The sequence below is a fragment of the Sorex fumeus genome, unplaced genomic scaffold (assembly GCF_029834395.1).
Source record: "Sorex fumeus unplaced genomic scaffold, SorFum_2.1 ptg000039l, whole genome shotgun sequence".
Classification (NCBI taxonomy): Eukaryota; Metazoa; Chordata; class Mammalia; order Eulipotyphla; family Soricidae; genus Sorex; species Sorex fumeus.
This window is the reverse complement of record NW_026606096.1, coordinates 712,236-921,325: the sequence shown is the minus strand read 5'-3', so window position 1 is coordinate 921,325 and position 209,090 is coordinate 712,236. Positions and strand designations below refer to the sequence as shown.

The 209,090-nt window shown below is 55.2% G+C and overlaps 3 protein-coding genes and 1 non-coding gene across 4 annotated transcripts; 3 read left to right on the top strand and 1 right to left on the bottom strand.

Moving 5' to 3' along the window:
• The first annotated feature begins 28,264 nt into the window (after positions 1–28,264).
• On the top strand, positions 28,265–170,334 carry PLEKHA6 (pleckstrin homology domain containing A6). Its single transcript, XM_056119068.1, is given in 30 exon segments — positions 28,265–28,324; positions 32,870–32,946; positions 38,543–38,600; positions 125,612–125,692; positions 126,541–126,655; positions 129,223–129,327; positions 130,174–130,246; positions 132,271–132,371; positions 135,257–135,399; positions 137,008–137,493; positions 138,670–139,183; positions 139,528–139,614; positions 140,578–140,631; positions 144,566–144,646; positions 145,443–145,511; positions 146,662–146,742; positions 146,907–147,056; positions 147,782–147,877; positions 150,163–150,274; positions 157,661–157,800; positions 158,503–158,520; positions 158,522–158,653; positions 159,897–159,996; positions 160,120–160,226; positions 161,681–161,854; positions 163,883–164,050; positions 164,164–164,297; positions 164,592–164,737; positions 169,164–169,285; positions 170,120–170,334. Coding segments are annotated over 27 exon segments (3,621 nt in total). The 5' UTR covers positions 28,265–28,324; positions 32,870–32,946; positions 38,543–38,562; the 3' UTR covers positions 169,280–169,285; positions 170,120–170,334.
• Positions 90,891–90,998, bottom strand: LOC130028481 (U6 spliceosomal RNA). The gene has a single exon (XR_008793206.1). It is a non-coding gene; the product is annotated as a U6 spliceosomal RNA (small nuclear RNA).
• A 9,684-nt stretch (positions 170,335–180,018) lies between the features above and the next one.
• On the top strand, positions 180,019–197,653 carry GOLT1A (golgi transport 1A). The gene is made up of 5 exons (XM_056119178.1): positions 180,019–180,118; positions 192,791–192,882; positions 194,488–194,666; positions 196,338–196,401; positions 197,346–197,653. The coding sequence occupies exons 1-5, from the start codon at positions 180,094–180,096 to the stop codon at positions 197,385–197,387; spliced, it is 402 nt and encodes a 133-aa protein (XP_055975153.1). The 5' UTR covers positions 180,019–180,093; the 3' UTR covers positions 197,388–197,653.
• Positions 197,654–203,363: 5,710 nt separating this feature from the next.
• On the top strand, positions 203,364–206,526 carry KISS1 (KiSS-1 metastasis suppressor). The gene is made up of 3 exons (XM_056118813.1): positions 203,364–203,441; positions 205,030–205,150; positions 206,255–206,526. The coding sequence occupies exons 1-3, from the start codon at positions 203,364–203,366 to the stop codon at positions 206,524–206,526; spliced, it is 471 nt and encodes a 156-aa protein (XP_055974788.1).
• Positions 206,527–209,090: the final 2,564 nt, after the last annotated feature.

The window sequence follows — 209,090 nt, the reverse complement described above, 5'->3', positions numbered from 1 at the left end:
AGGTGGTGCCAGGGATTGAACCAGGGTGGGCTGAATGCAACGCAAATGCCTTGACCCCTGTACCATCTTTCTGGCCCCAGCTCTCTGTTTTTAAATGAATTGACGCTTGGGGCCAGAGAGATAGTACAGCGGGTAGGGCGGTTTCCTTGCAAAGGGCTGATCTAAGTTCCAGCCCTGTCATCCCATATGGTCTCTGAGCATTGCCAGGAGTGATCCCTGAGTGCAGAGCCAGGAGTAAATCCTGAGCAACACCCAATGTGACCCCCAAACAAACAAACAAAAAATTAATTGATGCTCTGTCTTAATGATTGGTTTTGGGAGTGAGGGGCTGAGCAGTGAGGCAGATCTTAGGGCTTCCTCCTGGCTCTGGGCTCAGTGATCAGCTGGTGGGCTCGGGGTGCCAGGATCAAACCTGGGACAGCCACGTACAAGGTAAATACTGTAATCGCTCCAGTCCCATAAATGATCATTTTTGGTTTTGGTGGTGGGGTCTGGGACTGGCCACAGGTGAGGCAAGGGGTGCCCCATGGAGCCATATCATGGTCTCATCATTCCCGAACTCAGGAGAGCCTGAGCTCCAGTGTAGCTTGGTCAGGGCTGCAGCAGGCACGCCTCCGTGATAGCCACCATTCCTTGGCAGGCATTTTATCTGCTTAGCAAGGCATTCACAGAAGTGAACTCCAAGGGTATGCAGTGAATTTTGACAGACGCGCCAGTCAGAGAAACATGACCACAATCCAAGACGGATCATTTCCATTCCACTCTCACCCCTCACCTTCTTTCGTATTCAGCACCTTTCCCACTCTCCAGCTTTGGGCAATCATTGATCTGATTTTTGGTCTTGATTTTACCTTTTCTAGGATTTCAGAAAAATGGTCTCGTGCGTAGTGTGCACCTCTTCTTGTCGAGATGGCTTTTTCTTTCTATCTATCTTTCTTTCTTTCTTTCTTTCTTTCTTTCTTTTTTTCTTTTGCTTTTTGGGTCACGCCTGGCAATGCACAGGGGTTACACCCAGCTTTGCACTCGGGATTACTCCTAGCGGTGCTTAGGGGACCATATGGGATGCTGGGAATCAAACCCGGGTTGGCCGTGTGCAAGGCAAACACTCTCCCTGCTGTACTATGGCTCCAGCCCCGAGATGGCTTCTTTAGTGAAGTGCGGTTGAGATTCATCTGAGATGCAAAGTATGTGCTCTACTGCCTACCCGCATTCCCAGCTTATATTCCTTTTTTAGGGGGCAGTGAGTGGGTTGGGCCACCCCCAGCAGGGCTCAGGGGACCATGTTGTGCCAGAAATTGTGGGGCTTCTGTGTGCAAAGCACATTGTCATTTGAACTATCTCCTTGGTCCCTGCTTGCACATTTATTTTTCTTCTCTTTTCTTCTCCTCTCCTCTGCTTTCTCCTCTCCCCCCTCCTCCCTTCCCCTTTCCCCTCCTCCCTTCCCTTCCCCTCTTCCCTTTCTCTTCCCTTCCCTCCCTTCCTCCCCTCCCTTCCTCCCTTTCTCTTCCTTGCCCTCCCTTCCTTCCTTCCCTCCCTTTCCCTCCCTTCCTCCCTTCCCTTCCCCTCCCCTCCTCTCCTCTCCTTTGCTCCCCTCCCCTCACCTCTTCTCTCCTCTCTCCTCTCTTCTCACTGCTCTTGCTCTTCTTTTGGTGTTTGGGACCAAAACACCTGGCAGTGCTCAGGCCTTGCTCCTGGCTCTGCGCTCAGGAATCACTCCTGGTAGGGTTGGGGGACTATATGAGGTGCTGGGGATTGCACCCGGGTCAACCGCATGCAAGGCAAGTGCCCTCCCCATTGTACTATTGCTCTAGCCACCTCCCCAGCCCCACTGCACATTTTCATTCATGAGGCTGCTGAGGGTTGCGGGTTATGGTGCTCGCACACTCGGTCTCAGTGCTCACTAAACACTGCATATCTCTAGTTGTGATGCTCGCACAGGTGTTCGCTGGGGCTCACATTCTTCATTGAGGCTCATGGGAGGGCTGCCATGGAGGTCATACTTCCTGGTGGTGCTCACTGTGGGCTGACCCCCCCTTTGTGTGAAGCTTGTACAAACACCCGGCCGCAGTGCACTGTGGCTAGCGGTCCCAGAGATCTCAAACAGCAGCGCTGCTGGGACTGTGGCCCGCACATGTGGACAGCAAGATGCTGACCTCAGGACCACAGGCTGGCAAGGCACACACTTTATTTTTTTTATTTTATTTTATCTTATTTTGGGCTGGAACGATAGCACAGTGGTAGGGTGGTTGCCTTGTGTGCAGCCAGCCCTGCTGAGCTGGGTTCGATTCCTCCACCCCCTTAGAGAGCCCGGAAAGCTACTGAGAGTATCTTGCTGCACGGCAAAGCCTGGCAAGCTACCTGTGAGGTATTCAATATGCCAAACACAGTAACAACAAGTCTCAAAATGAAGACGTTACTGGGCCCACTTGAGCACATTGATGAACAACGGGACAGTGCTATACAGTGCTGTATCTTATTTTATTTTTAAATTAAGTCGCAGTGAGATACAGTTACAAAGCTTTTGTGATCAGATTTCAGTCATATAATGTTCCAACATGCATGCCTCCACCAGTGTACATTTCCCACCACCAATGTCTCCCCTATCTCCCTCCTGCTAACACCCCCCACACCCAGCCTGTTTCTATGACAGGCACTTTTCTTCTTTCTCTCTCTCTCCTTTTGGGCATTATAGTTTGCAAAAAAAAAAATACAGAGAGTCCATCATGTTTGGTCATTTACCCACCTTCAGCACACATAGCACAGTGGTAGGGCGTTTGCCTTGCGCGCAGCCAGCCCGGCTGAGCCGGGTTCAATTCCTCCGCCCCTCTCAGAGCACCCGGCAAGCTACTGAGAGTATCTTGCCCGCACGGCAAAGCCTGGCAAGCTACCCGGGATGTATTCAATATGCCAAACACAGTAACAACAAGTCTCACAATAGAGACGTTACTGGACCTGCTCGAGCAAATCGATGAAAAACGGGAGGACAGAGACAGACAGACAGACAGAGCACACATCTCCTATCCAGAGCGATCCCTTTCAACTATCATTATCATAAGGGTCCCTTCTCTATCCCAACTACTCTCCTCCGTTATAAGGCAGACACTTTAAGCCCTACACTGTCCCCTCAGCTGTCCATATTGACTCTTAGTTTTCAACATTTGATCTCTCCATCTATTGGGGTGCTTTATTTCTTGTTTTTTTTTTGAGGCCATACCCAGTTGTATTCAGGGGTTACCCCTGGCTCTACACTCAGGAATGATTCCCCTTCAGGGGACCATATGAGGTGCCAGGGATCAAGCCCAGGTGTTGTAGTAAGTGTAAGTATCTTTGTAAATTTATTTATTCTTTTTAAAAATCAGTTTGATGGGGCTGGAGAGATAGCACAGTGGGTCAGGTGTTTGTCTTGCGTGTGGCCGACCTGGGTTCGATTCCCAGCATCCCATATGGTCCCTTGAGCACCGCCAGAAGTAACTCCTGAGTGTAGAGCCAGGAGTAACCCCATGCTCAGGTGTGACCCGAAAAGCAAAATAAATAAATAAATAAATAAAAATCACGATCATCCTGTTGTTTGTCAATTGCCTCGAGCAGGCCCCAGTAATGTCTCCTTCATCCTAGCCCTGAGATTTTAAAAAGTTCCATATTCAAGGCTCCTTCAGGGTTAGGAGAATGAGACCCATCATTGTTACTGGTATTTGGCATATTGGGTACACCACGGGGAGTTTGCCAGACTCTGCTGTGTGGGCAGGTTACATTCGGTAGCCTGCCAGGTTGTCCAAAGCAAGAATGAGATAATAAGATGTCGCGCAGTCAGGAATGCGGCCACACACTTCCAGGAGCTGGGTTTTATAGTCTCTGGGTCTTGGCTGTTGATGGGATTACATGACGCCAGGGGGCCAGTTGGTGGGTGTAAAAAATAAAAAAATAATAAAATAAAAATCAGTTTGACTAATGGTTTATCAATTTTATTGATCTCATCAAAGATCCAAGTTTCATTGATTTGGTTTTTGTGGTTCTTCATTTGTTTTACTCTGTGTTCTGTTCTAGTTCATGGATCAGTTATCTCTTTCTACAAACTTCAAGTTTACTTCCTTTCCCCTTCTTTTTTTCAGGGGCACACCCAGTAGTGATCAGAAGTCTGGGGACCAATCCCAGAGCCACCACGGCTGCACCAGGCAGTACTTGGAGGCCGTGCAATGCCAGGGCATGAGGAGGCCTTGCCAGGTATGTGTTCCCAGGGCTGCACTGGCAGTACTCAAGGGCCATGCGGTGCCAGGTATGTGTTTCAGCCTTTGAGCCAATTCCCAGTCCTTTCCCATTCCTTAAGATGGAACTTTGAGCCAATTCCCAGTCCTTTCCCATTCCTTAAGATGGAGTCAAACCTTCCCTTTCTTCTAATACGGAAACTAATGCTATCAGGTTCCACTATGTCCTGCTTTTCTCAGAGATGTATGTTGTATTTTCATTTTAAGTCAAGATATTTTCTAATTTCCCCTGTGCTTGCTTTCTTTGACTTTGAGTTACTTAGAAATGGGCCGCTTAATTTATTGGGGAATACTCCGAATTTCTTGTTGGTTTCTAATTTAATTGTGTTGTGGGTAGAGAACAGATGATGTTTGATTTTATTTATTAAAATTTTTTTCTTCTTATATTTATTTATTGAATCACTGTGGGAAAAGTTACAAAGCTTTCAGGTTTAAGTCTCGGTCATACAATGATCAAACACCTTTCCCTTCACCAGTACTCATTTTTCACCACCAAGAACCCCAATATACCCCCCCACCCTCCCAATGCCTGTGAGGCAGATGATTTCTACTTAACTTTTCTCTACATTGATTACATTCATTATTTTGACAAAAGATGCACCATTATTGTTTAGAATCCCCCCCTCCCCCCGCAACAATCAGAATTGCTGAAAAGGCATTGTGAAGTACTTTGTTTTCTATAGCTGGTTATGAAAATCATATGATTTTGGGTACCGGCTCGTCCTTCATGCCCTACCAAGGTCACGAGTTGCCCCCCATGAGTGGCTCTCCGGTACAGCAGTCACACAGAAACCAATCTCATAATTATTAAAAAATTTTTGACCACTCCCAGCAGTGCTTGGGGATTCTGTGGCCTGGGGCAGACTCAGGCCTCCTGTAGGAGCCTGAGTTGTCTCCTTGAGCATCTTTCCAGTCATGTGTTTGACTTATTTTTATTTGTTTTGAGGGCCACACCTAGAGTTGCTTAGGGATTACTCCTGGCTGTACTCAAGAACTACTCTGGTTGGTGCTGAGGGACCATATGGGATGCGGGGAATCGAACTCGGTTTGGCCGCTTATAAGGCTTATAAGGCCCTACCCACTGTGCTATCACTCCCGGGCCCCAGATGGCTGGAATATGAACTGGGGTTAGCTGCATGCAAACCAAGCGCCTTACCTCCTGTTCTGTCTCTCAGGCCTCTAGGTGTTTGACTTAATCCTTTTAAATCTATTCATGAGCCAAGGCTTGAAAGGCAGACACTTTAAGCCCCACACTGAATCTTGCTTTGTGCTCTAGCATATGTCTATTTCATAGAATGTTTAGTATGTGTTTGATTAAAAATAGTGTACTTGGGGGCCGGAACGATAGCACAGTGGGTAGGGCATTTACCTTGCACGTGGCCGACCCACGTTTGACTCCCAGCGTCCCATATGGTCCCCCGAGCACTGCCAGGAGTTATTTCTGAGTGCATGAGCCAGGAGTAACCCCTGTGTATCATTGGGTGTGACCCAAAAAGAAAAAAAATTGTGTACTTGGGGGATAGTACAGCAGGTAGGGCATTTGCTTTGAACAGGACATACCTGGGTTTGGTGCCTGGCATCCCATATGGTCCTCCGGGTACTACCAGGAATTATCCCCGAGCTCCCTAAGTATGCTGGGTGTGGGCCCCCACAAACAAACAAACAAAGCAAAACAAAAATGTCTTCTGAACCAGGGATGTGGCATCAGTGATTGCACGCGGGCCCAGCATGTGTGAGACCCTGGGTTCGATCCTCAGTACCCAAAGGATGTGATGGAACCCTGGTAGCCCTCGAGCCCTGCTAGACCCGGGCACTTCCAGGTGTGACACCCCGTCCACACCCCTGATCGTACTCTGTTGGAAGTCGCTCCCGTTCTCTCTGCACTTGCTGGTTTCCCGTCTGCTTGTCATTTCTGACCCAAACCACTGACTCCAACTGTCGACTCAGGTGAGCACTGTCCCATGACTTGGGGTGCTTTACCAGAGACACGCAACTTGGGGTTGTTTCTTCCTGGGGGACACTGAGAATGTTGAAGTCATGTTTCAGCCGGGAGGTCACTGGTCTCGGTGAGGAGATGCCAGTGATGCTGAGACCGCCCTTGCTCCTCCTTGACGAAGATCCCGTCAGCCCCAAATGCCATGTCTGACTCTGTGAAACCCAGTCTCTTTCATTTCATCCCAAAAACTATTGCCTTTTTTTTTTTTGAGAATAAACAGTTTTCATTTTGGGGTTTGTCTTTGAGTCATTTCTTTTTTGGCCTTTGTCCAGTTTCATATTTGCTTTTGGAGAAGAGGATTCGCCAAGTCCTTCACACCACCGCGGCGGCTGGGTCTAATTTATGCTTTTGAAACCTTTATGCTTAAAGTAGGTTTCTCGTGGACAGCTTATAATTAGAATGTTTCTGTCCCTCCCCTCACCCCCTTCTCCTCGTGGCTTACACACACACACACACAAACACACACACACACACACACACACACACCCTGACTGTGGTGCTCACACACCTTTTATCAGATGAGCTCATAGGGTGTGGTTACAGCCAGGATGTGGTGCTCACACACACTGCTGCAGTGCTGGTTCAGTACTCAAACAGTGCTCCCAACGTGTGGTGCTCCAACAGGTGCTCGATGTGGGGGTGGGGGCACTCAACTGTGGAAACTAGTCATGGTCGGGGTGCTCACTGGGAATCGCGGTAGGGCTCACACACATGCCTGCTGGGGTTGTACCCCATTGGGTGTGTACACAGACCCACCTACAGGGCAGCCGGAAATGGCCTTAGCACTGGGCACCACAGACAGCAGCACCAGACTCGGCCTCCACACAGGTGTGAAGTCAGGGTTTGACGCCCCTGCGGGGCTGCTGTTCTGAGCCCCTATGCTGTTCCTCCAGTCCCAACAGCTGGAGCCAGGATGCAGGGGGCTGAGCAGGTTCAGTACCCATATGGTTCCCCGAGCACTGCCAGGAGTGATTCTTGAGTGCAGAGCCAGGTGTAAGCTCTGAGCATTTCTGGGTGTGGCCCAAAACTTTAAAAAGAAATAAATGAATAAAACCCATTTTAGGGGCTGGAGCGACAGCACAGTGGATAGGGCGTTTGCCTTGCATGTGGCCGACCTGGGTTCAATTCCCAGCATCCCATATGGTCCCCTGAGCACCGCAACGAGTAATTCCTGAGTGCAGACCCAGGAAAAACCCCTGTGCATTGCTGGGTGTGACCCAAATCACTTAATCACTTAATCCCCGTTATTCATCGATTTACTCGAGCGGGTGCCAGTAACGTCTCCATTCATCCCGGTTGCGTGCTAGCGTAGCCCAATGGTATCTGTTCATTCTAGGAACATGCAGAGCCTCAAACCGATCATTCAGGGTCTTGACGAAGAAGTCTGACCATCTTGTAGGTGGGCGTCCACGTGATCTTTTGATGTCCCGTGGAATCCAATCAGTAAAGGCTCTAGTCCAGCGGTTGTCCATAAATCTCATTACGTGTCCAGCCCATCTGATTTTTGATGTCTTGGCAATGAGACAGCGTCCCTGATTCTTGAGCGTTGACGGAGATCAGAACTCCGGATTCTATCTCTCATTTGAGTGAATCGTGATATTCCAAGCATAGCTCTTTCGATTCCTTTTTGAGAGACCCGAATAGCGTTCTCATCCTTTTTTCGTAGGGTCCAGGTCTCTGAGGCATATGTTAATGCAGGAAGAACAGTGGAATCAAAGAGATGTGCTTTTAGCTGGAGGTTCTTTGTCCTTTTAGTTATTTCTTCAACGTTCTTGAAGGCATTCCAAGCCGCTCTCTTCCTCCTGCGCAACTCAGGTGTCAGGTCATTCATCATGTTTATTTCTCGACCTAGGTATATATAACTGTTGCATTCGGAGATGGTGGTTTCGTTGAGAGCGAATGCAGCATCAGGAACAAGGCTGTTTCTCATAAACATTGTTTTCGTAAGATTCAGCTGTAGTCCAACCTTTCCACATTCACGGTTAAAGTCGTTCAGCATTTGTGCCGCTTGGCTGATGTTTGGTGTTATTAGAACGACGTCATCAGCAAAGCGGAGGTGGTGTAGTTGCCGACCATCTATCTTCACTCCCATGCTTTCCCATTCTAGTCGTCGCATGATGTTCTCGAGGGTGGCACTGAAAAGTTTTGGTGAAATGGTATCACCTTGCCGAACCCCTCTCTTGATATGGATGATTACTTCTTTGTAGAATGGTGAGATCTTGGTAGTGAATCCGCAATAGAGCTCACGAAGGATCTTGATGTATTGAGTTTGTACGCCCTGATTGGCTAGGGCTTCCATGACCGCTTCCGTCTCAACAGAATCAAAGGCCTTCTTTAAATCAATGAACGTTAGACAGAGCGGCATCTTGAACTCCCGAGAAACCTCAATGAGCTTAGTAATTGTGTAGATATGGTCGAAGGTACTGAATCCTTTTCGGAATCCGGCTTGTTCATATGGTTGTCCTTCATCTAGTGTTCTGCTAATCCTATTTAGGATGACTCGAGTGAATAGTTTGTAGACGACAGACAATAGGCAGATTGGGCGATAGTTGCCAATGTCGTGGATGTCTCCTTTCTTGTATAGTAGTATAGTCCTGCTGGTTTTCCACTGGGATGGAACCTTGCATTCAGACAGGTAGCGTGTGAAGAGCCGAGCCAATGTATTGATGAGTACTATGGTAAGTTCTTCAGGTGTTCAGGTCTGATCTTGTCTGGGCCAGGTGCTCTTTGTTTCTTTACCGACGAGATGGCATGTTGGATTTCAGAAGGGAGAACATTGGGAACGACATATCCATCATGTGGTATGTGGTATGTGGGCAAGTGGACGTGGTTATTAAAGAGATCTGAGTAGAAGTCATGAATAATCTTCTCCATTGCCCTTCTGGAAGATGTGATAGATCTATCATGATGTTGGAGGGCAGTCATCTTGGTTTTGTAGTTGGTGAAGGTCAGGCGGGCTTTACGAATGCTTTTCCCAGCTTCTGCCGCATCTACTAGTACTGCTGCTCTCCTGTTTTTGAGGTCATCCTTGATGGCTTCTCTGCACTGTTTTGCCAGTTCGGATGTTCGCTTGTGGTTGCCTGAGGCATGTGCCAAGCCACGTTGGCAAATAAGTTCAAGAGTGTTCGAAGAAAGGCGGTTTTTTGTGATTATCTCTCTCTTGGCATTCCTCGCACAATGACCCCCAAAAAAAGTGAAAAAAAAATAAAGCCCATTTTAATGAAGACAACATGATTTAGAAAGAACATGACTGAGTTTCAGCATATGTTGTTCCAACATCCATCCTGGCCCCAGTGTTCACTTCCCCCACCCCTGTCCCCAGTTCCCTCCTGCCCCACAGCCTGCCTCTGTGACAAGCACTCTTTTGTTAGGCACTGTTTTACAGTCCTGTTAGTGACCGGGTTTCAGGCATGGCACTGTCTAGCACCACACCTTCCACTAGAGTGACCACTTTCCTCTACCACTGTCCAGTGTCCCCCTGTGCTCTTGCCCCCTACTAAGGACCAGTCTTGCAACTTTGCTGCTGCTGATTTCCCTCCAAAGTGGTCCAAAACGTTATTCTCTTCCTTCATTTTGAAAGATATTTTCACTTGCTGTAGAACTCTAGGTGATTCAGTTTTAATTTGGGTCATTTAACAAGGTCACTCCAGAGACTGGAGAGATGGGACAGAGGTGAAGGCGTTTATTTGTCTTGCTTGCCGCCATGACTGTGTTTGGACTTCCTGATACCACATTGATCCCTGGTCATTATCTGGGGGTCGTCCCTGAGCACAGGGCCAGGAGGAGCCCCCTGAGCTCTGCCAGGTGCGGCCAGGCCCTCCTCACAAAATATATGTCACGTCCTCATCTTATTCAACCTTTAAGCCCTTTGCAACCAGGACAGGAGCAATAGTACAGTGGGTTCCACGGGAGGCTGGCATGCGGCCAACTAGGTTCAATCCCTGGCATCCCATATATCCCACCAGGGATAATTCGTGATTGCAGAGCCAGGAGTAGCCCCTGAGCATTGCTGGGTTGAATCCTACTGTTGGATAACATTGGGTTGTCCTTGCTCCTCCCGCAGGGACCTTAGGTTTATTGAGCTATTCCCACAACAGTGCTCCTGAGTCATACCCAATTCCATCAAGCACTAATAATCCTATATTGCTTTTTGTCTTTCCTTTATGTCCTCTGCATGGCTTAGCAATGGCCTTTTTGTATAGACACAGGAAGACAGTTGATGCTATGCCTTTGTAACATGGGAGTTAATTGACTCCAAATAATATTTACTCCTGGGTATCTGTCATATTTGCCTGACTAAAGCCTCAGTTGTCTTTACTTCCCAATACCCCCAAAACGAGGACCCCAGCAAGGGACAAGGATGAACCCAGGGCAAGCTGTAGGCTACCCTCGCATTGAAAAGGGATAAACTAAGTGCCATAAGAAGTTTAATAAGAGCACAATCATGGAACAAACTCTGTCATGACTCAAAAAGAAGTAACTGAATAAGGACCCTGCTGGGGTTAGGAGAGACTAACCTGGCCTGAGGACTACAGTCTGGGATATATAGCAAGATGTCCCGAGGAAGCGCCAACCTTTAAGCTAAATATATCTCTTACTGTGTTCATACAAAATGACTAGAAATATTAGGGAGAAGTAACTTTCCTAGTATTGTTTAAATGGATTACTAGCTGAGGAAAGGAAAAAGTCGTACACCCTAGACGGAACCCTGTCCTTAAGCAAATCTCCTAGTAATCTAGAGTGCTGAACCCCCAGATGAGATTTTTCCCTTGAGTTAATCTCCTAGAACTTCCCCTGAAGGAGTGGCTTTACATCTGTTCGTTGTTATGACAATGTTCAACCCCACCTATGTGTACCCCCCTTCATGATTGCTATATAACTAAGCTGTAAGGGGAGAGAGGGAATGAAGATGGGGAAAAGAAGAGAAATTATTATGCTTCAAGGGAAGAGGTCAAACTATGCTGGGGAGAAAGGAGGAGAAATTAGGGAGATAATTAGGGAGAAATTTGCTATGCTGGAGAGGAGAGATCCAACTATATTGGGGAGGAGAGAGAAATAAACTATCTACCAACCAGCCTGGGGCCCTGTTTCTCTGTTCTCTTGGTCCTTGGTCTGTCTGTTGCCCTGGGCCTGCTAGGGGAATGGTACTTGGCCACTAAACACTCTCATCTCACGCCTCCACGTTTCCTTCAAACTCATACCCTACCACCCCCCCCCACACACACACACACACATACTGTTTTGCATCCTTAATATTGTGTTATGCTCCTTGTAGTAAAACTGTTAGCTGCAGGCAGGGTTCAATCTCCAGCACTCGAGGAGTGATCACTGAGTGCAGGGCCAGGAATCAGCCCTGAGCACAGCTGGCTGTGGTCCAAAAACAAAAACAAAAACAAAAAAAAACAAAAGAAAAAAAAAAGAAAAAGAAAGGAAAAAACAATTGTTAGCAGGAATCTGGGGATAACTTGGTAATATGTGCCTGCCTGTCAGGTGAGAGGCCCCCAGGACATGCGGGGGAGCCCCACATGTGGAGGAGCCCCAGGCCCACAACATGTGTGGATGATACAAAAACATGTGACCCTGATCGCAGCAAGGACAGAAAGGGGAGGGAAAGCCCTGTCCCTCCTGACAGCAGGGCAGGGCCGGTGCCGACTCCTCCCAGCACTCCTGGGGTCCTCTCCATGGAACGCTTGGCTCTTTCTTTTCTCCCCTGAGCGTTTGAACGCTCCCCTTTTGCCCTTGACCCTGGCATTGCTTTCTGGATGTCTCTCTGCATTCTTGCAGCCCACCCGTTCTCTGCTGTCACACTACCTGCTTCCCTTCCTACGACTCTTCCCAGGTCCAGGGGACAACCTGGCCAGGTAAACTTGACCTGGCATTACAGTTTTCCACCTCTGTTAGCCCTGTATCCTTGGGCAAGTCTTAAGAGGCCCTCTGTAATGTTTAAAGAGCCTCTCTCGGAGAAGCTGAGAACACTAAGTTAGATCATGCGTGAAAGATTCCTAGTCCCAAACTTGGAACGTGATGCTATCAACAGCGCGTGGTTGGAGACCAGCCTGTCGCTCCCTGGTTACAGCTGGGGGGGGGGGGGGGGGGGCGCCCGGAGCAGAGACAGACGCCTTCCTGGGTGACAGGGCTGGGTGGGGCAGAGAACTGGGAGCCAAGCCCAGATTGGCTTCAGAGCCTCTGACTACATTGTTTCACATGTTCTGTCAGTTAATAGTGGGGGGTGGAAATAGGGTTGAGTTTTGGGGCAGAAAAAGAGAACCTTTGGGTGAACATTGGGGAAGAGGGATAGTTAAAGGACAGAGAGGCGGAAGTTCCAGTAGGACCAATAGCTTTTGGGTAGAAATGGAAGAATAAAGGGAGCCAGTTGGGGAAACAGCTAAATCGGCTGGTCAAGCAGGGCATGGTAAGAGGTAGCAGAGGAGACATTTGTAACATAGGGTCTAAAGACTGGAATACTTTGAATGCCAGGCTAAGAAATTTGACTATTGCGATTACATAAAGTGACAAGTCTCGGGGCTGGAGCGATAGTACAGCGGGTAGGGCATTTGCCTTGCACGCGGCCTACCTGGGTTCGGTTCCCAGCATCCCATATGGTCTCCTGAGCACCACCAGGAGTGATTCCTGAGTGTAAAGCCAGGAGCATCACCAGATTTGAAAAGAAAAAAAAGAAAAAAAGAAAAAAAAGAAAAAATCACCAAAAAAGAAAAAAAAAGTGACAAGGGAGTAATGTGGCTAGACTGGTCATTTGAGATCGGTTTGTGAGTTATTTGGTGGGTAGCGTGACAGGAGAAACTAGGATATGGAGAATGAGTGTCCTGGAGGGACAGTGGGGGGTCATTTCCTGATAAAGAGGCAGAGCCCAGTGCATGAGTCAGCTTACTCTCCCTATGACCAGGAGGAAGTAAGATGGGAAATTCTCAGAGGAGCAGGCTGGTGGAGGGAGAAGGAGAAAGAATACAGGGGGAGGGACAGAAGGGAAGTGAGATGGATAGATAAACCAGAAGCAACTTCAGAACAGCTTCCTGGAGTGGGAAACGGCATGAGGGCTTTAAGCAGCTATGAGCAGTTTGAATCAGCACCTGATTCCAGAAAAAACCTCGCCTTTGTTTTATTTTCTTTTTAATTTGGTTTTACTGTTATTGAGGTAATGTGATTTACAATTGTCTTTATGCTTAACCTCCACCACCTACCACCTTCCCTTTTTCTGGCGTTTTTGGGGTCACACCTGACAATGATCAGCGGTCACATCTGGCTCTGCACTCAGGAATTACTCCTGGCAGTGCTCAGAGGACCATATGGGATGCCGGGCCAGCTTTGTTTAAGGCAAGGTCTCACTTTACTATCACTCCAGCCCCAACAGCCTCCTTCCTTTTATAAAAAATATTTATTATTATTATTATTAATATTATTATTATTTGGTTTGGGGGGCACACCCAGTGTTGCTCAGGGCTTACTCCTGGTTCTTCACTCAGGAATTACTCCTGGCATGCTCAAGACATCCTATGGGATGCCAGGGATTGAACTCAGGTTGACTGTGTCCAAGGCAACGGCCCTCTCCACTGTACTATGACTCTGGTCCCCTAGAGCCACCTTCTTATCTAATCTTTCCCCCCAACTCTACACTTGTCCAAGAATAAAGGATCTTGACCCTTTCTGGAACTCAGGGGACTTGAGCCAAGGGCATATGGGAGGGAGTGAGGATGAAATGTAGATTAAAGATGCTTGGGCCAGAGCGACAGTACAGTGGGCAGGGTTCTGGTCTTGCATGAGGCTGAGCTGGGTTCAATCCCCAGCACCCAAGAAGAAAGGACATGTATCATGCTGCTGAGACGACAGGCAACAGGGCTACAGCCAGGGATGTGCTACTTCCTGGGCTGGGCAGTGTGCTGAGAACTCGGAAGTAGACAGAGACGGTGAAGGAGACCAAGGAGGCCACAGGTACAGAAAGACGGTTGGAGGCCCGAGAGATAGTACAGTAGGTAGGATGCTTGCCTTGCATTTAGCTGACCCGAGTTTGATCCCAGGCACCAAATAGGGTCCCCTGAGTACCACTGGGAGGGACCACTGAGCACAGAATCTGGAGTAATCTCTGAGCACAGCCCCCAAACTAACAAAAGGACTGTTGGGTCAGTCAAGCTGTCATCTGAGTGACTGGGACTTGGAGGCTGGAACAGATGTGGGTCTCCAGGTTGGGGCCACAGCAAGTTTCTGAGCAAAGGCACCAAAGGTGAGACCTTGACAGGGTTTTAACAGCAGGAAGGAGGAAGGAAGCACTCATTTTTGCCAGAATCATCTTCAAAGAGATTTGGGGACAGAAGTCCAAGAGTGGGTAACTGGGAGGCAAGAATCAGGCCTCTTGGGGTTGGAGAGATAGGACACTTGTAGGTAGGACACTTGTCTTGCATGCAGTAGATCCAGGTTTGATTCCTGGCACTCTCTATGGTCCCCTGAGCCCACCAGGAGTGATCCCTGAGACAGAGCCAGGAGGACCCCCTGCGCATCACCAGGTATGGCCCTCTCTCCTAAAAAAAAAAAAAAAAAAAGACTCGGGGCTGGAGTGATAGCACAGGGGTTGTGCGTTTGCCTTGCATGTGGCTGACCCGGGTTTGATTCCCAGCATCCCATATGGTCCCTGAGCACTGCCAGGAGTAATTCCTGAGTGCATGAGCCACGGAGTAACCTCTGTGCATCCCCAGGTGTGACCTGAAAAGCAAAAAAGAAAAGGGGCTGGAGAGATAGCACAGCGGGTAGGGTATTTGCTTTGCACGTGGCTGACCCGGGTTCAATTCCCAGCATCCCATATGGTCCCCCAAGCACTGCCAGGAGTAATTCCTGAGTGCATGAGCCAGGAGTAACCCCTGTGCATCATTGGGAGTGGCCCAAAAAACAAAAAAATAAACAACAAAAAAAGATTTCCATCAGAAGTGAATGGATAGTTGGACACTGAAGAGTGGGAAGGGGGTGGGCGCAGGGTTCACTTCTGTGGAATGTTCTGGTTTTGGTAGAAACCTTGAACTTAGTTACAGGATTAATAGAGCTAGAAGAGAAGGAAGACTTGAAAATCGAGGGAGGAGGAGAGAAGTGTTAGTGCTAAATTTCTGGCCTCCCGTAAGGGATGTGCCCTGGTAAGGCTGGGAACCGGTCACGAGTTTGGCTCTGATGGGGAAAGAGCAGAGCACAGAAGGTTGAGCTATGGGCAGAGGGCAGGAGGGAGGTGCTCCGTCTTAGTGCTCTGGGTCACGGCGGTGCCTTTCCGATGCTTTAATTTTCTCCTAGACCGCGCTGGAGAGGTTGGCGAGATAACGAGAGAGGTGTGAAAGGCGGAGAGTCCAAACGATGGAGAAGCGGCCTGCCACATGCTTCCAGGGCAGGGGAAAGGGTCTGGCCCGGGACCCCCCCAGGATAGACTGATGAATCCTGAGTGGAGTCTGGAAGCGCGGTGACAGCTGAGCATGAGTAGACAATGCATGTGGGGCGCTGCCAGGGACTGAGTTGACGGCCTTGTGCCAGCAGGGCAGGCGCCTTGTCACTGAGCAGGAGGAAACTGGGAAGACTTAGAGGTGCTCCAGGAGGCCAGGGAAGAATGAGGCAAGGGTGCTGTTGGGAAGGCAGGGCTCTTGGGTATCTTCCAGGCTGGAGGAAGTCTGAGGGCTGGCCAGGGGGAAGTGACTTGTTGGGGTAGCTCTGACTGTCCCTAGCGTGGAGGAGATCAAGGTGTCCAGCGAGGTCAGGACACTGGACAGACACTCACTAATGCTGCACTGAAGTTCCCCAAAGGTGAGAGAGATGGGATGGAGAGGAAGCTCCGACCTTCGTCTTTGGAGAGAGTAAAGGGTTGACCAGCAGGTGGGGGCAATGCAGGGAAAAAGGCAGAAATGGCTGGCCCAGGCTGGGGCAATCACCTGCATCCCTAGGAATGGTGCAGAGGGAGGCACCTGACACATGGATGGAGCACTGTGCGAGCTCCTGAAATGCCAGTGAGCACAGAGACCTCTGAGAAGCTCTGGGCAGGCCTTAGAGCCTGCTCAGAAAGCAGAGAGAGGGGGCGGGGAGGGGAGGAGGAGGGAGGGAAGGAGAGAGGGAGAGAGACAGAGAGGCAGGGAGAGAGAGGAAGAGGCAGGGAGAGACAGGGAGGAACAGAGAGAGACAGGGAGAGACAGAAAGAGACAAGGAGAGAGAGAGACAGGGAGAGACACAGAGAGAGATAGGGAGGAACAGAGGGGAACAGGGAGAGATAGACAGACAGAGACAGGGAGAGACAGAAGAGAGACAGGGGTCGGGGGCTGGAGCGATGGCACAGCGGGTGGGGCATTTGCCTCGCATGCGGCCGATCCGGGTTCAATTCCCAGCATCCCACATGGTCCCCCGAGCACTGCCAGGAGTGATTCCTGAGTGCATGAGCCAGGAGTAACCCCTGTGCATCACCGGGTGTGACCCAAAAAGCTAAAAAAAAAAAAAAGGAAGAGAGACAGGGAGAGAGAGACACAGATGGAGAGACAGACAGAGAGGTAGAGATAGCGAGAGGCAGAGAGGGGCAGAGAGGCAGGCAGGCTGTGCTGGCCCAGGGAAGGTGCTCCCCACCCAGCCGCCCCCCCCTCCCCGATCCGCTGGTGACTGGCAGCCCCTCCCCCCTGGGGCGCTGCCAGTGCCCGTCTGCTCCGTGCCACGGCCCTGGCAGGAGAAACCACCAGCCATCTCGGCTGGCGCCCTTCCCAGGAGCGGGCCGCCGGCTGCGCGCGGCGCGGGAGCTGAGGAAGCACATTTCAGGCGCCCTTCCCCGCAGAGAGGAGGGCAAGGGGGCTCATTAGCCCCAGCATCCCCTCCCGACCCCGCTCTCAGCTGAAAGGAGCCGTGCTGCCGCCCAGGCCTCTCCCACCAGAGGACAAGCTGGCTCCTGCTCAGACAGAGCCCACCCTGTCCTCGCCTGCGGGAATCACATTCCTTCCCCCTGGGAGGGCTGGAGGGCCTCCCCGGCCACTGCCCCCACCTGCCCTTCTGCTTCCCACTCCACCAGGCCCCGCTTCTGATCCTGCCGGGGCACTAATCTGTCCTCTAAAAGTTGGGGCCCCTGGGGCTGGAGCGATAGCACAGAGGGTAGGGCATTTGCCTTGCACGCGGCCAACCTGGGTTCGATTCCCAGCATCCCATATGGTCCCCTGAGCACCACCAGGAGTAATTCCTGAGTGCAGAGCCAGGAGAGACCTCTGTGCATCGCCACGTGTGACCCCAAAAGCAAAAATATAAAAAATAAAAAATGAAAGTTGGGGCCCGAGGCCAGAGCAACAGCACAGCGGCTGGGTAGGGCACTTGCCTTGCACGCAGCCAACCCGGGTTCGAGCCCCGGTACCTCAGCTTGGGTCCCCCAAGCGCCACCAGGAGGATTCCCTGAGTGCAGAGTCAGAGTAAGCCCTGAGTATACCACCAAGTGTGCCCCCCCCACCAAACTAACAGAGAAAAATAACCAATCTAATCCTGGGGAAAGACCAAAACGTGCCTCTCTCCACTCCCACGACAAAGGAGTCTGCTCTGCAGCCACCTGCTTGGCCTGTGCTTGGGTATTTCACGGCACCTCCAGCCCCACACTCCCAGAGCTGAGCTGCGGCCTCCACCCGGCCCCTGCGTCTCCCCGAGCAGGGCTCAGCGTTCAGTCCGGCCCCTGCAGCAGCTCTTTCTCCCAGGCCACCTTCATCCCACATCTTGCCAAGCCGCCTTGCAAATGACCTGGAACCTCTAGCAGACCCCCGCCCCCTTTCTTCAGCCAGGCCATCAGTAAGGATTTGGGTGTGTTTGTGTGTGGAGGTGGGGTAGAGGATGGAACTCACTCAGCAGTTCTTGGAGGTTTGAGATCAGTCTTGGGGGAGATCTGGGGATTGGCCTGCGTCCCCAGGCTGTAGGGCCTGGACTCTGCCCCTGAGGCCTCTCCCTAGCGGCCCCTCTCCATTGGATGTACAGTGCTCCTCCTGGGATGCTCTGGGCTCCCTCATACCAGCGCTCAGGGCCTCCAGGCTTCTCAAACACACTGGGGGTGCTGGGCAGCCAGGCCTGGCCACCTCCTGCATGTCCCTCTCTCTTCCTGCACGTCTTGGCTTGAACGTCATATCCTTTGGTCTTTTCCTGAACCAGCCGTGGGGCGCATGGAGCAGAAGGAAGCCATTTCCGGTTCTCCCCAGACTCAGGAATATTGGGTGTTTCCCAAAGCGGGTGGTACTGTCCCCTGCAGAGGCACCGGAACCCTCCCGGGGGTTTGGGGCAGACTCTGGCACTATGCTGGGGTAGATTCCCAGGGGGTCTTGACCGAAAGGGGGCGGTAGACCAAATAAGTGTGGGGCTTCCCAGCGCAGGCTCTCTTCTCTTGATTGTACCCATGTCCGTGTGCATGTCCCCATGTCCAGGGGGCAGCCGCCTGCTGGGGGCATTCAGCAGGGATAGGCTCAGCATCCCGGAGGTCCATCCCTGGCACACCATGGTCTTCTGAGCACAGTCGGCTCAGGCCCCAAACCAAACCCAGACATAAAAATAGACACTAAGGACAAATGCGTGTCCCTTCAGTGGGGTGGGGTAGATGGGGGGAAATCAGGCTCTGAGAATCCCCTGGCCACTCACACTTTTTTTTTCTAATAATAAAACCCATCTTTTTTTTTAATTAATTTTATTGAATCACCGCGAGATAGTTACAAGCTTTCATGTTTGGGTTACAATCACACAATGATCAAACACCCATCCCTCCACCAGTGCACATTCCCTACCACCAATCTCCCCAGTATATCCCCCTTTCCCACCCTCCCTCTGCCTCCATGGCAGATATGATTCTCCATAATCTCTCTCTGCTTTTGGGCATTATGGTTTGCAATACAGACCCTGAGAGGTTATCATGTTTGGTCCTTTATCAACTTTCTGCACACATCTCCCATCCCGACCGATTCCTCCAGCCATCTTTTTCTTAGTGATCCCTTCTTTATTCCAGCTGCCTTCTCCCCTTTGCTCATGAGGCAGGCTTCCAGCTATGGAGCAATCTATCTGTCCCGTGTATCTACCGTCCTTAGGTGTCAGCCTCATGTTCTGTTAAAACCCATCTTTTAAGCTATTTATTTACTCATCCATTTTGGGGGGCACCTGATGGTGCTTGGGGACGATGCCCAGCTCAGGGGCGGAGCTGGCTGGACTCAGACCCCCTACCTGGCGCACACCCTGGCCTCCAGCCCTGTAAGCTATTTCCTTAGTCAAAAACCTCCTTGGAACGTTTTCTGAAGGCCCGCCGTAGCATCTGCTGTGCAGACTCACTCTCGGCCTTGCTCCACCACATTCAGGAGCTGCACCCAGTAGCTAAACCTTAGGGAATTGCCGGAGCACCCATGGGAGACTCCTGCAAGCAAGCACCCATCCCCACTACCACAGCCACGCCGAGGGCTCAACTCCACTGCACTGAGAACGTTCTCTGCAGAGACACCTATCTCTAATCTTTTCAGGGACAGGCACCCTGCCCTGGGCTCTCTGGGTTTACTCTGGAGGCGGCTGGGTTGCCCCTCCTCCCCCCATACTTCCAGAAGGCCCAGCAGCCCCACCCACCACCCACATCTTATCATTGACTCTTTGGCCCAGACCTTAGATCTGGAAATGACACCTCCTGAAGCGACAAAAAGCTTACTGAATTCTTAGATGAGGCCTTACCAACCCTGCAATCTGATATAACAATGTTCACACATATAGTTATTTTCTTGATCTATTGGTGCTAACATTGCAACTTTGTTGTCTCAATTTTAACGCTAGAATTGTATCAACAGTTGCCGCTTTATTTTCACATTAAATTAAACAAAAATTGTCTTAGGGGCTGGAGCTATAGCACAGCGGGTAGGGCATTTGCCTTGCATGCGGCCAACCTGGGTTCGATTCCCACCATCTCATATGGTCCCCTAAGGACTGCCAGGAGTAATTCCTGAGTGCAGAGTCAGGAGTAAACACTGTGCATCGCCGGTGTGACCCAAAAAAGAAAAAAAGATTGTTTTAACTTTACTTAAGGGGCTGGAACAACAGTACAGCAGGTAGGGCACTTGTCTTGTACACAGCTGTCCTGGGTTCAATCCCTGGCATATTGTACGGTCCCCTGAGCACCGCCAGTGGTGAGTTCTGAGTACAGAGCCAGGAGTAAGCCCTGAGCACTACTGGTTGTGGCCAAAAAACACCCCCCCCCCCAAATTACTTAATTTTTGCATAAGACCTTTGAGGCCCAAAAGGCCACTGTCGTGACACTTGTCTCCGTGGTGGCGGTTATTGGGGTTCACCAGAACTGTCGCCAGCAGCACTCAGCAGGGATCAAAGGGCCTCATGGCCTGGTGCTGGCTTGACTGCTCAGAACTGAGGGGCCTTATTCAGAGCACACCCCCCCCAAACCTTAGTGCCTTTTGGGAGGGGCGTTTATTTTGGGGTCACACCTGGTGGTGTTCAGGGATATTATTCCTGGTTCTGTGCTCAGGAGTGACCCCTGGCAATGCAGGGCATCAACTGAGATTTGTAGCAGCCCCAGTTGCAGGCAAGGCAAATGTACCCTTTATGCTCTCTCTCCAGCCTCAAAGCCCCTTTCCTAATTCCCCCGGGGAAGCACTGCCTGGGCCCGGGTGCAAGCAAACCTCCAAGGTCCCTTATCTGATTCACAGCCATGGCCCTTGCCTTCTTTTCCTTTGCTTCCTCATTCCTGCAAGAAAATCAACAGTGGCAGGTTGACCTCGCCTGCAGGTGACATAACTATTAAGCCCAGCACGCCATAAAATTACCCCTGTGGTTCTTCTGCCAGCAGAGATGTGATCTAGTATCTTAACCATGGAAACGCTTGGCCAAAATATTTAAGAGAGAAAACACAGGGTGTTAAGATGCTTGCCTTGCTTCCTGCTGACCCGGCTTTAATCATGTGGTCCCTGAAGACCACCAGGGGTCACTCCTGAGCACAGAGCCAGGACTAACTCCCGAGGAACCAGCATGACCCTCCCAAACTGCCCTGAGCCTCCAACTATTTAAGTGGTCAAACAAATGTCTCAAAATGTAGCTTTCTTTCTTAATTGGGTGGTGGGTGGGCACACCCAGCAGTAGTCAGGTCTTATTCCCGGGTCTGCACTCAGGAATTAATCCTGCCGATGCTCAGGGGACCATGTGGGATGCTGGGAGCGGCTGCTTGCTAGGCAGACTCCTTATCCATGAATATCTCTCCATTCTCTCAAAATGTAATCTCCTCTCATGGTGTCTCACTAATAAAAATTTAAAAAAACATGTAATCTTCCTTCCTTCCCTCCCTCCCTCCCTCCCTCCTTCCCTCCCTCCCTCCCTCTCTCCCTCCCTCCCTCCCTCTCTTCTTCCTTCCTTCCTTCCTTCCTTCCTTCCTTCCTTCCTTCCTTCCTTCTCTTCTTTCTTTCTTCCTTCTTTCGTTTTTGGGCCACAGCAGGTGTTGCTCAGGAATCATTCCCAGCAGTGCTTGGGTACCCTATGGAATGCCAGGGATCAAACCCAGGTCAGCCATGTACAAGGCAACCTCCCTACCTGCTTTACTATTGCTCCAGCCCCTCGAAATGTAGCTTTCTATTTACTGAACCAAGTTTCAGAATGCTGGAGTTGTGGTATTTCCCTTGAATTCCCTAGTATCCATGGAAAACTAGAATACAAAATAAGACAGAGTATTTCAAATTTAATTTCTTATTTCACTGACCCTCTGTTGTTTGGGTAAATGTTCCAAGGGTTCCTGGACTGGGTGAGGGGTGGTTTGTGGGCTTCAGGTAAATGATCACTAAAACTCTTTTTAGTTTTTTGTTTTGTTTTGGTTTTGGTTTTGTGTCACACCCGGCGATGCACAGGGGCTACTCCTGGCTCATGCACTCAGGAATTACTCCTGGCAGTGCTCGGGGGACCATATGGGATGCTGGGAATCGAACCCGGGTTGGCCGCGTGCAAGGCAAACACTCTACCCACTGTGCTAGTGCTCCAGCCCCCGCTTTTTGTTTATTTTTAACTATTATTTTATACTTAAACTTTTTTTTTAAATTACTGTTTTGTTTGGGGTCTCATCACGTAGTGCTGGTGTTTGTGTGTGTGTGTGTGTGTGTGTGTGTGTGTGTGTGTGTGTGTTTTGGGGGGTGGTTACTATCAGCTCAGAGCTCAGGTTCAGTGCTCAGGGGTGATGCCTGGCAGTGCTTGGGGGATCACACAGCACTGAGATAGGGCCCAGCGCTTTCTCCTTCAGTGCATAAAATCGGACTGTTTTAGAGTTCTCTCCTCAGACTCCAAAGTGTGTCTCTTCTTGAAAAGGATGAGTTTTTGTTCTCAAGTCACTACCACTGGCATGGTTTGCTCACTGCTTTTCACAAGAAATACTGGGCACATCAGAGAAATGGGAGCACACAAAGAGATCTCGGTGTGGGTCAGCACAGTTACAGGTGCAAAGGGGCCGGAAATCTAACCACGTGGACTGAAGCAAATAAAGGTGGTCGGTTATCCCCTCCTGTGAGTTGCCTTCCTAGCTGAGGGGGGTTTCCAGGCATGTGGATTGTAAGCAGGGCCTTGCCTTCTGGACCCTTTTCTCCTGCACTGGGGTTCCTTGGAGTAGACTCTCCCCCAGGACACCTGCCTATTTCAAATCCCAGAGTAGAAGCGGTTTTGCCCCGGGATTCTGGGAATCCCCGTCTGAGTGGTTTGTCACCCTGAACCAATCACTCTGGCCAGTGTGTGTGTGTGTGTGTGTGTGTGTGTGTGTGTGTGTGTGTGTGTAGAGTCAGCCCTAGCCTCCAGTGGACCTGAGATGGGAGTAGGGTGACTCCATCCAACCTGCTTGCTGGCAATGCCTAAAAGGGAGAAATCTAAGGTAGAAATTCTCACAGAAGGGAGAATGGGCTCTGGGCGGATAAGATCGCAAGCATTTGCTTTTGTCCTCGGGAAGCCAGAGTGATAGCACAGCGGGTAAGGCACTTGCCTTGCAAGTGATGGACCCAGGTTCGATCCCCAGGTCTCATCATATGGTTCTCCAAGCACAACCAGGAGTAATTCCTGAGAGCAGAACTAGGAATACCCCCGAGCATCACCAGGTGTGGTCCACAAACTGAAAAATTCACTCTGGGAGTGAGGGCTTTTCTGTAGATGCTCTGTCTCATGGCATGATACATCTCATGGCTGCCTCAACAAATTACCAGGGGTTGTGGGCTCACCACACAGATGGGAATTCTCCTACAGTTGCTGACATTCAGGGTCAGCGGGCCTCTCTGGAGGCCCCAGGGGGCCGTCATGCCTCTGCTAGTCACTTCCCCAAACACTACCTCCTCTGCCTCAGTCTGACCCCCTTCTCTGGTCTCAGCCCCTTCTCACACACTTCTCTCGTAGGTACGCTTGTCCCTAGACTTGGAGCCTCTTGAATAGTCCATATCAGCCTCGTCTCAAGGCTCTTACAGCTGCAAAGACTTTCCAAACTCAGCCCCATTCCTGGTCTCCATTCCTGACTTCCTGAGATCTGGCAGGGGCTACTTCGCTGGGGATTTTTACTCTTGGAGGGTGGGGGCACACCTGGCCATGCTCAAGTGTTATTCCTGGCTCAGGAATCACTCCTGGTGTTACTTAGGGGAACATATGGGATGTAGAGGATTGAATCTGGACCAGCTGCGTGCAAGGCAAGTGAGCTACTGTGCTGTACTATCACTGGCCCCTGGGCTCTTTTCAACATACCACAGATACCAGTTCAGAGGCAAGATAGAATGAAGTGACAAATTCAAATCTCAAAATGTACAAGGAAAGCAGGATAATTTCTAAATATTACTTGTATATTTTGTCCAAAATGCTTTGTTGTTCTTCAAAAAGGTAAACTAAGGTGGGGGTGGGGGTGGTAATTAAAAAACCTGCCCCCTTCCCTAGTGCCAGAGAGATTGTACAGAAGACAGGGCATTTGCATGTGCCTGACACGTCACCCCATAAGGTCTCCTGAGCCCCACCAGGAGTGATGCCTGAGCACAGAGCCAGGAGTAGCCCCTGAGCATTGCTGGGTGAGCCTTATCCCAAAATGGCAAATTAAAATTTGTTGCAGGTGAAAGAGAAAACTAAATAATGATTGTAGAGCACATAAAGTTTCATTTGAATGCTGCACCCCCGGCCCTCTTTTAAGCAATTATGAGCCAATAGCTGCTTTTTGTTTTCACTTTCTACTTCTTTTCTGTATTGTTTTTCATTCCTTGGATAAAATATATTTGATAGAAATATTGATACCGACAATACTCAATAAGCAAGAACAACAACAAAAAAATCATGACTAAGAATACATCACAGTGAGAAAAGTATTTCAAATTTGATTTCTTATTCCAAAAACGTTTATGAAATGCAAACTTTAAAATCTCAACCACTGGTCAGGAATGGTAGTCCAATCGGTAGGGCATTTGCCTTGCACGTGGCTGAGCTGGGTTTAATACCAGCAATGGTCCCAAGCACCACCAGCAATGATTCCTAAGCGCAGAGACAGTAGTGGACCCTGAGCAATGCCAGGTGTGGCCCCAAACACCCACCCCCTTCATTCCCCCCCAAAAAATCTCCAAAGACTCAACCACTGGCCCTTTCTCGTCTGGGTGAAGGTTCAAAGGACACTTGGACTAGGTTAGAGATAAACGAGACCGAAGCTTGTGCAGAACCCCCAGAAGCCCTCTCCTCCTCCGAGAAAGCAGCACACAGCATGCTTTCACACAGATGTCATCTTGTCCCCTCTTTCCACCCACACGCACCCATCAGCCACCCGGACTGGTTGCTCAGGTTGAACTGGGAGCGCCGTGGGGCATCTTGGCAGAACCCTGCCGGTACAGATTGAGGGATATCACAGCACGGCTGGGCAGGCGGCTCTGAGCCTTATCAGCCATGAGTCTGAAGGGTGTTTTGCAAGACTAGGGACTGGGCATGGGTGGGGGGCACTGAGCCTCCCGGACGCCTCTCACAGTCTCATCCCTGCATCTCGGGTAGCTCTTGTTTGCTGCCAACTCACCATTCCAGAAACCCAGAGATTTGAGAAGGGAGAAAAGCGTTGGGAACTATGAATTTCTGCCATTTCTCTCTCTTTCTTTATTTGGGGAGGGCACACACCTGGTGATGCCCTCCTTACTCCTAACTCCTGGCTCTGTGCTCAGGAATCACTCCTGGCAGTGCTTAGGGACCATAAGGGGTGCTGGAGATTGAACCTGGGTTGGCCAACTTGTAAGGTAAATGCCCTACCCCCTGTATTATCTTGCATTGTCTCAGCTTAGCCCTGGCACCCAGGGATCCACATAGATCCACTATTCCTCATTCTGTTCCCAGTCTGGTCTTCAGCATCCCACCTTTGAAACAAGAGGACTGGACTCTGGGATCTTTTTTTAAAAAAATTTTTATTAGTTAAACTCCATGAGGTATAGTTGTAGACTTACAAACCTTCGTGCTTGGGTTTCAGTTATACAATGAGTACCCATCCCTCCACCAGTGCCCATTCTCCACCACCACTGATCTCAGTATTGGACTCTGGGATATTTGAGGCGCCTTCTGGCTTCACCACAGAATATACACTTTCCCCTTGAGCACTGGGGGTACCCACCCACAGGCTCACTAGTTCTTTCTTTCTTTCTTTCTTTCTTTCTTTCTTTCTTTCTTTCTTTCTTTCCTCTGTTCCTTCCTTCCTCTTCCTTCCTTCCTTCCTTCCTTCCTTCCTCTCTCTCTTTCTTCCTCTCTCTCTCTTTCTTTCTCTCTCTCTCTTTCTTTCTTTCTTTCTTTCTTTCTTTCTTTCTTTCTTTCCTCTGTTCCTTCCTTCCTTCCCCTTCCTTCCTTCCTTCCTTCCTTCCTCTCTTTCTTCCTCTTTCTTTCTTTCTTTCTTTCTTTCTTCTTTTCTTTCTTCCTTTCTTCCTTCCTCTCTTTCTTTCTTTTCTTTTTTTTGGGGTGCCATACCCAGTTGTTCTCAGGGCTTATTCCTCGCTCTGCACTCAGGAATCACTCCTGCAGGGGCTCGAGGGACCATATGGGGTGCTAGGGATCGAACCCAAGTTGACAGCACGGAAGACAAATGCCCTGTATGCTTTATTATCTCTCCGGCCCCCATCTCTGGCTGTTTCCTTTTCCAGATAGCTCTACCCTACACACCCGGATGTTGCTGTCGGTTATACCTAGCACGCCCCTAGGTAAGGTCCAAAAGTTCGGGATGGGGAGACAGTTAGGAGTGGCTCCCAGGTATGCCACCATCAGCCATCCATCAGACGTTAATTGGGCATCCAGGTAGGTGCTGGGGCTGTAGAGATGAGTAACCTGCAGCTCCTGCTGGGAGGAACAAGCCTGCGAGAGGCAGATGCATAAATCAAGGACTGCACGGCAGCGTGGCAAGCTCCACCACAGGGTTATCAATAAGGAGCACAGCTCACAGGGACAGACACATAAATCTGTCTGGACTCCAGTGCGGGACGGCTTCCTGGAAGAGGTGACGCGCACAGTCGGCAGGGGAGAGCAGGAAATACCTGTGTGGATGGTTCCTGAGCCTGAGAACATTCTCTTGACAGATACTTTTCCAATGTTCTTTGAGCACATGATCCTTCTCCCAGGCCTGGCACATGGCTTCCAAGGTGCACTAAGCAAGCAGCACCCAGGGGTGGTGGCCCGTTGCGACACCGACTCAGAGGGGGGCGGGGTGGGGGTGGGTCAGCAGTGGGGCTGCCCATTTTTGATATGCCGTTACTGAAGGCAGAACCCGCTTTCCTGTCCAAACGCACGCCCTGCTGGGTTAGCGCTCTCCTTCCCGTTTCCCTTTTCCCTCTCCTGGCTCTGCTGCCAGTGCCGGGAAGGGACTGAGCTGACTGCTGGGCGTTTCTGAGATCTCTCTGTGATTCCACCTGGCCACCCACGGGGACTTCTCGGAGGAGGCGCTGAGAAGAGGGAGGGCGCAGTTTGGCTAAGGGATCTGGCTGGCCTTTTTTTTTTTTTTTTTTTTAAAGCCAGGGCCACCTGCCCGCGCTTGACCTTTCCTCCTCTTCTGACCTCCCACCCGGCAGAAGCGGGTCTCTCTTCTTAAGTTCACGGGCGATTCAAAGACTTTGGGTCCAGCTGCGGGCGGCGCGGCTCGGCGCGGCGGGACCGCCTTCCCCGGGGCACTCTGCCCGGGCGAGTCGGGGCGGCGCGGCCGCGACTCGGGCTCCGGCTCCCGGCCCCAGCTCCGGTTCGGATCCCGGCTCCAGCTCCGGTTCGGATCCCGGCTCGGCTCCGGCTCCAGCTCCCGGCTGCGGCCCCAACTGCAGCTCCGGCTCCGGCTCCGGCTCCGGCTCCGGCTCCGGCATCGGTCCCCGCCCCGGCTCCAACTCCCGGCCCCAGCTCCACTTCCAGCCCCCAGCCCCGGCTCCAGCTCCAGCTCCAGCTCCAGCTCCGGCTCCAGCCCCGGCTCCAGCTCCAGCTCCGGCCCCAAGCTGCAGCCGTAGCTCCAGCCCCAGCCCCAGTTTGCAGCTCCTGCTCCTGCTCCGGCCCCTGCTCCGAGCCCCAGCCCCTGCAGCTGCAGCTCCTGCTCCGGCTCCAGCTCCGGCCCAGCTCCCGGCCCCGGTTCCCGGCCCCGGCCCCCGCCCGGGTCCCGGTTCTCCGCCCGCCGGGGGCCAGGCTGCGGGCGGCGGGGCGGGGCCGGGCGGCCGCGGCGCGGAATTACTCACGGCGCTAATTGCCCGTCATTAAGTTGGGGAGACGGTCCGAAGCGGGGCGCAGACTCCAGCGGGAGGCAGGTGGCGCCCGGGGCTCCGCGGAGCCGGCGCGGCCAGGGTTAAGCCGTGCCCGCTGCCCGCTGCCCGGCCAGCGTCCAGCTGCCTTCAAGCAGAGGCCAGAGGCCCCGCAGGGACCCGGAGGGACGCGGCGAGCCCGCGGGGTCCTCCCGGCCGCCCGCCCCCGCCGGCGCCTCTCCCCCGGGGAGCAGAAAGGGGGGCGGTGCGGGAGGGCCAGCCCGGGCGCTGCGGGCCTGCGCCCCCCACCCCTCGCCGCCGCCGATGGCCGAGGACATCGACTGGCTGGACCTGCCCGGCCGCTGGACGTACGGAGTGGACAGCGGCGGAAGAGTCTTCTTCATCAAGTACGTGGCGCCCCCTCTCCCCCACCCCCCCGCCCCCTTCACTTGTTTCCCAGTTAAAGTTGTGGGGCGCGCAGGGCGGCCGGGCCGGGGGGCCGGGGCCGGGGGGGGGGGGGTGCCCGGCGGGCGTGACTAATAAGTTTATCACGGCGCCTGTTTGAGTGCGTCTCCCGCCTTTTCCTCCGCGACCAAAGTCCAGCCAGGCGGGCTCTCCTTCCCCCAGAACAGCAGGTGCGGGCCTCGCCCCTCCCCGCGCACACAGGCCTGCGGGGGAGGTGCTCAGGCCAGGAGGAGTGACCCCCGCCCGGCCTGGAAGCTTCCCTTTCTTCAGCTCCTCCCAGACTGTCACTGCCCCGTGGACTGTCCTCCTCCAGTCCCCTCCTGCCCCCCCCTCCAGCCTCCCCCTCCCCCGGGAGATGCTCAGTGGCTGGACCCCAGGAGCGCCTGCCTCAATACCTTTCTCCCCCAGGCCATCATTCCTTACCCAGGGCCCCCAGGGTCCCAGGCCAGCAGCCCCCCTTCTTTCCCTGCCCTCCCTGCCTGCTTCTGCCAGGGTTGTGGTGGGGTTGGGGTTAGCACAGAAGCCCCCCCATGCTTCTGCATTCTGCAGATCCAGGGAGCCTTTGCAGCTCCTGGGCATAGATTAGTGATGAATTTCATCAGCCCAAGTGGAATGGCTGTGATGCACTCACCATGAGAGTGGCCACCAAGCGCACATTTGGCCCTGCCTCCAGTGTCTCTTGCCAGGACAGAAAGCTCGGAACTGTTCCCTGGACATGCTGAGTTTTCCCAATAGCCACTCACAGAATGTTAAAACAGAGAGCAGCCTGGGATGCCCCGGCCTGCGGTTTAGAGATGGGCAGGCAAGGTCTGGGGAGTGGGAGAGCCATCCCGGGAGACACCGCTCAGGGACCCAGTCCCCGTGAGCCCGGGCCTGCAGCTCTCTGCTCACACCCAGGGGCTGGGCCAGAGCTGGGTGTCCGCCTTTGCTGTGGGCCCCGCTGCCTTGTAATCAGCATGATCGTAATGGATGTGCTAATTATATTATCTTAGAAATGAACTCTGCTGGAGCGCTTGCCCCTGGGTCAGATTCTTCAATAGCAAGACTTGGCCAGTATTAAAGCTTGGAGGCCCTGTGGCCAGTGCTTTGAGACTTGAGTGTCCACGAGAATCACACAAAGAACTTAATGAAAAGGCTGGTCCCTGAGCTCCACCTCCAGAGAGACTGAAGATGTGGGGTGGGGTCTGAGAATCTCAGCTTTGGGGATTTCCACCAGCCCCCCCCCACCCCCAGTCCCCCTGTATTCAGGTGAATTGGCCAATCATGCTCTTCCATCTTCTTTCCCAGCCTTTGCCTGCCTTTCAGCTTCACTCCATTGTCCACACTGCAAACACATGGCACAGATACCATTTGGTGCATGGATGTTCTCTACCTCAGGACATGCACAATGCATGCACATGCATGCACACACAACGCATGTTCATGCATGCACTCGCATATATGCACACACAGGCTTATACTCGCATGCATGGACACACATGTATGACACACACGCACATGTGCGTGCACAATAAACTTATACATACACACGTGCACGCATGTATAGGCACACATGCACACACATGCGCATGCAGGAACATACAGGCTTTCCCTTGAGGGGGGCAGGGAGAAAACACAGGTACTGAGGAAATAGCATGATGCATTCTAGAGGTATTTGCATGACACTGTAAGAATACCGGAAGTTCTTGCTCTCTGGAATTCAGAGGGGCCTTCCTGGGAGGAGAGAGGGAGTGAATTGGGAGCAGAGAGACTAAGGGAAAGGGGGCCTTTGACCTGGAGCACTGAAGGTTATGTGAGCACGGGCTTATCTAGAACATTCTGCTGGGAGGTGAGGAGAGTTGGGTAGAGGTGATGAATTGCAGAAGTCAAAATAACTTTTTTTTTTTCCTCCTTCCCTTCTCTTGGTTGGTGGTAGGGGTACACCAGGGTCACACACTTGTTGGCAGTGATTTTTTTTCTACTTTTTGGGTGACACCCGGCGATTCTCAGGGGTTACTCCTGGCTTTGCACTCAGGTATCAGTCCTGGACGGTGCTCGGGGGACCATATGGGATGCTGGGAATCAAACCCGGGTTGGCGGTGTGCAGGGCAAATGCTCTACCCACTATACTATCGCTCCAGCCCATGGCGGCAGTGATTTTTAACAGAAGTTTTTAACAGGAGATTTTTCTGTTGTTGCTTTGGAGCCTCACCCAGCGGTGCTTAGGGCACACTCCCGACTCTGCTCAGGGCTCACTCCTGCTAGTGCGTAGGGAAACCTATGCAATTGAGCTGGGGTTGACCACAAGCAAGGCAGCACCTTAACTTCTGTACTCTCTCTCCGACCCAGAAAAGAGATTTTAAGGAGAGGTTTGACCTAGTTGGAGCTGCGTTTTAGAAGCTTTTGTCCCAGCAGCTGCATGGCTGATGGTTCAAGGGCTGAACTGGGAAGCAGTGGGGAGAAGCCTGACGTCTGAAGAGCAGCGAGGAGCCTTTGCAGAAGTCCTGGGCACAGCTGGTGGGGACCTGAAATAAAACAGCAAGAGGAGAAGGGGAGCAGGATGAGAGTTCCAGGAGTAGAACCGCGTGTCTCTTTATTGCCTGCATGATGGGGAAGGAAGGGAAAAGGAAGCCTTGAAGAGAAATGTCAGAATTTTAGGCTTGAATTTGATAGAGATCAGGAATATGGAAATGGGAACAGATGAGGGCAAGTACAGAGGGAGGTGAGGCAATCCTGAACGTGAGGGCCTGGGGGAGCACTCAGAAAGGGGGTGCAGCCGGCAGCGTCCTGGGAGGCTGTCATCCCGGGGTGTGACAGCAGTGTGCAGAGAAGAGAGCAGAAAAGAGGCAGATGGAGAAGCCCAAAGGGTGACTGAAGCAGGAGAGAGAGAGGGAGGGAGGAGGAGAGAGAGCTGGAGAGAGATGGGGGTGGGAGAGGAGGGGAGAGGAGAGGTGAGGAGAGGATAAGCGAGGAAAGGAGAGGAGAGCAGAGTGGGAGAGAGAGAAAGGGGAGAGAGTGGGGAGAGATGGAGAAAGAGAGGCTGGAGAGAGGGAGAGGGAGAAGACAGAGAAAGACATAGAGAAACAGACACAGGGAGAAAAAAGTGCCTGCGGTGAGTGGTGGAAGGAGGGAAATAGGGAATATTGTTGGCACGAAATGTACACTGGTGAAGGGAAAGGTGGAACATTGTATGAGGAAAATTAACTGAACATCTTTGTAACTGTGTATCTCACAGTGATTCAATTAAAAAACCGAGGGGGTGGGGGGGAAGGGAGGCTAAGGAGGAAGGAATGGGGGCCTGAGCTATAATACAGCAGGTAGGGTGGGCTTGACCCAATCTGGGTTCGATCCTTGGTATCCCATATGGTCCCCCAAGCCCACTAGGAGAGAACTCTGGATGTAGAGACAGGAGTAGATCCTGTGTGTGACACACACAGACACAGACACCGACACAGACACCGACACAGACACAGACACACACACACACACACACACACACACACACACACATACACACACACAGGAGGAAGAGGAAGAAATGGTCCTCAGAAGCCCATAACTCAGGCCTGGAAAGATGATTCTGGATTTCTGTGAAAGTGATTTCAGGGTAACGCAGGAATCAGACCCACGTGACCGAGGACCCGTGAGCCGGAGTTCTGGATGTAGGGGCTAGGAGGGCCTGGTTTGGCTTCTGTGCCAAGGAGCTTGAGATGGGAAGCTGGCTGGAGGAGGCTAGGCCTGGGGGGGGGTGTGGCACCAGCACCAAGAGGCCGGAGAAGGAAGAGGTTGAAGACCCCAGTGCCAGGACAGAGTGATAGGGCAGCAGAGAGGGGGCTTACCTGGCATGTGGCTGACCCCGGCATCCCATACTCCCGAGCACAGCCAGGAGTAATTCCTGAGTGCAGAGTAACCCCTGAGAACCACCAGGTGTGGCCCCCCCAGAAAAAAAAAGAGATGACAGTGCCCAGAGCTTCATTAGAAGAAGTTTCTTGAAAAGAGGGGGGGGTGTTGCAGGGGCTACTGATCAACTGATCACTGTCCAAGAGATTACCGTCCACAGCATGGGAGGACTGGGGTGCATTTCGGGGGTGTGATGCTTGGCTGCATCGGAGACCCTCAAGGACGGCTCCTTTGTCCTGGTTCTTTGGCCTTTCCGCTCTTCCTGGCAGCTTCCCTGTCCCCTGACTGACTGTTCAGTCTTGGTCCCTCCTTAACCACATCCGGGTCAGGCACTTTCTCTGTGATGGCGTCACATTCTCCATGCAGAGCTCTGGGAGGGTGAGGACCATGGGACTGCAGCCGCCTTGGCTTGGCTCTGTGTCCACGTATCCCTGTGTGACTGCCTCCCTTGTGTCCTGGGAGCAAGGAATGTTCCTCTCGGAACTTCAGTGTGTGTGAAAGCCTGAATGTGGGCACCGCCTTCTTGGGGTCCCTGGTCGAGGCTGATGTGGGCTCAGAGGCGCATGTCCTGGTCTCATGTCTGACATTTTCTTTTTGATCTTCTGCAGTGATGAAGAAAAGTCAACCAGCTGGTTGCACCCTGGGACGGAGTCGGCCATCCAGAGCGGGCACACCTGCAGCCCAGGTGAGGTATCCACCTGTCTCACTGATGCCTGGTGGGGCAGGAGCCCGGCTGACTTCACTTCTGCCCGTCCCCCCTCCATGCACAGACTTAGACTAACGCTGGACCTTCTGGGGCTGTCATTGGCTCTTGGCTCCTCCACTCACCAAGCCCCCAACTTGACAGTGTCAGACAGACCCAAGGAGGAGGGTTTTACTCCTGCTTCACCCCGAGTCAGAGAACCCCTCAATTCTGGGAGAACCGGGAATCCCCAATCCCTCCTGCTGATCCCCAGGCCATGATATGATCTGGAAATAGGGCCCACATGGCTGCACAACAACTCAGAATCTTCGAGAGTTGATTCCCAAAGACTGAGATACTGACCCTTGATGGACTGGGGGACCAACAGGCTTGGGGACCATGCTCAGTAGTTATCTCTGGCAGTGCATGATGGACCACGGGATGCTGAGGTTAGACAAAGGGGCCAAGTACAGGCTTGGCCCTAAATCCCTAGCCTGAATCTTTATTTTCATTCTATTTTCTTAAAAAATTTATTTTATAAAGTAGCACTATAGCACTGTTGTCCCATTGTTTATCGATTTGCTCGAGCAGGCATCAGTAACATCTCCACTGTGAGACTTGTCACTGTTTTTGGCATATCGAATACGCCACGGGTAGCTTGCCAGGCTCTGCCGTGCAAGTGGGGTACTCTCAGTAGCTTGCTGGGCTCTCTGAGAGGGCGGAAGAATTGAACCCAGGTCGGCTGCACGCAAGGCAAACGCCCTATCCACTGTGCTATCGTTCCAGCCCGTTTTATAAAGTAGATCACATTATCTGATTACATTTAATATTTGAATGCCAATCTCACCACTCTTACACCTTCCCCCCACCATATTTCAGATGTTTCCATTCTGAACCCCAACTGCTGCCCCAAAGCAAAACCAAAATAATATATTTTGGTTTGTTTGTTATGAAAAACTGCTGAAAATTCTACAAAAAAGTTTCCTTAGAGGAAACAGTTTGAAGATTGTATTTCACTGAAGGACCATTAAGACCTTCTATAAGGGATCACTAATATGTTGTTAAAGGTTGACCCTTGTGTGCATATATACATATATATATATATCTGTAAAAAAATATTTCCCACTAAGGTTGGTTGCCTCCTACTTTGAAACGCATCAAATGTGGTGTGGTGTACTCTTGGAGTATGGGTAGGGTATGTGGTATGAAGTGTCGTGTGGCCGCAAATGCGGCCGCACCGGAATCTTTATTTTTAATAAGTTTAAATTTAGCTAGCTCCCCAGGGTTGTTGGGGCAGTTTTATAGGGGAAAAAAGGGACAGGCCCCAGGGTTTTGTGTACTGAGGTTTGGCCCAGGGCAGCCTCCAGGAAGGGGTGCACTGAAGGCAAGAGAGGCTTGGGGCTGCATGTGAAGGGGACACCTAGGAGATGCAGGCTGAAGGGTCAGTCCCCCACAAATGCACAACAGCTGTGCTCTGTGGGGTCCAACATAGACCAGTGGAGGATGCTGAGGGACAGAGGCGGGGGCATCCCTTATTGGCCTCCGCAGAAGTGCAAGTCCTCTGAGGAGTGGCACCCTGGCAGCGCCATCTCTGCCACAATCCAGGCTACACTCTCAGTACCTTTGTCTCAAAGGTAGGGACGTTGATGAGCAAAGAAGTACTTGGCCAGGAGTTAGAGCGACAGTATGGCTGGTGGGGTATTTGCCTTGCATATGGCTGACTGGGTTTCGATCCCCAGCATTTCATATGGTGCCGGGTGTGGCCCCTAAATAAAAAACAAAAAACAAACAAAAAAGAAGTACTGGGCCCAGGTTACTGCCGTAGTAGCAGAATGGTCTTGGGGTTAAAGCTGTCCAGGCTGGGGTAGAGGGTCTGTTCCTGGCACCCTCCTGCCTAGCCCTGTGCTCGTGAGTCAGTAGCTGGACCATGTGGATGCAGGCATACACTGTTCCAGCACCAACCCACCGCCAATATTAATTTCTCTCTGCTGGTGCCCCCCAGGTTTCGTTCCCCGCACCCCCCCCCCCTCCAGCCTGCCTCCTTTTTCATATTTTTGTTTTTTGGCCACACCTGGCTATGCTCAGGGACTATTTCTGGCTCTGCACTCAGGATTTTCTCCTGGTGGGGCACAGGGGGCCATATGGGATGCTGGGAATTGAACCCAGGTCGGCCACTTGCAAGGCAAACGCCCTACCCGCTGTACTATCGTCCCGGACCCCCAGCCTGCCTCTTTGTTAAGTTTTGTTGTTGTGGGATGGAGAAATAGTACAACCTCGGTTTGATCCCCAGCACCCATATGGTCCCCTGAGCACCACCAGGAGTGATCCCCACGTGCAGAGTCAGGAGTAAGCCCTGAGCACAGCCAGATGTGACTCTCCCCACAAAATTGTTGTAATTTTGGTCTCGTGTTCACAGTGTTGTAGGTGTGTGGTCTTGGCTCATGTCTGTATCTGTGTATCTGTCTGCACCCACCTCTACACCACCCATGTGCTCGAAGCTTCTGACCCCTGTCCCCGTTACCCCCAAATCACTCTTTTCTTACCAACCCCCCCAACTTTATTTCTCTCCTTCCCTTCCTCATTTCTATGATCCAAGGTCAAGGGTAACCTGGGCACCCTCCTATGGAAACGTGCATTCCCTCTTCTTGTTATTCTCTAGGGCACAAATAGGTGAGATCATCCAGTATTTGACCTTCTCTGACTCACTTCACTTCACATGAGCTCCTGCAGTTTCCCCCACGTTGCAGCGAGAAGTGTGATTTCCTCCTCCTTGGCGCCCATGGAGTACCCCACTGCATCTCGAACCCACAGCCCTAACCCACTGTCGTCAGTGAGTGGACCAGGATATAGGTCTCTCCTCCACGTTCAGGGGCCTCCTGCCTTTCTGGGGCGCAGGACATGAACCCCCCTGTGCAGACAGGTCTCCCGGCCCATGGCCCAGCTGCGTCCCCCTTCCAGGTGGAGTGTCGCAGTCCCTCACACGAGTCCACCCTTGACCACCGGGTACCAGCCGGTGAAAAGTCAGGGAGTGCTTCTTTGCTTTCTGCGGCAGCCAGCTCTTTTTCCCGGGCGGGGAAGGGGTTAAGGGCCCCCCGAAGCCTGCTGGGTAGGGCAGCTGCCTGGCCAGGAACATAGCGCACTTGGCGTTGCACGGCAGAGAGGGCAGAGCCGAGGGAAGTTGCTGGAAAAGGCAGCGTCCCCGCTGGCCTCTCTCCCAGGCACATCACAGTGGCGGGATTCTTCAGGGCTCGGACCCCGTGGGGATCCCTCTGCCAACCCCCACCCTGCTGAATGGGAGCATCCTCCCAGAGGGACAGGGGAGCAGCTGCGATCACGGAGCCGCTCTGGGGAAGAATGTGAGCTTTGGAGGCGGCAGGCCGGACTGGCATCCTGACCCAGACGCTTCCTGTGTGGCCTTCCCCAAGTTCATGGACCTCTCTGGACCTCTGTTTCCTCCTTTGTGAAATTTCCGGCGCTGATGCCTTTCTCGGAGGTCGCTGTGCAGATAGAAGGTGCTGGAAGACTTTCAATACAGGAGGAAGCTCTGGCTAAGACTGGAGCAGCCCCCAGGACCAAGCCAGGAGCCACCCCTGAGCACTCCCAGTTGTGGCCCAAAGTAGCCCACACTCCCCCCAAAATCAAAGAATATGGTCACCAGGGTTCAAGAGATGGTGCAAGGAGGGGCTGGAGCAATAGCACAGTAGGTAGGGCATTTGCCTTGCAGGCAACCGACCCGGGTTCAATTCCCAGCATCCAATGTGGTTCCCTGATCACCACCAGGGGTCATTCTTGAGTGCAGAGCCAGGAGTAACCACTGTGCATTGCTGGGTGTGACCCAAAAAGAAAAAAGAGAGAGAGAGAGAAATGGCGTGAGGAGCACAGGCTTTGCATGCAGGGGTTCCAGATTTGATCCCCAACACCCTCTGGTCCTCTGAGCACTGTGGGGGGAGGCCCTTGAGCACTGAGCAGTGCCCAAGCACCACAAAGCTGATGAGGTGCTGGATGACTCAGTGGCAAGCGGGAGCCTCTGGTGGCGCAGGTGAAGCAGGAGGGAGTGGCGAGAGGGCTGGGTGGAAGTGGCACCAAAAATAGGGACCGTTAATAAAACGAAGGACGAAGGTGGGTCTGGACTCTGCATCGCCCACCCCACACAGCAGCAGCCCCTGCTCTGAGGGTCCGACAGCCTCAGATACACATGGAAGGTTCTTTTTTTCCCCAACTGCCTTACCCACTACACTCTCTCTTTGGCCCCCATGGAAGGTTCTAGAAACCCTCCTATACAATGGCAGGTCTGCAGCTGGCCTGAGACAGAGTGTGGTCATCAAGAACTTTCCCACTCACTTTCCTGCATGCCAGGCTCCTGGTCTGGCACCCCTAGAGGAGTGATCTCCCCACATCTCTTGGGTTTTTCTCTGGAATTCTCCTCCAGAGAGGCCCCTTGTCTGGGGGAAGCCGGCACTTCTCAGGAGCTGTCCGGCAGGGACATGTCCATTGTGGGGACTGTCCAGTGTCTCCGGGCCCAGCCCAGTGTTCTCAACTGTCCTGCTTGTGCTGTGGGTCTGGGATTCTCTCTGTGTCCGAGGGTAAGAGAGGCAGTTGCATTTTTTGGGGGGGTCACACCCGGCGATGCTCAGGAGTTACTCCTGGCTCTGCACTCAGGAATTACCCTTGGCGGTGCTCAGGGGACCATATGGGATGCTGGGAATTGGCTGCGTGCAAGGCAAACACCCTACCCGCTGTGCTATTGCTCCAGCCCCAGCAATTGCATTTTGAATTTCAAACCCCCTCCATTTACCAGAGCCCTCTTCCCTGGTCCCCGGTGTTGAGTGGAATCCTGGGGAGGAGGAGGAGGGGAGGAGGACGGAGGCAGGGAGAAGCACAGGCTGGTTCCAGGAGACCAGAGTTCTGGTCTGGTCTTAGGGGGGGAGGGGCTCGGGTGACCTGGGGCCAAGTCCTCCAGTTGCTGCTTTTCTCCATAATATAAGGGGCTTGGACAGCCCCATCTCTGCATCCGGGCTGTGTCCCCAGGTCCTGGCCCAGAGCATGTGTGCAAGGAGAGTTAATTGAGCTATATAGGACTGGAGCAATAGCCCAGCAGGTAGGGCATTTGCCTTGCGTGCAGCCAGCCTGGCCGAGCCGGGTTCGATTCCACCGCCCCTCTCGGAGAGCCCGGCAAGCTACCGAGAGTATCTCACCTGCACAGCAAAGCCTGGCAAGCTCCCCGTGACATATTCGATATGCCAAACACAGTAACAAGAAGTCTCAAAATGGAGACATTACTGGGCCCGCTCGAGCTGATCAATGAACAACGGGAGGACAGAGCTACAATGCTACAGGAACCTGGTCTGTGAGCTGCCACAGTGCTCACTGCCCGAACTGCTCCCTCTCCCTGGCCCACTCTGGCCCACTCTCCTCCTGCTTGTGAGCAGCAAGGAGGGGTCTGATCCGTGGGCCCAAACGGAAGCCCCGGTTATGGGGCCAGTGTTGGCTGTCCCGGGGATGCTCATGGCTCTCAGGGCTGAGAGCCCGCTCTGCAGGGGCCGGGGAAGGACAGTGGTCAAGTTGGGGGTTTTCTCAGTGTGGCTTTGCTTCCCCACAGGCTTGCCCAAGGGCTGGGAGATGGATTTCACCCCCGAAGGAGCCGTTTACCTCATCAAGTGAGTGAGTCCCTGCTCAGGGCCCGCCCCTGCTGTGTCCTGGGAAGCCTCCGGGTTGGCCGTGGGAGTCTCTGCCTGGGCTGGCGTTGGGGCTGATGAGTCTCACAGCCAGGGAGGGTGTGGTGAGCGTGGTGCTGGGGGGGCAGGGTGAAGGAAGGAGGTGTCTCCAGGGGCGCAGAGCAGAGGAGGGGGGGCGTCCAAGGCCACCAGGAAGAGGAAGTGGAGCCGGTTGTGGGGAAGGTGAGCGCCAGGGAGTGGGCCGGCTGGGTGGTGCCAGGCCAACGCCTCTTGCTCCTCTGGGTGAGGCGTTTGCCGTCCTGGGCGGGCGTGGGTGGGGTGTGTCTCCTGCTTCACTTCCTCTGGGGGTGGGTCAGTCCTGCTGGGCGCCTGCCAGCTCCTGCTGGCAGCGGCCAAGGTGCCTGGGACTCACTGTCCTGGGTATGAGCTGGGACGTGGGGGATGGTCTTCTGCAGATGCAGCCTGTTTCCACGTGGGGGTCGCCTACCTGGGCCAGGCTGAGTGCCCACCTGTTGCCTTCTCTGGGGTGGGACAGTAAAACGCTTCTCCACGGCTGACAATTGAGGTGTGGACACCTAGGGGAGCCCGTGTTCATTCCAGGGGTGCACCCGCCTCTTATCTTCCCCTATTGCTTCAACATCTTCCTTTACCCACCCACGAGAGAGATTTTCCCTTCCCAACCATCCCGAGCCGATCAGCACTTTGCTAGTCTTATGGGCCTGGGGCTCTGCCCAGTGTGTTTGTGCGTCACAGCTGGCGATGCTCAGAGGCTACTTCCTGCTCAGGAATGCTTAGTGATTGCCCCCAGCCATGCCCGGGCACCTGATGGTGCCAGGGCGTGAACCCAGGCCTTCTGTTGGCCAAGCAGGCGCTAAACCCGTGAGTGTTCTCCTTGCTTTACTCTTTGCACTGACCCTGCAGTATTGACTGTCGTCGTTATGATTGTTTCTATAGTGCTGCGAGACACTGTCTGTGTTGCCGTGTGAGGGGTACCGGGTGCCTGAGACTCAGCCACACACCCTACAGCATGTGTTCTACCTGAAAGCCGGGAAGAAAGTTTTATTTATTGGAGGGCCATACCTGGAGGTGCTCAGGGGGTACTTACTGGGATTTGAACCTGGGTTGGCTACATGCAAGACAAGCACCCTGGGTGCTGGAGCGATAGCACAGCGGGGAGGGCATTTGCCTTGCACGTGGCCGACCCAGGTTCGATTCCCAGCATCCCATACGGTCCCCTGAGCACCGCCAAGGGTAATTCCTGAGTGCAGAGCCAGGAGTAAACCCTGTGCATTGTCGGGTGTGACCCAAAAAGAAAAAAAAAAGACCATCACCCTGCCCCCCTGGCCTGTGACTCTGGTCCCCCCACTGGAATGTTTTCACACGGGCTTGTTTCCTTACGTGTCATGGCTGGGTCCCCACCGCCACGTCAGCCCTGAGACCTGTTTCTGCCACTTTAGTTCCCCTGTGACCCAGAACCTTTCCATACCTGGCGGAAAGCGAACATTTGCTGAAGTAAATGAGTCGATGGAGACTGCGGTGGGGGGACCATCCAAGACAGCTCTTGCCTCGCTCCCGATCAGAGCTTCACTCCCACCCAGTGCCCCGACCCAGGGGGCCAGTGTCCCTTCTCCTGGAGCTCAGACATGCCACCAAAGCAGAACTGTCAGAGAGATGCCCCGCCGGCCACTCTCCCGACACCCCTCCTGATCTTGGCGGCCCCTACGGTGGCTCATGTGAGGCGGGGAGGAGAGAGATGGTCACTTTCTCCCCATCCGCCTCTGCCACCCCGGGACTCAGGTTAAGGGGTTCTTCTCTCACCTTGCAGAAAAGAATTTCAGGAGTCCACAAACGGTGAAGTAAAGACAGGTTTTATTTGGAGGTTGTTAGGAAGGGGAAGGAGAGAGAGAAAGTGAGAGAGAGAGAGAGCCCCTCCTACACGCATCCCAGCATTAGATAGGAAAGTCCACATCTCAAGACGGGACATGCAGCGACTCATGTGGGCACAAAGCAGCACATGGGCTCGGGCGGCATACGAATGCCCTTCTTTTGTTCAAGGTGGCTTTTATAGGGGTTTCTTCCACCCTGCTGTCATGTGGGGCTTCTGGCTAAGTAAGAGCCTGTTGCTAAGGTGGTTGCTAAGGGGATAGAGTTGGGAGTAGTCGATGGTCTTCTTGAAAATTCCTTTCCTGGCCTTTTGTTCCTGCTGGAGCTTCTCTCAGAAGAATGTCCAGCCATCTCTGGGTCTGTTGCTGGCCCCAGGTGAGGGTCTTATCAGGCCTGAGCGCCTAAGGTGGGCTCTCTGCAGTGTTGGGCTGTTGGTTTTATTACATCCTAGGAATTCCATTGCCTCTGCCGCTTCCCTGTCTACTTGCCTATATCACCCCCGCCCACCCACCCCAATGGCCACAGCTGAGCTCATGTCTGCCTGGGACCTCAGGCCCTACCGGAGGTCATCTCCGAATAATACCTGAGGCATCTCTCTTCTGCACACTGGTCTACCCCGCCCACATGGGACCCTCTGCGATTCTATTTTTTTCTTTTTTTTTTCTTTTTGGGTCACACCAGGCGATGCACAGGGGTTACTCCTGGTTCTGCACTCAGGAATCACCCCTAGCAGTGCTCTGGGGACCATATGGGATGCTGGGAATCGAACCTGGGTCGGCCGCGTGCAAGGCAAACGCCCTACCTGCTGTGCTATGGCTCCAGCCTCCGATTCTACTTTTTTTAATTTTTAAAAATGTTACAAAGTAGTTCACTTTATAAAATGATTACATATTTAATATGAAAACACCATTCCCACCACCATTACACCTTTCCACCACCATAGTTCGGATGTTTCCATCCTGAACCCCAGTTCCTGCCCCCAAACAGAACCAAAATAATATATTTTGTATTGTTTCCTATGAAAAACCGCAGAAAATGCTACCAAAAAAGTTTCCTTAGAGGAAAGAGTGTGAAGATTGTTGTATTTCACCAAGGGGCCATTAAGCCCTTCTATAAAAGATCACTGACATGTTGTTAAAGGTTGAGCCTTGTGTGCTTTTATATATATATATATATATATATATATATCTGTAAAAAATATTTCCCTCTAAGATTGGTTGCTTCCTACTTTGAATCCCATCAAATGAGGTGTGGTAACTCTTGGAGTATAAGTAGGGTGTGTCCTATGAATTGTCAAGTGGCTGCATTTGAACCAGGAATAGGTTTATTTGTGGGTGAGGCTCGGCCTGTGTGGAGAGCGGCCATGAGCCTGGCAGTGGTTGAGTTTTGGAGGTTTTTTGGCTGCCAGGGCTGGGCCCCTGGCGCTGGGAGGGGTCTCACCCGCCCCCATCCCCTTCTGGTGTGCCCCAAGTGAAACGGCCTGACGGCATGGTTATGGCGAGTGTCATGTTATGCTCTCTTCCGGGAGAGAAGGACGTGAGATCTGGGTGGTGGCCAATGCTTAGATTCCCTCTGGGATTTTTGTGCCTCCCTGAGACCTGGGCACGGGGCTGGTTACTCGGCGCCTGCCCCCTCCCACGCCCGCCTCCCGCCCCACCCCCCATTCCCATCTCCCAGACCAAAGCACACGCTCCCACCACCTCCCTGCCGTGCCCCTGCCCTGGCCTTTGCCTAACCTGGCTTGTGTCCACCTGTCGCACTTGCTCCGCCCACCTGTTGGCCCCTCTCCAGCCTCGTCACCTTCTCCTCTCACCTGGAGAGCTCGTCAGAACACACGGCCCCACCCTGCCAGTTCTGACTCAGACTGTTGGAGAATTTGCGCATCTAACAGGCCCTAGATACGCTGGTTGGTGCAGGAATCACCCATGAGCCTAGATCACCGCCGGTCTAGAAGACATGGCGGCAGGGGTGGCCCTGCGAGACCCATGTCTGGAAATAAGACATGGTACCTCGGTGGGTGGTCACATCCTCGTCGCGGGCATCCTGCTGGGCACCCCTGCCTGGAGGAAGTGAGTGTGCACTCTGGGCGCTGGAAGAACCGAATCTTTGATTCTGTGTCCTTCTGCCCCCTGACTGCTGGCGGAATCCCTCTGTCATTCCTGGGTTGGTGTGTAAGGAAAAGTGAGGCTCCCAAATGAACAGCTCATGTCCTGAATCCGGGAGCCAGTCCAGGAACTCCTGTCTCCACAGCTGGGCCGTGTGGGTGCCAAGCGCCAGGGGCCCTGGCGAGAAGGGAGGAGCCTGTCAGGACGGATGGATGGATGGACGTACGTACAGATGGACTCTGAGCCATGCTGCTTATCTTAGTTTTCTCTGCAAAGTCAGTTTCTTACAGAAGACTTAGGGCGTGTTAGTGGTGGCTGAGTTAGGGACCGAGACACGGGTCCCAAGAGGGAGTCATGAGAGCCAGGTACAGCAGACAACATGGGAACTCATTCCCCCCACCCCCCATGTTTCCCATTTCTCCCTTCCAGTGAGCAAATATTGACATTTGTCCAGGATCAGACAAATATAATTGTAGGTCAATAAGCCTTTCCCTTCCGGGTGCCGAGAGATGATTCTGAGCTGTGCATAAGCGACGTAACTACTCAAGTGTGTCTGTGATTTTGAAGATGTCGGTTACAAGGAAGGGTGATGGGGCAGGCGAATAGAAAAAGCAAAGGGCTAAAATATGGGTAAAACCCATCGCCACCCTGTAGGCATGTAACAGTCTGTCCACAAGAGGGCGCCAGAGCACACACGATTGGCCCCACGAAGGCTCGGCAGGGATGTTTGCTCAGCAGGGTCCCACGGATTAGAAGGGCCCGTTGGCCCACCCTCTGCATATCCTGGGGCAGGACAAACTCCTTTCACATGTCCTCTAGCCCCTGACGCCTTCCCTGCATCCCTGGGAAGCAGCAGCCAGCTCAGTTGTCCCCGGGGTTCTGCCTCTTGCTCTGGAGTTGGCAGGAGGGAGGGTTTCTGCAGAGGGTCCCTGATCACGCTGTCCGGTCATCCTCCGTCAGGCCCTCCGCTGAGTGCCTCTGCGCCCCCTGCCCAGCTGCCAGCTGCCTTCCTTGGTTCAAACACTTCCTCCCAGAAGGTGCCAGAATGCGGCAGGTAGGGCGCTTGCCTGGTATGCATGCAGCCGACCTGGATACGATAGGCTCCCGAGCCCCTCCAGGAGGGACTCCTGAGCACAGAGCCGGGAGTAACCCTGGAGCATCACTGGGTGGGGCTCCCAAACGGAAAACAAAACAGAACAAAAGAAGGTGCTGGAATGGATTGTTGCTCGGCCAAATTGTGAGCCTCTCGGTGCTGGGTTGGGTTGCAGGGGGCCAGGGGTGCAGCACCGGGTCTGAGGGTCTCCCCCATTCACAGAGCCCCTGATCTGTGGGACCCCAGGGGATATTACCCTGGGAAATCACCAAGGTGCTGTCAGGGAGGGCAGAGGGATCTAGAGGGACACGTCGGGCTTCTGGGTGTTGTCTCTGACCTCAGAGATGAGGAGATCATCCAGGACAGCAGGGCAGGGGCCAGCCTGAATCCTGGCGTGAAGGGAGCCAGTGGTTGGCGAGGCTGTGTGGACGAGGAGGACTGGGCTGTCTAGGCACATGTAAATATAACAGCTGGCTTGTGTGGAATTGAGGCGCCAGCCCAGGACCTCCTCAGATCAATGGAGCACTCGTTGGAGGGCGAGAGAGCAGGTGGACAGGGCCAGGTGAGGGATGGACCGGCAGAGAGAGGCAGCATCAAGGGCCCACCTAGGTTCGATCGCTGGAGCCCCATATAGTCCCTGAGTCCTGCCAGGAGTGATCCCTGAGCACAGAGCCAAGAGTCAGCATTGAGTACCGCTGGGTGTGGGCCAAAGTCCAGAAGAAAATGAAACGGCAATCATTGAGGGCTGACTCACACTGCGGAGTGACTGTTGGTGGTGGTGGCTCAGGAGAGGCCGGAAGGACTTGAGGGTGTGGAGACTGTGGCCAGGCAGGCGAGTGTGGACTCCATCCTCTGGGGGCAGGAATGTGGGAGAGGAGAGTGTAGACTCCATCCTCTGAGGGGCATCTGGGTGGGAGACTGTGAACCTCATCCTCTGAGGGGCAGGCAGGTGGGAGAGTTTGGGCCCCAAACTTGGTCTGGGTGGTGACTTCCCCAAAGGCAGACCCAGGCCAGAGGCACCTTCTCCTCCGCTTCTCTCTCTTGCCTCCAGCTCACCTTCCCCTCAGCAGAGCTGCCGCTTCCCACCTGGGCTGACAGGGACTCCAGATGGACAGAGGGAGCTGCCCTCCCTGTCAGGGCTGGGACTCTGAGACCCCAACCTCAGCTGCCCCCTTTGGCCAGCAGGGGACCCCAGAGCCTGCGAGGTCTCAGGGCTGGCTGGGCTGTGGAAAGAGGGCAGGGTCTGCGCCAGGGACCCTCCGCCTGAGATCTGCATGACCTGTGCTGTGCTCAGCCCGTCATCTGCCTGCAGGCGTCCTCCTTCGTGTGGGCTGGGGGGTGCTCTCCCCGGTGAGTGGGGGGTGGCGTGTCGCGTGCCCTCTCCCCAGCATGCTCTCCTGCACTCTGGGCGTCTCTTCCCTCCGCCGTCCCGCGCAGGCTCCTTATTCTTTTATTTTACTTCCCTTGTTTGGGGGCCACCCCTGGCGGTGCTAGGGCTTGCTCCTGCCTCTGCCTGCGAGGGCTGCTCCCAGGGCCCTCAGGGACCACATACGGGGCAAGGGGCCAACAGGGTCGGCCTCGGGCAAGGCAGAGTCTTTACCCCCTGCACAGGCTGTCTGGCTCCCAGAGTTGGTTTTATTTTTATTTTAGGCACTGTAGTTGACAAAACCGTTAATGCAGGATTTCATGCACACAACATTCCAACAACACACTCTTCACCGACTGTTAGCTTCCCTCCCCTGGGCCCCCCAGTGTCCCTCCCGTGGTCAGCTTTCTATGGAAGACCAGCACTCAGCGCCTGTTGCCTTCAGGCATGAGTTTCTCCCCCACTTTACTTCTTTATACCCTGCATGTGAATGAGATGACTGTGTGTCATAGACATTTAAAAAAAATTGGAGGGTCACACCCAGTGATGCTCAGGGGTTATTCCTGGTTCTACACTCAGGAATCACTCTTTTTTTTTTCTTTTTGGGTCACACCCAGCAATGTACAGGTGTTACTCCTGCCTCTGCACTCAGGAATTACTCCTGGTGGTGCTCAGGAGACCATTGGGATGTTGGGAATCGAACCCGGGCTGGCCGCGTGCAAGGCAAACACCCTACCCCCTACACTATCACTCCAGCCCCAGGAATCACTCTTGACGATGCTTAAGAGACCATCTGGGATGCTGGGGATTGGGTCTGGGTCAGCCAGCATGTAAAGCAAATACTACCTGCTGTACTAGGGCTCAAACCCCTGTGTCCCAGACATTTTAAAAGATTAAAGCTTTGGGAATGTAGCTTAGCAGTAGAATACTAGTTTGACAGATGTGGTCTTGGATTTGATTTGTACAGCAAAGATTATACATAATTAATTAAAATTAATTGATGATATACTTGAATATGGCACTTTTTAAAATCTCAGGGTTAGGGCGATGGAGACGTTACTGGTGCCTGCTCGAGGCAATCAACAAACAGGATGATCGTGATCGTGATCTACTTAATATAATATATTGTATTAATATGTTAATATGTACTGACAGCGGTAGGGCATTTGCCTTGCACGCAGCCAACATGGCCGACCCGAGTTCGATTCCTCCGCCCCTCTCGGAGAGCCCGGCAAGCTGCCGAGAGTATCTCGCCCGCACGGCAGAGCCTGACAAGCTCCCCGTGACGTATTCGATATGCCAGACACAGTAACAACAAAGTCTCCAATGGAGACGTTACTGGGCCCGCTCGAGCAAATCGATATATACTAGTATATAATAATAATCTACATATTAGTTAGTAAAATTGATGCTCCTCTTTCAGATCATGTTAAGAGACCTATGGGGGTGCTGGAGAGATAGTACAGTGGGGAGGGCACTTGCCTAGCATGCAGCCACCTCGGTTTGATCCTCGGTATCGTAGGTGCTCCCCTGAGCACAGAGCCAGGACTGAGCCCTGAGCACCTCTGGGTGTGGCCTAAAACAAAACAGAAAGACAGGCGGAGAAAGGAAACTTCAATCTGAGTGGGATCTCGTGTCTACAACAAGATTGCTCTCGTGAGCGCACTTGGAAGCTGTGGGAGCCGCACAGTGCCTCCCTGAGCCTCACATGGGTCAGGGTCCAGCTCAGAAGAGACCCCGGGAGCCCCGCAGGTTCCACTTCCTGTGTTCGGGCTTCAGGGCGTCCATCTGTCTTGTCTTAGTAGAGGCCAGGGTCTGCTGTGCTCACCCAGTGCCACAGGTGACCTGTTGTTCCTCTAGCATCCCCAGAAATGTGGAGAGAAGGAAACTGAGGCACAGAGGGTGGGGGTCCCAGGGGAGCGAGCGAGGGCGGATCTTGTAGGCATCTCCTGACAGTGTCTTCGGGCAGCCCTGGACACAGGAACCCCTGGGACCCAGCCCAGGGGACCCCCGGTCCCTGGGCATCTTTGCCCAAAGTCACTGCTGACCTTTGGGTGAGAACCCAGGAGGCTCTGACGTCATCACCTGCAGTTCACTGTGTTGGGTTGGTGGTGTGATGGCCCCGGGGGCCCCAGCCAAGCCCCCGCCCCCACGTCAGAGACAGACCCTTCTCTTGGATGGACATCCACAGAGCCTGAAGGTGGCTGGGCAGTGCCCAGGAGGGTCTGGCTCCCTACACTTAGAAGCGACTCACCCAGAGCACCCAGAGGCAACCCAGATCCCCTGTGGGGGGCAGCCTCGGCCGGGGAGGGGGGCGGGGCGCACCCACCCATCCTCCCCCCTGCCCTCTCCACTCGCTGCAGGGTGGGCAGCTTAAGTCGTTAGCCGCTGGCCACCGGGGTGGAGGGAGTTAAGCCTTGCTGGGGACTATTTACTCCTGATCCTAAGTGACAGCTTGGGGAGGGAGCGTCACGTGGCGCGAGATCCCCCGGGAGCCCATGGAGCATGCCCAGCAGCTCCTGCCTGGGAAAGATGCTGGGTCCTGCCGTCCCCACAGCCGCAGCAGCCGCGCCGCGCCAGGGACCTGCCCGCCAGCCAGCGCCGGCGATGACTGATTAGCCCCGACCTGCAGCCAGAGCCCCCCCTGCTCTGCGGAAGGGGCCCCCCGAGGGGCGGGGAGCAGGACCCCGGCGGCCGGAGCCGGGAGGGCTGCTGGGCGCGATCCGGTGAGTCTGTTTTGATGCATCATCCCGAGGAGGGAGGTAGGGCCGGGTCAGCCTGCCAGCGGCGCCCGCCGAGCCAGTCTGGGCTGCGGCCGCTCCGTCTCCATCCCTCCTTCTTGGCAGCCGGCGGGGATCATGGATGCTGAGAATGCTAATTATAGCCCCCACCCCCACCCCCACCCCCAGGAAGGGCTGCGCGTCTTTGAATCGATTGCATTTGAATGGCTTCTCCTGGGTGAGGCAGCGGCAGGGCTGCCAGCTTCCTAGGGTCCAGGGTGGGGCTGGGCTGGAGCCCAGAGCCACCCCACCCAGCCCGAGGCTTGCCAGGGCCGGGCTGGCCGCCAGCGGGGAGGGGGGGGTGGGGAGTGGGGAGAGCGCAGGGGCTCTGGGTCAGGCCCGGGTCAGCCCCAGGGACACCTCGCCTGCGTGCTTGTGTGCATGTGCGTTTGACTGTGTGTGTGTGTTTGTGTGTGTGTGTGACTGCATGCAGGTATGTATGTGTGTGTGAGACCACACGTGTTATGTGTATGTGTGTGTGTGACCGTGTGTGTGACTCTGTATGCAATGTGTGTGTACGTGCGTGTGACTGTGTATGTATGTGTGTATGACCGTGTGTGTATGTGTGTGAGACCAAGTGTGACTATGTGTATATGTCTATGTGAACATGTATGTATGTGCGTGTATGTCTGTGTGACTGTGTGTGTGAGAGACCATGTGTGACGGTGTGTGTGACTTTGTGTATGTGTGTGAGACCATGTGTGACTGTGTGTGTATGTGGATATGTGTATGTCTGTGTGAACCTGTGTGTATGTGTGTGTATGTCCGTGTGACTGTGTGTGTGATACCATGTGTGACTGTGTATATGTGTGTGTATGTGTGTGTGACCGTTGCGTGTTTGTGGCCGTCAGAGGTAGGATCCTCTGCCGAGACCCTTCCACTCCTGGGCAGCATCTGATCTGGGCTCTCAGATTTAGTGGGAAGCCCCTGAAGGCCCCAGACCTTGGGGTGGGGGCCTGAGGGGGCAGCTAGCAGGGAGAGAGCCTCAGGCGGATTGTGTGAGGTCCTGGGCTGAGGAGGAAGGTGGGCGACCCGGCAGGGAGGGGAATGGGGGGGAGGGAGGGGCAGGGTTTGGGGACCCAGATGGAGACCCAGGGGAGCGGAGAGAGACTCTCACAGCCTGGAGGCCTTGATGGGGGCGGGGTGCAGCCTTGAGTTCTCCTCAGCTCTCCCCACATTCCCACAGAGCCCAGGGCCCACTCGGTCTGGCAACCGGGGTGGGGGGGTGCCTGCTCCCTAGTTTCCTGCACATGTCCTGGGAGGCCTGGCTGGCCCGTGTCTGCATTGTCCAGATGGCCAGAGGGACAAGCAAGGGGGCATGACAGGCGCCCGCCCCTCCAGGCTCCCGACATCCTGCGGGTGGGGGGGGGGGAGTGTCGGTGCATGTGAGTGGGCCGCCAGGGACAGCTGCTGGGGGAGGCTGTGGGTGGAGAGGGGGTCCCCAGGGGCCCGGCGCTGCCCCTCCACAGCCCCCCATCCTCCGCATCTCTCAGGTTCTGCCCTGGGCTTTCCTTGGGGAAACCAGGCAGCCTGTCTCCTCGGGAGGGCGCGGGGAGGCTGCCGCAGATATGAATTATTAAAAGTCCTTGGTTTTCAGCGGGCGGCGAGGTGATGAGCGCCGTTGCTGTGTAATTAATCCTGGCGTGCGCGCCCAGACGGGGGGCTCACCTCCGTCTCCCCTCCCCAGAAGGGGCCGTGGAGGACGCATCGCACAGATAATTACTTTTCCCATGTCTGCCCGATTATTGAGCTGGATCCTTCCTGCTCCGTGCCCGATGAAGTAATTACCAAGAGCTGGAGTGGGGCTGACATCACCACCCGCCGGCCCCGCCTGCCGCCTGGGGCTCAGGAGAGGGGCCTCTGGGGCTCCAGCCCTGAAAAGCCGCGCAGGGGTGCGGTGGGGTGGCTCAGACCCCAGCCCGGGGTCTCCATCTGGGCCCTCAAGACCAAATGCCAGCCAGTCCTGTTGCCTCCTTGACCTGTGTGAGGGTTTCTGAGGTCACTGGCACCCCCTTTGGCTCCTAGCAGGAAACCTGATTTTTTTGGGGGATGGGTAGAAGAATGTTGGAAAACTTATTGGGTGTGGGAGTAGGCACTAATTTGGGGGGAATATTTTCAGAGGTCTGAGCTCTAGACTGAGCATGTGGAAGCTGGTGTATTAGGAGGTCAGTTTGTCAACCAATTAAAAAAAATTGAGCCAGGAAAGCAAACACTTTTTGGGGAGAGCATCTGGACTAAACAGGGACACAGAGGAAGACCATGAGCTGAGGGGGCCCTTCCCTGGGCATCTCTTGGCGCAGGTGGGCTCTCCTCAGTCCCCAGAGGCCCCGAGACGGGGGGGGGGGGGTGCAGCTGTCCACTACAGCTTTGCCTGGTGATTTGGTGGCCGGCACCCTCTGCAGCCTGAAGCCCCGATTCCCTCTTCCCTGCTAGCCCTCCTCTCCCCCGCCCACCCCCTAGTTCTGCTCTGGGCAGCCTCAGGGGGATCAGCTCTCCCCCAGGGTGCTAAAGAGGGTTTCCTTAGGAAAATAGAGGTTCCAGAGCCTAGACGGAAAGGCTTTACGTAACTCCTTCTGCATCAGACACTTGGGCCGTTCCCATTTATAAATAACACAATATGAGCATATCACATAAGGCCTTTTCTGCATTTTGGATGGTTTCCTTAGGATAACTTCTAAGACATAGAATTAATGTGATGAAGTATATAGTAATTTTAAAAGTTATTGTTCTGCGAGTATAAAAATAACACATCATTATTAAAAATGTAGGAAAACTTTAAAAAAAAAGATTAAAATATACCCATAATCCCCTCTCTTGGAGATTTAGTGTGTAATTTTTTTTAACAGTTTGGTGTATCTATGTATTTATGAAGTCATGATAGACATATGATTATATTTGTTATCACGGTGTATATCTAGGCACCCTTAAAATTTTGGACTAAGTATATATTTTTATCACTTCAATAGAAGTAGTTTCCATGATATTAAATATTCTCTTACAACTTTTTTTTCCTATTTATAAAAACGTGTTTGGGACTGGAGAGATAGTACGATAGGTAAGGCGCTTGCCTTGCACATGGCTGACCCAGGTTCAATCCCAGTCATCCCCGGGGTCCCCTGAGCCTGACCAGGAGTGCTCCCTGGGCACAGAGTCAGGAGTAAGCCCCGAGCATCACTGGGTGGCCCCCGCCCCACAAACACACAAATGAACCAACCAAAACCCAAAATGTGATTCTTTGTGATGCCGGGGCTGGTGCTGCTTCTCACACTGAGTCTTGGTGCTCTCAGGGCTGAACAGCTCCTAGCTGTGCTCACAGCGTAGGTGACAGACCTGGCTCTGGTGCTCATGGGCAGGGGACTGCATGCAGCCAGGAGGCTTCAGACAGCAGAGCTGCCTGGACCACGCTTGCTCTGAACCCGCACAGCCGCAGCCGCCCGAGAGGCTCCTCCGGGCCTACAACTTCATTTTTCTTTTCTTTCATTTATTCGTTCAGCTTTGGGTCACACCCAGCGATGCTCAGGGGCCCCTCCTGGCTCTGCACTCAGGGCTCTCTGCTGGCTGCGCTCAGGGGACCCTATGGGAGGGAACCCGCATAGGCTGCGTTCAAGGCGAGTGCCCTACCCACTCTTCTTTCTCTTCATTTTGTTTTCTTTTATACCACACCTGGCAGCACTCGCAGCACTCAGGAATTACTGTTGACTCGGCAGAGGACCATATTCAGTGCTGGGGTTGGCTGTATGCAAGGCATGTGCCTGAACTCCTGTATTATCTCTCTGGTCCCAGCTAGAACTTTATTCATTTATTTATTTATATATTTTGCTTTTTGGGTCACATCCAGCAATGCACAGGGGTTACTCCTGGCTCTGCACTCAGGAATTACTCCTGGCAGTGCTCAGGGGACCATATGGGATGCTGGGAATTGAACCCGGGTTGGCCATGTGCAAGGCAAACGCCCTACCCGCTGTACTATCACTCGAGCCCTTATTTATTTATTTATTTTTTGGTTCAGGGCTTATTCCTGACTCTGTGCTCGGGGATCACCCCTGGCAGTCCTCAAAGCACCATATGGAATGCTGGGGATTGAACCTGGGTGGCCGCATGCCAGGCAAGCACGATACCCGCAGGACTATCTCTCTGGCCTGCAATTTCATTTTTAAATGGCTGCCTAGTGTTTCATGATGTATTCATTCTGTTTTCTGTTTAATCATCTTAAACTCTTTCCAGTTTTCACTTTTCCGGTTTTCACATGCGATAAGGGACATATAAATATCTGAATCTACACATGGTGATGAGTTTTTTTCTTTTGGTTACATTTCCAGAAGTGGGGTTTGCTCCACTTGAGAGCATTTTGCCAAACTCCTTGTTAGAAAAGGCTGATTTGCATTCCCAGACTGAGAATGTGTCCAGGAACACATCTCATTGCATGAGCGTCGTGTATACACGAACTATGTTCATTGGTTTTGATTTTTCACTATTTGAATTTATTTTATTTTATTTAAAATTCGTTTTAAAGAGGGTTTCCCTCAGTGTAAAATGCGCCTGATGTCCTGGGTCCATCTTTGACTTTTCTTAAAGAGCAGTTTTTGTGCAGTGGCGAACGAAGGTCACGGTGAGGGTTCTGCCACTTAGCCTAGAATGACCTTGACCTCTCTTCGTCTTTCTCCTGTGAAATAAAGATGATGAGACGCAGCTCCCAGATGCTCACGAAGATTAAAGCAGGCAGGCAGGCTGAGAGGAGTCCATGGCATCTGTATTTGTTAGGATTAGTTTTGGTTGTTGATTTGCTTGAGAAACAGAAGACAGGATCCTTTTAGCCCTTGGCTTCCTCGTTCAAGGCTAATTGTTCTATTGCTTTGGACCTACACACACCCCACCTTTTGGGGGGCCCTCCCCCACAATGCTTCTTGTTGCTAGGTGTCAGACTGGGGTTGGGGTGGGTGGTAACTATTCTGTTGGATTCCCTGGGAATGTCACACCTCTAGGGCTTCTGGCAGGAGCCTGGACCAAAGAAGTTTGTCTCATGCTGCCCTCTGATTGGCCCACCCCCCACCCCAACTCACATGCTCCCCTGCTCCCTCCCTGGGCAAATCCAGCCAATGTTCTCGTTCCCCGGAGGCCTCTTTGCACCTTCCCAAAGTAGCAGGATCTGAGAAAGTAACTGCTAATGTGCTAATAAGATGGGGAGGGTCAGATGGGGAAAGAATCCAAGGCCATCTGGAATCTGGAGACATGGATTCAAATCCTGGTTTGTATCCAGTTTCTTCGTCTCTGAGTTTTGCTTCCTGGTCTGAAAGTGGGGTTAGTACCCACTTTCAGTACGCACACACATTAACCACCAACGCAGCTGGTGGTTAATGTGTGTGGAAGTGCCTTGTAAGCTGTAAATAATTACACGAGTGTTGGTTATTTATTTGTTTTTGAGTCATCTCCAGCGATGCCTGAGACATTCCTGGATTCTGTGCTCAGGGATCACTCCTGGTGGTGCTAGGGGGATGGCATGGGATGCCGGGAATCAAACCCGGGTCTGCCGTGTGCAAGAGAAGTACCCTGCCTGCTGTCCTATCGCTCCGACCACTGTGTGGGTTATTAGCAGGTAGGTACTTGCACGTGGGCATCAGAAGGTTGAGTTCTCTCTCGGAGTCCTGTGTGTGCTGGTGAGGGTTAGCTGGGCATATTTAGGGCTGACAGCTTTCTGGGTGATATAGAATTTCTCAGGCACTGATTTCTGCTTCCCTGGGGACTGGTTCCTGCTCTGTGAATTCAGGAAACAGGGCTGGCAGTCAGAACCCCTCTGGCAAGCACCCCTGGAGACTGCGGCCCTGCTCCTGAACCTGGACGAGGCTCCTGCAAGCGGAAGACGAGGTTCTTCCTGCCCTGACACCTGGTTCATCCAGGCTGACTCATTCCCCAGGAACCTGAGTCTATAATTGCAGGTGCCAATTTGCCTTTAATTAGCCTAATGCTTCCAATTAGCCATTTAAATTCAACCTGGCCTCTGGTGGTGAGAACATTTTTCTGATTTTGCTTGGTTCCTGGGACCTCAGAGAATGCAGGCAAGCCTACTTCCGCCCTTGGAATTGAGGCTGCCTAGTCAGGGGGCTAAGAGGGTCTCTGCAGACAAGGGAAAGTTGCCATGTGGGCAGATGGAGGGGGCCTGCTAAGAGTTTTGAATTCATCCAACAATGTTCAGAGCTTCCTCCTGGCTCTGTGCTCAGGGAGCTTGGGGGACCCTATGGAGCGCCGGGAATAGAACCCAGGAGCACGCCCTTCCTGCTGTAACTATCTCCTCCCCCCACGGGAGCAATACTTTGCACCCTGCCTGCTTCCTGGAGCTCAAAGGGGTTCACGGTGGACAGCCATGATGTTACACAGTGGAGCACAGAACTGTAGTCGCCTGCTGGGAAACCCGTCAAGGGCACAGTGATTTGGGCTCCCTGGCCAGGCTCTTGCTGTCCACTATTCCTGACTCCATTGTCCTCTCACGCTGCCCTCTTTCCCCCAAACTGCAGGTGATTTGAGGGAAGAACTTTGCACAGCGCAGGTACTCAGGAGATGTCAGCTGGACATAGGATGCTTTGGACAGAGGGAATTTGGCCAAGGGATAGAGAGGCAGGAAGCAAGAAAAAGACACGATAGCAGCAGGCACACTTTTCTGTCCTCAGCCTTGTCCCTTACTGCACTAGGCTGCATCCTTCCGGGCAAGGACAGGTCTGATCAGCTCTGTTCTCGCAAGTTGCCCAGAGCCAGCCGGAGCAGTGCATGGTGCCTGTGTTTGAACGAAAAACGAAGGGGAGAGAATGATGTGGTAGAGAGCCCATGGCCTGGAGTCTCGTGCGAATAAGGTTGGGAATCCCGGCCCCTGCACTTTCTTGAAGCAAACAGTGACTCTCTGTTTCTTATGTACCAGGCCTAGGTCATGAAAATGAAGCTTTAACTTCAGAGTCTAGGGGGTGGAGAGCTCGTCTTGCACGCAGCCAATCCTGGTTCAATTCCTGGCACCACATGTGGCTCTCCAAGCCCTGCCAGAGGTGATTCCTGCTGGATCCTCCACTGGTTCTGCCCTCTGCCGTTTCTGGGGCCATGTCCCGGGATGTTTAATCAACAGGGAAGCATCGCAGAGTGCAGCGCTAGGAGTAAGCCCTGAGCATTGTTGGGGTGGTCCCTCCCCAAAGCCCCCAAATACTAAATCAATTAAGAGTCTAGGACAGGAGTAGGTGGGAGCAGATGATTGTCCTGTGTATGTGGAGACAGGAGCTTTATAGTTTGGTGGCCAGGAAAGGGGCCAGTTTCCAGGAGGTTAGTAAGGAACTTCCTGGGATGGCTTCAGGTCTCAGCTCCCTGAGTTATCAAATGGGAGAGAAATAAAACAAAATGTGAATGAAATTCCCGGCACATTTATAGACTCCCTCCTCTCCCCCAGTGAACATAGGGATTAGTATTTTCTTTTTGTAGTTTTGGGGGTTGAATTTAGGGCTGCACACACAAGGCAAATATTGTACCACTGAGCAATATGGCTATCCTCTTGGATAATCTTTTTTTGGGGGGGAGGGATGGTTGGGCACACCCGGCAGTGCTCAGGACTTACTTCTGGCTCTGTGCTCAGGGATTGTTTCTGATGGACTCTGGGCAACTCTGTGTGGTACTGGGGATTGAACCTGGGTCGGCAGTGTGCAAGGCAAGTACTCCACTCGCTGTATTGTTGTTCTGGCCCAATCTTTTAATGAGTATTAAAAATGTTTTCTTTTTTTTTTCCTTTTTGGGTCACATCCAGCGATGTACAGGGGTTACTCCTGGCTTTGCACTCAGGAATTACTCCTGGCGGTGCTCAGGGGCCCATATGGGGTGCTGGGAATCAAACCTGGTCAGCGGCGTGCAGGGCAAATGCCTTACCCACTGTACTATCACTCCAGCCCCTAAAAATGTTTTCTTAAGGGTTGGAATGATAGTACAGCCTGTAGGACATTTGCTTTGCCCACAGCCGACCTGAGTTCAACACCTGGCAACCCATATGGTCCTCTGCGCACCACCAGGTGTGGCCCCGAAAGTAGGGGGAAAAGTTCTCTTGGGGCTAGAGAGTCAGCACGGGGCTAATACTCCTGAAAAGGCAGGAGGGGCCAGGCGGGAGACAGAACGCGGCATACGGTTGAGGGAGCCTCTCTCACGGAAACTCTGAGGGGCTCTTGACAGCACAGACTTAATTCCTTCAGGCATGCGGCCCCATGGGGACCAGTCCTGCCAGGCGACAGTCCAGTGGCTCTGTCGCCTGCCTGGTCCCCTGACCTGCAGTAAGACAGCCTGGCGGCCATGCTGGGTTGCCATGGTAACTGGCAGCCGCCCAGCTGGGTTGCCCGGGCAACCATTGAGCGGTTGTGGGGGGCGGGGAGTGGCGAGCTGGGGGATTCAGCCTTGGGAGAGGCAGAGAAGGCCAAGGGGGACCGGGAGGAAGCCCCAGATGCTCCCCACACAGCCTTCGCTCTCTTGTGGCCCTGGGAAGGCCAGAGCACGGCAGGTAGGAGAGGACTCCCACTCTTCCTTAGCTCACCTGTGTGTGTGAGCCTTCTGGGTCTGTCTGTCAGCAGTAGGTATGTGTGGGGTGTGTGTGTCTCTGTGTGATGATGTCTTTGTGTGCAAGAGTGTGTGCACGTGTCTGTGCTACAGCAAAAATGTGTGTGAGCATGTATAGGATCTCGTCTGTTTGCATGGGTGTATATGTGAGTATGAAAGCATGTATGTGTCTCTGTGTGAGTGTATAGGTACATGCATGTGTGTATGCATCTGTGTATATGTATGTGTGACTATGTGAACATGTGTGTACTTGTGTGAGTGCACGTGCCTGAGTGTGTGAGTGTGTGCACCTTTGTGTGTCAGTGTGAGTGTATATGTGATTGTATGTGAGCATGTGTGTATGTTCAGTGTGTGGGTATTTATAGGTATCTGAGCACATGAGTGACTGTGTCTTTGTGACTGTATATGTGTGTGTCTGTGGATGAGCATGTATGTGGGTATATGTGTCTGCATGTCTGTGTGTGACTGTGTAGGTGTCTGTATGTGAGTGTGTGAGCCTGTATGTGTCTGTGTGTGAGAGTGTGTTTTTGTACGTGAGTGTGTGTGAGCATGTGTCTGTGAGAGTGTGTGTATGTGATTGTGTGAGCCCATATGTGTTTATGTGTGAGAGTGTGTGTATGTAAGTGTGGGTGCATGTGTCTGTGTGTATATGTGAGAGTGTGTATATGTGTGTGAGCGTATATGTATGTGAGAGAGTGTGTACGTGTGTGAGCACATGTGTCTGCGTGAGAGTGTGTGTACGTGTGTGAGCGAATGTGTCTGCATGAGAGTGTGTATGTGAGTGTGTAATCCTGTATGTATCTGTGTGAGAGTGTGTGTATGTGAGTGTGTGTGAGTATATGTGTTTGTGTGTGAGAGTGTGTATGTGAGATGTGAGCCCGTATGTGTCTGTGTGTGGGAGTGCGTATGTGAGAGTGTGTGTGTGTCACCTGTGGCGGGTCTGCGGTCTGAGGAGCTGGAGAGATATGAAGCTCCTGGATGTGGCCGACTTAGGCTTCTCTCCCCACAGGGGACTAGGGGTGGGCTGGACCCTCCCAGGCTGGGCTGTAGGGCTCAGAGGTCACATGACTCGCCCAAGGCCTCAGGTCATGAATGGAGCGAGGGGGATCCTTGTTGCTCAAGTTCATTCTGGGCTTGGTGTGTGCTGCTCGTTGCCCAGTTTTATTGTGACGATTCTCTGGCGAGAAGCTGGGATCAGAAGATCCAAGTGGGTCTGTCTGGCCTGTCAAACTGAAGGCCTGAGCTGAACCCAGGATGCGGCACGGGTTGTGAGTGTGAGTGGGTGCATGTGTGCATGTGTATGTGTGTGTGTTAGTGGGTGAATGTGCACATGTGTATATGTGTGTGTGTGTGATGTGAGTGGGTGCATACGTATGTGTGTGTATGTGTGAGTGGGTGCGTGTGTACATGTGTATATGTGTGTGCGTGAGTGTGTAAATGTGCACATGTGTGTGAGTGTGAGCAGGTGACTGTGTACATGTTTCTGTGTTTGTGTGAGTGGGTGCATTGGACATGTGTGCGTGTGTGCATATGCAGATTGTGAGTAGCGGCTGGGGACATGCCTTTGGTCTTCCACTATTAAGAAAAGTGACTCTGCAGAGAAAGGGGCGTTTGCTCCATTTATGAGGACCTCGGGGAGGGCGGAGAGGGTACAGCCCTGTCGATGCCGATGCGGTCCTAGAGCAGGCTGTGTCTCTGTCCCCTGGTGTTGGGGACGTCACCAGCTCCTTGGCCTTGTGCTGTGGGTGGGCCATCCTGCAGCTGAGTGGATGTTGAGAGCCCAGAGGGCCCGACCCCAGCCTGGGGCAGGCAGGAGAGGAGAGGATTGAGGGAGCCGCAGCTCCTGGGCTGGGGAGGGCGTTCTTAGTGAGGCAGCTGGAGGCTGAGGGTGGGAGGAAGGACCCAGGGGACAGGCCAGCTGTTCCCAGACAGGTGGCCGAGTGTGGGCGCTCAGAGCATCCACACCCCACCATGTGAATACTTCTAGAATCTAAGGTCTGGAGTTCTCAGAACCGAGGCCAAGTCATTAACACTTAGACTGGCTAAGGTACATTTTCTCAGTTTTTTATCTTTCTTGGTGAAACAGCTAGTTGGAAATGCAAGTTGTTCTGAAATATTTTCCTTCACACATATCCTCCTGGCGGGTCCCCACATGAAATTCGCATCAAGCCCGAGGGAGACGTTTCCAAGCCCACCTCCCGCTCCCCGCAGTGTGCGTGGCGGGGGGCTGGCGGGGAGAAGCCGTGTAGACGGGTTTTCAGGGCTTAGGGAGGAAGTGAGCCTGGCTGCTGATTCAGGTGCTGAGCCCCAGAGCCCGGCACCATCTTCCGGCTGCTGGCGGGAGGAGCCATGGGTGGGCCTGCTTCTTCCTTGCCTGCCTTCCTGCCCTTCTCCTCGGACACCCAGTCCTTTGCTCACCCTGGGGTTCCCAAAACGCCTTCAATGCTGCCTGGCGGAAGATTTGGCCTAGGAGCACTGAACCTTTTTCATACTTTGACTGATTATGGGGTTTTAAAAAATTTTTATTAGCGAAACACCATGAGGTACAGTTGTAGACTTACAAATTTTTGTGCTTGGGTTTCAGTTATACAATGATCGAGTACCCATCCCTCCACCAGTGCCCATTCTCCACCACCCCTGATCCTAGTATCCCTCCCACCCCCCAACCCCCCATCCCACCCTGCCTCTGTGGCAGGGCATTCCCTTTTGTTCTCTCTCTCCTTTGAGGTGCTGTATTTTGCAAAAGAGGCATTGAGTGGCAATCATGTTCGGTCTATAGTCTGCTTTTAGCATGCTACTGCCATCCTGGGAGGATCCTCCCAACACCCTTTATTTGGTGCTCCCTTCTTTATCTGAGCTGCCTTTGCCCCCAGCATGTGCGGCTGGCCTCCTATGTTTTTGATCTTCTTTGACAAGGAGCAAGGTATTTCCAACCACCTAAGAGGAGTGGTTCCCCCTACAAGGATCTCATAAAGCAACAGGTCAGGAGAAGGGAGTATCAGGGCTGGAATGATCGTATAGTACGTGGGGTTCTTGCCTAGCATGTAGCCAGCCTGGGTTCGATCCTCATCACCCTGACACCCTTGATCCCCCAGACCACCAGGAGAGATCCCTGAGCACAGAGCCACAAGTCTGCCCTGAGCACTGCCTGGTGTGGCCCATCTCTCTCCCCGCCAAGGAGAGAGAAGGGGGTGTCAGCAGAATCTCATTTGCATATTTCCTACAAGCCCACCCTTGGCTCAGGCCTGGTCTTCTTGTTACCTGGGCCCCGCTATCAGTTTCTCCTCTTCTCACACCTCGGCATCACTGGGCAGGCCAGACTAAATGCAGCTCTTTAGAAATAGCGCTCAGGTTGCTGAGGGTTTTTCCACAAGGAGAGATAAGCCTCAAGACACATCCAGAGTTTTGGCCTCTGTCCACCCAGCCCTTCTCGGTGCTCTGGCCAGCCGACCAGCCAGTTCTCAAATCGCCCGGTAAGGGGGAGAATGCTCTATGGATGTGCTGCTCAGCGAAGCTACTTTTATTTCTTATTATTTTGGGGCCACACCCGGGCTTACTCCTGGCTCTCACCTCGGGGGTCACTCCTGGCTGTGCTTGGGTGAATGTATGCGGAGCTGGGGAACCTGTTGCGTCCAGGGCAAGCACCTTACCTGCTGTCCTATCTCTCTGGTCCCCTTTGGAGTCCACACTTGGAGCTTCTCGGAGCTACTAATGGCTCAGTGCTTAGGAATCTGGGGATCAAACACGAATCTTTTGGATGAGAAACCTGTGCTCAGCCGTTTGGACCATCTCCCTGGCCCAAATCTGCTCTCCCTTCTAACTGTCGTATGACTTCAATTCATGTCTTTCCTGAATGTGTCTTCTCTCATTCTCCTTAGGGGTGAAGAACGTAACTGGTAGAAATGGAACCTTGCTTGTGTGTGTGTGTGTGTGTGTGTGTGTGTGTGTGTGTAGGGGGGTCAAGAAGGGCTTAGAGCCACACTCGGCATGTGCTGGGGGCTTACTCCCACTTCTGTGCTCAGGGATCACTCCTAGTGGTGCTCAGGGGAACGTGCAGTGTTGGGAACCAGGTCAGGGTCGGCAGCATGCAGGACAAGCGCCTTACCCCTCACTGTCTCTCCAATCCCAGCATGGGCCCTCAGCTGGACTGTGACAGCCCCACCATCCTTCCTGGGCTCCGTCATCTGTCATTCTGTCCCGTTGTCAGTGTGGAGGGACTGTGGTGTGCTGTGGGACAAGACTGAGGCTCTTGGCTCAGTTTGGGTATGCGCCTAGCTTCGTGCTCTCCAGCTGTGTCACTGGGCTTTAGTCCTCCACTGTGAGCCTCAGTTTGCCCAGCTGTAAATGGCGGGTGACAGTGGCCATCACTGATAGGGCTTTGGAGAGGGCTTGATGAATTCATGGGCGTGAAAGTCTTCCTTGCAGTTCTAGGCGCCTAAGTGTCACCAGTCGCTGTGGCATCTACGGCCCCTGGCTGAAAGTCACCCTCAGGGGGCAGAGATCTATTTGGTGGCACTCAGATGCCTTCGCCCCTTTTCCAGCTACTCCCCTTGAGCAAACTTGCAGATCCTGGGGTTTAAATGGAGCCCGCTGGGGGCTGGAGCAAGAGGACAGTGTGTGGCCAACCCGGGCTTGATCCTGGCACCACATTTGGTCCCCTGAGCACTGCCAGGAGTGACTCCTGAGTGTGGAGCCAGGAGTGAGCCCTGAGTTTTGCTGTGTGTGCCCTCCCCCTCCACCCCCCCCAAAAAAAGCAAGACAAAACAAAACAGGAATAAATAAAAATAAATCGAGCCCATAGTGCCAAAACCTTCAGGTGATGCCCGTGGTCAGTGGACAGAGCCTTGCTTCATAGATGGAACCACAACCCCATATGGCATTGCCTGTTGAAATGTGGGGCTGTGAAAAGCCAATAGTCAGCAAACGACGTCTGGATGCAGAAGTCTAACAGCCAGTTCATCATTGGGCACAGGATGGATCTGAGGTGTTTCAGGCAAGCTTTCCCAGGTTGCATTTCTTGGGTGCAAAAGGGCTGTGTGGGAAAATCAGGTCTGGGGAGTCCAAGGATGACCCTCCCACCCTGCCAGCCTGGCTGAGACCTGTTAGTGGGCAGGGCGGCCTGGCGGAGCTGGGATTGGTCCTTCACGCTGCTTCCAAGGGCATGCATGCCTCATTGCCGTGCTCAGGCATTTGCTAATGTTACTTCTGCTACCTGAGAAGTCCCTTGAGGGGGCCAAAGCAATAGCACTGCTCAGCAGGTAGGGTGTTTGCCTTGCATGTGGCCGACCTGGGTTCCCTGGCACACTATGTGTTCCCCTGAGCCCCACTCGGAGTGATCCCTGAGCACAGAGCCAGGAGTAAGTCCTGAGCACCTCTAAGTGTGACCCAAAATAAAAGAAAAAGGCAAAGTCCCCTGAATCTGGTGGGCCTGCTGTGACACCCCTCCTGGCGGTGACTCACTCTTTCTGTCCCCACCATGTGCCTGTTTGCTTCGTGAGCCAAGCCTGCTGCATCCTTGTAGCCGGCTCAGCCTCTACTGCTCAGGAGCTGGTTTGCTGGGTCCTGGCCCTTTTGGGGCCTAGGGGCACCTGCCCCCACTCCAAGGAGTTTGCTAGAAATGCAGATTCTCAGACCTCTATTTTTTTTTTTTTTGCTTTTTGGGTCACGCCCGGTGATGCACAGAGGTTCCTCCTGGCTCTGCATTCAGGAATTACTTTCGACGGTGCTCAGGGGACCATATGGGGTGCTGGGAATCGAACCTGGGTCAGCCGCGTGCAAGGCAAATGCCGTGCTATTGCTCCAGCCCAGATATCGCTCTTCACCTCCTGAATTGAATCGGTAACAAGACCCCGGAATGCAGGTGCACACTCACTCAAGAAGCCCCACTCCCCGTTACCTTGCCTGTGGCAGGAAGGAGGGTGCCAGGAACAACTCTGGCTCCCTGGGTCATGAGGCCAGTCCGACTCGCGGGGCTCCTGGGGACCATTCTGGGGCATTTGGTCATTCGCTGTCTAGATGTTCCCTGTTTGATTCTTGGAATAACAATGAGAGCGTTAGAGGAAATTCAGGGGCTGCTGTTCCTCCTGCAGAATTAGCAACAAGCCCTGGTGCACAGTTCGGGCCTGAGGATGGATGCGTGGGTTCCACAGAATTAGTAACAAGCCTGGCGTGTGGTTCAGGCCTGAGGATGTCTGTGTGGGCTCCACAGAATTAGTAACAAGCCCAGCACATGGTTCGGGCCTGAGGACGGAGCCGTGGGCTCTTAGCTGTGGACTGCGGGTTTCGCATCAGTGACTGATATCTTTTGTTCCTGTTAGGCCATTACTGTGGCATATCGAATCCCAACACTGCCGGCAGTGTTAGCCATCCTTCCTGGTTTTGTGAGCAGCAGATCTGGTTGGCCGTGCCTTCCATGGCACCGTGCCCCTGGTGCTGAAAAAGGGGAACATGACAGGACCATGGGCAGACCCTGGGGCGCCCACTGGAGGTGTTTATGCCCTAATCAGCATCTCTGAGTGTAAGAACTGCACCCTGCAATCCCACAGCTCATTCTTTTTTTTTTCCGGGTCACACCTGGCCATGCATAGAGGTTACTCCTGGCTCTGCACTCAGGAATCACCCCTGGCGGTGCCCGGGGGACCATATGGAATGCTGGGAATCAAACCCGTGTCAGCCGCGTGCAAGGCAAACACCCTACCCACTGTGCTATCGCTCCAGCCCCAGCCTCATCTCTTTTAACAGGCATTTCTACCTCCCAGTTCTCCACTTGGGATTGAGGACATTGGGGTCCCTTGATGCATTTGAGAAATCATGTGCTCCTGAGGCAGGGCTCCTGATGTGGCTGGAAACACCCCAGCCTTAGGGATCCCATGGAGTCTGGGTCACCCTTGTGTGTGGCCTGGATAGGGGATGGACCTGTGGGCTCTTAGGTGTGGACTGGGGGTTTCACGTCAGTGACTGATGTGTTTTGTTCCTCTTAGGCCATTACCATGGCAGGTCATTCCCCAAAGGGCCTCTGCTGCTCCCTGGCACCTGGTGGGCATCCCTGGGCCCACATCCTCCCAGCCATGATGTGTGGGAGGAGGTGGGGAGGGTGTCCCACTCTGCTCTCAGCTAGCTGATTGATTGCCATTGATTGCTGGCTCTGTGACCTCAGGGGCCGGCTCCTTCCCCCTTTCTGAGTCTGCAGCTTTTGAAAAAGAGCCAAAGCCCAGTGGGCTACTGCCTGAGGTGTGAACCACCTGCTGTTCTCTGGCTCCTTCTCTCCTGCCCCGCCCTGGAGAGTTTCTCTGCCTTCTCTTCCCTTCATAGACTTCCGGGTGACAGCGGCCGGCCAGTACTGGAGCTGGCTTTAGGGGTCCAAACACTTGCCTGCCCAGGGGGACCCATCTGGGACGCGCCTGGCTTCTGCCCAGAGTGGGGCTGCCCCTTTCAGCCAGCTGGGTGGGGTGTAGCACTCTGATATCTTGTCCCCACATGTGGCGTGTGGGGTGGTGCCATGGAAGTAGCTCTGCCAGGGGCTCCCTAATTGGCCCTCCAGCTGCCTGATTGACTCCACTGCGCCAGGCACGTTTATTTACCCCCGGCAGCCTCTCAGACAGCCGTTAATTGCAGGCACGGGAGAGACAATAATTACGGGATAATGGGTGGCTTTTGTGCGAGTCCTTCTCCCAGCACTGTGTCAGCAAACACCAAGGGTTTGTTTGCTAACATACAGCCCCCCCCCTGCCGAGGGGCTCACAGCCCCTGCAACTCTTTCCGTTCTCTGCCCCCCTCCCCTTGTGGTGTCTGTGGCCCTCCCCTTGGGGTGTCTGCACCCCCTGGGTGACTTGTACCCGCCACCCAGAAAATCATCTCCGAATGCCACGCAAGCCTTGCTGCATTCAGGTTCCAGAGGCTGCTTTTTAGGAAGTGCCGTTTAATTGTCTTTGCCTAAGAAAAAGGGGGAGTACATGCTCTGTACCTTATCTCCGGGTTCTTCTGGTCTCTGTTAATGTTTTACACAGTTGTAATTAGTCTGTGGCCATTGTCTTCTGTCATGAAATTTTGTGTTTATCATTTTTTGTTTGGGGCTGGAGAGACAGCACAGCGGGTGGGTAGAACACTTTCCTTGCACACAGCCAAGCCAGGTTTGATCCCCAGCATCCCATAAGGTCCTCCGAGCACATCCAGAGTGATTCCTGAATGCAGAGTCAGGAGTTACCTGTGAGCAGCCCTGGGTGTGCCACCCCTCTCCCCCGCCCACCGCCAGCAACATTTTTTTTTGTTCTGAGGCCACACCCAGTGGTGCTTAGGTTTTATTCCTGGTTTTGTGCTCAGGAATTACTGCTGGCAGTGCTCAGGGGACCATATGGGGTGCCAGGGGTCGAACCCAGGTCGGATGCTTGCAAAGCCAGCGCCTCCCGGCTGTGCTATCGCCCTGGCCCTTTAATGTTTATTTCATAGAAACATTTCCCTGTATGACAATGGTTTATAAGTTAGTCATTTTAAGTAGCTCTAAATAACTCTGTCATGTTACTTCATTACTGTATTGCTCTCCTTTTATTGCTGGGAATTTGGGATGTTTCCAATTTATTATTATGAGTGACTCTGCCTTAAACATCTTCATCTGAGCAGATTTCCCCACTTCCTTCCCTGCGGGGAATTGAATTAGGAGCTGAATCGATCCAGCGTGCTGGGTAGCAGGGTAGGGATCTGCAAGCCACGGTGGGGTGCTTCACGGATGCCCACCCATTCCCGCACACAGGCCTTTTCGGCGCCTCCTTGTCACCATCCATTCCTAATATGATCCCGTGCCAACCTTCCAGTGAGAGCCTGTGCGAGTGGAGATTGTGTCTGGTTTCTCCTGCTGCCTAATCGATCATCCCAAAGGCTGGTGGCTTGGGCAAGGAATTGCTTCAGGGAGGTTTCGGTGACAAGTCCCCCTGGGGGTGCCTGTGTGGGTGGCTTCAGTTCTCCCTTCATAGGGAGGCTGGAAGAAGCTGGACAGCCCAGAAGTCTCTGTCCGTGGCTTCTTCTTCGAGCTTGCTAGGTGTTGGGCTGTCATCCATGTTGCTGGACAGCAGGGACTATCCCGGGGCTGGACAGTCTGGGACAGAGCTCTCCCAGAAGCTCAGGGAGGGAGGCAGACAAGGGGGATTTCTTAGGTTCCACTTCCGAAGTCTCACCATATCTCTTCTCTCTCTCTCTCTCTCTTGTTTATTTGTTTGAGAGTATTGGGGGTGGAACCTAGCATCTTACACAGACAAGTCATGTGTTTTATCTCTGGGTTATACCCCCAGTCCTGGTTTTGATACAGCCAACAACTATGACAAGTACTCAGGTGGTAACAATCAAACGAAAGATCTTGGCAGAAAATATCACCCACTGTTACTTGAATCTTACAGGCCACAGCACAGTGACTGGATGGAGTTGTTCCAGTTGGTTTTCCAAAGCAGCCCGCTCTTGATGAACCTCCTTGAACTGCTGCTGCAGTTCACTGTTCAGTCGTGTGAGCACGGCATTGGGCCTCTTTGTTTTTGTGAATAGCAGTCTGAATGGCCTTCTTCTGCGTGGAGGACTGCTTCTGGACTGTCGGGTGGCGTTGCGCAGTTGCTACCTCACAGTTTCCGATGGATGGACTTGGAGGGTGGCTGCTGAGAATGCCAGGGGGTCGAACCCATGCATAGAGGTTACTCCTGGCTCTGCACTCAGGAATCCTTCTTCGCTGGGCTGCTTTCTGCAGCTTGGGAAGGGGCTCTGCTCTACTGGGAGGGTCCCTTGCCATCGGAGACTTGTTCAGACTGCCCACGTCCTGTCTCTTATACTCCGTGGGTAACCGAGATACCAGCTCACCTCTCACTGGTACAGTGATGACTTTGTTTTTTGGGTCACACCTGGTGATGCTCAGGGCTTACTCCTGGTTCTGCACTCAGGCATGACTCCTGGAGATGCTCGGGAGACCATATCGGGTCCCAGGAATTGAACTTGGGTCAGCCAAGTGCCTTACCCGCTGTAGTATCTCTCCGGCCCCAATTTACAATACTGTTAATAGTGGTTTCAGGCATACATCATTCCAACATCACATGTACATAGCCCTCACCTCTTTCCCAGAAAACTTCGTTCTATGGACTCTCCCTAGTTCCGGTCCTTTGACCATTTGTTGTTCCCTAACTGCCCTGACAGGCTTTAATCCTCTACTCCTGAAGTGGACAGTGGATATAAGTAGCTCTAAATAACTCTGTCATGTTACTTCATTACTGTATTGAGACCTATGAGTTCATCAGTGGTGACCTTCAAAGAGGCCAGAGAAGAGAGCTGGCCCTTCCTGTTTGTTCCATGACCCTCTGAGCACATCCAGAGTGATTTCTGAGTGCAGAGCCAGGGATAAGAGCCCAAAGATCACACCTGTGATGCTCAGGGGGACCATCTGGAGTGCTACGACTTGATCCTGGATCAACTGCATGCAAGGCAAATGCTTTTCCCCTTCCCTGTCTTTTCTCTTTGGGTCCCAAGTTCATTCTCTCTGCGCAGGAATCTCATCCCTCTCTACAGCCCTTCCTGGTGGTCCCTGCCTGCCTCTCCCTTTCCTTTCTGAATTCTTGAGGCCTCGAATCTTTGTTTGCCCCGTCTTAGGCAGCTCTTGTCACAAATTGGAAGTGGAGTTATTTATGAGCTTGGCTTCCAGGCTGTAAGTGCCTGCTTGGGCCTCTGTCCTGCTACGCTTGTTAGCCGCCATGCCCCATTCTCAAAGCACAGGGAGGGCCTGGCATGTGAGTGGGCTCCCATGAGCCCCAGATCCCCCCTTCTCCAACATCGTGTGCTCCACTCTCTGCTGAATGAATGAATAAGCTTAATGAAAATGGGGTAGGGAAGAGGACACGCATTTACTGAGTGAGCGTTTAGAATGTGCGCTCACCAGCACCGCTCAGAGCCTATTGAAATGATCTTTCGTTATTATCGTTTGGGGGCAGGTATTTGGACCACGTTCAAATCAGAGTAGATCGTGTGTAAGGTGAGAGCCTGCCCCACTCTACAGTCTCTCCGGCCCTTTGGGTTACTATTATTTCCTCCCATCCCTTCTCTTTGTTGCTCTTGTTATGTTTGGGAGCCACACACAACATTGCTCAGGGGTTACTCCTGGCTCTGCACTCAGGGATCACTCTTGGTGGGGCTCAGGGAATCATATGGGATGTCGGAGATTGAACCCGGGTCAGCTGTGTGTAAGGCAAACGCCCTACCTGATGTCCTATCGCTCCAGTCCCTTTAGTGGCTGTTCTTCCCCCTCTCACTCTCCTTGTTGCTGGTTGGGCCTCGAACCCTTGCCTGAGGTTACAAACTTTAGTTGTGTTGCTCCAGATGTTAGACACTTGGCTCCTGGGGCGGTGCTGGGGGTCCAACTCGCAGGATCAGGCCTGCAAGGGAGATGCTGAGCTCCTGAGCACTCTCTGGGTCCCTGTTTCAATCATATTTTGAAGGGGCTATACCAACTCTGCTCAGGGCTTACTCCTGCTTCTGTGCCCAAGTATTACACCTGGTGATGCTCAGGTGACCATATATAGTACTAAGGATTGAACCCTGGTCAACTGCATGCAAGACAAGTGCCTTATCCCTTCCCTGTATTATCTCGCTGGCCCTCAATAAATTTTATTCTTTTTAATTTTGGGGGGGCACACTTGCCTATACTCAGGGCTTACTCCTGGCTCTGTGCTCAAGGATCACTCCTGGGGTGCCGGGGATCTTACCTGAGTCATCTGCATGCAAGGCAAATGCTCTGCTTGCTGTACTATCTCACTGGCCTCCCAAATCATTGAATTTGTACAGTAACCTGGGGAGCATGTGGCAGTGTTCCTAGATTACAGGTGATGAAACTGAGCTTCAGAGTTCAGTGACATGCCCCAGGGGGACATCGCTAGACTATGTAGCATGTCCTGGAGCCATGACTCAAACTGTCTTGCAAAACGCCGGGCAAAAGAAAACCCGTCAAGCTTCTGGAGCCTCAGTTTCCCTGTCTGTGAGGTGGGAAAGGAAGTGCTTACCTGAGGGTGTCTCAAGGCAAGGAATAAGACCCCCTGTACTGGGGGCAGTGAGGGTCTGCTCCCCAGCCTGCTGTCCTCCAGGATTTGACACTGGGGGTGCCTGTACGTCTGTGATGTGGTTGGCAGATCCCCCCTGCTGCATATTTGGGCATGTGCTTGGTTCACACACATAATTACTCCACTTTGCACCCCCAAGCTCTCAGGGACTCTGTGCCCCCAAACTTCCCTGAGAAGTTCTCTGCAGATAGACGACTTCCCACCTCCCTGTAATCAGGGGTGTGACCAGCACCTGTCACCAGTCTGTCTCTTCAGGGGCTCCTGCCCTCCCACACTCATTGCTTTTGTTTGCTCTTTGAAAATTAACTCTGGTGAGGGCCAAAGCCATCGTAAGTGGACAGGGCACTTGCCTGGCGTGCGGCTGACCCAGGTTCCATCCCTGGCACTCCATACAGTCCACCAAGTACTACCAGCAGTAGTTCCTGAGAGCAGAGCCAGGGAGTAATCCCTGAGCATTGCCGGGTGTGGCCCCCAAATCAAAAACAACACACAATTTGTGGTGAGCACTCATTGTCTCTCTTTCCTGCTCCTCATCCTCTTCTCGCTCCTCCTTTCACTCCACAGCCCGGTTTCGGGGTTATGAGCCCTGTCTGGTCACAGACCAGGTGTTCAGGACGCTGCCCCGGGCCTGTGGGGGTGAATGTTGGCAGGAGAGGGAGCACTGTGGGAGGATTAGGGCAGCAGGGATTTACATCTCTCCATCCAAGGTGCCCGTCCCTCCTATTGCCTGGCCCCTGCCTCAGTATCTCCTGGCTGGAGTTGGTCTGGGGAGGAGGGCTGACTAGCTGTGGGCTAGCTGTACCCACCAATCTGCCCTAGTCTTCTGTGCCTGTGTTCCCAAGCTCAGGTCCATCGCCCATGGCCCTGCTGTCCACTGATCCATGGTTCGGGAATGCCAGAGGAGGTTGGCTTTCTCCCTTCCGCCTCCCCCTTCCTCTACAGGTGTGCGCTTCTTGGGGATCCCCTTTCTGTCTCCAGGCTCCCCTCTTGTCCCCTTGCTGCTTTTCCCCTGGAGTAGCAGTGCTGAGAGGAACGTGGCCCTCCAGCAAACCGGCGTCCGGCGGTCGTGGCTCAGATCTTTCTAGATCCCCGCTCACTTGATCTGGGCTCAGAACTGGCCGCGGGTATCTCTGCTGCTGCTGTTCCAGACAGATCCCGGCCAGGGTGCTGGAGCCTATCAAAGGCAAAGACTAAGGAAGCATTTCCTGAGTCCGTGCAGATCTGCAAATCTCCGTCTCTCTAGGCTTTGTGCTCACCAGCTCAAGGAGGGGCGAACTGGGGAGGAGAAAGGTAGAACGACGGGAGGCCGGCCCAGAATGTGATTCTCAAAGTGACCTGCCACGCACTCTCGTGTGTACCCATGCACACTCATGCATACACACACCTGTGCACACTCAACTTTTTTTTGCTTTTGAGCCACACCCACAGGTGCCCAGGGGTTACTTCTGGCTCTCCACCCCGGAGTCATTTCTGGTGGTGTTCAGGGGATGCCGGGGATCGAGCCACAAGCCAGGCAAACACCCTACCCTCTGTCCTATTGCGCTGGCCCCCACTTCACTTTTCCATAAAGTTTGGCCTAATGGGCTTAGCCAGAAGGACCTCTCTGCCACTGAGTGCTCTGGATTGAAGACGGGGCTTGTCCTTTCTGGACTTGGTCTCTCGAGAGGCTCGTCCTCTGTCCGAGCTTCTTTATGAGGTTCAGAGGTGCCTTGCCCTCCAGGGCAATGGGACGGGGTCAGGCTAATCTGTGATCGAAAGGCTGCATGACCGAGAAGGAGGATGGCTGGTGACGGGCTCAGGGCCCTTGGGGGTGGCTGCGGAATCCAAGTCTTTTATCAGATTGAGTTAGAAACTAGAGGCAGGAAGTGGGGACACAGGGAGCCAGCCTGGGGTCTTGGGGTGTTAGTCTCTCTTGACCTAGAGGTCTGCAATTTATCGAGCTTCACATGTACAGGCCTGATCAGCCTGATGGTATCTCAAAGTAACCTGGCAAAATAATTTGCTGGTTACCAGTTATCTCGCTGAGGTGACAGGTGGCTGTGATGAAATGCAGGCATGAGGGACAGGCTTGGTCAGAAGTTGCATCCTTGTCATCTGCCCACCTTGGGACTCAACCATGCCGCATACTCAGCAAGGTGGTGTAAGTGTGGACACAGTGACTCCTGTCAGTCTCCTCCCCGGGCCACTTTGGTCTTTGCTCTTCAAATGTGTCACCATCTCCCTGGGACTGGGTGTGCCTGGGGCTTCCAGAATATCTTCTTGCCTTAATCCCATTGCTCACGCTGGGAGCAGGGAAGGGTGGATGCCTCCTTCAGCTTTGCACGGTGTGGCCTTTTGGGCCTGTGGGACCCGTCCTTCGGGCTGTTCTTCCACCCTAAAACACGGCATCTCCCAAGAGGCGCTTCGTCCAGGGTATTCTCGGGGACTCGGTCATCAGGGCCCAGCTGGACCCATACATTGAGGGGAGTTTCCTGCAGAGCTGGGTGGGGGCCAAGATAAATGGCCTCCTCTTGGCCTTCCCACCTATTTCCTGGCCCGAAGGAGCCTCGGGGCCGGGGTGGTCTGCAGCTTAGCCCTAGGGAGGTCTGGGTGCTGTGTGACTGGCCTTTCCCTGCATGGGTGGTCTCACTGGACCTGGTCCGGATTGCAGATGGCACACCCACCCTGGGTCAGGCTGACAGGGCCCGCCTGAGGGGAAGGACTCGCTGCAGGAATGTAGAAGTGTTGTTAGCAGGGGTGGGGTAGTCCCTCTCAGCAGCAGGGTTGGAGACACCCCGCTACAGGGTGCAAAGGGCACTTGGGTTCCCGTTGCCTCACCCTGGCCTCTTCCTCTGAGGAGGCGGCCGGTGCCCCACCCTGCCCAGAGGCAACTTGTGTCCAGAGAGCTATTTCAGGGAACCTGCAGTCTGCCCCCTCCAGGGGATGGTTTTGGACATGGAATGTCCTCCTCCCAGAACCCTGCCCCCTGTCCACATTGGTCGGGAGCGGTGCTGGGGTCCTCAGAACTCACAGCCTCCAAGGGACATTTTGAGTTGGCTGATTCAAAGTGTGGCTGGAAGCACACGCTAGGGGTAAAAGCAGCTCAGATAGAGAAGGGAGCACTAAATAAAGGGTATTGGGAGGATCCTCCGAGGATGGGAGATACATGCTGAAAGTAGACTATAGACCGAACATGACTGCCACTCAGTGCCTTTTTTGCAAACCACAACACCCAAAAGGAGAGAGAGAACAGAGGGGAATGCCCTGCCACAGAGGCAGGGTGGGATGGGGGGATGGGAGATGGGAGGGCTACTGGGATCATTGGTGGTGGAGAATGGGCACTGGTGGAGGGATGGGTACTCGATCATTGTATAACTGAAACCCAAGCACAAAAATGTGTAAGTCTACAACTGTACCTCATGGTGTTTCACTAATAAAAATTAAAAATAGATAAATAATTTTTTTTAAAAAAAGTGTGGCTGGAGATATAGTACAACAGGCAGGGTGCTTGCCTTGTACATGGCGGACAGCTTAGTAGTCCCCCAGTTCTCAGGGCCGGGGTGGTCTGCAGCTTAGCCCTGGTACCGAGCTGGGAGTGAGCCCTGAGCCCACTGTAGCTCCCCCCAAACAGATAAACCAAAGTGACTGAGCCGGGTCACTGCTGGCCTGTGTGAGGCCCTGGCCTCAATCCCAGCATGGGCAAAACACAAATCAAAAGTCTGATTGGCGGGACTGTAGCGATAGCACAGCGGGTAGGGCGTTTGCCCTACAAGCGGCCAACATGGCCGACCCGAGTTCGAATCCTTCGCCCCTCTCGGAGAGCCCGGCAAGCTACCGAGAGTATCTCGCCCGCATGGCAGAGCCTGGCAAGCTCCCCATGACGTATTCGATATGCCAAACACAGTAATAACAAGTCTCATGATGGAGATGTTACTGGGCCTGCTCGAGCAAATCGATGAACAACGGGAGGACCGTGACTTGGACCGTGACCCATGAGCCCCAGCTGTGGAGTTAGTGAGGACAAGGGGAGAACAGAGTTCCCCCTTTGGCTTCTGTGGGATTCTTTCTTTCTTTCTTTCTTTCTTTCTTTCTTTCTTTCTTTCTTTCTTTCTTTCTTTCTTGGCTTCTGTGGGATTCTTCCTTCCTTCCTTCCTTCCTTCCTTCCTTCCTTCCTTCCTTCCTTCCTTTTATTCTTTCTTTCCTTTTCCCTTTCTCTCTTGCTTGCTTGCCACACCTGGCAGTGTTCAGGGCTGACTCCTGGCTCTGCACTCAGATTACTCCTGCCAGGAATTGGGGGTGCTATATGGGGTACCAGGGATTGAACCTGGGTCAGCTGTGTGCAAGTCAATTGCTCCCCCACCCCCCCGCTCTGTTATCTCTCCGCCCTTCTGTGGGCTCCGATGCAGTGTAGCTCATGTGGACAGACGCCGTGCTAAAACAGTGTCTGCGGGGCAGCAGGGGGCTCGGGGAGCCCTGAATCTCTGTGGAAACCCCTGCAGCCGGCACTGAAGGTGTGGGGGAGCCATTGGCCTGTGAATTTCCTGTGCCCTGGCCTCCTGATTTGTCCCCAGTCAGTGGTGACTGAGACCCAAGTCCCAAGCTCCGCGGCCTGGACCCAGGTGGCCTGTTCATCCTGCTCCTTCCTCCTCCTGATTTGGGGTGTCCTCTCAGAGCCCGGCAGAAACCTGCCCCCTCCCTAGGAGGGGCAGGAACTCCCGTTTATGGTAATGATACCTCACTTTTATGGCGTGTCCCAAATGCCAGCCCACGGAACCCGGCTCTGGGGGCACAGCCTGGGGCTCCGCGGTGGGGCTACGGTGATGACAGGTGCTGCTGAGGGACCCCTTACTGGACCAGCAAGGACTTGCTGGCTACTTCCTCTGTGCCTCCAGTGGGTGGGTGTGGGGTGACTCTGAGGTAACCTTGGGCCCCGCGCTCCCTGAGGCCGGCTGGTGGGGGAGTCCATGCTCCCGTGACCAGCCTGTGTGGGCATGAATATGGAGCAGGCCCCAGTGAAGGCCAGGTGCCACCTGGGTCCTGCCAGCAGGTGTACCCTGAGAGGGTGGCCCATGACTGGCCTCTTTTTTTTTCTTTTTGGGTCACACCTGACGATGCACAGGGGTTACTCCTGGCTCACGCACCCAGGAATTACTCCTGGTGGAGCTTGGGGACCATATGGGATGCTGGGAATCGAACCCGGGTCTGTCGCATGCAAGGCAAACGCCCTACCATGCAAGGCAAACGTACTATCGCTCCAGCCCCTCATGACTGGCCTCTCACCCCGAGGTGGAGGCTCACAGAGGTCCCGGCCCTCAGGAGGCTCTTCCAGTAGCCCATGTGCTGGGGAGGCTGGGAGAGGCCCCCCAGGCCATGTAGGCGGGCAGGGCCTGGGGGTCCCCGCTCCTCCTGGTGGGCCTCTGGTGACTGCCCCCTCCACCTTTCTCCCCTCACTCCTCCGTCCTCCTCCCGGCCTCCTTTCTCTCCCCTTTTCTTTCTCTCTTTCACTGACTTCCTCAGCAAATCGAAGCTCTGGCCCGTACCAGGTCTGGTCTCCCCCCAGCTAGTGCCATCCCCCCTCTGACGCTGGCTCTGGCATCTGCGCCCCTTCCTTGGACCCTCTCCTCCCCTCCATTCCCCTGAACTCTGAGCAGCACACCAGGAAGTGCCTGGGAGGGCCAGCCCTGGGCGCCGGCTGTTTGCCAAGGGTGGGGTGAGCTGGGCCTGGGCCCTGCTGAGCCCTGCTGTGGCTGGGTCTGCCCACGCCTCTCCCCTCTGCCCTCCTCTTGCCCAGACATCCTGGCACCGGAGGGAGGCAGGAAGGCCAGGAGGTGTTTGACCCAGGTACTGCAGGTGCGAGTTTTTGAAGCTTCTCGACCTCTTCCAGCCTCCCGCGCAGCGAGAAGCTGAATCCAATGTGGGGTTGGAGCTAGCTTTCAGCTAGCGAGCCAGGCTGGCCTGCGGGAGGAGGTGGAGGGTGGCCGGTCACCTGCCAGGACCAGAACTGAAAACATGGCCCCGTGGCTTGGAGGTAGGAACTGGGCAAGAGTGAGGGAGACTCGTCACAGGGCTGATGCTGGAGAGGAAACGTGACCAAGGAAGGAAGAGACAGGGAAGCTGCCCCGAAGCCCCCTCCCTCTGGGCAGCTGTTTGCATTGTGCTCACCAGATGGGGGGTCCAGGAAAAGAACTCTACCATAAAAAACGTGAAAGCCGGGTGCTGGCGCGATAGTACAGTGGGTAGGGCGCTTGCCTTGCATGTGTTGAGCTGGGCTTGATCCCCAGCACCCTCTACGATTCCTCAGAGACCGCCAAGAGTGATCCCTGAGCATAGAGCTGAGAGAAATCCCTAAGCACCGCTGGGTGTAGTCCAAAAAACAAAACAAAACAAAACAGAAGCTTTTTTTTTTTTTAAATTTTGGGGCCACACCTGGCAGTGCTCAGGGGTTATTCCTGGCTTTGTATTCAGAAATCACTCCTGCTAGTGCTTGGGGGACCATATGGGATGCTGGGGATTGAACCGGATTGGTTGCATGTGAAGTATACTATCGTTCTGGCCCCTCAAAAAAAATTGTTGTTGTTGTTGTTTAATAAGAAAGTCTACAAAAGCAGAGAGAGTATCAGTGGCTTCATGAGCTGCAGCTTCAGAAGTTTGCAGTCCTGTCCTGCGTGTGTTCAGCTTTCTGCCAGGCCTCCCTCTTCTGGTGATTTTGACCCTCCCCCGGGACTCCGCAAAGACCACTGCCACAGAGGAACAAAAGGGATAATTCCTTCGTATCATTAGTGCACAGTATCCTTTCATCTATCTCTAATAATTAAGTCATTTCTCCCTGCTTTGAAAATTAATCGTCGCTGTGGCCCCATGCACTGTGATTGGTTGCTATGGTTCCGGCACTCGCCCGTCACCTGGAGCTGCCGTTTTCTGTTCCTTTTTCTCTCTGGCAATGCTTTGCCGAAGAAATTGCAGGGTGCTCTGCCCTGCTGTTCTTCTTGTTCTGGATTGGCTGAAGCGAGCTCCCCGGTACCTGGTTTTCTTCTTTCTGTTGTTAAAGAGTTCAGGCTGGCTCTATTTCCGCTTTCCATTCACGGATAGCCAGTGAAGGATTCCGGGGGTGGTACTCCCACCTGTCCCAGTGGCCCGGAGTCTGTCTGTCTTTCTGTGTTAGCAGCAGTCCCAGTGATCACCAAGGTCCATGAATTCACTGCCGTCTAATTGCCTGTTAATGGCTGCAATGAGATGGCGCTTATTTCATCCCACTTGGTCATCACTTACTTGGCAAAGAAGCCTTCTTTGCCTAGACGATGCAGTGATAGGGTGGTCTTCTCCCTCCCATCTTGCCTCTCTGGGGATTGTCAAAGCTGGCAGCCCACAAACTGCCCGTTAGGAACTCTTTGCATCTCTCTTGAGTCAGGTTACAGATTACTGGGCTGATGGAGAGAGTAGGGGCCTGAGGTATTCCAAATAAATTAGTTCTGAGTTGCAATATAGCTGCATTTAGTCCACTGACTGCTCAGATACACATCTTCCTGACTATCCCCTATGCCCACCCCACCTCTGCTCCTATTCCTCACAGTGGCCTAATAATAACTCTTATATTTGTATAATAGTTCATAGTTTGCAAAGCGTGAGATGGCGCCTGCAGGTGAGAAGTTACGAGGGAAGCACTGAGTGTGGATTCTGACCCAACTTTCTAGTGCCCTGGCCCCGGGGCAGGTCAGCAAATGCCTCTTGGCAATCAGTGTCCTTAGCTCCCTCCCAGACTGTTAGAAATCTGAGCTGAGATCCTGTCCACAAAAGCCTCAGCCCAGTGCCTCGCACACAGTCGGCTTTTAGTCTGCATGAGCAGTGGTTCTTTGGAGCATTTGCTCAGAACAGTCCAGACACTGCCCAGTACGGTGGCCAGCAGGGGCAAGCTGAGTGTCTGTCACCCTCAGCTTTGTGTGTCCCTGCTCCCTGAGCCATGAAGAGGAAGGCTCAAGAGCACTGAAGAGCGAGCACTTTCTTTCCTTTCCACTCCAGGCAGAGTAGCTCAAACTTTAAGGGCCCCAAGGGTCATGCCAGGTGTTGGGGAACTTGCCTAGGACACAGCCAGTCAGAGGGAGCTTCACCCAGGAATGGAGCCCCAGTCCTCCTCTCTGGTCCTGCTCTGTCCTTCCGCAAGGACTGGGAGCTGGCGGGCGGCGGGAGGGTGGACGTGGGGTTTGGCTTGGTCCAGCACTTGTACTTTTCCCACTTGGAGGCCTGGGCTGTCTCGGGCTGTGTGAGCCCTTGAGGCGTCCCCCCTGAGGCCTCGGGACAAGAGTAGATGGGCCTCCTCCCCGGGAGCCGCGGTCCCTTGGGGCCTGGCACTGCTGTGTGCCCAGGTGCCCCTGCAGATCAGAGATGGAAATCTGCAGGCGGACAATCCGCCGCAGCGACCTGCAGGAGAGCTGACTTGGAAGCTGCAGTCAGCGGCATTGATCCCAGAGACTGCAGGCAGGAGGGGAGACGCAGGAGGGGAGACACAGGCGGAGACAGACTGGGGCGCTCTGAGCCTGTTTGCTCGGCTTGGCTGATGCCTCGGACTCTCCTATTGGAGGGTGAGACAATCTGATGCCATCTGTGGGCCTTGGAGGCTCCGAGGGGCCAGGGCTGAGGGTCCCACGGAGGCGGCTCGTGCTGGGGGTCCTAGGAGGGCGTCCTAGGGCAGGGAGGAGAAGGAAGAGGCAGGGCAGTCACTGGCTCTGCTCTCAGGCATTGGTAGGAAGAATGGCCCTGATTGAACAAATAGCAGGCCCCCAGCTTCCCCCACCGGGCCCCTGCTGGGAGGCCCGAGCCTCCTTCTCTCCTGGACCTCAGCCTGCGGCTCAAGCACGTGAGCTGAGCATGGAGGTGGGAGTTCCCGTGGCACGAAGAGGCAGAAACCCAAGCGACTGCTTGCTCCCTCATGTCATGCCACCGAGGTTACCGTGCAGGGTGGATTGGGGCTGGATCAGGGTTGGATCTGCAGCCCGAAACCGTTCTCGTCAGAGAACCAGAGGGCGACCCGGGCCAAAGGCAGCGGAGGCTGCATGAGGCTGGGGGGAGCTTGTCTCCTGAGCCTGGCTCTGGATTTGTATCCAGAAGGCCCTCAGGACCTGGGAACCAGAAGGCAGTCCTGGAAGATGAGCTTGGCAGTTCCTCCGGGGACGCTTTTCATTCCCTGGCGTGATCCTGGGATGGCCTCGGGACAGCGTGAGCTGGGAATGCGCTGTCCATGGAAGGAGCGCGCCTCCGCCCCACAAAGGCCTGCTTTGTGGGTCAGCCTGGCTCTGCCTTCTCCTCTTTCCTTTTATCTCCGTGTCCCTGCGTGCGCTCCCTTGGGTGGGGTGTGTGGGGACACATGGCGGGCAGGACCCCGAGGGGCAAACTGGGCAGCGTCGGCTCTTGACCCTCCTGCTCTGGGCTTCGTTCTCAGGCTCAGCACGATCTTCCCTAGATCCGTGCCCTGGTGGACCCTGGACCTCAGGGATCGATTTCAGAGCCCCGTCTGCATGGGCAGAGGTCGGAGAGAGGAGTTCCGTCCATCCTGACTCCTCCACGGCTGACTCCTTCTCTCTGGTCCTAGCAGGGGGCAGGCTGCCTTGAAGGGATAGCGGAGAGGGTCTCCACTCCTGCTCTGTGTGCACAGGCCTGGGCTCTGCAGGACAGGGCATGCACACTCAGCATCCATCCCATCCCCCACTGAGGAGCGGCCCGCTGGGGCAGCTCAGTTCAGGCCCTGGAGGGCAGAGGGAGAGGGGGCTGGGTGCGAGGAACTCCACTGTGGGTCAGGGCAGCTCAACCGTGTTTGGCTTTGGCTGCCTAGAAGTGCCTGTGCCTGTTTCACCCCAGGCCCATCCTTCAGGTCCCCTCTCCCCCATCCTTCTTCAGCACTAGGGGACCTCAGGGAGCTGCGGTCCCCTGGGGCCCGCACAGCTGTCTACCAAGTGCCTCTACAGATCAGAGACGGAAATCTCTGTCACCAGGAAGCAGAGCCCCGTGCTATGGCCTCCACCTACGTTGCCTGCAGGTGACTCTGAATGTCCTTTTTCGGGGCGTCAGGGGCTCCAGTCACCTCTGTTGGGTCCTCCAGCTGGGAAGGTGGACAGACCCAGATTTCCAGCTGAACCAGGGCCCGGTAAGGTCAGACACACGAGGCCTTGGTGTCTGAAGATGGTGCACAGTGTCCTGAGGTCTTTGTCAAGCCAGAGCCTTATTTCCCGAGGGAGATCTTAGCTAGGTGACACCATGTCCTGGCTGGCCTGGCTTGATCCATTTTCTCCCGAAAGTTCTGGCACCTGGGAAATCTGACTGGGCAACGGGAACAGCTGGGGCCCGAGCCCTGGCCTCTCCTTCAGCCCTGGCATCGTCTTCAGCCCAGCTGGCATCTCTCTGTGCTGCTGGTCTCCTGGGGAACATTTCTTCCAGGACTGACCCCAGGGACCCGAGACTTTCAGCAGTGGGGTGGGTCTGCATGGGGTGGGTGAGCCAGTAGCTCAAGCCAGAGAGTCACCAAGATCAGAGCCGCATGGTTAGGGACAGGCCTCTAGCCTGGGTGATTTCCAGAGCAGCCTCTCCCACGTGGTCCTCATCTTCTGATTCTATCCCTGGCACTCAAGTGTCGTTGGAGAAACCCAGCCTTAGAAAAGGTAGTTTAGGGGCCAGAGGGATAATACAGTGGGTAGGGCTTTTGCCTTACACACGGCAGACGTGGGTTTGATCCCCGGCATCCCATATGGTTCCCCCAGCACCACCAGGAGTAATTTCTGAGTGCAGAGCCAAGAGTAACCCCTGAGCACTGCCGGGTGTGACCCAAAAAGCAAAAAAAAAAAAAAAATTGGTTTCTATCATCTCTTTCCTTCACTCCTTTCTTGGTGGAAGGGTCAACTGTCCCAGTTTCAGCCTCCTTTACATGGGATCCCACAGCAGCCAGACGCAGAGCTGCTCGGCCCTGCCCCCAATTCCCATGCCCTTAAGCGATGATGTGCAGAGATCCCCTCTTGACCTATTTATAAGTAGTTCCAGCATCTCTTTCTGCTAGGACTTTCCTTCTACCTTTAAAATCCATAGCAGCTTAGGCGATAATGTCAGAGGGAAGGGCTGTTTGGGGGCAGGCCTCTGGACAGCAGCTGAACTCTGGTAGTGACCGGTGGGGAGGACTCAGAAGCCTCTTGTGCCTTTGGAACACCACCCCACCGACCACATTCTTGTTTTTTAGGGTGAGGAGAGATCACATTCGGTGGTGCTCAGGACTCATTCCTGGCTCTGCACTCAGGCCCATATGGGATGCCGGGGATTGGCCTGGGTCGGTCACATGCAAGGCAAATGCCCTCCCCGCTGTGCTGTCACTCCAGACCCCCGACAGGATTCTTGTCCCTCCTCACTCCAGCCTGGTGACTCATGCAGAACCATGGAGTCGGGTCCCAAAGGTGAGTTCAGGCCTCACTCAGCACTTGGGATGCTGGAGAGTCACCAAGATCAGAATCGCATGGTTAGGGACAGGCCTTCAGCCCGGGCGGTTTGATCGATGGCCAAAAGCACTTGGCCTGCTGTTGGCTCGTGGTGGGGCCCAGCTCCGGGGACAGTTTGCCGGGGGCCATCCATGTCCTGCCACGAGGAGAGTTCGGCCCGTTCCCTGTCGCTTCTTTGACAGGGACGCACTAACGAGCGTCCCCTCAGAAGCGTGTGGCCGGGGTGCTGTGAGCTGTGTTGTATGCGACATCCGAACGGCCTCTGTTCTCAGCCTGCGTGCTCCACCCCAGCCTCTCTAGCAAGCTCTTTGTTCATTTGACAAATATGTATTGAGTGTCTGCTGTGTGCCAGAAGAACAAGGATAAACTTGTCCAGAGCGTCCAGTTGCACGAGCCTTGTTCACTGGCCGCGTGTTTGCTTCGGTCTCTGTGTCCAAGAGCAGGACGGAGGTCCGTCCTGGAAGCCGATGCTGTGGGCTGCCGAGGTCCCTCTCTTGGCATGTGTGTGTGTGGTTGAGGGGAGATTCTGCTGCCTTGGCTGCTAATCAGTGGGGGCCCTCAGGTGGGTTACTGTCTGGGCCTCGGTGTCCCTGTCGGTCAAGTCTATGTCCTTCTTGCACATAAAAGTGGCAGGTACAGAAGCCCCTTGTGATAGTTCTAATCCAACACAGGCATCGGCACGTGGATAGGACAAAAAAGATGGACCCAAGAGGTTCCCTGGGCAGTCCCGATGCCAGGGTAGACGCGAACTCTCCCAGGAAAGGGTGACAGTGAGCAAGGGGAGTGTCAGCCCCTCCCATGCCCAGTACAGTGCTCGGCGCACAGTGTTGCAGCTGTGACATCAGAGCCCATGCTTGTCAGATTCACGAATCTGGGTGAAACAGTTCCAGCTGATGTGGGGGCAACATCCCATTCTGAGTGAGGAGAGGCCAGATCTGGGTGAGGGTGAACAAAGAGGAAGGGCTTCCTGGAAGAGGTTTACTTTCAGGGACAGCTTCCTGGAAGGGATTTGTCACAAAGAAGAGAAGAGCTTGTGTGGTAAAGTGACACTCCCTGGACAGGAGGACCATTGGCCAAACCTCCAGGCTCGATCCTGGTTCTGGTTTGGGTGGGTGTGGGAGATCACAGAGCTAGAGCTGCAGGGAACCGCGCTTGGAGAGGCGGCCGAGATGGTAGCCACAGACGGGTCTGGAGCGGAAACGCCGGTGGGTGCAATGGAGCCAGGCATGAGGCCGGGGACACCAGGAGGTCTGTCATCTGCTGTCTCCCCCTGCGGGGTGACCCTGTGGATGATGGCCGTGGGGCTGGAGCTGCAGCCTCTGGAGCTGGCCACCCAGCAGCCACTCCGTCACCCAGTTCTTGCTCTCTGATGGTGGCAAAGCCAGTGGGAATGGCAGCCCACAAGCCGCGGCGCAATCCCGCGGGCTTCCTAGGCATGACGGGCACTGGCTGTGGGCTCATTAGTGCTCTGGGAACTGCATCTAATGGCAGAGGAAGGAAACAGACTTCCCAGAGACTCTGGGAACTGCAGTCTAATGGCAGAGGACGGAAACGGACTTCCCACAGCCAGGAGCATGGTGGGTGATGGATCATTATTCCTCCTACAAAAGAGGCCTGGGAATGCAGAGGCAGTCTCTTGTTAGGGCCGTTAATAACACGACTGCAAGAGACTAAGTAGGCAGGCTGGCCGCAGACTCAGGTCCTACCTAGCCAAGTCCTGCCACCTGCTGTGTGACCCAAAGCACATTTCTCAGCCTTTCTGGGCACCACATTTCTTCTCTGCGAAGGCCTTTGTCAGAGAGTTGCTTGGAGGGTTCAGGAAAGGTGCCCGTGAAAGGGACGGGCAGTGCCTCCTTGTCAGCACTAAGTGCTTGGGTGTGTGTGTGGGGGGTGGGGGGAATTGCAGTTTCCCGACAGCCTGTGGTGTCTTGGGAAAGGCTGGCCCTTCCCTGTGCTGCTGGCCTGGCCCTGCAACACACCAGGGCCACCAGACCGTGACACAGCCGTCCCCTCCTTCGCATCCTGGCACTGGTTGGCGCCTGGCACGGAACACTCTGTTATTCAATGTTGGACGAATGAAAGATGAATTTGACATGGTCCATTCCCATCTGAAAGAGAATGAAAGGAAACAAGATTCGGTGCACGGGGCTGGCCAGGGTGGCGGGAGGGAGACTGCTGGAAGGGCAGGGGGCAGGCTTGGCCAGGACCTTCAAGTGGGGCTTGTGGGGGTGTAGGCCGGGCAGAGGGGCCAGTGCAGCAGGGGCACAGAGGACGGGCAGTACAGAAAACCAAACAATCGCCATGTGGACTGGAACCCGAGATGCTTCTGGGATTCAGGGATACTTGCAGGAAACTGCCATGGCAGTGCAGGGGATGGGGGTGGAAGGCGGACACCCATGGGAGAGCCTTGACTGCCCACCCAGAGGCCGGACTTGACCTTTAAGGGTCCCAGAAGTCATGGGGGCTATTAACTGCCACCTGGGCACTTGGCTTCCAGTAGGGGTGCGCTGGCTCAGTGAGGGTGTTCCTGGTCAAGTCTCATCTGCCCTGTGGGCTCCTAGGGAACTGCAAATGGTAGTGGCTTGGGCTACACCCTTCTCACCTCAGCTGTGCAGACCTGGGGTGACTGTCCTCTCTCCATGCAGGCCTGGGGTGACTGTCCCCTCTCCATGAAGACCTGGGATGATTGACCCCTCTCCATGCAGACCTGGGGTGACTGTCCCCTCTCCATGAGGATCTGGGATAACTGTCTCCTCTCCATGAGGACCTGGGGTGACTGCATACAGACCCAGATGGACTGTCCCTTTTCTGTGCAAAGCCTGAGCCCCACCCCTGCCCAGTTCTTTCACAAAGTAGAAGCCATCAGATCCCCTGGAAGCATTCCTGCCTGTTTCCAGGTGCCCGGCTGCCGAGCATGTGCCAGATTTGGCTCAAGGACTTGTTTTGCGAAAGGGATCAGGCCGGATTTGCAGGGTGTGATGGCGTTGGTTTGTGTGTTTTGAACCACCCCCGACCCCACACGTTCTAGAGATCTCATCCCATGAGTCGAAGTCTCCCCATCAGCACCGAGTGCCTAGTAGGTCTGCAGTGTGGGGAGGGATGCTCGGGGCAGGGAGAGGATGAGGGACTTTCCAGAAGAGCGGGAGGCACCGAGTGGGGGTGTACAGGGCCCAGCGCAGGGCTCCGCAGCGTGTCTGCACCCGGGGAATTCCAGGGAGAAGCTGATAAAATGATGTTCTGTCCCGTTGTCTCCTGAGTCATGCTGGAACTAAGTCACTTTTGGAGCCTCCCCCAGACTCGTCCTCCAGCATGATGGGGCAGCGCAGCTCAGTCCTCACAGCTCGCCACCTGAGACGCTGCCCCAGCCCCAGAGGAGGGGGCTTCTGGCTTCTGCTGCGACCCCTGTTCTTCTGAGTCCTTTCTCCAAGTCTTCATTCCCTCAGGCGGGCTGTGCTCAGCCCTTGCCCTGCACAGGAGGAAAGACAGAAGCTGCGATGTGGCAGCAGGGCCCGAGCCCCAGGAGCCCTTTAACCACGCCACACTGTTCTGGGGCGGTTGCACGCAGCTGACCTGGGTTTGATCCCTGGCATCCCAAATGGTCCTCCCAGCACCGCCAGGGTAATTCCTGAGTGCAGAGCCAGGAGTAACCCCTGTGCATTGCCGGATATGACCCAAAGAGAAAAAAAAAAAAAGGAAAGGAAGAGGAAGGGGAAGGGGAGGTGACTGAGTTATGTGTCTGTAGAGGGGTGCTGCTGGCACTTTTTGGGCGAGAATGCAACATGATGAAAATGGGCATACCCCAGGAGTTTCTTTATGCAGAGTAAAATATCTTTGTGTCTGTTGATCAGAGGCTGAAGCCGGCAGTGCTGGGGTCTCTTGGTGGTACTCAGGGATAATGTTGTTTTGGGGTCAAGCTTGGGGCTCCCCCATGCAAAGCATGTGCTCCCTCCTTTGCCTGCAAATGATAGTTTTATTTTTTTCTATTTTGTATTTTATTAAATTTTTGTTTGTTGGTTTGGAGGCCGCATAGGCTATGCTCAGGGTCCCCCTGGTCCTCCTGGCTGGCGTGGGGGACCATATGGGGTGCTGGGGATTGAACCTGCATGCAAGGCATGTCCTGCCCTTTGTACTATCTCTCTGACCCAGAAATATTCAGGACAGAGTCCTAAGTTCCTATCACAACTTTTCTGTGCATTTTAGAATTTAACCCAAATCTTTCCTGCTGTAATCAAAGTTCAGTTTGTCTCGTGGGAGTTGGCCGGCCACTGGACAGGACCTCGGGGCTGTAAAGGAAACTCAGTCTCCCGTTTCTGCCAGTGGGGGCCACATATCAGAGGAGCACGGGTGTGGGCGGGATCCCAAGCCAAACTGGCAGCACCCAGGGCCACGTGAGGACACAGGACCTACCTTGGCACACCACCCACCTCCAGGCGCGCAGACAGGGCCAATGAGAGCCCCCCGTGGAACTAGAAATCCTGGACTTGTCCCTGAGCTGCCGGCCCCCCTCCCCACACCCCTGCACAGGCCTGATGCTGTCCCTTCGAGAGGCATGTGGGCGTCATGCTGATAAAGGCACCGAGGCAGGATAGCATTAAGGGCTGCGTGGAGGAGGCTGAGAGGGCCCCCCCTGTGACTCACTCCAGTTGTTTTGGGAGGCCGCGGACACCTGAGAAGGGGCTGTGCCCAGCACTGGAGGCAGACGCACTATCCCCCTCGAGGCCCTGCTGGGTGGTACTGGCTGGGCTGGGCGGGAACAAACGGTCTGAATTAGTCTGTCTTGTGCTTGGGGGTACCTTGCACCTGACCCCACCCCCTACCTGTCCTCTTCACCTGACCCCACCCCCCACCTGTCCTCTTCAGGGCGGTTCTCGGCTCTTGGATGGGAGCCCAGACCCGCCTTCCTCCGCCAAAGCCAGTTTCTTCCACACTCAGAGCCTCCTCCCCCCCCTCCCCCCCGCTCCCAGGGCAGGTGGAACATTCCACTGAGGGTGGACCTGGAACAGGTGAGTGGAGGCGCACACAGCACAGCCCCAGGCCGGGCCAGCCTGCAGGTGGAGCCCCTACAGGATCCCAGGCTGCCACCACCACCACCACCGCCTGCCACCACAGGCTCAGGGCCACTGTGCTTCTGGGCCCTCCGCCCCAAAATGCCCCTGCGGGAAGATGAGGCTTGGGGACACAGAAAGAGGTCAGGTAAGCCGCATCCTCTCCAAACACCCCATCCTTCCATTGGCGGAGGAAGCTTCACTGTCCCGGGCACCTGTGGCACTAAGGGGTGAGTCTGGGGCACGGTTCACACTATTTTCCAGGGGAGGACCACCCCAGGGCTTGTGCTCAGGCCCAGCAGTGCGTGCCAGCAGATAAGGACGGCCAAATCAGACACTGTTCTGTGTCCTGAGCAGACAATGGGGACCTTTCCAGGAAGCAGCGGCGGGAGTAGCCTGTAAGGGGATCCCCGCTGACGCTCTGCTGAGAGGCTTGAACAGGTTCAGCACCGGCTGCTGATGGCTTAATTAGACGCTTGCAGAGTGCTCCCCTGCTAATGACCTCCTAGATAAAAGGTGGGTCACTACAGAGTCCACATGGAGGTCGCGCAAATGGGTCACTCAAATCGGGCAGGGCCAGTAGAGCGCCCTGGGGGTTTCCCTGGGTTCAGATAGGCCAGCAACTCTCCCACAGCCTGGGCATCTGCTCTCCAGGGCTGAGAAGAAAGGCTGCAGGCGCCGGGACCTATTTCTGACCCGTCCCCCTCGCCGCTGCCACCCCAAATTAGCACAACTAGCATCTCTGAGGGAGAACTGCCAGTCGCTCTGCAGACGTGATGAGTCAGGTGGAGAGAAATAGGCTGGAAGCAGCTCCAGCGGGCTGCTGGGAGGAGGCTTCTTTGAGTGTGGGGAGTGGGTGTGGGGGTCGCTACTACAGCCAGGAACCAATTTGGTACACTGTGGACTGAGTCTCAGCTGGGCTCAGGGTTTCGCTCGCAAATGTATCAGTGCTGCTTCAGAGGGTCACTGAGCCTGTAGATGTTCTGTTGGTGTCTTGGATGAGTGGCTGGGCTTCAGGGGGATTGTGGCTCCGTGCCAGTCCCCAGCACTCTCCAGCATCTCTTCCTAAAGCTGGGCTTGTTGAGATGGGGGGTGGGGAGAAAGAGACATCTTTCCAAAAATAAGAGCCAGCCAAATATTTACTGAAAACAGGGCTATAAAAAGAAGGTGCCCTGCCCTGGGTAAATGTGTTTGCGATGCCCAAACAATACCGTGCTGCGCAGGGTCCCAAATGCCCCAGCTTTTTTTTTTTTCAGAGCCTGGAACAAGGCCCCTGTGAAGGCAACTGTATCAAGCTACAGGGCTGATGCAAGTATATGGCTGTATGCAAGCACCAGCTGATGCAAGTATACGGCTGTCTGCAAGCCTGGGGCTGATGCAAGTAGAGTTGTCTGCAAACACACAGCTGAATGTATGCACGGGGCTGTATGCAAGCTCGGGGCTGTAACAGGCATGAGGCTGTACATAAGGACATGACTATTTGCAAGCACGGACTGTGTACAAGCACAGGGCTACGTGCAAGCACAGGGCTGTATGCAGGCACAAGATTGTACACAAGCACGAGGCTGTTTGCAAGTGTGAGCTAAGGAGATGTCCCTCTGCCTGAATAGCAAGTGGGTAGTGGTGTCCTGGCTGTGGATGCTTTTCGCTGTGACTCTGGAGACAAACTCCAGGATAGCCGTGGTCTGGGTCTTCGCCTGTTTCTGATGGCAGTGAGGAAGTCACGGGAATCATTGCAAAAACGACTTTATGCATTTTCCTTGTAGGAAAGACTGAATTTCCCTAGCCCCCCCACCCACTTTTATTGTTGTTTTTGAGACACTGTTGGTGATGCTCAAGGCTGACTCCTGGCTCTGTGCTCAGGGGCAGGGTTTGCCACTGCTGCACTGCTGGCAGGGTTTGGGGGGGGGACCATATAGGATGCTGGGGGTCGAACCCAGGTCAGTCTGGTATAAGGCAAGTGCATTATCCACTGTACCTTCTCTCCAGCTCTAAGACTGAATTTGTTTAATCGGACAGACCTGACAGTGAATTTTGACTTCAGCACCGCCTCGCTGTGTATCTTTGGACACATCCGCTACTTCCTCAACCCACAGGTTCCCTGCAGAAGAAAATGGGCATTTTAAGAACCCACATTTCCACGGGTAGATTGTGAAGGGTGTTGCTGTAAGAAAAACTCCCTCTCTTTACAGCTTCCCTGTCGGGAGCAGAAGGGAGGACTCTGCCCCATTTTATTCAGTAAGCATTCTTTGAGGATTTTGGTGTTTCCAGTTGCCAAGAGTCAATGATTGGGGTCCTCAGAAATCCCTTGAGCATTGTGGAAGGAAGAAATATTTGAACGCTCATTATATTTGGCAGTTATCATTCATTTTTGATTATGTGCTCAGAAAGTCTTCATCTGTTTAATCTCCGGCACTGGAGACAGAGTAGGAGCTGAAAAGTGTTCTAATCTACCTCCTCCAACTGCGGCGAGCATCTCACTCACTGTGCGTGCATGCATTCACTGTATGCATGTATGTGCATTCACTGCGTGCGTGCGAGCCTGTGTGCTTCACTGTGTGTGCATACATCCACTGTATGTGCCTGCGTGTGTTCACTCTGCATGCGTGTGTGCTTCATTGTGTGTCTGTACATTCACTGTCTGTGTGTATGTGTGTTCACTGTGCTTGCGAGTGTGCATTCACTGCATGCATGTGTGTACTTACTGTTGTGTGCATGTGCATTTGCTGCGTGCGTGTGCACTCACTGTGCGTGCGTGCATTCATTGTGCTTGCGAGTGTGCATTCACTGCATGCGCGTGTGTATTCACTGTATGTGTGTATGTGCATTCGCCGTGTGCGTGTGCATTTACTGTGCATGCGTGCGTGCGTACATTCACTGTGTGTGCATTCACTGTGTGTGCGTGTGTGCGTGCATGCTTCACTGTGTGTGTGTGTGTGTGTGTGCGTGCATGCTTCACTGTGTGTGTATGGTGCTGTGCTTTGCGGGAGCCTGGTGGGCACATTCACCTTCCCCAGCCACTTGGAGAGAACTTTTCCTACAGAGGCTCCTTAATGCTGAGATCTGCCTAAATGGATAGGTGTTGATTCTGCGGTTGCCCAAATTTCCCACCTGAAGATCAGGGGCTTCCCTATACCTCTAGATTCTCATGCCTGAGACTGGAATAAGGAAAACTTCCCCCCGGAGCTTCCTGACTTACTTCTCTCAAGTACAGTCCCTCATTCCCCACCTCCCCTACAGCAACTGGGCACTGAGACTGACGAATGAGTTCATAATAGAGTTTCAATCATGCAGTGCCCCTCCAACACCGGTGTCAACCCTCTGCCAATGTGCTGGGTTCCCCACTACCCTCCATCTGCCTCCTTTAGCAGGATTTTTTTTCAGTAGGACCCAAACTCTGACTGAAGTTTGCATCCCCTACTTACAGAATCAATGGCTCTGTGGTTTAGATATTTACACATACCTCACCCCCAAACCACTGATGTGTCCGGCGCCCCTGACCCCTGCCCCTGCTACATCCATGCTCCTCCTTCTTATTCCTTCTCCATTTCTCTCCTTCCCTGGCCTTCTCGTTTCTGTAATCCAAGGCTAAGACTTTGCCTACCTCCATTCCCTTGTCATGTTATTCTTGACCTGGCCCCTTCCATCTGAACCCAGTTTCTTTTCAATCTTTTTGCCCACAACAGGCCTCGAGGAGTTCAAAGGCTATGTGCTCTGTGCTCCTGGCTTGCCACTGGTCTCAGAACCAGTTTATGTCTATCCCTGATCATCTCTAGTGGGATAAGAAATCAACAAGCAACTGTGTAGCATCTGCAAGGGGCAGAGCCCCGGATTAGTAGTGGAGGAAGAAGCAGGGATCAATAACCAATAATCAATAGTCCCAGCCTTGAGGAAGCTCAGTCTTTCTTTTGGAAATGTTTTCCACAAGGGATTGGTCAGTGGAAGTACAGGTTACACACAGGTGAAACCAGAGACGGTGCACGGGAGTGTGACGTGACTCAAAAGTGGCTGTGTGCTCTGGGGGCCTGGATCAGTGCAGAGTGGACACAGATTGCAGTGTGCGGAGACGAGGGGTGAGGGCAGGAGAGTCAGACTTGACCTGAGAGTCCTACTGAGCGGGACGGTTAATGTGGTGTTGAGAGAGAGAGAGTTGTTCACCTGGGAGCCTGTAAACAATGGACTGTCTTTTTTTTTACTTCTTTTTCCCAATTTTTATATATTTTATTTTCATAAAAGTAGTTCACGATAGTTTATTACAGATAATATTCAAACACCAATCCCACCACCGAGCACCTTCCCACCACAGTAAGAGGGAAGTGTGTGAAGGCTGTTGTATTTCGTTCTGGAGCCATTTAAGCCCGTATATAAGAGAATACAAGCCAGTATGTTAAAACCCAAACAAATGTGTGCTACTTTTGGTAAGTAACTGGGTTAGAGTATAAGAGATCTGTGTCACTCTCTTCCAGAAGCTTTAGTTTATGGTCTCTGAGTCTTGGTAGTTGATGAGATTACATGGTACTGGGGGCAGTTTGTGGGTGGGACTGCCAAGCTACCGGAAAACTGGGGAGCTAGGGAAGGAGGCCCAGTCTCTATCTGAGCGGGCATGGAAATCTCAGTCACGGATCCCATATACCTGGGTGAGGCTCGTCTGAGCATGTGGAGAGTAGCCTTAAGCATGGCGGCAGTTGGGTTCTGAAGGTTTTTGGCTGCCAGGGTGCTGCTTGGGGCAGGGAGGGAAACTCAACCCGCTCCCCGCCCCCCCTCCCCCCTCCGAGGTGCCCCTGTGAAGACAGCCTGGTGTGGGGTCAGGACATTCTGCCAATAATGGACTGTATTGAACACACAGAGGTCACAGTATTCATTGAAAAGCTTCCCTCCTACCCCATCTAGGGGCCCCCGGCCCCTCCCGGGCGCCGTCCCTGTTGGGGTGTTTGGGGTGTCCTTTCTGAGAGACACCAGAAGCTTTGACGAGTGGCCTGATCTGGACACTCCCTGATTCCGGAAGACCGCGGAGTGGCCTGATCTGGACACTCCCTGATTCTGGAAGACCGCAAGGCCAGGTGATATTCCAACCAAGAGTGGTTGAAAAGCCCTAGAGAAAGAATAATGCTGTGGGACACGCTGAAATGATATGCGCTGGGTTCCGTGCCCTGCAACAGCCGTGATGCTGTTTCTGCATCTGTGTTGGCTTTCACCTGCAACAACTTACCTTCAGTAAAGGCAGAGTGGAGTCACCGCAGTGGCTGATGTGCATAGGAAGCTGGAGCTGTTTCCTGTTTATCCTTAATAGAAAGTTTGCTAACCCCTGCTCTGGGCAAATGCAATTGTATATTATTACTAATGATTTCTTTCTGTTGTTTTTTTTGGGGGGCTGGAGCGATAGCACAGTGGGTAGGGCGTTAAGGAGTTACTCCTGGCTCTGTATTCAGGAATCACTCCTGATGGTACTCAAGGGACTATATGGAGTACCAGGAGTTGGATTCCTCCTCCCCTCTTGGTGAGCCCAGCAAGCTACCAAGAATATATTGCCTGCACGGCAAAGCCTGGAAAACTCCCCGTGACATATTCAATATGCCAAAAAACAGTAACAACAAGTCTCATAATTTGTTGTGAGACATTACGGTACCCACCCACTCGAGCAAATTGATAAACAACAGGAGGACAGTGCAGTGCAGTGCAGTGCAGTTGTTGTTTTCTTATCTTGGGAACTCTCACAGCACTTTACCCATATTGCATGGGTAAAGAATCTTAATTTGATTTTTTTTTGTGGGGTGGTGGGAGTAGGACAGTGACTCCCAAGCTCTAGTGAATTATCTTTTTTTTTTAAAAAATTTTTATTAGTGAAACATCATGAAGTACAGTTGTAGACTTACAAATTTTTGTGCTTGGGTTTCAATTATACAATGATCGAGTAAAAATACGGAACGCTTCACGAATTTTGTGTGTCATCCTTGCACAGGGGCCATGCTAATCTTCTCTGTATCGTTCCAATTTTAGTATATGTGCTGCTGAAGCGAGCACTAGTGAATTATCTTAAACCCCTGAGTTGCTCAAGCTTGTGAGACTGCCAGAGTCACCCCAGAGATGCTCAGGGACCCATGTTTTGCCCATGAACTGCTAGGATTATAATTCAGGTCGCAGAGCATCTCCCGGGTCCCCTAAATTTGATTTTGAAAAGAATCAACCTCTTCCCCTTCTCTCTGTGGTGGTGCTAGCACACTTGGTATGGAGCCAGGATTGCATTCCAGTGATGCTACCTACGGTGCCAGGGATCAGCTACCAGCCTCCCTCCTGGAAGCAGACACTCTGCCTCCCTGCAGTCCCAGCTCTTGATTTGAGGTTACACCTGCTGAGTTCAGGTGAAGACCAGGAACCCTTTGGGACATGCTCCATGGACATTGGAGCTCCTGGAACTGGAGCTTGGAAGTCAGAACTGGAGACACGAGAGGTGTCTGTTGGGGTTCCTCAGCGCAAATCTCGAACCTTCCCCCGTAGACCCCCGATTTCCTTAGAAAGAAATGGAGCAAGACATTCCGAGCTGTGTATCCTGAGTGCAAGGGCCAAAGAAATGGAGTTAGGCATTCTAGGCTGTGTGTCCCTAGACCCTGCCCCGAAGGCACTTGCGCACCCTCCCAATGGCACTGAGCTGGACTGCCTGCATGGGAAGGTGTGATGTGGTGTAGCGGGATCCTTGTGGGCCGGGGGAGGCCGTGAGAGGGATCAAAGCTGTGAGCTCAGTACAGAGTAAGCGATGAATATTGACAGTCAGCTTGACATACGGAAATAAATGGGAAAGTCAATCCTGAGGGAACGGTGATCACCAAAGACGATTGTGTTTGCTTCGTAGTCTGAGGATGCTCCTGGGAGGCCCATGATGCTCGGGGGGTGTCTACTGGTGTGGCTGCATGCTAAGTGCTCTCAGATCACAGTTACCTTCTGCTTTTGTGTGATTTTCATCTCGGAAGGAGGAAACGAGTCCAGAGAAGTAGATGGCTTTTTCTCACCATCAGCTGTCCAAGGGAGGATCTAAGTTGTGTTAAAACTGATTTGATTTAAAAATTTTTTAGTGAAGAGGGGCTGGAGAGATAGTATAGCAGGTAAGGTGCTGGGTTTGCACACAACCAACTTGGGTTCGACCCCTGGTATCCCATATAGTCCCTTGAGCACCGTCAGGAGTGATTCCTGAATACACAGCCAGGAGTAACTCCTTAACATTGTTGGAGTGGCCCAAAACCCAAATGAATTAGTGAAAACATTTATTAAAAGGAGAGAGAGAGAGAGAGAAGAGAGAGAGAGAGAGAGAGAGAGAGAGAGTGGATATAGGGTTAAGATTCATGCCTTGTATGTGGCCAACCCTGGTTTAATCCCTACCACCACATATGGTCCCTTGAGCACCACCAGGAGAAACCCCTGAGCCACGAGCCTCTGAGTATCTCCAGATGTGCCCACCCCAGACAAACAAAAACAAAAGAGAAGAAAGAAAGGGTGTGTGTTCCAGAGAGAATACAGGCTCCTTAGAGAAAGGAGAAAGCCCAATGGGTTGGAAGAACAGAACCACACACCCCAGCTGGGGGTGTTCAGGTGCCTCCCAGACTGAAGGAGCGGCTATTTCTTGGTTTGACACAGTCTTCAAAGTGCCCTGCCTGGGACCTGCAAAATTGTACCCACAGCAGGGCGCTTGCATGCAGCTGACCTGGGTTTAATCCCTGGCACCCCATATGGTTCCCCCATGCTTTCCAGGAGTGATTCCCGAGTGCAGAGCCAGGAATAAGGCCTGAGCATCTCCAGGTGTGACCCAACCCGACCCTCCCCCGACCAAGGGAGTGCCCTGCCTGGCATCTTCTTGCATAGTTGAGAGTGCTGCGTTGCTACCCTCTTACGTGAGCGCCTTCTGGTGCCAGGCCAGGCTGGGAATCACCCAGGCTTTGGCAAGCCTTTATTTGTCTACTTCCACACCCTCATCTGCTGTACGGGGCCCTTGTCTCCCAGTCTGCTGTTGGGGGCCCCTTGTCTCCCAGGTCCCTTCCTGTTCGTTCTCCCTTGACCTGGTTCTGTGATTCCGGGTGGAATATTGCGGGGGGGGGGGGGGGGCTCCACAGAGACCCAGATGCAGCAAGTTGGCAAAGGAGAGGAGAGAAGAGTGAGTCTAGGAGTTCCGTTGTTACCTGGAGGCTAATCAGTTATCTGCAATCCAAGCTGTAGGAAAATATGACTCCTTGATGCAGAGGGAGAGTTCGGAAATCTCCGCTCTGTGCTGGGAACGCACCCTCGGAGCGCTGCTGGTGGGCGGGGCGGGGCGAGGTGGCTGGGGCCCCCTCCGAGCTCCCTCCCGCCTGCCTGTGGGGAGCTGCGGCTGGAGGGCTGTCGGGTGTTCCTAAGGAGCGGGCGGGTGATGGCGAGCCCAGGGAAGCGAAGGCGGGTGGGTGGGGAAGCAAGCGGTTGCCCCCAGAGAGCCGGGGGCGTGAGCCTGTTTATATAGGACTGGGCCAACCTGCAGGCTCAGATTTCAGCCCCGGCTTTATCGGCTTCCTCCTGGCTCCCCGTTTGTGCTGGAGCCCGGGCGAGAGCTGACACCAGAGCCTTCCTGGAAGGCTGCTGGGACACCCGGCTGCTCTCCTCCTTCCTTCTCATGGGTCCTGCTCTGGGCTTCCTGGGCGACTTTCCCGGAGTCTTCCTCTGCTCCTTCCCAGTCCACCGTCTGCCGCTTCCGGGTGGGTCCTGACTACCAGCGTGGAAGGTAAAATAGAGGGGAGGGGTGTCTGGGGACCTGGGCTAGGGGGAACTGGGGTGATCCAGACTCTGTGCAGGGGTCCAGAGAGGAGCAATTCCAAGGAAGAGAGGTGGTGTGTGTGTGTGTGTGTGTGTGTGTGTGTGTGTGTGTGTGAGAGAGAGAGAGAGAGAGAGAGAGAGAGAGAGAGAGAGAGAGAGAGACTTGGGAACATACCTGCTTTATTTAGAGAGCAAATATAGTTTTATCTCCTCTTCCTTTTATTCCTCACAAATAAGGGTGGCCCGTGAATGTCCATCTTCCGTGGGGTCTCCCACCCCCAAGATTAGATCCCCAGAAGGAGGAAGGGCTCAGGTTTGTGCTGGTCTGGGCTGTGTGTCCCTAGCGCCTGCCCCGATGACACTTGGGCACCTTCCCAATGGCACTGAGCTGGACTGCCTGCACGGGGAGGTGTGATGTGGTGTAGCGGGATCCTCGTGGGCAGGACCCGGCCAGCTCCCGGGGGCTTGGCACGCCGCCTGAAAGCAGAAAGTTGGGTGGGGAGATTTTGGGGAGGTGGGTTAGGCTCTGGAATGTGGTTCTGTCTCCCCAGGCTTTGCGCGCGGTACTTTCTGGTGGCTGCGGGGAGCAGAGATCAGAGAACTGCCTGGTACAGGGCCGGTGGGTGGGCGGCTGGCGGAGCTGCCAAGACTGGTCGGTGCAGTCATGCCCAGTGGGGAGTGTGTGCCACAGGGCAGGGGCAGCAGGGATAGTGGGTGGGCCAGGCTGAATGGGGCTCGGTCAGAGGTTGGGGGTGGTTTTTGAAAAGCAACTGGGGGTGTTGAGATACGGAAGACGGGAGCAGTGGGGTGTGCTGGGGGCAGACCAGAGAGGGATGGAAAGGAATCAGGGAGGGCCCGGAGTCTTGATGCATTCCCAAGCGGCAGGCAGGGGACCTCCCCTCCCAGCAGGGAACCGCCCAGAATGGGGGCGGGCGGGTCTGAGCATAAAGAGGTGCTGAGAAGTGGTGTGTGCTGGACCCCAGGGCAGGAGGGGGCACGCACGCTGCTCTCTGATGGACGGTGTAATTAAGAGCTCGTATAGTTTGGCTATTTTTGAAACTCTGGGCATTTTAAAACATGACCTTTTATTGAGGGAGCCAGGAGCCAGGGATATGACTCAGAGGTGGAACACACACCTTGTATGCAAGGGGGCCCAGGGTCCCATCCTCTGCAATAATCCACATCCCCCTCAAAAAAAATTATTGACATCACCAGTTACTCCCAAGTAGAATTTCTAGTGTTTATACAGATGGCGCCGGAGCATAGTTTGGACCCACAGATAAGGACCCCTGACTGTCATCCAGCCTTGTGGATCTTTCCAGCCCCGAGGCATTGCTTCCACCGAGAAACTCTGCTTCTGGCTCGGTTCCACGGTTACCCAGCCCCGTGCTCCCCGGAGGACTCTGGGAGACTGTGAGCTTGCAGAAACAGATAAGCACCCCCTCTGCCTCCTGATCTCCCCGTCCGGCTGCAGCCCGCTCAGGAAGTCTGACTTCCTGAGCATCACTCCTCCAGAATAAGCACCCGGAGCCAAACACTGCTGGAACACGCGTGGTTAGTGAGCGCCGGGGCGGGGATCAGGTCCAGGGCCCACGTGCTGGCCCAGTGCCCTTCGGTGCGGTGCCCACTTGACACTCCACTCTGCCTACTCTCCCTACCCCCCTTCACCCCCCCCCCCCCACTCCGGTCTCCAGGAGAGCAGTGAGCACTGCCGTCATCTGCGGAAGGCTGAGTGGGACGCCGGGGCCTGGAGTGGCCTCAATCCCTCAGCTCCTAATTGTGCAGCCGCTTGGCACCCGGGTCTGTGTTGTTAAATCTCAGCCTTGATTGCTCTCTGCCCGCCCACCCGCCCGCCTTCATCTCACAGCTAATTCTTGTCTTGGTACCGATTACAATCGCCTTCCTCCCTTTCACCCGAGCTTATCTAAACAGACAAGGAGACTATAAAACCCAGGGGCTCAGAGAAGGCAGATACTGAACACTTGATCAAAAAGAATAATAATAATAAAATAAAAAATAACAACCTCCAGGGTCCCTGCTGTGTAATTGACGCCATACGCCCTACGTTTACGTAAGAAGCAAAGGGTTTGGGTTGGTCCCTCTCCCCTCAGCTCAGCTTTACTGGAAAGGTCCAAATCCTCCATATTTTTTAGGTCAAAACTAAAGGGGACGGGGAGAGGTCCTACTAGTCTGAAGTGAAAAGAGAAATTAAGGAAGATGTGCAAAACCATTTTTTTTTCTTTTTCGGTCACACCCAGCGATGCTCAGGGGTTGGTTATTCCTGGCTCTGCACTCAGGAATTACTCCTGGCGGTGCTCAGGGACCATATGGGATGCTGGGGATTGAACCCAGGTCGGCCGCGTGCAAGACAAACACCCTACCTGCTGTGCTACCACTCCGGCCCAACCATTTTTTTTTTTTAACAAGCAAAATGCATTCCATGTAAAGATCTCAGGGCGGACAGAAGCTATGCTCCAGCATTTATTCTGGGGTTATGGCTTTCTTGTTCTTTTCATGAGCCGATGGGAGTAGGTGGTAGTTGAGCTTTGAAAATGTCCTTATTTGGCAAAATAAAGAGTTGGCAACTTTATGTTGGTTCCTTCAGTTTCATTTTTTGCAATTCATCTGGTCCATGAAATCCAAGTTTTGCCTCTAGGCTGGGCCTTCTCCGGACGGATGAGAATCTCCCCGATAAAGACTCTTTGGGGGTAGGTCCCTGAAGGTTGTGCTGAGTTCCCTAATGGGCTCACTCCGAGCCTTGGTTTCCATCCCAGGGACCAGCCCTGGTTCACGGTTGGTTCTCACTACTCTACCCTTTGTCTGAGGCCTCTAAGCCCGAGGTCTGCCAGCTTCAGATCTGCAGTTCACATTCTGTCCTTATACAAGACCCAGAGGGGGTGTGGCCTAGCTTGTGGGAACAGCATGAGGAGTCTTTTGCATTGGGGTTTTGGTATCTAGCGTTAAACCTTTGGAAGCAACCCCTTTTTTCAGGACATGGTCAAGTGTCAAGGGCACTTAGGGATCTTCCTATCAGATTTTGAAATTCATGAGCTGCTAAGAACATCAGAGGCCAAAGGCCAGGGAGATGGCCCACGGGATTGAAGTACATGCTTTTTATGCTGGAGGCCCAGAGTCAATTCTTAGAGCCATATGGTTTCCCCTAGCACTGCTGGGAGTGGCCCCCAAACAAACAACACACCCCCACCCAATCCGAAAGGGATATCAAGGGAGCATCGCTAAAGCTGGAGACTCCTGGAGCGTGTCTGTCTTTGCGGGAGCCGGGCATGGTAGAGCAACAAGAACGTGGGAATCCCAGAGGCTCTTGTGGCTGGCCTGAGTCCTGTGGTCACTGTGCACCGGTGTGAAAGAAGACACTGGGGAGGATGTCGGTTTGGGGGCATCTGGAAACAGACTCGGTGCTTCCTGAGACTTGTCCTGGGAGCCCCCTGACACACCGCCACCACACCACTTTCTAAAAAGAGACTCGGAAGCTATTGTGTGAGAAGACAATTCTCTGATATTCCACCTCGTTTTCTTGCTTTGTAGAAAGAGCCTTCCTAGGGAAGTGGTGGGGGTCAGAGCTGGGTTGTTGACTGGGAGGGGGTGAGGGGCCGAGCGATAGCACAGGGGGGCGGGCATTTGCCTGGCACGTTGCCGACCTGGGTTCGATCCCCGGCATCCCATATGTTTCCTCCGAGTTCTGCCTGAGCACTTCCAGGTGTAGCCCCCAAACCAAAACCTAAAGCTAAGTGTGAGGGAGCGGATAGCAGGCATCCAGGCTTTTCCGGGCAGAGGGCAGGGCTGGCAACTTCCTGGTAAAGGAAGCAGCAGAGCCTAAATCTCGTAATGAAAACCAAGCTTCGGACAAGCTTCTCCAAATGACAGGAGAGGGGAGGGATCAGGGTTGCGTCACAGGCCTGAGAGCAGTGCTGCGGGGTGGGGAATGGGCCAGCTCACTTTGCAGGCGAGGGGCTTACGCTCCATCCTCGGCACCGTATGGTCCCCTGAGCACCACCAGGAGTCACCCCTGAGCACTGAGTCAGGAGTAGCCTCTGAGCACTGGAGGCCCAGACCCCCCTTCCCCCAAACTGCTACGGAAGATCTGAAAACTGTGGCAGTGAGACCCTGTGCCTGCTCCCCCAGCCCCGCCCAGGCAGTATCACTAGGTGACAGGTGGTGTCACCTTAGCTCATTCACAGGTGCCTTGCCAGGAGGCTGGGGAGGGGGGGGGGGGACAGGGACTCGGGGATCAGGCCTGCTTCTGCCGTGTTCCACCTGGGTGCAGAGGGTTCAACCATTCCGCTTGGCTAGGCACCAGCCGCTGTATGGCTGGACCCTCCCGGGGTCCCCTCCTTGTCGGGGTGAGGCATCGTGATTCCAGGTTGGGCGTGGACCCCGCAGTCATCATCTGGGGCTCGAGTTCTTTGCCTGTCAAAGGACTGAGTTGAACTCGGTCGCTGCCCTCACCTGGGCCCACCTCCACCCTCCTCCAGATCTCCATTTGCCAGGCAGGAGATCTGCCCCGACGGCTCTGAGCGGGATCTGCCAGCTCCTTCTGAGGGCCAGGCTGTGCACCAGCTGCCATGCGTGTGCATGTGTACACGGCGGCGGTGGGGGGGGGGGGCGGGGGTTGTCGGTGGGTGGAGTGGGAAAAGGGTTCGAGGGGGCTGGGAAAGGGGCTTCCTCCTCAGATAGCAGATCCCACTGGGAGCCTGGCAGGTCCCTGACAGGCCTCACTAGTTGCCTCTGAGTGCCCTGAAAGGAGGACATGGCCTCTGGCGGGGGGAGGGGGGGGGAGGGGGGGAGACTGCGTGTCCATTTAAATAGTCTCTGGGGGTCATTAGTCTCTGGAGAAACACGTCTGACCTATTCCGCCGCACCTCTCCCCCTCAACTCCCCTTCCATTCCCCCCCACCCCCCAACTGGTCTCCTCCCATCCCTGGTTGCCCCCAAGGCTCAACGATGGAGTCCCCTGGGAAGGCCCAAGGGAATAGGGGCCAGAGGGATCAACCAGAGTGGGGCAGAAGAAAGGGGGGGGGAGGGGGCAGGGCTGCAGCCCAGCGGGAGGCATGTTTGGAATCCTCACACGTGTCTCTACCTGAAGGCAGCCCCAGCCACAGTGCGCGGCCTCTGCCTGCTCCTCCGGGCAGAAACGGCCCGTTCTTCAGGGCTGATGGGCTGATTTCTGGGTCCTCTTGCGTTTCCCGCGCCAAGGTGCTTCCCGGGGCACAGGCTCCAGGCTGCAGGAGCCCAGGTGTGCTGGGGCCACCCGGCCAGTGAGGAGCCGTGCTCGGGAGAGCCCTGGTGGGCTTCCTGCAGCCTTGGTCCCACTCCCATGCTTGGTACCTTCATCCCGGGCCCATGGATTGTCAGAGCCACATAACGGTGCCCACACGAGTGTTCTAGAAACCCTCCGGCAGGGTCTGGGCAAGTCCTTCTCAAGAGAGGCACCCACAGTGGATCCATACTCTGGGGGCCGGAGAGATGGCCCAGTGGATAGGGCATATGCAGGTTCAATCTCCTGTACCACAGGTGGCTCTCTGAGTTCCTCCAGGAGTGATCCTGAGCACAGAACTGAGAGGAAGCCCTAAGCACTTAGGGTATGACATCTTCCCCACCCACCCCTATCCCCCCCACCCCCACCAAAAAAAATAAAGAATAAAGAGTTTCATGCCCCTCGGACTAAGGGTGGAGGCTGCCCTTTTTAGTTTGTTTGTTTTGGCCACACCCAGCCATGCTCAGAGTTTACCCCTGGCTCTGAGCTCAGGGATCACCCCTGCAGGGTCCCCTGCAGGGCACCGGGGACCGCATGGGATGCTGCAGATGAACCCAGCGTGCAGTCCCTCCGGCCCACTCCGGCCTTTATGACCAGTCAAATCAGGAAGAAGACGTCTCAATTTCAGATCCACCTGGTGTCGGGGTGCTGAGGCCTGGCGGTTCTGTGCTGCCTCAGGGGACCAGCATTTCTCTTTACTCGTGAGGAAGCCAGACTCAGAGAGGGTCAGTCGGTTGCCTCCTGTGCTCCCAGACCCAGGCCAGTGGCTGCCGCCCCTCTCTAGAGGCTGGGGGAAGCGCTTTCTGCTCCTCTGACGCGGCTCCATCTGAGGCCCCTGAGAGGGCTTCGAGAGTGGACTTCAGTCGAGAGTGGACTTCAGTCGACTTTGAGGCTTTGCAGAAAAGAATCCAGCTGGATTGCGTGAGGGTGCGAGAGCCAAGAACAAATGGGGTCACGCTGGGTTTAACGAGAGAAGCGTCTTCTGCAGGGGACCCGCTTCCTGCCCCACCCAGCGGAGACGGCCTAGTGTGAGGCCGGTCCTGAGTGCAGGAGGGTCTGGGAGGCTCAGGGACCCCACAGCGATGAGTGATGGGCAGCTTGGAAGGGGGAGAATCCAGTCGGGAGTCTCGCTGGCCTCCATCAGTGATGGAGAAGAGGTCAGAGGACGTGCTAATCCAATCTGCGGGATGCTCCAGGGGCTGTTATCACTTGGCTGGGAAGACCAACGGGCACTGGTCTGTTGTCTGGGCATCTGCAACCTCTCCGCCCCTTCCTGAAGTGCGGTCAGCTGTTGTTTCCGGGTCCTCTCTGGGTTGGGCGAGCTTTGACACCCTCCTCTCCCAACATGCGGGGGTTCTGCGCAGTGCCAGGGCCAGTGCGTCCTGTGCTGGGTCCTGCCACCCATTGGGGAGGGTGGTCAGTGAGTTGCCATAGGAACCAGGAACATCTGCTCCAGCCAACTAGCGAACAGATGGGGAGAGACTACTCTTAAAGGGGCCATTAGCTCGTGGGATTGGTGACAGGGAGGTCGTTTTTAGGCTCGGATCAGTGTCCTTGGCCTGAGAGATCTTAAGCAAAGAGATCAAAGCATCTTAGATGTCTTAAGCAAAGGACTCGTATTTGTTTTGCAAAGTGCAGGAGAAAGAACACGGGTGTTTTTGTTTTTTCTCTCCTCCAAACAGTGCCTAATGTCTGTTGTCTTGGGCACGTCTCGAACCTGTGTCAGCCTGTGGGGTGCTGAGTTCCAGCTCAGAATTCCCAAGCCTGGCGCCCCGCACTGCTCATCTCCCACCTTGCTTAGGGACTCGGTTCGCCTGGGCAGTCCCCTGCTCTTGCAAAGCTCCCTCCTAAGCAGCTGAGGAGCTTTTCTCCATGGGGGGAGTGCTCATTGCTTCTTTTTTCCCCCTTTGGACCACACCCAGTGATGCTCAGGGCTTACCCCTGGCTCTGTGCTCAGGAGTCACTCCTGGGGGTGCTCAGGGGACCATATGGGGTGCCAGGAATCAAACCCGGGTTGGCTGTGTGCAAAGCAAATCCCTCACCCGATGTACTGTGACTCCGGCCCTGAGGTGCTTATTTCTGACCCTTGCCGTCTTCCTTGTCCTGCTGACCAGTCTGCCTTCTGGACCTGTCATTGTCTCATAACTCACCCCTCCCTCTGTCCTCTTCCTCCTTCCTCCCCCTTTCCTTTGCCTGCTCTTCCGCATCCCAACCTTCCGTGCAGAGTCCGGATCAGAAGCTGGGTCCCGCCATGGCGCCTGCCCCCACTTCTTGGCATTCATGGGGACACGCCAGTGCAGGAATTCAAATCCGCTTAAACCCCGGAGGGGGTTTTATTAGAAGGGTCAGAGAAATGGCTGGACCACAGGAGCACGCGAGGACCGGAAATCAAGGCCACAAGTATGGCCAGAGTTCCAGCTGCGGTTTGCTCCCGTCTGCCCTCTGGCTTCCGCCTGCTCTCCTGGCTGGGGCACCTCCCTCAGAGCCTGCGGGCCAGGCTGCAGGGTGGAGAGCACCGGCCTCCCCCTGCCCCTCTGGATGCCAAAGGAGAAGCTCTGATCTCTTTTCTCTCCGTCCAGTTCCCATCCTGGGGAAGGCTTTGAGCTCTGCTGGGGTCAAGAGTGCCATTAGGGGGCTGGAGCGAGAGCACAGCAGGTAGGGCATTTGCCTTGCACGCGGCCGACCTGGGTTCGATTCCCAGCATCCCATATGGTCCCCCGAGCATCACCAGGAGTAATTCCTGAATGCAGAGCTAGGAGTAACCCCTGTGCATCACTGGGTGTCTCACACACACACACACACACACACACACACACACACACACACACGAGCTCCATTAGGTTTTAGGAACTGTGGGTTTGTGACTGTGACTGTGGATTTGGGGCATGTTGAGGGGTAGTGGGGAGTTTCTAGAAATGGTCAATGTTTTCCATCACATCCCCTCTCAGGCCTCCAAGACCGGAGGCGCCTGGCTGGGAGTGTTTCTCTGCTCCTGACTTCTCTGTGTCAGCTCTCCAGCCTGAACCAGTGCCAGGGGCCAGGCCAGGCCAGGCCATGCAGCGGGCAAGTTCAGTGGCTGTGAGAGAGCTTGGCGGCAGTGGCCGCAGGAGCCCTGAGCATCAGGGGAGGGCATCATGGCCTTTCCCCTTGATGGGCAAGCCCGAAGGCGCTCTGGCCGGCCTCTCCTCTGCCGTCGAGTGAAGCCCTGGGAGAGACTGGCGAGGGATCAGACCCGAGGGAGGCCGCCTGCCTCTGGGCCAGCATCTTAGCCTGGGCATACGGGATTTGGAACTCTGGCTGGCTGCCGCCTGTTATTTGGTGGAACCCCAGAGCCGAGAGCACTTGCTGGGCGGCTTCCTCTCTGAAGGCTGCCCTAGCTCCACCTCCAAAGGCGGCGGGGTGAGGGGGTGAGAGGCCCAGGAGGTGGGGACAGCCGACGGCCCTCTTAGCCCTGCTCTGAGAGCTGGCTGGGTTGAGGGGAGCGGGGGTCTGCTCTCGTCTCACTCCACGGGAGCCTGCGGGGTGGGGGTGTCTGGGGGAAGGCGGCCCTCCCAGGCCCAGGAGCCAGGCTATTTCTGTAACACAGAGCACATCTGCAGCCAGCCGCAGAGAAGGTCAAATTCTGGGCGCGGGGCTGGAATGCAAGGGGCCGGGCTGGGGTGAGCGGTGGGGGCTGCGGTTTCGCCCTTTCTGGCAGCTTTGAGGGTCCCTGCCAGAAAGGTCCCTTGTGGGGGGCTCCCTGCAGCAGGGTATGTGTGTGTATGTAGGGGGAGGGTTCCTGGTCCTGCTGGAGGCCGGGCCGCTGTGCTCTGCAGCTCCCGTGCTCCGGGTGTATGCCAGCCTGCAGAGGAATTTTCTGCCAAGGCACCGGGGCTCTCTGCTATTGGGGAGAAATCAGAGCTGGCGAGATGACTTGGAGGGCTACAGTACAGGCCTTGGAGGCATGAAGCCCTGAGTTGGAGCCTCTGCACCTCATGAACCCCCACTGAGCACTGCCAGGGCGGCCTGAGTCTCCCCCCAGCTCCCTCGTACTAAGTGTCTCTGGAGCTGGTCCCCAGGCTTCAAAGCCTCCCAAAGGAACCAGCGATGCTCCGTGGGGGGAGAGAACAGTGCTGGTCAGTAACAGAGACTCGGACCCAGGCATGGGGGTGGGGGGGGGCAGTGGGGCAGGGGCCAGTGTCAGGAGGGAGCTGGGTTTGAGGGGACACGACCCTGAGATACATGACTTAACCCAGGTCCCTGACTCACCCTTACCCCTTTCAGGCCCTCTGGTCCTGGCTGGAGTCTTGCTTTTCTCGGCCTTTGGGCCACATCCTGCAATACTCAGGACTTACTTCTGGCTCTGTGCTCAGGAGTCACTCCTGGTGGGCATGGAAAACCATTTAGGGTGCCAGGGATCAATCCCAGGTTTGCCACATGCAAGGCAAGTGCCCTACCCGATTCTTTAAATAATGAGCCCCCCCCCCCCCCACATACACACACATTATATGAGTGTTAGGCCCCCTATATATATCTGGATCTGTCCCTGTACCTCTGCGGATGTCCCCTCCCATCCTTCACAGATGTCCTCTTGATACACCCTTGTCCCTGCTGACTGCCTATGACCCCCTCATCCTCACACATGTTGGTATTTAGGTATTTATTTTGCTTGGGGGCCACCCCAGACTCAAGGCTTGTTCTGAGAACACCAAGTTCAGGACTTGTTCCTGGCTCTGCATTCAAAGATCGCCCCTGGCAGGGCTCAGAGGACCATGAGGTGGGGGCAACTGTAGACAGGGATTGGACTGACTGGAAACTGTTCTTCTGCAGCTGTCTTGCTCAGCGAAGGACCCTCTCGCTCAGTCTGATGCTGCTTGACATTGTCCCTGAGGGCCTGTGTCCTCCTGCTGGGGCACCCTCTCGCCTTGCCCCCAGCTGCCACCTGGGTCTCCTCCTCCAGCCTTCTCAGCCCTTGACTCCGCCCCCAGAACCACCTTCCCTTGGACCCAAGAACTCCGCTTCCCAGTCTGTTCAGAGGTGCTAGAAAGATCCCTCCTACCCATCAGAGGGATCTTAGCAGCAGCCTCGGAGCTGCTAAGACCTGGGGCACGCCCCCCCCATCCCACCTCCTCATTGATCTGAGGAGGATGATGACTTACCAGCTTGACAAGTGGCTCTTGGGAAGTCCAGGTGCCCCCTTGATGGATTACTCCTTCAGGATGCATTTATTAAGCATCTGTCTTTATGTGTCCAAGTGCTGAGGGTTTCCACCTCAAAGTCAAGCTGTGGTTTGTCTGGGAGATGGCGGGTCCCGGAGGGCGGCACAGACAGACACGGGGCTCGTGGCACGGACTGAACGTTTGCCAATGGCCAGGACCCTCTTCAATCCTCTCCTGGCCTTATAACCCCGTTAATCCTGGGGCTCCCATGCTTCCCCTAGGGAGGAAGGGAACACAGGGAGGTGAAGTCACTCCCCCTAGCCCACCCCACCTCTGCCGCCCTAGGGTGGGCTGCGGAGCTCAGAGGGGAGCTGGGGAGTCTGACTCCCAGCCAGCAATCCCCAGGCCAGTGCGGCTTCAGCTCAGTAAAAATAAACCAGAGGATTAGCATGCGGGATGAGGCAGGGCAAGAGAATTCCAAGTTGCACAACGAACGTGCAGTGGGAAGAGAGGTCCGGGGTTGGGCCCTGGGCCCTGAGCCCAGCTCTGTGCTTCCGCAGGGTGATGATGCCCTGGGTCACTTACCTGACCTCAGGTTCCTCTGCCCTTAGAGCCCGGTGCTCCGCAGCAAGGCCTCTCTGGGGAGGGGAGGAATATCGGGACGTGCTCTGGCGGGGGTGGGGGGGTGGGGATCATGCCTTTGCTTTGCTGTGCCAGTTGGCAGGCTTTCCGCAGAGGGGGGAGGAGGTGTGACTGGGGAGTTTAACATGAGTTCTTGTTTCAGGAGGAAAATGTCTCAACAAGTCCTCCAATTCCTGGTCTTCTAAGGGCCCGACGTCCGGCAGCCGCGTGCCTTCCCGTTACCTCTGGGGACTGCCTGGAGTTGAAGGCAGGGCGGGCCACCAGGAAGCAGGGGCTTTGTTCAGGCAGCTGTCACCTTCCCCTCCCATTACTTCATCTTTTTTTTCCCCCTTTTCCTTTTCAAAACAAGAATATTGTCTTGCACAACCCCAGTCCAACTAATGACTCCAGAAAACAGTGTTGTTCCGAGATATCACCTACCACACAGTGCCCACATCCGTGGCGCTGACGCGTTCATGATGACGAGGAAGCTCAACCCAGGACCAGGCTAGAAGCTGGTTCCGGTTCCCTGTGGTCCTTGTGCTGAGGCTGCTGAAGGTGCCTCTTCCTCTTGGCCCTTGGGGTGCCTGGCCCGTCACTCCCCTCTCTCCTCTGCAGGGTGGACTAGAGAGAGGTGTTGGAGCTACTCACCATAGGTGCAAACTTTTACATTCAATATGTAAAAACATCTGGTCAGAAATTTCATGAGGGGCAAGGTGTCAGCATTTGGAACTGACTGTGTTGCTCCAAGCAAGGTTGGCTCCTCAGAATAGGTCAACCTCAGGGGCTGGAGCAATAGCACAGCATGCAGGGCGTTTGCCTTGCTTGCGGCCGACCCAAGTTCGGTCCTCAGTATCCCATAAGGCCCCCCGAGCACTGCCAGGAGTGATTCCTGAGTGCATGAACCAAGAGTAACTCCTGTGCATCGCCGGGTGTGACCCAAAAAAAAAAAAAAACAACAACAAAAAAGAATAGGTCAACCTGGACTAGGCCTGGACTCCCCTGAGCTCCCAGCTGCCCCCACGCCCATCCCAGTTTCCTGCCCTGGGAGTCCAGTTTTCTCCTCTTTTCTCATTAAATGTGGCATCTTATTGGATCCTTGGGGCCCCTCATCTCTCCCAGTTTCCTGTCTCCCCGTGCTTCGGTCCTTAGCAGAGCCTGCTGAGCCCATTTTCACCCATCCTGGGAAGCCCTTCTGGTTCTCTCCCTGGCCACTGGCTGCTGTCTGGAGAACATCACTCTGAGTGGGGTGAGCCCTGCAATGCTGGACCCAGGTCGGGGGTCATGCAGGCCCCACTGTCCAGGGGAACTGAGGTCCCCACCTCCCCGGCTGTGATCCACAGCCCAGGGGCAGAGTCCCTTTCAGCAGCTAGGCTGGACCTAGGAAGAATCAAGTAAGATCACAGGTGAGCAATGTGTGAGACAGGAAGGGTTTGATATTTCCCCTTCTTGTCATGAAGCAAACAATCCTTTCTTCTTCTAGATCCCATGTTCAGGTCTATCAATATCACTGTCACTGTCACTGTCATCCTGTTGTTCGTCGATTTACTTGAGCAGGTGCCAGTAACGCCTCATTTGTCCCAGCCCTGAGATTTTAGGAGCCTCTCCTTACTCATCTTTCCCAACGCTGCCATATTGGAGGCTCTTTCAGGGTCAGGGGAATGAGACCTGTTATTGTCACTGTTTTTGGCATAACGAATATGCCAGGCTTGCCAGGCTCTGCTGTGTGGGATATCACTCTCATTATTTTATTTTATTGGTTTTGGGGTCACATTCAGCGGTGCTCAGGGTTTACTCCCAGATCTGTGCTCAGGGATCACTCCTGTTGGGCTAGGGAGGACTATCAGATTGAATCAGGGTTGCCATGTGCAAGGCAAGTGCCTTAACCCCCGTACTATCCCTCCAGCCCTATTAAATTCATGGCCACGCTGGAATTGGCCAGTGCCCATCCCTAGACTTGCCCTTCTCCTTGCCCTGTGTCGTGCTGTAGTTGACTCAGTACAGTGCTCAGGAGGTTGCACTACCACACACACTTGCTTCCTGTGGCTCAGAGTGGCGGCCCCATGGTAAGTGCTTCCAGGTTGTATGAGGCAGGTGCTGGGTGTCAAGGCCTCATGACTGCAAGGTGGTCACTCAACCACTTGGCCCTACATTCCTACTTTTTTTGGGGGGGGCATGTATTTTGGGCCATACCCAGTGATGTTACTGTGTTTGGAATATCGAATACTTCACGGGGAGCTTGCCAGGCTCTGCCGTGCGGGCGAGATACTTTCGGCAGCTTGCCGGGCTCTCCGAGAGGGGTGGAGGAATCGAACTCGGGTCGGCCATGTTGGCTGCGTGCAAGGCAAATGCCCTACCGCCCAGTGATGCTCAGGGATTACTCCTGGCTCTGCACTCAGGAATTGCTCCTGGCAGTGGCACCATATTGGGATGCCGGGGATTGAACCTGGGTCAGTTTCGTGCAAGGCAAACGCTCTACCCACTGCACTTCCGCTCTGCCCACCCAGTCCTGCTTTTAACCAGCATTAGAGTCAAGCAGGTCTCTGGGAGAATGTAGAATTGGTGCCTCTCCTCCCCAGCCCTGCAATCCCACATTCCCGAGGAAAGCATGAGGGGAGGGAAAAACCCGGAGTAGTTTTTTTTAATGTCTCAATGGAATGCTTTGCTCTTGCATAGCTTTTGGGGGTGTAATTGATTTACAACAAACAGCATGTATTTGAAGTACATTTTCGTGTGTTTTATGGTCCTAGAATCATAATTAAAAGACGCCACATATATCCATCACTCCCATTTTTCTCTCCTGCCACTTTGAAATCCCTCCATCCATCCTACCCCCAGGTGACCTCTGGTCTAAGATAAATCAGTTCGCATTTCTTAGAATTTTATCTAAGGGGAGGATATGGTATACATTTTTATTTGGCCGTAGGTCTGACACACAGTGTGATGGTTTTGAGATTCACCATGTTGTTTTGTATAGTAGTAATCCATCTCTTTTTATGGCGATGTTGTATTTCATTGCACGGGTATAGTTTTGTGCTGATGTGGATGCTGGCAGTTATGAGCAAATGCAGTGAGCTCCTGGGGACACTGTACAAGCCTTGGTGCGGGCACGTTCTTTCATTTGGGGAAGTAGGTGGGTAATTCCCCAGGCATCACTGGGTCATATGGTAATGGTATATTAAAGTTTTCAAGAAACCGCTAAACTTCTCCACACCGGATGTACCATTTACATTTTCACCAACAGAGTGTGACTTCTGGTTTTTCTACATTTTTGGTCACTGGCTGAGTTAATCTTTCCAGCTTAGAGATTTCAGTGGGTGTGTGCTGTGGACTTAACTTGCATTTCAGCATCTTTTTATGTGCTTTATTTGTTGTGGCATATTGTCTTTGGTGAAGTACTATTTAAATCTTTTGCCCTGGGCCAGAGAGATAGTTCGAAGGTGAAGATGCTGGCCTATGACTATAGCCTTAACCTTGGTCTGAATCTCAGCACCACCAGGCATATCACAGAATATCACAGGACATGTCCCCCAAGCCCCTGAAAAAAGAAATTAGAGGTGCCCCTCCTTTTCTCTTCCTTTGGCTTGTGGACACTCAGTGCATACTCCTGGCTCTGTACTCAGAGTCCTGGCAGGGCTGAGGAGACCATATGTGGTGCCACGGATTGAACCCAGGTTGACTGTGTGCATTCAGGGCAAGTGCTTTATCCCACCCCTTTTACTAAGGCTGTGTTGCTTTTCATTTTTAATATTAAACAAAAATATTTTATTTAATATTAAACCAAAATATTTATATATTCTATGTAAAAGTCCTTTGTTTTATGTTTTTTGTTTGTTTGCTTTTTTTTTTTTTCCTTTTTGGGTCATACCCAGCAATGCTCAGGGTTTGCTCCTGGCTTTGTACTCAGGAATTACTCCTGGCGGTGCTCGGGGGACCATACGGGATGTGGGATGAATCTGGGTCAGCCACATGCAAGGTTAACGCCCTACCTGCTATACTATCGCTCCGGCCCCCTTTGTTTTATGTTTTGCAAAATATTTTCTCAGTTTATCTTTTAAATTTGTTTTTGTTTGGGGGCCACGCCTGGTAGTGGTCAGGGCTGAACTCCTGGTGGTTCTCAGCGGACCATGTAGTGCCGGGGGATCGAACCTGGATCAGTTGTGCACAAGGCAAGCCCTATCACAAATCACAATCACAAATCATCCTGTTATTCGTCGATTGCCTCGAGCAGGCCCCAGTAACGTCTCCTTCATCCTAGCCCTGAGATTATATTCAAGGCTCTTTAGGAGAATGAGACCCATCAAGGCAAGCCCTAAACTCTTTTATCACTCTGGCATACCTTTTTTTTTTTGTATTTTGTTTTCTTTTGTTTGGGAGCCACACCCAGCATTGCTCAGCGCTCACTCGAACAGGCTTGAGGGATTATATGGGGTGCCAGGGATCAAACCTGGGTGTGCTGTGCGTATGGCAAGCACCCTGCCCACTGGACTATCTCTCTGGACCCCCTTTCACTTTTGTTAACAGCATCTTTTTGAGAGGCAAAGTGTTTATTTTAATGAAGTTCAGTGTCCTGATATTTTCTTTATAGTTTGCATATTTTGTGTTATTTTTCAGAAATCTTTGCCAAACCCAAAGTCACTAAGATTTTTCCTGTGTTGTCTTCTAGAAATCTTGCCGTCTTAGCTCCTAAATTTAGGTCTTTGTTCATCTGGAGTTAATTTTTTTTTAAATGATGGTTGCCTGATTTTTATTCTGGTTTTGTTTGTTTTGGATATGTGAAGCTCTACTTTTTTCCAAGTACTGTTTGCTGAAAAGCTGTTTCCTCCCTTTATATCTTTATGAAAAGCCAGCTGACCTGCTAGTCATTGTAGCTCTACCACAGAGTTACAACTCTGACCCTCTAAGTGATGTTCTAAATTGGGTTTGGGAGGCAAAACACTTGTCTCACATGTAGCTGCGCTGGCCTCAACCCTGGTTCAAATCTCACCACTTACGGTTTCCTGAACACCTCCAGAGGTGACTCCTGAGCACAGAGCCAGGAATAGCCCCCCGAGCTCTGTCAGCTGTGACCCCAGCCAAATAAATAAATAAATAAATAAATAAACAAGTTGTTCATTGCTTGATACAGGGTTTCATGAGTGACCCTGTCTAATACATTTATCTCTCCTTGTCTCATTATGTTGATATCACATTACCTTGAGGACTGTAGCTTTATAACAAGTTTTGACATCAGTTACCTAAGTCTTCCAACTTTATTTTTCTCTCCTCTCCTCTCCTCTCCTCTCCTCTCCCCTCCCCTCCCCTCCCCTCCCCTCCCCTCCCCTCCTCTCCTCTCCTCTCTCCTCCCCTCCCCTCCCCTCCCCTCCCCTCCCCTCTCCTCTCCTCTCCCCTTCCCTTCCCTTCCCTTCTCTTCTTCCTCCCCCTCTCTCTCTCCTCTCTCTCTCTCTTTCTCTCTCCCTCCCTCTTCTCTTTCTCATCCCTCCCCCTCCTCTCTCTCTGTCTCTCTGTCTCTCTGTCTGTCTCTCTCTCCCCCCCCCCCCCTTATGTTTTGTAATACAGATACTGAGAGGACATCATGTTTGGTCCTTTACCCATTTTCAGCACACATCTCCCATTCAAAGCGATCCCTTCCGACCATCATTGTCATTCTGCCCCTTCTCTCTCCCAACTGCCCTCTTCCCCAGCCCTTAATGCAGACTTCCAACCTTGGACCAGTCCTCCTGGCCCTTGTTTCTACTGTCCTTGGGTGTTCCTCAGGTATTAGTCTCCGACTATGTATGAAGCTCTGAAATTTTAAAGTGTGTGTTTGTTAGTAGCACTGAGAGATCTTGCTCATTTTTCTAGATTGGTAGACACAGTCCCTCTCCTCTCCTTTAAAAACTCAATTTGGGGCACACATCATTCAGGTATTGTCCACACACATCCCAGCTCAGGGCATATGGTTTCTCTTAGCCACCTGAAAAGATGTGGGAGGAGGGGATCTAAGAGGCCCCAAAGGCAGTGCTCGGAGTGAGTCTGGATTTCTTGAGGATGATGGGAGAAGGTAGGTATGCAGCGTGGCCCCTTTAAGAGACCAGACCTGCAAGCCTACAGGCCACTGGAAGGCTGTAGGGAGATAAGATAAGGCCCCCTGGCTGGTTTTAGTAGGGTCTTGAGCCACAGTGGCTGAAAGACTGATAGACAAACAGGAACCAGAGCGATAAGCGAAGGTGCCAGCTACTAGACCCAGGCTGGCAAGAGGTGTGGCAGTCAGATCACCCTGAAGAAGAAGGGAGAATTAACTTGGTAACAGAAAGAGGGCGCATATATTCTGTATGTTCTGGTGCATTTATGAATCGGGTTGGAAGTCCTCCTGGACCGTACTGAAAGCCTTGTGTGTTGGACACGGTCAATGAATATGTTTCCTGAGTTCTTTATATCCTGCAAATTTTTTAAAAACGTATTTTTTGATCATACCCAGCTGTGCTCGGGGCTTATTCTTGGCTCTGCTCTCAGGGATCACTCCTAGCAGTGCACAGGGGACCATTTTGGATCCGGGGGGCGGGGGTGGGGGGGGATAGAACCCAGGTCAGATGTGCAAGGCAAACGCCCTTCCCACAGTACAGTTGCTCAGGCCCCTATGTTCGGTAAATATTATGCTCCAGTGAGATGCTGTGACATACAGAGTGTGCAGACTACCTGCTTTCTCCCTCAAACTAGAAAACTGGCGAGACTTATCCTGAAAAGCCTGGACCTTCTCATTTGCACATATCTGCATAAATTTGCATGCACCCTACACAGGATACTTTCCTGCTGGATTTAGAGTCCACCAAATCAGTTGTCTATTTTTAAAACGGATAAAGACTCTGTACTCCTTCCTGCCTACCTTTCATCTGCGTCCTCAAATAGGCAAAGATGATTTCTGTAACTATTTCTGTTTGTTTTGTTTGCGGAAGCACACCCTGCAATGTCCCAGGGTCATCCCTGGCTCTGTGGTCAGGAATCACTTCCGGTGGTGCTCAGGGGACCATATGGGGTGCCGGGGATCAAACCCAAGTCAGCCACATGCAAGGCAAGTCCCTTCCCGATGTATTATTGCTCCAGCCCTTATTTCTGTAACTTAGAAATACAAAAAAAAAAAAGTTCCACCTGTGGACAGTTTGCTCGGATCCAAGCAGCTGGGTCCCCGTTTCCCTGCTTTGCCTCTGGCAGTGCCTCCCTTCATTCTCCTAACTTCTGAGTAAGGCAGAGAGTCTGGAAGGCCCAGAAACCCTGGACCCCCATGGCTCCTGAGCCCGCCCTAGGGAACCCTCAGAGATGCTGAAGAGCCCCTTCCCTCTGTGCTGGTCCTGGAACCCAGGGATGCTGCTACTAGCCACTACCTTTGTCTGTTCTCCCTCCTCCAGGAATAAATAAAAACCTCCCCTCCCCCAGATCCCAGCTCCTCCATTGGCCCGCGGGCAAATATTTCATAATGTGGGCTCATCCAATTGGGCGCCGTGCCAGGGCCCAGTGCCCTCTGGTTGTGTGTGAGCTCCAATCAGGCGGGGCGGCCTGGGTGGGACTTGGGGCTGCACATGGGAGGCGGCGGCAGTGCTCAGGTGGGCGGCTTCAAGGGCCAGTGGTGGCTGGGAGGCAGGGAGCGGGCTGTCCAGCGCTGACGGGGTTAAGGCCAGCCGGCATGTGTGTGTGGCTGTTAATGATTGCTACCCACCAGGGACTGGTGAGTATTAAAGGAAAGCCTTGCCCGGCTCTGAGTGTGAAGAGAGTCAGAGCCGGAGGCTGCAGAAGGACGGGCACACGAGAGCCAGTGCGTGAGTGGTTAACAGATAACAGTGGTTATCTGTCCGTCTGTCTGTCTGTCTGTCTGGGTATCTGGGGGACAGGCCAGGGAAACCAGATAGACCCATTCCATCTGCGAAAGCAAGTTTTTATTCCTCTCAAATGCAAATTCTCAGCTGGAGGCCAGATTTCTGTTATTATTTCTCTTTATTGAAGGGAGATCTTGTGGGGGTGTTGGAGGCGCAGGTGGAGGGGGGTTGGCAGGACGGGGCACAGAGATACGGACCATTGTGTGTCCTGCTGCCGAGACAATGGTTGTATGTGGACACCCTGCGCACCAGGCTGGAGCCGGCGCTGCCTGCTCTCGGCTATTGTCTCCAGAGAGGGGCTACTGGCTCCCAGCTCCCGGCTCAGCTCCCCAGCCCAGCGGAGCAGATGCAGTGAGGAGACCGAGCGGGGCGGTCGCTTCCCTTCCCTGTCCGTATGTCAGGTGTGGGCAGGTGGGGGGGCCGCGAGTCGGTGCAAGAGTTACGGGCGGGCCAACTCATAACTCCTCCTGGCAAACATGTCATTTGGGAAGAAGCAGAACCAGTCTTCCGGGTTCACCTTTCTGTGGTCCCCTTGGCCTCGACTTCCCATGCCGGCCCCTTGCCCCGCCGCTCCCCCCAGATGTTTGTGTTCTGGGGCCGCTGAGCCTCTGCCTGTCAGCCTGCACAGCGTGGGGACCAGTGCGCTCTGCTCTGCGGACTCAGAGGAGCTGAGAAGTGGGACTCCCTTGTCTCCAGAGCAGAGATGCCGCCCTCCTGCTGCGTGTGTGTGTGGGGGGGGCTCTCAGCCCCGGGGGAGAGAAGGGAGCGGGACTGGGGCGCAGCGTGTGGGGTGCTGCGTGGGGTGCTCTTGCTGTGGGGTGCTCTTCCCGGGGGCCCAGCCCGTCATCAGCATGCGCCGACAGGTGAGGGATTCACCTGTCCCGCAGGCGGCCCTTACCCCTGCCCCTGCTGCCCAGCATGCAGCATGCTCTCAGAGCCCCCTCGCCCCTCCAAACTGTTAGCACCCCCCCACACACACACACTGCTTCTTCAGCCCTGTGGGGCGGGGGTGGAGAGGATGGTGGGCCCCTTCTCTGCTTCCTCCCTCTCCACCCCTGACCCAGGCCTGGCTGTCCCTCAGGTTTCCCTAGTCCGTTGCCACCTCCGGGCCAAATCCAGGTCAGGTTATCAATGGACACGCTCTGGCCCCCACTTCAGGGGCTGTTTGTTTCCTGGTGCCACGGGCAGGCTCCAGGACAGGGTGGGGACAGGGAGCTGCAGGCGAGTCCCTCCCAAGGCTGCTGTTCTGGCAACGACCATGTCCCTCTGCACCAGGGACCACGCAGACCTCCTCCTCCCTCCTCCCCCCTGCAAAGTCCTCCTCCCTCCTCACCCCTGCAGACCCCCTATTGCCTCCTCCCCCCCCCCCCGTAGACCCCCTCTTCCCTCCTCCTCTTGTAGACCCCCTCCTCCCTCCTTCCCCTGTAGGCCTCCTCCTCCCTCCTCATCCCTGCAGACTCCCTCCTCTCTCCTCCCCCCTGTAGACCCCCTCTTCCCTCCTCACCCCTGCAGACCCCCTTCCCTCCTCCCCCCATAGGCCCCTTCTTTCCTCTGGCCCCCCGCAGACCCCCTCTTGCCTCCACCCCCCTGCAGACCCCGTCCTCCCTCCTCCCACTGCAGACCCCCTTCCCTTCCCCCCATACACCCCTCGTCCCTTCTCCCTCCTCCCTCCTCCTGCCGCAGACCCCCTCTTCCCTCCTTCGCCCTGCAGGGCAGCCAGATGACCTGTGTTCCCTGCTTATTTCTTCTTGCCCGCTGCCCTGCAAACCTTGCAACTGTCTTTTTTTAAAATCCTGTAGGAAGTCTTAATGCAGAGATGCCAAAGCATGGGTAGTTGCAGTGAAGTTTGCTTGAACTTGGGACGGTGCCGTTTGATTTACTTCCCGTTCTTCCTTTCCACCTGTTGGTGTCATCGTTGAGGTGCTGGGCTCATTCACCTGCCAGAGCCTGCGATTGGGGTGATCCCACTCAGGACGAGGGGACAGTGTTGGGGCTCAACCCCTGAGCCCCCCGCGCCCCCCCCCAGCCCCCTGGTCTGTCGTTGGCAGTGCTTTTCCCTTTGTCATCGTCGCTGGGCTCTCCCACCACCACTGTCCCACACCCCTCCTCGCTGGTGCCTCGCACAGCCGGGAATGTTTTGGAGAATCCAAAAATATGAGAGCCGGAAGTTGGCTGGGAGGTTGTCTAGTGCCAGTCTCCAGAGCGTCTGGCACGGTGAATGAAATGTGCTGTGACGGCTGTGTTGGCTGTGGCAGCCCCCAGCCGTGGTGGCGAGCGTGACTCAGAAGCTGCTCTTTTCATTTCTTCCGTGTTAAAATGTAAACATTTGCCCACCCCTGGTGGCGACTGAATCGGAAGGTGGCCATCGGAGTGATGCTGTGAGGTTTGTCTTATTCCTTCATGTTGCTGATGAGCAGCTGCTCTGGGCCCCGCATCCGCCTCAGCGGTCCCCCGATCCTCGCCATTGGTGTTGTGGCCTGTCGCCCGGGGTAAACTGAGACTGAAAAGGCAAAGGGGCTCCAGACACTCATGATGCTCAGGGGCGGCCCTCACGCTGTCGTCAAACATTCTCCAGCTTCCCCCCCCCCCCCCCCCCAGCCCTGCTCTTGCCTCTGCAATAGGAGCAGGCAGGGCGAGAGCGGGGGTGGTCCTCAGCCATGACAACATGGGCTGGGGCAGCAGCGACTGCGGTGGGCTCAGCCTACTGCCTGGCTCCTCTTGGCCCCTGCCCCACTCGCTGGGGACCTCAGAGGCCAGCCAGCCCGGGAGCGCCTCCTCCCTCCCCTTGGCAAGATCCCCCAGGACCTGGGAACTCCCGGATTCTTGATCTCTGCTGTGAGGAGTGTGCTGAGGGGGCAGTGCCCCTCCCCCGGCCCCGTGGAGTGAGGCTCTTCCCTGCATGTCCCATGTCTTGAGTGGGTGGGTGGGGCTGGGGGCCGTGGGGAGTGTCTCCTCCAGCAGCCCAGCCAGGCTCCAGCCCCTGATTGATCACTGTCCTCACCCCCAGACAAAGCCTCTTCGGCTTTCAAGCTTATCAGAGTCTGGCTGACCATGGGGGGACGGGGGAGGGGGCAGGGGGGAGGGGACAGGCCCTCGTCCTCCAGCAGATGGGAGCTGCCCCTGGGTCTCCGCTGAGAGGGATCAGAGCCTGGTGTCCCTCTGCTCCCGCACAGACAGCCAGTGTCCCAGACCCCGCTGTCATCCCTCCCCACGGCACCGGCCTTCCCTGGGCCCAGCTGGAGCATGCATCTGCACCTGTGCCAGGGGGACTGGCGTCTGTGGGCACCCCACCCGACAGGGGTTACCAGAAAGAGGGCGCGGGGTTTTCCCCCTTGATCTCTCGGAGTTCCCCCTACATAGAATCAGGTCTCCTCTCCTGTTCTGGGCCCTAGAAGGGTCAACTGAAAGGTCCAGCAAGGGCTGGGATGTGGCTCAGTGAGAAGTGCATGCTTTCTGTGTGTGTGAGGAGGTGCACACTTGGCAGTGCTCAGGGCTTAACTCCTGGCTCTGTGCTCAGGGAACCATATGGGATGCCACAGATCAAAACCGAGTCGGCCACGTGCAAGGCAAGCACGCTCCCCACTGTCGTATTGCTCCAGTCCAGAGGTGCACCTGCCGTGTGGGGTCGTGGAGGACGAGGGAGTAGAGTGGGAGGGCGTGTGTGTGTGGCGGGGGAAGCAGCATCCTTCTCCAGCTCAGATGAGACGACGGTCGGCCTTGGACTTGGATGGGGGTACGCGGGGACTGGAAAACTTTTTAACCTGCTGTCAGGAGACGCAGCAGCCTGGGTACTGGGGGTGTCCTCACAGTCACTGAACAGGACCGATGAGCCTGTGCCCGGTGTTCTCCGCCCCCCCTCCGCCCACCCCCCGCCCCCCCGCACCACTGCCTCTGCTGCTGCCTGGCCTGACAACCTGGGTCTTGTCACCCTGCTCCAGAGGGGTCCCAGCAGGCGTGGGGGCATCTGAGGGCGCTGACGGCGGGGCAGGAGCCTGGCTGTGTGATTTCCCCACACACAGCTCCTTCCCAGAGGGGCAGGGTGGGGTCACTGCTGTCTGGGGACTCCTGGAAAAATCTGCTGAGCTGGAAATGAAGAGGCGGGACTCTGGGGCCTTCTCTAGCCTGGACGCTGGCAGCTGGACTGCGTCCGCTTCTGAAGGGGAGCGTCTGGGCTGGGGTGCAGAGCTGGGGGCGGGGGGCATTGTGAGGGCCCTCCCCGGCCCTCCTGGGACTCCTCCAGTGTCAGGAGAAGCTATGGAGGCCTGAGGGCCAGGGCCTGCCCGCCTCCTGGACTTCCATCTGGCTTGCTGGGCATCGGAGAGCCGGGCGGTGTGGAACGGAGAGCAGCAGTGCCGCCTCCTTTCAGTTTTCCTCCCTCTCTGCAGAGACAAGTGCCAAGGCCAGGACATGGGGTGCTGGGACTCAGTCTCTAGCAGGCTGGCACAGGCTGTGAGGGGGAAAGACCCTCCCACACCCCCCCAGACCTCTGGGTCAGCACCGGATTTGGACTTTAGTGTTTGGACAGCTAAGGAACAGCCACCCAGGGGACATCAGTCAGTAACTCATCCACCAGCAAGGATCCTGGACAGGAGTCCTGGCGTGTCGGGGTCACGCAATGGGGGAGCCTTGGGCACTGGCCAGGGACGGGCCGGGCTGCCCATGAGATGAGGTGGGCAGAGCTTCCCACCCAATGAGGAATTTCAGTGGTTTACTACCCGACACCATTAGATCTTCATCTTCACTCTGGTTGTCTTTGTTTTCTGGAGACAAGTGAAATTCCGTAAAATGGAATATTCAGTTTAGACAGTGAATTATCCAGGCGCCGTCAGAAACACAGCACAAAAAGTCCCCGTGAAATCCCCCTGAGATATTCATATCCTCTCCGTTTCATATGTACACACATACACAGCAGCACATGTACATATTCTTACATATATGTATGCGCACATGCATATACTTGTAATAAATATACACATGTGCATACATTAAATATGCACACACATGCATGCACGCACGCACACATGCATGCACACAGAGCAAAGCACTGCCCTGCCTACGGCCACATACAGAGCTCCTCCTCATTCCTCTCCTATCATAGGAGAGAGGGGCCTTGTGGGCCCAGGGTGTACTGAGAACAGCAGAGTCTTGAGGAGCTGGGCTGGAAGGGGACCCCTGGGTGTGGCCCGTGGTCTGATCTCCAGCCCCTTTGCTTTCTGTCCGAGGCAGAGGTGGCCCCCGGGGTAAGTTCCTGGCTTCCCCTGTCTGTCTAGAGTTGGGAAGAGGGGCTGGAGCGATAGTACAGCAGGTAGGGCATTTGCCTTGCACGCGGCCAACCTGGGTTCGATTCCCAGCATCCCATATGGTCCCCTGTGCACTGCCAGGAGTAATCCCTGAGTGCAGAGCCAGGAGTAACCTCTGGGCATCACAGGGTGTGACCCAAAAACAAAAAAAAAAAAACAAACAAAAGAGTCGGGAAGAAAAATGTGCCTGGATGCTGGTAGGCAGGAGGGGACATTGGGGACAGGCTGTGTGGAGTGGAAGGAGGGTGGCACAGCAGCGTCCCCCTGAAGGCCCTCTGCCAGGAGCCTTGGGCTTCCAAGTGTTCCAAGCTTGCAGGAGGGAGAACACCTGATTCTGACCGTTTGGAAGATTCCTGTGGGCTGGGAGGAGAGGCAGGGCGGGCAGAGGGGACAGCAAGGACAAGGAGCAGGAGCAGGCTGGAGCTGTGTGCCAGTCTGAAGGCCCCGCCCCTCGCTGGCACCTTGAGGTGCTACCCAGGTCGGAGCCTCTGTGCTCTTCCCTGCGTGGCAGGAAGACTTTGGAGACAAGCTGGGGAAAGGGGGGCTAGGAATGACCCTTGGTTGACTGGGGAGCCCCGGGGATCAGCCCCACCGGGTTTGTGGAAAATGTAAACCTGGTGGGTTTTCACTGGGACTGAACTGGGAGTTGACAATACTCCGCCCAGATAACTCTGACATCCAGGGGGAGGTGGACGGCCAGCGCCAAACCTCCCCCATGCTCCCCTGCTCTGTGGGCGGCAGAAATACTCCCTGGATCATGCATGGAATTCGCTAGATGGGGGAGAGAGAGAGGAAGGGGTGGAGAGGTGAGAGGCAGGCGGCCCTCCTGTCCACTCCCCTCGCGGTCTTCTCTCCCTGTAATGAGCTGGAATATGGCAGGAGCCAGAGCTCTCTCGGGGCGGGGAGGCCTGGCCAGGGCTACTTCTCCATCCGTCAGCAGATTCCCAGGAGCCATGGAAATGGAGCCACCTGGTGTGACCCAGATGGGCTAGGTGCTGGAAGGGGCTGGGCGGGTTTCTCTACCCTGGTTCAGTACTGATCACAATGCGAGTTCTGGGTGTGCGTGTGTGTGTGTATAAATAATTGTACGTCACGTGCAAGGGTCCTGATGGACAAAGCTCACAAAGACCCTGTTGATTTGCTGCTTTGGCCATGTTGGGCTCAGTATACTCCAGCTGGGTGCTGACTTGGAGTCCCACAGTTAACTCTGTGGTGAGGCTGAGTCTAGAACTTGGGAAAGTCCAGACTGGAGGGGAAGACTCGAAGCAAGTCAGAGGCTCTGGGCTGGACAGTGAGTGGAGTGCGTGCCTTGTACACGGCTGACCAGGTTTGATCCCTGGCATCCCCGAGCACTGTCCTCAAGCACTGCCAGGAGGGGTCCCTGAGTGGAGATCCCTGAGCATTGCTGGGTGTGGCGCCCTCCTGACCCCTGCCCCTCTGTGTGAAGGCAGCTGCTGGGTGAGTCCTCCTGGGCGTCCAACCTCACACCTACTGCCCCCCCAATCCCACCCCATCCTCCTCCGCCCCCTCCCAACCTTCTTGTGCCCGAGACTGCATGTCAGTGCCTTCAGCATCTGGCCTTTATCTAGATTTATTTGGAAGGAAAATGTCGGTCGCTCTTTTCTCTGACGCACTAAACATTTCATAGTTTGAAAGTTTGCAGCTATTATTTTGTAGACTTAGAAAGCATCTCATTTGGAGCTGGAGAACAACCAACTAACCATCCAACCAACCAAAGGAGTTATCGGTGGCTAATTGTCACTGGGGTGGGCTGAGGGCTGGGAACTGGCACAATCTCTTTCCCTAAGGCGCCGTCTGTGTCGGTTCAGTAACTGAGCTGCCGCTCCGGGACCCCGCTCTGGGGTGTTCCCGTCACCGTGCAAACGTGTCTCCCTTCTGCGCACTCCCGCCGCAGTCTTCTCTCCCTGTAATGAGCTGGATGGAATGTGCCAGGAGCCAGAGCTCTCCATCACCAAGCCAGATGCTTCTCCATCCGTCAGTAGGTTCCCAGGAGCCATGGAAATGGAACCTCTTGGTGTCACCCAGATGGGCCAGGTGCTGGAGGGGGCCGGGTAGGGGACAGCGGTGATTCCAGAGGTCCAGCTGAAGGTCAGGTCTGAGAGTACAGACGGAGCGCCTCTCCTGGTTCCCTTCTTCAAGGCTCTGCACCTTTCTGGGTGGTTAGCGGTGAGGGTGAAGAACCCCAGCTGGGCTGCAGGCCGAGAGCACAGGGGATCGCCCACCCTCGGCAGGCAAGGAGCCCCTGAGGCCTCTCTGCTGCTCCACCCCACGAGCTGCCCTGGGCAGAGGAGACAAGACGCCACTTGCCACTTGCAAGCGAGGCAAAGCTGGGGAATGCCCCTGAGCTCGGCTGGAGGAGAACAGATATTTTTTGCTGCTGGAGGAAGGAAACTGATTTTCCCCCTGTTCCTCCACCCCCTCCTCCAGTGCCGATGAGTCTTAATTTTCTTCCGCTTCTGATGAAGATGGAGCGAAGCCAAGTTATATATTCAACCAGACAGGGGAGCCGGGCGAGGAGATGAGGGGGCAGAAATAGGGCTTTTCCACGTGGAGAGGAAGTAATTAACATTAAGAGTGCGGAGATGGGGAAGCCCTGGGTAATAGAATTTTAAGTTCTAAGTGTAGATGGTTAAAAGCAGAGTCGGGGGACCAGGATGTGCCTCAGCTGGTAGATGAAGCACATGACTAGCAAGTGCAAAGACCGGGGTTTTATCCCTAGCACGTCTTGGCCCAGTGAGCATTGCTAGGGGTGGCCCGGTCACCCCCAAGCACCACTGATGTGCTCCATCCCAACAGACACTGGACTTTCTCTCTCTTTCTTTCTTTCTTTCTTTCTTTCTTTCTTTCTTTCTTCCTTTCTTTCTTTCTTTTTGCTTTTTGGGTCACACTCAGCAATGCTCAGAGGTTACTCCTGGCTCATGCACTCAGGAATTGCTCCTGGTGGTGCTCGAGGGACCATATGGGATGCTGGGAATCGTACCTGGGTTGGCCACGTGCAAGGCAAGCGCCCTACTCACTGTGCTATCGCTCCAGCCCCTGGAGTTTCTCTTGTTCATTTATTCGCCCATTTTCCAACCCAAAACTAGGGACCTACTATGCGCGTGGGTCCCTCAAGCAGGCATCAGGGAAGGGTCCCGTTCTCCCTAACAGGGGCAAGCGACTGGATTAGGGATGGGGAGAGAGTGCTGTGCAGATGTCGCCTCTTGTCAGCAGGATAAAGCATAAAGTACCACTCTACGGTATTGAATCTATTGATTGTCAGGATTTAGGATTAGAAACGCCAGCAGAGACCAGCTCTCTCTGATTGCCTGTCCCCTCCTGGATTAAGTAAGAGGGATCAGATCGAGGGTGCGGTGGGGAGGGTCCCTGCCTTGCACGAGGCCAATGCAGGTTTGATCTCCAGCAGAGGGTCCCCTGAGCCCGCCAGGAGTGTTCCCTGAGCACAGGGCCAGGAGCAAGCCCTGAACTACAGCCAGATCTGGCCCCCAAACCAAGGGGGGAAAAAAACAAAACAATCAAAAGAATGTCCGTTGGCTTTTCCCAACGTTGCAGTGTTCCCTGTCTGAGTTCTGTCCTCAGATCTAAGCAATTAGATCAGCTCCTCTCTCCTCCATCTGCCGTGACATCACAGGATTGCCATAGCAACAGACCGTGATGGCACCAGAGTGCCCGGGCTGCTAGAATGAACCACATTGGCCAGAAGAGATTATGTCACCTGAAAGCAAAAAATGAGACAAGAGCAAAAGCCAGAGAAGCTGACATTTGATTTCAGGAAGAACATTTCTCGGCGGAGTAAGATGCCAGCAGCCCTGAGCCCGAAGCCCTCCCCAGCACGCAAGGCTCTTCCCGGGGTGGACCTGAGGCTGGGGACAGGGTGGTGACCTTCAGGGGTCCTTGTAGCCCCAGGTACCGGGGACCTGGGGGCTTTAGGGAAAGGAGAGATGGAGTCCTTTTTGGTCTCTGGAGAATTCAGGGAATTGACAAGGAGGCAAACCACCTGCCTCCGTGCCCTGAGCAGGACAGGCTGTCTCCAGCTGGAATTTATTCTATGGCAGCTGAAAAGATTTTGAGAAATAAACAGGCGGTGACCCCCGCCCTGCCCCCGCCTGCATGCCCGTTTGCTCCCCTCTTCCTTACAGACTCTGGGAGGTCACTTCCCTTCAGTCTCACCCCAGCTCAGAAGCCTGGTCCTGGCCACCAGCCCTGGCTCCTGGACAGCCTCCTTTGCTCGTCCCACCTGCTCCTGATCCCCGGGCCCACCCCAGCCCCACCCACGGCGGGAGGTGCAGTGGGCACTTTGTGGGCATGGCGCCTTCATTGTGCTCTGGCCCGTGAGTTACTGTAGTGTGGACACCGGGCAGGCTGAGAGGAGAAAGGCAGCTTCACCCACCTCGGCCTCGCACCCGGACTGACCCCTGTGGGCACAGGCAGGAGGGGCCCTGAGAAGTGAAGTGGGGAGTGGAGAGAGAGCTCGAGGCTGGCTCCCGGCTGGCAGCTGGGGACGGGAGGAGGGGGCAGCTGTCTTCCTGCAGGTCGCTGGCATGTGCTTCTGCCGTGCAGATGGGAACGCAGCCCCGCACCGCTCCGCCCGCCGCTCCCCGGTGTCCTTAGCTCGGGGAGGTCGAACTGCCTGCAAGGTGCACACCTGCTCCGCGCGCGCCCGGCTCTGCCGTGTCTGCCTTTCTCCTTGGGGACCCGAGCCGGGAGGGCAGCATCTCCCGCTCGGCCTCTGCCAGGCTGCGTTCCACCACACCTTAGGCAGTGGCAGCTCTCGGGGCACCCTCCCCCTCCACCCTGCCTTGGTGCCGGAGCCCAACCCAGGGCACCCGCCGTGTCTGCGCCGCCCTTCTTCGCCCTGGATCTTGGCCCTGCTGCGTCCTCCCGGCCGGACTGGAGGACTTACCATCGGAGGGATGGTAGGAGCAGAGTGGCTGTCGGGTCCCCTGAGGCTGCTGATTGCGGGACAGAGCTGCCAAAAAGATGCTGAAGTTTCGGGCTGATCGGAGGGTCAGGTAGGGACTCCTGCCGGGGCCCGGGTGCCCGCGAGAGAAGGTGGAGCTGGCGGGGCTGGGGCTCTAGGGCCTCCTCCGGCCAGGGGCCTGCCCCGCTGACCTGGGAGAGGCACCGGAGCTAGGTCAGTGGCTGCTGCATTGCAGTGCCGTGAAGGGGAAGTGTTTGGAAATGGGTCGCTCGGGGATGGAGGGAGGACGTCATGTGGACGGGTTGCCGGGAAGGGGCGTTGGGGGCAGGGAGGAGGGACAGTGCCGGCCGACAGCGCCCACGTGTGTGAGTGTGTGTGTGTGTGTGTGTGTGTGTGTGTGTGTGTGTGTGTGTGTCTTCTTTCGTCCTTCCTCCTGTCTGTCTGATTGTCTGTCTGAGCAGTGCCTGCAGGGACGCTCTCAGCAGACTCAGCACAAACAGGACACAGAGCAGAAGGACACCTGGGGGCAGGGCCGCCAGGACAAAGCAGAGACCTTGGCACTGCACACGCTGCCTGCCTGTCCCCCAGACTTTGATGTGGGACCATGCCAGGGACCAAGGTCAAGGCAGCTGCTTTCTTCCTCAGGGGTCCCCCCTAGCCCCTGCACTCCTGCCCCGGTTGATGGAGGAGCAGGTGCTCGTGGAGAGGGGAGGGAAGGGAGCACAGAGAGGCAGGAAGCGGGTTGTCCCAGCACAGAGTTGGAGCTCAGGCCCGGGGGACCCAGATCAGTGTCCTAAATGGAAGGCTCAGGGGCAAACCCCAGATGCCTGCACAGACAGGGGCTGTGACCGGGGGCCGCCCATCGTCAGCATCCCGGCTTCCTTGACTGTGGGTCTCCAGCCCATTTAAGGCCATATAATGGAATGGGGAGTGAATATTTGATAACAGTGAAATGTGAAATGTAAAAGAATTTCTGGATGCGCGCTGACTCCAAAGTCTACCTCAAATACATAATGAATCCGCGGCCTTTCTTGGCAGTGTTTACTTGAGTTGCACTTTTTTTGTGTTTTGGTTTTTGGGTCAGGCCCAGCGGTGCTCAGAGACTTCTCCTGGCTCAGCAATTCAGGGGACACTGCTGGTCCAGGACTCAAACCCAGGCTTCCAGCTTGCTCTTCATGCGGGGGATCTCTGTCTTTGCCTCTGTATCAGGCGAAAGGGGTCAGGAGTGAAAAAAGATTAAGAAGCCTGTTTTTGTTTGTGTGGGGGGAGGGGCGGGGAACCCAGTGATGCTCAGGGGTTCTCTTGGCTCTGCATGCAGGAATTACTCCTGGCTGTGCTCAAGGGCCCCTACGGGCTGCCGGGGAATAGAACCCCGGTTGGCTGCATGCTGGGCAAACGTCTTACTGTCTGTGCTATTGCTTTGGCTCCAAGAAGAGCTTTATTGTGCCTGACTTTGGGCGTCATCTGCTTAGGACCTGTTTGAAAGTGGAAATAGCCCCTTGCTGTTATCTTTGGCTTCAGTGAACAGTTCAAACACCGGGATGGATCCTGGTCTATTGAGAGGGTCTGCAAGAGGTGTCTTCACTTCCCCCGGCCGCTGATGCCACAGGTTCTGGGTCAGCCCCACTAAGCTGGTCCTGTCCCGTGGATGCTCAAGCCACAGAAAGCTCCATCCTGGCGCCTGCTTCTTGGAGTGCCCGAGCCTGCCCTGGCTCTATCTCTCAAGAAGAATAGTGAGGCCGATCCTAAAACTCACTCTGCACCCCACCCCAGCCCCGTTGACTGGGTGCTTGAGTCGCCCCTTTAATATTCTCGCCAGCTTCCATCTTCCATGGCTGCAAAGTCTGATTTTATAGGGGACACACCCAAGGTTTTTTTTTCCTTTTTGGGTCACACCAACGATGCACAGAGGTTACTCCTGATTCATGCACTCAAGACTTATTTCTGGCAGGCTCAGGGGACCATATGGGATGTTGGGAATCGAACCCAGGTCAGCCACGTGCAAGGCAAACACCCTACCCTCTGTACTGTCGCTCCAGCCCCACTCAAGGGTTCTTGGGGTTCTGAAATCTCCCCCAACGATGCTCAACCTGGCAGCTCAGTGCTTACTTGGACCTATTGGTACCTGGGGCTTCCACGTCTATCCTGCAGTGCCCCAGAGCCACCAGGGCCATACCCAGGAGTGCTAGGGAGGGCAGGTAGTGCCGGGGATTGAACTCAGGGCCTCACGTGGCCAGGCGTGTGCTGCACCCTGGCCTTTCCCCAAATCCTCTAAAGTTAGAGATGGAGCTCCCAGGATGGGGGCCCCAAGTTCAATGTCTAATGCCACACGGCCCCCTGAGTACATCTGGGTGTGGCCCCACAAAAAGAAGAAATAAAATAAAAAGCTCAAATTAAAGAGCTGGAGTATGAAGCAGGAGAGGAAGCGCTAACAATCCCCAGTCAGCAATGGGTGGACACTGGGAGGGGCTCGGGCTGCTGCTGTCCTGGGAGAGACTCACCCACGGCAAGTCCTGTCCCCCCGACCAGACACGCTTGGGGGGGCCCCCAGATGGGCTCTGTGGGCTTTGACCCAACTCAGACCCTGGGAAGTGGTTTCCGCTACTGAGTGAAAGTGTCTTTCTGCAGCCCAGCCTCCTGTGGCCCCACCCTTAGCCCTGATGGGTGTCAGTGGCCAGCTGCTGCCCCCTCAGCTGCCCACTGCCTTAGTCTCAGCGTCTCTTGTGTTTGCCTCCACAGCCACCATGAGAGACGGAACACCTTTCTGCACCCAGTGACGGGACAGATTCCGGAGGAAAACCACAAATTTAACTTGAAACCGTATGTTTGTCCCCTGCAGCCATGGAGCTTGTAGGCCTGGACCCTGCACCCCCCCCCCCAGGGTGCCGTGGCTGGGAAGGGGGTGGGTTCATGGGGGCTGGGGCCTGAGGGTCTGTGGGAGCTTCAGGGTCCCCCATGCCAATCCAGAGGTTGGACATGGAGCCAGTCTCAGGTCAGGGCATCCTACAGAGTGAAACAGAACTGTGAGGGGGCTCTGACCCTCAGCAAGGGCCTTTGGGGAGGGGTCTTCTGCTAGGAGCGTCCGTGACTGAGAGACCAATGTGGTGGCCATGCGGTGCCCCTCAGCCCACTGGCTCACAGCTGTCACTTAGAACGTCCCAGAGCACTAAAAGTAGAGTTTTCTTTCTTTCTTTCTTTCTTTCTTTCTTTCTTTTCTTTCCTTCTTTCCTTCTTTCTTTGCTTTTTGGGTCACACCCGGCGATGCACAGGGGTTACTCCTGGCTCTGCATTCAGGAATTACTGCACTCAGGAATTGCTCCTAACAGTGCTTGGGGGACCATATGCGATGCTGGGAATTGAACCCGGGTCGGCCACATGCAAGGCAAAGGCCCTACCTGCTGTGCTATCACTCCAGCCCCTAGGAGGAGGTTTTTAAAGTCAATTTGCCTGGAGGAAGAGGCGCATATCCAGCACCACCAGCGTGGGTCGGCAGAGGGGTGGAGGAGTGGCAAGATGGCTTCATGCCAGCACTGGGGGGCCCGGGAGTGGTGGGGCGCAGTCCCCTGTGGCTGCCGGAACAGCGGGTCGGGTGGGGAAGGGAGGGCCGGTTCCCACTGAGTTCCACTTCTGACTCGTTTCTTCCTTCTCTGCTGCCCGTTTGAAATCAGATCCACCTTGGACATGTCCAATAAAGCAGGCGGGAAACGCGTGACCACCACCAACAGCGACGTGTCCAATCACAACATGGTGTCCGAGGTCCCCGCCGAGCGGCCCAGCGTCCGGGTGAGCGGCCAGCAGGCCCCCAGGAGCCCACCCAGGAGGAGGACGAGGGAGGGGCTGGCGCGGGAAGGAGCTGGCGGGGCCAGGCTGGGCTTCTTTCTACCCACTCGGTGCCTGCAGTGTCGTCTGTGGCAACCCTAAAGCTCCAGATGGCTTCAAACGTTCCCCGGAGGACAGAAAGGCCCATCCTCGCGGGGGCTCCGTGATTTATGGGGAAGCAGCAGAAGACTCACTCAGAAAGATGTGTGCGGGTGGGGGGTGGGGGGTGGGGGGTGGGCCGAGGAGAGGGGTGTCTTTGAGCAGACACCAGGCAGAGCTGGTGATTGGCGCTCAGAACATGCATTCAGCCACACACACACACACACACACACACACACACACACACACACACACGGGCACCCTGACAAGGGCAAAGAGGCCCAAGGCAAGCTGGAGAGGGTTTGGGAGGAGAGAGATCGAAACAGACACGAGACAAGAAATGGTGGTAGGTGTGGCCCCCAAACAAACAAAAAATAAAAACAGGGGCTGGAGCGATAGCACAGCGGGTAGGGGGGTAGGGCGTTTGCCTTGCATGTGGCCCACCCGGGTTTGATCTCCAGCATCCCATATGGTTCCCCCGAGCACCGCCAGGAGTGATGCCCTGAGCATCGCGGGATGTGACCCAAAAAGCTAAAACAAAAGAAAAAGAAGAAGAAGAAATGGTGGGGCTGGAGCGATAGCCCAACGGGTAGGGCGCTTGCTTTGCACACGGCCAACTCGGGTTCGATTCCCAGCCTCCCATATGGTCCCCTGATCACTGCCAGGAGTAATTCCTGAGTGCAGAGCCAGGAGTAACCCCTGTGCATCGCCAGGTGTGACCCAAAAAGAAAAAAAAAAGAAGAAATGGTGGTAGGGGCCAGCGAGCACAGAGAGGAAGGCACTTACTTGCCTTACACGGGACCAACCCGGGTCCAATCCATGGCACCCCATAGAGTCCCTCAAGCACTACTGGGTATGATTCCTGAACACAGAGCCAAGAGTAAACCCTGAGCAACACTGGGTGTGGCCAAAAAATATGGCGGTCGATCACACAGCCGAATGCGCTCCAGAACCTGAAAGCCATCAGAACAAGAATAGATCTTGAAAATGTAAGGTCGCAAAACATGGCAAACAAAACGGCATCACTTATGAAGAGCAAGCTTTAGATGGGCTCAGGTAACAAGATGGTGATGCTGTATGAGCCTTATATGTGGGCAGCTCACGGATCTGGGGTCCATGGTGGCCTTTGGGGTGGGACTGGACTGAGAGTTGATGGACTCAGGGATCTGCATGTTCTTAGCACAGAGGCCCAACCTTCAGGAGCCGAGCCTCTGACACCGGTGAAGGCTCAGGGAAGAACTTCCCATCTGACGTACCATAAAACCCAGTTCTTCTCTCCTCGCTTCTGTGCCTGCAAATGCGGCTTCCTTGCACGTAGCTGTGAGATCCCCAGAGGGAGCAGAGCAGAGCCTGGTGTGCTTCTGCCAGGAACTGCTGGTCACTGCGGGAGTCAGAGGCTGTTCCGGGCAGGGCTGCAGTTTCAGACTCTACAAATCTGCCTAAGGGAGAGCTCACTGCTCAGGGGGCTCCGAGAGGCCAGGTGGAGGGGCTGGGAGCTGCCCTAGGCCCAGAGGAGAGGCTGGGATTTGTCAGAGGACAGGGCAATCGGGCTGCCCCGAGCTCTGATCTCCACGGGGAAGGGAAGGGCACAGGGAGGGTCGGTGGGCGGGGGACTCACTGTCAGAAGCCTGTTCCCTCTGGAGAGGTGGAAGGAGGACCCTCAAACATGCGGGACCCCAGCACAGACAGGAATGATCCCCCAGGCACTGCTGGGTGTGACCCTAAAACCAAACCTAAACAAACCTAAACCCAGACCTAGAGATAAGCTCTTCACTCCCCCCCCAGGGGATGTCAGAAGGAAGAACCGCTGTCCAGTGACCTGAGATGTGGGCAGGGGAGGGGAGAGTACACAGACACCACCACCTCTCCTGAGGTGCCCAGGACATGCTGAACTCTGGTCGGGCACTTGGGTGAATTTGCGTCCCTCTCACCAAGATGGGAGACAGACCATGTAGGATACCTGGGGTCAAACCTGGGTCAGTCGCATGCAAGGCAAATGTCCTACCCTCTGTGGGGTATCGCTCCCTGAAGAGTTAAATTTCTCCTAAAAATATCCCACTGCTTCGAGACACATGGAATGCCTCTCTTGAGCCCCATTTTGTCAATATGTTCTTGTGGGGCCACAATTTGGGGCCACACCTGGCAATGCTCTGCACTCAGGAATCATTCCTGGTGGTGCATGGGGGACCATATGGGATGCTGGGGACTGAGGTTGACTGCGTGCCAGGCAAGCGTCTTATCCACTGCACTGTGGCTCCGGCCCCACTGAGCCCCATTTTAGAAAAAGGAATAGCCACCGTAGAAGGACTCTGGCTCTGGTGACCGCCAGCCCTCAGCCCTGGGCCTCATTGCTTGAGGGCACCTCCAGAGGCTGCTCACTCGCCCAGTTGCTGCAGTGGGAGAGAACTAGGTTCCCCCTCACCCCCCGCCAGGCCACCCGGACCTCCCGCAAGGCTATTGCCTTTGGCAAGCGTGCCCACTCCATGAAGCGGAACCCCAGTGCCCCCGTGGCCAAGGCTGGCTGGCTCTTCAAGCAGGTGAGGCCCCTGCATCCGCGTCCCCCACCCCCTGCTCCCTGCTCTGTCCTCACAGCTTGGGGACATCTCTACCTGGACATTTGTCCCTCCAGCCCTAAACCCCCCACCCCCACCGCCCCTTAACCCCCTGGCTGCCCCATACCATGTCCTATTTTGGTGTACCTCTGAGCAGCCGTCATTTTCTATCTTTTTATTGTGTGTGTGTGTGTGTGTGTGTGTGTGTGTGTGTGTGTGCTTTTTGGGTCACACCTGGAGATGCACAGGGGTTACTCCTGGCTCTGCACTCAGGAATTACCCCTGGTGGTGCTCAGGGGACCATATGGGATGCTGGGAATCGAACTTGGGTCGGCTGTGTGCAAGGCAAACGCCCTACCCACTGTACTATTGCTCCAGCCCCCGCAACCGTCATTTTCGAAACACTCAAGGAAGTTGTGTGTCTTCTCCAACTCCCCGGGAAACTCCGTGTCCAACCTGGGGACCCAGCCAGGTTTCTTGAGGTGCTTATGAAATGGGTTGGGAATGGGCTGAGTCATCTACTCTCTCAGGTCACCAAACAGGGCCCCCTGCCCTCTGGGAGTCACCTGCTGCTGCCCCTGCAGGTCCCTCTTGCCAGGACCGGGAGAATAGTCTCCCTATTGTCCCTGTGCCACTTGCTCACTCAACCCACCTCACCTGTCGCCCCTGATCCCCACGGGGCACTTAGACCAGAACAAAGGACGAACAGGGCCACAGGTACCCCGCCCTTCCTGCCCCCCCATCAGCCCCCACCCTAAGGCTGCCTGAGGGCATGGCGCAGTGAGCGGGGCATCCGTCCACTCCATGCCTGCCTTCCCTGCCCTTCCCCAGGCCAGCTCCGGGGTCAAGCAGTGGAACAAGCGCTGGTTCGTGCTGGTGGATCGCTGCCTCTTCTACTACAAAGGTGAGCCTGCCTCCCCACGCTCACCTGGGGTGGCTTGTGGGGTGCGGGGCAGACTTCTCCAGGGGGTCTGGCACAGCTCAGGGAACCAGAGTGGGTGCTGGGGGTCGAACCTGGGTTGTCCGTGTGCAAGGCAAATGTGCCAGTTCCAGTGGGGCATGACGGCCCGTGAAGACCAGCTGGCGGCCAGCAGTGTAACCCAGAGCTCCCGTGGGTTGGAGCCTTCTCGGCCTCGGCAGGGGAGCTGGGCGGTGACCTGGCAGCCCCGTGATGCAGTGAGGTATGGGGGGGGCAGGGTCACACCTCACAGGCTGCCTGCTCTGGGTGGTGTGCTGCCTCTTGCTCTCTGGAATGTTCCGTCCGATGGGGCAAGGCAGGAGTTTTCTCTGCCCCATTCATGGCGGCACCCCCAGAGACAGAGCCTGACACTTAGGCATTGGTTGGTGTTGGGAGAGAACTAGGTCCTCCCTTACCCCCCGCCAAGCCAAAGAGATTGAAACAGACATGATGGCCTTGCGGGAGGTCCGGGTGGGCTGGCAGGGGTTAAGGGGGGACCTAGTTCTCTCCCACTTGTGATCCCACTGCTCACTCTTACCCTCTCCGAAGATCAAAGATAGAGGGATGGGGAGGGGAGGCAAAGACCTGCCCACGTGGGGGTATCCACATCTTGGGGTGCCCCTTGTGAGGGGCTATGAGGCGATGCCAGGGAGTCCAGAGGGTCCCAGTACCCTGCAAGCCAGCGCCAGGCTGGGTGCTGGGAGCTGAGGGCCTCCCGGGAGCTGGTCTGTCAATCATTAACCAGCAAACAAGGGCCGTAACCAGTGACCGCCCGACACTGCTGTCCCTGCTCCGGGTGGCCACCCCCTGGGCCCAGACGGGAGAGGCGGGGAGGGCCGTGTTTGGGGGTGCAGCAGACGGGGAGGCTGTGCCTGTGTGGGGTCCCTGTGCTGGCTGCAGTGGAGCTTGGGGGGACGAAGCGAAAGAAGTGGGGGAGGGCCTCTGCATAGCTGGTGGAGGCAGGAGCTCCCCAGGGGAATTGCAAGGGCACTACAGTGGGCGCAGCTGCCCCCAAGGGATGTGCCGAGTTCCCCCCACACCCTGGCAGGGATCCCCCAGGTAGGGGTCCTTCTCCTCCTGGTGAGAGCTCAGCCTCCAGCAAACTGCCTTGGGTCCATCCCAGCCCCTCCTTCCCCTCTGCCTTATCACGGCACCACCCTGAGGTCCCTGAGGAAGAGGAGTTGGGGGGTGCGTGACTAGTGCCACTGAGGGGCTCCAAATCACCCTGAGCCTTTCCAAATCCTCATTCTGGTGGTTTCACAGGTTGAACTGAGCAGGGGGAGGGCGTGCGTGGTCTCAGGGCTGCCACCCACCTGGGCCACAGAGCACCCTGCTACCTGCCCTTCTTGGACCCCTCTCGCCCCCGCCGTCACTGCCCCCAGCCCCCAGCTACTCTGAGGCTCGCCTGTGACCCAGGAGGAACTAGGTGGCGGCCTGAGGACCTGGGCTGGTCCCTGCAGGGTGTGTCTTTGGGAGAAGTGTGCAGGGGTCAGCATCACCCGTAGCAGAGTGCGAGCTCTGGGGAGCCTCCTCCTCTCATGCCCCTCCCGGCCCCCTGCTTCTAGAACCATGCACTGGGCTGCGGCCCTGGCATTGGCAGAGACACCCTGGGTGGAGGGTGTTTCCCAGAGGGCTTGATGGACAGTCAGTGGGCAACAAGTCACCGCTCATATCTACTCTGCTAGGCTGAGGGGCTCCTCTCTCCACATCCCTGCACCTGTCACAGGTGTGCTCATGCCTCACCCATGCTGTCTGCAGGAGGGAGTGCTCCACCCCACCCCTGCACTCCCAGGTGTGCACACGCCTCACCTGTGCTGTCTCCCTACAGGTGGGGGGGGGGGTGCTCCACCCCACCCCTGCACACACAGGTGTGCACATGCCTTACCTGTGCTGTCTCTGCAGGTGGGAGTGCTCCACCCCACCCCTGCACTCCCAGGTGTGCACACGCCTCACCTGTGCTGTCTCTGCAGATGAGAAGGAGGAGAGCATCCTGGGCAGCATCCCCCTCCTGAGCTTCCGGGTGGCCGCTGTGCAGCCCTCGGACAACATCAGCCGGAAGCACACTTTTAAGGTCAGTGGCCTTCCTCTGCCCGGACATGTGGGAGAGGGGACTTGTCCATAGCTGCCGCCTCAGAATCCAGGGGCGCTGAGAGGCGGTGGAGGGGGGGCGGGACATGCTTCTGAAGCAGACCGTTTGTGGGGCAGAACTGGGACTGGGCCTCCTGCTCTTTCCTAGGGGAGGGGGCCGGTTCTCCAGGAAGTATCTGTGCTTTGGTGCTACTGGCTTGTACTGGGGGAGGAACGGTTACGTCTTGAGCCTCTGGTGGTGGTGGTGTGGGCTTCTGGGGCCTCAGATCCTTGCTGGAAAACTCCCTTCCCTCCTTGGGCTCAGGTCCTCAGGTCTCAGTCTCCAGAGCTGAGGGACACTGAGCCCCGAGAGACACCAACCTCTTTAGATGACAGTTGAGGGCTGGCCTGGCCAGCCGCCCTCCCCTAGGAAGCCCCAGGACCGCCCCCCACCCCCACCCCAGACCCACCCAGAGAGACAGCCTGCAGCTGGCTCATCCTAGCTCAGTACTTTTTCCACATTTAAAAATTCATGACCTTAAAAAATGAGAACACCACGCCCTTTGTGTGCTTTATAATGCAGAAGGCTCCTCCTTGGTTCCAAAGACAAAAAAAGACAAAATAAGCCTTAGCCCTGCCCTTCCTCAGCGTGAAATTCCGTCTCCTCCAGTTGAGAACTGGAAGTTCTGGAGCCAGGCAGGACTAGGACCCTAGGGTCCCTGGGGGCTTGCGAGCCTCCACCCCTTCCCAGCGTTCAGATGCCCGGGTCACCTGTGCCAGGCAGGTGCTGTTCACAGAAGGAGGAGGGGGCTGGAGGGGGGCCGCCTAATGAACTGCAACAAGAAGTGTGAACTGAATGAACAATGAGTAAGGCCTGAGTCCCGGAAGTCAGGCACCAGCAGGGCGGTAAGAACAGGCTGTTTAACCAACAGCAGGCAGGGTGCTGCGCACACACGCGCACACACACCCACACAGCCAAACGGCCTGGGCTGGGGTGCACACAGACACCCACACCAGCACCGTGCTCTGCTGGCTGCAGCGCCGGGCCAGCTCCTGAGCTACCAGCACCCACCAGAGACCCCCCACGCTCCCCACCCGTGCCCATAAGCCCCACCCCAGCACGCACCTGCCTCTTACAAAGTCAAGCTGGAGGCAGAGGCTCCGCGGGTTCTGGGGTGGCACTGGGAGGCCTTTCCCTGGGGATGGGAGGATGGAGACAGACGGGCTTGAAACCCTGGACGGCCGACGGGGATGTGGACTGGCCCTGTCCAGCTGCTGCTGCAGGCCTTGGCCTTTCCCGGGGGACTCCCCCCAAGAAAGCCCCCTTCAATTTTTGAGGAGCTGAGCTGGTGCCGCTCTGGCTCTCCATGGGCCACCCCGTCAGCAGTAATTGTTCCTGGGCCTTTGCACGCTCCCTGTCTCTGGGGAGGGGCGTTTTCTGTCCCCCAGCTGTACTTCAAGTCCCCAGTGTGTCTTTGCTCCCCCCCGGTTACCGGGCCTCCTCTGCACACACGCTGTGCTTAGCCATTCCTTCTGCCCTACGTGTGCTCCGTGTCTTACCACTGGCCCTGGACACACCCACAGTTCCAGCTCTGTTCTTGCCACCGCTGCCATGGGCTCCATGGGCTCTGTGGGACCAACTTCCTTCCAGCTGGCTCTTTGGGGACCTCCCACTGCCTTTGTCCTCAGGCTGAGTCCCCTACTGAAGGCTGGGGACAGGCAGGGTCCAGGGAAAGGCACCCATGCTCCCCTAACACACCTCCCTGGGTTAAGACACCTGCCTGGAATGCAGCTGGAAGGTGCAGATTGGACCTTTGCTTAGGAGAGTCCTGGGGCTCGATCCTACCCTGCTCAGCACCGAGAGATGAGAAGCCCAGGGAGGTTGTGGGTGTCCCTGAGGAGTGGACTAGGCTCCCGGGAAGGGCTGTCCCTGCAGGGCACCCCTCTGACACAGGCATCCATGCAGAGCCACTGGGCTGGAGGGTGGATGGCTGGGCCGGGCGGGGGGTTGTTTCCAGAACAGAGTGGGATGCTCTACCCCCACTCCTCCAGCCCCCCTGTGTGCACTGCTGCCACCAGGGGCTGAGCAGGGCATTGCTGGGGGCTGTGGTCCCCACAGAGAGCCCTTCAGAACAGACCCCTCTGGGCCTCTGGGGGCCCAGCTACAGGACATAGGGCATTTGCCTAGCACGAGATTGACCCAGGTTTGATCCCCCGCCTCCTATGTGGTCCCCTGAGCACTGCCAGGAGTGATTCCTGAGCTCAGAGAGCCAGGAGTCAGCCCTGAGCATCACTGACTGTGACCCCCCCCCCCCCCCACACACACACACTCCAAAACAAACAAGCACAGCCGCCTCTGCTCAACCACGTTCCTGCCTTCTGGGTTGCCTTCTGTCCTCCCTCTGGTGTTGGTTGACCTGTTCTCTGCTTCTCCCCTCTGTGGTCGCGTGAGGACCCCTCCCTGGACAGGAGCTCTCTTCTGGGTACCCGCTCGCCGCACCTGCCCGCGGCCACCAACTAGGTAGTGTGTCCCCCACCCGCGCATGCCCCCTGCATGCCTGTCCACACACAGGCCGGCCTGGATCCCCCCACGCTGCAAGGCCGTGCGAGCTGCTCTGGCCCAGACCCCCGGACAGCGGGTCTTTGCCCTTCAGACCGCTAGGGGCCCTTGGCCCCGGCTCAGAAGCATCTTCCCAGCCTGCCCGCTGGCGGCCGAGAGCTGGTCCAGGCAGACACCTGCATGCCCCCGGGGAGGCCGTGGGGACAGACGCTGCAGACTCTGGCAACCTCTGATCCCTGTCCTGTGGGCGTGGTGTTCTTTCCCTGCAGGTGACCGTGTGCCGGGTGGACGAGGCCGGGGCCAGTCCCACGCTTAGCCTCTCCCCGCAGGCCGAGCACGCTGGGGTCCGCACCTACTTCTTCAGTGCGGAGAGCCCCGAGGAGCAGGAGGCCTGGATCCAGGCCATGGGGGAAGCGGCCCGCGTGCAGATCCCCCCGGCCCAGAAGTCAGTGCCTCAAGCTGTGCGTCACAGGTGAGCGCCTGGACACAGGGCCCGGGCATGGGGGGCCAGAGGAAGCCTGGGGGGGGGGGGCTTTGCCAGCTCCCCATCCTGGCCTGAGCTCCCAGTAAGTGATGCAGAGTCTGCAGCTTCGTCCGGCTCCTCAGTGCCCTGGAGGGGGAGGCCAGGAGACGAGTGGGTCCCTCCTGATGGAAAGGACGGGTCCCCGCCCCTGGTGCCCACTGGGCACATCACACACAGCCTTTGGTGGGAGAGGGCCTCGGGCTCCATTCCACATGGCATCGTCCTTGGTGTGATCTCAAGAAAGACTCCTGACCCGCTGCTTCTGCTCAGAGGCACTGGATCCCATGAGGTTTCCACAGAGAGTCAGATGTGGAGAGAGAAGGGGACAGCTTTGGCCACAGACGGCCGCCCAGCCCTTGGCCACCGTCACCTCAAGGCCCAAAGCCCCGCCCTGCCTCACCAGAGGCTGAGCCTTGGTTGAAGTTGTATGGGGAACCAGATGTTGTTTTGAGTACAAACCCCATATCTTCTTGTTGAACATGTTTCCCAAGAAAGCTCCTGGGGAAAGGGGCTTGGAATGTCATGGGGTTGTACTAGGGAGAATGTTGTCACAAGACCCCTCTCCCCAAATCCATTTTTTCTTCTTCTTCTTCTTCTTCTTCTTCTTCTTCTTCTTCTTCTTCTTCTTCTTCTTCTTCTTCTTCTTCTTCTTCTTCTTCCTCCTCCTCCTCCTCCTCCTCCTTCTTCTTCTTAGAATCACCGTGAGGTGGTTAGTTTCAGTCATACAATGATGGAGTACCCATCCCTCCACCAGTGCCCATTCACCACCACCAATGATCCCAGTATCCCTCTCACCCTCCCACCCCATCCCCACTCCCTCCTCCCCCCCCACCTCTGTGGCAGGGCATTCCCTTTTGCTCTCTCTCTCTCTCTCTTTTTGGGTATTGTGATTTGCAATAGAGGTATTGAGTGGCCATCAGGTTCAAAGACTCCCACCATCCTTTAATCATGGGGTATCTTTCCAGAAGTCCATGCACTCGTGGTTTATTAGAATCTACTGTTGACACAGTGCATGGGGGGCACAGGGGTGGGACCCGGAGCTGCTTGCCCTGGGGGGCTGATGGCCCTAGGGAGTCCCTTCTGGAGAAGCCTGGTGCTGGGTGGAGCAGAGACTCGCCTACAGCTTCCCTCCCACCGAAGTCCTGGGGGGTGGCTAGAAACCCATGATGCATGGCAGAGGGGACTTCTCGCGGTGAATTTCCTGGACACAGCCTCCGGTGGCTGGCCCATGCAGGATGTTTGCTGTTGGACGCTGGTGCCATGCTTCTGTGTTTGCGGCCGGACTGGAAGAGCTTGAAGCTGCAGAGTCTGACCTCAGCCATAGCTGACCTCAACCCAGGGCTGTGTCCGGGCGGGCCAGCCGAGGGAGAGGAGGGCCTGCACATGTGGGTCGGTCAGATCTACGGCGCAGTCACAGGTGCCACGGTGGCACTCAGAAAGCAGGTGCCACTCACGGAAGCCCGAGCGCACCCTGTGGAAGTTCCCTCAGCTCCCCCCCCCCCTTCCTGCGCCGGAGCTGGCCGGAGTTGCTTACACCTTTCCTTTGATCTTCCACAGCCAGGAGAAGCCAGACTCTGAGAACATCCCTCCCAGCAAACACCACCCGCAGACGCCCCACAACAGCCTCCCCAAGCCCGAGCCAGAAGCCAAGACGCGTGGGGAGGGGGACGGCCGCGGCTGCGAGAAGGCCGAGCGGAGGCTGGAGAGGCCCGAAGCCAAGACTGAGCGTCTGGGGAAGGTCAACGGTGTCCAAGCTGGCCCCGAGTCCACGTCCGAGCCAGGCAGCCCCTACCCCGAGGGCCCAAGGGTGCCAGGGGGTGGGGAGCAGCCGGCCCAGTCCAACGGCTGGCAGTACAGCTCCCCCAGCCGGCCCGGGAGCACGGCCTTCCCGCCTCAGGACGGGGACGGCGGCGGGGGACAGCGGCAGAGCTTCCCTCCACGCACCAACCCCGACAGGATTGCCCAGCGCAAGAGCTCCATGAACCAGCTTCAGCAGTGGGTGAACCTGCGGCGGGGGGTGCCTCCTGCTGAGGACCTCCGCAGGTGAGGCTGGTGGGGACCAGGGCTGAGCGAGGAGGCGACAAAATCGGGACACGCCTCCTTCTGAGTGCTCCCTGTTAAAGTGCTCCAAGAAAGACCAACAAAGTACGCCCGATTCTTTCGGTCTCAGGAGGAAGGGAGGAAACACTCAGAGTTCTGCCCACAGGCCGTCCTGGCTCTCCGTTCTGCCCACGCCCCCTTACCCACACCTTGAACATGCCACACTGCCAGCTCACTGCGGTCTCGAAGCGCCCTTGATAGGATGGGGGCCAGAGATGCAGCTCTGGTGACTGAGGACTTAGCTAGCAGCGGAGGGCGCTGGGTGCGAGTCTCGGCATAAGACCTGGTGGAATTTTGTTTGTTTTGATTTGGGGGGCCACACCTGGCGGTGCTCAGGGGTGACTCCTGGCTGTGCTCAGGGATCACTCCTGGCAATGTTTGGGGGACCACATGGGGTGCCAGGGATTGAACCTGGGTCAGCGTGTGCAAGGCAAGTGCCCTCTCTGCTGTACTATTGCTCTGGCCCCAAGACCCAGTGGGATTCTGGAAAAAAAAAAAAGCACAGGGTGGGTGGCTGGGGCATCCCTCCTGCTCTTCAGGAGTCCTTCATTGGGGTGGGGTGGGGGTGGGGGGTCCCAGGAACTGACAAGGTGCTAGAATCAGGGAAGCTGGGACCAGGGTGTGGCTCAGTGGCTGCACAGTGGCCTTGCATGGGTGAGGACCCAGGTTAGATCCACATATACACAGTCAAGGATGTGAACCTGTCTCCAAGCTGGCCCAGAGCCCACATCCTAGGGGCTGTGGAGGGGGGACAGCTCAGCCTGGCAGTACAGTTCCCTCAGCCCACCCGGAGCACAGCCTTCCCAGGAGGGGACAGTGGGGGGGACGCACAGAACTCCGCTCCACTCGGGGCACCCTCTGTCTCTGCCCCTTCCCCGGCTGGGATCTGATGCGTTAGTCCACTCTAGTGGAGAGAGCGGGCTGACCGCCCCCGCCCTGTGTCCCCATCCACAGCCACGATGAGCAGGGAAGTTCCCGGCGGGGAACTGGAGCTGGCAGTTCAGGGTCCTGCGCGCGCCTTAGGGTCCACGCGGAGTCCTAGGCGCCCCCGAAGGCGCGGGACTGGGAGTGGGGGCACGTCCCCTGGGTCCCGCTGCCTCACCGCGCCCCCTCTCTCAGCCCTTCCAGGTTCTACTCGGTGTCGCGCAGGGTCCCCGAGTATTACGGCCCCTACTCGGCGCAGTACCCCGAGGACTTCCAGTACTACCCGCCGGGCGTGCGGCCCGACAGCATCTGCTCCATGCCCGCCTACGACCGCATCAGCCCGCCCTGGGCGCTGGAGGACAAGCGGCCCGCCTTCCGCAACGGGGGCGCGCCCGCCTACCAGCTGCGGGACTGGAAGGAGCCCGGCGGCTACGCGCGCCAGGAGGGCCCCGTGTGGCTGTCCAGCCCCTCCCGGCAGCCCGTCTTCTACGACGAGCTGGACGCGGCGGGCTCGCTGCGCCGCCTGTCCCTGCAGCCCCGCTCGCACTCGGTGCCGCGCTCGCCCAGCCACGGCTCCTACGGCCGCGCGCGCATCTACTCGCCCGCGCGCTCGCCCAGCGCGCGCTTCGAGCGCCTGCCCCCGCGCGCCGAGGACCTCTACGCCGACCCCGCGGCCTACGTCATGCGGCGCTCCATCAGCTCCCCGAAGGTGAGCGTCCCCTCCCCGGGAGAGGGGCCCTGCGGAGGGGTCGAGCCGCCGGCGAGAGACAGACGGGAGACGCAGCTTAGCTCTTGGAAGCCCCCGACCCCTAGCCCCGTTCCCAGGATGGGAGGGACCCGAACTGGGCACTGGCTCTGAGGGTGGTGCCCCGTCACGTCCTGAGGTCCAGGCCAGGTCCCCTGCAGAGAGCTGGCAGGGGATCCGATGTCCCTTTTAATTGGCCGGCTGCGCTGCACCAGGACACCAAGGTCCCCAACCTTGAGCTTCAGTCGGTGGGGAAGTCCGTGTCCACGCGGGACGCCCTCACCTCTGCAATCCCCTTTCTCTTCCAGTATGATTACCTGGGAGACAGGCGGCCAGTCCCCGCAGGACTGTTCCCCTACAACTGCCCACCATCCCCCACGGTCCACGATAAGATGGTACGTCCTTCTCCCATGCCACTGCCCCCAGGTGCCCCTGACCAGCCTCCTCCCCGGGCCCCCCACTCTAGGGATGCAGGTGCCACGTGGTTTTGAGTAACCTCTGGATTTCCCCACCCCCACCCCAATTCGGCAGCACTCCGGCCCCCATTCAGAAATTAGAACCGGTCGCCATGGGTCCCTAACCCCGCCCACCTGACAGCTCCCATCCCTGCATGCAAAGGGACCCAGACTGGGGCTGCCTTGGGGCTGGGAGGAAAAAATGAGGAAGAGCGCCCCCACAGGCTCCTGAAGGTCTCCCAGCTGGTGCCCCTGTGCATCTGGGCCCCCCCAAGGTGCTGGGGAAGGAGCCTTTCTCAGACTGGCTGCCTCAGTCATTCCCTGACTCCCCACATCCACTTTATCTGCCTGGAATTGTTTCTGAGAAATAGAGGGTGATGCAGACGCCGCCCCCTGGACAGGTGGGGCGGGTGGGGGGTGGGGGGTGGGAGGTTAGGGGGCTTAGGGGAGGTGCTGGGGGACTCACAGGCAGAGCTCACAGTAGACCCTGGTCCTCTGGGTGGGCTATTCGAAGGCTGCCCCCTGCCCCCTCACTCAGATTCTTGTCCTCTAGCCTTGGCACCCAGCCAAGGCACACCCTGAGCCACCCCCTCCTCCCCGCCCAGCATCAATTTCCAGAAAACAACACCCGCTGCCAGGAGATGCCCCAGATTTCTGGGCCGGGCTGCGCAGACCCTACTAGCCTGGATGAGTGCATCCCTCTTGCTGGGCTGTCTGGGTCAGCAGCTGTGACCCTACCCGGACCTCGTGCCCCACCCCCGCCCACCCCAGACTCCTCAAGGACTGAGTCCTGCCTTTCTCTCTCTGCCTGCTAACTCTTAACTGCTTTGCTTCCTTTCACTGTTTTTCTTTTGTTGTTCCTGTTTGTTTGTGTTGCCGTTGGGCCTCGGGCTCCTCGGGTAGGATGAACTTTTAGACCTTCAGTTGCAAAGAAACCTAGAGTATTTGGACCAGCAGGTAGGCAGAGCTGGCGCTCCCTGCCCCCACCCTCTCCTCTCCCTGGCTCCTCCTGGCCCAGTTCTCCCTTCATGTGTTGCCTTTGTTGGATCCGTTGAGATGCAACAAAGTGGCTTATATTTTGGTTTGCTCCTTCTCACTCTTCAAAGCCCTTTAGGGCAGCTGGGAGTTTCCTGGGGAAAGGGGAACAATGCCGGCCGCATGAATAATGAATGCCACCTCCAATTTGCTCCGTCCAGATGGAGCTGCCCGCAGGGGGGGGCAGGCAGGAATTTGCATTTTGGGTGGAGACAGTAGCCGGCCTCCTGCTGGGCCTAAAAGCAAGGGATTCTGGGGGGCATCTGGGAACTGATCCTATCTAGCATGTTCTGCATAATTTGTCAACTGAGGGCCACAGACCTGCCCTAGAAGAGCTTCTGAAAGGGTTAATTCAGTCTGTTTGGGAGTGTCTCTGCAAAGACCTGCTAGGCGGTGCCGGGCTGAGGCTTCATGCACATCCTGAAAAGGGCCTGGGTGTCCCCCTTGGACTCCTGGTTCCGGTGTCCACTTGCCTCAAGCCCATGGGGTTGTGCTACATCCTGGGCTCGGACTAGTCAGCGTGATGGCGTCAGTATGCTGCGTCCTAGACGTGGGCTGAGGATCACGGAGACCCTGGTCCTACGCATCCTTATTCTATGGAGGCCCCACAGCTTCCAGAACTGGGTGCTGCCCCTGTATTTTAAGGGGTTCCCAAGCGCTATGCTTTGCATGCCAGGATTTGATTCCTGTGAGACCCAGGCTTGATCCCCAGCACCACAGACACTTCCCGCCGCCTTACCAGACTGGGAGTAGCCCCTGTGTTCCGCTGGGTGTGACCCCCATAACCAAAAACAAACTCACTTAGTCCAATTCACTTAGTCTTTAGAACGCCCTTTGCAGGTGGATGCATTTAGCATCCTCTTTCATGACTGGTGAAACCAAAGCGCAGAGAGGTTAAATCTGGCCCCAAGGGCACACACACACACACACACACACACACACACACAGACACACAGACACACACACACACAGCCACTGAAAGACTGAGTTTAGGGTAAGACTAACCTGCAGCCAGGGAACGTCTGACATGGAAAGTGGCTGGAGGTGGGGCCGCAGCACGGTGATTCTGGCCCCTAAATTACAGCCAAGTTCACATAAAGAATAACGGAACCTTGAAGTCAGAGGCTGTAGCTGCAGCCGTGGGTTGTTCTGGGCACTAACCACGTGAGCACTGTCTCCAGGACCTCGTGTCTGGGAAACTGGGAAGGAGCCTGACACCTGGCAGGACACGACATTACACCTGGTGCCAGCGTGGGGTGCCCACAGAGAGCCTTTCAATCCCCGTGGGGCGGGTCCCGGGCTTGCCTAGGAAGTGGGTCCTGCAGGGGTGTCAGAGTGGGGGGATCAAGCCTCTATGCCTGTGGGCTGCTGTCAGCTCCCCTCCATGAGCCCCAGGCACCCACAGGTGTGCTTTCTGCTCACCTTTCATGGGGTGACAAGCCCACGAGGCTTCAGAAACAGGCTCTCCCAGAAACTCCTTGCTGAAGCATTGATTATGTCTCACAGCTAGGGGTGTCCCCCCCAGGCAGTGCTCAGGAGTCACTTCCTGCGGTGCTCTGGACCATATGGTGCCAGGAACAAACCCGGGCCTCCTGCCGGCTAAGCAAGTGCTCAGCCCTTTGGACAATGTTCTTAAAAGGAACTTGTACCAGCAAGAGAGCCCGGAACATAGACCGGGACAGTGTCCCTCGGTCCTTCTCTGTCCGACATGGGTCTGGCTTCTCACCTTAGCAATAGCATTCCGCCTGGGGGACCTTTGTCTTCCCAGCCATAAGATGGACACTGAGAACCTTCCCCTTCTCCCCCCCAGAGTCACGTGAGCAGCACGTGAGATGTGACACAGGACAGCACTTGGCCAGACTTCGGTGAGGGACAGTGGTGACTGCTGCAATTGTTTCATTTTCCTTTTCCTTCCAAAACTCAACTTAAAATACTGATATATTCCCCGAGTAGATCTGAAAGCAAATGGGCTGGGTACCTTCAGATCTGTTTGCTCCCTAACATTTGACAGCAGGCCTCAACGACACACACATAGATGTACACACAGCACTCACATGCACGCACACACACTCACGCACCACAAGGATAGAGTTGACTTGAATTTAGAACCTGACAGAAAAATGTGAGTGAAATTCTGCCTGATCGTTCACGGTTTTACAAAGAGTCAACTTCATAGCACGCCTGCTCTTTTGAAAGTCTTTCTTTTTGGTGGGGAGGTGCCGGTGGGGGGTGGGGGGATTGGGGGACACACCCAGTGGTGCTCCGGGCTTGCTCCTGGCTCTGTACTCAGGGCTCACTCTTGGTGGGGCTCAGGGAACCACATACAATGCTGGGCTCAAACCTGGGTCTGCAGCATGTAAGGTCAGCCCCCACCTGCTGCACATCTTAAAAGTCTTTTGAGTCGGGCTTTGCACCGTAGAAAAATTAGCAAGTGGCCAAAGGGTTGCAAAAGTCAGCTGCTTGGGAAACCTCTTGCAGACTGTAGGTCCTGCTTGGGGAGGCGGGGCGGGGGGCGGAGGGGTGCTATCCCTCACACCCTCTCCAGCACAGAGATGCATGGCTGCTTTGGTGCTGGCACCTAACAGGGCTAAGAGAAAGGAAATAAGGTAGTGCCTGACAAAGACTGGGGAAACGATGGCAAAGACAGAGGGTCCTGAGCCGTGACCCCTCGGGATCTGCCCTAAGGTGGCTCTGCCCCATCCTTCCCTGCTGCTCCTCCCCGATTCCTCTGTCCTCTCCACCTTCAGATCAGTTGAGTTAAAGAGACCCAGGCAAGGGCGCTGTGGGAGGTTTCACTTGGGGCCGCGCTCACTCTGCAACCAGCGGAGAAATGAGAATGTTCTGGAGGCATGGGGTCCACTTCCCTCCTCTTCCTGCTTCCCCTCCCCCTCCCTCCCCGCCCCTTCCTGATGGAGGGGGCGTTGGACTGCAGTGTCCCCATGCCTGGTGGCACTTTAACGCGGCTCGCTTGTCTCACCTCCTCGTTTGCTCCCTGCGTCATCCCAGACCGGCATGATGCAGCTAGCCCAGCTCTGGACACCGTGTTAGCAGTCCTGTCCACCTGAGAGCCCAGCGGGGGCCAGAGACCGCGCTCGCTTCACTGGCCAAGAGCGGGTCCGAGTTTCTCCTTTTCCACGGTTGGGTTGACATCACACTTGGGGGCTTGACTTTTCCCAGCTCAGGTGCTCCTGGACCAAAGCAGTGCGAGGAACAAGCACTGGGTGGGGTGAGGAGGTGGCATTCATGCACTCAGGAATCACTCCTGGCAGTGCTCAGGGGGCCATATGGGATGCTGGGAATTGAACCTGGGTCAGCCACGTGCAAGGCAAATGCCCTACCTGCTGTGCTATCGCTCCAGCCCCAAGGTGGCATTCCTTTTTTTTTTTTTTTTTTTTTTTTTTTTGCTTTTTGGGTCACGCTCGGCGATGCACAGGGGTTATTCCTGGCTCTGCACTCAGGAATCACTCCTGGCGGTGCTCAGGGGACCATGTGGGATGCTGGGAATTGAACCCGGGTTGGCTGCGTGCAAGGCAAATGCCCTACCCACTGTGCTATTGCTCGAGCCCCTGAAGGTGGCATTCTTGATCTGTCGGGCACCTGAACCAGGTCTCTGAGCTCAGGGCCAGGGACGCTGGACCCCCCAGCTCCCCTCTGTGGCCTCAGAGGCAGCTTCCATGCTGGCCCTGAGATGGCCTTGATGAAGTGGTGGGGGGGAGGGGGGAGGCCAGGCGCGGGGGCCAGAGACCCTCTGAGTTGCTGCTGCTCTTTGCTGTGTCTGGAAAACAACGCCAGTGACTGGGGGAGATGCCGCGGGCGGGGTGCGAGTGTGAATCGTGCGTTCCTTCCTCTGCTGCAGATGAGTGAGAGCGAGACGCTCATCACTATGGTCAACCGCATGGTGGAGAATTCCTCCCCCAGGGCCCAACTCTTCATGCAAGTAAGCCACGGTCCCGTCACCATGCTCGCTGCCTGTGCATGCTCCAGTCGGCCCATCTGGGGTGGGGCTCACTGCACCCAGCCCGCTCATCTGCCAGGCCTCATGCACCAGATTCAGCCCGACCTCCGTCCATTCTTCGCGTGCATGGGGGGAGCCCCGGGCCCATTCCCCGGACCATCCCAACCGCTGGACATCTCATACCATGCCAGGGACTGCAGATTTGCTTTGCCATGTCTTGGACTTCTACTTTATATTTGGTGTCATCTTAACAGATGTCATTGGGGTTAAGGGCATGAGGGGTGTGAGGTGGAACCAGCCAATGCCAAAGTTGTGTCGGAAATGCTGTGGTTGCGGGGTGCGTCACCAAGGCTGAGCAGCATGTGCTGGACCCAGAGACACTTCCGGTTTGGGCACAAGCCCTGTGACGTGCTCAGTCTATCAGGGTCATTGCCATGCTTGTTCCTACCACTCTCCTGTGTCTTTTCAAAAAGCAGTCACATGGGTGGCCATTGTGGTCAGGGCTGTCCCCAGTGGGCCGCCTGGTCACTGCACCCCGGAGTCCCTCTGGGCAGTAGCTCCGTGAACTGCTGGGAAAGGCCTCGCTGAGCTTTGCCTCCGTCCCAGGATCTGCCCGGGAGGATGGGCATGTGGACTAGGCTGGGCCGCCCGGCCTTCCTGGATAGGGGGACGGACAGCTATACCATAGCGTGCCGGAGCAGAAGCCGCTGTGTGACGGAGGAGAGCCTCTGGCGTGGGGCAGGGAGCTGACGCTGTAACCGGCCTCGTGTTCCTGCAGGTCCCTCCATACCCAGAAGTGTTCCGGGACAGCCTCCACACCTACAAGTTAAACGAGCAAGATACAGATGTAAGAGCAGCGCGCCTGCTCCCTTGTCCGCCCTCACCTCTCGTCCTCCCCAACCTCCGGGGTGGTGCTCCACCCTCCCCTCGCCCCTGTTCATGCATCTCACCCTGTCCTCCATCACAGTGAAGGCGCCATTCTGTCAGCCTCGCCACTCCACGTTCCTCCCCACGCCCCTCGTCTGTACATCTCGCCCCTTGGCTCCAGCCCCCAGGGCATCTGCTGTCCGGTCACCCCCATTTTTTTAACTTTCGGTCTTTGGGCCAGACCCAGAGATGCTCAGGAGTTCCTCCTGGCTCTGCACTCAGGAGTCACTGTTGGCAGTGCTCAGGGGACTGTATGGGATGCCGAGGATCGAACCTGGTTCGGCTGCGTGCAAGGCAAATGCCTGACCTCTGTCCTATTGCTCTGGCCCCATTGCCCCCATTGTTAGGAGGTCGGTCGGCTGCTCTGTGTCCACTGGGTGCTGTTCCAAGGTGTCTGAGAAGCGGGCCAAGAATAAAGCTCTGCTTTCCCTCCGTTCCCCCCGCCCCAGGGACCCCTGGGAAACTTCAGGGTAGCAGGACAGCAACTAGCAGCTTGGGGCTTGACTGCAACAAATCGGGGGGGATTGGGTCCTTGATTGGGGGGTGAGGGGCACACCCGGCGGGGCTGGGGGCTTACTCCTGTTTCTTTGGTCAGGGATTTCTCCTAGCGGGGTTTGGGGGAACCACATGTGGTACCGGGAATGGGACCTGGGCTGGCCACATGCGGGGCCAGTGCCTTGCCCGCAGTGTGGTGGGCAGGACAGTGTGGCCGGCTGCCCAGATATGGGAAGGTTCTGGACTGAGTAGAAGAGAGCTCCGGCCTCGCCTTCCTCTGACCCATGAACTGGCTTTGCCTGAGGAGTGGGTCGAGTCTGCCCAGCTTTCAGGCACCAGGGGGCCGCGGAGTCAGCCATGGAAGGAGGAGCTGGGCATTGGGGGGACGAGGAAGCATCTCGGGGTTCACAAGGGGTTTGGGAGCTGCTTGTTCAGAGCCCTGCCCCGGAGCCTCCCCAGGAAGGGGCCTGCTACCTCAGCAGGGGAAAGGAGGCATTTCCAGTGGCCCCTACCAGCCACGCCCATGTCCCCATCAGCCCCTTTCTCTCCTCCCCTCCCCACTCTCGGGCCCCCAGAAGCTGCTGGGCAAACTGTGTGAGCAGAACAAGGTGGTGAGGGAGCAGGACCGGCTGGTACAGCAGCTCCGAGCGGAAAAGGTGAGGCTCGGGATGGGCGGTGGGACGGGGAGGTGGGGGTGCAGGTGGCAGCTCCCTCCTGGCCAGCCCACGGAGCTGCCCGGCTCAGCTGTGCTGGCTCAGCAGGGCTGCCCGCAGGGGAGGCCCATCTCAGGGCCGCTCACTGCGTGCCCCGCTTTGTTCAGGAGAGCCTGGAGAGCGCCCTGATGGGGACGCACCAGGAGCTGGAGATGTTCGGCAACCAGCCCGCCTACCCCGAGAAGCTGCTGCACAAGAAGGAGGCGCTGCAGAACCAGCTCATCAACATCCGCGTGGAGCTGTCCCAGGCCTCCACGGTAATTGCCCCGCCAGGCCTGACACCTTTGGTCCTCAGGGGCAGGGGCTCGGAGGGGCACAGGCACGGTGCTTACCGAGGGGCCTGCCAGATATGCCCCTGCTCATTCCATCCCAGCAAACTCTGTCTCGAACAAGTTCGTTTGGGACGGCCTGAAGTCAGAGCTACTGTGCCCTTGAAGCATTTTGCTGCCACCCTCTCCCGTCCACTAGAGAACCAGCCATGGGCAAAGCCAGTGCATTGTCCCAGCCTGCTCCTGGGGGAGCAGCAGAAATCCCCAAAAAATGTGACCAAGGAGGAGGAAGGGGTTGGACAAACACAGTCTCTGGCTCGTTTCTCTTTAAAAAGAAAAAAAAAACTTTTATCCCCCTTCCTTCCCTGTGCTGTTGTTTGGCTGCGGTGCTCGGGACATGTGGGTGCGGCTGGGCCTCAGACTTGGGCCCTCGTGCTCGCAAGGCAGGGACTTTGCCGCTCAAGGGTCCACAGGCCCCGGGCTCTTCTCTTTGACGCGTCCTCTGCTTTAAGCAGCTGGTCTGGGGCAACCAGCAGGGTGATGGGGCCCCTCTGGCCCAGCTATGTTGGGAGACCCGGATTTTCTCTCTGTCCTTTGGGCTTGCTGTGGCTGAGCCTCTTGGCAGGCCAGTGTTTGGCTCCAAGCCCCAGGGCAGGACAAGCAGCAGGGTTGGGGGGTGGCGGCTGACTCAGCGAGCCCTCGCCCCCTCTTAGGCCCTGGCGAACAGCACCCTGGAGTACGAGAACCTGGAGACAGAGGTCTCGGCCCTGCACGATGACCTCTGGGAGCAGCTTAACCTGGACAATCAGGTGAGGAGCGCGTGGAGACTGGGGACGGGTGCGGGAAGAGCCCTCTCGTGGTCTCTGGAGCCCAAAGGATGCCAGAGCGACTTCATTCCTTGTTTTAGGGGGCTCCAAGACGTAAGAGGAGGAAGGGGGTTTCTGGGAGTGGATCAAAGGGCTGGAGGACAAGCTCCACCTGCAGGAATCTCAGCCTCAGTCCCCAGCTCGGCCTGACGCTCCCAAGTACTGTCCCCCGCAGACAGACGGGCAAGGACAGTCAGGGCCACCTGATATGGGTTCTCAGTTCCAGGGCGATGCTGATGGAGGGCTTTGCTCTCACGCCATCAGCTGTCGGGATGAGCTAATGGCAAGGTGGGAGAGTGGGGTGAGGCCCTACTCATGCCTGCCGGCAAGGATTTGACACTGGGTGTTGTCTGCGGGGTAGAGGGGGCCTCCGTGGTATGAGGCGCCAAGTCTAGCGGCACTGAGCTGGGAGACGCTTGCTTGCTTGCTTGCTTCTTTTCTTTTCTTTTCTTTTCTTGTCACACCCGGCGATGCTCAGGGGTTACTCCTGGCTCATGCACTCAGGAGTTATTCCTGGCTGTGCTCAGGGGACCATATGGGATGCTGGGAATCGAACCCGGGTTGGCTGCGTGCAAAGCAAATGCGCTACCCACTGTGCTATTGCTCCTGCCCCAGGAGACGCTATATTTTCTGAGCTAGGTGAGAAGCATACTGGGAGGCAGGAGAATGGACAGGTAGATCGTGGGGCGTTCAGGTGTTCCCCAGATCCTGCCCTGTCTCTGCCCAGGCTCTGCTGCTGCTTCCTTTCTGGTAGCAAAGCTCAGCACCCCGACCTCACGGCTGGGGAGGTGGGTGAGTGCCGAGTGCCCAAGTCCCGTGGGCCGGCTTTCTATAACGTGAGGCACTGATAGGCAGGGCAGTGCCATGCCCTTGAGGGCACGGGCCCAGTGCAGTCAATGAACACACACCTGCTAGCCCGGGTATGACTTCTCTTCGGTGACGTGGGTACAGCCCTTGTCTCTTGAATTGTGCAGTGGGAATTCCTTAGTTTCTCATGCACTGAGCATAGCACCAGCCCAGGGGTGCACAGAAATGACAATTGCTATTGTGGCGGGGGCACACCCAGTGGTGCTCAGGGTCTATGCCTGGTTCTGCACTCAGGGATCACTCCTTGAGGACTTGGGGACCATATGGGGTGCCAGGGATTGAACCCAGGTTGGCTGTGTGCAGGGCAATCATCCTCTGCCCCCACCCGTGATATACTATCATTCTGGCCCTAGACAACTATCTTTTTTAGGGCAGATACTGTAGTGGAATATAATTCACCAGTTTCTAGACCTATTTTTGGGTGTTGCCAAAGGGCTGTTCAGAGTGAAGAAAATTAGCACATTTGGAAGCTCCAGTCTTTTCTGAAGCATCTCTCTGGGGTCAGGAAATAGATCTCCCAAAGGGCTGGAGCACTTGCAGGAGTCCGGGTTTGATCCCTTACACCTCATGGCGTGCGCCCCACAGAAGTATCTTCTGAGGGGACCACTCTGGTCTCCCCTTGGGTCACTCTAAGCAGCTGGTGTGACTCTAGGTTTCTGAATTTCCCCCAAACTCGCTGGATTTACTGTAAGGACAAAGCCCTCTCCTCAGCCAACTCAGGGCCATTTGTGAGGGCAGAGAAAGATGAATCTGATGGGGCGTTATTCATCTATCAGAGATGGTTGGGGTGTATGGAGTGCTATGCGGGGGGAGATGTCTGTGGAAGTCTATGGTGGGGAAGTGAGGGTGTGGGTGTAAGTGTGGAGATATGGTATGGTATGGGGAAGAGGTGGGAGAACAGGGTATGCATGATGGGTGGTGTACGTGGTGTGGGTGTGGGTGTGGATAGAGAAAGGGGTCTGCGTGGATGACAGCATGCAGAGTGGTAGGGAGATTTATAGGCTCTGTGCATGTACACATGTGTGCTGTGTGCATGCATATGCATGGTGCATCTATGTGTGTGTGTATGTGTGCACTTATATGTGTGTGTTCTGTGTGCATGTTTGTGTATACCTGCGAATGTGTGCATGTGCTGTGTGCATCTATATGTGTGAGTGCATGTGTGCGTGCATGTGTATATGGCACACATGCTTGTGTATATGTACGCACACACGTGTGCTGTGTGCATGTATGTGTACGCATGTTCGTGTGATTGCATGTGTGTGCATTCATGTGCATACACACACATGCCAACTCTTCACCCAGAGGCTAGAGAGAGGCGGCACCCCCCGGTGGCTCTCCTGACCACTCTGTGTCTTTAGAATGAGGCGCACAGTCGGCAGATCCAGAAGGAGATCTGGAGGATCCAAGACGCTATGGAGGGGCTGAGGAAGAACAACCCATCCCGGGGCACCGACACCGCCAAACACAGAGGTGGGCACCGTCTCCCGCCGCCTGGCCTCAGCAGAAACGCTGCGGGTCTCTGGCCTCCACCCCACAGCTGCACACAGGCCTCCCCAGAACTTTTCCTGGGTACCAGGTGGCGGCCCTCAGGCGGGCTCTCCACCCACCTACACCTCCTGGGAAAGGCTTCACCTGTGACTCGCCTGTGTCTCACCTGTGCTCACCTGTGTACAACCTGTACTTCACCTGACCTCATTTGTGTCCCACCTGTGTCCCACCTGTACCTCACCTGCTTCCCCTCTGTGACCCACCTGTACCTCACCTGTCTCACCTTTGCATCAGCTGTGCCTCACCTTTGCCTCACCTGTACCTCACCAGTGTCTCACCTGTACCTCACATTTATCTCGCCTGTGCCTCACCTGTGCCTCTCTTTTCTCGCCTGTTCCTTGCCTGTCCCTCTCCTATGTCTCACTAGTGCCTCACCAGTGCCTCACCTGTACCTACCTGTGCCTAACCTGTGCCTCACCTGTACCTCGCCTGTCCCTTGACTGTCCCTCTCCTATACCTCACTAGTGCCTCACCAGTGCCTCGTCTGTACCTCACCTGTGTCTCGTCTGTACCTACCTGTGCCTAACCTTTGCCTCACCTGCACCTCGCCTGTCTGTCTCACCTGTTTCTCGCTTGTACCTCACTTGTGTGTCTCCTATGCCTCGCCTGTGCCCCACCTGTACCCCGGCTGTACCGCCTGTGCCCTGCCTGTACCTCGCCTGTGCCCCACCTGTATCTCTCATATCTCACCTGTACCTCTCCTGAGCCTCACCTGTACCTCACCTGTGTTGCCTGTACCTCACCTGTGTCACCTGTACCAAGCCTGTGCCTTGCCTGTACCTCATCTGTGTCTCGCCTATACCTTGCCTGTGTCTTACTTGTCTTGCCTGTACCTCACCTGTCTTGCCTGTACTTCATTTGTGTCTCTCCTAAGCCTCACCTGAGCCTCACCTGTACCTCACCTGTATCTTGCCTATACCTCGCCTGTACCTAGCCTGTATCTTACCAGTATATCACCTATGTCTCACCTGTGCCTTGCCTGTGTCTCACTTGTGCCTCACATGTATCTTGCTTGTGCCTCACCTGTACCTTGCCTGTCTCACCATACGTCACCTGTACGTTGCCTGTACGTAGCCTGTACATTGCTTGTGGCTTGCCTGTGCCTCGCCTGTACCTCACCTGTGTCTCACCTATCTCACCTGTGCTTTGCCTTTGCCTCGCCTGTGCCTCACCTGTCCCTCATCTGTACCTCGTCTTTATCATCTGTCTTGCCTGTGCCTCACCTGTAACTCACCTGTACCTCATCTGTGCCTCGCCTGTAGCTCACCTGTACAAGCCTGTGCCTTGCCTGTACCTCACTATGCCTTGCCTTAGCTTCACCTGTGCCTTGCTTTAGCCTTGCCTTAGCCTTGCCTTAGCCTCGCCTGTGCCTCTCCTGTTTTCGCCTGTACCTCGCCTGTGCCTCACCTGTACCTTGCCTGTGTCTTGCCTGTGTCTCTCCTGTAACTCACCTGTACCAATCCTGTGCCTTGCCTGTACCTCATCTATGTCTTGCCTGTACCTTGCCTGTGTCTCCTATGCCTCACCTGAGCCTCGCCTGTCTCACCTGTACCTCACCTGTACCTCGCCTATACCTCACCTGTGTCTTGTCTACCTTGCCTGTACCTTGCCTGTACCTTATCAGTGCCTCACCTGTGTCCACCTGTGCCTCACCTGTTCTCACCTGTGCCTTGCCTGTGCCTCACCTGTGCCTCTCCTATACCTTACCTGCACCTTGCCTATGCCTCACCTGTACCTCTTCTATGCCTCACCTGTGTCTCATTGTACTTCACCTTGTTTCGCGTGTACTTTGCCTGTCTCACCTGTACTTCACGTGTGGCTTGCCAGTACCTCACCTGTGTCTCGCCTGCGCCTCACCTGTGCCTTGCCTGTACCTTGCCTGTGTGTCAGCTGTGCCTCACCTGTAACCTACCACTGCCTTGCATGTACCTTACCTGTACCTCGGCCTGTGCCTTACCTGTGCCTCGCCTGTATCTAACCTGTATCTCACTATCTCGCCTGTGCCTCACCTGTGTCTCACTTGTCTTGACTGTCTCACCTATGTCTCACCTGTACCTTACCTGTACCTCACCTGTGTTTCGCCTGTACCACACCTGTCTTGCCTGTGCCTCACCTGTGCCTCGCCTGTGCCTCACTTGTACCTTGCCTGTGTCTCACCTATATCTCGACTGTGTCTCACCTGTCTTGACCGTCACCTGTCTCGCCTGTAGCTCACCTGTACCTCGCCTGTACCTCACCTGTGTCTCACCTGTACCTCGCCTGTACCTCACCTGTATCTCACCTCTATTGCCTGTACCTCACCTGTGTTTTGCCTGTACCTCGCCTGTGTCTCACCTGTGCCTCACCTGTACTTACCTATACCTCACCTATACCTTTCCTGTGTTTCAGTTGTCTTGCCTGTATCACCGGTATCTCACTAGTACTTCACCTGTGTCTTGCCTGTACCTCACCTGTTCTTCGCCTGTGTTTCGCCTGTGCATTGCCTGTACTTCGCCTGTGTCTCGCCTGTGCCTCACCTGTACCTCGCCAGTGTCTTGACGGTGCCTTGTCTGCGCCTCACCTGTGCCTCACCTGTCCCTTGCCTGTGTCTCGCTTGTACCTCACCTGCACCTCACTTGTGTCTCTGCTGTACCTCTCCTTTGTCTCACCTGTACCTCACCTGTATCTCACCTCTATTGCCTGTACCTCACCTGTGTCTTGCCTGTACCTCACTTGTACTTCGCCTGTGTTTCACCTGTACATTGCCTGTGCTTTGCCTGTGTCTCACCTGTGCCTCGCCTGTACCTCGCCTGTGTCTTGCCAGTGCCTCGTCTGCGCCTCGCCTGTGCCTCACCCGTCCCTTGCCTGTGTCTCGCTTGTACCTCACCTGCACCTCACTTGTGTCTCTGCGGTACCTCTCTTGTTTCACCTGTACCTCACGTACCTCACCTCTATTGCCTGTATCTCACCTGTGTCTTGCCTGTACCTCACCTGTACTACGCCTGTGTTTCACCTGTACCTTGCCTGTACTTCGCCTGTGTCTCGCCTGTGCCTCGCCTGTACCTCGCCTGTGTCTTGTCTGTGCCTCGTCTGCGCCTCACCTGTCTCTTGCCTGTGTCTCGCTTGTACCTCACCTGCACCTCACTTGTGTCTCTGCTGTACCTCTCCTTTGTCTCACCTGTACCTCACCTGTTTCTCATCTGTAGCTCGCCTGTGTCTCATCTGTGCCTCGCTGGTCTCATCTGTGCCTCATCTGTCACCTGTACTTCGCCTGTACCTTGCCTGTACTTCACCTGTACCTTGCTTGTGTCTCGCCTGAACCTCGCCTGTATCTTACCCGTGTCTCATCTCTACCTCACCTGTACCTCATCTGTCTCACCTGTACCTCACCTCTGTCTAGCCTATACCTCGCCTGTGTCTCACCTGTGACTTGCCTGTACCTCTCCTGTCCCTCGCTGTGCCTCACCTGTCTTGCCTGTACCTCACTTATGCCTTGCCTGTACCTCACCTATGTCTCACCTGTGTCTCACCTGTGTCTCATCTGTACCTCGCCTGTGTATCGCCTGTGCCTCACCTTGCCTCACCATTTCCTCTCCTGTGTCTCGCCTGTGCCTCACCAGTATCTCACCTGTGCCTTATGTGCCTTACCTGTGCCTCGCATGTGCCTCACCTGTGTCTCACCTGCACCTCACCTGTGTCTCGCCTCTACCTCGCCTCCACCTCACCTGTGCCTCACCTATATTGCCTGTACCTCACCAGTGTCTGGCCTGTTCTTCACCTGTGTCTTCTGTGCCTCACCTGTTACCTACCCTATTCCTCACCTGTACCTTGCCTGTGTCTCACCTGTGCCTTGCCTATGTCTTACCCCTACCTCACCTGTGTCACCTGTTCCTCTATCTCACCTGTTTCTCACCTGTTTCTCACCTCTACCTCATCTGTACCTCACCCGTACCTCCTCTGTCTTGCCTGTTCCTCGCCTGTGTCATGCCTGTACCTCACCTGTGCCTCACCTGAGTCTCACTTGTACCTCACCTGTGCCTCACCTATATTGCCTGTACCTCACCAGTGTCTGGCCTGTTCTTCACCTGTGTCTTCTGTGCCTCACCTGTTACCTACCCTATTCCTCACCTGTACCTTGCCTGTGTCTCACCTGTGCCTTGCCTATGTCTTACCCCTACCTCACCTGTGTCACCTGTTCCTCTATCTCACCTGTTTCTCACCTGTTTCTCACCTCTACCTCATCTGTACCTCACCCGTACCTCCTCTGTCTTGCCTGTTCCTCGCCTGTGTCATGCCTGTACCTCACCTGTGCCTCACCTGAGTCTCACTTGTACCTCGCCTGTGTCTCATCTGTACCTCACCTGTGTTTCACCTGTCTTACCTGTACCTCACTTGTGTCTTGCATGTACTTCTCCTGTGCCTCGCGGGTGCCTCACCTGTGTCTCTCTACCTCACCTGTCTCGCCTGTGCCTCACCGGTACCTCGCCTGTGTCTTGCCTGTGCCTTGTCTGCGCCTCGCCTGTGCCTCACCTGTCCCTTGCCTGTGTCTCGCTTGTACCTCACCTGCACCTCACTTGTGTCTCTGCTGTACCTCTCCTTTGTCTCACCTGTACCTCACCTGTATCTCACCTCTATTGCCTGTACCTCACCTGTGTCTTGCCTGTACCTCACTTGTACTTCGCCTGTGTTTCACCTGTACCTTGCCTGTACTTCGCCTGTGTCTCGCCTGTGCCTCGACTGTACCTCACCTGTGTCTTTTCTGTGCCTCGTCTGCGCCTCGCCTGTGCCTCACCTGTCCCTTGCCTGTGTTTTGCTTGTACCTCACCAGCACCTCACTTGTGTCTCTGCTGTACTTCTCCTTTGTCTCACCTGTACCTCACCTCTATTGCCTGTACCTCACCTGTGTCTTGCCTGTACCTCACCTGTACTTCGCCTGTGTTTCGCCAGTACCTCGCCTGTACTTCGCCTGTGTCTCACCTGTGCTTCGCCTGTGTCTTGCCTGTGCCTCGCCTGTACCTTGCCTGTGTCTTGTCTGTACCTCACCTGTACTTCGCCTGTGTTTCACCTGTACCTTGCCTGTGCTTCGCCTGTGTCTCGCCTGTGCCTCGCCTGTACCGCTCCTGTGTCTTGTCTGTGCCTCGTCTGCGCCTCACCAGTGCCTCACCTGTCCCTAGCCTGTGTCTCGCTTGTACCTCACCTGCACCTCACTTGTGTCTCTGCTGTACCTCTCCTTTGTCTCACCTGTACCTCACCTGTACCTCACCTCTATTGCCTGTACCTCACCTGTGTCTTGCCTATACCTCACCTGTACTTCGCCTGTGTTTCGCCTGTACCTTGCCTGTACTTCACCTGTGTTTCGCCTGTGCCTCGCCTGTACCTCGCCTGTGTCTTGTCTGTACCTCACCTGTACCTCGCCTGTTTCGCCTGTACTTTGCCTGTGCTTTGCCTGTGTCTCGCCTGTGCCTCGCCTGTACCTCGCCTGTGTCTTGTCTGTGCCTCGTCTGCGCCTCACCTGTGCCTCGCCTGTCCCTTGCCTGTGTCTCGCTTGTACCTCACCTGCACCTCACTTGTGTCTCTGCTGTACCTCTCCTTTGTCTCACCTGTACCTCACCTGTACCTCACCTCTATTGCCTGTACCTCACCTGTGTCTTGCCTGTACCTCACCTGTACTTCGCCTGTGTTTCGCCTGTACCTTGCCTGTACTTCGCCTGTGTCTCGCCTGTGCCTCGCCTGTACCTCGCCTATGCCTTGTCTGTACCTCACCTGTACTACGCCTGTGTTTCACCTGTACCTTGCCTGTACTTCGCCTGTGTCTCGCCTGTGCCTCGCCTGTACCTCGCCTGTGTCTTGTCTGTGCCTCGTCTGCGCCTCACCTGTGCCTCACCTGTCTTGCCTGTGTCTCGCTTGTACCTCACCTGCACCTCACTTGTGTCTCTGCTGTACCTCTCCTTTGTCTCACCTGTACCTCACCTGTTTCTCATCTGTAGCTCGCCTGTGTCTCATCTGTGCCTCGCTGGTCTCATCTGTGCCTCATCTGTCACCTGTACTTCGCCTGTACCTTGCCTGTACTTCACCTGTACCTTGCTTGTGTCTTGCCTGAACCTCGCCTGTATCTTACCCGTGTCTCACCTCTACCTCACCTGTACCTCATCTGTCTCACCTGTACCTCACCTCTGTCTAGCCTATACCTCGCCTGTGTCTCACCTGTGACTTGCCTGTACCTCTCCTGTCCCTCGCTGTGCCTCACCTGTCTTGCCTGTACCTCACTTGTGCCTTGCCTGTACCTCACCTATGTCTCACCTGTGTCTCACCTGTACCTCGCCTGTGTATCGCCTGTGCCTCACCTTACCTCACCATTTCCTCTCCTGTGTCTCGCCTGTGCCTCACCAGTATCTCACCTGTGCCTTATGTGCCTTACCTGTGCCTCGCATGTGCCTCACCTGTGTCTCACCTGCACCTCACCTGTGTCTCGCCTCTACCTCGCCTCCATCTCACCTGTGCCTCACCTATATTGCCTGTACCTCACCTGTGTCTGGCCTGTTCTTCACCTGTGTCTTCTGTGCCTCACCTGTTACCTACCCTATTCCTCACCTGTACCTTGCCTGTCTCATCTGTGCCTTGCCTGTCTTACCCCTACCTCACCTGTGTCACCAGTTCCTCTATCTCACCTGTTTCTCACCTGTTTCTCACCTCTACCTCATCTGTACCTCACCCGTACCTCCTCTGTCTTGCCTGTTCCTCGCCTGTGTCATGCCTGTACCTCACCTGTGCCTCACCTGAGTCTCACTTGTACCTCGCCTGTGTCTCATCTGTACCTCACCTGTGTTTCACCTGTCTTACCTGTACCTCACTTGTGTCTTGCATGTACTTCTCCTGTGCCTCGCCTGTGCCTCACCTGTGTCTCTCTACCTCGCCTGTGTCTTGCCTGTGCCTCACCTGTATCTCGCCTGTGCCTCGCCTGTGTTTTACCCATACCTCACCTGTGTCTCAACTATGTCTCGCCTCTATTTCACCTGTTCTCGCCTGTACCTCACTTCTGTCTTGCTTGTGCCTCACCTGTACCTCACCTATGTCTCACCTGTACTTCACCTGTCTCCCCTGTGTCTCACCTGTGTCTTGCCTGTACCTCACTGGTGTCCCACCTGTGCCTCACTTACACCTCCAGGTCCCGGCCAAGGCACCCATAGGCAAACCTGCTCTTGTTTCTGACTCCTCAGAGGCAGCCCTGTGGTGTCCATCTGGCCTCCCCACACCCAGCAGCCCAGGTGGCCTGAGACCCTGCATTCTCTCTCCCTCCTGCAGCCTCATCTCTCGCCTCTTCTCTCCCAGGAGGCCCGGGCCCCTCGGCCAGCTACAGCTCCAACAGCCCTGCCAGCCCGCTCAGCTCCGCCAGCCTCACCAGCCCCTTGAGCCCCTTTTCACTCATGTCTGGTTCTCAGGGGTCCCCCACCAAGCCCGGGTCGAGTGAGGTAAGCTGAAAAAATGGAGCAGAAGGTAGGTGTGTGTGCCTGCAGGGGTGACAGGGCCTTCCTCTCGGCCGCACCCCCAGGCCTCCAGGCCTGGCGCGTCTCTTTGAGGGACCGTTGCCTTTCTCATCGCTTCGCTTTTCTCCTCTGTCTGCTGGGGCCTTCCCAGCTGTGTCCTCGTGAGCCGATGCCCAGTGCTGCCAGGACCTGGACTCCAGGGTGGCTTCTGGGAGAGGGCTGGGGGCAGTGTGGGAGCAGCTCATGCCCTGCTGGTCAGCAGGGTGGGGACAGACGCCAGAGCCCCTGGGGGACACCATACACTCCCACGGCCTTTCCTCTCCCGGTCAGTGTCCAGTGGGGGCCAAGCCCAAGGGACAGCCTTGAGATGCTGCCCATGGGTTCCAGCAAAGGTCAGATGAGACACTCAGACCTCCTAAGAGACTCAGCCCAGCCCTGCGTGGGCAGTGCTGTAGATGGAAGCGGGGGCTGAGAGCCGGCCAGGAGTGTGCTGGATGGCCGGGTGGCGGCAAGGAGAATCTGGGTGGATGGGAGGGGGAGAGGCATGAGGGGTGGGGAGCTGGTGCCCCATCGGGCCGAGGGCGGTGGTGGGCCCTTGGCGTGCGTGCGTCCTGCTAATGTTCTTCTCTCCTACCTCACAGCCGCGCGTCTTGCTCCTCCTCACTCTCTGGCTTCTCTCTGCCTCAGGAACCCGGGCCGCCACGGCCCCCCCCTCCCCAAAGCCTACATCCCCCTGGAGTCTCCTCCTACTGTACCTCCACTCCCTAGCGAGAGCCGCTTCTGGCCGTACCCCACCTCCCCTTCCTGGCACCGCGGTGGCGAGACAGCCAGGGGTCAGGTACCCAGCACCGCGGGGTCCTGGGCAGGGGTGAGGAGGGGCGGAGGGGCCCGGGCAGGGGTCTCCTCACACCTCAGTCCCCCTGTGCCCTCTGCCTCGCTGGGCGTCAGGAGGGGCTCAGCGGCTCTGCCCCTTTGCTCTCTGCAGATGACAGGAACCCAGTGGCCACCCCTTCCCAGGCTCCCAGTGGCTGGGGGTGGGGGAGTGGGATTTCCCTCACTTCTACCAACATGACCAGATGTGGGAACTGAATGAGCTCCACCCTTGTGACCCCCCCAGAGCCATTCCACACCCTCATCCCCCTCATTCTCAGATGTGTCTGCCTGTATCTCTGCGGTCTGTCTCGTCAGCCCCCGGCGCGGACGAGTTCAGGCCTTTGTCTCCTTCCTCTGGGTCCTTTGCACACCTGGGTTCTTAGTCAGGATCCAGGGCGACGTGCCCCGAGGTGGGGCAGAGCATGCTGGGTAAGCAGGGAGTCCTGAGCCTCCGTCAGTGTCCCACGGTCTCCTTGGAGCTGGGGGCGTGGAAAGTGCTCCGTGAGTGATGCCTCGCTCTGCAGATGGAGGAGGGAAAGACTCCTACGTGCCTTTTCTCCTCTTGGGGCCAAACTCAGGGCTTCCTCCTGGCTCTGCACTCAGGGATCACTCCTGGCAGGCTCAGGGAACCAGATGAGATGCCGGGGATGGAACTGGGGTCGGTTGTGTGTGTGGCGAGGGAACCTCCCTGCCCGGGACCTGCTCCCCTTTGCTTTTTGGTTGGGCTCTCACTACCTGTTTTCTTTCTGCATCACCCTTGCTGAGTTCTTCATGGCGCCTGGGGTGGGGATGCTCAGGCACTTCTGAGCCCTTCCAGGCTTACAGCTCTGGGCTTTTCTCTCATAACCTCCGAGCCCTGAGCTCACCCAGTTCTTTTGCTTTGGTCCTGGGCAGGATTCTAATAGGGTCATTCTCAGAGATTGCTGGTGGCCATTCCCAGGCCCTTCCTCCCATGCTGGCTCGCAGGGCAGATTTCTGGGTGCAGGTCGAGAGGGTGGGGTGGGCTAAGCATCCTTTCTGGGTCTCCTGGGGACCCTCTTGGCCCTCCTAAAGCTGGCATGGTGGGTGGCTCGTCCACCCCGCCACATGCCCGTGGGCAGTTTCTTTCCTGGCTAGTTTCCCCAAGGAAACTCCAGCCTGCACAGAACAAAGCAGGAAGGGCCAGTGGCAGCGGTCCCTGCAGCCTCTCCATCTCTCACCCCTCCCAGCAAAGCAAAAAAGATGCCCAGCAGACAGCGCCCCCGGACGCCTCGAGAGACACCAGCAGGCTAGAGGCGGAGGCCGAGAAGCAGGCGGCTCTCAACAAAGGTACTCGAGTGCCAACTTGGACGGGGCTGGGGTGGGGAGGGGGCTCTATTTCTGTCCCCTCGGCTCTGCTCCCCACCTTCCCGCTCAGCACCAGCCCCACAGGCAGCTCTTGTCTCCCTGCAGTTGGCGTCGTGCCTCCTCGGACGAAGTCACCCACCGACGAGGCAGGGACCCCCTCCAGGGTGGTGAGAAGAAATGGCAACGGGCTAGCCAACGGTCTCTCTCCCCGCGTGAGTGCCCCCGGCCCATGCTGTCTGCCCGGTCTGTGTCCCCCCTCAGCCCCCCATGATCCCTGCTGCCCAAGAGACCTGGGGTGCATGGGGACAGGGGACAAGAGAGGGAGATGTTCTCCAGGAGACACACCAAGGGGCAGCCACGTCCGTCACACTCAGCGCTGAGACACCCGTGTTCCCCCGTGGCCTGGAGCAAGAGTCCAAATGGGATGCCAGGCAGGCTGGCCCTGCCTCTCTCGCACTTGATCTCTCTGACTTTCCTCCCGTTCTCGGCCTCACCCTCACACCACTCTCCAACAGTCTGCTTTCCTACCCCTGTTCTTGGGTTTCACCCCCTGCCCCCATTCTAACTCAGGGTCTCATCTTGACGTCCGAACTTAGTTGCATCTGCAAGGATCCCTTTTTTTGTTTGTTTGATTTGGAGTCACACCAGGCAGTGCTCAGGGCTTAGTCCTGGCTCTGTGCTCAGGAATCACTCCTGGTGGTGTTCAGGTACCATACTGGGTACCAGGGATTGAACCCAGGTCGGCCACATGCAGGGCAAGCACCCTCCCCGCTGCGCTATCACTCAGAGATAGGATCCCATTTTTACAAAATAAGGTGTCGATCCCAGCTATCGGACACAGGTCTTTGGTGGGGGGGGCACTACATGACTAGAAAGCAGGCTTCTCTGGCCTCACATGCTGAGGGAAAAGGCAGCTCAGATAGAGAAGGGACCACCAAGTAAAGGGTGCTTGGAGGGCCCACTCGGGATGGTAGGTGCGAGCTGAAAGTAGACTATAGACCGAACATGATGGCCACTCAATACCCATATTGCAAACCACAACACCCAAAAAGAGAGAACAAAAGGGAGTGCCCTGCCACAGAGGTGGGGTGGAATGGGGGGGGGTGGGGGGTGGGAGGGATATTGGGATTAGTGGTGGTGGGGAATGGGCACTGGTGGAGGGATGGGTACTCAATCATTGTATGACTGAAACGTAAGCATGGAAGTTTGTAAGTCTGTAACTGTACCTCATGGTGATTCATGAAAGAAAGAAAGAAAGGAAGGAAGAAAGAAAGAGAGAAAGAAAGAAAGAGAAAGAAAAGGAAGAGAAAGAAAGAAGGAAGGAAGAGAAAGAAAGAAAGAAAGAAAGAGAAAGGGAGAAAGAAAGAAAGGAGAAAAGAAAGAAAGAGAGAAAGAGGAGAGAGAAAAAGAAAGAAAAAAAGAAAGAAAGAAAGAAAGAAAGGGAGAAAGAAAGAAAGGAGGAAAGAAAGAAAGAAAGAAAGAAAGAAAGAAAGAAAGAAAGAAAGAAAGAAAGAAAGAGGAAGGAAGGAAGGAAGGAAGGAAGGAAGGAAGGAAGGAAGGAAGGAAAGCAGGCTTCTTGGGGAAGGGAGACTTGAAGCAATCAAGGGGTGGAAAAGCTTGGGGAGCAAGGCTGCCCGCTGAGAGCCCCTCTCCCCCTCTGCAGCAGGAGCGCCCCAAAAGTGCTGTGTTCCCCGGGGAGGGCAAAGTGAAGATGAGTGTGGAGGAGCAGATCGACCGCATGCGGCGACACCAAAGTGGCTCCATGAAGGAGAAACGCCGGAGCTTGCAGCTCCCGGCCAGCCCGGCCCCGGAGCCCAGTCCCCGGCCCATGTACAAAGTGGTAATGTCCTCCCCCCCGCGGCCAGGGTGGGCATCTGAGAGGGAGGAGCTGGGAACCCAAGGAGCTGAGGGGCGCGGCCAGGCAGGAGACAGGCAGCTAGCGTGTCCTTCTTAGGTTCAGGGAAGCGGCCAGGGAGACAGTTGGGGGGCTGGAGCACGGGTCTGGCCTGTGTGTGGCCCTGAGCTCCGGTGGGAGGGGCCCAGGTCATCTCAAGCATTGCTGGGCTTGAGCATTGGGCCCCACTGAGCTAGAGAGGCGTCTGTGTGAAAAGAAAGAAAGGGAAAAGGAGCTGGAGAGAGAGTAAACAGGTAGTTGACCCAGGTCTGATCCCTGACACTTTATAAGGTATAAAGACACTTTATAAGTTCTGCCAGGAGTGACCCCTGACTGCAGAGCCAGGAGTAAGCCCTAAGAAGTGCCAGGTGTGGCCCCCCAATTAAAACAAAAAATTTTTTTAATAAATAAAAACAGGAAGGGGCTGGAGCCACAGTACAGCGGGTAGGGCGTTTGCCTTGCACGCGGCCGACGTGGTTCGATTCCCAGCATCCCATATGGTCCCCGGAGCACCGCCGGGAGTAACTCCTGAGTGCAGAGCCAAGAGTAATCCCTGAGCATCGGCGGGTGTGACCCCCCCCCAAAAGAAATAAAAATAAATAAATAAATAAAAATAGGAAGAAAAAGAACTCACACAAAGGAACGCTTCTCATTTGGGATGAAGTTAATGAGATACAATTCAGTTCGCTGAAGATTGTCTAGTATTCATCACGCAGAAATAACGTTCTTATTTTTGGCGGGGGTGGGGGGAGACGCACATAGTGATGATGCTCAGAGCCAGTGCAGACTCCTGGCTCTGCACTCAGGAGTCAGTCCTGGCGGGGCTCGGGAGACCAGATGGGATGCTGGGAATCGAACATGGCTTGGCCGCATGCAAGGCAACCCCCTCTCTGCTGTACTGCTGCCCCAGCCAGGAATATCTTTCTCTTGGACACGATTTTGAAGCATTTCTGTGGGCTCTGGGCAGCTCTGCAGACTCCTCAGCACTCAGCATTGCCTGGTGCTCCAGTTCCTGAGCCCTTCCATCCACGAGGCCTTCCCACCACACCTGTCAGGAGTTCTTATCTTGGTTTCAGGTGGAATTTTACTTTTGTTTTTGTTTCAGTGGCATCAGGAAAAACCAAACTTGGGCATGCAAGGCAAATGCACTGAGCCACACCGCTGTCAAAAACCCAAAGAATACCATCTTTCTTTCTTTGCTTGTTTTATTTTGGGGTTAGACCTGGTGCTTCTCTGGGCATACTCCTGGCTCTGTGCTCGGGGAAACTTATGGGGTGCTAGGGGGTCAAACTTGGGTTATCTGAATGCAAGACAAGCACCCTGCCCGCTGTTCTCTCTCCAGCCCCACCATCTTTTTTTCTTTCCTTTTTTTTTTCCGGCCACACCCATCAGTACTCAGGTGCTCAGGGATCACTCCCCGCAGCCTGGTGCTCAGGGAACCAGGCCGTGCCAGGGATCCAACCTCGTTTCCTGCACACAGGCCCGCCCTCAGCCCACAGAAGGTCCCTCCAACCTTGCCCCGTTTCAGAGGCCAGGACACACAGTCACAGGAAGTCAAGGGCTTCTTGGGCTCCACAGCTAAGTGCAGAATTGGCATCTTCAAGACATCAAATTTTCCTTCTCACTCAATGTCAGAACTACAGAAAAATGATGGCCCCTAAGTCCTGCCTCTCATTTTACTCTGACTGGTGGGCTGGAATGTCGATAATGTGGAACTCTAACATGAAAGTCTCTGTGTGGCGTAGTCTAGCCCTCAGGCGGTCAGTAAGAGGTCAGTGTAAGACATGGGGGTTCCACACCCCCAGTAAAGGCACAGACAAGAAGTCAGGGTCCAGTAGGCCTGGGAAGAGATACCCTGGACAGTTCCTTCGCGGCTGGCCAGGCTCTTGGCATGGGTTTCCGGGGCAATGGGGTGCAGGTGGCCAGTGTGGACTATGGGCCCAGGCCCCGGGAGGTGACCGTGCTATGCTCTAGGTGCGCCGGCATCGCAGCACCCATGAGGTGGACATCTCCAACCTGGAGGCCGCCTTGCGAGCGGAGGAGTCTGGGGGACAGGCCTACGAGACGCCCCAGGAGGAAATCGCCCGGCTACGAAAGATGGAGTTGGAGCCTCAGCACTATAATGTGGATATCACGAAGGAGGTGAGCAGAGGGGCGGTCAGGGGGGAGAGGGTGTGGGAGGGGGGCTCACTCACCTGGTGGGGTGTGCAGGGGGGAGGGGGCGCGGGAGGGGTGCTGACCTGTGCCCTCCACAGCTCTCCACCCCAGACAAGGTCTTCATCCCCGAGCGCTACATCAACTTGGAGCCCGACACCCCTCTGAGCCCCGAGGAGCTGAAGGAGAAGCAGAAGAAGGTGGAGAGGATCAAGACGCTCATCGCCAAGTCCAGGTAAGCGGCCTGGGTAGACCCCGGGCGTGGGCCTAGCTTGGGGGAGTCCTTGTTGCTGAAGGCCCCAAGAGAAATCAGGCAGCGGCTCAAGGCAGCGGACCGGGCGGCCCCCAAGGACCTGCTCAGGGCAGCACATGGTGACAGTGGCCTTCTGGAGGCGTCTTCTCCCCTCCAGGGCAGCCCTAAGGGTCCCCGGGGGCCCCCCACGGGGCTTTTGCCGGGTTCCTCTCCCCGCCGACCCCAGCCAGCGGGACCAGCCTGTCGCCCCATGTCTGTGTGTCTGTGCCTCTTCAGCATGCAGAACGTGGTGCTCATCGGCGAGGGGGACCCGGTGGACGTGCCCCAGGACTCAGAGAGCCAGCTGCAGGAGCAGGAGAAGCGGATTGAGATCTCCTGTGCCCTGGCGACCGAGGCCTCCCGCCGCGGCCGCATGCTGTCTGGTGAGAGGGGCTGGGCCTCGCTCCGCCAGGGACACCGCTGCCCACGAGTAGGGGTGGAGGCACCGGGCCGCCAGGGGGCCAGGGACGGAGATCCACAGTGTGCCAGAGAGATGGCACTGCAGGTCAGGGCAAGCGTTAACCGAGCACCCAGCTCACCAGAGGGGCTGACGGGCAGGAGCCCTGGGCCCTGAGGTCCCTCCCAGCGGCTGACCTCTGGCCTCCCTAAAGTCAGCAGGAGCACAGGCCAGGTTGGGGGATGGCCTGGAGAAAAAGGGGGAACTGAGCTGGCTTGGGCAAGACCAGAAACGTCATCCTTAGGGGCTGGAGAGTAGGGGTCCTAGCTGAATTGACCATGAACCCGGTGGAGGTTGCAGTGGTCCTTGTTGAACTCCCAGTGATTTGGTGGAAGAGTGGATGTAATGGAAGAACGAAAGGGAGGCTAGATAGATGAACTGAGGCTTCACGAAGGACAAGGGCCAGGGGGTTGGGTCTGGAGCCTGACGTGGCCTTGTCCCCCAGACTGAGGCAGTCAGGATGGAGAGATGGTGAGATGGGAGGGCTGAAGGCCAGCCAAGAGGAATGCCCAGCCGGACACCCAGTAGGACAGTTGTGGATGACATTGGTGAAGGAGGCAAAGCCAGCTGGACACAGGTCCAGGGCTCTGTGGCCAGGTGAAGGGCAGTGGCTGGCTAGCAGCAACGAGGGAGAGTTCTCGAGGGCTGCAGGAGGGCCCAGTTCTCAGCTGTAAAATTCAAGTCAAGTTTTAAACTACCTTCCTGCCAGAATGAGGATAGGGTCCTGGGTGTAGCCAATGTCCTTCCTCAGGACGGAAGTTCCCTTCCAGGTTGGTCAGCTGTGGAGGGACACTGACTCTGTGATGCTGGTCACAGTTAAGCTCCCAGTAGTCCTTGCTTGGGTTCTTAATGGTTCTAGTTGGACTAACAATGGTCCTTGTTGATCCAGCAATGACTCAGATGAACAGGTGATGGTCCTTATTGATCCAGCAAGATTCTAGATGAGGTACTAATGGTCCTTGCTGATCCATGGATGATTCTAGATGAACTAGTGATGGTCCTTGTTGACCCAGCAATGATTCTAAATGAACTAGCAATGGTCCTAGGTAGCAATGATTCAAATTGTATTAGTAGTGGTCCTAATTGAACTGGCCATCAGCTTGGTGGAGGTTGCATTGATCCTTGTTGAACTACCAGTGATTTTCTCTGAACTCTCAATAATCCTGGTTAAACTGGTCCTTGTTGAACTAGCCATGATTCTGGTTGTACTTGCAATGGTCCTAGGTGAACCAGCCGTGACCAGTGTTGAAGTGAGGGTGGTTCTTGTTGAACTAGTAATGGTCTTAGCTGAGCAAACAATGGGCTTCATGGAGGTTGCAGTTGTTGAATTCACAAATTATCCTCATGGAACTTGAAGTGGACTAGCTGAGTTACCAACAGTCCTAACTGAATTAATTGACAATAGCTGAAGTCGAAATAGGAACCATTTGTGATTTTTTTCTAGCTATTTAAAATATGGGTATTTTCCACAAATCAGAGGATTTTAGCCATAACAAAGGAGACCCACTAACTTCACTGACAGTTAGCACAGAAGGGGCATCAGAAAGGGTGGCCAGGCAAGCCCTGGAGGTGTTCCAGAGAAAGTCTGTCATCCGGGCAGAGCCGAGGGCAAGGGGTGAGGAGCCTCAGACCCGAGGCAGCAGAACCAGTTCAGCTGCAAAAGCCTCCATAGAGCCTTCCTCCTCCCCAGAGTTGATCTGCAAATGAACTTGAATCTACCATAGATCAGATTCCACATGCTCTGGGCAAAAGACAACTTCCTGTTCGAGGGTTACAGCACATAACACCATTCTAAAGAGTTTGCCTTGCCCCTGCCTCAGCCCCTGGCTCCTTCTTCCATAGTTCCCCTGCCAAAGGTTCCATGAAAACAAAACCCACCCAGATGCTCAGATTTCTCCCTCAATACACACAGGTTTGCATTTCAGGGTCTCTGCACTGGGAGCAAACAGACGCTTGGCTTTTGCCAAAACCCCAACTATTTGAAAAATGGTCGTGGTGGGGCTCGACCTCAGACTTAGCCCACAGTCCCCACCAATCCGGGCTGGTGGCCCAGATTTCCAGAGCTGCGCTCTGCCTGCGAGAGCAGACTGTGCCCGGGCATGGGTGGGGTGACCTCGGGAGAACTGGGCACAGGTTGTGAGGACAAGGCAGTGGGCACCGGAGGCAGAGTTAGCCCCTGAGGGTGGATTGTGGTTGGCTGGTGTGGCCAGTGGCGAGTGTGTGCGGTGGTGTTTGCCGGTGCACCCTTGCCTGGTGAGAGCAGATGCAGGGTTGCCAGTGGGAAGATGCAAGTGTCTCGGTCTGTGTGTGATGGGAGACTCCCAGGCAGTGCTTGTGACACACTTGTGGGTGTTCATGTGTGTGTGGTATGTGGCTAGAGGAAATATTTGTGGGCGACTCCAGGGGTGGCGTGGACGCCCCTGAGTCTATGGTGTGCTGGGAACACCCCTCCTTCATGAGAGAGGGGTGTTGAGTAAACCATGGGGGTGTAGATGTGGGCGTGTGGGGTGCTGCTGTTTATATAGACTCACTCTCATGCACCACAGACTGGTCTGCAGTGAGGACATGTGTGAGGCATGTGTGCTTCTGTGGGGGTTCCACCGAGGCAAAGCAACGCTTGTGATCACCTAGCCGTGGTGCGTGTGGGATGGGAGGGAGTGTGTGTGGCCGGCTCTCTCAGCCTACAGATGTGGCGGTACTGGGACTCACAGTTTGAATATTCCATTTACATCTGTCCCATACAGAGGCACCGTACACATGGATTTTAACTATTGTGATGGATGGTGTTCTGATATACATACATGTTCTATCTTCTTTTTTAAAAAAAATTTTTTTTTGGCTGTGGTGGGGGAAGGCGGTTGTGCTCTGTCCTGTTCTACACTCAGGCATCAGTCCTGGCAGGCCTCGGGGACTATATGGGATGCTGGGGGTTGATGCCCAGTGGCCAAGGGCAAGGCAGATGCCCTCCCCGCTGTGCTGCTGCTCCGGCCCTGCACTCTGCCTTGCTAAACGTCATTGCTCCTGCCCTCCTCCCTGGGATCAATACCGGTGTTGTTCTTCGGCTGAGCTCTGTTGAAGGACTTCAGGACTGTGATGGGAACAGATCTGTTTGCTGCCATGCTAAATGCTCCCCAGCTGTGACACTGCTGTTAGGTCTACCGTAACTTTATTTTCTTTCTGTGGTTGTGCCTTCTTATGGACATAGCCGGCCTCTCACTCTGTCCGGCCTCTCCTAATTTCCCAGTTCTCATCTCCCGTGAGCTGGAACCTGTCGTGTCCTGCCTGCTAGAATGGGGCACAAATCGGCCTCCATCGGGCGCTGAGGAGCGTGTCTCTGAGAGTTTCCTGCTCATGCTCTGACCGCAGAGCGAACCTGCCTGGCTTAGGTCTGGGTTTTGTCCGGTTTCTCGCTCCCCGAGACTGACCGGAGAACCGTGCTGTAGGCTGCACACAGACGCGTGTTTCGAAAGCGCTGGCTTTGCATGTGAGACGTTTGCTGTGTGCCAGGCCCTGGGCAGGGCACCCCTCTGAGCTGTGTGCAGCGAATGTGAAGAAAGGATGTTGCCAGCTCCCGGCCCCCGCTGTGCCGTGCGTGGGCAATCCCCACTTCCTGATCCCGGGGAGCCCCGTGTCTGGGGCGCCTTCTGGGAGTGTTTGCATGGGTGCTGCGGTTGCATGGAGACAGGGAGCGCGTGGGGGCTCAGTGCCAGGATCCCCCTGGCAGGGAGCACCATGTGAGCCTGGCTGTCCCGGGTCCTCCCTCAGCTCCACTGAGCATGCTCCGTGCTGGCCGAGGCGCTGAGAACCCCACGCAGTCACTCTGGGGCCGCTTAGCATCCCAGCCTCACCCCCAAGGTCCTCAGCTGTCTTTTGCAACGTGAAACAATGGTCAGAGAGAAAAATCTCATCCATTCACAGATCTGCACTTTAAGGCCCATTAGGACTTGTGTGTGTGGGGGGGGGGGGCAGGGGGCGGCATAAGTCTTCTTGGATAGATGGAATGTTGGGGGGGTTCGTTGTGGGTCTCAGGGGAGACCCTCCAGTGGGAGCAAGTAGCAGACTCCTGCCGTGCCTGTGTGGAATGGATTCGTGTTCGCCTTCCCTCGGGCCTGTGCTCTGGTCTCGCGGGAGCTGCCCCGTGGCTCGTGCCAGGGCCTCCCTGACCTCGTTTTCCCAGCACCGTCGGCCTCAGGGGGGGGCCCCCCTGCTGTCCCGCTCGATACCCCCAGGCCTGGGGCCGGCTTTGCCCCCGCTTCGCTGGCTCTCCTCTCGCTCGCCTCGCCGCCCTGCCTGGGTGCCCTCCTCACCCCCGCACACCCTCCCGCTCACTCCCTGTTCGTTTCTGTTTCCAGTGCAATGTGCCACCCCGAGCCCGCCCACCTCCCCCGCCCCCCTGACTCCACCAGCCAACCCCCTGCCATCTGAATGCCCGCGGGGCGCGGACAGCAGCCATGCCATGCGGGTCTGAGTGGACGTAAGCACTTTCGAGAAGTATTTCACCCCCACACCCCACCCCACCCCACCCCGCGGGGCCCCACTCCCTCAGCCATGACATGGAGCCGCGATACTAGAGGAAAATCTCATCCATCCACGCGTCTGCACTTCAGGCAACGTCTTTGGCGTTGCTTCTCCCCCCCCCAGCCCGCCCCATGCCCTGCTCCTGTCTGCTTGCACCCTAGACCACCCCCCTGCCCCCCCCTCCCGCCTGCCCGCCCGCCGTGCGAGCCGGAGCCGGCTGGCAGGGCCGCTTCCTGGGCCGGGCACGGCTCCTGTGGACTTTGCTTCTCTGGAAGCAAAGCGGAAACCATGGGGCCCGCCCGGCCTGCCGGGAGAGAGTGCCCCCCTCCTCTCCTGTGCCCGTGCCCACACGCCCACCTGCTGAGTCTGTCCACGCATGCTGAGCTCCCCCCTCCCAAGTCCTTGGACATTTTTTGGTTTTCCCCCAAGTGTTTGAGGCTTATTTTTGCAAAGCAGTCTCTCCGAGGGTGCTGGGGTCCCCGAGCAACACGGGCAGCGGTCCGGAAGTCAGGTCCTGCCCAGGAGCAAACCTGAGCCCTGTCCGGGCCAGTATGTACTCCCGTTGCCTGCCTCCGTTCCCGGGTTTTACTGGGCCAAGTCGGACCAGAGACTTGGTCCCGCCCTCCCTAGCACATGGCCCTCGAGAGCTGACAAAAAGAAACAAAAGTCTCCCTCCCTTGGGACTGAGGGGGCCGTGGGGGGCAGGTGAGATGGCCCTCTCCCCGGGGAAGGTGGGTGCAATCGCAGGCACTCTGGCAACCCCTTTCTCACCACCTTCTCTCCCCTTCAGTGCAAGCCCTGGCCAGCGCCGTGCAGCTCCAGAGAGCGCCCCTCTGAGGTCACCTCTGCTCCTGCCGTCCCCACGCCTGCCCACCTGGCCCCTGACCCCTGCGCTCCCTGAGAATGTCGCTGGGAGCCCACGGGGGCTGGGCTGCTGCCGAGGGTCACGGACGACGGACACACGGACAGATGCCTCTGTCTGCTCACCACGCCCAGTGCTGACACCGGACCCTGAGCCATGGACGCAGACAGGGCCCGAGAGAGAGGCATGGGCACTGCCCTCCTGTCTGAGGCTCGAGCCGTTGGGGGCTGCCTGCTGTGTGTGGCCGTGGGACCACCGGAACTTCCAGATGGAGAAGATGCCCCGGGCTCGGGCAGCATGACAGGAGGCAGGGTCGGGAAGAAGACGGTCACTTCGAAGCCCTCCTGCCCCCGCCCACGCCGCTGCCCGCACCCAACCCGGCCGTTCCAGAGCATCATGCGTCTCTGCTCATGGGTGCTCCTTGGGGCCAGTGGGATGCCACTCGAGCCAAAGAGAGGGTGACCAGAGGGGTGACCGCTGGGCCCAAGGGGCCCTCATGTCTGTGGGTCGGAGCAGCAGGTCATTGCGGGTGTGGGGGCAGGTCGCGGAGGACTGAGAGGAAGAGAGAGAGCTCCAGGGAGAGAGAAGTAGGGAGGGTTAATGAGGGGTGCCCAACTGGACACGCCCCCCATGGGAGGAGGAGGAGGAGGAGGAGGAGGAGGGCGGCGCCACACAGGTGTAAGGGGTGTTGTTTGGGGGGGAGTTGGAAGGCTCAGGTCCCTGTCAGCACAGACCCTCAGCCTCCTACCACCTCCCCAAGGACTCCCCTCCAGCAGGGCTCAGAGATGCAGGACATGGGATGAGACGGGATGGGGTGAGGGTGGGCAGACGGTCTGGGACATGCTCCTTCTCCATCTGGGCCTGGGCTCAGGGTCAGAGGAGCACCCGCTGACTGTGGGGTGTCAGCCTGGAGGCCTTCGGGAACCACTTGGGTGACACGTCTCTGAGCTCCCTCTGCCCCCTGCGTGTGCCCTGAGGTGGGAGACTGGACTCCAGAGCTGCACCCTGGGTGCCCCGAGAAGGAACAGGAAGAATCGGCTGCTCGCTCAGCCCTGCGGCTCCCCCTGACCAGGACTCACCCACCTGGGAGAGGCGCCCACCCTTGCCCCACGGCAGCCCCTGGAGATGAGGGTGGTCCGAGGAGGTGGCAGCCCCGGCACGGGCAAGGCTGGCGCTGCCAGCTGCCCGGGCCCACTGCTCCGCCACGGCTGGTGTGCAGCTTAGATGCTCCGGGCACTGTTCTAGGTGCCTCGGATGCTCCTGAGGGGCGCCAAGCGGGGCTCCCACTAGCTTCAGTCCCCCTTAGCCACAGTCCCCGTCTTCTCGCCCAGCCCGACACCCCTGCTCTGTCCTAGCTCCCCCATGGTCGGGCAGACAGGGAAGGACTGCCCGGTCACCCCTCACCTCTCCCCACCTTTTTCCATCCACCAGAAACAGTTTGGGGGGGAGTGGGGTCCACCGCCTTCCCTTTCTTTGTCTCTCCTTTTTTTAAGTCATATTTTTAGAAATACCTGTGGAACACCAAGGGCCCGTGTCTGCCCTCCACCCCCTCCACCGTGGTTCATAAAGCTGGCTCTTTATGTTGCTTTACATGCCTTAATATATGTTGATGGTGGTTATACATATTATAGATCTCTATGTAATATATACATCCGTCTCACTGCCTCATCCTTTCCCCGGCCCAGACCCGTTCCCTCCTTCACGCCCCATACCCTTCTTAGCGCCAGGCAACCCCACCTCCATGCCTTTTGATCCAAAGAAGAAGGGGAAAGATTTATTTTAGGATAGATCAATTTTACTTGGCTCTTGTTATGAAGGGCTGGAGTGATAGCATAGCAGGTAGGGCGTTTGCCTTGCACGCAGCCAACATGGCCGACCCGAGTTCGATTCCTCCGCCCCGCTCGGAGAGCCCGGCAAACTACCGAGAGTATCTCGCCCGCACGGCAGAGCCTGGCAAGCTCCCCGTGACGTACTCGATATGCCAAACACAGTAACAACAAGTCTCATGATGGAGACGTTACTGGACTGGCTCGAGCAAATTGATGAACAACGGGAGGACCGTGCTTGTTACGAAAGCCAACCTATTTTCGGGTTTGCACTGTCTAAATGGAACAGGGAGAGAGGGAGCCTGGGGTAGCCACCCCAAAGCCCCAAACTCACATACTCTGCACCCACAGTTTACAGTTTTCTATCCCTGCCTCCTTGTCACCCCACCCTAGGTCTGGCTCCCCACAGACCCCACCCCCACCCCTCCTCTCCCCCCAGAGACAGTGTGTGTCTCTTGGAGCAGGACATTTTCTTGAAACCGTTTTCACAATTTGGTCACCATGTCACCTCTTGGCTCTCTGGACTCATCGGGCAACAAAACCTCTGGGAGGAAATCTCTCCCTGATGGGCCCAGGAGGCAGCACCAGGGCCCAGGAAATACTGTGGGCTTGCGGTCCTTCCCGTGGACATTAGTGGCATGTGTCCGTCTGTCCTTCCTCTCAGGCTTTCGTCAAGAGGGTGGGATCTGAGTCTGGCATTGAACTGCAGGGTCCACTTCGGGGCTGAGGAGGGGCTTGGGGACATATGGCCTCTGCTTTGCCCAGGATCCAGGACCTCCAGCAGACTTAGACAGGTGCCGACAGCCCCCAACTTCCAGCGTGCTGGGTCTGGCACAGGCGGGGTGGCAAGGAGGCCTGGGTCCTTCCAGATCTGGAAGCAAGTTTTGCGAGCCTGGCACGAAACTCGTGACCAGCATTTCGAGTCCAGCCCCCTTTCCTGCGTCCTGGGGCCTCTCCCCAGCCTGGCTGTGACTGCTGAAGGGGCCCCGGGACGGGTGTGGGGAGAGGACAGGGCTCTGTGACCCTCAGCAGATTTTCTCGTCCTCCCTGGCCACGGCTGCCGCTGTCCTTGCGGAGTCCCCGAGGCCGCCTGCTGCTGTGATCCTGCGACAGGGTAAGAAGCATGAGCCGGAGCTGGGCTTGGCCAGAGCCCGGGAGGGTGCTCGGACTCAGCAGCCCCCGAGCTAAAGAAAACTGCTTCATCTGTGTTACATCCACTCACACACACAGGCGTCCGCACCTGCTGCAGCTGACTGGTCAGTGTCAGACAATAAACCACACCAGGAGCCTGAGGACCTGAGTGTCATTCTTCAGGACACGTGGCCTGAGAGGGCAGCAAGCTTGGATCACAGCAAGCACCGTAGTGGGAGCACAGCAGGGGCCACCCCCGAGCTGCTGTTCCCTGTGGGATTGCAGCCGAGGAACTGCGGGTCCACTGCCCTCCAGCACTGCCTGGGTCCTGCAAGTGTGTGCCAACCCAATATAGGGAATAAAAACGGTTTGTACAAGAGGTGTGTGTGTGTGTGTGTGTGTGTGTGTGTGTGTGTGTGTGTGTGTGTCCCTGTCCTGTCTGCCTGGAGCAGGCCTCGGGGTCCCATGAAAAGTGGGGAACTGCAAAAAACAAGAGTGGGGTCTCAGACCAAGGCAGGGTGCAGAGCATGCGCCCCCTCCATGAGCCTCAGGCTGCATCCTCAACTTTCCCTGTGATCAGGAGCCTCAGTTTCCAGAGGGCTGCTTCCTCTGTGTGTGCACATGCGTGCATGTGTGTATGCGTGCATGCATGTGCATATGTGTGTGTGCTTGTGTACATGTGTGTGCATGCGTGTGTGCATGTGTGTATGCGTGCACATGTGTACATATGCGCATGCCTGCATGTGTACTGTGTGCATACATGTGTGTGTGCGTGCACATGTGTATGTGTGTGCCTGCGTGTGTGCGTGCATGTGTGTACATGCGTGTGCAAGTGTGTGCGTGCATGCACATGTGTACATGTGTGCATGCCTGCGTGTGCTGTGTGCATGTGTGTGTATATGTGTGTGCGCGCATGGGGGTATGGAGGTGGAGCCGGAGAGAATGGCAGAATATGACTCCCATGATCCTTGTGGTCCAGGCCATCGAGACAAGACTTGGCCCGAGGTCCCATGTCGGGCAGGTAGTAGATCATCCTTCAGGCCCTGGAAGCTTTCCTTTGATCTACCTCTGGAACAGGGTAGGGGTGTAGGAGAAGGAAGTGGAGCCCCAACCTTGTTTGCCGGGGTGGGGGTGGAGGGGACAGGACTGAAGCTGGGACACCATGAGGACTAGGATAAGAGTCAGAGGGGCCAGAGACGTACTACAGCAAGGAGGGCATGTGCCTTGCACGCGGCCGACCTGGGTTCGATTCTCAGCATCCCATATGAGCCCCAGTCCCAGTACCACCAGGAATAATTCCTGAGAGCAGAGCCAGGAGTAATCTCCCAGCATCTCCGGTGTGGCCCTAAAACTAAAATAAATCATAAATAGATAAGATTAAAGTGAACACACTTTCTACTAGCCCTTTTGGGGTGGGAAGGGGTCCAGAGTTAAAATGCAGTGATTTGAGCCAGAGAGAAGCAAAACGGGGAGGAGACCCTCCTACTGTCTCCGCATCCCTGCTTCCTCGGCCTGTGCTCCCTGGACCTCCCAGGGCTCCCTAACCCTCGTCTTCCCTAACCGCTGTCAAACCAAGCAGCCCCCTGAGTGCTTCACGCTGGAAGTACAAAATAGGAAAGATGTGGGCTGAAGAGATAGTACAGTGGGTATGGCGCTTGCCTTGCACATGGCAACCGGGGTCCAATCCCCAGCACCTCATATGGCCCCCTGAATCCTGCCAGGAGTGAGCCCTGCGCACTGCTGGGTGTGCCCTAAACCCAATAATACAGAATCAATAAGATGATTGTCTCTTGGATTTTGTCGCTTCTCTGGAAGCGGGTGAGCTAGACCTGGGGAAACCACAGCCAGTGACCCCGGGCGCCGGGACCACCTCCGAGGCCTTGTGGAAAGATGTCACCAGCTGTCACCCCTGTGCCCACCCAGTGCCCACCCCAGAGAGCAAGACACTGTCCCAGGAGAGTTCCTGGCCCACAACCTCCCTAGGCTAGCCCCCCGTGTATGGAAAGCTCTCAGGGAACGTTGGCACACAGTCCTGCCTCTACATGTCAGGAGGCTCAGAGCTTGGGCCTCTTCTGCACATTTTTTTGTGTGGGAGCTACCCCCACCCCAACCCACCCCTGGTGCTCAGGGCTTACTTCTGGCTCTGCACTCAGGAATTACTCCTGGCAGTGTACAGGGGACTAGAAGGGATGCTGGGGATCGAACCCAGGTGGGCCACGTGCAAGGCAAACACCCTCCCCGCTATACTATGGCTCTGGTCCCTCTGCTGCATGATTCTAGAAGCACAGTGCTAGGTGAGGGCCTGAGTCCCGGGTGACAGAGTTTAAGAGTGCTCCACTAATAGGAATTTTATTTATTTTTATTTGTTTATTTATTTATTTATTTTATGAAGGAGTACTGCTATTTATTCAGCCACTGATGAGCTGATTGAATTGTGCATGAACTCCACCTTACTTTTTTTTCATTTTCTTATAATTTTATTTATTGAATCACCATGAGAGCAGTTATAAAACTTTCGGGTCTAAGTCTCGGTCATACAATGAAACACCCATACCTTCACCAGTGCCCATTCTCCACCACCAAAAACCCCAGTATACCCCCACCCCACACCCTCCCCCTACCTGTGGGGCAGATGATTTCCACATTACTCTCTCTCTACTTTGATCACATTCAATATTTCGACATCAGACCCACCATTATTATTTGAGATTTTACCCCAACACTCAGATCTGCTGAAAAGGCAACAGTAGACAATTTGTGTTCTATTGCTGGTTATGTAAAACATATGATGTCGCATGGCTGCAGTAGGGCCACGTGATCTTGAAATTCCGAAATTTTAACACTTAAATCTGGAGGGATTTCTGCCAAAAGTCACTGGGTTTCGAGATTTTCTCCTGAGTCTCTGGGATCATGGCTGTTGGGCAGCTTGATCAGGAGCCAGAGAGGCCGTTCATGGGTGATGACTTGGGGTCTCGTTGGGACGAGGAGACCAGGACCAGCTCCACCCCCATCCTGTGAGGCCCAACAAGTTTCATCACTGCAGGCCCAGACCTGACTGTCCAATGGCCTCTGGAGGATGACAGCCACCAAGCTGCCAAGGGGGAGCAGGCAGAGGGAACAACACCCTTTCCCCACTGGGGTGGCCTGACGACAGTAACCTACTGCGTGGTCTAGACGCATTTCTGCCAAAAGCCGCTGGGTTTTGAGATTTGTTTCTGAGTCTCTGGGATCATGGCTGTTATGCAGCTTGATCAGGAGCCAGAGAGGCCATTCGTGGGCAATGACTTGGGGTCTCGTTGGGGTGGGGAGGACAAGACCAGCTCCACCCCCATCCCGTGAGGCCCTGTGTGTCTTGTTACTGGGGGCCCAAACCAACTGTCCAGTGGTTTCTGGAGGATGGTGGCCACTGGGCCACCGGAGGGAGCAGGCCAAGGCACGAAACCTATTCCCACCTGGGTTGGCCCAGCACCGGTAACCTACTGCAGGGACCAGACGCATTTCTGCCAAAAGCCACTGGGTTTCGAGATTTGTTTCTGAGTCTCTGGGATCATGGCCATTAAGCAGTTCAATCAGGAACCAGAGAGGCCATGCCTCCAATTATATAGCTGAGCCAGAGGTGGTTTGTGGGTGTGTTTCCCACATACCTAACTTTTGGCCATTTACTTTCTTGGTAAACTTTACCCCAAGTTTTTGGGTCTGGCCAAAGGCACAGCAGCAATTTTGGGGTATCTGGAAATCTGAATGCGCCATCAGGCTACTGATGCACTCGCCTCACAGGTACAGATTGACCTGCTGGCAGCACCATACCCCCACTAATGGGAATTTTAATGGGAGTGATTATTATTAGCCAGATGAGACCAGTAGGAACCACAGTGCCTTCAGCTTTTGCTCCTTACACCTCAATGAGAAAGGGAAGATGCTCTCCAGGACCCTGAGGCAGAGCGAGGGCAAAGAGGAGAGTGAAGATGTCTCAGAGCGAGGACAGAGCCCCCAGCACATGGACTTCAAAGCCAACGCCTTTTTTGTGGGGCGGGAGGGGCGAGGGGGAGGGACGTTTCCTAGGGGTGCTTGGCTGTGTAAGGCATGCGTGCCTTTTTTTGTTTGTTTTTTAATTTTGTTGAATCACCATGAGATAGTTACATGCTTTCATGTTTGGGTTACAATCACACAATGATCGAACACCCATCCCTCCACCAGTGCACATTCCCCACAACCGATATCCCCGGTATACCCCCCCCCCTTTCCCACCTTCATTATGGCATGATTCTCCATAATCTCTCTCTACTTTTGGGCATTATGGTTTGCAATACAGACCCTGAGAGGTTGTCATGTTTGGTCCATTATCTACTTTCAGCACACATCTCCCATCCCGACCGGTTCCTCAGGCCATCGTTTTCTTAGTGATCCCTTCTTTATTCCAGCTGCCTTCTCCCCTTTGCTCATGAGGCAGGCTTCCAGCAATGGAGCAATCCTCTCCCGTGTCAGCCTCATGTTATGTTGTTTTATACTCCACAAATGAGTGCAGTCCTCTGTCTGTCCCTCTCTTTCTGACTCATTTCATCTAGCATGATACTCTCCATGTCTATCCATTTATAAGCAAAGTTCATGACTTCATCTCTCCTGACAGCTGCATAGTATTCCACTGTGTAGATGTACCAAAGTTTCTTTAACTAGTCATCTGTTCTAGGGCACTTGGGTTGTTTCCAGATTGTGGCTATTGTGAACAGTGCTGCAATGAACATATAGGTACAGATGTCATTTCTACGGTGCTTTTCGTTTCTTTTTTGGGTCACACCCAGCAATGCATAGGGGTTTCTCCTGGCTCTGCACTCAGGAATTACTCCTGGCAGTGCTCGGGGGACCATATGTGATGCTGGGAATCGAACCCGATCTACTGTGATTATATATATATATGTATATATATATATATATATCCTCAGAATATATTCCCAGAAGTGTTATTGCAGGGTCATATGGAAGCTCAGTTTCTAGTTTTTGAAGGACCGTCCATATTGTTTTCCAGAAAGGCTGGACTAGTGGGCATTCCCACCAGCAGTGAAGGGGCGTCCCTTTTCCCCCACATCCACGCCAGCACTGGTTGCTCTCGTTCTTTTGAATGTGTGCCAGTCTCTGTGGTGTGAGATGATATCTCATTGTTGTTTTGATTTGCATCTCCCTGATGGCTAGCGACGTGGAGCATTTTTCCATGAGGCACAGGTGCCGTAGTCCCTGAACTCTTTCTCCTGCCCCTAGTGCTTACTCCTTTACCACCTTTTTATCTTACTGGAGGTACATAAAGGAGGGGAAGGTCTGGGGTACGCAGTGGCTCTGGTCTTCTACTTCTCCGTTTCCTACTCGCCTACTGCAAGCTGCCCCTGCGTTTGTGCTCTCTGGAAAGGCTTGCCCTGACGCTACCTTAAGGAGACACGCTGCTTTGCCATTCATCATCCTCTGCCCTGGGTGATTCTGAGTGTCTGCAGATGAGCGTTCTGTGGGCCTGGTCCTCACCTCTGGATTCCCTGCAGGATGCACTGTATAACACTGTCCTCCTGTTGTTCATCGATTTACTCGAGTGGGCACCAGTAATGTCTCCATTATGAGATTTGTTACTGCGTTTGGCATGTCAAATACGTCACGGTTAGCTTGCCAGGCTCACGCCGTGCGGGCGCGATACTTTCGGTAGCTTGCCAGGCTCTCCGAGAGGGCGGAAGAATCGAACCGGGGTCGGCCCAGGTCGGCTGCGTGCAAGGCAAGAGCCCTACCCGCTGTGCTATTACTCCAGCCCACCTGTAGGATTGAGGAGACATTTTTGAGGGCTGGTGAGAGGGGCCTGAACAGAACCGCTCTGCCACTGGGGCAGGGGGTCAGAGCCAACGCCTCTCTTTACAGGGCGATCAGGGAGGGAAGGACGCCTCCACTCTGCACCCCCTGAGCCAGCTGGCCCTCCTGCAGGCCTAAACTCAGAGCTCCCCTCGGGGCTCCACAGGGTATGGGCGCGTGCCAGGTTCTCTGGTATGCCGCAGCCTGAGTTACACACACACACACACACACACACACACACACACACACACACACACACACACACACACAGGACGGCCCCAGGTCAGGCGCAGCATTGACTCGGTTGCTTGTCTCCCTCTACTGTCCACTCTGGGTACTGGCACAGAGCAAGCAAATCCCCTCTCCAGAAACCCAAGCAACCTGGCTACCCCAGATTTCCAGGTCTCCCATAGACTGTCTGCGTTGTGTTGTGCTGGGAGGCTGCTAAGGCAGGGTTTGGAACCAACCACTGCTCGCCACACCAATCCACCTGGATGGTTCCATGCTCAGAACCAGGCATATGGGGCTGCCGGGGCCGGCCAGGGAAGCTGGTGGCTGTCAGGATCCCAGCCCGATGCTGGGGGACCTTCATACCATACTCAGCCGCTGGGAGGCCTCAGGACCACAGGTGGTGCTGCTGGGGGTCCCAGGACCACGCCCCGCTGTGCCGGGATTGAACCCAGGGTTGTGACGCCTGGCCTAAGTCCCCGGAAGATGTTACCTGCTGCAAGTGGGTGGGGTGCAGGGAGGGGATGTGCTGGGAAGAACCAGAGGAGGTGTCTTGGCTATACATGTGCATGTATGTGCATCTGCATATGTGTGCAAGCATGTGTGTGCATGTTTATGTGTGTGCATATATGCGTGTGCATGTATGCATGTATATGCGTGTTTCATGTATGTGTGCATGTGTTCTTGTATGTTTGTGCATGTGTGTGTGCTTGTGTGTGCATGTGTACGTATGTATGTGTGAGCATGAGCGCGCACATGCGCGTGATTGTGTGTTAATGATTGACAGAGGCTCGTTTCACAACTTACCAAGGGTCACTCTTAGAGCATGTTGGAGCCGGGCTCTCGGCTGCGCGCTTCTTGGCAGCTTCTTCCCAGAAGGGCCCCCTCCCCGACACCATGATCAACATCACAGAGCTGCAGAGTGAGTGCCGGCCGGGAGCTTGGGGGGTGGGGGGAGGCATCGGGCCTGGATGGGGTATGCCAGCAGAGACACACCCCCACCAGCAGGAAGCTTCCTGGGGAACTGCGACCTCTGGAGCCTCTGACTGGAGCTGTCGTGTTGGCACCAGGCTGTGGTCAGGCGGGCGGGTGTGGCTTGCCCACTGCCTACAGTGCCCCCAGGGAGCTGGCCAGACCAACACAGGCTGGGCCCTTGAACCAGGGATGCAACAAAGAGCGGCCACCTGTCATGACCCCACACCCGCTCAGGGCCCCCAGCAGCCTGGACTTCCTCTTAACGAAGCAAACTCCACTCTGCTCCCCGGCCCCAAACCTCTCCCCTTCCCTGTGGGGAGCCCCCCACCCCCACCCCCGCAGCCAGCCACTGGAGGGTGGGGACAGCTGCGAGCTTCACTGGGTCCAGTTACCTAACAACACCCCTACCCCACCCCCCTATAGCCTCCCCCGTGAATAGAAGCAAATATCCCTGGGACAAACATGCCTTCATTAGGGGGTCGGTGTGGTGTGTATTCCCACTCACACACTGCAGGGAAGACAGACACAGATGCAGACATCACTGGGTAGGACTTCCAGGCAAACGGGAGCCAGGAGGCACGAAGGGTTACCGTTCGCTTGAGAGTGGCTAGTGGAGGACCCATCCAGAAGGCGCCTTTCTAAGGAGCCCTACAGGAAGTGAGGGGGCAAAACCATGAGTATTCTGGAGGAAAGTGTCCTAGGGAAAGAGGGCAGCTGTGCAAAGGCCCTAGGGTACAAGCACTCGTGTTGTGTTGGGAGATCAAGGAGCTGGTATGACTGGTGCAGGGTGGGTGAAGGGTTGCAGTAGTTGGGGTCTGGGTCAGGAAAGTCCCCGGGACTCCAGAATGGGCCTAAACTTTGGTATCATTTCCGTGAGCTGGGGATCATGAACTTTTCTACAGAAGGGGGGGGGGGGGTGATAAGATCTGTTTATCTCTTCATAAGATCATGCTGGGCGCTGGGTTGAGAGTGGACTGTGAAGGGTGACATCAGCAACTCGGGGTCCTGGTTTGAGGCAAGAGATGACAGGGACACCATCTGTTGTGAGGGGAGAGAGAGGAGGGCTGAGGTCCAGCGCCAAGGCCCAGCCAACATTTCATTAAAGCAAAGTGTACTAAGTTCAACGAAAATGAAACGAGAGAGAGCAGATCTAAGGGCCAGAAGACATCGGAGGACCAGGAACTGGCATGGCCTTGAGACCCCCAGGATGCCTGTGCCTGAGGCTGAGTGGGAGGATGTAGGGAAAAACAAGCTTGTTCAAAGGCCCCGAGGCAGAAGCGGAGGGCTCTGAAGGGGGGTTGGAGGGGCAGGCAAGGGTGGAAGAGGGGACCGGTGGGGGGCACTCGGCTTCACCGTGTGCCCACTGGGAAGCAGAGAGGAGGTAGGCGGGGCACCGCTAGGATTCTGTTTCCCAGAATCCTGGCTCCTATGAGGAAGGGGAGTCAGAGGGAGGCAGGATGAGTTCACTAGGTGGAGAATGTTGTAGGAGAGGAAAGAGAATTTGAGCGTTAAGGATACAGAGAAACGGGGTTCCCAGAGAGCTAGCCGTGTGTGAGACCCGAGTCCCCTCACGTGCCCCATCCCCCACCCCCAGCCCTGGCAGGCATAGAGCGGGTGATCCCTGCACCTGCAGGGCCATACAAAACAGAGCCAAGGAGCACGGAGAAATGAGCGGCTTCCGGGGGCCAGTAGCCACAAAGCACGGAAAGGCTGGAGCTGGGCAAGTGGCGGATTAGGTGAGGGAATCTTGGTTCAGTGTGGCCTGGGCTGGAGAGGGAAAGCCCAGCGGGAGGCCACGGGATGTGGCTCAGAGAGAACTGGAAGGATAAACAGCAGTGTCGGGGCCAGAGAGATAGTACAGTGGGCAGGGTGCTTGCCTGGCATACAGCCACTTGGGTTCGATCCCCAGCATCCCAAATGGTTCCCCAAGCACCGCCAGGAGTGGTCCCTGAGCTCAGAGCCAGGAGGAACCCCTGAGCACGGCCAGGTGTGACCCCTCCCCAAACCCCTCCCCCCCCAAAAATAATAAAACCCCAACAATGTCACTACACGGAGACCGGAGGCTCATGACAGAATGAGACTTCTCAACCTCACTCTGAAGTTTCCATTGATATAAAGGCATGTTGGCCTGTGAAGCAAGAATGCAGAGGAGTAGACGTGGGTCCTACCCCGAGAAATCAAATGCCCGAGGGAGGACGAGCAGGAGGGTCTGGGGTGACCCAGTCACCATGAGAGACTGGCTCGGGACGGGGAGCTCAGTCTGACACCTGCTGTCTGGTTTTCAGGGACAGATCCTCAAAATGAAGCTGTTTCTGAGGGGCCAGGAGGCAGGACTGGGCTGGTTCGGGGCCAGACTACCAGGTTCACACTGGATCTGGCTGGGGGGCTGCGGGGGACTCCACAGTTGTCTGGGAAACAGGCTAACAACAGACCTGTCTCCAGGAGGCTTCAAACAGTCTGAGGGTTCGAGCGGTTAGCCGGACCTGGCAGCGTCATCTATGTCAGTGGATGATTTTTTTTTTTAGAAAGATGCACCATTTTACTGTTCTATGAATCAACCCTGAGAAGTGAGGGGAAGGTCTTCCTCTTCCCTTTTCCACAACTCCTACCTCTGGTTATGCAACTCGGCCCTGGCATGGTTCGTGGGGAAGGGGGAAGACAAGCTCATAGCCGCTGCCAAGCCGGGGGCAGTGATGCTCATGCAACTTCCCCTCCAGCGCATCTTGGCTGGAGCTGAGCAGAGACAGCAGTGGGTGGTACCCAGGCTTCCGGTGGACGGTCTCTGGTGCCAAGGCGGGCGGGGAGGGGGTGGGGCAGAGAAGGACGTTTTGTCTGGGCAGCATCTGGTGGGGGTGGTGGTGAACGGAGAGTAACCAGAATGAGGGGTGCCACAGGTAACGCTGCCATCAAGGGACTGAAGAAATGTCAGGAAAGGACTAGAGGGGAAACCACGCTGCAGCCGCCTGGTACCCCTGCAAGAACGTGTCCTGCCTTGCAGTCCTTTCTGCGTCATCTAGATCTTGTCACAGGAAGAAACTTGGGGGAAACGCAAGTAGAAGACAGTTACAAAACGACTGACCAGAATCTCAGTGCAATTAAGAAAGAGCAAGGAGGCTGGAGCAATAGCATAGTGGGTAGGGCGTTTGCCTTGCATGTGGCCCACCCGGGTTTGATTCCCAGCATCCCATAGGGTCCCCCGAGCACTGCCAGGAGTAATTCCTGAGTGCATGAGCCAGGAGTAACCCCTGTGCATCACCGGATGTGACCCAAAAAGCAAGAAAAAAAAAAAGAAAGAGCGAGGAGTGGGCACAGACATGTAACTAAGGGTTTGGCCACCCAGGGTCATGGAGGTTCTGAGCTGGGTCCATTTTCCATATCAGCGGTGCTGAGGAGTTATGGGGTGATAGGGGGTGCCAGGGATCGAACCTGGGTCAGCCATGTGAAGGCAAGCGCCCTCTGTACTATCCCTCGGACCCCCAGAGAGTGTGTGTTCTGCAGTATCCGTGCAGCCTGGGGCTGGGCCGGAGGCTCCATCCACTCTCCAGAAAATCCTACTTTCCTGAAGCTAGAGCTGTTTCCAGGAGCCCAAGAGGCATTTAGCAGGCTTCCCTGACAAGAGCTAGAGAGTGGGTGTGGGGAGCGGGGTTGATGTGTGGCTGGCCTGGGTTCAATCCCCAGCATTCTGTATGATCCCTGAGTCCACCAGGAGTGACCCCTGAGTGCAGAGCTAGTAGTCAGCACTGATCACAGCAGAGTGTGGCCTGCAGACCAAACATTATTAAAAGGGGGACAATAAAATGGTGCGTCTTTCTAAAACAAAATCATAATACATTTTTAAGAAAAAAAGTTTTTTATTTTTTAATTTTTTGTTTTTGGGGTCACACCTGGCAATGCTCAGGGGTGACTCTTAGCTCTACACTCAGGAATCACTTCTGGCGGTGCTCGGAGGGGCCTATGGGATGCTGGGAATCGAACCCAGGTCGGCCACGTGCGGTCAAATGCCCTACCCACTGTACTATTGCTCCAGCACCCAAAATTGGTTTTAAAGGCTGCAAATTCCCTAAGCTGTTTCTTGTCCATGAGCTCTCTATCACTCCGTCAAATCTAAATGACAGAGCTGTGTACTCTGGGGGAGGTGTTCATTTTATTGAGTGTTGATATTATATTCTCCATTCTCTTCTGGCGCATAGAGTCTCATTTGGAAGCTCTGCTGTGAATCTTACTGTAGGTCCTTGGCATGTAAGTTCCTTTTTCAACCTTGTGGCTTTCAACATTCTGCCTCTGACTTTTGTCATTCTGATCATAATGTGTCTTGGAGTTTTTCTATTTGGGTCTATTTTTGTTGGGACACTTCAAGCCTCTTGGATCTGGGTGCCTGCACTCCTCAGCAATGAGAAATTCTTATCTATGATTTCCCTTTTTTTTTTTGTGGTGTGTGTGTGGGGTCACACCCAGTGGTGCTCAGGCATTACTCTGGGCTCTGTGCTCAGGGATCAACCCCAGAAGGCTCGGGGGACCGGGGTCCACCACATACAAGACAAGTGCCTTGCTCACTGTATTATCTCTCTGCCCCTTACCTGAGATTTCCTTAACTGCTGCTTCTTTTGTTTTTTTAAATTGAATCACAGTGAGATACACAGTTACAAAGTTGTTCATGATTGGGTTTCAGTCATATAATGTTGCAACACCTGTCCCTTCACCAGCCTACATTTCACATCACCAGTGTCCTCAGTTTCCCTCCCACCCTCCTCCTCCTCCTCCTCCTCCTCTTCCCCCTCTCCCTCCCCCTCCCCCTTCACCTTCTTCTTCTTCTTCTTCTTCTTCTTCTTCTTCTTCTTCTTCTTCTTCTTCTTCTTCTTCTTCTTCTTCTTCTTCTTCTTCTTCTTCTTCATTATGGTTTGCAATACAGATACTGGAATATTATGCATGTCCCTTTACCTACTTTTAACTCTCGGTTCTTGTTCAGAGTGACCATTTCTAACTATTGTCATACTGGTCCCTTCTCTATCTTAACTGCCCTTTGCCCCTCCACTTACTTGTGGCAGGCTTCCAATTACTGACTAGTCCTCCTGGCCATTGCTTTTCCTGGCCTTGGATATTAGACTCTTACTATTTTTTTATATCCCACAAATGAGTGTAGTCATTCTATATCTGACCCTCTCCTTCTGACTCATTCCACTCAGCATGATGCTCTCCATGTCCATCCAGTTATAAACAACTTTCATGGCTTCATTTTCCCTAATAGCAGTGTAGCTTTTCACTGTGTGGATGTACCATAGTTTCTTTAACCAGTTGTCTATCCTCGGACACTCTCCCTCCTCACTTTTGCTCAAGCTCAAGCGGGCCCAGTAACGTCTCCATTGGAGACTTTGTTGTTACTGTGTCTGGCATATTGAATACTCTCGGTAGCTTGCCGGGCTCTCCGAGAGGGGCGGAGGAATCGAACTCGGGTCAGCCATGTTGGCCGCTTGTAAGGCGAACGCCTTACCTGCTGTGCTATCGCTCCAGCCCCTGCCTCACTTTTAACATCTACAAACATCGCGGCAATAATTCCATAGTGTATAAGAATCAATTCTAAGTTAGTTCACTAATCCAGCAGAATCTCCTCTTTCTAAATTGCCAATAGGGATCCAGGGGTGCAGCTAGGCAGTGAGAGGGCTTGTCTGCCATTTCCCTGGACTTAGTTCCCAGCACCACCAAATATACCTGCATCGCTAGCTACACACCTATACGCCTGTAGGACCCTGGAACCATTCAGTGGCTAAGACATCTGCCTGGCAAGGCTGAGGCCAAGAGTTTAACCCTGCACTTGCCATGCAAGGTCCTGGCAGCTCTGTTGGGACCACAAGCAATTTTTGAAATTTATTTTAATATAAACAAAACCACCACTGTTGATACAATTCTAGAGTTGAAATTGATTAGATAACACAAAGCTCCAATGGGCTTGAAGTGATAACACAGTAGGTAGGGTGTTTGCCTTGCATGCGGCCGGCCTGGTTCGATCCCCAGCATCTTACATGGTCCCCCAAGCACTGCCAGGAGTAATTCCTGAGTGCGGAGCCAGGAGTAACCCCTGAGCATTGCTGGGTGTGACACAAAAAGCAAACAAAATGACAACAACAAAACACAAAGCTCCAATATTAAAATCAGTAAGTAAAAAAATAGTGTTTTATGTGAAAATTGTTATAACTCACCATGGGGTTAAGTTCTTGGCTATGAATTTACCCAGCTGCTATTAGTTGAGCTTCTGCGTGGTTGATTGAGTTTAGTAGGCTTCTATGGGATTTTCCCATCTAATCTGGTGCTCCTGTTGAAAAGTCCGTATCGAGGAATTAGGAGGTGGCATGCAGTCTCAGGTGGGGGGACTTGGGGATCTAGGGTCCAATAAGTTGATAGAGCAGCGGCTGTGGGAGCTGGGCATCGCGGCTGGAGCTTCCAGAAGAATGGGGTCGGACTCCAAAAAAGACCCCAGAGTTCTAGCCTGGGCCTTAGGTACCTGAAATTGCTGGCAGTTCGGTGTCTCTGCAGAGAACACTGGTGACGCAGTGCAGATGGTGTGCACACTGGTGCAGTTTGGTGTAGTGGCAGCAGTGGGTGTGACTGCGGCTGTGGCTGTCCCGCCGTATTCACTCGCACACCCACCTCCCGCGGCAGCCCAGAGTTTTCAGCTGAGGGAATGGTATGTCTCTGAATTTTAGCTGCCACAGGACGTTCTGTTGCCCTTCACCCGGGAGTGTGTGAGCACCGCAACTCAAGGATGCCATCCCCAGTGAGCACCGCCAGATATGTCAGGACCACAGTCAGGAGAACAGCTGCTCACTGGGTGAGGGCAAGGGTCACGACCTGCTGTCTGACCCCGAGCACCATACAGCCAGGCTTGTGTCTGAGCCCTGCCACGGCCACAGCAACAGGGAAACGGAAAGGAGGGGATCAGCAATGCCCAAGGACAGGCAAGAGCACAAGAGTCTTGGGTTGGGTCCTCAGCATCACATGGTCCTCCGCACACAGAGCCAGGAGTGGCACGGACCCCAAACAAACAGACATTTAAAAAAATTGCTATCTACTTTCCTTGGGCTGGAGCGATAGCACAGCAGTAGGGCATTTGCCTTGCGTGCAGCCGGCCCGGCCGAGCCGGATTCAATTCTTCCGCCCCTCTCGGAGAGCCAAACAAACTACCGAGAGTATCTCACCCACATGGCAAAGCCTGGCAAGCTCCCCGTGACGTATTCAATATGCCAAACACAGTAACAACAAGTCTCACGATGGAGACGTTACTGGGCCCACTTGAGCAAATCAATGAACAACGGGAGCACCTTGACCGTGGTCTACTTTCCTTGGGCTGGAGTGATAGCACAGCAGGTAGGGCATTTGCCTTGTACGCGGCTGACCCGGGTTCGATTCCTCCGTCCCTCTCCAAGAGCCCGGCAAGCTACCGAGAGTATCCTGCCTACAGGGCTGAGCCTGGCAAGCTCCCCATGGCGTATTCGATACGCCAAAAACAGTAACAACAAGTCTCACAATGAAGGCGGTACTGGTGCCCACTCGAGCAAATCGATAAACAGCAGGAGGACAGTGCAGAGCAGTGCTAACTAGTTTCCTTAAGGAAAGTAAACCAAGGGCTGGAGAGATAGTTCAGCAGGTGAAGCACTTGCCTTGTACACAACCAACCTGGGTTCGGATTCTGGCACCTCATATGGTCCACCTAGCACCACCAGAAGTGAACCCTGAGTACAAAGTCAGGAGTCAGCCCTGAGCACTGCCAGGTGTGGCCCCAAACAGAAAAAGAAAAAGAAAGAAAATGAAATTAAGTAGTGGGGCCGAAAAGAGAATAAGGACAAGGTAGACCAAGAGGATAGGAGGACAGTGGGGGGTTGGGGGGATGTGGGCATGTTAATGTTATGAAGGTCAGTAGCTTTGTAGATCAGAACCAGAAATGTTGGGCAGGTGAGATAATCCAGGAGAAAAGATGCTTGCTTTGCATGATACTGATCCCAGCACCACATATGGTCATCTGAGCACCCCCAGGAATGAGTAACCCTTGAGCACTGAGCCAGGAGTACAGTTAGGTGTGACACAACCTCCCCCACCAGAAGAATAGCTTTTAAAAAAGTAATTACTTAAAAATATTAATTTCATTGATCGTTGGGTCCTATACCTTCTTGAATCATTTATTTATACTAGATTATTTTTATATTATTTAGTCTTTGAGTATAAATTATTTATGAATGGTGGTAATTTGAATTCTACCTTGGTGCTCTTTTTTCTTAAATGACTGCATGGGATTTTTTTTTAATGATACAAGCTGATGCTTTTTATAGCAAGCAGCTTTATATCAAACTGAAGATGATTAGTCCATCTAAAATGGCTAAGTTTGCATCCTAAGAGGATATTGATTTTGTTGAGGCTCTTTTTGAATATAATCATTTGAACATATAATTGTGCTATCAGAAGTAAATTATGTGGACAGATACTACATATTGCTATGATAAGACTCATTTGTCTTGACATACAGAGATAACTTTGACATGAAAGTTCAAAAGGAATAAGAAAGATCTCTTTCCTTCCAACTATTATCTTTGTGATATTTAAATGTATTATTTTTTGGAACAGAGGCCTCACCTGGCTGTGCTCAGGTCTTAGTGCTGACTCTGCACTCAGGGATGACTCCTGACAAGGCTCAGGGGGACCATATGTGGTGCTGGGGATCGGACCTGGGTCACTGATGTGCTTTACTGCCCACTGTCCTCTTGTGCCAGCCCCCCTAAACTCTTACTTATACATTTTTATATTGGCATAAAAATGGGTTAAAATGTCAAAAACAGGGCTGGAGCGATAGCACAGCGGTAGGGCGTTTGCCTTACAAGTGGCCAACTTGGCTGACCCGAGTTCGATTCCTCCGCCCCTCTCGGAGAGCCCGGCAAGCTACCGAGAGTATCTTGCCCGCACAGCAGAGCCTGGCAAACTACCCATGACGTATTCGATATGCCAAACACAGTAACAATTGTCACAATGGAGACGTTACTGGGCCCGCTCGAGCAAATTGATGAACAATGGGAGGACCGTGACCAAACCGTGAACAAACCTACTATTATTTCTTTTTTTCTTTTTTTCTTTTTGGGTCACACCCGGCGATGCACAGGGGTTACTCCTGGCTCTGCACTCAGGAGTTACTCTGGCGGTGCTTGGGGGACCGTCTGGGATGCTGGGAATCGAACCCAGGTCGGCTGCGTGCAAGGCAAACGCTCTACCTGCTGTGCTATCGCTCCAGTCCCTCTTTCTTCCCCTTCCACACATATGAGGGGTGGGGCCTCTCTCACTGTGGAGTGCCTGGTCGCAGCACCCACATGGGCGGGGGAGGGGGGTCACACACCTGCTATGGCTCCAGGGACCCCAAACAAGGAGCTACTGGTCTCACACACGGACCTGGGCTGCAGGGCCCGCGTCGCCCGCTCAACCTCACGGGCCTTGGGCTTGCAAGGCAGGCGATGCTGCTGCTGGACCATTCCTGGGTCCCAAAGTCATCCTTTTTTAAAAAAAAAAAGAAAAAGAAAGAAAAAATAAGAAGGAATACAGGTGCAGTTGCAAAAGCATTTAAATAAATTAATAAATACATAAACCCTCTCCCCTTCCCCCAGGAATAAACTTAACCAAGAAGGCAAAAACTTGCACACTAAAAACGAGTGTTGTTGAAAGAAAATTTAAAAGCCACAAATAGAAAGGCACCCTGTGTTCACAGATGAAAATTCAAATAGTGACAGTGCCAATACTCCCCCGAGAGCCTGCAGATTCAGAGCAGTGTCTATCAAAATCCCCGTTTAAAAAAAAAAAAAAACCAAAAAACAGAAATGGAAAAATCCACCCTACAACGTATCTGGAATCTTAAGGGACCTCAAAAAGGCAAAGCAAACTTGAAAAAGGAAAAACTGGAACTTTCATAATTCATCTGAGGTTAATATCCACAATCTGCAAAGGACTCTCCTACAACGCGGCAAGAAAACCTGTTTTTAAAATGCAACCTGTTTTCAAAACGGGCAAAGGAAGGGCTTGTCGAGACGCTTCTCCAACGATAGGCAAATGCCGACAAGCACGTTCGTATCAAGATGCTGGGCACCACTTAGATTGGCTTAGGAAATCTAAGCCAATCTAAGCCAGAGTGGGACCACGTCACCCCAAGCGTTGGGCACTGCTGGTGGGGGTGGATGAGGATGCAGCTACCACGGGATTGGCACTGGCCGTTCCTCCAAGACTGAAAACAGCGCCTCAAAGAGATCTCTGTTCCCGGGTTGCAGTGTTCCCCAAGAGGAAAGGCGGGGAAGCAACGGCAGGTCGACCACAGGTAGACGAATAAACAGGGTGAATGCACACTCTCTCCCTCGCCCTCTTCACCTCTCTCTCTCCTTCTCTCCCTCTTTTTCTCTCTCCCTCTCTCTCCATCTCTCTCCCTCTCTTTCCCTCTCTCTCCTTTCTCTCTCACTCTCTCCTCCCTCTCTGTCTCTGTCTTTGTCTCTGTCTGTCTCTGTCTCTGTCTCTCTGTCTCTCTCTCTCTCTCTCAGTATCCAGCCTTTAAAAAAGGAAGTCATGCCATGCAGTGAACGCCAACACTCTGTCAGTCCTTGAGGGCAAGTGGTGGATGCATCCATTTATAGGGGCGACATGGAAGAGTCAAATGAGAGATAGATGGGGGGACGTGTGTGTGTGTGTGTGTGTGTGTGTGTGTGTGTGTGTAAGAGAGAGAGTGTGTGTGTTGGGGGAGGAGGTTTGCTTAATGGGACAGTTTGGTGGTACAAGATGAAGAGTTTTGTAGATGATTGATGGGGAGGATTGGGAGGGTTATACTACAAGGTGGACTTACTTAATGCCCCAGAACTGTAAACACACATATAAACATAGTTAAGAAACTGAATTTTGGGGCCGGAGTGATAGTACACTGACAGGGTGTTTGCCTTGCATGCGATCCCCGGCACCCCAGATGGTCCCCAAGCACTACCAGGAGAAACTCCTGAGTTGCAGAGCCAGGAATAACCCTTGAGTATTGCTGAGAGTGACCAAAAAGCCAAAAAGGGGGGAAAAACCCTAAATTTTATATGATATATACTTAAAACCATTTCAAAATAACATTTTATTTATTTATTTATTTGGGTTTGGGTGAGCCATTTTAAACCATATCAAATTGTATAAAATGTGGGCCCTGACCTAGGAAAAGGGTCAGACAAGGTGCTCTTCAGTGCTGTGGTCACTGGCATGGTGCTCAGGGGTTAAAGACCGTGCAGGGACAGGGACATAAGGACAGATACACAGGAGACCAGGGCATGTGGCAGTGGACACTAAAAGGCCCAGCAACACAATGACTGAAACTAGGGGCCCAAAGGGTCTCCTGCCTCAGGAGGGGGCGGGGGTAGAGGGAGGGTGCAGACTCTGGCTGGGAAGAGGCTGAAGTATGTCCCCATGGGGGCCTCTTCCATCATGTGGGAGAGACCAGCATGAAAGCCAAGACCAGGGGTCAGAGAAGTAGTACAGCAGGTAGAGCTCTTGCCTTGCACACGGTTGACCCAGGTTCGATTCCCTGCACCCCATCTGGTCCTCCCAAATCCCACCAGGAGTGATCCCTGAGCACAGAGCAAGGAGTCAGGCCTGAGCAACGTTGGGTGTGGCCCCAAATCAAACACAGCCAGACTGAGACACGCAGCTCGGGTAGGGCAGGACCTGAGGGGCTGTGCAGGGCCACTGTGTGGCTTTGTGCCCCACCCACCCCCGGCCCAGGTTGAGGGGACAGGAACAGAGGGGACAGGACCAGAAGTGGGTCACCCAACCCAACCCTGATCACGAGCAGAGCTCTCCGAATTATTGGGCCTAAACCTCCTTCTTCAAAAAGACAATTGCTCTGAGCCCAGCACCCCCAAATCTACCTTCCTCTGTTTTCGTTTGGGGGTCACCCCCAATGATGCTCAGGGGTCATTCCTGGCTCTGCACTCAGGAATTACTCCTGGCGGTGCTTGGGGGACCATGTGGGATTCTGGGGACTGAACCCAAGTCGGCCACGTGCAAGGCAAACACTCTATCTGCCATACTATTGCTCTGACCAGCAGCCTGGGCCCTGACTGCCCTCACATATGTGTGAACCATCTCTGGACGGCTCGGTGGGAACTTCTCTTTTTTTTTTTTTTTTTTTTTTTTGCTTTTTGGGTCACATCTGTCAACGCACAGAGGTTACTGCTGGCTCTGTACTCAGGAATTACTCCTGGCGGTGCTTGGGGGATCATATGGGATGCCGGGGATCAAACTGGGGTTGGTAAATGCCCTACCTGCTGTGCTATCGCTCTGGCCCTCGGTGGGAATTTCTGAGCCAGTTAACGTGGCCCCTGAAGGCCCGAGGATGCTGTAGCAGGATGTGGGAAGGGTGAACACCTGCCCGCGTGGAACGGACTGACCACAGTCTCCGGGCACTCCCGCCCTCCCTCTCCCTCCCTCATCCCGTCCTTCTCTGAGAGCAAAGCCGAGCTCCCCCCCCCCCCCACGGGTGCAGGGTCACCCATGCCCCACCCCTGTCCCATCCCACTGGCACCTGCTCATGTCCTTCTTGAGCCCCCAAAGCCCATGCCAACCTGCTTGTCCCTTGCAGAGATCGGCGTGGGCACAGCTGGCTTCGGCGTCTTCTTCATCCTCCTCGGAATCCTCCTGTACTTTGACTCCGTGCTCTTGGCCTTCGGAAACGTGAGTCCCCAGCCGGCCTGCACCCCCTGCCGCACCCCATGAGGTCTCAGTATGGGTGGGGTCCAGTTCATTTATACTGTACTAGCCAGGGGGCGGGCACTGGCTAAGCCAGGCAAGGCGAGGAGGCCGGGGGCCTGGAGAACCTGGGCTCTGATGACAGGTTCAGGGACTCCCCAGGCTTGCCTGCCCCAGGCCTCTCCCTGGCTGATGGGGCCTGAATGTACTTGGAGACAGAGGAAAGTAATTTAGAAAGGAAACGTGGGAGGGATAGAGAAGCATCTGCCCGTGAGCAGAACATCCGGAGAAAGAGGTGGGCCTGAGAGATAACGCAGCAGGGAGGACGTTGACCTTGTACGCAGCCAACTGATCCCCCCAAATCCCACCAGGAGTGATCCCTGAGCACAGAGCAAGGAGTCAGACCTGAGCAACATTGGGTGTGGCCCCAAATCAAACACAGCCAGACTGAGACATGGGTTCGGCTCCCGGCATCCCATGTGGCCCTCTGAGCCCCACCAGGAGTGATCCCTGAGCACAGAGTTAGGAGTAAGATGTGCACATCACCGGTGTGACCCCTCCCCCCCCAACAAACAAACAAACAAACAAGTCAAAGGTTATAGAGAAGGGGAGGTAGAGCACGGAATGTGCTGGAAGAAGCCGTGCGCCTGAGCGCTCAGAAGGGACTGAGCAGCCACACGGATGGGCCTGGTGCCACTCCACAAGCAGGCCCAGGAGCCCAAGCCACGGGCCTCGCCTCTGTGACAGGGAGCACCAGGAAGGCGGGTGAGGAATAACATCAAATGTGACTTTGACACCTCTGAGCCTTCCGAGTTCTCTGTGTCCATCCCTTGGTTATGTGGCGGGGTCGCCCTCTCTGAGAGTGACCCTCTATCCAGCCTAGCCCTCACGCCTTGCCAGTGACCCACCCCGGGTAGACAGGCCTGAAGCAGGACTACCATGGGGACGACATAAAGAGCCAGAAATAAGAGAGAGAAAGCGTAGGGGCCGGGGGCTTATGGCTCGCAGGCTGAGAGCCCGGCTCTCCTCCACCTCCAGTATTTATTGCTTAAATCAGTAACCAGCAGAAGGAGATGAACAATATTCTTTGGGCAAGTGACTGTCACTGCCCTCCCGTTGTTCATCAATTTGCTGGAGTAGGCCCAGTAATGTCTCCATTTTGAGACTTGCTATTACTGTGTTTGGCATATTGAATACATCACGGGGAGCTTGCTAGGCTTTGCTGTGCGGGCGCAATACTCTCGGTGGCTTGCTGGGCTCTCCGAGAGGGGTGGAGGAATCGAACTTGGGTCAGCCATGTTGGCCGCATGCAAGGCAAATGCCCTACCCGCTGTGCTATCGTTTCAGCCCAGCAAGTGACTATCTGAATCTATCCAGGCTAGACTTTTACATGTTGAGGGTCTTAGTTTATCAGGACAAACATCTGTGTAATGGGCTTTCTCAAGGGTTGATGCTCCCGGGAGAGGCAGCAGAGATGGAGCAGTACGACTTTGCTTCATCTGGGTCGAAAGTTCCCGTCAATTCCCCATCCTGTCCTTCTCCTTGGTCTATCCAGTCCCCAACGACGGCCTCTTGCCTCCCTCTCCGCAGCTGCTGTTCCTGGCCGGCCTCTCCCTCATCATCGGCCTGAGGAAAACCTGCTCTTTCTTCTTCCAGAGGCACAAGCTCAAGGCCACCAGCTTCTTCCTGGGGGGCGTGGCCATTGTGCTGCTGCGCTGGCCCCTCCTGGGCATGGCCCTGGAAGCCTACGGGTTCATCAACCTCTTCAAGTGAGTGTGGGCCTGCGCAGCCCTTCCGGCACGGGCTGCAGAGCTGGGAATGGAGCCTTGGGGGACACTGAGGAAAAAGGCCCATCTCCCGCCATACCCAGAGGGACCCCTGAGCCCCAGCCAACCCTGAGCACCCGCAGTGCACGCTGGCAGAAGGCCCACACCTGCCCTGAGTCCCGGGGTCCGCTGGGAGGCTGGCAGGTAATGGTCCGCTGGGAGGCCGGCAGGTAATGCAGTCAGGGTCACCAGGTCCCTGGGCACCCTGTGTGCTCACAGCCTTCCACTCCAACCAGTTCTGTGGATTTGTTTTGGCACCACCCCTGGCAGTGCTCAGAACTTACTTCTGACTCTGCACTCAGGCATCGCTCCTGGCGGGGCTTTAGGGACCATAGGGCATGCCAGGATGGAACCTGGGTTGGCCACACGCAAGACAAGCGTCCTCCCCCCTCTACTGTGGCTCCAGCCCCCGTGGTCTATCAGCCTGTGGCAGTGGATGGCAGCGTGGGGACCACCTCCCATCTCCCCCAGCCCTCCCTCAATCCCCCCGGAAGGAGGCGGCTTGACCAGGTCAGACTCCAACTCCCACCTCCACACCGCTGAGGGAGTCCCACACCCACCCTGACGATCTGGTCCAGGCTGTGTGTGGTACCACAGGGCTGCGGAGGTTCTGTGGCTGGGTTCAGAGGCAGGAGGAAGAATAAAGGGGAGGACAACCTGGAGCAGCCACACCGGGGCCCCCAGGCCAGGCCAGAGCTGGGTGCCCTGTCCACCGGATGTCACCCTGGCAACTCTGGACCAGGGCGAGCATTTCCCTGAAGTACAGGAATTACTGTACCGTTCCACCGCACAACTGGGGAGAGATTCCCAGGGAGATGAACTCAGAAGCACCAGTAAGTGGTAGTACCGGATTCTGAACACAAGGGGGCACATGACCACAGCGCCCCTATTCTTGTGTGTCCTAAGGGGGGTGGCTCACTTTTTTGGGGGGTGCACATTTTCCACCAACAACCCGTACACCCCCCTTCCCTCCCCCCCACACACATCCCAGTCCTCACCCTGCCTCTATGGCAATTTCCCCAATACTCTCTAATTTGGGGCATTATGTTTTGCCAGAAATTTCCCACCACCATTCAAGCCTATCTGCCAGAGGCAGACACTAGATAATTTATTTTGCATTACTCTTTTTTTTTTGCGGGGGGGGTCACACTGGGCGATGCTCAGGGGTTACTCCTGGCTCATGCACTCAGGAATTACTCCTGGTGGTGCTGGGGGGCCATATAGGATGCTGGGATTGGAACTGAACCTGGGTTGGCCACTGGCAAGGCAAACGCCCTACCTGCTGTGCTATTGTTCCAGCCCCCATTGCTCATTTTGAATATCCTGAGAGCTTGCACAGCTGCGATTGAAAATGTAAATTTCTAGATTGTAAATGGTTGGGTTCCAAGTTGGGTCTCTGCAGGGCACTAATCCATTTGGGGATTCAAATTGTGAATCTCTGGGCTAGGGCTGTTGGTGTGCCAAGATCTAAGATGGGGGGGGGTCATTCTTAACCACTCCACTCGGCCACTCTCAGAAAACAGAGGTGCAGATGCAAGCCTGCCCCTAGGTCAGGTCCTGCTTGTAGGAGCCGCTCTGCACCTCCACTGAGCCCACTTCCTGATGTGCTCCTAGGGGTTTTTTCCCTGTGGCCTTCGGCTTCCTGGGCAATGCTGTCAACATCCCCTTCCTGAGCGCGGTGAGTGACCCGCACACGCATGTGCCTGGGTGGGGGGAGGAGAGCTGCTCCCGGGCTGGAGGGGACCCTATTGCCTCCCCCACTGAACAGGAGCAGAGAGGCGGGCACCTGGATGTGTGGGCTATGCTACGGGGTGGACAAAGGGGGCGGCTAGTGTCACCCCTTGGTGGGACCTGAGACTCGGGGTCCCCAGCTGGAAAGAGCCAGAGACTTTCAGGCGCAGTTGCGTGGGCGTTGGATGCCAGGAGGCGGAGGCAGGAAAGCAGGGACATAGTCTCCTGTTGGGGCCTCGTTTCTCTGAGGCACCCGAGCTGGCGGCTCTGCTGGTCCTGCACCTGCAACCCCTCCTCAGATCCTGACAGCCGGGCCCCCTCACAGGCGATCCAGTACACTGGGTCCCCTCACAACTCCTGCACCCCGCCTCCTCAGAGCCCCCCCACAGAATTTCCTCAGAGACCCCTTACAGACCTCCCACACAGCCTCCTCACAGCCCCCACATACCTCCCTCACAGCCCCCACACAGCCTCCTCACAGCCCCCCCACAGTCTCCTCACACACTCATGGCTCCCTCACAACACCCTCACAGCCCCTTCAACCTCCTCACAGCCCCTCCACAGCCCTTCACAGCCCCCACTCATGGCTTTCTCACAGCCCCCTCAAAGCCCCCCCACCGTCTCCTCACAGCCCCCTCAACCCCCTCACAACTCCCAAACATCCTCCTCATGGCCCCCACTCATGGCTCCCTCACAGCACCCTCACAGCACCCACACAGTCTCCTCACAGCCCCCTCAACCCCCTCACAGCCCCCACACATCCTCCTCACGGCCCCCTCACAGCCCCCTCATGGCCCCCTCACAACCCCCACACCAGGCCCTCACCCCACTCTCAAGGCCGCCAGAGGCTGCCTTGGTCCTTTGTCTGCCCTAACGACTCTCCTCTCGCAGCTGTTCCGGAGGCTGCAGGGCGGCAGCAGCTCCATGGTCTGAAGAGCAGAGACGAAGCAGCTTCTCGAACTGGGGTCCCGGCTGAGGGGGCCAGGGAGACGGGTGCCCCTGCACTGCCTCATCCCCGTCCTGCGAGCCCCCTCCAGAAGGAAGGACAGAGCTGAGGGCCCGAGCGAGCGTGGCTGACCGCCTCCCCCCCCCCCAGGCTGCCAGGACAGTGGGGAGTAGCAGCAGGGGCCCGGGGGTCAGGCCAGCCTGATGTCACCCCCGTGGGGATGGGCTTTGACCACCATTGACCAGCGGTCCAGGAGATCAAGATTAAAACCTGAAGCTCCAGTCACCGTCTCCAGCTGTCATGTGTGCTCCCCCACCTGTCGCTGTCACACAGTCTTCACAACAACGGCTGTCCCACGCGGCTCTGTCTCTGTCGGCTCTGTCTCTGTCCGGGGCTAATGTGTGAGGAAATGGGGGCAGTGTCTGAGCAGTGTCTCAGCCGCCTCACCCCATAGCTGTGACAGATCACATCTGGGCCCCCTTGCTCCCGGGTCTGTGACCAAACATCTCTGAGCCTCCTCACTTCCCATGGCTGCAGTGGACACGTCCAGGCCCCTCACTCCCCTTGGCTATGGCCAGACATGTCCGGGCTCCACACTCCTTGTGGTCATGACTGGACACACCTGGTCCCTCACTCCCTGTGGTCATAATGGACACATCCAGATCTCCTCACTCCCCGTGGCCGTGATGGAAACGTCCAGGCCCTTTCACTCCCTGTGGCCATGATGGACATGTCTGGGCCCTTTCAGTCCCCGTGGCCGTGATGGACACGTCCAGGTCTCCTCATTCCCCATGGCCGTGATGGACATGTCCAGGCCCTCTCATCCCCTGTGGCTGTAAGGGACATGTCCAGGCCCTCTCATCCCCTGTGGCTGTAAGGGACATGTCCAGGCCTCCTCACTCCCCATGACCATGATGGACGTGTCCAGTCCCCTCACTCTCCATGGCTATGGCCACACATGTCCAAGCTCCACACTCCTTGTGGTCATTACTGGACATACCTGGTCCCTCACTCCTCACTCCCCATGGCCATGATGGACACAACTGGGTCTCCTCACTCCCCGTGGCCTTGATGGACACGTCTGGCCTTCTCACTCCCCGTGGCCGAGGCGGGATGCACCTGCATCCTGCTGGTTCTGCTTCTCAGCCTCCAGGTCCACCTGCGAAGGGACAGCTGGCCTGACCTCCGGGGCAGCCTTGCTGTCCTGGGGGAGGGGGACCCTGAGAGACCCTTCCCTCCTCCTGCAGGGTCTGGAACTTTCACACTGGCTGCCCCCCACCCCAGCTCTGCTGCAAACAGTCCCCTGCCTCCTGACCAGGGGACCCCCCTTCCTCCACTGCCTCCTGTTCCCTTCCCCTCTCTCTCCTGCACTCCGCATTTCCCTTCTCCTCCCTCCCCCTCTCAACGCTGGGGAAGGCCTGGAGGCTGGCGGGGCCGGCAGAGGAGGGAGGCGGGAGGAGTTGGTGGTCGGGAGCTCTGTTAGGTTCTCGCAGAAAAGGGTTGTGGGGGGGGACTGGGGACTGGTCTCCATCTGAGACGTCACGGGGGCTACAGGAGAGGGACCTGAGCTGGGATCTGGCAGCCAGCCCGCAGACAGACCTCCCGCCCCGCCAGAGCCCAGCACGGCACACTCCGAAAGGCAAGGACCCAGGACAGAGCCGAGGTAGGTGTATCGGTGTATCGCGCCAGAGCGTGAGCAGGAACTGAGACCCAGGCTGCGGGAGGTCGGGGGACACAGGGTGAAGGGTGCTGGTTTCTCCTGATTTCCAGGTAGACCAAAGCCTTTGGGGGTGCAGGCGAAAGATCTTTACTTGCATTTTATTTTTAAATTGTTTTCAGTCTGGGTGCACAGGGCTGGAGCGATAGCACAGCGGTCGGGCGTTTGCCTTGCGCACAGCCAGCCGAGCGGGGTTCGATTCCTCTGCCCCTCTCGGAGAGCCTGGCAAGCTACCCGTGATGTATTCGATATGCCAAACACGGTAATGACAAAGTCTCACGATACTGGGCCCGCTCGAGCAAATCGATGAACAACGGGAGGACAGTGTTTTGTTTGTTTGGGTGCACACCTGACCAGGTTGTGTGTGTGGGTGGGGGGGGTGGCTGTCCCTGGCTCATTGTTGGGTGTCACTCGTGGGCGTGCTGGGAACGGAACCCAGGCACCCCTCGCAAAGCCTGACCTTAGTCCTTTGTTTTAGTGGGAAGGGAGTGGGGGGGCGAGTCACACCCAGTGACACCGAGAGTTACCCCTGGCAGTGCTTGAGAGACCAAGGGAGATGCTGGGGATCAAACCCAGGTCGGGCACATGCAAGGAAAGGGCCGTACCTGCTAGACTATCGCTCGGGGCCCATGGCTCAGTCCTCTGAGCTCTCTGGATCCTTGACCCGAGTTTTAGCTCTGAAGCCAGGAACTTCCCAGGATCCTTCACATGGGGACTGGAATCAATGCAGTGAATGAAGCCTGTGACCAAGCCCGGGGCTGCAGGAGTATCAGGAGGCTGACGGGGGCTCGCCCCAGGAGGTTGCTGGGACCTGTCGCAATTCCCAGTTTAGGGGAGAGCCTAGGATTGAGTGACAACTGGGGTGTCTCCCGGAAGGAATCTCGTCACTCACTGAGTGAGGCGCCACCAAACATGCCTCAGTGGGCGCCCCTGCTCAGTCCGGCCCCACAAAAGGGGCCTTTTCTTTCCTGACAATTTAATTCTTCCACCTGTGCTGCAGGCCCCAACCCACAGCCAACTTAGAGTTGGGGGGGGCGGGGGTTAGTGTGTGTGCAAGAGTGTGTGTGCAAGAGTGTGTGTGTGGGGGGGGTGAGTGTGTATATATATGTGTGGGTGTGTGTGTGCATGTGTGTGTATAGGTGTGCGTGAGTATGTATACATGTGAGTGTGTGTCTTGATGTGTGAGTGTGTGTGTATGTGAGTGTATGTATAGATGTGTGGTGAGTGGTGTGTGTATCAGTCTGAGAATATTTGTATGTGGGGTGTGTGTGTGTGGTGTGTATGTGTGAAGTCTGAGTGTGTGTCTGTGCTGTGAGAATATATATGCTAGATGTGTGTGTGTTTGTGTGTGAATATATGATTGTGGTTGTGTAGTGTGGGGGACCACACATGGAGCTGCCGGTGGGAGATGCAACCCCCACCAGGGAAAGTTCCATGGTGGCTCATAAAGTGAGGAGGGAGGGGCAGCCCGGAGAAAGGACTCCCCCCTCCCCCACCCTCCCTGCTCTACTCACCCCTACACCCTCCCCCAACTCTTCCCCTCTCCACTCATCTCCTCCCCTCCTGACCCATCCCTTCACTCTTCACCCACCCCTTCCTCCCTCCTCCCCCCCCCTCCTCCACCCCCTCACCCCTCCCCCAATCTCAGGACCTGTCCAGTTTGATGATGAGAGTCTGGGATGAGCCCCTGCGGGGTCCAGATCTCCTGAGGGGGTGGTCAAGCACCGGGGTGGGACATGCTCCCTGCCGCTGGTTTCTCGGGGAGTCATGAACTCAGACTGGAGCAAAAAATTGCTCTCTGCAGGAAATGAGTCAGTCCTAAATCTAATTCAGGCTTTTCAGGTCACTCTCCTTTCCCTCACAGAAAAAAAGAATTTCGGGAGACAAACAAAAATCAAACAAACACTGTCCTCCTGTTGTTGTTCATCGATTTGCTCAAGCGGGCCTAGTAACATCTCCATTTTGAGACTTCTTGTTACTGTGTTTGGCACGTTGAATACATCACGGAGAGCTTGCCAGGCTTTGCCGTGCGGGCGAGATACTCTCGGTAGCTTGCCAGGCTCTCCGAGAGGGGCGAAGGAATCGAACCCGGCTCAGCCGGGCTGACTGCATGCAAGACAAACGTCCTACTGGGGGACAAACAGAGAAGTAAAACAAGTTTATTGGGAAAATAAGGGGAGGGAAGGAGAGAGGCCAGTTAAGTTATGTGCTCAAGAGAACACGGGTTTCTCCAGGCAGAAAGAGCAAACTTCACATCCCAAGCAGAGCTGTTGAGCCATTTCCCCCAGAACAGGGAAACACGGGCCACGGCTCAGGCAATGCAAGTCAAAGAGGCAAGGTGAGGCCAGACGGCCGACAGCGCAGGAGAGATGGGGCTAGGGCGCTTCTTTCCTGCCAACTTAGTTCAGTGCCATTTCCACAACTGCACAGCCCCAGTGCGTTGCTAGGGTGGTTGCCAAGGACAGCGGGCAGCAGTTGATGGTCTTTTGATCCTCTTGGGCGGCCTTTGTTCCAGGGCTGAACCTCTCCTGCAGGGGCCCAGCCCCCTCTCCTCACAAGAGGCCTCCATGCCCCTGGCCTGGAATGTCACATCAGCATCGCCTGGCTGGCTCGGACAAGGACCTTTTGTGTCTAAAGCCTTTAAGCTTTGGGACTGGTTTTGGGTCCCAGAAGATAATTTCAGTCCTCAACACCTGTTACCAAGCCCCGCCATCTTCCAGCCCTAAACATTAGTAAGTGCTGTCCGTGGTGGGGAGGCAGCAATACTTTGAGGGGAGCACTGTAGAAGGAGCTTGGCCAGGTACTACATAACATGGGTCTCCCCCTTCCTCATTTACCTTCCTGCTTTATCAGAGCAGCCAAAAGGCCCATCCTGAATTCGACACCTACATGCATATGCACACACACACAGACACACATGCACACACAGAGGCACGCACATGCACAAGCACACACATGCACACACATGCATACACACAGGTGCACATGCACACAAGTGCGTACACGCAGGTACACACAGGCACGTGCATGTGTAGACGCAGGTGTACACACATGCACACACGTGCATGCACACACACACACACATGCCCACACAAGCAGGTATATACGCGCGCGGGTGCACACACTGAGCCAGGGAGGATGAAGGACCCACTGACCAGTCACATCCCTCTTCTCTCTATGGAGGTTCGCCCTACTGCTAGGCTGGAGAGCCAGCAGCTTCCTCCACGCCCTGCCTGGCTTCTAGCTCCGGCCCGCCTGCCGGAAACCTTTTCTGAACTCTTGTCCCAGCCCCGAAACCCAGTTCAGACGCGACCCCTGCAGAAAACTGGCTGCGATCTTTTGCACCAGATCCCAGGGTCTCTTGCTCCAGTCCCGCATTCACAGCACTGCTTTGAGATAACTTAAGACTCAACCTTTTGGGTCTAGAGGATGTGTACAACAGGTAGGGCACTTACCTTGTATAAATCAAACCCTGACTTGATTCTCAGCATCCCATATGGTCCCCCGCGAGCACCACCAGGAGTGATCCCTGAGCACAGAGGTGGCAGTAAGCCCTGAGCATTGCTGGGTGTGGTCCCCAAAACACAACAATAGAATTTCAATAGGTATTTCATTGTTGGGTCAGAGAGATGGCTCAAAAGGCATGTGCTTGGCATGCAGGGGTCCCGGGGTTGATTCCCACCACCATATAGTTTCCCAAGTACAGTGCCGGAAGTAGTCCCTGAGCACTGAGCCAGGAGAGGGCCAAAAGCGAACCCAAATTTTTAAATTGGCCTCTGGCATCTCACTGCCCCGTGCATTTTCTGTAGATGCAGGAAGGCGTGCTCTTTCTGTTCCAAACCTCAGCCACAGATTCATGCCAGGCACCCAGAAAGAATTCCAAGTTTGGTTTTAAATTGCATGGCTTAAATTCAGTGGCATTCTGAATCACATTAGCTCCCCCAAACTGTTTCAAATTGTTGATCCGTGTGCCAAGAAAAAAATTGGTGCTTTGAATAATTAAAAATAGACTTTCAGAAACAAAAAAAAAAAAGAAATGATTTCTGGGCTAGCCTGGATTCGTCTGTGCACCCGGGTCTAGGGAGCTTGCCTTGCACACAGCCTACCAGAGTTTGATTCCCTGCATCCCAGGAGTGATCCCTGAGGCAGAGCCAGGAGTAACCCCTGACCATCACTGGGGGTGGCCCAAACACCAATCAATCAATCAATCAATATTACGCATGTGCCCCCAGCCCACCTCTACTCCATGCCCTCCGCCTGGCCTGAGGTAGTAGCAGAGAGCCCTGGTCTGCCTCAGGGAGTCACTGAGGCCAAGTTCGCAAGGGTAAGTAGCCAGTGGCAGAGATGGCCAGGTCCATACTTCCTTTGCAGGAGGGCAAGTCGGACCCAGAGATGGGGCGGGGGATCAGCTGACCTGGCACCAGAGTCCAGTCCTCTTGACCCCATTTCAAGGTCCTCCCAGGTCTGAGTCTTGGGGATGAGAACGGGGTTGGGGTGGGCAGGTGGGGGCAACCACCTCAGACTAACTAACAGATGTTAGTCCCGCCTGTCTTGGAGTGGGCTGGGGTGTCTAGATTCCCTTTCAGCTCGGCCTCCGGCACCGCCCACCTCTCCTTCACTTTGTCTCTTCAGTTCTCTCCATTGGACAATCTTAAAATGCCCGGTGACTTTTTCAAAGGAAAATAAAATAGACTTGGAAGAGGTGTGGGGGACAGAGCTCCAGTCTCAACTGTCAGAACTCCGGGGGCGACTCCTTTGTGCCGGCTCAGAGCCCCGAGAGAATGAGACGGGACAATTGCGCTGAGAAGTGGGGGAAGGTTTTTCTCTTCCCTGAATAGAGGCAATAAGACAATTTAATGACAGTCATCACAGCTTTGAAGGGCTGGGGGGTGGGGGTGCGGGGGGAGAAAGGATGGCCTCATTCTTTCTCTTTTTTTTTTTTTAAGTTTTTGGGTCACACCCAGTGATGCACAGGGCTTAGTCCTGGCTTTGCACTCAGAAACTACTCGCGGTGCTTGGGGAACCATGTGGGACACTGGGGATCGAACCTGGGTCGGCCGCGTGCAAGGCAAACTCCCTACCCTCTGTGCTATCATTCCAGCCCCTCTTCTTCTTTTTTGCACGTGAAAAAACGGGGGGAAATAACTAAGTTTCTATGACAGGAGGAGGGCAATGGGCTGGGTTCAAAGCATAAGGCCTGTTTGAAAGGAGAGCTCGGGGCAGGGCCTGGGAGTGGTGGAGTCACGCAGAGCTCGGCATGGAGGAAGTCTGACTTCCATCCCAGGGAGCACTCTGAGAGGCCCACAGCCCACAGCCCACAGGCCCCCCTCACTCCCACACGCTGCATCTCACTCATCATTTCTCCAGCGTTCCTCGAAAGCACACCTGAGGTGCAGACCATTCTCACCTCCACCTGGAAGTTCTCCTGGATGACATTCATCTAGCATGAGTTTAGCTTTGACTAAACTGAGCAAACAGCCTCAGTCCCATTACCCTGATGTGCTCAGTCTTGTACCCCCGCAAAAACAAAACAAAAAACAAAAACAAGCTCGGGCCTGGTGAGACAGGACATTGGGTAGGAAGGACACTTGCCTGGCACACGGCCACCCTGGGTTTGACCCCAGCACCCAATATGATCCCCCGAGGCCTGCCAGGAGTGATCCCTGAGCGCAGAGCCAGGAGTAAGTCCTGAGCACCACTGGGTGTGACCCACCTAAGCCCGCCCCCAGCCCCAAATAGCCCACCAAAAAAAAAAAAAAACCAAGCTCATGCCCCCAAACTCCCTGGGGAGTCTCCTCAGGTAGAGATGATTCCCTCCTGTCCAGAGCGGCCCATGTTCCTGCTGACCCTGCCCAGCTCCCAGCCTGCACGCTGGACCTGAGCCACCCGTCTTTCCCCTTCTAACCTCCAAGCATCTCCAGGCCCTGCAGGTCCCCAGCAGGATGAAGGCCCTGGGCTCCTGGCAGCTGGTCCTCTTCCTCTGCGCCACGGTAGAAAAGATGGTGGAGACATGGGAGGCCCCGAGGTCCCCAGGTAAGTGTCCTCTGGGGAGCGTGGAGGCAGAGGGGGGCGAGTGAGCAGCTGTAGAGGCAGCCCCCACAAGTGCTTTTGCTGCCCCGCCAGACTGGGTGTCGGGGTACATGTGGCTCTCCATGGGCATCCCGCATGGGCCCGGGACACCTGCTGACACGCACGCAGGACTTCCTCAGGCTTCCTCAGTGCCTTCTCTCCTACATCTGTGTGGAAGCAAGTTTTTTTGATCAGTGGTCTCAAACTCTGTAGTAAAGTTTTTTGGGGGCTGGGAGGGACACACGTGGCGATGCTCAGGGGCTACTCCTGGCTCTGCACTCAGGGGTTACTCCTGCTCAGGGAGCTGACCAAAACAAAAAACAGCAACAAAAAAAGTTAATTAACTTAGGTTAGTCTTGTTTCTTAAATAAGAACTCCAGGTTTATTTTTATTTATTTATTTATTTATTTTGCTTTTTGGGTCACACCCGGTGATGCACAGGGGTTACTCCTGGCTCTGCACTCAGGAGTTACTCCTGGCAGTGCTCAGGGGACCATATGGGATGCCGGTCAGCTGCATGCAAGGCAAACGCCCTACCTGCTGTGCTATCTCTCCAGTCCCTAGGTTAGTTTTCTTTTTTTTTTTCTTTTTTTTTTTTTTTTGTGGGTGAGTCACACCCAGTGATCCTCAGTGATCTCTCCTGGCTCTGCACTCAGAGAACATTCCTGGTGGGGCTCAGGGAACCAACCATACGGGCTGTGTCTGTGTGGTGATGGTTGGGTGGGGCGGGGCGGCGGTAGGTATCGAACCCAGGTGGGCTGCATTCAAGGAACAAAACGTCCTATCTGCTGTATGATCCCTCCCACCCCTCGGGAAAACTAATTTCTATGTGAGTTCTACCTGAGATCATTCTGGAAGCATTTGAAATCAAAGCTAGGTGGAAGCCAGTAGGAGCCAGTGACTCAGGACCCCAGGCTGGTGGCGCAGGTGGTGACCTGCGTGGAACTGAGCTTCGTCGTGCCAGCCGCGAAGCCAACGGCAGGATGAAGCAGATGTTGGGGGGGTGCGAGGAAGGGTTCCAGAACCTTCTTTCCTGCATCCTCACTGCAACCTCTCCCCGTGACCCAGGTCTGCTGCCGGGACCGGACGCCCTGCTGGCCGCCCGGGAGCGGAGCCTGCGCGGCGCCGAGCAGAAGCAGGTTCCAGCGCGCCGCCCGGGGCCCTGGCAGTGCCCGCCGCTGGACAACAATGCGGGGGCCAGGCCGGCCGGCCCGTGTGCGCCCCGCAGCCGGCTGATCCCCGCCCCACGCGGCGCACCGCTGGTGCAGCGTGAGAAGGAGCTGGCGCCCTACAACTGGAACTCCTTCGGCCTGCGCTACGGCCGGCGCGCTGCCCACTGAGCACCCCCCCCCCACACACACACACACCCCGGGGGTTGCCCCCAGCAATAAAGGACCCGCTGCAACTCCCCGCGTGAGTGGTGTGTGACTAGCGTGGGTGCTGCCTGGAGGTCGGTGGGGCTTGGACCAGGCTGGTGGAGCTCGCGCCGGACCCAGGCGTGTCCTTGGGCAAGCTGAGTGCAATGCCCTCGAGCGCAAAGAAAGACAGGAGTGCACACCGGGAGCTTTAGAATCCCTGCAAACAGGCAGACCGTGTTTGAGAAACCGCAGTGTGCCCGGCACAGGTCACCCCCGCTGCATCCTTGAGCCTCCGCAGGCGGTGGCATGGCATCCCCCCCAGCGCTGTGTAGGAGAGGACGCACACTTGGAAGCCAGGAGCCAGATCCCCGCCTTCTCCCTGCAAACACCCTCTCAGTCCTGCACACTACAGTCTTCCCTTCTCAGCCCCCTGGGGTGGAGAGTCAAATCTTCCCTGGGAAAGACCCAGCTAGGGCCCAGGGGGTGGGCTGGGAGTACGGGAAGGAGGGCACTTGCCTTGCATGAGGCAGACCTGAGTTTTATCCCTGGCACCTGTACGGTCCCCTGAGCCCCACCAGGGGCTGGAGTAGAGCGCCAGGAGCACAGCTAGGTGTGGCCCCCAAACAAACAAAAAATAAAAACAGGGGCTGGAGCGGTAGCATAGAGGGTAGGGCATTTGCCTTGCACGCGGCCGACCCAGGTTCGATTCCTGGCATCCCATCTGGTCCCCTGAGCACCTCCAGGAGTAATTCCTGAGTGCATGAACCAGGAGTAACCCCTGCGCATCACCAGCTGTGACCCAAAAAGAAAAAAAAAAACAACCTTTATTGTGGGGCCGGAGCAATAGTACAGCAGAAAGGGTATGTGCCTTGCACATGGCCAACCCAGGTTCGATCCCTGGCACCACATATGGTTCCCCACTCCCCCGAGCACCACCAGGACTAATTCCTCAGTTCAGAGCCAGGAGTAACCCCTGAGCGTTGTCAGGTGTGGTCCCAAAACCTAAATAAATAAATAATAAAATTTAAAAATTGGTCCAGACTTGGAGGTCAGCCACACATGCTAGGGGAAAAGGCAGCTCAGATAGAGAAGGGAGCACCATATAAAGGGTGTTGGGAGGACCCTCCCAGGATGGGAGAAGCATGCTGAAAGTAGACTATAGACCAAACATGATTGCCACTCAATGCCTCTTTTGCAAACCACAGCACCCAAAAGGAGAGAGAGAACAAAAGGGAATGCCCTGTCACAGAGGCGGGGTGGGGGGGGAGGGATGTGGGGTGGGAGGGATACTGGGATCCATGGTGGTGGAAAATGGGCACTGGTGGAGGGATGGGTACTTCATCATTGTATAACTGAAACCCAAGCACAAAAATTTGTAAGTCTACAACTGTACCTCATGGTGTTTCACTAATCAAAATTATTTAAAAAAATTGGGCCAGAGTGATAATACAGTGGGAAGGGCTCTTGCCTTGCATGAGCTGACCTGGGATCCTCGGTATTCCATATGGTCCCCTGATCCCACCAGGAGTGAATGCTGAGTACATGGATAGGAGTAAGCCCTGAGCATTGCCAGGTGTGGCCAAGAAAACAAACAAACAAATAAATATATAATTGAATTTGATTAACAGCTAGTCTTGAATAGTCTCAGAAGTTTTCATAGCAAGAAAGAATTTAATAACTACGTAAGGTGATGGATGTTGGCTAGACTTACTGTGCTGATCATCTTGCAATGATCAGCAGTATATAAAAAATATTTCTACATTTTTAGGGGTGCCAAACCCAGGGGTTCAATATATAAAATATTTCTACTTTCTTTAGGGTGGCCAAAGCAGGGGTGCTCAAGGGCTGCTCCTTGATACTTTGTGCTCAGGAGCTTCTCCTTGACTCCTGGTGGTGCTCTGAGGACCATATAGGATGGCAGGGATCAAACCCGAGTAGGCCACATGCAAGGCAAGCACCCTACCTGCTGACCACCCAGCATATTTATATATTCCTGACGTTAATATAATTTTGTTAGTTGACGTATCTGATATGCCAAACACAGTAACAATAAGTCTCACAATGCTACTGGGCCCACTCTAGCAAATCGATGAACAACGGGAGGACAGTGACAGTGACATCGATTAAAATATTCTCAGGAGACTTAAGAGAAAAAAAAATCGTTCTTTTTTAAAACATGGAGTAGATGTGGGGCTGGAGTGGTAGTACAGCAAATTGGGTGTTTGTCTTATAGGTGGCCAACCTGAAGTCAATCCCTGGCAATCCATACGGTCCCCTGATCACCACCAGTGTGACCCTAAACACCACTGACTGTGGCCTCCAAACCAACCAACCAACCAAACAAACAAACAAAAAACCATGTAAGTAGATGCAAATCAATACTGGAATAACCAGAATGGGCCTTCAAAAGTTTAAAATGAAGGAGAAAAAAAATTTTAAATAGTGAGTTAACACCTGAAACTTAGGGCTAGAGAAATGAAACAGCAAGTAAGGCATTCGCCTTGCATGTGTCTGACCTGGATTTGATCCTCAGGATCCCATATGGT

Excerpts from the sequence above, each read along its gene's own strand:
- KISS1 (XM_056118813.1), top strand. The coding sequence starts at position 203,364 with ATGCCCTCCGCCTGGCCTGAGGTAGTAGCAGAGAGCCCTGGTCTGCCT. Across the intron at positions 203,442-205,029 it reads CTGAGGCCAAGTTCGCAAGG|CATCTCCAGGCCCTGCAGGT; the intron begins GTAAGTAGCCAG and ends CTAACCTCCAAG. Across the intron at positions 205,151-206,254 it reads GGAGGCCCCGAGGTCCCCAG|GTCTGCTGCCGGGACCGGAC; the intron begins GTAAGTGTCCTC and ends CCCGTGACCCAG.
- GOLT1A (XM_056119178.1), top strand. The coding sequence starts at position 180,094 with ATGATCAACATCACAGAGCTGCAGA. Across the intron at positions 194,667-196,337 it reads GGGTTCATCAACCTCTTCAA|GGGTTTTTTCCCTGTGGCCT; the intron begins GTGAGTGTGGGC and ends ATGTGCTCCTAG. Across the intron at positions 196,402-197,345 it reads ACATCCCCTTCCTGAGCGCG|CTGTTCCGGAGGCTGCAGGG; the intron begins GTGAGTGACCCG and ends CTCCTCTCGCAG.